At 43.9% G+C, this 288,358-nt stretch overlaps 1 protein-coding gene and 7 long non-coding RNA genes across 22 annotated transcripts in view; 4 read left to right on the top strand and 4 right to left on the bottom strand.

Annotated features, from left to right (window-relative positions):
* St6galnac3 (ST6 (alpha-N-acetyl-neuraminyl-2,3-beta-galactosyl-1,3)-N-acetylgalactosaminide alpha-2,6-sialyltransferase 3) overlaps window positions 1–139,984 on the top strand; it is a 526,860-nt gene extending 386,876 nt beyond the window's left edge. For 4 of the 11 annotated variants that reach the window (XM_030252510.1, XM_006501220.4, XM_006501219.4 and 1 more), the window contains exons 4-5: window positions 131,533–131,640; window positions 132,667–139,984. In XM_030252510.1, coding sequence (XP_030108370.1) covers window positions 131,533–131,640; window positions 132,667–132,853 — 295 coding nt within the window. In that variant the 3' untranslated portion in view covers window positions 132,854–139,984. Of the gene's footprint in view, window positions 1–112,431; window positions 112,557–131,532; window positions 131,641–132,666 lie in introns of those variants that run through there. The other 7 variants (XM_030252509.1, XM_030252511.1, XR_003954302.1 and 4 more) reach the window with 6 other exon arrangements.
* Window positions 39,609–41,756, top strand: 1700012D16Rik (RIKEN cDNA 1700012D16 gene). The gene is made up of 2 exons (NR_126464.1): window positions 39,609–39,681; window positions 41,251–41,756. It is a non-coding gene; the product is annotated as an RIKEN cDNA 1700012D16 gene (long non-coding RNA).
* Window positions 72,304–81,832, bottom strand: Gm52634. The gene is made up of 3 exons (XR_003954698.1): window positions 81,358–81,832; window positions 79,266–79,529; window positions 72,304–77,897 (listed from the first exon to the last, which is right to left on the bottom strand). It is a non-coding gene; the product is annotated as a predicted gene, 52634 (long non-coding RNA).
* Window positions 110,830–113,865, bottom strand: Gm33066. Of its 2 annotated transcripts, none has more exons than XR_001784045.2 (3): window positions 113,321–113,865; window positions 112,461–112,519; window positions 110,830–111,203 (listed from the first exon to the last, which is right to left on the bottom strand). It is a non-coding gene; the product is annotated as a predicted gene, 33066 (long non-coding RNA). The 2 variants fall into 2 exon arrangements; XR_003954697.1 differs by lacking the exon at window positions 112,461–112,519 and having other exon boundaries at window positions 113,321–113,403; window positions 113,756–113,865.
* A 15,049-nt stretch (window positions 139,985–155,033) lies between the features above and the next one.
* On the top strand, window positions 155,034–175,424 carry 1700094M23Rik. Of its 4 annotated transcripts, XR_003954696.1 has the most exons (4): window positions 160,008–163,199; window positions 164,737–164,919; window positions 171,771–171,922; window positions 172,449–173,368. It is a non-coding gene; the product is annotated as an RIKEN cDNA 1700094M23 gene (long non-coding RNA). The 4 variants fall into 4 exon arrangements; XR_867780.1 differs by lacking the exons at window positions 171,771–171,922; window positions 172,449–173,368 and adding an exon at window positions 155,034–155,588 and having other exon boundaries at window positions 162,852–163,199; window positions 164,737–165,268; XR_003954695.1 differs by lacking the exons at window positions 171,771–171,922; window positions 172,449–173,368 and adding an exon at window positions 175,391–175,424.
* Window positions 175,425–186,149: 10,725 nt separating this feature from the next.
* On the top strand, window positions 186,150–190,315 carry 4930482G09Rik (RIKEN cDNA 4930482G09 gene). The gene is made up of 3 exons (NR_108044.1): window positions 186,150–186,412; window positions 188,112–188,366; window positions 190,006–190,315. It is a non-coding gene; the product is annotated as an RIKEN cDNA 4930482G09 gene (long non-coding RNA).
* Window positions 190,316–192,275: 1,960 nt separating this feature from the next.
* On the bottom strand, window positions 192,276–259,987 carry Gm52620. Its single transcript, XR_003954593.1, has 2 exons — window positions 259,719–259,987; window positions 192,276–194,263 (listed from the first exon to the last, which is right to left on the bottom strand). It is a non-coding gene; the product is annotated as a predicted gene, 52620 (long non-coding RNA).
* A 3,056-nt stretch (window positions 259,988–263,043) lies between these two features.
* Gm40182 lies at window positions 263,044–269,356 on the bottom strand. Its single transcript, XR_867778.1, has 3 exons — window positions 269,135–269,356; window positions 265,173–265,355; window positions 263,044–263,413 (listed from the first exon to the last, which is right to left on the bottom strand). It is a non-coding gene; the product is annotated as a predicted gene, 40182 (long non-coding RNA).
* Window positions 269,357–288,358: the final 19,002 nt, after the last annotated feature.

Here is a 288,358-nt window from a genome sequence, read left to right as displayed (position 1 = left end):
ACTAGGGAGGGGAGGAGAGTGTCTCTTCCTAGTCAATGCCAGCAGGCAAGACACAGGCCTGGCTTTTCTATGCTCACACCCTTGGAGCCTGCTCACCCGCAAAGCCACCGTCAGGGTCAGCTCTACAGGGCTGCCAAGGTGAGGGCCTGGGACAGCGCTCCCACTTTGATGACCTCAGGGCCAGCTCTCCTGCCTGCCACAGGTGGTGAAGGGTGGAGTGGACAGCTCTCCCATGCTCACACCCTTGAGGCTGGCTTACCTAATCCTCTGCCACTAGGGTCAGCTCTACTGTGCTACCCAGGGAAGGGACAGGATCCCCTCTCTAGAGTGCTGTAGCTGGTGAGGAACAGTGATAGTTTTCATGCTCTCATTACCCCAGGGCCTTGTCTCTCACCTGTCCCAGATGGAGAGTGGGGAGGGAGAGGGAGGGAGGGGGAAGAAGAGACCTCTCCCTTTTTCCATGCTATCTTTTCTGTGTTTTAATTTTTTTTCTGTTTTGAGGGCTTAAGGATGTCTTGGCCACATCCCTGAAACCTGTATCACTTGAGCATCTAGCAGACTCATCTCTGACATTTTGCTAGGGCAATCATACTTTAAGGCATGGTCGCTTTTTCCTCTTGAGAGTTTGGCATCATCACCATGGCTGCTGCAGCTCTGGAAGTAGGCAGGTGTTCAGGGTTCCTTTGGTTGGGAGACACTGTGATTGCCTTTGTAAACTAGAAGAAAATGTGAAAACTGTTATTATTAGTCAAGGTAAGAAATGTTAAGTACCTGCGGTGGTGTATCTTAGTTCTCAGCTTTTCAGAATCCAGAGTCACCTGGGGATGTGCCACCCCCACGTGCCTGTGGGAGAATATCTGCAAAAGACTCACAAGCTGTTGCTGAAGAGGAGCCATGCACAGGTGCTCATGGCTTTCTGCATCCTGGCAGCAAACACAATGTAACCAGCAGCCTCAAGACCCTGCTGCTGAAACATTTTGGATTCTAACCTTGAACTTTGGACCAGCTCTCTATAAAGTTGCTTTTAACAGGGATTTATCACAGAAAATTTAACTAATATAATTGCTGTGCTACTAAATATGAGTTACTTTTTAAAAAATATTTTTATTAGGTATTTTCCTCATTTACATTTCCAATGCTATCCCAAAAGTCCCCCATACCCTCCCCCCACTCCCTTATCCACCCACTCCCACTTTTTGGCCCTGGCATTCCCCTGTATTGGGGCATATAAAGTTTGCAAGTCCAATGGGCCTCTCTTTCCAGTGATGGCCAACTAGGCCATCTTTTGATACATATGCAGCTAGAGTCAAGAGCTCAGGGGTACTGGTTAGTTCATAATGTTGTTCCACCTATAGGGTTGTAGATCCCTTTAGCTCCTTGGGTACTATCTCTAGCTTCTCCATTGGGGGCCCTGTGATCCATCCAATAGCTGACTGTGAGCATCCACTTCTGTGTTTGCTAGGCCCCGGCATAGTCTCACAAGAGAGAGCTATATCTGGGTCCTTTCAGCAAAATCTTGCTAGTGTGTGCAATGGTGTCAGCGTTTGGAAGCTGATTATGGGATGGATTCCCGGATATGGCAGTCTCTAGATGGTCCATCCTTTCGTCACAGCTCCAAACTTTGTCTCTGTAACTCCTTCCATGGGTGTTTTGTTCCCAATTCTAAGAAGGGGCAAAGTGTCCAGAGTTACTTTTTACCTTCAGCACAGTCTGATAAGGGCAGAATCCAGGCCCTTCTGTACTGTTAAACACTCACTTTTAAACCAATGAGCATCGCACAGAACTATGGGAAGGAAGAAGGATTAGAATGGATCTCAGCTTGCATGTTATGTATGTATGTATTTATTTATTTATATTACAGTGGCTCCTCCTCCCAGTCTCCCCCCCCCAATCACAGAGTCCCTCCCCCTTCTCTGCATGTTTTATAAATGACTGGGTGTTATCATTTATAAGCTGATTGTTCTTGGATAAATCATTTGACTTCATTGATGATCTCTCTCAGGAATGTGGTGGGAGGGACTACAAGATGAACAGGAAGTTAAACATCCAAAGTTCATTGCAGGAATCATTGTTACTGAATGTGTGGGCTGGCTCAGTGTCAACTTGACCCAAGCTAACGTCATCTGAGAGGAGGGAGACTCGAATGAGAAGATGCTTCCATAAAATGGGGCTGTAGGCAAGACTGTAGGGCATTTCCGTAAGTAGTGAGTAATGGGGGACCCAAGCCCACTGTGGGTGTGGCCATCTCTGGCCTGGTGGTCCTGGGTTCTTCTATAAGAAAGCAGGCTGAGCAGGCCATGGGGAGCAAGCCAGGAAGCAGCACCCCTCCATGGCTCCTGCCTCCAGGACCCTTTCCCATGTGAGTTCCTGTTCTTACTGCTTTCAACAATGAACAGGGATGTGAAGGTACAAGCTAAATGGACCCTCCCCTCCTCAAGGTGCTTTGGTCATGGTGTTTCATCACAGCTATAGTAACTCTGAGACAGTGAAGAACTTCAGAAATACAGGCTGATACCAGAGGAAACCCTTCAACCACATGTTCATTTTTCATCATCACGTGTGGCAACCTGGACAAAGCAGTTAGCGCTTCCAGGCCCCTGCTTCCTTGTGGAGTATAGGATAATGATCATGATGGTGATGATGGTGATGATGGTGGTGGTGATGATGGTGATGCTGATGGTAATGACAACAACTGACAGATTCCTTCTCCTCCTTGGTTTATGGCCTCTTATTCTTTAACACTTGATATCACTTCTAAATTAAAATTGCAGCAATTCCAATTAGACAGCTAGATCTGTTTTATGGCTGAAGTCTAAAGAGTAGCAAGTGGAAAGGTGTGAATGGTCCCTCCACTCATATAAAATAACCCACATAACATGCAGATAAGGGTTATTGGAGACCTAAGTACTGAGAAACAAAATGAAGGATTCTCCCAGTTGACTGTCAGAGCAGGTCTTCTGGGAGTTCAACAGGTCATGGCTTCTTTGGATTGCCTTTATTCACAGAGAATTGGTTGTTAGTAATGATGTGTCAGAGGTTTGACTGGAAGGCAGAGGGCGAAGGCGGTGTCCCAGGGTGGTTTGGTGTATCACCTGAGCCTTCTCCAGGCATTGTAGAACCTTCTGGTTATGTTTTAATACAGGATTAGACATTTTAATCTTTAATGATTGTTTTGGTTTGCTAGGATTATTATATTTCCGAGCTCTCTATAGAATGCAGGTTTACTTAAAGAGCTTCCAAAGGCTTTGTGGCAGGGCAGGAAGGGCATCTAGCACAAGCTTATGCTGTGACTCCCATATGCACTGGGCTTTCTGAGTCTATAGACACGGTCTGGGTGCCTCCCTCCCACCCACCCATTACCACTTTTCAGACCACCAATGGAGAAGCCATTCCTGTGGAGGGAGAGGTGTCATTAAGTTGGGTCCCAGCAGTGACTTTCTTAATGATGACTAGCCAAACTAATTGTATTGCTTTGTTTACCACTGGCTTAGGAGGCCCATCAAACAAATGGGCCGAGACTGTTTCCATATTCTTATCTGTCGAGCAAATGAGAAACAAATGACCCTTCCATATGTCTGTACCCAGAAGTCGCTGCCCTCCAAGGCTGGCTCATTTGTGGCTCAGGTGGGAGCCTTCCTTGTGACAGAGTGAGCCAGTCTGTAGGCTAACACTTCTTCATATGCATAAAGGAACTGGCAAGTTCAGTAGTCTTTACTTTATTTCTCATTTATTTGGGTGGTGATTCATTTTTAAAGTGTACAATTTGGATCATTGCCAAAGGGGCCAGATGGTCTGCCTTCTTTGGGAGACCTGTCCATGATTGTTAATAAGCCTTATTTGGGATTCTCAGAGGAGTCATCTCTGGAATAGTTGGAGATAAGTGAATTCAAATAAAGGGGTTCTGCATTCTTGGCCAGGAGTGGCGCATAACTGTGGGCAGCCTGTGTGGGGAGCTGTTAGTCTTGAGGAGCCTTCCCAGCCTGCCAATCCACAAACCAAGAAGAAAGAGGCCTAGAAGTTGGTGAAACAAGGGATACAAAGAGGCGAAGAGTTAGAAAGAGCTAAGGACAGGGCAGTACAGTAGTTCCCTCTTATCTGAAGGGGAAAGTCCACACCCCTCAGTGAGAATGAGGCTGGGCTCAGTGCTCAGCTGTCCTTCAGAGGCCATGGGGACTTAGGATCCCTGTATAAACTGCAGATGTGCTGTGCCATAGAATTTGGAGGTAGCCTCTGCACATGCTCCATACACTGCAGAGCCTCTGCATGCTGTATACACTGCAGATCATCTCTACCTTACACCACAAGATACAATGTAACTGTTGATGTGTAGCCTCTGAATGCAGTATACACTGCAGATCATCTCTACCTTACACCACAAGATACAATGTAACTGTTGATGTGTAGCCTCTGAATGCAGTATACACTGCAGATCATCTCTACCTTACCACAAGATACAATGTAACTGTTGATGTGTAGCCTCTGAATGCAGTATACACTGCAGATCATCTCTACCTTACACCACAAGATACAATGTAACTGTTGATGTGTAGCCTCTGAATGCAGTATACACTGCAGATCATCTCTACCTTACACCACAAGATACAATGTAACTGTTGATGTGTAGCCTCTGAATGCAGTATACACTGCAGATCATCTCTACCTTACTCCACAAGATACAATCTAACTGTTGATGTGTAGCCTCTGAATGCAGTATACACTGCAGATCATCTCTACCTTACACCACAAGATACAATGTAACTGTTGATGTGTAGCCTCTGAATGCAGTATACACTGCAGATCATCTCTACCTTACCACAAGATACAATGTAACTGTTGATGTGTAGCCTCTGAATGCAGTATACACTGCAGATCATCTCTACCTTACCACAAGATACAATGTAACTGTTGATGTATAGCCTCTGCATGCTGTATACACTGCAGATCAACTATTCCTTACTCCACAAGATACAATGTAACTGTTGATGCGTGACTCTCAGGGAAAGATGAGAATGTTCTGGAAAGATGTCTGCTGCAAACAGGAGGGAGATCACTGAACAGTAGATTGGAGGGTTGGTCTGTGACTGTTCACCTTCACTGGGGTCACAGAACAAAGTAAGGTTTATCATCAAACGATGTAGAGATTCCAATCTGCTTCAAGCAGGATATGGAAAAATATTATATTATCCAATGTGGTGGTTTCATTACAAACAGATCTAACCAACAGAAGCAATACATATTGGAATTACAAATGGAATTATCAAATGACTAATTCACATTTAATTTGTTAATCTGATTACACATTCACATTTAAGATTACACACCATGTAACATTGTATAAAGATATGACAGAAGAAGAAGAAGCTAAAACCACAACTTTACTAAACCAAGGTGATCCTTAACAACAATGCAAACACCTGTCCTTATGCCCACAGAGAAGTGCAGTCCTCATGCCCACAGAGAAGTGTAGTCCTCACCCCATCCAGGAAACTTCATCTTGCAACAGTTGGAGATCATTATAGGAAACTACATCCAGTCAAATTTCAGAATTGTGGAGCTTTATCCAAATCTACAAAACATTCCCACACCTAAGGCTCAGTAACACGAGAGGAGCCAGTGAGAAGATTGTAGGAGCCAGAAGACTAGCAGCTTTGCTGTGAGACTCTGTTTTCTAGTGATGTCTGAAGCCACACTCATAAAATCTCACCAACACCACCACCTTAATGTGAGCTGAACAGGACTACAACAACAGACAAGACAAAGTAGATGGAGGAAACCCACAAGGATTCAACCCTGCGGAAAGCAAGTCAGGCAACTAAGGCTGAGGGCCATAGAAATAGCCTTCCCCAAGAAAGAGCCCACGGATGGGTCATGTGATACCAAATAGTCCTCCCTGAAAACCTGTATGAGTAACGTCATACAAATGAAGCAGGCTACTTTATGAATGTTTATGTATTTACATGTGCATATATGCATACAATAACAATTAGTGAAAAGAAGGGTCATAAATTTGAAAGGAGGGGTACAGGAGAGGCCTTGAAGGGATGAACATTATGCAATTATATTATCTCAAAAAGAGCAGAAAAAAATATACATCTCAAAAAAAATCTACATTTGGCATGTCTTGAATCAGTATTCCTTAGACATTTGGGGCAGCCCTCTGGTGAATCTGTCATACACACACCCTGGAGCGGATTTCTGGGGGTGTCTCACAGATAGTCAGGGTCCACTGCACTTTCGGTTACTTGAGCTGCACAGTCAGTTCTGGGCTGACTTAGGATGGTTTCACTAGACTTTTACCCCAAATGGCAAGGACCTTTTCATTTCTGATTTTGTTAATTAGGATGCTTTCCATGTGTCCTCTAGTGAGTCTGGCTAAGGGTTTATCTATCTTGTTGATTTTCTCAAAGAACCAGCTCCTCGATTGGTTGATTCTTTGAATAGTTCTTCTTGTTTCCACTTGGTTGATTTCACCCCTGAGTTTGATTATTTCCTGCTGTCTACTCCTCTTGGGTGAATTTGCTTCCTTTTGTCCTAGAGCTTTTAGGTGTGTTGTCAGGCTGCTAATGTGTGCTTTCTCTAGTTTCTTTTTGGAGGCACTCAGAGCTATGAGTTTTCCTCTTAGAAATGCTTTCATTGTGTCCTATAAGTTTGGGTATGTTGTGGCTTCATTTTCATTAAACTCTAAAAAGTCCTTAATTTCTTTCTTTATTCCTTCCATGACCGAGGTATCATTGAGAAGAGTGTTGTTTGGTTTCCACGTGAATGTTGGCTTTCTATTATTTATTTTGTTATTGAAGATCAGCCTTAGTCCATGGTGATCTGATAGGATGCATGGGACTATTTCAATATTTTTGTATATGTTGAGGCTTGTTTTGTGACCAATTATGTGGTCAATTTTGGAGAAGGTACCATGAGGTGCTGAGAAGAAGGTATATCCTTTTGTTTTAGGATAAAATGTTCTGTAGATATCTGTTAAGTCCATTTGTTTCATCACTTCTGTTAGTTTCACTGTGTCCCTGTTTAGTTTCTGTTTCCATGATCTGTCCATTGATGAAAGTGGTGTGTTGAAGTCTCCCACTATTATTGTGTGAGGTGCAATGTGTGCTTTGAGATCTACTAAAGTTTCTTTAATGAATGTGGCTGCCCTTGTATTTGGAGCATAGATATTCAGAATTGAAAGTTCCTCTTGGAGGATTTTACCTTTGATGAGTATGAAGTGCCCTTCCTTGTCTTTTTTGATTTCTTTGGGTTGGAAGTCGATTTTGTTAGATATTAGAATGGCTACTCCAGCTTGTTTCTTCCTTGCTCCGGTTTCATTCTGTTGCTGTGACAGACATACAAGAAGCAGCAAGAGATGATCAAGGGTTTACTTGGCTTATGGTTTGGGGCTACACAGTCCCTTATTGAGGGGAAGTCAAGGCCCGAACTTAAATGGTCAAGAGCAGAGAAGGGGCCTGTGTCCTGTTGCCTGTCTGCCTTGCTTGCTCTCTGTTGCCTTCTGTCTTACATAGTTCAGCAACTCCCCTCCCAAAGCCCCCTCAGGCCACCACCTAGGGAATAATGCTGCCCTCAGCGGACCGGGTCTGTGACATCAGCTAACAATCAAGGCAATCTCTGAGTATGCCCACAGGACCTTATTCATGCGTTCTTCCCAGGTGGTTCCAAGTTGACAGTTAAAACTCTGCAGCACAGGCCCATCCAGTGTCTGGGAATTATTTGATTGTTGTCCTTCTTGAGGCATGTGTGTGGAATTTCACAGCAAAGCTTGTTTGTGTAATTATATGCTTGAATTTTTTCTACTTCTTCCTCTCAGGAGTAAAAGTTAATTTCTGATCAATTTTCCCCTTTTTAATGAAAGTCATCAAGGACTCTAATATGAATAAGAAAGCCTGTGTTGATTGAGACTTTATTTTTTCAGGCTAATGTGTCTTTCACAGACAGCAAGGTTTGTTCAAAAATAAGTAATGAAGAAAGTACCCTCGGTAACTTCGAAATGATCCAAAAACAGTTATCTTTCTTTCCCAAAGAACCATTTAAGGGAAGGAACTCCATCTTTTACTTAGGCACTTATGGAATGTTTATGGAAGTGGGAAAGGTTACGGGATATATTTTTAAGTAAAAGAACAGACTGCAGAATACTATTTATGAAAACTCACTTTTACAGGATAAAAAAGGCTATACCATTAACTATTACATACATATATGTGGCCATGTTCACAAGCCTGTTCTGGAGGGGGAGGGGAGGAACAGTAATTCCCATTGAGGTGTACAGGGAAGACCCTAGAGGAGAAGGGCAAGGGAAGGGAGGAGGAATGAGGAGGAGGGAGAGTAGGAGGAATGAGGAGGAGGGAGAGTAGGAGGAATAAGGAGGGAGAGTAGGAGGAATGAGGAGGAGGGAGAGTAGGAGGAATGAGGAGGAGGGAGGGGAGGAGGGATAAGGAGGAATAAGGAGGAGGGAGAGTAGGAGGAATGAGGAGGAGGGAGGGGAGGAGGAATGAGGAGGAGGGAGAGTAGGAGGAATGAGGAGGAGGGAGGGAAGGAGGGATAAGGAGGAGGGTGAGGAGGAGGCAGAGGAGGAGGAGGGAGAGAGGAGGAGGAGGGAGAGAGGAGGAGGAGGGAGAGAGGAGGAATGAGGAAGGAGAGGAGGAAAAATGAGGAGGGAGAGGAGGAGGAGGGGCACATTTCTCATTTTACTCTCTTTGACAATGCAGTGAAATATTAAATGGAAATTAGTTTGAAATGCATTCCTTCTATTTCCTCTCTCCTCCCACACACCATTCTTCATTTCAGAGTTTGGTTGCTACCTTGAGCCAAATTAAAACATCAACCTCTTTAAGGGAAAGTGAGAGCCTGCTCAGCAGTTCTCTGTCCCCTCTCACGTGTGCTCTGGCAAGCCACTCACTTATGCCCTGTCCTGCGTTGACTGTGATGTATATAATGTGGTTTCCCAGGCAAATGATCTCAAAGTCAAGACAAACCCCTTGTCTCGAGGACTCATGTGCTTAAGTCTTACAAAAGCCAGGGCCAGAAGGAAATGGTTGGGTTGAGTCAAATCAGGAAGCAGCCAGTTTGTAGAAAATGCCTAAAGAAAGCAAATTCCATGAAGTGGGTCAAAGAGAGAAGAGAGAGCCCAACAGGCATGATGTCAGAATTCTCTCAGGTACATAAAGTGTGAAACAGAGTGTGGGGAAGTCAGAGCTCTGAGGTGAGCATGCCTCGACAGGGAGATGAAGAGCCAGGTTTCAGAAGCCTCGCCATCAGGGCAGGCATAGGAAGGCAGCTGTGAGGGACCCTCTGCTCTCCCAGCATCCCTCAGTACTCAGACAGCAGCATACTCTGTCATGGGCAAACAGTTCAGCTGGAGGGAGTCACTAGACATGATTCAACCAGTCGGCCATCTTCATGTGGTCCTTTCCTGGGCATCCTGGAGACTGTTCCTTCGTCTAAGAACGTGTCACTGGACTGGGTGCTAACATTCATCCATAACGATATCCTTGGAAGGTCCCTACCTTCATTACCTGTGTAAAGGTCTTTATTCTGTATAAGGTTGCACTCTGAGACTCCAGGTTGACATACTATGGACAAAGAAGGATGGCTGTACAGCTCACTGTAGTACTGAGCAAACAACAGAGGGAAGAGAATGGATAACCAGTATAGCCAGAATTGATGGGAAAGACATGTGTATACATGTATACACATGTCTGTCACGTATACATTATGCGTATACATGCAGTCCACGGCATTCAAAAGTACACAGTGATTTAAATGCCATCCATATACACGTGTAGTGTGGTGCACATGGACACTTGGGGAACATTCATTCCGGTGATTCTATAGAGGGACATCATGCCATCTGAGTCTTCTAAGTCTGCCATCTTAGAATGGAAAGACCCAATACTATGATGATGATGGAGATGCAGAGCCCACCTCTCCTAGAACAGTGTCAACATAGGGAACTCAGCACAAAGTCACATCAGAACCCGAATTGGAAGAGTGCTGTGCCTAGTGTGTCCAAACACTCTCAAGGATAAGAATGCTTAGAAATGATGTGTTGAATAGGATACTTAGTCAAGAAAAGGGCAACCAGGGCCAGTACTGGAAAACACAGGCATATGTGTCAAACCATATTTAGACAGTTAATCAAAATGGAGCTTATCCTACATCTGCTATTGATGCACAGGAAGCGGCCATTTTTCACTTTATAAATAGACACACGTAGGCCTTTGTGAGGTCCAGATGGGCAAGGCTCAGTGTGATTTGAGGATTTTATTTTGGAAGAGGCAAGAACTTCCATAAGTTTAGGCCTGTATCCCTCAAGAGTCATCCCTCCACACTCTGGCTAGTTGGTGATAGGCAGTGTCTGCGTAGGTTTGGCTAATTTATTTTACTGTTGATGTTTCTTAGGCAAGATCTCACGTCTCCCAAACTCACTGGATACCCTAGGATGACCTTGAACTTCTGGTCCCCCATCCCCCCTTCTCCAGTGCTAGGATGACAGGCATACACCACCTTGCCAGGGTTATGCCAGGCTAGGGATGGCAAGCAGTCCTGCGTGTCATTTGAGCTCCATTCCCAGTCTACTAAAAACACAGCTCAGGTGAGGGTGTTAAGCTAGACTACCATGAATTGTTCACTTTCTCTGAGTTTCAAAGTCAAAACAGTTTCAAAGTGGGTCTGTGAAACAGCATGCACCCCGGGGGGGGGGGAGGCAGCATGGGCCAGGGGGAGGGGAAGCAGGGCTCTGCCTCCAGTGCTGAGTGTTGTGGGTTCTGTTATTCATACTGGTCAATACTTGATGTCATCACCATCCTTATTTAACCACAGTGGGAAAGTGAAATGCATTCAGCTCTTAGCTGGAGACATGATCAATACTTTTAGCTAAAAAATTAAAGTAGAACAATATGTTTCCCCCCTCCCTTTCCTCCTCACCATCCCTGTCACTCTCAAATACCCACCTCCTTTCTCTCACTGGAATTCACAGCCTCTTTTTAATTGTTATTGTTGAACACACACATGCACACTTTCCAGTGTGTGTGTGTTCGCACACACACACACACACACACACACCTGGGTAAATAAATACAACTGCTCAATCCATTTACAATATGGCTACCTAAGTAAGACCTGAACAATCAAACTACCAATAGGCAGGCTCACTGGGAGGGGACAACCTCACAGGGCCCCAACCCTAGATAAGTAACAACAAGCAACTAAGGAACTGTGAGAGAGGGATAGATGATCTTCTCCAGGGATGAGACGCCTGATTGGGTATCCAACACCAAGCTATGAGCCCTAAAATAATGTGCGTATAAGTCACGCCAAACACAAACATTAATTACTAAAGAACTACCTATGAAATGGAGGCTTTAACACGATACATGCTAACTGACTCTGGATGTGGCTAGGGCTCTTTGAAGTGGAGCCTGTGAGACCATGGATGTCATCTTCTGGTTTTCCACACAGAGGTCTTAACATCATACCACGGGGCTTCTGAAGCCCTGTTAGCTGCTCCACTGAAAGGAGACGGAGGCTCAAGAGAAGCAGCAGTGACCCTGTGTGAGGAAGCACTCATGTCCTAAGAAGACTAACACCTACATCTCACTATGACCCCTCAAGCCTTCTAACCCTTTAATAATCCCCCTGTCTTTTGGGGAACCACTCAGGTAAATTTGCATTGCAATGGAGCTTCCCATGGCTCCATATTTGTCTTCTCAGTCATCTTTGACACAGTTGTCAGTGTAGTAAAAGCTGCCCTAAGGCGTGTGGCACACGTCAGACCCTCCTAACCAATTCCTTAATATTGAGCAACTATTGAGTCTGACTGTGTCCTGGCAAACAGATCTCGGGTATGTAAGTATACTTCCCTTCCAACAGGGCATGCATAGCTTAAGAAAATGCCAGCACCTTACTAGAAAGATGGGGGTAATATTTACCTTTAGCCTTAGCATCGGGAGGCAAGGCAGGCCGACCTCTGTGAATTCCAGGCCAGCCAGGGTTACCTAGAGGGACTCTGTCTCAAAGTAAATAAATGAGAGACGTCTCAGGGAGGCATCTTAGTAAGAAGACGAGGCTGTAGGCAGTCTGTCTAAGGAGGCTTGGATCAGATGACAGTAATCAGATCATGTCATAAGAGCTATTGGCTGTCACCTCTCCCTGTAGGAAAGAGCACGGAGAAATTACTAGAAGTCAGCAGAAGTAGATATGAATGTTGGCACACTGGAGTGAGCCTGGGAGCATGACTGGAAGGGAACAGAAATAAATATTTAAGGTGAGTGTTTCTAGGGAAATAAAGAAAAATGACTTACAGCCAGGCTCCGACAGGCTCCTTCAGGAAGGACCTAATGGAATCAAGGAAATGCCACTTCCATTATTTCAAAGGATAATACACGGTAGGATTCTGACCACAGAAGGACCATGTCCCGGGATCTGCTGCTTGTTTTGACCCTGTCTACCCTAAAGTTAAAGAAGATGAGGCTGTTGGTAGAGGTGCTTAGAGGTAGCAACTCACTGCACAATTGGTAATGATGGTTAACGGTGGTAGTATAGGCTATTAACCTAGGTAGGTGGGTGACCAAATAGATGTGGTGAAAAGATGAGTAACTAGGGATAGTTAGGTGTGGTAGCAGGGATGGATAACCACTCCGGAGGGTAAACGGTAAGGCAGCTCAGATAGTGAGCTTTGTGGAACCAGTCATCCTTCCCCTTTAAGTGTAATGTCATTATTATGATCTAGCTCGCACTCCAGACTACAGGTCAGTGGCTCATAGTATGTTCAGAGCTGTAGACTCTTCATCTTGATCAACACCCCAGAGCTTACATCACTCCACAGCAAAATGATGGATCCATGGACACCCTAGTGCCCTTTAGTCCTAGGCAGCCTTTAGCCCTGCTTCTGTTTCTATGGATTTACTCAGAGGTGGAGTAATTGGTCCTCTTTAATGTGGTCTTTCACTTAACACAGCGGCTTCCAGGCTCAGTTGCATCCTAGCATCTGTCAGTTTTTGTTTATTTTTTTGTGACATAGTAGCAACCCCAGACTCAGAGGGATCTGACCCAATACTGTGGAGCTGTAAGAGCAGGAGACCTTCAATAATGGAAGCTGTGTGGTCAGAACAGCCTTGAGGGTATTAGAAAGTCACTCAAATGGGGATGTAGCATCACCTAGTATCCCAGCACTTTAGGCTGAAGGAGGAAGTCGTGAACTGGAGGCCACCCGGACCACATAGTAAATCTCAGCCAGGTGTAGCCACAGTGAAAGTCCCTTAAAAAAAGACACAGGAAGCAAGGTCACTTTGCATTCCTGCTTCCTGTTTGAAGTTCCCACCTGTGTCACAAGGAACATGACCTCCAGAAACCTGCCCCTACCCCTTACTGTTGTTGGGGGAACAACTAGAAAAGACTCTGGGAAATGGAGAGAGGGAGGGAGACAGGCAAGACAGACAGACATACAGACACAGATAAAGACAGATAAGAGAGCTCAACAGCCAGCACAGCGAGAGCCCAGTGGAACCTCAGATTGCTTGGTGAACGTCAGGTAATACATATGTCACCATTTCCTTTCATCCCCACTCTTCCTTACAACTTCAGAGGCATTGTTGCTGTGCTGTTAGGAACGTTTTCAACAGAGGTCTCAAATGCTGGGCATTCCTCATGTAAGAGCCAATAAGAAAGTATTTTCTGTCACATGAAAAATCTATGTAAATTGCCAGGATAACCAGATGGTGAGCTTGGACCGTCAATGTAGTGAGGACAATATATATTTAGAATGGATACCTTAACTAGGCCAACATTTTCTAGGTCTAGGTTGCTTCTAATGTAAGAGTCTAAGGGTTGAACAGCTTTCCATCTTTAAACTCAGCTGAGAAGCAAGAATGGAATTGTTTTCACCGGGGGAAAAACCCCAACAGTTTAATTTTTGATATGAAGTGAATAGATTTGAAATGGAATGTCTGAGAAAGTGCCATTTATTCCCTGATGCAAAGAAAACAGGAGAACAGCCAACGGACAGGGATGCCAGGGATAAAGAGCAGGCTTGCAGTCAGCAACGCTCCTGTCTGGTTTGCACTTAGAGCCTGTTTGCAGGAATGCAGAAACCGGCATGGACCGACCTTGCATCAGAAGCAGACAGAGATGGGGCTGGAGAGTTGGCACAGCGGTTAAGAGTGCTTCCTGCCCTTCCAGAGGACCCAAGTTTGTCAGCATGCACACTAAGCAGTTCACTATTGCCTGTAGCTCCCAGATCACCCAACACCCCCAATGTCCTTATAGACACCCACAGAGGTGGCATAGAGTCACACAGACACACATAAAGCAAAGTAAAATATATATTCAAAATAGAGAGATAGGCAGAGATGCCTAGTATTCTAGTTGTTTGGCTATATTCCAGTATTTGCTTAGAAAATATAAGAACTATGGTGATTTTAACATTTAGGATATAAGGACACTTCCGGGGCATTAGATCCTATCAAAGGGCCCCTTGGTGTCCGGACTGACCATAGCATTTGACTTGGGGAAGTGTCAGGTTTCTCCTTGCTGCTCTATGTGATGACCAACAGTGCTTCAGCGTGGAAGGGATTTATCCTCTAAGGAAGATGCCCACGATGGGTTGGCAGTGCTGGGCACTTCCTGGGCATGCTGAGGGCATCTGTCTCTTTCCCTTTCACAGGAAGAAGAGGTTTTCCTGCCTTCTCTGCTCACGCGCCACTTCATTGATCTCTGCTTCTGTCTTCCTGGCTCCTTTTTGGCTTTTCCTTTTCCCTTCCTCTCTGTACAGACCCCCGTTCTGAATGACTCAGTCTACTCTCCGAGCCTAAACCCCTTAATTTAGTTATCAGTGTAGACACATTTTTAGCCATGGAAGGGACCATGTTTCCAGGTTTTGTGATTAATCTGGGAACATTTTGTAGCATCATCCTGTCCTCCTTGGTCCTTCAAACAGGAATCTGGACATTTAGAAAGGATGCATATTGAGAGCTAGGCCAAACTGTGCAGAGCATAATTAAGTTGCAGAAGATTCCCTTAGCTGCCTGCTGCTGATACTGATTTCGAAGGCTGGTGAGGAATGGCTTTTCCACACTGGAGTCAGACATCTCCATGTGAATACGAAGAGCACACCGATGCTCTGGACAGGAACGTAGAATGGATGTTGGTACTGAACTTGGTTTCTGTACATGTTTGAAGCATGGTTATGAACCAAAAATAGTGTGTGTAAAATACTGTATAGTTCAGACTGCGCTCAAAATGAAAAGATCTTCAGGCATCTGTGCCAGGTGGTGTGGGTATGCCCGGAAGGAGAACACAGGGAAGATGCAGACTCTGCAGTCTAGATGCCCATGGCCAGAGACTGCAGCACACTCTCCGGATGTGTGGGATGATATGAGCACTGAGCGAGCTGAGAGACCAAGGAGAAGGAGACTGGGTGGGGTGGGGGATGAGGCTTGACACACACACAGACACACATGCACACACAGACACACACACATAGATACAAACACAGACACACACACACACATAGACACATATACAGAGACATACACAGACACACAGACATACACAGACACACAAAGACAAACACAAAGACACACACATAGACATAGATACACACATAGATACACGCACACAGACACATACACACACAGACACACACATAGACACAAACAGATACACACAGAGACACACACACTCAGACAGACACACACATGCACACTTACATGCACACACAGACACACATGTCACACACACACACACACACACAAAGTAGAAAGTGTAAAGGTGGAGAGAGAGACTGCATGATAAACCCAACAATAATGCTGCTAGCCTGGTGTTTCCTACATGCCACCCACTGTCAGGGATCTTCATCCATAATTACCCATGTGCCCTCGTACGGCCCACATTGCTGTGACCGAATAACCTGATAAGAAGCAGATCAAGAGCAGATGTGTTTCCTTGGGCTCACAGTTTGAGGAATACAGTCTGTTGTAGTCACAGTGGCGGGAGTGTGAGGCAGCTGGTCACACTGCATCCCCAGTCACAAAGCAGGGATGAATGCTGGTGTCATGGAATGCTTGCTTTGCACTCGTCAGTCCCCCAGCCCATGGGGCAGTGTTGTCCACATTGTGGCAGGTCGCCCCTCACTTAAACCTTTCTGGAAATATCCTCATAGACCCAGAGCTGTGTGTTTATAGTGATTCCCAATCAAGGCAAGTTGAAGGTGAAGATTAAGCCTCACACCATCCTTCCAGTACACAGCTAGTAAACTGACTTCCTGGCTAGGGTTTCTCAGACACTTGTCCACATCCCCTGTCTAATGTTGCAGCACGTGCTCAGGGCACAGAGGTCTTTTCCAGTTCCTAGCCCTCTCATCCTGTGTCCTGTATCTTACTGGAATGATCCAGCTGCCACTTACAGCTCCTCAGTGTTCAGCTTAGGCTCCGCCATCCTAAGGTCACTGGAGCTCCTGTGAGTGAGTCCTGCCCCCTTAGGACCTCCCCATCTGTCCCTTTTCACTAGCTTTAACCCCTAACAGCCTGGAAGGAATGGGCTTTGCCTCCTTGCAGACTCCCCCACCCCCACCCCGCTGTTCCCTCCCCAACAACCTGCCCTCCACCTCGGGCCTTCCCTTGAAGCCGACTCCTGCTGCTGCCCCGACTTATGGTGGCAGTTGCCCCTCCAACTTCTGGTCTTCCCGGGAAGTTTGGCTGTTTATTCCCCAAGTAAGGACGGTGGAATTTTGTTTAGTTCCAGCTTCTGCACAGGGCTGGGCACAAAAAGTCAGCAAGCAGCCAGTGTTTGCCACATTTTACTAAACCAAGCAGGAAGGTTTTGCTTGTGGTGTGACTGCCTTTTTTTTTGCCATTTGAATGACAGCACAATCGTGTGTGATTCGAGGACACTCTAAAGTGGAGAGAGCTGCACATCAAAGCCTCTTGAGTATCATGAAATGAATATCCGAATCAATAGGCTACTCAGATTGGGAATGTGAATAAATGATTTCAGATGGATTAAATTTTCCTCTCAATGTTAAGTACTAGGATAAAATGAATTCTTAGGTGGCACGGATGAGATAATGGTGCAGCCCAACTTCTGTCGAGTGCCCTCCCTTCCTTCCTTCTCCACTGTCTGTACAGTGGTCATAGAAGTCTGAGAGGTTCGTCTCCCCAGCCAGTCCCCTGAAAGACAAGGGACTGGTCATAAACTCTCTTCGTCCTCTGAATGCATGTTTTACGTGGGAAACCTCAAAGCGAAGGATCTGTGGGTAAGTTTACTGAAGGGTGGGATAAAGCAGGTGGAAGTCCCTCAGGGCCCACAGCCCCTCTCAGTGCTCAGACTGGCTCTGGCCTGCCTGCATCCCTGCACAGGTGTGCCCTAACTCACACGCAGTATGCTCGGTTTCCTGTACTCTGATGACTGAGTTACTTTGAAGGACTGCTTAGCAGGGCACAGGAAGATGGATCGTACGTGTGGTGCCAGTGTGAAGACCAAAGTTCAGATCCCAGAACCCACCTGAGTGCTGGGTGGGTGTAGCATCCTCCGTGTAATTCCAGCCCATGGCAGACAGAAGCAGGAGATCCTGGAATCAGTCTAGCCAGACTGACGAGCTGAATCATGGAGCTCTTGGTTCGAGTGAGAGACCTCGCCTCAATACATAAGGTGGAGTACAACCTCTGATTTCCACATGTGCACACACCCGTACACTCACACTCATAGGTGCACACACAAATGTGTACTGCACATACACAAGAATAGAGAACCTACTTGTCAGTAAGTCTTGGGGATTATATGTAGATGAACATGCCACATGCTTGAGTACCTCCATCCACGTGCATATGCATACGCATTGATGCATGCACATTTTCAGAAACACATGTTCCTACTGTGTGCCTTTTAGGACTATGTGATTTTTCTCTCTGTCCTTGCTTAAACCACTTGAAATAGTTTTGTAAAACTAGAAACTGAAAGCCCCTCTGTCCGCGTTTTCCTGTTGCTGAGTAGGTGTGCCTTCTGTGTGAGCTCACGACTTTTGATGGGAGAGCTTCTGGAACTGCGGGCTTCATTTTGATTTTTAGAAGTCTGTGCACTTTATATTGTGATAGCTACGAGCTGACAGATTTCTAAAACGGGATTCTTGAATGGCATCTAATCTTTTCCTTGCTCCTCTTTTGCATATTCAAAATTTTTGTGAATCCTTTCCACATTCTTCATCCAACAAGCCAAGTTTATAATTTTTATTTTTCTATATTAATGAATTGTCAAATGTTGCCTATACTTTTAAGCCATGTTTCTTCTATGAATGGTTCAGATTTGTGAGTGGGGGAATGTGTGTGTGTGTGTGTGTGTGTGTGTGTGTGAGGAGAGAGAGAGAGAGAGAGAAAGAGCGTTTAAATGTATGTGTGAGTCTGTATGTGAGAGTGAGTTTAAAGGTATATGCATGTATGTTTGTGCATGAGCACACATGTATATGAAAGTCAGAGGCCAACTACTGGTGTATACCTCAAATGCTCCTCACCTTGAATTTTGAGACGGGCCCTTACTAGCCTGAAGCTTGCCCTATAGGGTAGGCTGGCTGACCAGCAATCCCCGGGGAAATCTGCCTTCTCTGCTTCCCTGCCAGGGATTTACCATTGCATAGCACACACACTTTCTTAGGTTGGTTCTGGCGATTGAACTCAGACACTCATGTAGCTTTGAGCAGTTTGCCCATGTAGCCATCACCCTGGCTTCTCCAGATTGCTCGTTTTTCCCTTGTGCAGGGGCTCTGAGGAGGGCTTTGGCCATGTTAGACACACCCTCTGCCACACAGTGCCACCTTTTTTATTTTTTAGGCTATGGCTAGCACATCTTTAGAGTTTCTTTAACATAAATATTAAGCCTTTATATGTTAGATATGCTATAGTTACTCCTTCACAGTTATATCTTGAGTTTATCAGGCATATTTTTCCAACATAGAAAATTTAAACATGTATATCCAGCCTTGTTTTCTAAACCCCTTAATCGATTCATTTTAAAATCTCAGTCTAGTGAGGTAGATCCTTAAGATTCTTACACATTTTATTGTTCGATAGAAACCAAAAATTGTTTACTTGACCAATAATTGTGAGATTTTTCACTGCTGTTCTATTAACATGATAACTTTATTTAAAATATGGACTCCCCTGACCCAAGAACATCCTAGCCTGCTTCACTTATTCAAGCCTGCTTTTATGTATTCTAGTGAAACATTTTCCTCAGATTTATCTTACGTGTGTCTGGTGGTTTTATCTGTGCGTATAATAGCTTTATTATTATAGTGAATATTATGGCTTAGGCGTGCTTATTGTTATACTTTTGGCATGTTAGAAAAATTATTTTACTTTAGAGTTATCATGTATGGACTCTTTTCTTGGAAGGAGCCCCTTTTACTGTGATTTATCAGAATACATTCTAAGATTCACTGTAACATGGAGTAGCATATTGATATGTTTATTTTCCAACTTAATTAACTGTTGGCCTTTCTTTTCTTTTTTATTATTAATTAGTATGTTTCAATGCACCATTTCCCATTGAGTTTCTTTGTGGCAACCCATTTTGATATTTATTTGCTGCTAGTCACTTCACAACAGACTGTGATTTTTATTTTTATTTTTCTCTTAAAATCATGGGTTAACTTTGCCACTCTGACACCTAGGGGTAAATCAGTTAAAGTGACATGTTAGTCACTTTTTTTATTGCTGTGAACAACCAACTCAGGGTGATTTGGGGTGGCTTATGGTTTGAGATAATTTGGTCCATCATGGCAGGTAGCACGTGGAGGCAGAGCACGAGGCCGCTGGTCCCACTCCATCCACCATCGGGAGTCAGGAGATGGATGCTCAGCAGGCTTGCTCCTTTCACAGGGTCTGGGCCGGGTTTGTGGACGCTGCTTACATTTAAACTGGGTCTTCCCTCCTCAATCAGTCTACTGTGGAAGTTCCTTCACAAGCGTGGCCGAAATTGTGTCTCCTTGGCGATTATAGGCCCTCTCAAGTTAACAGTTACCACTGCCATTTGGTTAACGTAGTGGGGCTGGGAGGCAGTGTCTCATGGAAGGACATCATGGGAGGAGCACATGGTGGCCGGAGCTTCGACACCTGCATGGGAGGATCATGTGGTGGGCAGAACTGCTGACACGTGTCAGCAGCAAATGAGAAGAGCAGAGCCAGGGCCAGGGCTCCTTCAAGGTCGCAGGCCCAGCAACCTGGATTCCCTCTGCCAGACCTTGCCTTCTAAAAGTGCCATCTTTAACCAGTAATACTGGTAACAGACACACTGAGAAACACACCTTCAATACAGAGGCCTCCCGTAGACATTGAGGACAACTAAAATATAGCAAGTCCACATATATTTTAAAAAATGTATTTTCAATTTGCAGTTGATACTTTCTTTTTGTTATTTATTTTTGAGGGGGAAGAAGGAAGCAATTTTAATTCCTTTCACCATTAGGTTAGAGAATATAGGCCTTGATTTCTGTTTTAAATTACACATAATTCTCTGGGGGATTTCTATTCAGTTTTGTAAGTATTCTTTGGATTTTATAAATAAGCAGATTGTTTCAGCCTCATAGAATTTTAAGTATTAAATGATATGTATTACTGAGGGGCTCTCTGCAGGTGTCAGACAGGGAAGGGAAATACAGAGAGATGTGGACGACAACTTGGCTCCTGCCTTATTGACCTGGACCAGGGTGTCTGAAGAGCCTCATTCCCTGTGGTCCATTGCTGGAGTATTTATACCACAGAATAGTTTGGGGGTTGGAGAGGAAGGTTCCTGCTTTAATACAATCCCCAGCACACAAGAAAGTGTAAGCACAACTCAACTCAGGTAACATGTCATTTCCTCAAAGAACTAGAGAAAGGCTACCTGTGCAAGTTGGATGGCCAGGGGACGACACGGGCCTGGTTGCAGCCATTCACGCAGATAGCTTAGAGGTCCTCTGGGCTGTTAGCTACTTCTGGTCCTGGTTCTGGGAGTGTGAAATGTCCTGGCCCAACAGATAACACAGATCGCCGGTCTATTAATTACTTCCAGTCCCCAGCTTTCTGGATGGAAGGACAGGTTTGTTTGTTTCCATTTATCCCCTTGGGAAGACAGTCCTATGTGCTGTGCTTAACACTCGTGGTTTCTCTGGAGCTCTGTGGGCACAAGGACCTTCGTGCTATATGCTGAACATATTGATGCTTCTGCATTCTTCACATTATTAGTGTTGAAAGCAATGTGCACGTAGTATTCAGGTGAATGTGTTATTATTTTTTGTGAAATTCCAACAGGCTTACTTTATTTTTTATGCATGCTGTGAAGTAAGGATAGCTCGCCATACTATGTAAATTTTGCATCCTGGGATCCAACCAACCTTGGATGAAATATATTTGAGAAATTATTATATCTGTCTTGAACCTGTGTGTAATATTTTCTATCATACTCCCTGAAATATTCAGTACACAGCCATCTCATAGAGTCTACACTGCATTCGCTGCCGCAGGCAGTCTAGACAGTGTTTACAGTATGTAAGAGACTATGCATGCATTGGATGCAAACTGCCATTTTACATAAGGGATTTGAGCATCCTCAGATTCCAACCTCTGTGGAATTTTCCAGTATAAATCTACTACAGATGCGGGGGGATGATGAGAGATGTATCGTCTCCATCACCTTCATTGCCTTCGTCTTCACTGTACTTGTGACTATCAGGATCACCAGCCTCAACACTAAATCACCATGATCAGCTGTTCTGTGACACTGTGTGACACTGTGACACTGTCGTGTGGCTCAGACCTCAGTAAGAAGCACAGACAGGAACCTGGGTTGCGTCTGTCCTTCATGAGCTATTTGGTTTCATTCACGTCCTTATGACAAATAAAATATTTAATTTCATTCTAGTTTTTCTTTCTGTAAATTGTTTCTTTTTATTCTCCTTTGGGAGTTATAGCTTCTGTTTTTTTTTTCATGTAATGTATGTTTAAACACAATTTTTAACCCTATTAGATGTTGCAAGTAAGTGCTGTTTTCTCCTGTCCTTACAAAGGAGACCGTCCCAAGTCTTTCTGTGCCCTCCTCTTCCTCTTCCTGTCTTCCTCGTCCCAAGTCTTCCTGTGCCTTCCTTTGTTGAATGGATCAGCAGCTGTAGCCTCAGTTTGTCCTTTGGTTTGGTGCATTTGCTTTTGTGGGTTTTAGGGATTTGTTGTATGTGTGTGAACACGGATGCCAGAGTCCCGGCCATTTGTGAGCCACTGGACGTGAGTGAGTGCTGGGACCGCACTCAGGCCTTCTTCAAGGGCAGTCCTTGCTCCCGACTCCCGAGCCATCTCCCTGCACCCCTGTTGTTAGTGGGTTGTTTTTGTTTTGTTTTGTAACAGACTTATGAGTCTCTTCTTCATCTCCCATTCTCCTATTTATATCAGTAATTTGATTTGCTCAGTTTTTATAGTATCTTTAGTTTCTAAGAATTCTTCCCATCTACTATCTGTGATGGAGGCCAGTTGCTTTTATCATGGATATTTATGCAAGTTAAAAAAAAAACCTATAAACATCCAAGTATATAGACAGTCTCTCTTTCACACAGACACATGCACACACATGCACACACCTGCATGTGTCTCTCTCACACACCTGTGTACATGTGTCTCTCACACACAGACACATGTATAGTCTCTCTCTCACACAGACACATGCACACACATGTACACACATGCACACACACACCTGTCTACATGTGTCTCTCACACACAGACACATGTACACTCATACCCCCCCCCCCCACACACACACACCCTCTCTGACATCCCCTGTCAGTTTGTAGTTTATCACCAGTTTGGTTGAGTAGTTGTCGCTCTCCCTGCTGCAGTTCCCTTGGATATTCAGCAGTTCATTGGCATTTGCTGATGTTTGTGTATGAGGATCTTGATTGAAAAGTATTGGCAGTGGCATCTTATTCAATCAGCCCAATAAGAATCCCCATTGAATCAGCAACAAACAACCCAGCGATAACAACAGCCTTTCTCTGTAATTGAGGCAGAGGGAGAAAGACACACCTAGAAAGACCTCCCTTTTGGGGAGAGTTCACACTCTCACATCTGGGTGCTGGAGACCAGAATTTCTCAGCAATACTTCTAAAAATTCCACCCTTAAAAGCCATATTATTACAGCATAATCCTGAGGGGCTGGAGAGATAGCTTAGCAATTAAGTATAATCAGTGCTCTTCCAGAGGTCCTGAGTTCAATATCTGGTAACCACATGGTGATTCACAACCATCTGTAATGAGATCTGATGCCCTCCTCTGGTGTGTGTGAAGACAGCAACAGTGTACTAGTATACATAAAATAAATAAATAAATAAATAAATAAATAATTCTTTTGTAAAAGCTACAGCATAAAGCTGGAATTGAATGTTTGAGACAGTTCCTCCAAGACTAGGGGTTGGCACAATATACACACTTGTGCAGCCACATGATACACATGAGCAATAATAAAGCTTTCAGATTCATCAGATTTCCAGCCTTCGAACTATGTCTGATCTTACTAGTTATGGCTTCCCCCCCCCCCTCTCTCTCTCTGTGTGTGTGTGTTGACAAAATTCCCTTATTTTCACTTTTTGGTTGTGCACCAAGCCTTTAATGGCTGAATCATCTCCCCAGCCTCCCTATTTTCATTTTATGATTTATTAGTTCCAGAGTTCTGATAAGTTTTATTTTACTGGATACATTTATTGTTGGCATATCTCCCTGGTATTCTAATCTTTGTCATTGTGATATTTCTAGCAATGTTTTGCTTTACAGACATTTTTGCTGCCACCAGTATAGTTTCACCTGCTTTCAGCATGTGATTAAAAAATACTGATCTCTTGCTCTGACTCCATGCCCATCGAATGTGAGTCAGGGGACGATCAAAGTCTGATACCTAAATGAAGTACCACTGAAATCACAGCCTGTGAGGAACTGGAACGTGGTTTGTTGGTCCTCATGTTTTTTAGAGTCTTCTCATTGGATCTGTGTTAACTCTTTATACATTTTACTTTCCCAGTGCCTGACCTTGAAGTGTAAAACTCTGCTGTTAAACCTTCTAACCCTAAAGTGACTGTTCAACCAAAGAGAAAACTAGATAAGTCAATTAGATAATAACAGACTCTGAATTTAACTGTTTGATAAAACTGTCCACATCTTAATCTGTTCTCTGCTCTTCCCCTTTGGTCTGTAGTGAGCAGGTGTCTCCTAGGTGTCAGTGTCGTACAGGAGTCTGCTTCTGTTGTCTACACTTGCGTCTTGGTTTTCTAGCACTCAGTCGTCTCTCTTCCCACGCCTAAACTGAGTTTAGTATGTGCAAAGAGGCTGCAGTGTTGAAACCTGCTACTGGCAAAGGAGCACTTCCTTCCTGTGCAGACCGGGGAAGGGGCCATTCATGCGGGAACAGCTGGGTTTGGACAAGGTGGCCATTATGGCTCCGCCCACCATGGCTCTGCCCACCATGGCTCTGCCCACCATGGCTCCGCCCACCATGGCTCCGCCCACCATGGCTCCGCCCACCATGGCTCCGCCCACCATGGGGTCTGGTTTTGCTCCTGGGAGCTCAGCACTGCTTGCCTTCCTCACTCACAGAGCTTTGGTTTCTTAGGCTCAGAAAGGTACAAATGGCTTTTCTTCCCATAGTTCATTGCTCATACAGTCAGACCTGCCACGTGCACCTTAGAATTTGGCAAGCATGTTAAGGGGTGAATCCGAGGTGACCTCCTCAGGTGACCTCTTCAGGGATCAGATTCTGTGACTTCCCCGCATTGAGGCACCAAAATGTCTCTTGGTGTCCCTTCCCATGCCAGCTTGTTCTTGGGATGGCTGGTTTCCAAGCTCATTCACGCCAAGTGTCAGCCTGAAGGCCAAAGAAGGGAAACGCCACTGAAGATCATTATTACGTGTTTACTCAGCAGCGTTCCTCACCTGGAATGCTCAGCCTGCACCCTCCCTTAACCCTGCGGCTTCTCCTTGTATTCCTCAGAACAGTTCACACCCCCACCCCGTTTTTCGTTTTTAAAATTTTCAGCAAGTAAATTGGCCTATTGAATATCACTTTGATCTTCATGGAACAAACAGGCCTGCCAATCCATTTTTATTCTGTGAGCATTTCCCAAGTTTCTGCCAGGGTACTTCCCTGTTGTTAGGATGAGAAGTTCTTCATGTTGCTGTCTGTCTGTCGTCTGTCTGTCTGTCTGTCTGTCTGTCTTCCCCGTCCCCTCCTCCTCCATCCCTCTGTGTTAATCGTTTGTTAGGTCTTTTCACTAGTAAGGCAAATAGGCAGAGCAGGTGCATGTGCCCTCAGTAAGCCCCTCTGAGCTAGCACTCGGGATTATTTGCCCTATATTATAGTATATGATTATACCTGTCCCCACTATGACATCATACATTTCCTCAGGTTGAAGATGATGTGTCCTTCAGGGTCACACTAGACTTAATCACACATATCAGGTACTCACCCTTTACTTACTATACAGTTATGAAATAAATTATGTGAATGTCATGGTCAACAACCAACTATTCTTACCTTTGTTCTTCCGTCTTGTTACTATTTTGGCTTATTTTTGTGAGATAAGTTCTCACCATGTAGCCCCGGCTATACTCAGATTCACATGTGTGTTGAGAGGCACAGCCTGTGCCTCAGCTTGTCTAGTCTTTCTGGTGCAGGCACTGTAGGAGTCTGCTGCCATTCCTGACTGGACTGCCACCTTCCGTAGGGTAAATAGTATTGCTTTTAACAATGCAACATATTCATCCCTAATCTCAGAGAGATATAGATATGTTATTTCATTACACAACCTGGCATAGTCTATGCTTCTAACAAAACCTAAACAATAATAAAATAATTATATTTTCCAGCTTCTGGGATTTCTTAAAGAGATTTAAAAAAAAAGATGAAGGACTTTAATCATAGAGTCTCTGCAGACTTTGTAGTTGGTCAAGAGACATGTGGTCATGTGACATATGTGGTCATGTGACATGTGTGGTCATGTGCCATATGTGGTCATGTGACATGTGTGGTCATGTGACATATGTGGTCAAGAGACACGCGGTCATGTGACATGTGTGGTCATGTGACATGTGTGGTCATGTGACATGTGTGGTCATGTGACATACATGGTCACGTGTACTTTGCTCTGTTTCCCACTTATGTTCTCCTTTAAAAAGAAAATTTTATCACATAAAGAGAGAAATTACCAAATACACAAAATACACAGAAACATGCCAAATACACAAAAGCCTTTCAAAAATGATGTTCCCATTTCATCATAATCTACCCTCTTTATGAAATATCTGTGCAGTTCTTGTCATGAACAAGACGCTGAAAAGAAAATAAATAACCATTTAAGTTACAATCTATTGTAACTTGATGCTCTAAAAGATTAATTCATTAAAATAGGAGGAATGCGAAGTTAAGAAATGTGGTAGACCAGCAGGTTGAGGTGGAGGACTCTGCAAACACTGGTTAGGATTTAAATTTTACAAAATAAATAAACAAGAGTCTAGGAGCATCCTGGCAAATCAAAGAACTTTAGGGACAGCGCTGTGTTTCTGTTCTGCATTTCAAAGAGAGAGCCAGAAGAAGGCTAATTGCATGAGGAATTAAATTGCCATCGTCCCTAGCTATGAGAGAGCAATCTTAAAGTGGTCAGCATCTCTGCACCTTTCTTCCTAACTCAGAAGCAAACCCTGACTCTATGTTATCCCAGAAACCTCAGAGCAAGTGACTGTTGCTTTGGCAGCATTTCAACTAGGAGGGAGAACTTTAGGGAGTCTCGATGTGATATCTATTTCACAGCCTTTACAGGAGCATCAGTACCATCAGATGCAGAGGCTCGTATGTGCAGTCCCAGCTTTGGGGAGGTTGAAGCAGGAGGATTAGTGCAAGTCTAGGCAAGCCTGGGCTATAGAGTAAATTCTAGGCCAGCCTGAGCTATACAGAGTAATACTTTATTCTTAAATAAGAACACTGACTAATAGGACTACCATTATCTACAAACTTCCCAGCCCCCTTTAACTCACACATTCTAGAATTTTCTTTTGTTCTTTAAGTCATTCTCATTTTTCAATTGACAACTGTTTATCTAACTTGTTGCAAGGACGGAGATAGTTCACTCAGCATAGTTCCACCAAGCACTAAACTGTTACCAGTCAAGGCTTCATTCCATCTCCTCTGTGTAAGGTTGTGAAGCAACCTTTGCAGAGCAAGCAAAGTCACAAAATGCACTTCAGAGCAACCAAGGCCCCAACTATTTTTTCCTTTTGACTGTCTTCTGAATACAGTGTTCCTGAGTTTCCATTCCCAGGGCAGAACAAAGACACATCTTCTCCCACTCTCCACCCCTCTCCTGTGGTAGCTTTCCCCCTCACCACTAATGCTGACCACGTGGTTCCTGGCACTGCCAGATCAGAAGTCAGGGAATCATAGAGCTCTGTCTCCAACCCTGTTCATTTATCAGTGAACATGGAACCAACATGAGTGAACGTTCTTTAGATTCTGACCCAAAACTTCATTAAACTTCAATGGTTAGACCTTCAGAGAGTTTCATGTCAAAGAGCCATGGTTCTCCCCAGTTATCCACGCGTGAGGCTCATGAACGATTTTCTCCTCTCAGTAACTGAAGATGAATCCTTTAATTTGAAGTGTCCTGAACACTAATGAGTCATGTCATTACTGTAGGATACTTTCCGTTGGATTTTTTCTTTCTTTCTTGGACTCAGCGAGGTAGAGATTAAGGACAACTCTCATTAGCTTTTATATTTCCCGAAGCATCTGTTCGTGGCTGCAAATTGATCCATCCTAAATATTTATTTGTCTATAAATGCCAAGGAGTCAATACTTCACTTTATAGCTCTTTCTTTTGATTTCCAAACACAACATCTCCTTTGAAAGTTCCATCAATACTATCATTTGCAATTTAAATGCTTTGAAATATTATCCTTCCCGCTGTGTTTCTGAATACTTCCTTCATATTTAATTGGTGCAGACACTTTAGTTCCTAATTAAACTTTATTGTTTATGAGGTTGCTCTCATTAATAGACATAGTAGCCGAAGAGAGAAAGAAGGAAAGAAAGAAGGAAAGAAATGAAGAAAAGGGAGAGTTTCAGCAAATTCTCTGACCTCCACTTCTACTCTTGATACTTTTCATGACCGTGAATCCCAAGAACAAGAGTGGTCAGAAAGGAAGGAACAATGCAAACACAGGATCTACTAGACGCTCTGCAAGACAAGTGGTTGGGTTAAAAGTAGGGTCTGAAGCACCTGCTGGATGAATCTCCTCATTTCGTGCTCTCTCACCTCAGCACACGCCCAGTTTCTCATTGGTGACAAAGAGGAGCATAGATTGCATGCACAATACTTACATTGTACTTGAGCCTTTTATTGTGAGAGATGGGACACTTGAAGAATCTGGTGGTGTTTGGTCTTGAGAAGATTTGCTGAATTACATCAAGGTTGAAATGCCCACGAGGCTGACAAGCTCATTGCCCATTTCTGAGATTAAATAGCTTGGGGAAAATGTTCTTTCCTGACCATTGTGATTATGTCTGTGAAGTCAGTGTTCAATTCCTTTCAAGCACCAGGGATTGACTCTTGATGTCTATAGTTTCCATCGATGTGACTAATTCTAACACACACACAAAATACATTTTAAAACATGACCAATTAACCAGTGAGCTTGATAGCATCTCCTCTAGTTCCTAGCATCCTTACACTGTCCACCACCAATAGACAATCAGTGCCCTGTCTCTGTTATTATAGATTTCCTTTGTAGCTGGTTGAGGAAGAAGAAAGAAAGAAAGAAAGAAAGAAAGAAAGAAAGAAAGAAAGAAAGAAAGAAAGAGAGAGAGAAACAAAATCCCACAACAAAAAAGCAAAACAAAAATTCCCCACTCTTCCTGCTTAATAACGTGCTTATTGAAATGGCCAAAGACTAACACCAGGAGCCTTGAGAGTCTTATTTGTGAACAAGCAGTATTCCTGAGTGGCTGAGCTGATTGTTTCGGTACTCGGATTTCTAGGGCATCCAAAGGAAGCAGAATACACCCCAAGAAGAGTGAGCATGCACAAGCAAAATAAAAATCTCTATGTAAAATCTTCTTAGACAAAGCAGCCAACCCGGCCCTTGCCCAGGATTGACACTGCCTATCATTCTGCCAACTGCTGACTACAAGCATCGGACCCCTTGGGTGGTTTAGAGAATTTCTGGCTGCATTCTGGATGGGAAATGATCATTTTGTGTTAACACAGACCACAGTATATTCCTCTTTCATAGGTAATCATCTAGAATCTTAAGCGTTATCATTTTAAGGTAGTTTCAATATCATGCCTCAGAATTGAAAGTGAGAATATCAAGGAAGCCTGGAGACAGCTAATAATATTTACTTTCTAAGCATTTGCTGTGTGCCTCACATCGCCCTAAGCGTGTGATTATTATTTTATCTCATTGAATTTACTGAGGTAGGTTTGACAGCCTCTCCTCCCCATGGAAACACACCGAGAGAGGCTGAGCAACTCTCCAGGTAAGGAGCAGTGTCAATCATTTTGAACCAAGGTCTTCCTCATTCTAGAACTTGACCTCAAAATTATTGGCCTGTACTGCTTCCTCTTTATGCTCTCGAGTCTGAGCAAGCCACATGAGCTGAGCCACATGAGCTGGTGTGGGAAAAGACGAGTATTTACCAGCCAGACATGTGCCCTGCATGGGAGTCCAATTTTTATGTCATTGGATGAATAGGCATGTTTTCAAATGACAAACACAAAGAAATATGTAATTAGATGTGGGTAGAACCATCATACTTATATCATACTATAAATTTATCCTCGAGTAGAAAACAGGAGTTGGTCTGTAAGTATACAAATATCATTAAAATGTATGACACAAAGCATTTCTTAATCAGTGGACATGACCATCAGGAGGGTCAAGTGAGTAGAGACCAGGCATTTGGTGTTGAAGATGCTGCCGGATTGCTGCTTTACTGTAGTTTAACCAATCAGAAGTGAATAATTTATATCATACCGATCTTATTATTGAAGGTTGCGCCAAGGGCAAGCTTCCGCCAGGTCAGGGGCTGTCCCTTCCATGCTCACCGCCTCTGACTTACTGCTGTTCTTGGATGTTGGTACGCCTTCGCTTGGTTATGCAGTTCTGTACTTCCTTTCTCTTCTCCATCACGTATTTAGATCCAGAAGATAGGGAGATCAGAGGCGGGGCCTGGCTCGCACGGACATGGTAGGGATTAATGAGGCAACATATTCTGAAATGTTTTAGAAGGTGAAGTGCTATCTGAGTGTCGGGAGTGATTAACTAGCAGCCGAGTTATTAGGCACCTGAACATTATGCATCTTTCCTGTATTTCAGAAAATGGATGTGCATATTTATCTGCAGCAGCACAGTTATTTGAATGATGTTCAGACATTGAGTCTAGCCTGATCCTAATTATCTCTACTCCTCCCAGCCTGGTCATGCAGCCTCTCTATAGACGTGTGAGTAAGACAGACAGTTTACTAACCTCGTGGAGTTTTTGGTGTGCCTAAGAAAAGATTCACAGTCAAAATCCGAGCTTCTCACTCTTCTGGTGTAGGATGATGGGAGGCAGCAAAGCCTGGGGGCTCAGAGTGTGACGTCTAGACCAGGCTCCCAGGTGCTGAACTCTCGCCCCACCACTGGTGATGGACCCCAGGCAGGGACTGCTTACTTACCTGGAAATTGGAGACAGTGGAAGCACATTCTTCACGGTGTGAGATGCTGAGAGCAGCAGCTCCTTGCATAGAGGGATGCTGCCTACATGGGAATGAATCATCATTACAGCCATCAAATACTAGGCTATTCACCCCTCAGACGACTCACATGCACTGCCTGTGTGCGGTAACCTGCACAGCTTGGTCAGTTCAGTGGAGGATAGCTTCTATTTCTGCATTATTTGGCCTAAAAGGCTTTTAGCCTGATCTTAAAGTTTCTGTTTAATTATTTTTTGAGATTATGATGAAACAGCATAATTCTCGCTCTTCCTTCCTTCCCTCCAGACCCTCCTATATATGCATCTTTGGTCTCCTTCAAATCCATGGCTTCTGTTTTCATGAATTGTTGTTACACACACACACACACACACACACACACACACACACACACACACACAACCTACTCGGTTTATAAATGTTACTCCTGTATGTTTTTAGGGTTGACCATTGACTATTGGATAACCAACTAGTGTCTCTTGGAGAAGACACTTTCTCCTAATCGCAGAATTCTTTAATTGTCTGTAGTTTGTGTAGGCTTGAGGACTTTTGAGCTTTTCCCTGTCCACTTGAGCATCTCTTGGTGTTGTCCTTGTGCAGACCATCATGTTGGTGAGACTTGATGGGTATAAAACTTGTGAGATTGTGCCTGGAGGAACATCTCTCTTCCTTTAGCATCTCTTTTGAGCCTCCTGTATAGAGATGAACATAGCCGTTCATAGTGTATAGATCATAATGTATAGAATCCAAAGATAAATAGGTAAATCCGCAGACCATGAAGTCTCCTGAAACACTGGAGATAAATCGGAAAGCAAAGGCTACAACACCCTACAACACCCTGCCCTCCGGCTTCCTGACACAAGAAGGAGAGACTGGAGCTGGCAGAGATGAACATTGATGAATGAAGAAAGGATAGTTGTAGCCCAAATCATGGCACTTGGCAGAGATGAGCTGAGGCAAAAGAGAAGTGTGGGTTATGGGGCCTTTAGTTTGTTCCAGGCAGAGGCCCTAGACCCATGCCTTGCTCTGCTCACACAGGCCAGCATCCCTTTCAGGTTAGGAGGGCCAGCAGACACATGCCTTTTGTTTCTCTTAAAGAATTTGCACCGGATTTCTCACTGGTGCTGCTTGAATCCTTATTAAGACCAACACTGTGATTTGCCTGTTTTCTGGACAAGGGAATTGAGGACTGCAGGCGTTAAGTGCCCGCTCATGGTAACCTCAGAAGTGATGTGCAGAGCTGGAAATGCAGACCCTATGTAATGACCCCCAAATCTTCATTCTACTTAAAAGAACAAGGCTTCAGAGCTGGAAGAGGGGGATAGATATTAATCAAGGAGGAAGAAAAGTCACAGGGTACCATTCTGGCCATTTATGTAGCTAATTCATTTACCGGTTCATTGAATATTTCTCTAGATAATGAGAAAAAATATAAGGCAGTTGTAGGAAGGTGAGTGTTCGGCTGGAGCCAGCAGCCCTAAAGAGTGGCTATCTGCTCTGAAGGGGAACAGTGCTACCGAGCCACCCTGTGTCATGTGGGTGTGTGTGCAATGTATGCAGAACAGGTCTCACACTCAAGCCTCTTGGAAAATTGATTAAGAAGCGTGCCCCTTCCTCAGGAGGCAAGCTTTCCTTTTTATTAGCATGTGTAAACATGGGATAACTTTTGAATGCAAATGCGGGTGACATTTTATTGTTCTGTCAAGTTTAGAAGCTGCCCAGAGCAAAGTGGCAGTGATTCAGTAAACATCACAGGGGCTGCCCTGGGGATCTGTCACCTCTGTACACCGCTGATGGCTGGGGACATATGCTCCACAGTAGCATGTTTGCCAACATGGGATTGGGCTGGGTGGTTCAACAGCAAAGCTGCAACATGAGTTCCTGGCCATCCAGATAGAGCCTGTGCCAGCCAGATGCAGAATTCTAGCAAGGTCATTTGAGGAGTAATTTCCATTTTGTGTGCCTCTTTCCCCCTCATTGACTGAGAGAGAATGTGATCTGCCTCATTACAGTGTGATTCCAGGTGCAGAACACAGTAATGACCTTTATGCCCAAGACTGAAGTTCACAAAGTTGATAAGGTGGACTCAGTTCAGCGATGGGAGGGCACTATTAGCTGGAGGTAGGAACCATGTTAACTTCCTAGCATAGCGGTCAAAGGTCAAGGTGAGGGTCCTGGCTGCAGACAGTCCTGGACTGAGCTGCTGAGCTGCCGGGCCACCTTGGAGCTGTCAGCTCTCCCTGGGAACAGCAGAGCCATACTGGGGCATGTACAGTTAGGGATATTATTATCAATGTAGAGAACTAGTAAGCCAGCATTCTTCCCCCCCCCTCACTCCTCAGTGACAAGCTGGAGTGGAGACGAACCTCTCCAGACAGAGGGACTATGTTGACATCACCTCCGATTGCTTTTACATAGCTTTACTCTGCTTCACATCCACTGTGATTTGAAAATGAACTATCCTCCATAGACTCATGTGTTTGAGCACAGGGTCTCTAAATACTGGAGCTGTCTTGGAAGGTCATAGCGCCTTTGGGAGATGGAGCCTTGCTGAAGGAAGTAGGTCACTGGGGTGGACCATGAGAGTTTGTAGCTCAGTACCAATTCTCGTCTTCTTGGTCCTTCTTGGCTGTTGATACAGTACGATCAGCTGTGTCACATGCTGCTACCATGCCTTTCATGCTATTACAGACATTATCTCATCTTAAACTGTGAAAAATATAAACATATACATATATATATATGCATATATATATATATGCATATATATATGTACATAGATGCACATGCACACACACGCGCGAGCGCGCACACACACACACACACACTTCCTCTGCTTTATTTTGTTTTGTGATACGTCTCATATAGCCCAGGTTGGCCACAAACTCACTTTGTAGCTGAAGATGACCCTGAACTTCTAATCCTTCCTCCTGGTTTAACCATTCAAGTGCTGGGATTATAGGTATGGGCTGCAATGACTACCCTATGTGGTGTGGGAATGGGCCGCAGGGCTTCCTGCGTACTAGGTAAGCATTCTTCCAGCCAAGCTACATCCCCAGTCCTGTGCCAATAGAATATCTGACCCCAGACATCATCACTGGTGTTCAAGTACCACCCCCTTCTTGTTGTGGGTTCTGGGGTTTTAGTCCTTAAGCAGGAAATCAGGGATAGTCTTCATAAGCCTTCAAGAACAACAGCGAGCGTCATCATTGTATTTTCTCCCTCCTATGCTGACTGGCATTGAAAGTAACCAACCCTACAGACCATGACTTTCAAGTGGAGGCCATAACAGTTTTGACCACTGTTGTGCTAAAACCATCATCTATAAATGGCTCCACGTGTTGAACGGTGCCTCAGACACAAGGGCCTGTTGCAACAAAATGTTGTCAGAGGTATTTGTCCTAGCCCTGGCAAACTTTCCCTTTGCTGTGTAGACAGTTGAGCTCCAAACCCATTGTTCAAACACCCAACCCTGGGAAACTATGGAAACCCAAACCAAACATAAAATGGGGGAGCGAGAAGGAAAAGCCAAAAACCTGATTAACTGAAAACTTACCAAAACAATAGAGCACCAGAATGTAATGTCCTTGACCAAAGAGAGCATGAACTTGAGGGGCTGAGACAAAAGTCACTGAGTGATGAAGTGGTTGGTTTGTCTATGTCCCTGAAGCGTGCCTCTGACCTTGGGTTTGTGGAGTGGAAGGAGAACCTTGTGGGCATGCTCATCAGTGTTGGGTTTCCAGCTTCTCTCCCAACCAAGGACAAAGACTCTGTTATTCACATACTCATAGAGGATTACCTTTCCGTGGATTCCACTGTCACTTCAGGACCCCAGGGACTTTGTTCATTAGGACGTGGTCGCAGAGGTGGCCGGGGTTAATTTCATATTTATCATGAGATCTTACATGATTTCCCTAAAAGATACTTAATTTCCACTGGGCATAATAACTTGCAGCTGTTGGATTATGCTGTGTACCAGTGGTGAGTTCTTGTCTTTGGAGATTTATGCAAGTCATTATTTAAAAATAGAGATCCGGGAGTTACAGCTGGCTAATTAATCTACCACTAAGGAAAGCTGAGCAAGTGACCCAGTTAACTGCTTTCAGGAGCTACTGGTATGTGGAAGCAAACTTTCAAATGCCTTGCACAGAGAGCCAACGGGCTAAGTTCCCCCATGGTATTGCTGTAGCCTCCTCGGGGAGCAAGGTGGCATCAACCTGCTTTCTATTGCCATCATGGAATGCCTGAGACTGGGTCAATTGAGAGGGAAGACGTTCCTTTATTCATAGTTCTGAGACCTGGAAGTGCAAGGACACGGTGTTGGCATCATGAGCGCTTTTTTTTTAATACGCCACAACAGGACGGAAGGCAACTTCACGTCTCTTTGCATGGACACCACATACACGTAACCACATCTGTACATGATAGAGTGGCTCCTGGGTCCTCCTTCCTGAGGATGCTACAAGGCTCACCTCCTTCTCTCATTCCTTGGCGTGGACACCTGTTCAGGAGTCCCCTGCTTCAATCCCAGATCCCTGCCTGGCACCTGAGTGCTCCCCCAAATGGCTTCAGTCACACCAGCCCTGGGTGGCATCCCTCTACACGCAGCTTCTCCCGGGTCATCCCTGAGCCCTTTGATCCTGTCCTCATCCACATTATCTTTCCCAGTCTTCTTCTGTCAGCCAAAACGTGGCCTGGTCACGCCACAGAAGAGCACCGTGTTCATCCTAGGATTTCTCTAGACCCTGCCCCATCTCACCCCCTTGGATTTAACAGAAGAAAGTTGGCAACAGCAGGCCACAGTGTTTTCATTGTCAGTCTTAGGGCTCTGATCTGTGTGGGGGACAGTGAAAGCGTTTACTGTGAATGTTGATTGCTGTTCACTCGCCTACCCACGCAGTCAGACAATCTGTCCTGTATTTGCCGATGTAGTGATGCTGAGGACTGAACTTGGGATTTCTCTCTTGTGCTTTGTGTGCGTCTCACTGAGTACATCCTTGCCCAAGTTCTGTGCTGCCTGCATGTGTGTTTTAGTTGAGTAAATGATGTTGAAGCCCCATAGTCTTCTGTCCGTCTCATGGGAGGTGCTTTATACCTCTGCTCTCTCCCCAGCGTACACACTCAGGTCTCTTATACTCAGGTCCTCTCAGTATTAGTCCAACCATTGTGTGCTTCCAGATCCGTACCACAGACCGGGCAACTTGGAAGAGATGTTTTGTGAGATATGTTTGATGAGAATGGCGCCAGACTCTGGCAGTGGCCTCTGTACAGGCTCAGAACATCACAACAGAGCAGAGTGCGTGCGTGCGTGTGTGTGTGTGTATGTGTGTCTCGGTGTCTGTCTGTCTGTCTGAGACAGGCCTAAAGACCCACATAGAATTTGCTTAGCAATGGAGCCAATCTGCTCAGTAGACATACTCACTTTTGAGGACAGAGCCCTGATCATTGCTTCAGGTTATGCTGCCCAGTACTGCTACAGTGGCAATTAAATGTCACTGTGATTTTTAGAGGGACCATTCTAACTAAAATAACACCTCCCATCTCTTGCCCTCCCCCTGGTATTCATTAACCACACATCTGGGCTTATGATTGCGAGTGTGTACTGTCGAACCACTTTAGACTGTCCTCCGAGCCCAGGGTTTCCCTCTGTATTTTATGATCTCCTCTCAGATCAAGGAATGTGCCTAATGCTCTTCCCTCCCCTTAACTTCACCCATCTCCTCCACAGTCCTTCTTTGAAGCTCTCTAGGTAATTGGTGCTTAATGGATCTCTAGTTATTTTGTGCCTGGATCACATAACTGTACAAGAATAGGCATTCATGTTCATAAGTATATCTCTTTGTCTGAGACGGTACCTGGCGTGTTGCAGTTGGTTGTGAAATAGATTTGAAGTGACTGGGATTTCTCTTCATAAGGAAAGGGTTCGGGAATGTTGAGATTGGAATGCCTATGCTCTGGTTTGTAATCTGCCAACGCTGAGGCATATCCAGTCCTCTCAGTCCTGGATATACCGAATGCCCTATCGGATTCTCATTCTCTCTAACATCCTAAGACTGGCTTTATCAGCAATCTTTCCAAACAAAGCGAGGCCATCTCCAGTACAAAGTTATGGATAGTTACCATCATGGGAAGTGAGCATGCAGAAGGCAGAGTCGTGTGAAGGTGACAGCATGTCCTAGGGTTCTGGTCTTAGGCTCTTAGCAAGGCTGAGAGAGCAAAACAGATGAGCACTTGGAACATGCGCAAGCAAGTATGTGGCAAACAGTAAGTGATACATACATGTTTGCTGTTATTTTTATAAATGGAAGGCGTTCTGTGAGCCTTGAGATGATCTGCTGCCTGGCATTCAGCAGATTGATCACCACGGCCGTGTGTAAAGCCGGGCTCCAGGACCCCCAGCATCATTGTTAAAATGAGGTGCTTTTTACAAGGCAGTCTTCTCCGGGCCACGCTATGATTTCTTTCAGGGCCAGACTATTTTCTCTCTGGAAATTGACAAGAACTAATTTTTACTACTTTTGCAAGGTGAAGCAAAGGAAACAATCAATATTGTCTTTCAAGATCATATAGCTGCCGAGCAGCGTGCTGAGACCAGAATCCCAAATTTGCTCTCTACCAAACATGGCTGATCTACAGAGCATCCGTGTAGACGTGGAAACAGAGCTGTGAATTTGTGGATATCATATGTAGGTACTGTTCTCTCTTGGGTAAGGAAGTAGGAAGGAATCTAATTTGTTTTCTCTTATCCTAAGGGAAGCTAGTCCATGAATGGGGACTAATTGTGATTAAAAGTCCCAAACAGCACCCAAGCCACGGGCTTTCTTGTTATTATATGGCTTCTTTTTTTCTACACAAAAAGGTAGCAGTGTTTATCTTGAAAAAGATTACGTGGGATTGGTAAAGGCTGCAGATTTTATAACAATTACATTTGCTGCATGAACAAAAATAACATTTGATAACCATTGTTCCACTTGGCAAAAGAAGTCTTAATCAAGATTCAGTTCAGCTTAATGTTTACACTCGAAATCCAATTCGTGAATTCATCTGCCACTTAAAAGCTAACCCCGAAAAATCATATAAAAATACAAACTGAGAGCTCGCAAGTCTACTGAGGCTGGAAATGTATGTTACAGGAAATTATACCATTAAAAGCAGCTTGAGACTTACAGGTCCTACACACATATTTATTTAATTAAATAAAAATCTAAATATCATGCCAGGAAGTGGTTTATACCCCCAGAGATTCACAAAGAAACAACAAGAAGGATGTTCGCCCCAAGGATTTCATACTCACACTAGTAAGACAGACATATAAACAGGGGTCTTCAATGTAGTCATGACTGACTGCAGTAAGAAGAGGTAGTGTGCCCGTGCCTGGAAGCACAGGCCTTGGAGCCTGACCAAGTTTTCAGGGTATGGAGAAGGAAGAGCTCTGGAAGGAGAAGAAGGAGTGTCGGAGGAGGGGCGGTGTGAATCCTGTAGTGTGTTCTGAGTTGCAGCATGAGTATTATAGAGACTTAGAACACCAAGCAGAGGAAGCTGAGAGGTCAGATTTGGAGATGTGGGGACTTGTGTTGGTGTCGGCATTCCCTGAAGCAGGGACTGTGGGTGGTAGATTAGGTAGTCAAGTATTTCTGCGATCCAGGCAAAGAGCTTCAACTTAGGCAGGAATAGATGAGTGGACTAAAGATGGATGACTTGAAGAGGACCTAAGAAAGGCCAACGTGCGGAATGATGGTATGAGGATGGGTGTCCCTCCAGTTTATAATGTACTAATTGAACAATGTGCATTGTAAAGTACACATAATATGCACAGGCATGCAGACAAAGAGTATGATTATTCTCATTGTGTTCATTTTAAAGTTCCTATATGACATGGAGTAGAAGTAGCCAACAATAAATGAAAGTAATACTATGAACTGCAAACAACAGGGCTGAGAAGGAAATTCTGACCTGTAAAGTAGAGACCCAGAAGTGATAGTTAAAACCCAGAGAGGAGAAACAAGATGGATCCAGGGACCCAGCTCTGGAGAGTACACAGAAAGGAGAGCCACAGGTGCATTCTGGGAGGAAGCGGTCAGAGACAGCATCACTTCACACAGGTCAGAGTAGCAGAGGCTCAGAACGGTGTCATGATCAAAACTGAAATGAAAAGTAGTGGGGTTCAGAACAAGGACCTATAGAGATTTAACCTCAAGGTTGAAGATCTATGACGTCCCACTTGTATAGATCCGCGTCTGCAGTGGTGTCTGTGTTCCGTCAGAAAGTGATTGCGGAGAGCGCGTGGGCAGAGTCCTTCCTAGTGGAGAACTTCAGGTGGGAGGGAAGAGCCCAGCAGATGGGACAGTGGCTTTAGGAAGTTCGGGTTCTAGAGTGGGCTGTTCACAGAGTAGAGATGTTTAAGAAAGGCTGGCAGCTGGGAAGGAGCCACCAATATGTCAATATAGAAATGCAGATGAAAGAGGGGGAAAAAAAACGACGCATCGTGCACCCAGAAGAACCACAGGATGGAAGCATGGGATCCAGAAGAAAGGATGGACCGAAGCAGGAGGGATTTAAAAAAATTATACCTATGGGGCTCAGAGGGTGATGAGAAGGAGGAATCAATAAACATGGAGAGGAGGGACAGAAAAGGTCGGTCCTGCCCTGTGACTTCAAGTCAGAGGCCGTCAGTACTGATCCATTCCTCCAACAGGGCTGCAAGATGACATAGGTGGATCCCATCGGGAGAGGCCCCTCCCCTCCCTCCCTCCCCTCCTGGGTTCCCCTTTATTTCCTCACACTGCCACATTGCTTCTCAGAGCCCCGCCCCAAGCACCTGGTCCTTTCTCTCACCTGCATGTCAAAGTTGTCGTTCAGAAGTGCTGGATATCCCGCTGCAATAGACTTCTCCTTAAAGCATCTCCCTGTTGTCTTCCTCCAAGCATGTTGTAAGTTTTTTCACATTCCACTGTGAATGTCTGTAGTAAGTTATTCTGCGATCGACTATGAATGCCTGTGGTCTGGCTAACTGCTCAGCTTTTCATGGGGACATGTGCCCTTTCCGAGGCCACTGAGGCTTTCAAACCTTCCCTCACCACACTCCGGCTGTCTTCCTCTACCCCGTAAACAGATGTCCTCAGCTCTAGCCACATAAGACTCTTCACGTTTGTAAAAAAATGAACCATATTTTTTGAAAGTCCTATGGCTAAATGAATTATCAGGCCACTAAACACCTCCCGGGGCAGGCACGAAGCTCAGCATCTCTACTGCCATCCAGGGTGGGGAGCAGCTGAATGCTTCTGTGGCAGGGCACAGTTCAGGACACACTGCCTTGGTGAATCTCATAGGGGTACATGGTTATGTGTTTTATCATAACAGAAATTTAGGGTGAAATTCCAAAACACTACTTTGTAATATCAGGCTTAAAGGCTATTTACTAATTCCTGCTACAAAAGCAGAAGTGAAGACATAGGCCATTTCCCCACTGTGCCCAAGTCTCCAAACGGACAGAAGGAACAATCCCTAGAGAATGACCTAGCCTTGTGCTTAGATACGGACGCCTTCATCCTGGAGCCGTCAACACACTCAGTGTTCTCACTGCCTTTGTTGCTGTGGTAAAGCACTAAGCAACCCAACTTGGGGGAGAAAAGGATTTACTTGGCTTTCATTTCCACATCACACACCAGGGCAGGAACTGAAGCACCAGCCGTGGAGGAAAGCTGGTTCTCAGCTTGCTTTCCATGGCTTGCTTAGCTGCATTTTTTTAGCACAACCCAGACCTACTGCCTGTAGTGGCAATGCCCACAGTGGGCTGGGCACTCCTCATTATCTAACAAGAAAGAAAATGTTCTACTTTCATGCCGGTCTAACGGAAGCAAGTCCTCAGTCAAGGTTCCTGCTTCTTGGGTGTCTTTAGTTTGTGTCAGATTGGCAAAAGCTAACAAACATGTCCAAGCTGGAAGGGCAAGCTGGAAGGATGGCTGGGCTCTCTGTTCTCTGTCAAGTGTGAATCTAGAACATATAACATTATGCTCTCAGAGACAAGCCAATGTTCTCCTACATTGTCACATCCAAGCTGTGAGCAGTGCCACAAGACTGATACCAGGTTCCAGTGTGACACAAGTGCTCAATATGCAGGCCCTGCTATGAAAAGATTACTTCCACTATTTACATCCTAATTTAGGGGATTACCTGTGGCAGGCAAAAGCTGGGGCTACTGTGTCTTCTAACATGAGTTGTACAAATATCAAACGCATCTCCCTTGTCTGGGACGGACACACACACACACACACACACTGCACACCATTTTTATCTAATGGTTGGTAGCTACTCTCAGTAGTCAATTGAAATGATCAGCTATTTCAAGTAATCATGTCCCTAAGAACCGAGTGTACTCAGACTCAGCGGTACGCACAGGAATGCAATTAATTCTTTCCTAATAATACCCACTTAGTAGATAGGCAGGTTAGACATGAGAGGCGTGGTGATAAGCTACCTCCTGTTTGCTTGCTCATTAGGGACAGCGGTCCTCGATATTAATGGAATGCCACAATCCAATTAAAGGGTTGCAGTTGCATGTGGCAGCCCTGAGAGGCACCGATGTCTGATGGGAAATGCCGCCATCTGGGCCTCGCCCCTACCCTCCTTTCCGCTGCTTCCATTGTGATGTCCCAGTCTTGCTTTCCGTGGGCACGTCTGGAATGCTGCCATTTTCCAAATGCCGATAATGTGACAATCAGCTTGCTGCTCGGGAGAACAACTCAGCCCCAGAAAAGTTGGTAATGATTTCAGAAGTTCTTTTGAGTTTTTAATCACAACACAGAGAGGAAATGCCCCATTTGTGTGTGATTGTGACAGAGATGAAAAGCGATTTCAGATCACCGGAGAACATTCGACAGCTGCGGAAGCCTCCAGTTAAGTGCCGGCTGCATTGTTTGGACACGAGTGCCTGTCTTGGACAGCCACTTACTCAGGGAAGGTCGGGATCCGAAACATCTGGAGCTCAGTAAATAATTTGATGTAATAACCTATGTGCTGCAATGCAAGGCTCTGCTGGGAACGTGCTCTGACGGGCTGGCCCAGCCCTTGCTTTTCTGACTGAGAACCCACTGTGATGAACTCGGATGCCATAGGGTCAAGTAGAATGTGGGATCAGGGTTACTTCTAATAACTTTTCACTTTGTAACTTGGAATCAAGTCAGACACCAGCGCGCTGCTACATCCTCCTAGAATGCAAAGCGTACATTTGAGGTAGATACTCTGTATCTCTACGCTTCCCTTGTCTGGCATTCAGCTATGAGTTCCAGAGCCATGATTAGAGTCTGGGGCTCATAAGCTTCAGAGCTAGACCAAAGAAGGTGATCCATCCCAGAGAACAGAAAAGCAACCCACCATTGTGAATCCCTGAAAGGCTATCGGCATAGCCCTCCTGATCACACCCAGGGTACATATGAATTCACATTTTTTTCAAATACAAAGCAGTCATTCCAAGACCTTTTAGTTTCAGGGACCAGGAAATGAAATCTCTTTCTAATCAGTGTTTTACAAAGGTTGGTGAAGCTATGTGCATGTTTGCAGCTCTGATCATGCACTAACCACATTTATTTATCTGTCTATATGCTTGGAGAATGTGATGAAACAGAGCTGTAGAGAACCCATGCCCTTAAGGATATAGATTCTAGAAGGGGAGATAGAAGTAGCCAATTACATATCAACTGATAATTAATCTATCAACATATGTCTGTATGTGTGTGCCTGTGTTATGTGCATGCACATGTACTTGTGTGCATGTAGGTGCACATATGTGCATATGTGTGTGTACAAGTGTGTGTGCATGCATGTATACATGTATCTGTATGTGCATGTGTTTGTGTATCTATACCTGTGTATGTATGAATGTGTATATGTGTGTGTGTGTGAATGTGGGCATGTATGTTTGCATGCATGTGTCTGTATGTGCATATATGTATATATGCTCATGTTTGTATGCATATGTACAACTGTATGTTTGTCGATGATGTTCATGTATGTATATGAATGTATATGAATGTACTTGTGTGTGCATGTGCATATATGTGTGTATGTGTATATGTGTGTGAGTGTGTGTGCATCTATGTATGTATATGTGCAGGTGTGTATGAATGTGCATACATATTGTGTGTGTATGTATGTGTACTGTATGGTAGTAGGTGCTCTGACGGAGACAAACTTGGCTGTCAGTAAACACTGGACATGTTAATTTTAGAGAGCCACAGAGTGTTAGGGAAATTATCCCCGTTGCAGTTTGTGCTTGCATTTAACGAACCTGAGGCTGTGCAGTGCCTTTTAGGCCACTATGAGGACTTTGAACTTCATTGTAAGAGTAATAGAATGCAATTAAACAATTCAAATCAGGATTGGTGTTTTGAAAGGTTTCTCTGGATGCTACTGAGGAGTGGCTTGGCGGGAAGCAGGAGCAGAAAGGGTGGGAGCGTTGTGATGGGGCACGGATGGCCTCGATATGACAAGGTTTCGCCTGGTGCCGTGAACTAGTTGAATTTGAAGGTTCTTTTGCAATTCAGATTTCTTCGCCCACCCATGGATGAGGGGAGTGAGGAAAAGCTTATCAAAGATGATTCTTAAACTTGGGGCCAGATCAAGTTGCCATTTAAAATCTGTGCATGAGAGAGACATGAGGCGGGAGAACACAGGGCATTGGAAGCATGAAGGAGTGTTTTGCTGCTGGACATACATGTAGCAGTGCTGTATACATAATCGGAATACATATGTGTACATATCAGTAGTCTTTTAAGCCATACATGGAGATACATCTTCATGGGGTTACACACTATGTAAACTGTAACATTCAAAGCCCAGACTACAGTGGACCTGCTGACCAGCTATGAAGGAGCCACAAAGGAGAAACGAGAAAGAAGATGGCATCAGCCTTAAGTGAATAGCACGGAGTCCTTTCTCTCAGGCCTTTATTGTGCTACAGACCCCGGGGTTTCTGTAAACACCCTAGGCAGGGATGACCTCCTTCAGAAACAGAGAATCTTGTCTCAACCCACTCCAACTCCAAGTTAAGATAACACCTGTAGTTTCTGAATTGACGAAAAGGTCTGAGTACCACAGCCCCTCTATAGGACCCCAGATCCTATAGACAGTTATGACTCTGAGATACATGACAATGTCGCACAGTGGAACCTAGTAGATTTGTGAAGCAACTCCAGGGGATGCTGTCCACCCTAGGATGATAGGCAGTATCATCTCCCTGTCCACCCTAGGATAGGCACTACCACCCGTGGCTTTCTCATCTACTGAACTGACAAGTTTTTGAATTCTGCACCACTGTCCATGACAGGCCAGATCAGACAGCCTCAGTGTGAGCAATAACATTCATAATAATGCAGAATAGTAATAATGATGACAATAACAGTCGTGTTATTACACTTGCAGCTGTGACTAGCAATAATATTCTTAGCATTTGCAGCATGAACTTCACTTCCTGTTGCTTTAATCTCAGCTCACACAAACCTTAACTGTAAATTAGAAATCAGCACCATTTTGCAGATCGGAAAACCTGGAAATTTCAATATCCTTGGTTTCTATTTCCTTTTTTTCCTTTTTCTCCCATTTTTTTTGTGTCCATGTGGGCATGCATATTTGCCTGAATATGTATATATGTGTATGTATGTGTGTGTGAGTGTGTGTGTGAGTGAGTGTGTGCATGTGTATGTGTATAGACTTATTTTGATGTCAGGAATCACTCTCAATTACCACATTACTTATTGAGGCTGGTGACTCAGTCAAACCCCAAGCTCTATTGTGGCCATTCTTATTAGCCAGCTTGCTCTGGGGAATCTTCGGAGTCAGTAATCATAGCCACACAACTGGGATGGAATTTCCACGGTTTCTTTTTGTATCTGAACTCCCACCGTAATGTCTCACCAACCCTATTTCACTATGTCTATATGTCGTATTTTAATCCCCTCTCGTTATCTGCCATAGGAAACTTTTACTCTAGAAGAATGTGTCTTTATCCTTTCTCTGTTTGTAACCCCAGTACCTGGCAGTCATGTTTATTCAATACTCAACTGATGGAAGACCTCATGCCTTCCTCAGTAAGAGAACTTGGGAAGGGCATCCACGGTATCCTAAATGATTGGAACTTGGACAGAACCTGATGTAATACTCAAGGGGTGTTTGCAAGACTGAACATTAGGGTTTCAACTGGCCAAAGACCCCTGAAGTTTCTCAGAGACAGTGACAAGGTGGGGATTGCAGAGAGGACCAGGAAGCTCCGCCCATGCAAGGACCAGGAAGCTCCGCCCATGCAAGGACCAGGAAGCTCCACCTATGCAATGCCCAGAGGACCAAGAAGCTCCGCCCATGCAATGCAGAGAGGACCAGGAAGTTCCACCCATGCAATGCAGAGAGGACCAGGAAGTTCCACCCATGCAATGCTGAGAGAATGAGGAAGCTCTGCCCATGCAAGGAACAGAGGACCAGGAAGCCCCACCCATGCAATGCCCAGAGGACCAGGACGCTCCGCCCATATACCCTTGCTGCCCTGTGGGCCTGACTCAGAAGAAGGAAGGAGCTGCTGTCTTTTGGAGTACACTGATGACTCCAGTTTGAAAATAACTGTAAGCATTTTGGGCAGATGTAACATATAAATGGCCTCTGAGATTCGAGGCATGGAGCAGGGAATAATAACTTCATGAATACTTGAAAGAGGCCAGGCAAAGAATATACCTGTACAAAGAGAATCCAAACACTGTTTCTCTGGGAAGCAGATTCTAGCTTACATGGATGCCAAAGTAGGCCCAGGAGGCCCCAAGATCTACAGATCAAACCTACTCAGACTGGAAGGCTGCCTGCGCCAGCACACGGTGAGACTACCTGGGCAGAGGGACACACAATAATGACTCCTATGGGGGCAGCCTTGCCAAACACCGCCTGTCACCTGTGCTATGCCCCAGCTTCGTCGCTAGCAAAGCCCCTGCCATCTGGAGGAGCTGCAGACAATGGTAACGTCAGCGGATGAACTCAGGAGCAGAAGGACAGCATGATCCCTGCAGGTTAGCTGCAGAGAGCTAACGGGAAGAGAAAAAGAGACTGGTGACAGAGCCAGGGCCGTTTTAAAACAGCCAAGTGGAAACTTGCAGAATACTCAAAAATGAAGATTTTTTTTTCTTCCAGGTGAAAGTAGATGTGTTCTTCCCAAGGCACGGGCTGCTTGCCTGACCTGGCATCGTGCCTATCCAGGTGCTTGGTAAATACCAGCTTATAAAATCAAAAGCCAAAAAGCATAGTATCTGGGAAGCCGACCAACCACACACACATTAAAACATCAGCCAGCCCTTTGCTTGGCTTGTCCCAGTAAGGACAGGATTAAAGGGACTGGATTTGTGTTGTTCAAGTCAGACTCTTGAGCAGCGGTGAAGTCGCCTCTTCTTATTTAGACACACAGAGAACTAAATAGAAACCTTTTCAGTCCAGGATTGCCTGGGTCATGCTTGGCTACGCTCTGGTTAAATCCTATCAGGGCAATTTACTTTATGTCAAACTAGAGAAAAAGACAGGAATTCACCACCACACCCAACCTAGGCCAGTACCTGGGTGTGGGTGCAGGAGGCTGCAGCTCTGGACTAAGGGAGGCTCCACTTTCAGATTAGCCATGGTCTCTAAGTAGATGAATCACAGCAGACTGCTGGTGAGAGCGCTCTCTGCAAATCATTAGCTGCAGGTTCTCACCAGCACTGTGGGATCAGGATCTAGCCTTCCAGCCAATGCGTTTGTTTGGGATGGTTTGGATAACACAGGAGAGAAAACCATACTGTTAGCATCTTAGGCTGGTAGATATCAACTCGTCATATGACTGAAATGAAATGGAAAGTCAAGCTTCCGGTGTAGACACTGTAGCACAGTGGTGTCTCAGGCAGCATGACTCAGCAGTGTCCTGGCTTAGCCCATCTGTGACTGTGTCCTTCTCTGGCACCTGTTGCCATCTTCATGTCTTCCAGCAATTCTCTGCCTTTTCAATTAAGAAAGGATTGTCATCCTCAGAGACACTATTTTGTGTAAGGTGTTTGGAAAGCCCCAGTTAGCTACCAGCCTCCTTAGTACAGGACGATAGAGGACAAGGATGTTAAACGACTTCTGGACAGCCCAACCCCAGTGTCTGCCTGAAAGCCTCTTGCACCCCAGAACCTACCTGCTATGGTGTGGATGAGTATCCCACAAAGGCCCATGTCTTAAAGGATTGTTCCCCAGGGGAGTCGTACAGGGGGATCATGGACCAGTAAACTATGATGCCAAACGAACATCCTTAGGCCATAAGTAGTGCCCTTTGATGGTCCTGCCTTGACTTTCCCACAACGATGAATTAGAAACTGGAAGTGTTTGCTGTCGAAACTGCTTCACCCCCAATGAAACAACAACACCGTACACAGGAGACAGTTTTTCTGTTTTCTTCAGCTTTGCAATGTTTTATAAAACAGTCATTTTTGTTGATAATTCCAAATGCACTGCCTGAGTGTGGCCTGGTGGTGCTGGCCTGTAACTCCAGCTTCTATGAGGATAAAACAGGAGGTTAGCAACTCTGAGGCCTGTCTGTAGAGTTGGGTGAGTTCAAGACTAGTCAACTTAATGAAACCTTTATCCCAACATTAAAAGTGAAGACAGACCTGGGCATGTAGCCTTTGCCCAGTGTTGCTAAACTGTCAAACACAGATAAAATAAAATGAAATAAAATACAACAAAACAGTGAATGAGAGAAAGCCTTTCTGATTAATAGGTTCCAATACAGTACTTGGGGTTTTGTTTTGGCTGGCGTAAAATGATAAATTTTGATTTCATTTTATTTTTTTATATGTTCTGAAGTTTATGATCTAGACAGTGGGGGCTCTCTTACCGGCCATGTTGGTCAGCCAGCTTTCCCTTTCTAAAAACTATTGATGTGCTTTCATGTCCTTTATGAGTGGATGGAGAATTGTTCTTATTGAATCATAAAGTTCTTTATATATTCTAGATAACAGTATTTATTGCTCACACGCATTGAAAATGTGTTTTCCCAGATGGTTCCTGGATTTTTTTTCACATCATTTATGACTTTGTTTTATGAATAGTATTGAATTTTAATACAGTGACATTTATCAACCCATTAGTCTGTGACATGTGTATAATGCGTAATGATTAGATCAGGGTACCTGTCATATCTGTAACCTCAGACATTTATCATATCTGTGTGTTGCAAGTATTGAAGCCCTGTCTACTGGCTATTCAACACAACCCCTTGTTGGTAAGCCACAGATGTCTTCTACGGGACATTGGAACCATACTGTGTTGGAAGTTACTCCTTCTATCCCAGCATCCTGTTTGCCAACCACGCTCCTGGTCCCTCCCACACTTGCAGATGCTGCCTACCGCCTTCTGTAAGATCAAGTTTTCAGCATCTATATTATATATAGACATAGAAATATGTCCCATCTTCTTGATGTGTGTGACATTTTACTTACTATATTAATATATTCACTAGTTCTATCTGCACTGTGACATTGAAATTCTATGATAACATCTCATCATTTTATATTGAATATATATATATATATATTACATATATATATGTCACCATATGAAATGCAACACACACACGCGCGCGCACACACGCACACACACACGGCCATTGGTTTGGGTGTGTATGGTGAGGGGCAGGTTGACGTGTATCTCTTGCACGACCATTGATGTTGAGTATTTTATAGCTTGTCTGTTGGACATTGTGACCCTTCTTCTGAGAAGTGTCTCTGCAAGCTGTCTGTCCATTTTTCATTGGATTGTTTGAAGGGTTTGTTGTTGAATTGTTTGAGCTTATTATATATTCTGGAGATTAACCCCTTGTCAGATAAATACCCCTATTTTCCCCCGATTGCCTCTGCATTGGAAGTCATATCCAAAATTACTTTGCCCAAACCCATGCTCTAAAGCATTTTCCTATGTTTTCTTTTAGTTGTTTCATTGCTTATGCTTGAGCATTTTACAGATGATGAATTGTGTTTTACCTATGTAATTTAAATGTAAATTGTGTTTTACCTATGGTGGTGGGGTGTAGAGCAGCAGGTGTGTGTGGGAGAATAAAGGAAGTGGGAGAAAACCTGTGTCCTGCCAGAGTTCCGGTGCTCTGGGCAGGCAGAAGTGGAAGACTACCACACGCTTTCCACGTGGCCCGCAGGGGGTGGATAAGGGGCAGTCTGAGGTCTCTGGGCCTCACAGAAGCCAGAGATAACAGGTTCTCGGTCTCAGGCATCCCAGACACCGCTGGACACCACAGAAGAGCTGAGAAGAAAGTGGAGGCCCCGGGGGCAGCTCAGTCATCCCTGAGAGAGGAGAGAGCAGGGAGTGAGGGGGCACTGGGTGGTTCCCACGCAGGCGAGAGTCTTTGGTCCAGTCCGTGGAAGGCCTTCCAGTGGGAGGTTAGACACAGCTCTTTAGGGGAAAGCCTATCCCATCGTTCAAGTACTGTGGGGCCTTGATGAGCACAGTCTATGGTTTTAGAGCTTTATTATAGGAATGCAGAGAGAAAGAGAGAAGATAAAAGAGAGAGGCCAGCCATGGCCACGTGGAGAAAGGGGGGAAGGGAAGGGGAAAAGGAGAGCTAGAGATGAGAATAAGAACGGTGAGAGCTTAAGAGAGCCAAGGAGGGGCCAAGCAGCCGCTTTTATAGTGGGCTAGTCTGTCTTGCAGTGAGGCTGTGTGGAGGAACATCTAGAAGGCCAGGAGCTTGTAGCTTAAGTCTGCATGACTGATAGTCACAGAATTATGGAGTTGGAGGCTCTGTGGTGTCAGGCACCTGTCTCTAGGAACGTGGCTCACTGTTCCATCCCTTGGAGAGTTTTCTACTGGGTCTCTGGAGCAAGCCTCGCTCAACCAAATCAGGCTGCTTTTCATGGTCCCAGAGTGTGTGCGGGGGAGGGGGTATTTCATTCCCTCATTAAAATGGGGAGTTTATTTTATTCCCTCTGCATCTGGATATTCAGTATTTCCAGCATTATTTGTTGAAAGAAGTTTTCCTTTCCCTAATACTGTTCAACCTTTTAAAGACACAGGTTGGTTAATTTCTGTGTGGTCTGTTTTGCTTCACTATATTGTTCTGTGTGTTCCGATGTTCATACCACACTGATTTTTAAATACACCTTAGTGTTAGATGTTCTGTCATGTTGATTGTTCTTTTGTTCAGGAGACCTGTATAGCTTCATACATTTTAGGAGTGCTTTTTCCTACATCTCTGAAGAATGTCGTTGATACTTTGATAGGAATTGCATAGAATAGTTAGATTTCTTTTGGCATTATGAACATTATTTTAATTCTTCCAGTCCATGAACATAGTATATGCTCCCATTTTGTGTGCCTATGTGTATATGTGTCTTTTAAGTTTTCTTTTAACATTTTAACTGTTAACTTGATGGCCTAGAATCTCCTGAAGAAGGAGGAGGAGGAGGAGGAGGAGGAGGCGGTTCTATTGAATAATTTTCTTGATCATCTTGATTTGTCAACCTGTCCCTCAAGGATTGCATTGATTGTCTTTATTGAGGTAGCAGGGCATGGGACATGGTGGTTGATGCCATTTTCTGTGTACGTTGTCCTGGGTTGTATAAGGAAGCTGGTTTAAAATGGGCCTTTGAGCAAATCTGAGATCAAGGCAGCAATTAGCATCCCTCCATGGTTTTTGCCTTGAGTTGTTGTCTGAGTTCCTTCAGGAAGGGCCTGTGAGTCAAACCATCCCTCTCTTCTGCTTTTGGCCATGGTCTTTATCAGAGCGGCAGAAAGGAAACCAAACAGCTCTTTTGCATTTTTCACTGTAGAGATTATTCACTCTCTCGGTGAAATTTGTTCTTAGCTGTTGTCTCCTTGGTTGGTAGCTCGCTTGTTTTGTTGTTTTGATGCTGACTATTGGTTTACATTTCTATTTGTAGATTTCTGAATGAGATTGTTTCCTTTCTATATTTTAAAGAGATCATGATTGCTATAGCTGATTTCGTATCCTGAAACCTCATTTAGCTTATCGACTTTAACAGGGTGGTAGTGGTGGAATTAGGTGTTCTTAACATATAAAGCCATGCAACATTTGGTTAGGGATTATTTATTCTCCCACTTCCCTACTGGATGCGCGTTTCTTCTGTTCACTTATTGCAATGGCTGTGCCTTTGTGAGTAACCGTGAGTGAGAGAATGCTGCCCTTTGGCCAAGTATGTGCTCTTGGAGAAAGGAGCCCACCCTTCGCCATTCATTGTGAGTTTGGTCTCTATCATATGGAAATGAAGCAGCCAGCTTTTTTTGCCCATTATCATAAAACGCAGCCAAATGTTATGGAATGTTTTGCTGCACATAGGGTTTTGTCTTACTGAGTTTACCAAGCCCTCCTTTAACCAGCATCCTTCTTACACAACCCCAGCGCAGCACTGCTAAGTTTTATTACTAACTTAGATGCTTTTGCTTAGATAGTATATAATATTTATAAAGTTTAAAAAGGTCTCTTGACGCAAGGCGATGATGCCTCACACCTTTAATCCCAGCATTTGGGAGGCAGAGGCAGGCAGATTTCTCAGTTTGAGGACAGCCAGGGCTACACAGAGAAACCCTGCCTCGAAAAAACCAAAAAAAAAAAAAAAAAAAAAAAGAAAGAAAAGGTCTCTTGATTTGGAATTTACTAAGATTTTCAATATAAATGAATGTTAAAGTTCTTAAGTATCTTTTGGCACATCTATAGATTCTATTGTAGATGACTTTTCATTTGTTAATATCAAATAATGTCAATAGATTTTATGTTAAAACATCTTTCCATTCCTAAGACAATACTCCCAAGAAACACTTGATTCTTTTTCCAAGGGTTGTATATCCTGCAGATTTTGAGCAATTATTTTTTTTACTTTTAAATCTTAAGAGTGGGGGAAAAAAGCTGCTTAATCTACTAATTTTTCATTTTGTTACCTATATTTCTTTATTTTAAAACTGGATTGTGTTCAACTTATACCATAGTAAAAAAGGGTATGAACGGAAGCACTCACCACCATGCACAAGCCCTTCGTTTTCCTCCCTGGGACCCACGTGGAATAAAGAGAGAAGCAACTGCTACCAGGCGTCCTCTGACCTTTAAGTGCACACCATGAGGGAATAAACATAGCATAAGAACTTCTCAGGTACAGACAGAGGGAGACGGGGAGAACAGGATTGCTCACTCCTCAGTAAGGACCAGGAAAGATTTATAAACCTTTTCAGATATTCCACAGACATGTGAAACGTATTTTTCGGCAAAAGATGTCTAGGGAAACAGGTTGGTGCCATGTTTGCTGAGGATATGACTCATGTCAGACTTTATCTTACAGACTTAGAGACTCCTGTATCCAGAATCATTTAGAACTTATGTCTGTAACTGCATAAGGCAACTAAGTGCTGTCTTGAACCCGGAGGGCCTATCTTCTTGGAAGTTGTCCCGAGTTTAGGGGTGATGCCTCATGGTGATGAATGCTTATCTGGTTTAAGCCACTTTGTTTTTTTTCTTCATTGTTGGTGATTATGTTGTTTTGAGATTTATGTACATTTAATCTTTTATGCCTCTGAGACTCAGCAAAGAACTATGTTCTATTCTACTATCAGGTCTCTGATGTTCCAAAGTAATCTCATAGAATTGCTTGCAGTGGTAAAATGCCAAGCTAGTGTCAAAATATGGTGTGGGTGGCTGCTAAGGAGTTCTGTTTCTGAATATCAGTATTAATTGCATGCAATTACTGAGAAATGACTGTATACAAGGATTGTGTACACATAGATATAATACCATGATGACCTGCTCTGTTGACTTTAAAAGAGATTTCAGAAATTGATTAGAACATTTAGTGTTCTTCCTTCACTCAAGGATTTGTGAACCAAACACCTTATTTCAATTAGAAACACAAAGGCGAGTCTTTCCTGCCCCCTCCCCTCACTGTGTAGAATATAGGGGAAAAGATGCGGCCCTCCTGGGATTTTCTCCTTGATTAACTGTGAAGTAATAAACAGAGGAAGGCAGCAACAATTCACACGGGCGGGTGGGCCCTAAATCTCCACCTTTATGGCCTGCATTTGCCAACTGTCTTCAGGTTTGACAGACAAAGCGCATCTGTGAAGCCGAAGCATCTCAGGCTATAGTTAAGGTGTGTAATTAGATTTCCAGATACTCATCTTCACCCAAAAGTTCTGCTACAGTGGGGGAAAGCCAATTAAGGAAGTATACCATAAAAAATGGAAAAAAAAAAAAAGGAAAATCCCACCTAAAGCCTGCTAGAAGAACCCGTCAGTGGGGGGCTCCTTCCTGATGGAGACAATGAGCTGCTCCGAGCGCTTCCTGTGCCGGAGGCTGGCTAGAGTCAAGAGCCCCGTGCAGTTCACAAAACTTGATATTTTTAAAATGTGTAGCTTGACATAGGCTTGACATAGAAACTAGTGCTTTTTAAAAGTTACACTTCTGTGTGAATTTAGACTTACTAGAAGAGAGCTAGAAACCTGGGGGAACACTATTAAACTCAAAATAGGCTAATGAGAGTATTCTTCAGTATCCTGACGGGAAACAACATTGGAATCACTGGTACCCTGAGAACTAAGAAAAACACCCCCATTGCTCAGAAAGACTAAGGGAGAAGTGTGGAGTGTCCAGGGCAGATATTGTGTGCAACTGGTCACTCAATCATCAATAGTTATTATATTGTTTATTGTCCAGAAAAGATACTGAAGGTCCATTAAAAAATGAGCCTCGGAAAGCTGTATAAGCGGTCCAAGGACACACAAAGGTATTATTTGGCAAAGTAAATCTTGTCTGTTCTCTGAAATGGAAACAGATCAGTTTGTCAGTTATAAAACACCACACATATTCTTTTTTTATTAATTGATTTTTTTTTTGAACAGGGGCATAGCTCAGGTTAGTCTCCAGTTCTCTCTGTAACCCAGGGCGACCTTAAATTCTTTATCTTCCAGCCCCTATTTCCATGTGCTGGAATTACAGGTGCACACCAGCACACCTAGGCGCTGGCTCAGTGTTCTTAAAAATAAATGCTTCCTTGAATCATGTAAAGAGGCACCAGGCATGCCAGCTTATTAGAGGCGCCACATAGTTCATTAACAGGCACAAAAATGAAAGGAAGGCGCTGGAAATCCTCGAGAAGATTATAATCCAATCAGGTGAAGCAAATACATGTTATTTGAAGTAATTAAAGAACAAAATGTCAATAAATGCAAAGTAGGCGAGTACAGAGCGCTGCAGTACAGCCGCTCTGGGCTTTTCTACGTTAGCTGTGCCGTGCATTGGGGTGGGACAGACAGCTCCTTGCCTGGAGGGATTCTCCAAAGCTAAGCTGGTACCGGAGCTGCTGAGACCTGGCTTCTGGAGATGAAGGTCACGTAGCCCAGGTCTAAGAGTCATGGCCACAGACAGTAAATTACAAAAGATATTTGTGTGATATAAAAATCATCATCCCAGTGAATGATGTTAATATCATAAGCACATGAAGAACAAAAGAATTTGGATCCCTGTGTCAAGTGGTGCACAAAATAACACAGCAAATTACAAGAGCTAAAGGTAAAAAACCAACCAGCAGTAAATAAAGAAATCAGTTTTCATGCACTTCACTTACGCAGCAGATTCCGATGCGCGAGACGAGAAGTGTAAGCAGCAACAGCAAACTAAAACAGACCAAAAAACTGTTGAAATTAAAATAATTTGTACATCATGGGGAGATGACAAAGTGAAAAAAAAGTCTGCAAAATGTGCAAAACAATTGCAAATTACATATATTAGAATTTTACAAATAACAAACAAGACTATGACTACATGTGTGCGCATGTGTGTGATCCCGTTCCCATGTCTGTGAGTGCATGTGTGTGTGTGCAGTACTCTCACATATGTGCAGTCCCAACCTTGATGTCATGCTCAGTCACCTATAAGCTGAAGCAGTTGAACCATCTGTTGCAAGAATTGGCCAGGAAGGAGAAACCTAGACGTCTCATGCTGCTGGTAGGGATGCAGAGTGAGCCACTGCTCTGAAGAAGTCTAACCATTCTTCAAATTATTACAGAGAAAGTTTCCATGTAGCTTAGTAATTCTGATTCAAGAAAAATGAAAACACATCTATGCAGAAATTTATCAACACAGGATGTTGATATCAGAAGTATCCTTGGAGCCAAAGAATGTAAGCCACCTACATGGCTATTCTATTGAAATTATGTAAGCTAAAAGACAAAACAAACAAAAAACTGAGCTGACTCTTGAAAACATTGTGCTGAGCAAAGGAATGCATGCATTGTGAGACTCTGTGGATTTAGCATGTCTAGAATAGAGAGATTATAGAGGCCTTGGAAGGTTGGCTTTCCTGGGACGTGGCCAGAGAGCAGGAGCAGAAACGAGAAATGGACACAAATGGTTCATGACTAGGTCGGGCTGAAGAAAATGCCCTAACATGAGATTATGGTGAGTCTTTCACAGTGTGATTATGCTGGGCAACTTTAACTATCAGCTTAACACATCGTAGAATCACTTTGGAAGAGAGCCTTATTGAGAAATTGTCTATATCAGGTCTATATTAAACAAACAAAAGATAGAGCTAGGATCTCCCCACCGTCTCCTAGCCCCAGAAGCCAGAGAACCGCTTTAAAGAATTCTACTGTTTGAAGCAAAATTCACTTGTCTGCCACCTCTACCTGTAGGCTTTAGTTCTGTCTTGTCAAGATAGACATGTTATTATGACGACATTTGAAGACATTCGTTTGTTTAATAAACGACAAAGATCTGCCGCACATTCTAGAATTATAAATATTTGTACAAAGAGGGTCAGAAAGACCAATTCTCGAGTTAGTGTTGTATTTTTAGAAGTGTGAGCCGTCAGCCAGATGTACAGAAGAATCGGGCACCGCGTAGCTGGCCCAGCTCTTCCCCCGTGGTGCATGCCAGCTGTACATGAAAGGCAGGGCTGCTTTGGTGCTGTGTGGAGTGTCTACTGAGAGCGTATTTAGGGAATCCTGGGAAAGTATTGCTGATGCTCCTGACATTCAGCTTAATCAAGATACGACCCTTCAGCCAGCCTAACAATATGTTTGCATTACATAGACAGACATTTTCTCTTAATATTCCATTAAATATTTAGCTAACTTCACGAAAGCATAGTCCAGGCAGCAGTGTGGCTGGTTGCCAGTGGGAAATCAATCAGATTTCAGTCTTGCTTGACAACCTTGCACTGCACCCGGTGAGAGAGCCACCAGAGGGAAGACGGGATGGCTGGCCTTGTGCCAGAGATGAAGCTGTGCCTCTTTTGGTGGCACCACGTGCTGACAAAGATTGGAATTTGGAGAGGCAGGTGTTCACTGCCTGTTTTATGTGGGGATGCCCCAGAAGCCCCACCGGCTGTCTCAGGAATGGTCTTTAAACCTCTGCTCTTTTCACCCAGGCACCCTTCTTTCAGTGTGTCTCAAAGTAAGGTAAGACTCAGTGTTCCATGACTCAGCAACACCCAGGTTTCATGACTCAGACACACCCCGGGAGCAATGTCCGGCATATTTTTTTCATTATTCATGTGTATGTAGTGGGTTTATGAGCAGGCTCCCATGAAGCCCAGAAGGGAATGTCAATTCATGGAGCTGTAGTTACAGGTGGTTGTGAGCCACCTGATATGGATGCTGGGAACTGAATTCCGGTCCTCTGGGACAAAGCTGTCCATGCTTGTAACCATTGAGCCATCTCTCCAGCCCCACACCAGGCATTCTTAAAAACCAATTTATCTTTTGTGTCCCCAAAGCAATAGAACTACCAACTATCATAACAGTAATAACAGTTTATGTTTATCTAAAATAATCATATAATTGCTTTATTTAATTTACCCAGGGGAGGAAGCCATGTTGTTTAGCCATTCAATGTGGAATTTCATTTTCTTATACATATATGAAATAAAAACATACTCCAAAGAAAATAAAACAATGTCCATAGAATTTTTATTTATTATTACAGCTTCTGAAAGAATATTCAGCAAAAGTTACTTTCTTAATCCTTTCTGATCCTCAAAAGACATTTAGACTAAGGGGAAACAGGGCTTGAATATTAACATATTTCATTGCACGGACATACACAACTGTCAGAGTTCAAAAGCTTAAAAAATTCTAGAAGAAATTAAAATTATGAATTTTGAAATGGTGATTGTATATTTCCAATATACCGTTATACTAAATTATTCAAATTTGCCTATATATTTGTTTCTTCAAACTCTTACACGAATACTTGCATGGTTTATAAATAAAGAAGCAATTATTCCTCCTACAGCCCATCCCTAAAGGATCTATTGAGCATCTTACTTTTCCGTTGCTGTGATAAAACACCATGACCAAAAGCAACAAATAGACGAGAGAGTTCATGTTGGCTCATGGGTCCAGAGTCTGTCTTCATGGTGGAAATGCATGGCAGCCAGAGCAGGAAGCTGAGAACTGCATCAACCACCTGAAGCCAGAATGAGAGAAGATGGACACGAAACAGCGAGACTTGAAAGTCTCAGAGACTGCCTTGAGGGACATACTTCCTCCAGCGAGGCCATACCTTTCAAGCCTCTCCAAATAGTGTGCCTGACCAGAGACTAAACATTCAAACACCGAAGCAGATGGGGGCGAGTTCTCATCAAAGCACTGCACATCCCAAGTCCAGTAAGGATAACTGGGTGCCAGCAGGGGTGAGGGGGAGTGAGCCCTGGTGGGCTAGTGTACCCACTCTCCAGCAGAGATTCAGCTGGAGCTAAGGAGGCTTAGTCATCTGTACCCCTCACTCACATGCACCCCCATGTGAGGGAAGAGACCACAGAAGACCCCCAAATCTCTGTCTCTAACAGTTGCTTTGATTTTTTTTCCTTTGCTTTGGACATTTAATTTTGTACTTAGGTTGGGGTTTTTGTTTGGCTTTTTGTTTTGTTTTGTTTTTGTTTTTCCCCCCTTTGGTTGTTTTTGTTTTTCTTAACTCTCACATCCCCTAATTATAAAGGCTGTAAAACCTATACATGAATCCACCCACGCAGAGAACTTTATTCAAAGAAAATGTGGACAATAATGTCATCATTCACCTCAAGGTCAAATGCATGCTGGATCTGCCATGGATGCCAGGCTAACAGTGGAGGTGGTAGGGTGATAATAATAATAATTAATAATAATAATAATAATAATAATAATAATAATAATAATAATAATATAAAGACCAACTCAGAAACATACCCTTAAGAGTTTCCATAAGGTTTTTTGCCCATCTTCCTTTCACTGTGAACATACTCCCTTTTAAGAAAATCCAGACACTTTACAACTCTCCTTAGGCTTTCTGATTCCTGAATGGTGCTTCTGTGTGTGAAAGGGGCATTCAGACCTTCCTTGTGTCTTAAAGGAAACCAACAAAAGTAGGGAGACCAGTGAATAATGATTAGAAGAGGAAAGGCTGGGCTTACAGGACGGCTCCACGGTTAAGAGCACAGTGTTCTCTTCTAGAGGACCTGGCTTCAATTCCTAGCACCCACATGATGGCTCAAAACCATCTATAACTCCTGTTCTAGGGATCAGAAGCCCTCTTAAATTCTCAAAGGATGAATAAAAACATTAATTTTTAAAAAAATAAAATAGGAAATAGAAAAGATAGTGGAAAGCCATTTCTGTTCTAAGCATCCCATAATAAAAGACCTATAAAGGAAACCCACAAGACTGGAAGATACTGTATGGGATCTTGGGCATAGGGAAGGCAAATCCTAGCCTGCCAGTGCCCCCCCCCCCATTATTTACTTGGAAATAGTGAAGTAACCTACCAAGGTGCACGGCTTAACAACTGAAAGTTGAAGGGCCATATACAGCAGGTCTGGTTTCATTTTTTCTGGCCCTCCTGCCTCAGGGCCCTTCCTGTGCCCAGTGGACTCTTCCTTGCACCATCCTATAAATTGTCTCTTCCTTCATACCCTGCTCAAATGTCACCTAAGCACAAAGGGCTATCGAGGCACTGGCCTCATGATTGCCTCACCAGCTCCATCCCTTCTGATAGTAGCCTTCTTCCTGGTACTTCAGTTATCAGGATGCCTTTCTGCCTCCTTCATTGGAATGTGTGGTATGCTGAAGGTCTGGTCTATTGGCTGCTGAGAACCCAACATGGGAAATAACTCCAGACACAAAGTAGCCACTCATTCCAGATGACCCAAGGGCTCCTCATTTTTGCAAAGGAAATTCCATACTGAAGCATCCTGCTGTATCTCAGGCAATCCCAGACCACTCCATGGCCCACTTTGTCCAACAAATTTATCTTGAAAGAAACAAAATGACAGTGAAGGAAGGCAAGAAGCTGGGACAATAGAGGGAGAAAAGATATTAATAAATAAATCCATATTTCTCTATGTGGAGAGCAAAAGAGATGCACTGTTTTAGGGGCTGTCTGGATCAAATTGAATATGTTGTTCAGAGCCATGATACCTCTTCATTTTGGCTTTCATATTTCACAGCACCATAATACACTGGGTGGGAATTTCAATAGCAGGTTTAATATACCGTGCAAGCTAGTGTAGACTCTCAGATTATACATATTCATGGGACCAATCACAGCTTCGCTTCTGAGATGACTGGCAAAGTAGAGTATCAACAAGAGAACAACAATCAAAGAAACAGGAGGGGATTTTAGTTGCTATTTACTTATGACATCTTTCTGGAAAAAATAAGAAAAATGAAAGATCGTTTCTAATGACACACTAGAACTAACGAAACAGTGTTCTGAACTGTCATCTCTTTCTCCTCCTCCTCCTCCTCCTCCTCATACAATTAAGCATTTCAAAGCAGCACCACAAGGCAGGGTTTCCGCCAGACGCAGTGATATCTGAGTGCGAAGTTGGTTAATAATACTGCAGCTTTAATTCCTTCCCAAAGATATTCTTCCAGCAGCTCAAATCAAATCAAGCTGGCACTTGTGGGATATGGATATCTCTAGTGATCTTCATATTCTCATCCGCAAGAACCTCCTGCGAATTGCTGTTATTTACCTTGACAGTCCTTCAGCCCAGAGTGGGCGTGGGACTTCATTATCAGTCCATAGGCTGTGATAAGGTGAAACCGGCTGACCACACCCTCTAGTTTGCTAGTGTCAGCTCATGAAGGACCATAGGAGTTTGTGTTGTATTTCCCGTGATAAATAATGTTACATGTTTGTGCCCCAGTACTTCCTTTTCTGTGACAAAAATAAGAAGATTGTTTTTTGGCCTTGGGTTCTTAGGACAGTGGGAGGAAAAATTTGGGATCAAAGATGAGGAAAACACTTTAAAGGGAGGGCTGGAATTTTCTCTCCTGTTGGCCTGCCACCTGGCAGGATACTCGGTTCACTCCCTGTGAGCATGAGGGTGGTCCTCATCTACTGTGCCACTGTTTCTTGTAGGCTACCTTGTGCAGCCAGTGTCTTCACATTCTATTTGCAGAACTGAGAGATCGCTAGTGGCTTACTCGAGATCAGAGCCCAGGTACGTGGCAGAGGCCTGATTTGAATCCTGTCCTTCCAGTACACCCACACCTCTCTCCTGAACATTCGGCTGATTGGTATGAAAAGCAACTCGTGGTGTTTTAACACACCATCTCCATCTGTAGAAATTTTGTGAAAGGCTGGTAGCCAAGCCTTCCTCTGTGTCACGTACACACTTTCCGCCTGGCACTCTCTTTGCACACCATCTCTGTCTCAGCGTGAGAGCTGTCTACAGACCCGGGCTTTCTCATTGTAATTTGGAATGTCAACAGGGGCTCCACTGTATTGAACCAGTGTGTGGACTGACACCCACTCTGGCACATGTGCAGCTGTTCTATGCTCGCTAGTAATGCTTACCCCCCAGTGACAGCAGACCGAGGTTCCTCCTTCCAGAGAATAGGCCATGCGCAGTCCAGTCGCCGTGGAAACCTCGACATACAGCACATTCCTCAGCATGCAGATGCATTAATGAGCCTCAGATCTCAGGTTTGCAGCTGCCACTGTCCATGCATCAAAGCAGCGGCATGTGGCGTGTGGGTGGCTCTGCGAGGCACAGCCTTGCCTGAATTAAATGCTTCCTGGAACCCACCGCAAAAGGTTCATTTTCCAAATGGGTTTTGTTAATTTAATTTATTTTTTTTTCTTTTTGTGGCTAGAAACCTAGAGGAAAATTGAGATGAATAAACGGGGTTAAGCCGCCCCAGGGGATGGCTTGTCCGCCGACCACTTTCCAGGCAGGGAACTATAGAACACACGGTAATGACTACTGCTTGTCAAAGGATCTGATGTGTGTTTTGCAGAATAGAACAGCTCGTATTTTCAGCACTTGATAAGCCATTCTCTAGGGAAATGAATGAAGGCTGCACGCTGCTGTCTCTGCCGCCTAAACACACACTTGTTTGAAGTGAAGGCAGCGAAAAACAAGGCAGGAGAAAACCCCCGCTGCTGCCCCCCTGCACATTCTCTCTCCATCACACATTTTCCTGTATTGTTGAAAACAAGTTCAGGAAATGCAAGAGGAAATATTCCTGAAAATGGATTCGGGCTTGGCAGAACGAGCGAGGCCGAACATGGAAAGTCACCTGTTTGGACAAGTACAGAGGATCTGCTAGACAAACAGGGTCAGAGTCCAGTCAACTCAAGAAGCCTGTGTTGGCCCTGCGGATGAATTAGCTCGGACAAATCAAAGGAAGGCCCATAGGCAAATCAAAAAACGGGCACGTTCAAAATAAACGGTTGAGTACAGATGCAGTTTTATTAGTGAGTCAGCATTGGCTGAAGCGGATGCTTGATTGCTTCAGGGGGAAATCCCATGCTCCCCCACATAATTACTCTCCTCTTTGGGGTACAATACAATTAGAACCACTTGGACTGGTGTGTAGGGATCTCCTGGTTCCTTCTGCCCTGCGTATTATTTATAGTTGCAGGTTAGGTTATACCCTGAATATCACATTTCTCACAAGAAACAATACTGAGTAGCCAGAGGCTGCCAGGTTCACTGTTCAACCCTGAGTCGTTTTGATTAGAGCCATATTTTACCACTTAAGCTGCTTTAGATTTTTCAAGCTGTGAAAACCCTGTTCTTGCATTTGGTATTCTTAAAATGGAGGGAAACCATCCCTGCTGCTTGCTTTTCTCTTCAAGAGTCCAGTGTCATGCTGCTAGCTCATCCAGGTCAAGGCAGCCTAAGTCACTGCATGTCTTCTGTCTGGGCGTGGGTGGAAACCTGAACCATTTCCTGTGGTAAAGAGCAGAAGGGCTGGGCCATGCAGAAGTCATCAGTTGAATGCAGAGAGCCAAGTCAGCCACTCATGGACCACGTGTGCTTGGGTTGGCTGATCTAGCACTGCCCATCCTAAATCAATAAGGACTTAAAACTTTTATGAAATACCTCTATAAAAATATCTCTATGAAATATAAATCTTTATGGAATGTTATTTAAAATGCATGTGTCATAGTTCTCCTCTTTCACTTCAGTATTCAGCCCTCAAACAAAAGGCTTTACCTCACCACTGGGTCTTCTTTATCTTCCTTGTGTTATTGATTTTTTTTTTTAATGCTGCACACGAAGTTGTGTGGTTCCATCTCCTGTTGCCTTCGCCCTAATACCACATGATCTCCAACCATAGAAGAAGTGTGTCCCTGTAGTGTCTCCTTTCTCCAGTACTTCAGGGATTTTATCATGAGTGGGTGTTGGGTTTTGTCAAAGGCCATTTGTAATCCACTCAGATGATCCTGTGATTTCTGTCTTTGTGTGATGGACTACTGTCTTTTTTACATATGTAAAACCATCCCTGGATCTCCTTGGTCACGGTGAGTGCCTTTTGAATGTGCAGCTGAGTTACCTTGGCAAGTATTTTACTGAGAAGTTTCACAGTTATGTTCATTGGGGAAGGAGGGAGACAGGATTTTCTTTTTTATTTATTTCTGGGTTGTTTGTTTAATTTTCCACTGCATCTATGTCCAGCTTGGCTATCAGAATAACACTAATGTTGTAGGATAAATTGGTAGAATGTCTTTTCTCTCAGTTTTGAGGAGTATTTTGAGAAACATTGGTATCAGCTGCACTTTGAAGCAGTGACCAGAGTCCATCAAGGAATCAGTCTCTACATGAGCCAATTTAGACAGGCAGCTCATTACCAAGCTCATTACATCATTGCTAACTGTGTTTAAGTTGTTTGTGTTCTTGGCTTAATTTTAGTAGGTCCTGTGAGTTTAGAAGTTATTTCTTCCAGATTTTCAGTTCTTTTGGAATGTGACTTTTCAAAATGCACCCTAATTATCTTTGGAATTCCATTGGTTTCTGCTGTTTTATCTCTAGTTTTATTCATTTGAATCTTTTCCCCCTTCCTTTAGGCTGGCTAATAATTAGTTAATCAGATTTTTCAGATAACCAATCTCTTGTTTCTTTTAGTCTTTTTCATTTTCAGTTCATTAATCTATGTCCTGATTTTTATTATATCTTTCTACCTGTTGACTGAAGGTTTCTCTTTTTTCCCTAGGCTGTAAGGTATACCATTGTTGTTTATATGACAGTTCTCTGATTCTCTAACATGCACAGTTATAATCATGAAATTCCTTCTTAGAACTGCTTTCATAATATCCACAGGATCTGCTGTATTGTATTATCATTTTTTATTTGATTCTAGAAGATTTTAAGTTACCTAATCCTGATTTAAGGACATGATATGTGATAATATGTTATTGGGTCTTTATGTGTTTATTTGAATGTAGTTTCTCTTGTTTTTTTATTTATTCAGTTGTGATCCTGTAGAATAGAAATTATTTCATTTTTCTTATATTTCTTATGCTTGCTTTGTGCCCTAAATGTGATTTATTTTAGAAAAAAACCTATTGATGACCCTTTGAAAATATTCTTCAGGGTTTGAATAGAATGTTCTGTAGATGTTTGTTACATAGACTTAATCTGTAATGTTGTTGAACTCTGGTGTTCCTTGTCGGTTTGTTTTTCATCCGGGTGACCTATCTCATGGCCTGAGTTGTGTACTTCGAGCCCCCGCTATTGTTGTGTTAAGGTTCATCTGTTTCCCTTTCCACTTGAAGTACCACTCTCATGAAACTGAGTGTGTATGTGATGGTTAGCTTTAACTGCCAGCATGATCCAACCTAGACTCACCTAGGAAAACAGTCTCGATGAGGAATATGAGGCCTGTGGAATATCTAGGGGGACTGTCATAAATTCATTAATATGGAAAGATCAAGCGCACTGTGGGTAGCCGCATTCCCTGGGTATGAGGTCCTGAAGAGTGGAGAAATCGAGCTGAGCACAAGCAATCAAGCAGTTCACAGAGTTTGCACAGCAAGCACCTTTATCTGCTGAGCCATCTCCTTAGCCCCGAGCCTTTTATTTATTCTTGATGACTATTTCCCTGAATCAATATATTATCTTTATTTCTCCTGACTAATTTTAGTTTAACATCTATTTCTCAGAGATAGCCACATCTGTTTGCTTTCTAATTCCCTCTGTGTGGAATGCCCTTGTCTACTCTCTCAACCTGAAGTTCTGTTTGTCTTTGCTAGTGAGATATGTTTCTTTCAGTTGACAAACATGTAGATCCTATGCAGTTTTGTTCTGGTTTGTTTTGTTTTGTTTTGTAGTAAGAATAAGCTAACTCAGCGGAAGAGATGCCCCAGTGGTTAAGACGGTGGACTACTTATAGGGGACTTTCGGGATAGCATTTGAAATGTAAATGAAGTAAATACCCAATAAAAAATTGGAGGGAAAAAAAAGAGTGTGTACTACTTACTTCAGTTCTAAGCATCCTTACACAATCCTGTGTAACTCCAGCTCCAGGGGCATCTAATGGTTCTAGCTTCTAGAGGCTCCTACATTCAGGAGTACATATCCCACCCATGTATACATGCATACATATATATGTTTTATTAAAAATGAAAGCATCTTCATAAAAAAGGGAATGCCAGTCCATGTAGCGTGATTACATGACGGAGACCATTCACATCCAGAGTTATTCCTGGAAGATCTGTGTTCTTTCATCCCATGTGGCTGTTTTCAGGACCCTTGACACTTCCCTACTCATTACCTGCCTATCTGGTGTCCTAATAGGTTTTGTTCTTTCCTGCAGCCTCATAAATGCGTTGCCTTTCTCTTCAGCATATAGGATTCTGCCAAGCATTGTATATCATGGTAGTAATTTTTTTCAATTTGTGCTCCTTTTGAGAGATTTTCCTTCTTCTCCTCCTCCTCCTCCTCCTGGTGGGGAGGATACTGTTGCTGAATAGTAATGTGAATTATCAGTTACTGCTTCAGAAATTGCTTCATGCTCCACCCACCAGGCTGCAGGGAGAAATCTTTTGTTACTCTGTTGGGTTTGCTTCTCTTTGTGACTTGGTTGAGCTTTTGTATTCCTCCCCTTTTCCCTTCCTCCTTTAACTTCAGCATGGCAGGATGAGGTCCTGTGATGGACCCATGTGTCTGTGATTCTAGATGGCTCCTTGATTTGGGGACTGTCTCTCCTTAGATGTGAAAATTTTTCTGTATGAGTTTGTTGAATGTATTTCCTATTTATAGAATTTGCACTTCTTCTATGTTCATGATTCATAAATTTGATCTTTTAATAGTGTCCCATAGACTTTGCATCTTGTTTGTACCTTATTATTTAATATTTGCTATCCTCTAAATGTGCTAATTAATTTCCCCCATTTTGAAATCCTGATATTCTGTCTTCTACTTTATCTTTTCTGTTGCTATAGAATTTAAAATTTTCATTCATTAAACTTTTACTTTGAAATTTTCAATTTGACTTTTTTCAGCATTCTTATCTCTTCATTGAATCCCTCTTTCACTTCTTGTATTGGCTTCCTTTTTTAAAAAAAAAATCAACTGTTTGCTTATATTTTCTTTGAATTAAGTTAGGAGTTTGTGTCCTCTTCTGTTTCATAGAATATACTTATAACTGTTGTTTTGAACTCTTTGGGATTTCACTTAATTCACTCTCATTTGTGCAGTTGATGCTTGCTTCTAGAACTTCCCAGCTACCTTCTTATCTGGGATCTTTTTAAAATGGCACTTTGCCAGTGGTCCAGTTGACTGCCAAGAAAAAATGATTTTCCCAGCACACTGGTGGTATACATACCTCAAAGATCTTGTCAGGTTGACAGCTGGGTAATGAATGTATCTACTGTTGACAGCAGTTTTGAGTTTCTGACTTTGTCACTATTCTGGGCTTTTTGTTTCTTAACATACTTGTTACGGAAAGAACAGTGCAGTTTTTTTTTTTTTTTTTGAGGCTTTCCTTTTGTCTTAAACAGACAGTCTGAGCCCTGTAAGTTCACTAACTCTTCATAGGAGCAGACCATGCCTAAGCTGGGGCTGAGCCTTTAGAGCCTGACTCTGAACTCCAGATTCTCTTGTTATTCTTTATAAAGTTTTCTGCCCCCTCCTTCACTATTGAAACTAATATTTTTCCATTATTACATAACAGAAGCTGTTTTTCACCGTCCCCAGTTTGTTATCTAAATGTGTGGGGGGGGGGGGCTGTGCATGAGTGCCATATACTTTCTATTTAAAACTGTGTAATGTTCAAGTGGGACTACATCGTAATGGAGTTGAGATAACCTTTACCCCCGCTGGACTGGGGACGTAGGTGAGAAACTGAACCATCTATCCTATGCTGGGGATATTGGGCCTGCTCTTCAGCACTAGCCTGGGAGTAGAGTCCTATCTGCAGGAGGACCCACAACCGATGGAAAGGCCCAGTATGGCATACAGTAACACCCAATTTAAAACAACTTTCCTTTCTAACTCAAATTGTTTTGGGAAGTAGAGGAGCGATGATAATATGGTATATACTGAGACATTAGTTACTAAGGATAATAATACAAGAATATAAACACAATAATACTCGCAATTATTATTAGAACAATGGAGAAAATAGAGGTGGGTAATAGTAAGGAGCAAGAAGACAAAGCAACTCCAGCTAAAGGCAGAGTACAAAAAGAATGAGGCAGACATACAGTCAGGGAACTTGATACAATCCAGCTCTCCAAAGGTCACGCAAGGCAGGACACATACCTTCCACAGTTTAGGCCAACTTGTACTCTACAAGAAAACTGGTTTCAAAATGGAGAGTAGATTTAGCTAAGCAAGGAACTTGCTCTTTGCTTCTTTGTTTCTTTCTCTTTCTGTTCTGCACCAAACGAGCAGATGACTTTTTTTGGGACTGTGGCTTTAGTTACTGCTCTTCTGTTCACATCATCGGTTAGGCAAACTGAGATTTTGACGCAAATATCAGCAGTCTTCTAGATATTGTCCCCGAGTATCTTTGTAGGCAACTGAAAGGCTAGGCATCCATAACTAAGCACAAACTCTTCTCCAGAGCTGCTGCTTGGCTCATGTCCTACCCTTGATCATGGTAGGTGCTTCTATCGCTCATTAAGGTCAGAATCCCAAATATACAAGTGTCTTCTACCACCCTGTGTTCAGTTTTATAGCACATCTCACCCATGATGCCTCAGGTCTCCACCCTTCCTTTTACCAGACATTCCCCTCACTTAATTACTAACAAATCTTCTAAAATATTCCTGCTTCCAGAATAGATGCAAAAATACAAATTCAATCACATGGTATCCCTAATTTAAATCTTTCATTGATTCTTCCTTGTTTCTAGACCTTAGCTTAGTATACCCCATGTGAACATAATTCAGCCACAGTGTATCCACTTTCCTCACATGGCTCCCTCTTCTTAGCCCAGCAGCTACTTCAGGCCACAGGTATATCAAATCTTTTTGTAGACTACTTTGCAGTTTTCCATTGCCATGGGGCAGATGCCAAACTCTTTCTGATATTCCTTCAACTGACACTAGTCTTGCTTAGGAACCACTCTGAGGGTCCTATGCTCCTTCTTCTCTTAGTACTATTCGCACTGATGGACTCTTGGAATGGCAATATCCTATTGACTTTCACTTGAGCATCTCATATATTGAGCTCAGTCTAGGCCCTACTTTGAGTTATTCATTGTTGTATAAAGCCATAACTTTTGACTATGCATTACCCTAAGAGACTCCACTCTACAAGCAGAATTAGAATCCTATTTCAGGGAGAGGGATGACTGCAGTGCTCAGGTGGACCCAGAGACTGCACCGTCTGTTAGCCATCACCCATCCATCACAGACTGATAGATGATTTTTCCCGGGACTACCTATGCCAGAGATAGAGAAAAACAGACTTGCCTTCCCACAGTTCTCAGAATCTATTGAATTAAGTTCACAAGATTTAGAACTTTCAGTGACAGCCATCTATCATAAGTCTGTCTACTTAACTCAGCTGCAGAGGTGAGTGCAGGTTATTTGTCCTTATCTTAATTACTAATATTAACTCCCATGTCACACAGCACACAGTAAATCTGTCCACATATGTCTATACATACATGTGGGTTACAGGATGAATACAAGTTAGAGAGGCTATAGCAAAGTTCAGGAGCGTTCGGGAAGTGGGTGGGGAAAGAGTCTGTATGAGACACAGACGGAGTTGCTCCTAGAGCTTTTGAGTCAAGTTTGAGAGCAAGGCTGCAGAATTTGGCTGTGAGGTGAAAGGCCAATCTGGGTTTAGAGTAGGAAACCGGTCAGGACCAAAAGCTTGTCCTGGTAAGCAGGTAGCTAGGAAGTTCTAGAAGCAAGTCATCAATTCATCTCCCCTGTCCTTACGCCTTGACATTCTGTCTTCCCTTTTATGTGGCTAAGGAATATTAAAATTTCATTTATTATTATTTTTAGATTTTTTTATTAGATATTTTCTTTATTTACATTTCAAATGTTATTTCCTTTCTTGGTTTCCCCTCTGAAAACCTCCTATCCCCTCCTTCTTCCTCCTGCTCAACAACCCACCCACTCCTGCCTCCTGGCCCTGGCATTCCCCTATACTGGGGCATAGAACTTTTACAGGACTAAGGGCCTCTCCTCCCACTGATGCCTGACAAGGCCATCCTCTTCTACATATGCAGCTGGAGCCATGCGTTCCACCATGTGCACTCTTTGGCTGGTGGTTTAGTTCATTTATTAAATTTTTACTTTCAACATTGCAATTGACTTTTTTTTTCAGCATTTTTTTCTCCACTGAATTTCTCTTTTATGTGCTGTATTTACTTCCTTTAAAAACAGCTATTTACTTATATTCTCTTTAAATCATTTAGGAGGTTGTGTCCTCTCTTGTTTTGCCAAACTTATAATTTTTCTGTAGATATATATTTTTCACAACCCACTTTAATAAAGGTTCAACCTCCCTCTAGCCCACCAACCACCAAAGGTAGTGAGAAAGAAGGCTATTAGGATACAGGAAAGTGGACCTGTTTAGAAATAGTTCTTCGGGGAGATTCCAGTCTTTGTTGTTTTCAGTCCAGTCCACAAGCAAGCACAACACATGAATCAGCAAGGGCAGTTCAATCCAGAAGACCCCACGAGGCTGGAAAATTGGTCTGTGTCCTCGGAAGCAGCAAACAGCCACAGGAATCTCATGAGAAGTTGTTTCTCTCTGTGATGTGACCATAAGCAAATCAATACATGCATGCTGTCAGTGAACACTATTGAGGTGGAGCAAGGCAAGCCCAAGCTTGATCTCCCATCTTTGTGAAGTCGTATTTATATGCTTTCTAAACATCATGTGTTTGCTATAGCAAAACATCCTCTCACCTGTCTGCCCCAGAAAACATCATTATAATCTAACTGAATCTCCAAAGAAACCAGAAATTTCCACTTTATCTTTCTTTTGAACTCTTTGTCTAGGATTTCAACCAATTCACCCTCATTCAAATCCATTACTTTGAGATTGAACAACCTTATGAATTGATTGTGGAGATTTGAACCTGGTCAGGGGTGGGGACATGGGGACATTAAAGTCATACAGGGAAACCAGATCCAAGAACTCGTTGGACACATAAGACCAAGGAGAGGATATAACTTCCTTTCTTGGCCCTAATAAAGTGATGGGTATGTAACACTAAGATTGCTTTATCCTTTACCAACCCAGATTCTAAGTGGGTGCATCAAGGACCAGTGACTTACATTGGTCAGCCTACACAACTACATTCACTACCTACACAACTGTATTCGCAACGACACAACTACCATTCCCCTATTCATTGATCTGGACCTCACCTCACAGCCAAATTCTGCAGCCTTGCTCTCAAACTTGACTCAAAAGCTCTAGGAGCAACTCCGTCTGTGTCTCATACAGACTCTTTCCCCACCCACTTCCCGAACGCTCCTGAACTTTGCTATAGCCTCTCTAACTTGTATTCATCCTGTAACCCACATGTATGTATAGACATATGTGGACAGATTTACTGTGTGCTGTGTGACGTGGGAGTTAATATTAGTAATTAAGATAAAGACAAATAACCTGCACTTAGCTCTGCAGGTGAGCTAAGTAGGCAGTCTTATGATAGATGGCTGTCACTGAAAGTTCTAAATCTTGTGAGCTCGTTGTTATTCAGAAAATTCTGAGAACCATGAAAAGACTCGAGTCTGTTCCTCTGTTTTTTGGCATAGAGTGCTCATGACAAATGAAATACTCAGTGTGTTTAGAACAAATGAATGGAAGACATAAACAAACCCCTCTTGAATTCATGATGCCGCCCCCCAGACTGCTGGCAACCATTATTGATGTACTTTTAAAGGGGTAACTTTTCACTTCTCTGGAGGCAACAAAGATCTGTGGGCCCAAGGAAGGACTTCACAGCCATGACTTTCCTGCATGCTATAGAGCTGCTTCCTGTCTCTTTTAGCAATCATGTCTTCCCATCCCCATAGAGCTGCTTCCTCTCTTGTTTAGCAACCATGTTTTCTTAGAGAAACATGTTTTTCACCTCACACTACAAGCGTTTACCCTCTTACAAATGCATACGCTTGTTTCGTGCGTGAAAGAAGAGGAAGTCGTAGCTATGAGTGTAAGTAGGAGCTGTCCATGGTGTCTGTAGGAGTTGTAGCTCTTTGCTTACTACACCTGAACAGTGGCTGAGTTCTTAACGCTCAGTTATGCGTGTGTTGATTTGAAACTATCGTGGCACTCATTTCACTATGTGCTGTTTTATAGTTTTGCATGTAAGGATTTGTGCAGCACCTGGACACATTTACTTAATTCTTTATGGAGGGAAAAAAAGATTATTTGTGTAGGTGTGTGAGATATTCTATACTCTCATGTGAAAACTCTCTTAACAAAATAATTGCCCTTCTAAACAAAACTCCTAATGTTAGCATCCCTCACTACTTTCTGCTAAGTGTTTATGTATGTGTGTGTGTATGAGAGAGAGAGAGAGAGAGAGAGAGAGAGAGAGAGAGAGAGAGAGAGAGAGAGAGAGGTGTTTTCAATATTTTGTTAAGCAAATTTTATTTCCTGTTGATAAAATAATTTTCTTAAATTCAACAAAAGCACCAGCTAAGATTGTTGGATCTCTCTTCTCTCTCTTTCTCTCTCTCTCGTTCCTTCCTTCTTTCTGTTCATTTGTTCTTTCTTTCATTCTTTCTTCCCATCTTTCATGCTTCATTTTATTGGGTATTTACATCCAAGCAACTGGTGAAATGATCACATTTATGATTCTTATGAGCTATCTTTTTCTTACCTGTTTCCATAAAGTCCCAGCTTCCAGTTTAGTTTATGAACAACAGAACAACATTTTCCTAGCCACACAATGTGCCCTTCCCTCTTTTTATAATACGTGGAGACAGTTCACCTCACTGACAGAATTGGAGCCCGCACGTATTCACTGCTGTTTAGTGTGGTGTGGACGTGGCATCAGTCAGTGACCTTGAGACCAGGTAAAGACAAGAACAGATAGCAAACAAGACTGAACCTGTAAGTAGCAGGTTTTGATTGCTTAGTATCCATTACTCATGATATTCTTCCCAAGAATTAATTGTCCACATGACTGAGGCTTCAAGTCCTTATGTCACCTGCTTCTTCTCCTCTGTCACCAGTTTTGGAAAGAGTTCTGTCAGATCGCCAGATGTACACTGTTAGCTGCTGAAGGATCTCTGGGCTGTCTCTTTAGCTGCTCTGTGAATACGCGCATTTATCTCCTCGTTTGTTTTTAAGGCAGTGCTGTCTGGGTAATCATGTGTGAATCTTTATTGAACACTTATGGATGAGCCACCTGTTCTTACAAATTAGCTGAGTTCTCGAGAAGGCCCAAATTAGTGAATTAGTTGATGAAGGAAATTTGTTGCAGAGACAGCAGGCAGCTAAGGACTTTTTCAGCTTGTCAAAGGTATTGTTGGTCTCTGAAACTGGCGAGGAATCACGGAGATATCAAATGAACAATTCTCGGCACTGACCTAATACCTTAAACTCACTAGGAGAAAGTGAAATAGCCAGTCACATCATGTGAAGAGAGTCTGCTGATCTCAGCCATCATACAGAAAGTTAACTAACTTTTGTAGAAGTGAGCATCTTTCCCCACTGATCAATGTGGAGAGATCAGGAGGGAATTACAGGGAACTCGTGGGGAAATAGGCTTTCTTGTTCGTTTGTGCTTCTGGCCACTTTAGACATCGAACAAACCTCAGAATTGCCCAGCCCAGTCATAGTCCAGGAGCTCATGAAATCTTCGCTTCCCACAATCGCTTAAGTGGCAAACAGATCTGGTGAGTGGAACTGCCCTCTAGGTCCTTGCTAGGGCTTTGAGCCCTATGCTAGAACCTTGGACAAAGGTAATATAATCCCACCAACAGAACCCTGGCTGCCTTCCTGTTCCTTCGATGCCCGGAGCTGGTTGTTCACCACCCCTACCCCCAACAGTGTCATATTCTGTGTCAACACGGCACTCATTTCTGAGGGAGCAGGGCTCTGTGAACACAGCACTGTAAAGGGAGAACCAAGATGGGACTTAAACGTCTCCTCTGCCCAGTCCTTTGGGTGAGGTTATAAATTGTGTCATATTGTCATGGTTTTATTCACTCAGGAAGAAGGAATGATAACCCTTCATTCCATCTTTACAGAGACACTGCGCTGTTGCTATGGAGATGCTGCCAGAGTTTCTTCCCCTCTCTTTATGTTTGTATAATGTGGGTTATAAATTTCCATTTCAGAAACTTTAAAAAATTACATTGATTGTATGTGTACATGAGCATGTATGAGCACATACGTGTGTGTGAGTGTGTGTGTGTATATAAGTGTGTTGTGTGTACCTTTGTGGGTGTGACTGTGTATATGTATATTTCTGTGTATGTGTGTGTGTGATCACACACGCATGTGGAGGTCAGAGGACAACAAACAGGAGTCTGTTTCCTTCCTTTGCCACTTTGGTTCTGGAAATTGGACTCAGGCCATCAGGGCGGCAGGACACAGCCCTTACTCACTGAACTATTTCACTGGCCCAAAGAAATAGTCGTTAAAATGATAAAGGGTAAAGAAGAAAATCTAAACCTGTTTCTGAGTTTCATAGATGTATGTGTTTTACTGTTAACAGTTGCAGTTCATCCTTTGGTGTATGTTCTTGGAGAGTTAGGAGTTGTGTGACCATGTTCTTGGAATCCTTACAGTGTCCTTGTGGGTGGCGGAGTGGAAGGGGCAGTAAAGAAGACCTAAAGGAAGCATGTTCTCTGGATAGGGAGATGTCTTTGTCTTTTTCGTTACTCTTGGGGTAAGAAAATGCTCAGTATTCAATACCGATCACAGAACGCCTTCTCTATCCCAAACACTGTGCAGGTAGCTGTAATGTAACCTATGGAAAGTGAGATAGAGTTTAGAAACGCAAAGTTTGACAGAATGATATAATCTGGAGCCAAACTGTTTTAGATCAACCAATCCAACACCGAATACCAACATGGTTTTAGTGCTGTTGTGATAAATTCAAATTCAGGAGTGATCATCTGAATTGTGTCTAAAGTAGTAGCTTGCAGAAAGCTGAAACAGATCAGTCTTGTTCCAGCAGAGACTGTATAGCCTTTTGAAAATTATTTAAGTCAAAGTTGATTTTGCCACGAGTGATGGAACCTCTTGGGGTCATCATGTCTCCAGAGTGAACTTGTCCTGATGGCAGGCGGCCTCTTGTTTCCACCACTTTGCAAAGGCCTCTCCAGGGCGGAGTCTTCTCCCTGGCATAGTCAATGTTAACAGCATCTGTTTGAAACTTTTAGAACAGGAAGGCCACTCCTTCGTGGGGTCACCCATTCTACTAGCCATGGTCAGCAGACTTAACACTAATCTGACATCTCTAGTTTCCTGTGTTGAAATAAACCTCAGATTCTGGGAACTTTCTTGAACAGTGGAACGGAGGAATTATTGCTTTCATGTGATTCAAACAGCCAAGAAAGCCCCTTAAAGAGTCTAAAGCGTTCATTTCTTCCAGGAACTAATGAAGGAAACCATGGTGTGTGTCACAGAACACCAGTGGTACGCTGTGGTGAGGGGCCTTGCTTTGACATCTGTCATAGAGAACAGTGATTGGCTGACTAGCCCAGTAGAGAGGGTGGCCATCCTCCTCGCTGAGTTATAACTCTTGAGTTATAGGTGGAGGCGGACTTGGCCTTCTGAGCACAGAGACAAGGGGGATTGAAGGGCTGAGTTGTCTTAATAGAAACTGTGACTACAGAGTTGTGGTTTGAAACAGCTTACCTGTCTTCATAGCTGTGAGGACATCCTGCTATTCAGAGGATGGGGTCATGAAGAGGCCAGGGATGGAACGTCTTGATCTGAGTGAAAGCAAATGTTTGTCTTTCTGTATGAATGAAATGAAAATCAATTTTAATTACTGGTTCATAGCTTTCTGCCCAGCATGCAGGAACAGTTTCATTGTTAAAATAAAGGCAGGCGCTTGTGACTTTCAGCAGCAACTAAACACTAGTGTCGGATCCAGCCACACCCTTGGCGTTCAGGCAGGATGACAGACTATGTTCGCAAATTGTATCCTTGATTTATTTATCACCAAACACAAAGCACCAAAGATTCACAGAGTAGTAACAGAACACACACACACACACCACAGCACACAATGCCACACACCATAATACACTACATATACATACATCCCTCATACCATGTACACACCACATACCAGACATACATACACCACATACACACCTCATACTCCACACAACATACACACACAGCATACCTACCATACACACAAACTCCACACCACACACATAGACACACAGACACACCACATACACACACCACACACGGCATACCCACTATACACAAACACATCCCATACCACACACACACACACACACACACATATACAGCAGACACAAACACACACACATTACATACACATACCACATACATACTATATACCATGCACACACATACCCCACACATAGAACATACACACCATACACACACCCCACATTCACTCTACATGCACACACCACATACAGCATACACACATATAACACACACACCCAAAGTGACCTTATGAGGAGAGTTGAGTTTGAGGAATTTGGAGTTTGGAGTAGCACAAGGTTGGAAACATATCTTTCCAAGGATGAATCACGGTTACTTATAGGAAATTACTACCCCCACTCCACCCCTGGAATCCTTATCTAATGATCTAGATGCCATCTAAAGGCAGAGGAACTAAAATGTTGGAAGGAAGTACCCGATGGCGCATTGTGCATGTAGCACTTCCTTTTATTTTACTTGACAAAAGACCTAAAAGATCTATTTAAGGAAGGGTTCACTCTGCCCCATAGTTTGAGAGCACACTCTGTGGGGCGGGGGCCAGGGGGTGGGAGGGAGAACTCATGGCAGCAAGAGACTGAGGCAGCTGCTCACATCACTTCAGCCTCCAGGAAGCACAGAGAGATGAAGGGTGTTGCTTGCCGACCTCAGTTCACTCAATGTGGAAAGTCTGTCACAGACAAGCCCAGAGGTTCATCTCCTGGGCAACCTTAGATCCTGTCATGTGGACTGTGTTAACTGTCCCAGCACTTTAGGGCAGGTATCCAGAAGGGAGAGTATAGAAATAAATGGGGAAGAGTTCGGGGAAACCAGGAGGGCAGCTGCACCTAGGAAGGAGCTGAAACCTACTCTGTATTCCAAGTGAGACCTCACGAGAGCCTAAAGTTGTAGCATAGACACATACATGGGTGTGGATTGAGACACAAGCTGTCAGAGAGATCTGATGAAAATAAGGGAGCAGAGGAGACATCATTGTCACATGATGCTGGGGGTTGGAATTAACCCACAGACACTGGTTGGGGTGTCGCGGTATGAAGGAGCAGAAGACAAAAAGAATCCACAGGGAAGTAACAGAGGTCAATGGTATGGTGTCAGGGGGAGCTGAGGTACCTCGGGGATTGACTTCTCAGGTCTGGAAGCTCGGGCTCAGTTGAAGTGGATTGGTAACAGTGGTAGCCTCCGGGATTGACTCCTCAGGTCTGGAAGCTCAGGCTTGGTTGGGATGTGGGTTGCAGAGTGGAAAATTCTATCTGTGGAGACTCACTTCTCCTTTTTAAGTAAGAGCTCCTGGTTAAAAGCTGTGTGTCACATCCCATATGGGGGCTCTGAGATCTAATTTTACTGAAGGGCCCCAAGGCACAGAGGCTAGCCAAGATTCTGAGAAAATATCAAATAAAAATCTTGCAACCAATGGACAGCACTTTTCATAATTAGGAAGAACATATCGCCCCATACATCATCATTAGTCTGAGACAAGCAACAGAAGGCTGGTGGGGAGGACGGTTTCTCTAACCAGGGAACAGGTGGCCAGGGCAAGCAAGCCAGCGTGGGAGACCTTAGTCCACTCTGCTAAAAGAATTCTCTGCTCCTCCCCAGGAGATGGTCAGATGAGGTGAGGATGGGGGAGGGAGGGCTGTAGCTGTTTGACAGTGGGTCTTTCAGACCATGGTGGGGTTTTACTTAGACAGTGGAAGGCCAGGGAAGGGATTTAATGGTGCCCAGAGTCACCCTGAAGAATGCAGTGGTCTCCAGTCTCTTTGTAGAGCAAAGTTTGGATAGTATAGAATATCCAGAAACAATTTTATCTTTCATTTGAATTGCTTCTTGTGGGTTGATTGCTTATTCTTCAGCCATAATTGATGCTAGCTGTTGCCTTGAGGCTATTAGACCGGGGTGGGGGTGGGGGTGGGAGGTTGGGAGGATGGTTCTGGCAGCCTTCTGTGTAGCAGCCAGACACAGACAGAATAACACCCTGAAGCGTCAAAATATTAGTCCCCCGAGATACAGAATTGCAACTCTGGTTTATGAAGAAAACATCAGTTACACTTTCCAGTCATCTGGAGCAGTTTCTTGAATGCTGTTCGATCAGTTTGAATCAGCCAGGAGACTGGCCCAGAGGAAAACCAGAAGGGGACAATTCCAGGTAGCCTAGGTTGACAGCAGACTGAGCAGTGTGGCTTCTCATGGCCCAAGAAGTCCATTTGCATACGTAACATGCCCTCTTTGAAACCACTAATTATGCCTGTTATCTGTTTTCCAAGTACCATCATTTATCCAGTAGGATCCCTTGTGGAGATTACCTCTTCCATCTGAAATCTGATGCTGTCCGATTTCTACATTCTCCAGGGCCCATTCAAGGCCTCCGTCTCTTCATGGAGTTTATTCCTGATGTCCTTTGGTTTCCCTTCATTCTGAACTGTGAGAGTCTAGGAGCTCAGACACATGGAATCCCTTGGCTCTTTGATCATTCTTTCCCCCTCCTCCCTAACCTGGGAGACCCCAGCCAGTGCAGGCTCAAGTCTTAGTCTAGGCTAGTCTAGATACAGTGTGAGTGCGGAAGCAGCAGTAACTCTCCACCCTCCCGCCTCCTAAACTTAAGAGGAAGAGAAAGTGAAACAATGAAACAAAAGAAGACAAACAACACATTTTTGTAATTCAAAGACCAAATTGTGGCTTTGTGCAAAGTTCTTTTCCTCTGTGGATTTGCTGCACAGCTCATCAGATGGGTTAACATAAAAGGAGAATTGTTCTATGTAAATAACTCTAAGTGCCTTCACTCTTCTTTGTCTACTTTGTTTTCCCCAATTTCCCGCATTAAGTCCAAGTACTGTGATTCATCTTCCCATTGCTCTGACTTTGATTTTACCGTTGTGAAATGGAAATTATTAGGATTCCTGCAGCTGTGCTGCTTTACCAGGAGGGCCAGGCTGGCTCTGGTTGCTTGTGTCTCTGCCGGAAAGGTAATCTTCGCCAGGAGTGACCCCTTTATCTTTTCCTGGGAACTGCTCCTGTGAAAATGAGTATCTAATAGTTATCTTGGCTCACTAATTCATGCCATGTGCGCCAAAATTAAAACATTAAAGTTTCATAGATATAATATCATTTATAAATCATATCATAAAAACATCCATTTTCCCCATAGCCCTTGAAAACTTGGCATGCCTCCTCCCTGCCCCCAGCTGTTGCATGAATATCTGGAAACACACACACACACACAAAGACATAGAAAGTGGAGAGATACTTAGCATCAGTGCTCCCAAAGCTGCAAGGGGTATTATGCAGGGTGCTTTCAGGAGTGGGAATGCAAAATGCAATGTGAGATCCCCTGCTTCCCCTCCCCCATGTATTAACAGAGCCTGCAGCTCAGGAGGGCAGCGTTCTAGTGTTCATGCCTTATTCTGTTCCACTAGAGAAAGAGAACACTAACTGTTGCCTCCAAGCTTCTTGCTCATAAGTTTCAATATGTTTAGCTGTGGGTAAGTACAGCCAACTAATTATTTTCCACATTTCAAAAATGACAAGTAGAGAGGACTCGTTCCAAGTATCCTTAGAAACTGTGGGGTGTGGCAACTGTTCAATTAACAGGAATTAGTTGCTCTTGTTTACTACCCGATTTTCTAAATTTAGATTTGTTTTTTTTAATTTTTGTATGTATATGAGTATTTTGTCTGGGTGCGTGTGTGTATGTATGTATGTATGTATGTATGTATGTATGTATGTATGTATGCCTAAGGACCTCACGTGTGCTTCATGCCTGCAGAAGTCAGAAACAGGGTTTAGATCCCCTGGAGCTAGTGTTATGGAGGAAGGTTGTGAGCCACCAAGTGGTTACTGGGACTCGAACCCAGGTTCTCTGCAAGAGCCGAAAGTGTTCTTAACTGCTGAGCCATTTCTTCAGCTACCTGGGTCTTTTTCTTTAAATAATAACTGCCTGGATGAAAATCCTTTTGTCTGTTTGCAGTAGGGACCTTTGAAAGCTTACATGCTTCCTATGGATATGCGGCTTGTGGATGCTAATGAGCACACTGTCACCATCCCAACGAGCAAAATCCTGCTGGTAAAACATTTCATCTGCAAGGATCCATGATTGTCAACCAAGTCTGACCTTTATAATCCTCATTATAGTCAGAAGTACTTGTACAGTGTGTGAACCTCTCTCACCAGATCTACGTTCCCAGGAAGCTAAGACCACATTAAATAAACAGCACGGGTATTGCAAATATTTTTTAAAAAAGAGGAGTCCACCACTTCAGTGAAACATGCTAGGTTGTGCTAGTAACAGAGAGACTCATTGGGCTTCCTGTGTGACACAAGCATCTGGGTGTGGTCAGTTGTCAGGGCACAGAGGCAGTGTTAGCACTGTGTAGAGGTCTCACCTGGAGCTGGAGTAGTCTGGGGAGCTAGAGTTCATCCCAAGAGCTAGAGGCCATCCTGGGAGCTGGAAGTTGTCATCCCAAGAGCTGGAGGTCACCTCGTGAGCTGGAGGTCATCAGTCCACGTCGCCAGGGAACTAGAGACCGTCCTGGGAGCTGACGGTTGTCTGAGGAGCTGGAGGCATTACTTTGCTTGCCTTTGTTGTCTCGCTTTCACTTCTTTGCATGTACACCTCACATTATCTTTATGAAGATGGATGTTTTGACCTTTAATAGGAAAAGTAGGAGAACCATCTTTTGATTGCTTAATTAGTTGGGCGGTATAAGATTCCATAAATTCAGCATGAAAGATTAACCCCAGGAAACTTGCAGTGACCTTCAAGCATGCAAGTGTATTTCCCCAGGCTGACCACATCCTGGATGGTTTTGGAGTTGCTGTGACTTCATACTCATTTCCAGGGATGTAACTTAGAAATGTCAACTGGCCATACCACCAAGATCAATTGCCTTGGGTGCAATATGAATTGTTTTTTGTGCTCATTGGAATATTGGCTTGATTTGTGGTCAACTTGAGATGCCTTCTCCTAACAATGCTACCAAAGGCCTCAAGCAAGTATCAGTTAATACAGACATGAACTGGTATGTATGGACATACATATATTCTGTGCAAATGCATGGAGAGAGAAAGTGTGTGTGTGTGTGTGTGTGAGAGAGAGAGAGAGAGAGAGAGAGAGAGAGAGAGAGAGAGACTCTCTTTTTCTCTTATCATGTTCTCACATTTTTAGGACTTTCCTTTTCAACTTCAGCTTTGAGGCCAGACCATTAAATGTGTGGCGACTTCACTGGGAAACATGAAAGTGACTTGAACTAGGCAGAAAGTTTCTGATGATCTCTGGTTATAAGTTTATGTACCTATATTTTCCTCTTGATAATTTTTAGAGAGAATTCCAAAGGTGCATAAAAATAAGCAGAATAATATATAATAAATCCCAGTATACCCATTGCCAACTCCAACCAGTCTCAGCTCACGGTCTTCCCTGACCCACCACCATCATTAGTCACATCTCCCTAACTCAGACCTTGGCTTTTACCATTCTGAGCCAAATCCAGTATCACATTATAGATATGTGTCAGTTAATATCTAGATTATATCGAGGGATGTCATTATATGAGCATCACAGAACATACTCACATGAATAGTAATGTCATGGCACACATGTGATCCCATGGGATAGTAAGGGCTGTGGCATGCATGTGATCTCATGGGATAGTAAGGGCTGTGACACACATATGATCCCATGGGATGGTAATGGCTGTGGCACACATGTGATCTCATGGGATAGTAATGGCTGTTGCACACATGTGATCTCATGGGATAGTAATGGCTGTGGTACACATGTGATCTCATGGGATAGTAATGGCTGTTGCACACATGTGATCTCATGGGATAGTAATGGCTGTGGCATGCATGTGATCTCATGGGATAGTGAGGTCTGTGGCACACACATGATGCATTTGATCTGTACCATTCATCCTGTTCAAGATGGATAGTTTTTTACAAGATATCTACATATCTGATTTGTCTACATGATAGAAAAACAAAAGCATTAGCTAAGGTATCATTTGAAGAGATCAGCCATGAATGATCCGTGGCTAGATGTGCTATATAATAGAAATTACCGAATGCATATGTCCTTATTTTCTCATGTTTTCCACAATAATTTCTCATTGTTTGCCTTTTGGCTACCAGTGGTAGGTATGGTGTTGTCAAGAGAAAAAGCATCTTTAACAGGGAATGAGAAACAGTTTATTCTGGAGCCAAATATTAGTGACCATGGTCCAGGACTATAGACTTGGTTTACCCCAAATACCATGTTCCAATGTGATTATAGTTCCATTGCATTTTTATAGTAACCAAAAAAGTAAAGTCATAAATCAAGTTTTTTTTAATGCATTGGAAGAACATCAGATATGTGGATAAGGGCAAAGAAGAGAAACCTCTTTTTATAGCCTTAGATGCTATCTGATACTACTTTTATAAAGCCTTTGGGTTAGTAAAAGCTGGGAGCAGGGGTGTATATTCAAAAGGATTTACCTAGTAGGCTCGAAGACAGATGTAAGGTCAAGCAGAGGTGAGGAGTGATTGGCTATTAATAAGCTAAGATAGTCCAAGGTAGTTGACTCCCGACTTGTAACATCCCAGCTCCCCATAACTCCTGTGCAGTCAGTTATCCTCGAAGAATCCTTATCTGGGTGCATATGTTTTTCCTGAAAACTCCAGTTCACAGAGGGGAAAAGAAGATGAAATTCCATAACCATAAACTTAAGTTTAGAAAATAATGAGTTTTCAGACTGTCTCAGTCAATATCCAACAGTATTTTTATATAATGGCATGCTTATAGATTTGAAATTATTAAAGAATTGTAATCTTTTGTAACTATTATGTCTAATGATGCTGTAATAGTCCCATTTACACCCAGCAGCAGGGTTTTGACTTGGCCCCAGGTTTATTGTACATATTGATGTTTCCTTTTTAGAAAAATTATTAAATCTATCTATTGTCTGTCCATCCATCCATCCCATCCATCCATCCATCTATCTGTGTTTTTTTTTTTTTTTTTTTTTTTTTTTTTTTTTTTTTTTGAGACAGGGTTTCTCTATGTAGCCCTGACTGTCCTGGAACTCTATAGACCAACCTGGCCTTGAACTCAGAGATCCACCAGCCTCTTTCTCTTGAGTGCTGAGATTAAAGTTGTGTGCCACCGCCCTGAATGCCCCCAATCTTGTCAGTGGGATTTTAAACCACATAAGTGATCTTGGTGTTCCTGTCAGGAGTCCTCTCTTGAGCTCTTACATGAGAACACTATCCACTAGCCAGTGCTGAGCAAGGATGGCCCCAGACCACTGCTCAGCCACAGCAGGGTGGCTGTGCAGCCTGGCTGCTTCCTGTAGTGCAAAATGCAGAGATTGCTGCCCCGGTGGCCGAAGCTGCCCATGACAAAGTCACAGCTCTCAGCCTAGTCATTTTGTCTGGATCTTACCCGCTTTCTCGCGACCGGCCAGGAAAGACACAACAAACCGGAATCTTCTGCGGCAAAAGCTTTATTGCTTACATCTTCAGGAGCCAGAGAGCAAGAGCAAGAAAAAGAATGGCAAAACCCTGTCCCTTTTAAGGAGAATTATCCTCCGCCTAGGACGACGTATTACTCCCTGATTGGCTGCAGCCCATCGGCCCAGTTGTCATCACGAGAAAGGCAGAACACGTGGCGGGAAAACTGCCCCTGCACGTGTGCAGATTATGTTTACTACTTAGAACACAGCTGTCAGCGCCATCTTGTAATGGCAAATGTGAGGGCGGCTTCCCACATCTGGATATTTCTATCAAGGTCACAAATGCCAGTCAACAGCAAATGCAGGAAATTATCAAAGAGGAACCAAAAACATCTGACAGGAAAACTCAATTTTTGGTGGTCCTTAGCCGTGGGCGGTCCTTAGCTGTGGGCGGTCCTTAGTCATGAGTGGCAGGCTGCTGAGGTTTTGTGTCTTCACCCTGGCCTGAAACTCAGCTGTCACTTGACTAACTGCTGGAGGAATCAATAGCTGAAGGAACCGACGAATAAGCAGTTACCCATTTCATTGGAGACACAATCTGGGTTTTGATTCTGTGCTGTATAAATGAGAATTAATTCAGCTGATAAGCAAGACAGGCTATCTCAGAAACAGGTTGAGCTCACATTTCCCAGAGCCATTGAAGAAGGCTTCACGGAAACCATCCCTTGAATGGAAGACCCTTCCCTGTGAGCCCTTCAGACTCTTTTGCAAGAAACAAATAAAAACTCATGCTTTGGAGTATTAGGGAATTTCCACTTAAAAGACTGAAATAATTTAGTGGATCAGAAGCTGACTAGAATTAAAGTTGCTTTATCAATCTTTTTCTTTTCTTTCTGATTCGTTTGTGTGATTTGTCTATTTTGGATTTCCTGAGTTGTTTCATGCAGAGACTTCATGGAGAGAGATGTTCTGAAGGCCACTGAATATTGCTTTTTAATTACCTCGTGGCCTCAAAGGGGAGCATGCAACCCCCATCTTCCACTCACTGACACTGAGATTCTCTATAACCACCCTGAAAAGATAGTTTCTTTTAAAGCTTTTGTTTATTCAAAGGGAACGTTGATTCCCTAGATGGATCACTGCAGAATGAAGTCAAGGAAGGAGTCGTAGCTGCCGGTCCAGTCAGTTCCTCTCAGTCATCAAGATACCAGCATTCCCCTTATGTAACACACAAAGGGCAATGCTTCTATAACATATAATGTATCAGTTTTTCATACACATAGCAGGCGTACAGAATGAAACAACAGTTCCCTAAACACTGTCCCAAACCCATGCTTCTTAACGCTCCTCTTCCTCAGACCATCAGTCTATGTACAATTATTTTTGCTCATACACCCAAAAATTTGAACATTTTTCTTCCAGTAAATGAGGGTGAACATATGAATATTCCATAAAATTGACATTTCATGGATCTAAAATAGTTGACTCCTGCCAAAGCCATATTTTGGCAAATGTCTTCCTTCCTGCATATAGGCGTACATACCCTGTCATCACTAATTAATTGTCTTAGGCACGTGGACGTTTTGGGTTAGGATCAGTTAGTGTGAAGGTGCATGTGATTTGTATTTTAGTCTCCTGAATAATTTTCAAATGGTTTAGACCTTATCAGGGCAAATCATTACAGTTTTCATCCTGGCATCGAGAGCTAGGAGATCTGGGACGTGTTCCTCCAGTTGTTCATTATGTATGTCTATGTACTGGCCTGGACACTATTCCTTGGTCAACCTGTGGGTTATTTGCTAAAACCTCTTTAAGCCTTTTGTTCGTTCTGGCAGGGCTAGCGAATAAGCCCAGACCAAATAGTAAGTATGTAAACCCACTGCTTGAGGGTGTGTCGGTCGCAGTGTGCTCATAGGGAGTGTTTGGCGTACTGACTCTGCTGTGATGATAAGAGACGTGATTATGTCATCGTGAAATACTACGCTAAATTTTAGTAGCGATTATCTTTATTCTTTTAAGTGGCCAAACAGACACTTATACTTGCATTTACACCTTCATTTCCTTTGTGCTTGTAACGTGCGATCTCTCCACGGAGCTCCGGTTTCTGGGAGCCTCTCGCCACAAAAGCAGTCACACACGGGAAATGTTCCCGAGAGTGTGAGGTCCTGGCTGACGAAGTCATAAAGAGCAATGAAGGCATTCCTAGGTATGTTTGTTTCCTTCCCCATTGCTGTGATAATATGCTCCGACAAAGCAGTTAAAGGTAGAAAGGGTCACGTTTAGCTCACAACCCCAGGTTTACGGTCTGTCAATATAGGGGGAAGCGCATCCTCTTTCCAAGGAACTGGCGCCGCCCACAGCAGACAGGGCTTCCCACCCCAGGGAACAAGGAATCAAGACAACTCCCCTTACATGCCCCTAGGACACCTTGATCTACACAATCCTTCCTTGAGACTCTTCCCAGGCCACTCTAGACTGTGACAAGTAAACAACTGAGTAACCATCACATTTGTTATTTAAACAATGACAACATCATCTAGACTCCAGAAGAAAGACACAGACGACTCTGTGGAAGGAATGTCTAAGAATTTCTGGTCCTCATGTATTAACTCAGACAAAGAAATGGCCACCACATTTATCATCCTAGAGCTACAGAGCGTATTGGGACAGTGTAAACTCATCCTCCGTTGGGCAGAATTAAATATAAGAAAACTTTTCCTCAGGCTACACAAACATAAAGTTTCTTTTCATTTCTGTTCTTTGTGCATCTGTTCCCTTGGAAGAAGCTTTGATAGGAGCTCTGGTTGTCTTCTGGAGGTTTTTTGACCTGTAAGATTATTTGACCAGATTGCTTCTGTCCCTCATCACCCAGCTATCACCCAAGCAGATGATATGTTATTGTTCTTTTGAAGTACAACTGGATTTTAACATGTTCCATTTAGTACAGGTGCATGCTACCTGTAATTGTATATGAAACGTTTTCCTCCAAGAAATACCTATGTGTTGGAGGAACATTTCATTGGAACATGCTGTTAATATTGGGGGTGGGGGGGCACTAGAGTGCCCATGCCCTCTCTGCTGATGAGAACTCACGAGGTAGGCTATTCCAGCAGCTTCCAGGCAGCAGACCTTTGAGCCCATATGGCAGACTTGTGGCAGCCAGTGAACACTCCCCTTTGTCACACTGAGCTGAAAGTGCTCAGCAATGTGTTTCACATGCCCTCAGGAGCCTCTCTTTCTGCCATGTATTTTTGTGATCTAGTGAACTGTTTGAAGCCCTAACGTTAGGCGAAATGTATGTAAGGGGTAGCTCGCTGTGAGGGAGGCCAAGACACACAGGAAGCAGATCCTGCTGGTGATAACACACAGGGTTCCCAGCAGCTGAGGGCCCTCTGAAGAAAAGGTCAGGGTAACAGATGGGGAAGACTAGCAGGAAATTAGGGTCTAAGTCTTCCTGACATTCTGAAGGGCATCGCAAGGCATCCCTGCAGAATTGCCCAACATTTGTCAGAGAAATTTCTAGAAGCAGCTAAGGTTAGTATGTGTCGTAGCTTCTACTTACTTAATAACATAGAAGAAAGCCTGGCACTGCCAGGTCAGGGACGCATCTTCCTGTGGGCCACATCCTTAGGGCCAGACGTGAGGAGAGGAGTCCCCGTAGCACACTGCACAGACGTGAGGAGAGGAGTCCCCGTAGCACACTGCACAGACGTGAGGAGAGGAGTCCCCGTAGCACACTGCACAGATGTGAGGAGAGGAGTCCCCGTAGCACACTGCACAGACGTGAGGAGAGGAGTCCCCGTAGCACACTGCACAGACGTGAGGAGAGGAGTCCCCGTAGCACACTGCACACCTCTACGTTCTAGGTGGGTTCTGATCAGGAACAGAGAAATGGAATTGGTTTTCTCACAGCATTTTCCCTCTATTGTTTGAGTTGGCTTTAGCTTTTGAAAAGGCTGTATTACAGTGTTGACTCACCTTAAGCTTCTATGAGGAAGATGTCCAGGTATTTTGTAGATGAGATTGTACAAGCCAGCGTGTCTTCCTCACCTCCATGCTAGCATCGAGTCTGGAGTCTGGCCCCAGCTGTGCAGAGCAGCATTGACTTATGTTTATGGGGCTCTTACTATGCAGGCACAATAAAGTGCTTTTCATTATCTCCAGACATCTTTATAACAAACCTATGGGGTAGTTACTTATATTGTCTCTGCGTTAAGTATTTGGAAAATTACAGAGGCTGGAGAGCTGGCCCAAGGTCTCAGAGGCAGTAAATGGGAAAGCCAGGATCTGTGTTGCTGATGTGGAGTGATGTCAGATACTGAATACAGAACTGAGACATCAGACATCACTTCCAGGGTGGGCTGTATTCACAGATGTTATAGGAATGGGTGAGCAGGTGAGTGAATGAATGAATGAATGAATGAGTGAGTGAATGAATGAATGAATGGTGTATTTGTAAGTTTGTGAAGCTGTCAATAACCAATGGTGATGTAAAGCCCAATGCTTGATCATCATTCAGTCTTGATGTTCAGTGGAATTTTTTTTTAAACTATGATTTCACAACTTTAGGTTTCCATAAACTGTCCTTGGAGACACCAAGGCATAGCAGTCCTTTTGTTCAGCGTTGGTAGTCATGCCTGATTTTCAAATATCAAAATGCTAACAACAACCTCAAATTTTAAATTAGGTAGTAGCCCATTCCTAAAAGGAGTGCCCTGAGTGAGGACAGCCCTGGGGAGTGTGATATCCATCAGTGACAGATATCACTGGATTGAACGTAAAATATTTTTTCCTGTCCTAGGGATTGAACCCCGGGCCTTGTGCCTGCTGAGCAAGCACCTTCCCATTGAGCTACGTCCCAGACCACACTCGGACGCTGTATTACTATCCTTACAGTGCTTTTCCCCCTCCATTGTGAGGTTGGTACTATGCCAAATATGAACATTGCATGAGCCTGGATGTCAGAAACAGGAAGCCCATCTATCTAACCAACCGTTATCCCAAGGACATAGCCAGAAATAAATTGTTATAAGTCACCCAGGACTTGAGTCATTTGTTACCCCAGCATGCTTAACCTGAGCTCACTAACAAACTATGAATGCCTGAGGACACCCTGGCAATGTAAGGCACAGGAGCACTTCTCAGCCTCCCCCAGCAGGGGGAGAGCTTGAGCAGTGACGTCATCTCTGAGACTCGCAGAAGAGGTTCAGTCCCATCAGGAAGCAGGCCTCCTTTGAAGGTGCTGTTTTCCTCCTGTGACAGAAAAAGAATCTGCCCCTTCTGATATCATTTCTTCTCTCTCAAGTCTACCATGGCTTTGGGAAATCGGGCCCAGACAGCCCTGCCTCAGCTCAAAAGTTAGTTCACCTATTCTATTTCCGTCTGTTTCAAATATTTGCCTTCCAGTTAATTTCCTTTGTAGGAAAGGTTCTCCTCCCCAAATGATTTAACATTCTCACCTCAGATGAGGCTCCCACAGAATTTCAAATATTTAGGAATATTTCTTGTTACGCTTTTGTATCATGGTTGGATCTGTCCTCAGCTCTACTTTTGCTTTCTGGGCATGCAGCAAAAAGAGTCTTGGCTCCTGAGAAAAATATCCGTGTAGGCTATGTTTTGCCCACAGGCACTGCATAAACTTTATTTAGAGCCCTGGGTGTAGAGATGTCCTGTGTCAACACTGAAATTTAATTACTGCTGTGGACTTAAAATCCATCTACCTTCTTGCATCGTGGAGTGAATACTACCTCTTATGTGTGTTCGTTCTCCTTCATGCTTTCCAAGAGTGGGCTACGGTCTTTTTAAGCAAAGCACCTACCTGGTCCTCTCTTCCAAACAAATGGGATAAACTCTGAGTTTTGCAACTGTGTTTTCTTTGTATTATGAAGAAGAAATATTGTCTCCCGTAGCTCTGTGTACACATCCCAGTAGGCTCCGCCTCTCTGCTGTTGCTCCGCCTCTCCGCTGTTCCGTTATCTTTCATTCCGGTCGTCGGTGATATTGCTCAGCACTAGGATCTGTAAAGCACTGTCAAGCGAGCCCATTATTTTAAACTCAGGTTAAGGTAAGGACTTTAGATTTATAGACACCCACTACAGTTTCATTAAGCACAGTAGACATCTAATTCCTCTCTCTCTTTAAGTAAGAGGCTTTGTATTTTATAATGTTACATTAATCCATGTTTTAATATTCTCTCAAAATGTGTGTGTTCTCCATGTGCTGTTTGCTGTCTTTGTCAAAGTCGATGAACGCGATACAGCGGTGCCCACCTTCTGGGCCCCGGGGAGTAAGTAAATAGATGCTGTTAAGAACAGATCTGTCTATGGTGGGGTTTGCTGTTCCTATTTCTCTGTAGGATTTTGATTTCATTTAAAATGAATGGCATAAATCCCACGTCTGGAAACTAATAGAATTTCTACATTTACCTACTGATCCATAACCTTTAAGTCAGTCGATGTGTCAGTTTGCAGTCAGTGAGGCGCATGAAGAAATGCTTTAAAACTGAAATCAAACCATTTCTGTTCTCCTCCAGACACCTGATATGAAGGCTAGTTTGGGAGGCTTATTTTGGAATGATTTCAGATTAGTCCTGATAAGTGACACACAATAAGCTGTAGGAAGAAGATACGGCTCCCTAAATGAGAAGAGACAGGGAGACAAATCTTCCTGATGGAAGGTGGAGGCTAGTCTGAGGGGCTCGAGGACTGTGCCACAGTAGTCTTGGTCATCACAGGTACACTTACCTGTCTGACACTGGCTAGATCCCCAGGAGATATGAATGTTGTCCTCAACTCCTGGGTGTCCAGAGCTCTGACTGTGGTCTTGAGATACCACACCAAAGATGGTCTGTCAATCTGAGATCCTGCTATGAATGGGGAAGTATTCACTGCTCTGTTCCGGGCCACTGCTCTGGCCCTGGGCTGTCTGAGGCAGTATGGTACATTGAACACTTGCATGCAAAGAAGTAAGTTCAAGCCATATTCCTGGGCTTCCTGGCCAAGATGCTCTGGACCAATAATTTAATCTCTAAATCTGTCCTCTGTACTGGTGATTGGAAGAGATTATATGACACCATCCAGATCAGACTCTAGGCCTATAGGGCTTAGATACGGAAAGTCTGTAGCAAGACTAGCCCTCGGATACTCTAGTTTAGATCTCCTGAGCATTAGTGGGCTGAGAAAAGTGGCATGTGGTTAGCAAGATCCTGATAGGGGCTTGGTGAAAGGCATGCTCACACCACCAGCAGCGGCAGAAGGCAGACCCTGCCTCCTCACTAGCTTCCTGGAAATGTCCTAGAGTGTGTCTACTGGGCCCCAAGGCATCTGGAGGGCCCAAGGGGAACATTAGCAGGGAACCCCAGCGTAAGCAGAGTGCCACAGAGGTTTGCCACACCGCAGGCTTTCTCTGTTCGAGCCACATCTGCTCTGCTCCTTGCTAGGTAAGATGCCATTCCAGAGCCCGTCTCTCTTTGTACCCTGTGAGCCCTGAAAGGCATCCTGGGAAGAGTGAGGAGCTAAGGGCTGGGGCATTTTTCTTTCACATCTTCCTTTCTCCCTTTCTCTGGCCCTTTCACTCTTCCCCTCCCTTCTTTCCTTTCTTTAATTTTTGTTAAACAATAGACTTGTCGAAAGGAATACTCCTTTAGAAAGATACAAAGCACTCCAGTCATAACGTTTTGGATGGATTTATATGGAATCAGGTATGCAGCGCCTCCCCTGGCTGGAATTGGGTGTGCAGCGTCTCCCCTAGCCACACCTCCTTCCTCTGGTCCTGCAGATAGATCTCTGCTTACCACCCAGTTCTAACTGCAGCAGAGTAGAAAAATTACTGAGACAGACCCAAAAGAAAAAATAGGAGACTGAGTTTCCATGCTACACCATGTAGCATGCTTGGGATTTGGAGTGGAACACTGTGGTCAGCACATGCTTGCCCACTGGCCATTTCGCCCGACTTCAGATCCGTCACCGTCTCTCAGTCTACTCCCCATCTTGGAAAATGCCATTTCTCTGTCATGCTTGGGTCCGGGTAGTTAGCATGACATGATGTGACTGAGTACATTTTGTGCTGATATCCAGAACATCTGCAGCTAGTTGTTTCATTAAATAAAGGAGGTCTATTTGACTCCAGAGCCTGGCCATGGTGAGGCCCGTGATGGATGGATGGCAAGACCACAGAAGGAGCCTGTGCAAGGATCTAGTCTGTAGAATCCTTTCAGGACCGATGTGTTCATTGCTTACTGATTTATTCCAGGAGGCTTCTTAGGATTTCTGTCATTTCCATAACTAACTCCAGGTACTAAATTACTTGCAGAAATTTCCTCTTGCTCTGGATTCTGACTGATACACTCACGAGACTTTCCAATATGAGCCTATTTCTTTTTTAAAAGGCTTAGTTTATGAGTGTGTGTCTGCGCAGGGTTACATCTGTGTGCCTGCGAGTGCCTGACGAGGCCAGAAGAGAACACTGGATCCTGTAGAACTCAAGCTCCAGGCCGTGAGCTTTTTGATGTTCATGCTAAACTCCAGTCCCCTGAAAGAGTAGAAATGCTCTAACGACAGACTCACCTCTCCAGCCCCAGATCTGGGTCAGAAGATTGGGGAAGGTAATGTGTGTAAAGCTGGCTTTGTGTAAAGCTACACAGACAGAGGCACTGCACCTGGATATTATGCCCTTGCAAGCCCCTGCTTCCCTCTCATGCTTATCCTGTCTGTACTGTGCTCTCCCTGTGTTATCCTGGAGATTTCTCTTTAGGATTAAACAACATCACACAACAACCAAATGCTTAGAAGTTTAAAAAAATCACTGTTCTTTCCTGGGTAAAGAAATGGGTTCTGATTCTTCTTGTTTGCTTCCTGACAGACAGACCATTCTAATGCCCAGAAGGCCTTCAGTACAGAGACACTTGCCTAGCCCACAGAACTAATGTGCCCCGACCTGTTTGCATTACTGCTTTCCAAGAGAGAAAACCTGAGAGTTTTATTAAATACAGAATAAAATGTACTAACTTTGGGCAGACTCCTGATGATGAATGGCTTAGAAAATGGGCCACTAAAATAGTTCACATCTAAAATTCAGTATTAATATGACGCAACATGTCAGGCAAGGAGGGGGACTTACTCCTTCAAATTGCTGGACTGTGTGTAAGTCCCATTAAAAGAACACATGTGCTTGGGGCAGGAAAAATGCTAACTTAGTCTGAAGAGTACCTTAAATTAACTTTAAAAGAGTAAGATTTCCCCAGAATTAAACTGTGTGGTCACGTACCCAACGAGTTAAGAACTAAGTCATGGGCTGAGATGTAGCTCAGTCAGTAGAGGAATTACTTAGCTGCAGAAGGTCTTGGGTTCAACCCCGGGCTTCACATAAAAGCAGGCGTGACATTCCATGCCTGTAATCTCCTCCTTTGGGAGGAGAAGGAGGGAGGAACAGAAGTTCAAGGTCATCGGGGGCTTTGTAATGGGTTCATGGCCATTGTGGTTTTTATAAAACCTTGTCTTGAAGTAGAAGTGAATTCATTCTCGACAGCCAGAAATCTTTGGGTACACTGCTCTTCCTCCATACTAGACTTGGGGAAGCAGAAAACCATAGCTCCTGTTTTGTCTCTGAGAAGTAGGAAGCAGGCTGGAGACGCTGTTTGCATGGCCTACTTTGTCTTTGGTACATCCTTCCGTTTTGCTCACACTTTGAGATGCATTTTTAACCATCTTTGGCTGATTCCAATGGCAGTTTTGGGCAAGATCAGCAAGGCTCGAGAGAGAGACTTTATGTAGCCACTTTGTACCCATTTGTCCATCTATTTGCCTTTCTGTTCCATATCAACTGGGGTTTGTAGAACCCTGTGCAACACGGCTGGGGATGTACCTTAATAGCAGAATGCTCATCCTGCTTGTGCAAGAGCCGGAATTCCAACCCCAGCGCCATAAAACAAACAGTAAGCAAGTCCTGTGTACTGAAGATTCGTGCCTTACTGAAGTTCTCAACAGCTGCTCAGCGGAAATAAAGTTCATCTGCCATTAATTTTCAGTGTCTGCTAAGAGAAAGAATGTGCCTCTTCTGTAGGAGACATGGATTAGATTTTAAGAAGGCTATATGATAATGGAACAGTAAATTCTTCAATACCCAGTTGTCAGATAGGTTTCATTAAATTGCAAATATCAGATTACATTTTTAATTATTTCAGACTCGCGCTGGGAATTACACCACAATTGCAGGATACAGAAAAGACAAGGCTTAGGTTCTCTATTGCCCGACTCCAGGCTTCCGCACAGAGCTTCATAAGGGATATTTCAGCTATAGAGTTAATACTTATTTCCAATCGGAGTGGAGAGATCCAAAAAAGAAAAGCCCTCTGTAGACACACTTGTATGTTCAAGTTCATGTTTAAAGTTAATGATTTTAGTAGGCACAAAACAGCGAATAATAATGTGTTTATTTAAAGTTTCAAACTAGCTAGAGATTGATTCTCTGTGATCCAAGAAGCCTGCATGTGGAAGTGTCGTGCCCAGCCCAGAGTTTCATCCTTGACTGGAACTTGAATGAGTCATGGAATATATGTGCACAGTTCTGTTTCATCTGGAACACACACACATGCACACGCGCACACACACGCACACACGTGCACGCACACACACGCACGCATGCGCACACACGCGCACACACGCGCACGCACACGCACACATATGCGCGCGCGCACACACACACACACACACCCCAGTACCTATCATGAATAGGAAGTATGAGGTTTAAAGATTGTTTATGTGTCAGTAAGTGTTGGGTGCATGTCTCCTGTGTAACAGACACAGTCCCACCCTGCTGCATGGATGGCTTGGAAGGGGAAACGGAATAATACAGATGAATGAATCAATGTGATTATAGGTAGGTAATGGCTACTAAAGGAAGATGCTCAATGCTAATGGAACATATTACAGGTGACTTAATTCAGTCTTCTGTCTTGATGTGCTTTCTGGTGCTATGATAAGTACCGTGACTAAAAGCAGGGAAAGTCCCTTTCATCTTAGAGCTTACCATCCATCATGTCGAGAAGTCAGAGCAAGAATCTGGAGGCAGGAGCAGAGGCCATGGAGGAACACTGCTTGCTGGCTTGTTTCCATGGCTTGCTCAGTTGGCTTTTTCATAACACTGCTGTGTGTGTGTATGTGTGTGTGTGTGTGTGTGTGTGCACGCACACTGATTGTGTATACACTTACTTATGCCCAGGTCCCCTCTGAAAGGCCATCATGCAAAGGTACCAGCATCATCAATGTCCCTTCCCATTTTCCAGTTATATTTCTTTCCATCTTTCAGAAAAATCAATGTTATGAAGCAGGTCTATTCTGAACATACATGATGGTACCTATGTGGCAGACACCTACTGCATACCAGGCAACTCCCTGATCACTGGGGACACAAGGCCAGTGACATACTCTCTTTAAGGTCTTCAAGCCCTCAGTTTCTAGTGTGTTCTATCACAGATGTATACGTGAGATCAATCAATTCCGGGTTCATGGAAAACAGCCTGGTGGACTCTCACTGAGAGGATCAGTGGAAACTGCACAGAAGAGGCACTGTGTGAGCAGAATTTTATAGACAGCTAGGAAGAGCATCCATAGCCCGTGCAAGGGATCCCTGTTTCGGTGAATCCAGGGGAGCCTTGTCAAAATACCTAGAGAACAAATGTCCCTTTTGTTATGAAAATCTCACAGAAAGAGTGTGTGAAATTCCCCCAAACGGGTAAACAGACAACATATCTATTAGTAGCTTCTCTCATCTCTGAGATTAGATACCTGGCAAAAGGCAATTTAAGGAAGGGGGGGTTTGTTTGGACTCCTAGTTTGTGAGTGCACCCCATCATTCTAGGAAACCATGGTAGCAAACAGCTCCATGGCGATGTTGGCTTGGCAGCTACTTGCTGACCTCTCTGCGGATATAGAGAAATGGTAGATAATGGATGGATGGATGGATGGAATGGATGGATGGATGGATGGATGGATGGGTTGGTGGGTAGATAGATGAGAGAGGGGTGGATGAGGCTGACTCAGAAACTTAGAGACAGAGACAGATAAAGGGAGGTGAATCTAGGAAGGGCCAGGTTATAACCCTCAAGGCTCAGTCCACCCCATCCCCCAACAACTAGTTTCCTCCAGTGATGCTCTACCTGCTCCACCTTCTGAAGGTTGCAGCCTCCCCAAACAGTGTTTTGAGCCTAGAACCAGGTGTTCAGACACATGGGCCTCTGCAGGATATTGATATCCACACTACAACGCCACACACACATACAAAGGACAGCCTGCATACAGGCGGCCAGACACATGGATGGACAGAATTGGGACAGCTTTCTCACATACAGTGGAGAAGGCTCACCTTTGTTCCCCTGGGTGGCAGAAGGTAACTGAAGCATTTGAAATCTGGAATGGCACCACCATCAGTTCTTTGCTATTGGAAACTCAGGAGATTGGTGGCGCAGTGAGGCCTGCCTAGAAGAGACTCAGGTTGTCCAGAACGGAGGGGACACCAGGGCTCCAGACGAGGGTGGAGGAGAAGAGCTGAGAAAGATGACTTTCAGTAAACTTTAACAGTAATGGGTGGCTTCATGCAGCCCTGCTGGAGGGAGTGAGGGCAGGTTCTGGGTCACAGAGATGCTGCTGCCACTGAGTGAGGGAAAGGGCTGTGACAACAGATGCAGCTCAAGCGTTTGTCATCCAGTGGAGAGAGCTCTGGACCTCTTGCAGAGATTTTCTCAGTGCTGGCCTGGTACTTTCCCTACTGTTGCTACCAAAAGCTGGATATAGGAGCATCTTCAGGACAGAAGTGTGTTTGGGCTCGCAGTTGCTGGGTTCCACCTCACCATCATGGTGGGGAAAGCATGGCCCGTAGCAGGTTTGCGCCACAGCTGAGCCCTTTTCAGGTCACTTTCTCCTTCTCACTCCTAAGCAATGGACAGAGACACCCATAACCAGGGTGGCTCTCTTCTCAATTAAATCTTTCTGAAAACACCCTCACAGACACGCCCAGCGGTTTGAAATCCAGTGGGCGTGGACAGCAAAACCAAGCCATCACACACAGACAGAGAGAACAGTCTGGGTAGAGGGTGCACCAGGGCAGCTTGCTGTCCGTCCCCACGGTCTGTGTCCCAGGTTCCTGATCCTTGTTGTCCAGCCTCTGAAGACCTTGCAAACAGGTTCTGCCCGGGCATGCCTGCAGCCTGCCATTCTCACTGGACAAATTAGCTCTCATGAGCTGACCTCTTCACACCAGGGTAGGTGCCTGGAGACATCCTGCCTCTGACACTTCCCTCAGGGGCTACAGGAGTATGACCTATAAGACCTATACCTGCTAACTTGGGTTGTCAGGGACTGAAGCCTCTTACAAAGAAACAAAGAACATGGTAGCAGCCATCTGTTTTTTACTAAGATAGCTCTGCGAGCAGAAACACAGAATCTTTGTTCCCATCTTCCTGTTTCTTAAATGCATATCCGCTCGCAGTTGCTGAGAATTAAAACCGTCAATGCGATTTCTCCTAAATAATTCCCCAGGAAAACACTTAAGCCCTCCATTCATTATCTAAATGTAACTTGAGGACGGGGACAGAAGAGTTATTTCAGAGAGAAAATAATCAAGGAATCATTTATCAGTCTCCCTGCCCTTTGTCTAACAAACCTAACGAGTGTGATGTCCCTGTTGACGGGCGCTGTCAGGCCCCGCACAGAGGAGAAACAGAGGCAGACTGGGCAGCTTTTCAGACCTCAGTGCCATGTTCTCAGCAGAAGCAGGGTTATAGTGCCTACCTGGAGATGCAAGTGCCCACACCGGAGAACAGATTCTCAGCCTGGTGAGCACTTGGAAATAGATACACACTTGTCTCAGCTAGATAAGCCGGGCTCTGCTCCGTGCCTGTTGATGGTGCGTAATTTTGTAATTAGGACTTGATAGACTCAAAGGAGGTTTGTTAAACAGCTCCTTATATATATTTTATTTGCTTAATCATTTGTTTATTTTATAGGGAGGACAGCTGGTACGATGGAGCGCATGGGGGTCAGAGGACAACTTGTGGGAGTCAGTTCTCACCTTCACCATGTGGGTCTTTGAAATCAAACTTGGTCCTCGGTCTTGGTGGCACGAGCCCCTACCCTCTGAGGCATCTCGCGCTCCCTTTATTGAGCATCTCTTGACACAGCTTCCATGTTTCTTTACTGGAGGTTTCACCCACGTCCACAGTTTTAAATTTGCCACCCAATCCTTTCTCTGATACTTATTTGCCTACTTGCTCTGAAGTTCATTTCTCTTCCAGTAATCAGCCTCGGGAGTTCTTACTGTTCACGATGGTTGGGAAATCAGAGATAGACAGGAGGCTGGGCTTCTCTCAGAGCGTTCCCACGGTAGGGAACCCCTGCCCGGGTGATGTGCAGTGAGCATGCCCGTTCGGTGGGTGACAGCTGCTGGGACGGCAAAGGATGTGTTTGAGGTGGTGGTGTTTGTATGGAAAAAGTCATGTACTCATCAGGAAGAAATTCTCTCTGGATTGCCTAGACTCACATAGAGGCTCAGCAACAGCAGCAGCATGAGCCAGAACCCCTCCCGCTGTGCTTCACCCCCAAGAGGCTTGCACTGAAGGTGGCTTTCAACATGGGCTGACAGGAAACCTAAAGTGGCTGCTGATATCCTGCCACATGGCTGCATGGTTTTAGTTGTAGCACTTGGGGGAATAACATACTCTTCTGAGAAATGTAGGGAATGAAAAAAAAATCTCACACAAAAATTTAGCTATTTAAAAATGAAGCTATTTCTATGCATGGGGAACTTTTTTTTTTCTTTCAAATTAAAGGTTGGCAGTAGCATTCGTCAGTGTTACCAGTGTGACAGTCTGTGAGACCCAGTTTCCTTCAACATTGGGCCACCCTGCTAAGGGTGCGTTTGTCACTGACCTCAACGCCTGTCAGGAAAGGAAGACCTTTGAAAGTCCCAGAGACCTTGAATCCTTTCTCATCGCCTGAGGCTCTCAGAGGACCTGAGTGATTGATTATGACTCAGTCAGAAGTACTTAATTTTTTTACTACTTATTCTTTGAGATTGTGTGTTTTGGTTGTATGTGTGAGTTTGATGTCTATTTCTTTGTGTGTGTCTATGTGTATGTGTGCACATGTGTGCACACTCATTTGGAAAGATGTTTCCAGTGTGCTACACTGAGCCTCACTTCAGGGACTCTGGTTTCCCTGAAGGGGGAGTTCTCCTCACCACTATTATAAGCAGCCAGGGCTGAGAACTGGTCCACTTTTGCACCCAGTTTATCTATCCAGTTCAGATGAGCTCATGCATTCTGGACCTGGCTCGTTATCAGGAGCCTGGCAGACTTCTTAAATGTTTTGTAGGGATCTCTGTTTGGATTTTGGTTTCCCCCATGCTGCCCAAGCAAAGTTAATTACTTCCTGTGTGATAACTTACCCGAGCCTCTTTGATCTCACTTATGTGGAATTATTGTTTTTTTTTTTTTTTTTCCGGTTCTGTCTGCCTATGTAGACAGTCTTCTCTGAGGCAGAGACTGTGTGCCGTGCATATGAGAGTCTCTGCCTTGGACACAAGCTGGCACTGACAATAGCTCTGTCGGTGTCCAGGGATAGAAAGATGGACACAACACTGAAAGAAAAAAAGGTATGACGTGTGGTTTAGTATTGGCTGCAAAATGCCTCTGTAAACACTGTCAAAGATAGCTATGTAGACAAACCTCTGCTTTCTTGTACTATCACCAGTATTCATCAGAATTATGGCAGCTATCGTCCTTTTATTAAATGATTTAGACCAGTAAACTACATCTGGAAATGAGGAACATACAGAGATGGGGAGGGGGGGTAATCAAGAGTGGAGGAGCAGGCTCACTAAGCCATAATCAAGTTGAAATCACTTCAGCTGGGGAGCAGACCCACTGTGAGGCTGTCAGGACAGTCCTTAGGCCTTCTGCGATGGGTAGAAGGTATGTGCCTGGCTGGGTTTGTCCTGGTTCCACAGTCTGGGCTGGATGAAGTGCTTAGATTTCCTGTAGACCTGTCCATTCTGAATGACCATGTTCATCCTGTGAAGCCATGGGTATCGCTTCAAAGATGATTTTAACACTCATTTCCCTTTCCAACTTGCGATGGGATTTCAGAGCTTTGCTAGCCTCGCTGATTATTAGCCCTTTCTGGGCTCAGTAATGAGAAGTAAGGAAATCCATGGTTTAGCCTGAGTCAAGCAGCATAAAGTGTGGGGCTCCGGGTAGGCTTCCCCTCGTGGCCCACGAGGAAGCCTGTCAGGCACTCCTGCACAGAGCCATGGGAGCAAGAATTCCAACCAAGTCCACAGAGCCTGGACAAGCAGTCACTTTGGAGCAGGCGATGCATTTATTCAGTAAATAACCTGCTCCCCTGTGTGTGCTAGGCATGGCGATTAGATTCCGTCCCTTCCTGGTGGAAGCTCCGTCCACTTAGGAGTTGAAGATTCTCCTCCAAAGAAGCCCAGAGAAGCCCACACTGCCCTCATGTTTACCCCCCTCCAAGTATTTAAAGTCCCATTGCCCCAAGGGGATGCTAGCAAGATCCAGGACACTGGAAGACAGGTCATAGGGCAGAACTCTTGTGACCAGGATTAGAGTGATCTCCTAAAGGGGGCTGGAGGAAACCCCAGCATATCCAGCCACAAAGAAGACACCGCTTAAGAGGAAGAGGGCTGACAAGAAACCTGCTGAGGCAGCAAACCTGCTGGTGGCTTATATCAGGATTCCCATCCTGTGGGAAGTAATATGGGTATGGTAGCACACCTATAATGCCAACGCAGGGAAATAGAGGCCAGAAAGTCTGGAGTTCAAGGTCAGCCTTGGTTACATAGTGAGTTCAAGGTCAGTCTGAGCTACATGTGAACTGTCTCAAAACAGCAAACAGTAAATGAGACAGATCCATATAAATAGCTTTTGTTGTTTATGACCCACCCAGGCTGAAGTATTTCATTAGAGGAGCCTAAACACACTAACACAGTGTAGCCTGACACACGTGCACGCACACACACAGACACACACATGCATACACACACACACACACACACACACACACACACACACACACACACCTTGGCCTTACTTTTGCCAAACAGTGCACCACTGATAACCAGGTTTTTTCCAGCCCTATGGTTTGTTCCCAGAGGAGGAAGGCAGAGGAACCCAGTCTTCTGGGCTTTTTGTCTCCTACCCTCTTCTGTCTGCTTGCTGTCTCTGAGGTGGACCTTGGGACTTGTACAGACTCCAGAGTGACATCCACCACTCCCACACACCGCTCCTCGCGCTTACTGCATTTAGGGTTTTACACTCAGATCAATGCGCGTGCTCCTACCTCGCTTCCCATGCAAGCTGCTCCGTCCTCTCTAGCATTTCCTTAGCGCTTTTCTTAGCCTGTGAGTCATCTAATGATCTCCAGAAGATAAAAATAAATGCCAGGAAGCATATGCTGTTTTGTAGGTACTGTTCTAAGCGCTCTGGATAGATTAATTCTGTTTGTCTTCGCAGTAACTTTTATGCCTCTGTTGGTATTATTGCTGTAGTATCTCTTTACAGGTGAAGAGAGTGGGGTTCAGAGAGGCCATTGTCACACCAGTAGTAAAGGCTGTCACCGGGGTCTGAGTTCATCCACTCTGACCCACATTTAACCCACCATGATATCTCTCAAAGGATCAAATTAATGGGGGGGGGGGACTAAAATGTGACATTGGTCCTATTAAAGAGACCAGTGAACAGAGTGAGCTTCCAAATGAGCGATGACTGCAGGCAGACTATACCTGCTCATCAGGTGATGTAAATCTCATATCTACTCATATCCACCATATATCTACTATATACCACCAGGTGATGTAAGTGAACAGCTTATATCTACTATGTATGGTGAATGCAGGTAGTCTCTAGGACATCGAAAACTCGTCAACAGCTTACAACTGCTGTACAGGAGTCATGACAACCCTGCTGGGCTCAGGAAGACAGTCCCTAGGCTGTGCCTACATAAGCAGGCTAGCAAGAGAACCTGGACAAGTGTCCTGACAATGACTTGAAACTGTAACTCTAAAGGGAGTGAAGTGCAGTGAAGGCAAGATCCCCTGACTGCTCTGCACCCAGCGTGGTCTGAGAAGCAGCCACTTCCTGTGGCTGACATGAATCCAGGAGGGCTCAAGAGTGGCGGGCATGGAGAGTTGAATGTCCCCAGTTGTGTGACAGATGATCAAACGAACTCAAACAGGGATAACTGGGTGGGGGCCAGATGGGCATGATGATGACCGGGGACTGGATCCTACTTTGTCAGCCCCAAGAACAAATATGCAACCTTGCAGTGAGGGGTTGGGAGACTCTGGGTTGTAGTACACTGAAACAAAAGACCGTACACCGAGAGCATTTGCACTTGGGTCATTTAGATGACTGGAAATTTACGATAAAGTTAGGAAGCCTATGTTTTAGGTTGGTGCCTTGCTATGCTGGGATTCAGGCCTGCTGTAGCATTAACCAGGGACAGCCAAGCAGGGTTTGAGAAGCATGCAGGAGTGGCTGCTCTCCCAGACACGATGGCTCCATAGGTCTGTAGACTGCCCTACCCTGCACCATGAGGAGAAGCAGACTGGGCATGGGTTCCTGGCATCAAGACTTCCTCCAATCATCCTGGGCGTGGTGGGTGGCAGGAGAGCAAAGGGCTCTACTGTGAAGATATGTGTACGAGGTCCTTTTCTCGTCACTATGACCAAATTCTTGGCAAGAAGCAGCATGAGGGAGAAGTTTCCTGTGGCTCAGGGTGTGAGCAGACCCCCCCCCCCCATCTCGGTGGGGAAGGCATGATGGCAGGGACCCGGTACAGGTAGGAAGGAAGTCGCAGCTGTTCCTTGATCACATCTCTGTGGCTGAGCATGGAAAGGAGTGGAATTCCGGCTCCTCTCCATTTAGTTCCTCCTCTTCTGCTGTCCCTCCTCCTCCTTTTGCCCTGGATCATAAACACAGGGCCCTGTGCTTACTAGACAAGAATGGAGTCTGAGAGCCAAACCTGCCCTTCGGGTGTTTTCTATAAATACTCTAGAGTCCCATTCGTGGGGCTTCTGATCATGAAAGCTGTCCCTTCAAAATATGGTAAATTTATTTCTAAATACATTTAAAATTTTTAGCCTTCCAGGACAGAAGCATTACGTTTAGGGCTGTTATCAAATGTGTTCTCAATCAAGATGGTTCTTCAACACACAGGAGGCTTCTGGGAGGGCAAGGATCCCACGTTCTTCAACGCCCATTTCCATGCTTGCCCCCACTGCTTTTAGAACTCTGAGCTATGCCCAGGTACAGAGGAAGGACCTCAGCCCATGAGAGCTTGGAAATGTTTTGCAAAGTGTTGCTCACAGGTTCAGAATAGAAACAGATGGTGAGGTCTTGGGAAAGAAATATGAATTCTAATCCTATTGCAATCTTCCTGGATCAAAAACTGGTTTTGTATCTATTCTTGTCTGTTCAGTGATAGGGGGAAGCAATGCGCCATATCAAACCTCCACTAATCCTTCTGCCGATTGTGGCTGTACTCAGATTCCGCTTCACTTTATAGACAAGCACGGTCTCCACTGCTCATCCCTGCCATCCCTGCTTCACAAATTAAAAAACAAGTACTGCGCCCGTTAGATCCGCAAAAAAGGCCTCTTTTCACCGAGCGTTTATCGGAGGACCTGACGAGGAGGTTTCTCCAACTACACCGACACCTGCCCTCCGCCCCTTCTGCGCTCAGATGAACATTAATTCCAAAAAGAAAAAGTACGCTGTAGGCATCTCTCTATTTTTCCTTGGAGGAGAAACAACTTGATAGATCTGAAATATTTACTTCCCACAGTAATGCAGCTGCTTCTGCTTCCTCTGCCTCTGCCCTCCTCCCATGGCTGTGGGTTCATTGCACCTCTCCCCCTTGTGAATATTTTATGATTGTTTATTTCCAGACATTTGATAGAAGAAACACTATTAATACTTCTCATTTCTTTTTTCATTAGCTGTTCCCATTAAAATAAATTCCTTGGTAATTCTCTTCCGCATGCAAAGAACCGAAAGGTTTCTGTAAGATTTCTTGAAATTTTTAAGAAGCTTTTGTGTTTCTGCCAGTTGTAAAGGTAGTATTCCCGACATTTCATGTTGCAAAGGAGCTAAGTGTTCTGTAAAAAAAAAAAAAAAAAAAAATACCCTCATTCTAAAAGGAAGACTTACCTGAAATATCTTAGCAATTATAATAAAATAGGTTGCTTGATTATTTTATTGCTCCATCGTTTCTCATCGTTTCAGCTATTGCATATCAATGAGATCATGATCATTAAAATAGTTTTCAGAATTTACAATTTTACATCGTATATATTCTGTCTATTCTCTCATACTGGAAAACTTACCTAGTGGTAACAGAAATAACTTGCCATGAAAATGAATTCTGGAGCAAAGGTTAATTCTTAAGGTATATCTTATAGACTCAATTTCTACCTTCAAAATTCTTATCATTAAGTTATCATATGAGGCTGTCAGGTCTTTGGGAAAGAATTAGAATAGGATTAGGATTAGATGTACAATAAAGGAAGACAGCTCCGCCCCACCCCACCCCTGCCATGAGTGAGAGTAATGTCTTTGGAATGAAGAGAGAGCTTTCTTTATTCTTTTCCATCTCAGCATGGAAGGACACTACAAGATGTCAGCAGTGTGCACACTGAAGAAGAAAGCCCTTACTAAAGCACAGAGATCAGGCACATAGACCTCCAACCATAGATTTTTGAAAAATAAATGGCTGTTGTTCCTAAGACATGTTGCTACAGCAACCTGGGTATCAGACTGAGAGAAAACAGTCTAGAAACAAGATCGCTTTCTCCTGTCTCCAGTGACGTCATACCAGCCTTACTCCTGTCTGTATTCCAGCCACCTCTGGGTACACACAACTTGATTGGAACTGATAACACAGGATTGTTGCTCACCTTCCCTTGCTCCTTCCCCTCAAACAGTGTTGGCTCCCAGGACATGCCTATGCTTGCCTCAGCAAGTGTGTGAGGCGCTCCTGACCCCACGAGTGCTTCACTGTGCTGACTGAATCAGGCTGGGCCTGCCTTGAAGTGTCTGGCTGGGACATTGTAGAACACATCAAGGTTATTATAAAATAAATGCACCAAAGCAGTATTTTTGCCAGCCTTTAACTTATGAATATGGATTGGCTTTAATAATTAGATTAGAACACTACTTCAGAAGCCATTTATCTAATGTATTTTTCCAAATGCCATTTTGCTAAACACTTTCCTGAAAAGGGATGTCTACAAAATGCACACAGTGCACCATGGCTGGTACACACCCTACAGAGACGTCTCTGCCAGGTAAACAGAAGGTTCACGTTCCGCCTTGGATTCTTTTCCCATTTTATTTCCTAGTGTTCCTTAGGACATTACTAGAGCTCTAGGAAGACTTAAATGAGATGAGCAGGTAATTTAAAGGAAGTGTGGGTTATTTTATGATCAATAGAGAAATTGGGACATTGGGTCTTGGTTCCAAAGATGTAATTAAAGAGTAAAAGCATTTAAACCATTGGCTCAGGAAGCAATAGAAATTTTTTGCCAGAGTTTAAAGAGAATATTAAAAAGAGATGAAGTGCTGAGCGTGGTGGTGCACGCCTTTAATCCCAGCACTCGGGAGGCAGAGGCAGGTGGATTTCTGAGTTCGAGGCCAGCCTGATCTACAGAGTGAGTTCCAGGACAGCCAGGTCTACACAGAGAAATCCTTCGAGAGTGTGTGTGTGTGTGTGTGTGTGTGTGTGTGTGTGTGTGTGTGTGTGTGTGAGAGAGAGAGAGAGAGAGACAGAGAGAGAGACAGAGAGAGAGAGAGAGATTAAATCAGAAGGTAAAGAAAGCCTATTTACATGTGTGACAGTTCTACTATGGGCTAATGTAAAGTCCAGACAAGGTCGTGTTAATCCTTAAGATACTTTAACATGGGAGAGGTGTTCCCATCTGCAAAGACACTGCCTAAGATGGGTTCCTAGTCTTTCCTGTCAAGACCCCAGCAGTGAATCGATGGCCCAGCTGGCACTCAGGCCTGGCCATGACGAAGAACAGTTGAAGCCTGTCTCTCAAGGCTGTGAGGAAGACATACACAGATACTAGTGAGCTGGTGACAGCGTACTGCAAAGAGTGAGAAGTTGGGGGATGAGGGGCTTCAGAAAAGAGAAAAATAAGAAGAGGACCCTAGCTGCCTACAGACTGCAAGCTAAGGATTACTCAGAGTACAGGGAACAAGCCGAGAGGGAACAACCATCAGGGCCACTTGGATAGAGATGGAGACTGAACACTTCTGTGGGGAGGCAGAAATGCAAACGAGTTTGAATGAGGGAAGGGGTCACAGGCATGCATGTGTAGTGTATAGCCACATGTGAATGCACCCAGAATAAAGCCGTGACTGTCTGAGAGTGGATGAGGAAATGCACCCAAGCAGATGAATTTAAGGGACCAGGGAGGAGAAAAAACACAGAAATGAACCTGAGGTCTCCCCAGAGTGAACTTGAGATGCCACTAGTTTGCTTGTGAAGTCATTAAAGTAAAAGATTTTGAGTTGGAAGAAAAGCAAAAGGCAGCAATGTCCTTAAAATAAAAGACAATGTACATGGTGTGTATGTGTGTGTGTGTGTGTGTGTGTGTGTGTGTGTGTAAAACAGTGCACCATACACTGTGGAGTTGGACAGTGTATGCTAATTAAGACATCATCTTTAAAAAAAAATCTTTGATTTGGTATGAGATTATAGATGTATTTCTGAAAAAACAAGCCCCTGTGTACTAACCATAAAGGGATATGTTGCTACATATGCTTGCTTTTAGTCATTTTATTAATAACTTAACATCTTGATTTTTATTCTGAATTTAATCAGTTTTATTAATTGACTAAGTCTCACTTAAAATGTAAAATCTCAAAGAAAAGGTGGTTTTTTTTTTTTTTCAAAAAGACAAAGTCACAGCGAGAGAAGATATTTATAGTGCATAGAAACAGGAATGGCATGAAGTGCTCCTACTAAAGGCTGTTAATAAGGACAGGACTAACAATCCACTGGAAAAAAAACAAGCTGAACAGGCATTCCAGAGAAGAGAGGGAATAGTTAATAAACACGTAGAAGATTCTCAACCTCATTTGCATTGCCAATGCAAACTCAAATGAAAATTAAAGATCATTTTATACCCACCAGACTGGCAAAAATTCTCAAATCTGAAAATATTACATATATTACTGAAGGTGGGGAACAGCAGGGGTTTGCATATGCTGCCGATCTGAGTGCAAATTGGTCCCCATCTCTCAGAAACAATTATCTCACCTCTACCTAACACATCTCCTCCTGGACAGTCCTCTAGAGGAAGCTTGCGCAGGTGTGTGAATGTTCGTAGCTGTTCTATGTACAAGAGCAAAGAGAGAACTGGAAACCTCTTGAATACCAAGTGATGCAAGAACAGGCGGATCCATTGTTTTGCATTCTTGCATGATTTCCCCTTGAGTTGGGGGACAAGAAGGGGAATGTGGGATAGCCATCCAACAGGGATGACTCTCACAAGCAAGACGTTGAGTGAACGAGACAGATCTGGGGAGGAAGGTAAAGATGAAAGACTCACAAAGCCAGAGAGGATATTAGCTGAGAACTCATTTGTGGATAGTGAGACCAGACTTTTAAAAGAGAGAGAGAAGTCCAAACTCTCAAGTAAGGTCGGTCAGTCCTCCAGAGCACCTGGAGAGGAACGTCAGCCTCTGGACAGACCTGTGGACACACCAACCCGCATATGTGTGAAACAGCTTGTGATGACAGGTGTGAAGCTGAGCACAAGTCAGTGGGACATGAGAAGCCAAGTTCCTAGCTAGGTTCCCATTGCTGTGATAAAACACCACAAGCAAAGGCAACCAGGGAAGCAAAGGGTCTGTTGCTTCTTTTAACTCTCAGGTCTTCCCATCACTTAAGGGAAGTCAGTCAAGAGCCTGGAGGCAGGAGCTGATGCAGTGGCTATGTAGGGGTGCTGCTTACTGGCTTGCTTCTCATGGCTTGCTCAATCCAGGACCATCTGGCCAGGATTAGCACCTCCCATATCAATCATTAATCAAGAAAGTACCTCACAGGCTTGCTTATAGCTTTTCAAAATCCCCGTTTCCTTCAGTTCAGTCCTCCGTGGTTGGTGGTGCCTTGCCATGGGGCTCCTCATCATCCTCTGAAGCATCGGAGTTCCATTCTTCATTCTTTTCCACGGGTGGGCTCATTACGAACACACTGTCTGGTTTTGTGAATTTTTCATCTTTACCTATATGATATCCTTTCTTATTTCTCCCCAGATCCTTTTCACTCAACATTTGCTCTGCTGGGAATAATCTATCTTCACAAAAACAGGAAGCTCCTATGCACACTGAGATAGCCAGCCATACTAGTCTGCTAAACACCTTCCTCAACATGCTCAAGGAAGGACCAACTCATCTTTCTCCAAACCGGGGGTGACCTGTCGGCCCTGTGTCGGCACAGTCTCTTCCTCCTCCTTACTTATAATCCACTGACTTTTGGAAGACTCTCATTAATCGTGTCAGTAAAGATAATTAGCATGTGAATTAATGCACGGATGTGACATTTTTGTCATCGGCCTGTGGCTCAGCTTACTTGGTCTTTCTTACAGCCATCTTCCCAAGGCTGATCTCACCTGGGGATCCTTCTTAGGCAAACTTTTTTTTTTTTTTTTTCCTGTGAGCTCCTGGTATATTCTAAGAGGCATTTTTGTCTTCCCACTGCTAATTAGGAGTGACTACACCCGAGTTTCCATGTTCCCTTCTCAGACAACCCATGTTCAAGCTATGGAATCTCAGATGGCTTCTCTTTCCCTCTACCCTCTTAACTAGAGATTAATTTGCTGAGCAGAGTCCCAATTATGATCAGGTCCTGAGCTGTCACCCCACCCCCTGTCTTGTGTGCCGTTGAAAGAGGGACTTGGCACCAAGTGACAGGTCACTGAGCGGCATCTACGGGAAAAGTTTGTATCCCCGAACTTACAACATGTTTTCTGACACAAAATGTATGAATTTTTTCCTGTAAACCTGCCAGATCTCTGATACAAGCAATTGAGTCCAAACACGACCCAGAGTTAACACAGCCCCTGCTGCGAGGCCCCAGCCCCAAGCCAACCGCAGTCGGAGCATCCCGCGCTTCTGGCTGCTGACCCTGTGGTACAGGAGCACTTTGGAGATGGGGGGCGGGGGGGGGGGGGCGGTGCTCTGAAGCGCTTGTCTCAGGAACCGGAAAAGGCGGGCTTTCTGTAATCCTGGATTGAAGATGTGCTTGAACGGCTTTCAAAACAGCTCATGATCAGATCATTAGAAGGACGAGAACTCAGGGATAGCCACCTGGCAGTGCCGCAGAAGACAGGGGACATGGGAGGGTGGCTCCTCCTTTCTCCCAGAAGTCTGCAAAGCTCCCAGAACTCTTTGTGTGGCTTAGCACTCCTTCTACGGTGGGTGCCTGGTGGGTAAATTGATGGATGCTCATGATGGAACTTGCTCTCCAGCACTTCCCCTTCCCTGAAATGGGAATTCCAACCCTCTAAAATAGCAGGGTTCCCTATGGAGAATGTACACCATCTCAGTGACATACAGATACTAGGAACACACTGGAAATCTTCAGGGTTCTAAAGCTCTTGTATTAGGAACCAGAGAAGGAAAAAAAAAAGCAAATGCTTTGACAGACATGATCCCAGGGAGTTGAATTACTGCATCTTGGTTCTGCAGGTTTCCTTTCCCTTGGGCCAGCACACTCAGAGTCACAGTGGAGAGCAGGTCACACATGTTCCCCACCTCCCTCCTTGCCCCTCCGTGTGTCCAGGGGAAGGCATAGCCCATACTGCTTCTGCAGACACTATGGCCCTGGACTTCTGCAGACAGTATGGCCAACCAGGTAACACTGCCCTTGTCCTTGGAAGCAACTTGTTATGGGTGAGGACTCTCCTCAAAACACTGAGATGAGTCAAGCAGTCCAGTCAAGGGATGAGAAGTCTCCATAAGCGATGGATGGGCTCTAGTTAAAATGCAGAATTTGATTCTTATAAAGTACCATTTCATTTAAAAATACCAAGTCCAGCCCAAGTGTAGTTTTATAGGAGGAAAAAGACAGTACATTAAAAAAAAAGTCTTTGTGTGTGTGTGTGAGAGAGAGAGACAGAGACAGAGACAGAGACAGAGAGACACACGCACAGAGAGATTATATACATATGTGTAAATGGAAGCCAGAGGGTACGCCTCGGGAGATTTTTTTTTTCCCTATCCCGGGTTTGTTGTTTTTTCATATGAAGTTCAGAATTACTCTTTCCATGTTTGTGAAGAGTTGTGTTGAAATTTTGAGCATGTTGCTCAGAGAAGACAGAACGCAGTCTGAGATAGGCGGTCCCAGCCTGTGTTTCCAGGGGTGAGAAACAGTGGGGGCAGGGTGAGATGGTGCAGTTCTCAGTCTCCCGTGTACCCAGACACCTCCGGGGACTTCAAGGAGTTGAGAACAGTGGCCTGCAGGCCTACACTTCTGCTACATACCAGGAAAGAAGGGGTGGGGGAACCCAGGACAGGGTGGAATCCCGTTTCGCTCTGAGTGAATGCCAAAAGTATGGAGGGGCTGGAGGACAGGCTTCCTCCCCCAACCCCACCTTGGTAAAGGTGACAGTCCTTGCTTGTCCAAACTGCTTTATTATTATGGCAGCTAAAAATGCACATGTCTTACTAAGGATGAATCAGGGTTAAATACTTTTGGGGTTTAGTTTAGGAAGGGATGCCCAGGAAGGGAAGCTCACTGTCTAAACACTCGGGCCTATCTAGGTACCTGATTAGCATGGAGACCTCTAGGTTTTCATGCTAGGTGACCGGCTGCCATAGTGCTCTTCGTGGGTGTCATGGTCCAGTGCCGCAGGACAGGTAGTCTGGCCAGGAGCTGGTTCTAAGGCCCACCATTCTCAATTACGCGATTTATTGGGTTTTGAACCTTACCAGTTTTCTGTCTGGTGGCACGGTCCACCAGACATGTCTGATATCTTTCTCATTTTTACAATATTTCATGTCATAGTCCTTTATTATTATTTTGTTATTTTGCATGCTTCTGCAAAGGTGTATGTGCACATGCATCCGTGTGTGCCCATGTGTGTGCATGTGTATGCATATATGTGTGTCCCTGTGCATGTGTGTGCATGTGTGTGTCCCTGTACATGTGTGCAAGTGTCCCTGTGCATATGTGAACATGTGTGTGACCCTGTGCATGTGTGTGTGTGTCTGTGTGTCTGTGAGTGTCTGTGCACTCATGTGTGGAAGTCCTAGGATAACGTGCTGGAGCCTGTTCTCTCTCATCCTGTGGGTTCCAGGGATTAAACTTATGCCATGATGCTTGGCACCAAGCCCCTTTACACATTGAGCCATCTCAGCAACCCTTATGTCTTACATTTATTTACTAAAATAACAAGAGTGATCAAAAATAAAAATGACAACAGTCCAGTCTGCCAGAGAAGTCTTCTTCCAAAGGTCAGTCCATGAGAATGGTGATGGAAAAAGGGTAAGTTCCCTGATGAAAGAGCAGAAGGAAATGTTATGGAGTGTGTTCTTTGTAGACTCTCTTGTTCATTAGTCTATAGGAAGATGCTGAGAACCCCATCAGTCAAGAAAGTCACCCTTACTAAGCTTATTTCTCAACACTGCCTGCTTTCCCTCCTATGTAACACCTACCAGCATGCCACGCTGGCTTGGGGTTCTACCTTACGGGCTTATCAAGTGTTATGCCAACAGCCTTCCCCGTGTGAGGTCAGCCATGCATACCTGGAGAGGAGCCGCCCACACACAGAGGAAGATGCTACTGCTGGTTGGTGCACTTTGTAGTTGAGTTTGTCATTGAGTCTGTGAGATACTGGAATTGTTGTGCTATTGGTTTTGCCTCTATACACTGTCTCTTTCTAGAGTCCTGTATCCCTGTGAGGCTGGGTTGAGAAGGTGGGATGGAAAATACCTCATAGTGTTCTGGGCTCAGGAACAACTTATGCGCAGCATGCCAATGGCCACAGAGGATTTTATTCTCTAAATGTGAAATGTTTCTATAAAATAGCCAAGAGAGAGATGAACCACATGCACAGCCCACCTGGTTGTCAGTGAGCTTGTAATTAGAATCCCCGGCTGGCTTGGTTTTCTTACTGGTGAGGTACCAAGCACCTCCGTTTTTCCCTCACTATGGCTAAGCACAAATGTTTGCTGCTCTGGAGGGTTAACAGTGCACACGGTTCACTCTGCCCAGAGGCAGTCACTCCTGCTCTTGTCACTTTGTCACTAGAGTTCACGTAAGAAGAGGGGAGCTCCAAAGTCAGGCCAGGGAAGCAGAAAATGATAGAATCCCAGGCGGGGGGATAGAGCTTCTCCTTGGGCACACAGCCTCTGACGCTGAGAAGAACACGAAGCGACAAGGGCAGAGGCTGGGGGAAAGAAACAACAGAGACAGGTGAATTGTGGGTACTCACCTTCCAGGAACAGAGTTGAAGAATATTGATCCTGTTTTAGAACATGTTCTTTGAGTCATTGCTGCAAGGGCAGTTGACATCTCTGGTCTTTGTGGGGCGGGGGGATCCGAGTATCCAGACCACTTTGAAAATAATTCCTCCCTGGGTCATAGAAGCCTTATGGCAGACAAAGTACTTCATGGGTCCTCCAAGGGTCCAGGCACAGAAGCACACAAAGGTGCCTGTGTGCCTTCTTTCCTACTAAGGAGTCACTTCAGAATGAAAGGCATGGCACCAGCCCCTTGTTATGCGCTAGGCGTTCGTTAGGAGTGCACTGTTGGTTAAATAAGTTCAGATGCGTGCTGCTCATCCTGTCTTTGTGCAACAGATGTGTTTCTAAAATGAGACATGTAGATGAGTTGAGGAAAAAATAAATCCCTGTTTTCCAGGTGAGCATAACACACATACACATCCATATATGTGTGATACAGGCGATGGATATGTGAATTTTCTCCTTTTTCCTTGTGTATACAAGCCTTGCTTGTATTTCTCCTGCCCCATCACTCACAAGCTATAATAATGACCTTGACATTTTAAGTGTGAACACTAACATATTTATATTCAAAGGGATTACAAGAAACAAGTAAGCTATTAAAGTGCTCTTTATTTCTGCTGAAATTAAGGATAACATAGCTGTGTCTGAAATACAAACTGCATACAAGGCAATTTTCTGGTCAAATACTAGATGCATTTCTTTTAAGACAACAGGGAAAAGTGGTTGGGATTTATAGCCTCCAGTTATTCACTACAGTGTGGCAGATGCCAAAAATAAGAAGCTGATATAGTCTCATTGATGGTGTAACAGAGAGTCTCTGGTGTGTCTAAAGATATACAGGGATGTTCCAAGGACACAGTTAAACCATCATTGCAAGTTCTGTCAGCCTACTGTGTGGCCCCTATAAGTTGTCACCTAAGGAACCAAGTTTTTAGCTCTCATTCCTTCTGGCTACTTGACCTCAGGTGTCTCCTTAGTTCATAGAAGCTCTTTCATCTCATTCCATCAACCCATCCATCCATCATCCATCCACCCACCCATCTATCCACTCATTAATCCACTTAACCACCTATTCAACCATCTATCCACTTACCTACCCATCCACATACCCATTCAGCTATTCATCCCCCCATCTATCCACCAACCAAACATCCATCCACTTACCCATCTACCCATCCATCTATCCACCCTTCCACCCCCCAATATATACACACCCATCCATCTATCCATAGATCCTTGTGCTTAACAGATCTAGACCAGTGTTTAGCATACTTATTAAAAACAGATGTATTTACAGTGCTGCACAAAGTAGAAGTAAATAATTAAATGAAGTTCTTTCATGTGAGGCTGTAATATGAAATTAAGATCTGCATGGCTTCAATATTTTAACGGTCTCCGAGTTCCTCTGACTTTCTTGATGATTGAAAAGCTAAAAATCATTCCTTTCCCTTGATTAGAGAAAATTTTGATTTTGTTGTTGCATCCTTTCTTGCAATACTTGATGCAGGAGAGAGCTGGGGCATGCTGTTGGGGCTGAATCACACAGTATTGATTTTGTGTCTAACACAGCGTGTAGTTTCTCAGTTCCAACGTCTCACCTGGAAGCACATAAAGGCTGTTCCCACAATAGTCACCTGCGACTACAGACAAGTGTTTGCTGCAGAAACCAGAAAACATCCATTCCTCAGAGCAAGGTTTGAATGCTCTTAATTCCTTAAAACTTTTCACTTCTTTCCCATTTTACACTTTGTGATTTTCTTTTGTGTGTATATATGTGTGAGTATACATTTCTACACATATGGGTATGAGGGTACATTTGAGCATGCATATGTGTATGTGAGTGTGTGTGTGTGTGTGTGTGTGTGTAAACCAAAGGACAATCTCAAATGTTGTTCCTCAGGCTACCTCCATCTTTCTGCCTCCCTCCCTCCCTCCCTTCCTCCCTCCCTCCCTCCCTCCCTCCCTCCCTCCCTCCCTCCCTCCCTCCTTCTCTCCCTCCCTCCCTCCCTTCCTTCCTTTTTGAGGCAAGTTTTTCTCACTGGCCTGGAACTCTCCAAGGCTGGCTAGCCAGCAAATCTCAGGGATTTACCTGTCTCTGCCTTCCCAGAACTGGGATTACAAACATACATCCCAACCCCAGCTTTTTACTTGCATAGATTATGGGGATTAAATGCAGGTCCGACTGAGTTGTCAGCTCAGCCCTCCTTTAATTTTCAGAGAGCCCCCTAAGACTGTGAAGAGCTGTCTCCTACATCCTGTTACTTCCGTCACTAGCCCAGCAGCTAGCTAGCTACCTCAGACCCCTCCGTAAAGGTGATCCTAGATGCCATCGATGAACCACAGTGGGTGAGGTGCTGCTCTGAGGCTGTACCAGCTTTCTTTTCACCAAGATGTTAAAATTCTTAGTGAGAAGCAAATTAGAAAAAGAAAAAAATGCAAATTAACACATAGTAGGTACCTGAGAAGAACTGGCAGGGCTCACTGCTGAATGAGGCTTGAAGGGCTTGGGGTGGAAGTCACGAGCACCTCATAGTCTGAAGGCTGTGAAACATTTAATCATAGACACTAGTGAGCTGACAAGGGAAAGTGGTGTGTAACACTCGGAGCCATCCTGATATCAGTAGCCTGAACAGACAGCTTCTGCTCTCACACTCAGTACTCAGAGTAGGCACATTCAAAACACAAGGTGGCCTTCTGATGAATGAAATGACCGTCCCTGAAGGATCTGTCTGAGAGAAGACCAGCAAGAGACTCCTTTAGGGAGCTCGTATGCAAATGTTGCCCAAACTTGACTATGAAACTGGAGGCCCCAACAGTGAGCACAGATGGTGACAGCAAATGCGGCTGGGTACCCTAGAATGACCAGGCCCTCTGCACAAAGTGTACATCTCACCCTGGGATGCTACGACCCCTCATTTTCCAAGATGAAGATCTGAGACACTGGAAGCACTGAGTTCAATGGACATTTTGCCTCTTGGTTTCAGGGATTTGCAGTGAGCCTCTTGCTGTTGTAGCGATGTGGGCCTAGTGAATCATGAGGTCATAATGTCCTGGTTTTGGGTGTCTTAGGTGTACCTGCTCTCCATCCGTCATATCACACTGTATGTGCCACTGTGTCCTTTCTTCTTCATAAGAAGGGGGGGGGGCACATGTCAACCTTCACAGATAAAAATCTGAATTTGGTGGGGGTATGAGCAGTTGAAAGCTGGATTCTAAAGGTGCATGGCTACAAGAGCTACGTGGAAGGTTGACAGGGCTTAGGGTTTTGGCTTGGCTTGTGTCTCTGAAACATCCCTGAATATCCTTAGACACAGGGAGAGCCTATGCTACATCAGCAATGGGAGCATATCCGCAGAATGTTTGAAATTCCTCGGAGAGAGGTACGAGAGTTTCCTGCTCGGAAGAGGCTGTCTTCCAAAGATGATTCAACTCAGTTTGGCAAACTGAGCACCACAGGTCTCCAGACAGGCTGACTCAGACAGATAGCATCTGTGCTCACCTGAGCCCCTTCACTAAGGAACACTTCCCGTCTCCCTGAAGTCAGCTCTCTGTAAACTGGGCTGCGTTTACCTAATGATACAAGCATTAATATAGTGACTAGGTTCTCCGGCAATCCCCAGAAGCCAATTTAACTCACAGTGAAGTGGAACCTGATATCTAATAAAACCATCACACTTACCTACCAATGAGGCAGTGCTTTGGGCCCTGGCTGCTGTGCCTCATATGATACTTCGCAAGGACATTTATTTCATTTTTTTTAAAGAACATTTTTCATAGATTTCATAGGTGGAATGGAGGCAGGTAGGGATGGGAACAGGAGGGATCAGGTTGGGGGAGAAGACAGGAATTGAGGAGCATTTTGATGGTGAAGTGGAAACCCGGTGCAATGGAAACTCCGTGGAATCTTCCAGGGTGACTCTAGCGATGACTCCTAGTAATGGGGCACACGTTGCCTGAACTGGCCATCTTCCGTAACCAGGAAAGACCCCAAGTGGAGGGACTGCGACACCAACCCAGCCACAAAACCTCTGACATACAGTTTGTCCTGATGGCAGGATGTACTGGGACGGGAGCCTAGCTTAATTATCAACAGGGAGACTTCATCCAGCCGCTGATGAGAACAGATGCAGAATCCCATGGTTAAACATTAAAGGGAGCTTAGCGAGTCCTGCAGAGGAGGGAGAGGAAGGACTGGAGGAGCCAGAGGGGTCAAGGACTCCACACGAACAAGGCCCACAGAATCAGTGGACCAGGACTCATGGGGCTCGCAGAGATCAGGGAGCCCGAAAGGGTCTGCACTAGGGCCTTTATACATATATGCTGTGGTTGTGTAGCTCAGTGTTCTTGTGGGATTCCTAGCAGAGGGAGAAGGGGCTGTCTCTGACTGTTTTGCCTGCCTTTGGGACCCTTTTCCTTCTACTGCCTCATCCAGCCTTGATATGATATGTGCCTGGTCTTAATGTTGTGTGTTACACCATATTTAGTTGGTATTCCTGGGAGGCCTCTCTTTTCTGAGGAGAGGTGGAAGGGGGAGGTGTGGGAGGGGAGAGACTGGGAGAGAGGAGGAAGTGGAGACTGCAGTTGTGATGTAATATATGAGAGAGGAGATAAAGAACACTTTAAAAAGTACAGGGTACAGAATAGAGACTTGGGGCGTACAAGGCTGTAGGAATGAAGTTCATTAGGACGGTGTCTCGGAGCTGAGACTGCATCTCTGGTAGCTGGGACTATGGTCTGGCACCCTCTAATTTTTGTCTCTCATCAGGAAAGGATTTTCACTATGAGAACAGGGGAGTCATTGGTACAGTAATGTGGAGGGAGCAGTCTAACTCCTCATCAGTTGGTGTTCTGTTGAGTCATGGAGGTTGGGCATGAAGGTTTCTTTCCCTGGCATTCTGTAGCTCGTACAGCGTAGCAGATCCATGAAGAAATGCCATGATTTCATCTCAGGCTGCTCCTCTTGGGTGAGATGCCACGTGATTGCGTCTCAGGCCGCTCCCCTTGGGTGAGATGCCACGTGATTGCGTCTCAGGCCGCTCCCCTTGGGTGAGATGCCACGTGATTGCGTCTCAGGCCGCTCCTCTTGGGTGAAGGGTGTTTTCGAAGCTCTGCTGTTTCGTTAACAAGTTCCCAGAATCCAAGGCTGTAGCTTTGTGTTCAGCTCCCTTTATGGCTTTTACCTCCTCTACCCCAAGAGGACCCCACAGACACCGCATCTTCTGTTGGAAGGGAGGGGACCACTGCTTCTTCCTCTGCCCAGACATTAAGGGGGATGCATCCCTCCTTGACATGTTAGAGTTTTCTTATTCTGGGATGTAACAGAAGCTAGAAGTTCTTGGGGATTCTAGATATTGTGTGGACAAGGAATGCACAAAAAGATTTCTTCCCAATGTAGACTTACTTTAGGCACCAAACATGCAGAGCTTTCCCCAACTCACAGTGGCTGAGTTTGTTACCAAACTAGGCCAGGCTATCATCCCCATCCCTACCCCACTGAGCCAGAGACAGCCATCAAACATGGAACCCACTTCAACTGGAACACTGCAAAGACCTCCAAGAAAGAATTCTCTCCTCTAAACTCTGGTCTAACAGGCATTTCAAGAATGGAAAAGGAGGTGGGACTTTTCAAAGAACTGTATCCCCTAAGCTGCTATAGTCTGACATAGTGGACAAATGGCTTGGCCCTCTTTCTTCCTATTGTTTGCTTGTTTGTGTGTTTTGAGGCAAGAGTCCCATGCAGTCCCGGCAGGCCTGAATTCACTGTGTAGTAGAGGCTGGCTTTAGACCCTTCATTCCCTCGCCTCCACCTCTGAAACGCTGGGATGATGGTTATGTAGCCTTGTGCACAGTCACTCAAGTAGTTTAATGAATGCAAGTCCATTAACTTTGACTAAATCCAGGCAGGCTTCTGGGTCCCTGGACTAGAACTCTGGACCACAGCTCATGCTTTCTGATGCTAATGATACTCCATTGTTTGGAAGGAAGCTGTTTGTGACATATAGTGTCAGGCATGAGGGGCATAGAGCCTCTTCTTTAGGTCAGAGACAGAAATTCTTAATGCCGAAATTCCCAGGGGTCACTTGTTCCTCTTACAATTTCAGAGTGAATTTCCTTCCTCTAGTGAACCCCTAAAACAATTTTAAAAGACAAAGGAAATGAAGGTACAGCTTAGCTTTTACTATTAAGAAATATAACTTACTTTGGGATAGTATTGAGCACTGGTAACTAACTCTACAATACCTTAGGCACTGGCTCAAAAGGAAGTGGCTATAATTTTATGTTTTAAATATAGAAAGGGCAAACCTGTCTTTTTTAAATTTCCTTTCCACGGTTTTGATCACGTAGAGTCTAGCAGAGACCAGCTGAGCTCAGCGGTAGGTACAGAAGCATTGGGAATGGGGCTTCTTAGCCCCAACCCCTGTTTCTGGGGTCAGATACTCTACATCAGTCCATGGAACTTTTGTTTAAAATTTCACTTATCTTAAAGTTATTTTTAATTTTTTTCATCTTGAAAGAACACTAGAACTCCAGAAGCGTTATGTCAAGTGCAGATTCAAGTCTAATCCCTCCCCTCATAACTGAAGGAAAAGCTTGGCTACCTTGAGTTCTGGTTCTGACAAGAAGCTAGGAGAAGGTGGACCATCTAATTTCTCTTCTAGCCGGAGATGTACTTTGATCTCCTCAGATAGACTCTGACATGGTTACAGACTTCCCCTCTACCTTTTAAAAGTCATGCAGAGAAACCTATATTGATGAGGACTGTTTGCAAGGAGAGCTAGATGAGAAAGCCAAGTCCTTATATTAATTACCTTATCAGGTTAGCAGGGAGCAGAAGCCCAGGCCCGAGGTAGCGAAAGGCTATTAGCATTCAGAACACTGAAGCCTCTGTCTGTTTAGGAAGGGCCTGATTTTAAGATAAGTTGAAGGGTAAGTTGGAGAAAAGCAATGTTTTTTAAGTCCAAGCATGAAAGTGGGATGGGATCAAAGAGCGACTGCCAATAAGCTGAGGATTTGTTGGGAGAGAAGCCCTTGTCAGCCCTGGAGTGTTTGATGCACTCCTTAGTATTGGAAAAGATCTTAGCGGTCAAGCAGGCTAGCCTCGGTTTTTCACAGACTTCCTTCAGTTGACACAGACCAGAGATGGGGATTTATTAAAAAGCTATAAACGCAAACGGCCAGGAGGAAGCCAGGGAGAGGAGGGCACCCGGGAGCCTCACCTTTAGGTAAGGACTTGCCTTCCTTCAGCTGATGTGCGAATCCACAAGGCAGTTGTGTAAACACAACCACAGCCGAAGTTCTAAAGCATTTGGAATGAAGTCACAAATACAGGTGCACACTTACAACGCTTTTTTTTTTTTTTTTTTTTTAAAGATTCATTTATTTATTATATGTAAGTACACTGTAGCTGTCTTCAGACAATCCAGAAGAGGGCGTCAGATCTTGTTAAGGATGGTTGTGAGCCACCATGTGGTTGCTGGGATTTGAACTCTGAACCTTTGGAAGAGCAGTCGGGTGCTCTTACCCACTGAGCCATCTCACCAGCCCCCCACACTTACAACTCTTAACACCAGCTGCTATGAGTTGCAGTTAGCGAGGAAGACACGGGGTTCACTGCTTTTCTCATTACCAGGACCACATACCTGACAGGAAGCAACTGAAAGTTGGGGCTACTGATCTGTTCTAGCTCACAGTATGAGGGAACATGATCTATGTCAGAGAAGACACAGTGGTGGCCATGGCAGAAGCTTGAGACTTCTTGCTCATGCCCCAGTATACCAGAAAGCAGAGATGGGAGAGGAAGTGAAGCCAGGGCATGAACCACAAGGCTAGCTTCCCAGAGATCCACACCGCAGAGCTAGGCAATAGCTCCCAAAGGCTCGAAACAATACAGAGCAGCTCCAACCAGCTGGGAAACAAGAGTGTGAACACATGAGCATGGTGGGGGCATTTCACATCCAAACAAGGCCTTGAAGTTACCCAAGCCAAACTTTGTTTCTAAATTAAATATTAATTTATATATTAAATTAAATATAAATGTATATATACATATATAAATGTGTATACATATATATGTATATGTATAAAAGTATTAATGTATATGGGGGACATCATGGCACATTGAAGAATTCATGGGATGATGTTGTAGAGTTAGTTCTCTTTTCTAGCCTGATAGAGGTTCTGGGGAATCAAACTCAGCTCATTAGGCTTGTATGGCAAGCACCCTTCCCCTCTGGCCTATCTGACTGATGGATTCTGAAGTCACATTGTGTCATCCCTCATCCCAGAATCCCCCCTACTTGGAAAAAACAACTAAGGGTGAAGATCCGTATCTCCAGGCCCTGAGGGTGTCTCAGAGGGTGCCTATCCTTAAAGTAGCAGTAACATCTGTATTTATTTCTACCCGGACAAAAAGCCTTTAGCAAATTAAGTGTTTATGTATGAACCATGTCTCTGATAAACAGCCCTGGTCGAGAGCCTGCAGGTATGTACCAAGGGAGCCTGGCTGGAGAAGCGTGGAGATCAGATGAAGCTGCTCCTGATTTGTAACATAGTTTATAACACAGTTGAACACTCAAGGTGCATCCATCATCCCCCAGTTTTAATTATATTTATTCTTAGTCGTATGTTGTTTACATTTGTTCTCAATTCTGAATTAATGAGGAATTTAATGAGGAAGAAAAAACATAATTCTGCCAATTTTCTTCTGGATATTTTCTCAAGATCCATAAATTTCATTCCTCTGGGGGAAAAAATAGCAATACAAAACATTAAGATATCGCTAATATTTCAGAAGAGAATGTAAGGGAGAAAAATAAATCATTGCTTCTTGTGCATTTAGTTCCTAACCAGAAGTCTGTCATGGAAATGTACCCTGGTGGCACTTTGAGGTCCACTTCGGATAGGTGACAGAGCTCTGATATGCATTCCCATTATTTTTATGGCTGGACATATCCACACAGGTCTCCATGAGCCTAAAACATTCCCTCTTTCTCTTTCTGGTCTTTGGAGTTAACTCTTAGGCTGTAGCTCAGCCCTTACTTCCTGTTGGAGGAGAAATTACCATACACATTTACCCCCCTAGGGTCTCCCACGGTTGTGCATCCCCAAGGCACCTGGAGGGGATGTCCTCTTTGGTAGTCTCACTTTGAAAGCAATCTTCACATCTGTCTCCCTGGTGTGAACACAGTTGGGGTCAGAGAAACTTGCTATTACAGAGACAATGCAGCATGCCACACACACACACACACACACACACACACACACACACACACACACACCAGACACTCCACACATGTTTCTCAAGAGAAGGCAGAATTGGAACTTAATAAACAAGAGACATGTAAGGTCATTTCAGGAGGTGACATGCATACCAGTAAAGAACTAAAAGGCATGCAAAGGTATGTCTAAACAGCAAAAAGTGAATCCAATTTACTATGGAGAGTCCAAGAAAGAAGAGAAATTTATGTTGAAATTATGCCAACTGATGAATTTTCCAAAGAACAATATTCCATGACTAGGTAGCGAGTATAAAAATAGACATTTATAGCTTGAAGTTAAACATACAGACTTCTCTCACCTCAAGTGGACAAGAATCAATCACTTGATTTAGGAAAAAACTGGAACATTTGTGTCCTTATTTAGAAATAATCTTTTAAATATATCTTGCATCTAATCAGAGAACAGGGGTGGTAATGGACAATATCAACTGAATTTTCACAGTTTGCCTACAAATGTGGAGGGCCATTTATTGAGACATTACTGGTCCAAGTGGCACTGTCAGGACTGTATGGGCTGATCTTGTGTTATCCAGGAATTCAACGGATTTTTCTACCTTTAATGTTACCCTGAGCACCTGGAGGCTGGGTCAAATTGAGCCCTGGTCCAATAAGTTCACCCTAATGAGGGATGGGTGTCCTCCTTCTCTCTTGTGATTTGGACATTTGTCTTTCCAGTATCCTTTTAGCTTGTAAGTAAGTGTGTCGGCGCATCTCTAGCTTCATCTTTTTCTGGATTTCTGGCTTCCCTCTGGGATTTCTCCTATGAGTCTACCTGCATACTGCCATTATTGCTTGGGCCAATCTTTTATTCTGCTTTCTTCTACAAAGCCATGGTTATTATAAACCTTTGGAGCAATCTCCAATAATTGAGACCTATTCAGAGCCTCAAACCAGTCTAATTTGCAGAGGGATTCCATGAACCCAGCAGGCAATTCATGTGGCTCTTATATTATCTTGCTCACCTTAGACAGACTGGAATGTTTTCTAGAAGCCTATATCTGAGATGTTTTGACTGGCAGAGATCCCCTGCCATCTCCTCCTCCAAGGGTGACTTTCCAATTCCCAAACTAGGTTCTGCCCCACTACTCAGCTGTGAAAAAGAGGGGAGCTGGGGCTGTTGGCAGTCACTCCAGGTTGGGTGGTGGGTGTTAAAGACTGTCTGGAGAAAGCTAATGAAAGCCTGAGATTTTTCAGAGCCTGGTGGATTCTGAGTTTTCCAATTATACAGATCATCAGTTGAGAAGAAGATATGAACCATGAAAGAGGAAGGGCAAGAACCCCTGGGTTGTGGGTCCTCTGGAGGTACCCCCCTTAAGGGTTGCACAGGGGTTAACTCTGCCCCAGGGAAATCCCTTTCAGGGGTTCCTTAGCTAGAGCCAGTCTATGTATGTGGAAGAGAAAGGGGGATACAAGAAACTACTTCTTCCCCCACCACCTTTCCACCCCTCAGCACAGCCAGGCAAACTCTTTCTCCCTCATCAGGTCAGCCAAGGGGGTCTCACTGGTACATACAGAAGGAAAATTCAGCTGCTTCTTACATATGGAGAAAACAGGTCAAGGTTTGGGGTTTTCTGGGCCACCTGCTCCAAACAACAAGAGGTTTTAAGCCAAGGTGGTGGTCTTGCAACAGATCAAGTTATTGGTCAATATACAGAAATAGGTTGTTGCAGCCCAGGGAATCCAGTTACAGTGTTCTAGAAAGCCTGAGCCAATTTCTGATCCAAATATTTGTCACTGGGTCACCTGACTCCAAAAGAGGGTTGGTCAGTCTACTTCACAAAAGGACCAGTTTCCCAGAAAAGAGTCAGAGACCATATTCATTCTTCTTCAAGTGTTTTAACATATACTTCAGTGGTGTCTTGGGGCTTCTCACTTCCCTCCTATGGAAGCTCCATTTCTTCTAGCCAACAGAATTCAAACAAACAAAAACATAACCAACCAACCAACCAACCAGATAACACACAACAAAATACCATGGAGACTCACACAGAATGGCAACAACAAAGATCCCCTCGCCACTGTGCACACCACAAACCAGGGTATCTGGTGATGTCATACACAAATCTCAAACACAGGAATAGAGCCTTAAGTGACCTATGCAGAAGGCTCTGTAAACTGTCATCTCCTGAGGGGACTGATCCAGGTGACTTTCGGTAGATTCCTGTTTAGGGAAGAAGCATCAGGAGCCTCTGGGTCAATAGAAACAGAGGTAGGAGTAGCCCCTGGGACCCTGGAACATCTTAGGGTCCACACTTGCTAGGAACCGTCTTATTCCCTGCACTATTGGGCCAGAGAATCTGACGCACCTACTGTCCCCACAGCTCAGTTTATGGGAATCTCGCTGGGGCCTCCAGAATATTGCAAGGTAAATCCACTAGAGAGCACATGGACATTCTTAAAGCCTAATATAAAGTCCATTGATGGCTGGCAGATGACTGCGAAACTTGCCAGATCTTTCACCATTCCTTGCCTTTTCTGCACACACACACACACACACACACACAAAGTAAACAAAACCCCCACACATTTTGGTTGACGCACTTTGGTGAGTGAAAACAGTAAGAAGTAAAACTACAGAAACCCAAAAGCAAAGTATACTGGCTGGTTTTGTGTCAACTTGATACAAACTTAGAGTCATCAGCGAGAAAGGAGCCTCCCTTGAGGAAATGCCTTCATGAGATCCAGCTGTAAGGCATTTTCTCAATTAGAAATCTGGGGAGGGCCCTGCACATTGTGTTGGTTCTGGGTTCTGTAAGAAAGCAGGCTGAGTAAGCCAGGAAGCATCACCCCTTCAAGGCCTCACCATCAGCTCCTGCCTCCAGGATCCTGCCTTGTTTTGAGTTCCTGCCCTGACCTCTTTCAGTAATGAACAGCAATTTGGAAGTGTAGGCCAAATAACAATTTTTTTTCTCCAACTTACTCTTTGGCCATAGTGTTTTGTCCCAGCCATAGAAACCTTTACTGGCACACAAGGCTAGACCATGTAAGGACTTTCCCGGATCCTGGAACTATGGACTAGGTTTTTGGTGGATTAGGTCTTTGTTTCTGTCTTGGTGGGTGTTAAGGCCTATTTGTGGGATCTAAGGTTAGAAAGATGGCTGTAGCATGGCATCTGTCGTGCTAAGGTCTTAGGGCCTGTTACAAATGGAACCCCAGAAATCAGCATTTCCTACTGAAAGAACATTAAAGCCTGAGTAAGAACAAAATAAACTTTTAATTTCTGAGATGAATGAACAGGGTAATTTTTGTGAGGGGTATCTTCTGTTTCCACAGCAGCTATAAATCATATCTTTGAGCTTTACCATTTTACTTTTAAATGTACATTTAGAAAACAACACAGCATTCCTTTTGCTTCATTTGTACAGTGTTCCTGCAGTCACTGCTACTCAGCGGGCCCCTGATTCAGGGTAGTCTATGTGTGTACTGATAAGCATGGACACTATGCACTGTCAGACCAGGGGGAGCATAGTCCCCTTCTGAGGTTGACTACTGCCTTCTCCATTCACCTGTGGTCCATTCATCATCATTTTGCATCCTTGGATTTTTTTTTTTAACCTGGTATATTCACTTAAGAATTACCAACCAGGAGATGATGTTTTTATCCAGTTGAAATGTTTACACCCATTTGCAAATGATTCAAGCCTAAGCTAAGAACCCTGCTGCCTGATTTGTAGTAAAAGCTTACCACCTAAGAATGTGCTGGGCCTATCCCATGGATGGAGGGCACAGATGTCCAGTGTTAACAGCAAACTCCTTGCCGTTTCCACGAATTCAGACTGTGGAGCCATGTATAAGTCTGTACAGGTTACAGAGAGCCGACATCTTCATATTCAGAGAAGGTTGGCTTCATGGCAGCAGACTGGATCCCAGGGTACTGCTGATGGAAGCCAGCTTGCTTGCCAAGGCTCTTTGTTGTTGATTTCATTTGCTGTGTTCTTTTGAAAGGAATGGGAGTATTTAATAATACTTTGAATAATCTGTATTCTGTAATCTATTTCTTCTTTCTAGGAAAGTATCTGGAAAGGTCCTGTTATTTATCCTGTCATATAGGTTTTTGATGAGAGAACTGAGATTCAACCGTGTTAAAACAAGACATGAAATACTGATTAATCAGTAATTTAAAAAAAATTCTCCCCTTGCTCTTAATTATAACAGACAGGCAATAGCATGCTCTCCCATTCTAAGAAGGGCCTTGAGCTTGCTCAGCTTTAATAAACAATAGGAGAGCTGTTTTATGCCTTTGAAAGATTAGCTTTGAGTGCCCCAGCTTGGCTTTCATTGGTTCATGGAAGAAATAAGATGAAGTAGAATGGAGTCCACAGAGTTAGTCAAAGGTCACTCAGGAGCTGAAGCAGCTCCAATACACTTCTGTCTTCCATCCGTATGTACTCCTCTGACTCTCGTTCTGTTCCTCCATACACATTCCCCACTGAAGACCAAGATGTTTCCCGCAGCTCTAGTCTGACTGCACATGATGGTTCCTAGGATGACGTTCAAAGCTCAGACAGGAATCCAGCATTGGTCAAGCATGAGTGGCTTCAGATGGCCTTGTCAGGAAAGGATGACAAAGCAGGATGGTAGGCTGGGATCTGAAAGGTGGCAGAGGAACAGGAATCAGGCAGAATGGAAACTGTTTCCCAGGGGTACTCAGCCTTTTAGAACCAGAGAGTATCCTAAACCAGAAGGTGGTTGTGTGTGTGTGTGTGTGTGTGTGTGTGTGTGTGTCTGCTGTTTTCTTAAGAAAACCTGTGACCATGAGAAGTGAAACTACACAGGGCTGCCCAGCCATTGCCACACAAAGAACTCTGTCATCCAAAGTGCACCAAGACTGACCTAGAGAGAGTTACTGGTCCATCAGAATGTCAGCTTCTTCTCAAAACCTAAGCCATTGAAGCAATGGTGTTGGAAGTCCAGGAAACTGAGCAAGAAAGAAATCAGACACTCAACATTACCCAGTTTTCTTTCGAGGAATCATCTTGTTGGAATTCTCAGTCCCTCCACTGAATGTATCCAGAACAGGATAAAGTTCATCACAAGTGTCTCCAGAAATGAAAAGACAGATCAGAGACACAGACAAGGAAAGATGCTATGGCCAAAAATATTGAAATTTGTGAAAATAAATAAGTAAATAATACTTTGACAGATAACAAGCCATCTATTTATGACATGGCCTTTAGGTAACAAGTAACAGCAGAACATAAAAGAGGAAAGTGGCTTATATATTCATCAGTAATAAAGTAGAGGAGAGATGTTTTAAGTGGTATGCCTTCCAGCATGTACTAGATCAGCACTGACAGAATCATTTTTCTAAGAGATGAGCAAGTCCATTTAGTGGCTTCCACACTGTAAGTATCTTGATTACCAAGGAGCAGAGGGATGCAGAGTCTGTCCAGTGGAAACATGATTGATAGCTTCCTGGTAACCGTCTTTCCTTTCTTTCCTTCTGCATGCCTCATTATTCTGCAGCATTAATTTAAGCTTCCCAATCAGACTGAATCAGGGTCTAAATTCCTTTATCATCCCCGTGGGAAACTTGATGGTTTATTTGTAGATGGTGATAATTGTTTTTATCGATCCCCAAATATGGGGAGCTGGCTACACTGCTATGGCTGAAGGCCAGCCAGCCTGGTCCGTAGTGCTGTGCACATGAGTGACAAACTGTAATGTCATATGTGTCCCTGAAGAGACTTAAGAAGTTCTAAGGCAATGGATGCCTATCTATCCCAGACCTCTGTGAGTTAAGACATGAATAAGCCCTGTACACCAGTTATTGTCTTTTTGTTGTTGTTGTTGTTGTCAATATTGAACCATAAAGGTCTATTCAGGTCTGATTTACACTCGGTTCATACATATCATGCTACAGATGGAGGGCATGTAAGTGGCACTCCTATATGAATTACCAGAGCCAGCCCCCAAAGGCTAGTGAGTTTCTCCAAGGCCAAGATTCTCAATCTGTCACAACCCCTTTGGAAGTCACATATTAGATATCCTGCATACCATATGCTTACGTTATGATTTGTAACAGTAGCATGTAATGATAAAATAATTTTATGGTTGCGGGGGGGGGATCACAGAAGGAGGAACATGTGTGAAAGGGTTACAGCATTTAGGAAAATCGAGAAGCATTGCTCTAAGACCTCAGACCTCTGGGCTGTCATTTTGGAAGAGTTCCTGGGCTCAGCTAGCACTTGTACTTTTCCAGGTTGGACATTTCAGAGAAACATTAACTCTGAGTATTTGAGGAAAAACCCTTGTGGAAACCTTAGCATTTACTATAGGTAGGAAATTCCATGACATTTCAAGGCTCAAAATACCAGAGATGATAAGAGAGATAATGTCACTACCTAATTAAGCCCTGTTTGTAGGACAGGGCACTAGGGCAGTGGAGCTCTTCTCCCAGGCAGATCAAACACAACACATAATGTTGAGGAAGGCTTTGGGGCTAATTAGTATGAACTGTCTACCTGGAAACAAATCAGGTCAGGTCTCAAAGGAACTGACTGTCGTAAGTATATTTTTCTTAAGTCCCTATCATTTGGTGTTTGGTAAAGTAGGAATATCTTTGGCAAGGCAACCAACTTTGAAACTCCTGACCCTCTTTTCCTGGGGTGCAAAAAAGATGGGCAAACCATAGGAGCACCAATGATGGCTGCAGCCCGCTTCACCTTAGAGGACTCATTTTTTGAATACTTATTGTGAAAGTCACAGACATGACTGGGTTGGATCAGAAGAGGCAGGGCAGCTTACCTGAAGAATCAGCTCCTGATATTTCCCAAAGGTCTCCCCTTTATCCTCAGCTAGGATAACATCTGTTCTCCCGTTTATCCTACGCTTCAGTGGAAGGAACTCAACAAAAGAATGACAGTATGTTTCCATTTCTATTTAGTCTCAGAATTCATAGAAATTAAAGTTTACTCTCAATGCCCTGGTCCCATGACACTGTCTCTCTCGCATCTCCTGTGAGCAGTTTTTGTTAAGACAGGGACAGAGAGCACCACTTCTGAAAGCTTTAGTCCTGGTATCAAGTCCAGCCCCAGGGCAGAACGTTTTCTTCTACCTCCCCTGTCCACGTATGCCCCAGACATTCCTACCACGTCCACCATGCCAGTGAGCCTAGCTGGTCATGTGGCCCGTGTACTTGCTGACTACAAGAGCAGCACATGTACATCATCGTGCAGTGCTCACCGGTTACAGCTCGGTGACGACCCAGAATCACTGGATTTTAAAACTGGAAGCAGCTTTAGATATGACACGGTTCAGTCATCTAACCTAGAAGCACGGTCGCTGACCCAGGGGGTAGCTGAGCTGTCTGCAGCATCCCCCTTCAGTCAGCAGCCAAGGTGGATCGTGAGAGCATTTATCCTGATGTCAACCTGCAGGGCACTGTTCTCCCACAGGTGTTTGGTGCGTTGTAATATATGGCAAACGGTTGTGTTAACTCGAATGCTTCCTCTATTACTCCGTAGCAGCTTCTAGCACACAGTCAGTATGGTATGTTCCCCCACCCCACCCCAGGTTATAAACAAATGCTGTGTTGAATTTCTAACAGATAGAAACATTCAAACACATACAGTCCATTCTAACAAGCGCCATGATTTCAGTGACCTCCACTGTGCCTGGTTGAGTCACTGGTGAAGAGCTATGGAAAGGAGAGGAAGCGGGGAAAGCTTTGGAAGAACCAAGAAGAGCAAGCATCTGATTCGGTCAGAGCAGTGGCCATGGAGGGGCAGCACACGACAGAGTGTGCACAGGGAACATCTAGGAGACCTTGGGTTATGGCACTCCCTGTTCTTTTTTTTTTTTCCATTTTTTATTAGGTATTTAGCTCATTTACATTTCCAATGCTATACCAAAAGTCCCCCATACCCACCCCTCCCACTCCCCTACCCACCCACTCCCCCTTTTTGGCCCTGGCGTTACCCCGTACTGGGGCATATAAAGTTTGCGTGTCCAATGGGCCTCTCTTTCCAGTGATGGCCGACTAGGCCATCTTTTGATACATATGCAGCTAGAGTCAAGAGCTCCGGGATACTGGTTAGTTCATTATGTTGTTCTGCCTATAGGGTTGCAGATCCCTTTAGCTCCTTGGGTACTTTCTCTAGCTCCTCCATTGGGAGCCCTGTGATCCATCCATTAGCTGACTGTGAGCATCCACTTCTGTGTTTGCTAGGCCCCGGCATAGTCTCACAAGAGACAGCTACATCTGGGTCCTTTCGATAAAATCTTGCTAGTGTATGCAATGGTCTCAGCGTTTGGATGCTGATTATGGGGTGGATCCCTGGATATGGCAGTCTCTACATGGTCCATCCTTTCATCTCAGCTCCAAACTTTGTCTCTGTAACTCCTTCCATGGGTGTTTTGTTCCCACTTCTAAGGAGGGGCATAGTGTCCACACTTCAGTCTTCATTTTTCTTGAGTTTCATGTGTTTAGGAAATTGTATCTTATATCTTGGGTATCCTAGGTTTTGGGCTAATATCCACTTATCAGTGAGTACATATTGTGTGAGTTCCTTTGTGAATGTGTTACCTCACTCAGGATGATGCCCTCCAGGTCCATCCATTTGGCTAGGAATTTCATAAATTCATTCTTTTTAATAGCAACCCTGATTCCTTGATGCTCCCCGAGACGCCATGCTAGGTACAGAATACCCACTGCCAAGCCATGTGGTAACAAAGGCTTGTTCTCTGTATGGCTCCTCCCCACTCGTGAGCCACACTTCTACACCACTGCTGGTTCCATCCCGTAGAACAGTACAGACAGCTCACTGTGCTTCAGTCGCTGGAACCCATGGCCCTCAGTGCCCACCCGGCCCTGGATCTCTGGGTGCCACACATTGTTTTCCACTATGTGGAGGGAACTGCATCAGGATAATCCATTAACAGACTGGTCTCTTGTCATTGTTCCCTAAATAATATATTAGCCCAGCTCTTTATATAGTGATTGCATTAGTTAGAATTAACTTAGAGGTGACCGGAAGCATTAGGGAGAGTGTGCTTAGGTACCATTCAAATGCTGCTCCATTACACAGGAGGTTCAGCACCTGAAGAGTTGGGTGGGTATGGGGGTCCGGGTTCCAGTCTCCCACAGACACAGAGTGCCAACTGAATTCTCCATTGGGAAAATATGCACCATCAGATGCAGAGAAATGGATTCTTAAACAGAAGCAGTTCAGAATCAGAGACAAGATAGCAGAGAGGGCACAGATGGGTTCCATTGGCTTCTCCTGGAGAATCACACAAAAATTTAAACAATAAGGTTTTTTAAAAAAATCAACTATCACCTCCCCATGTGAAGTGCTGACATGTTCTAGGTTGATACTAGTCAGGGAGGGAGGAGAGGAGGGGAGGGGAGGGGAGGGGGGGAGGGGAGGAGGGGACAGAAGAGGAGAGGAGAGGAGAGGAGAGGAGAGGAGAGGAGAGGAGAGGAGAGGAGAGGAGAGGAGAGAGGGAGGAAGGAAGGAAGGAAGGAAGGAAGGAAGGAAGGAAGGAAGGAAGGAAGGAAGGAAGGAAGGAAACAAGGGGTTGTAATTCAGACCCAAGGATGGCATCGTGTTAAGGACATATATCCTCAGTACTGGGGTTCTGGTTATCAACAGATACTGACCTCTGGCTAGGAACCTCACCCAGGCTGGTGCTGGGTATGTGAGTGTTAGTTGGTAGAAGAGTTAGTTGGCTGAAGTCCTACCAGTCCTGAGTCTAGAGGGAAGTGTCTCTGCACAGCTGCCAGATAACTTAGGGCAATCCACTTCTCTGCAGGAAGAGGTGTGAGGAGAAAGACTATTGAGCCTTTTGAATGAATTAGGTCAGCTTGACTAAGGATAGATGCAGAGATCCATTTGCCTTTGGCAGACTCCTGCAGTCAGCACTGTCTCTGATTAAATCATCCCCAGATCCCACTTCCACGTTCCACAGCCCACCTCAGACAAACCAAGCTTTGCATATGTATTTCCATGTCTGGGATATACCTGGGCTGTGTGATCTTCCTGAAGTATTTGCCCTGCCATGGCCCACAGGGCCTTGTTCTCTTTAACCACACTCACCCCGCCCCCCCCACACACACCTCCACCCCAGACTCCTGTTACCATCATCACAGAGGCGGTCCCTGAGGAGCTTTACAGAGCAGCTGGATGTAAATCTCATCTTCCAGTCAGCATAAAGACAGAGACAGTGGCCATAACTTTGTATTTATAGCATCTTTAAGAGGGATGGACACATTGTAGGTGACCAGTAAAATGTGTCTACGAGGCTGGAGCCAGGTCTTAAGAAGCAGCTTGTGTTCTGATACCTACAAGGCTGATTAGGAAAACACGCAGGTGCTTTCATGAAAGAGCTTAACTACACTGTATTTACCTTGCATGGAGAAGCCAAGAGTGGGCGGGAGTTCAGCAGAAGAGGGCTGGCTTAGAATATACAAAGTCCTGGGTTCATTCCCCAGCACTTCAAAAATAAATTCATAAATTATGGGGGGGGGGGAAGATGGCTTAGCAGATAAAAGTACTTACAACCAAGCCTAACTTTTACCTGAGTTTGATTCCCAAGACCCACATGGTGGGAGGCAAGAACTGACTCCTGCACTTTGTCCTTCTGTCTTCCTCTTGTGCACAGGCACTGCCACACATACATGTACACACTCACACTTCTACATGTTCACACATCACACACCCATACATCCACATACCCACACATCTACAGAAGTACAGGACCACATGCTTACATACTCACATACTCACACCCACATGTCCACATACTCACAAGTTCTCTCTCTCTCTCTCTCTCTCTCTCTCTCTCTCTCTCACACACACACACACACACACACACGCACTCACACACATCCACATAACTAAACACGTACCCATACATACATCTGCACACACACAACCACATACCCACATGCCCATGCAAACACACACATACATACACACAGCCACATACCCACGCAAACACAATATTAAAATATGCAATAGATGCTAAGGAGACTTTGAGAAAGTGCTGTGTCCAGGTAAGCAAGACGCCATTATCATTCCGTACTCATCAGAGCTCTGAGAATCTTTCAGAGAACCCATCTGCTGATCCACACCCCTAATTTGGGTCTTACAGAAGACCAAATAAATTATTCTTCACCTGAAGGGAGAAGGATTATTTGACTTCAGATATTTACCATATGGCTTCTCTTCCACCCAGCAGAGCTTTGAGGCTTAAGGTAGTGCGAGCAAGAGTGTGCCTATAAATTATTCAGAGATAATTCACAATAAGTGTGTATCCTTGACAGACTGTCAGGTTTCTCAGTGCTCCCCCTGATACCGGGCACTGTGTTTTTGATCAAGTATGGCTTGTTTCTAACTGCACCTTCTTGTCATCCTGTGTTTTGTTTTATCTGTTTCTGTTCCTCCAGAGTCCAGTCTGGCTCCTACCTCAGCACTGGCTGGTTTACCTTTATCCTGGCTATGGATGCCTGCTACAGTATCCACGTCTACGGGATGATAAATGAAACCTACTGCAAGTAAGATCGCAGGAAATTATTTTTATGCAGCTCCAATTCTGATATCTTGTCAAAATATCACAATTCATTTTAATGCCATAAATCTGAGAAATAGATCAGATGACAATTATTTCCGGGTGTTCTTTGCCAACATGACATGTTCTTGTCAGTGCGTTATGTTCCGACTTTTAGGAGTGATAGAAAGAAAACAGTGTTTACTGCAGTCTGATGTCTCATGTCAGAAGGAACACTCTTCATCAGTCACATATCCAGGACTTGGATCTTGGAAATCTACAGCAAGTTTAGCGGTGATTTAATTTGCAAAGTCAAGGCTGCCACATCTCCCCATCTGGGGGCTCGATGGACAGCTGTCAGCCAGTGGCTCTATTTGCTCACAAAGAATAAAATGCCCTGATACCTCAGAGAAACATTTTGGCTCAACAAGAGTTCCTGAAATTTTTATTTCACTACTGTGTGACTGATCTGCCAGACTCTATATTAAATGAGTGTGTTTATGCACAGTCTATGGTGTCTGGCAGGGTACCTTCTAATCAGATTGACAAACTCTCATGCTTTAATGAAGGTGGTGGAATATAGTTCCTCTACCAATATGAATCAGAGAGCATTTAATCATACTCTTAAAATGTAACTCTGGGTCACAGTCTTCATGAATAAACATTTGCTATAACCACTAAGTCTAAGAGAACACAGATGACCCCCAAACTTCACTGTGAAAACTCAGTTTCCTTACCCCTTAAAGAGCACTGGGCTGCGTAAGGTTTGTCCTGTCTCATACCATCTCCTCCTTTGAAACTGAGCCATGTGTTTGAATGTAATTGGTAGGATATGTAAATTGTATTTGATCTATTAGGACACTGAGAACGGTTCCGTTTCCCTAAAAGCTTTCATGTGCGGTAGCTTTTAACTGAGCTCATTGATGAAGGCTTGTAAGTTAAATGCATTTGCGGGGTATGTAATGGACGCTTGTAAACGCCAGCCTCATCCTCGGCTCAGCTCAGTCTTCCTCCCCTTCTGTTTCTCTTCCAGGACAGAAGGGTATAGAAAAGTCCCCTATCACTACTATGAACAAGGGAAAGATGAGTGTAACGAATATCTTCTCCATGAACATGCCCCGTATGGGGGACACAGGTTCATCACCGAGAAGAAAGTGTTTGCCAAGTGGGCCAAGAAGCACAGAATAGTATTCACACACCCGAACTGGACGCTGTCCTGATGCCGTGCTTCCCGACCATGACACTGCAGCTGTGGTGAAGAGAGGCTGATGGTGCTGACGGTGTAGGCAGGATGTTCAGGGTGTGACCATGGCCCTGGACATTCTCTGGTGTGGATACTGACTCTGTTAGTAATTTGAACTTGGCGTTCCATGGGAGGCGGTCATGTTCATTCTGATCTTTCTGGTGGTTCGGCCCTATCAATTGCACTTTAAAACTTACCTACGGTTGAAATGAAGGCCAGTGACCTGATGGCTGTGACTAAAGAAAACACGAAGATTACCTTTCAAGATAGCTGCTCAGAATTCTTCAAGAGGCTTCCAGAAGTGACGACTTCTGCCTGCTCAGGCAAGCTTACTGAGTGCACGGGCTGCTCCCCATCTTGGAAAATGGTGGACTATCAAACACTGTCCCAAGTCATCCTTCAGGGTATAGATGTCATGCCACAGTTACCAGTCAGCCTGATAGAGGGGAGGTATCTCTTTCTGATATGCCATCTTCCTTCCATATGTCTCTCAGCGAAAGCCTCAGGCCACCTACCTAAATGTAGCAATGAAGGCATTCTGTAATTCCTGCGTACCAGGATTACTGGACTATCTCAGAGACTTAATTCAAAATGTATCAAGTAGCAAATATTGACAAATTTTCACTCAGACAGCTGTGCTCTCACTACTCAAAACAATATAACTAAACATATTATTACAGTTACCTACGTTAATGTTTAGTTATTTTTGGTTGAGTGCTAAGTATTAACATGTTAGATATACTTCAACACTGTAATAACACATACTGTGAAAGCATTTCTTGAGCATAACCAAAGGGTTTCTCTCTCTGCTTCAGCACTCAGTACCAACAAATGAGATGCTTTTTGAATCACAAAACAGGGAAAGCAAGACATATTTTTGCATCAATTTGTATCCTATCATATTCATAATATATATTTTTAAATTCAAATTTCTATTTTATAAGCTGAAAGGGTATCTTTCCATATACATTATCAATGCCAAGTGCCAAACACTCTTTATACCATCAAACCCAGGCTGAGCTTTTGCCTTCATGGGGTTGACCATCCCTTAGGTTATCAGATGTTCTGCTAGGACAGTAAAATGGTGACGAGCTTACTTCCCAAAGTGCTTCGCTATGCTTCACATATGCTGTGTGCCATGTGACACCCACGGCCGCCTCACTGGATGATTGCCGGCACATTCTGCCACCCCCAGCAGCTGATCTGCATTGTTAGCTGTGTTCCTGTGTCCCAAGTTGCTCTGCCTCAGAATATATGTATAGAGTAGCATTTGTGTAAATTAGTATATGATTGAGTTCTCTGCCAAATACAGCAGAGATTATACAAGATGACCACAAGGATGGCTGTGTCATAGATCAGTACCCTATAAGCTTAGATACTTTTAATGTTTTTGTTTCTGTCAGTGGCTCTGTTCCAGGGCTCGGGGACAATGGATAGGAATGGAAGCAGAGAAATACAGTTCCCTGGTCTAGGCCTGAGACGGCTTCCTTCTCCGTAGATCAATGGTCCTTAAATATTAGAAGTTGGTTTTCTGAGACACTACCAAGCATCTATAAATATCTTGGCACAACAATTCAAAAGCTAAAACCAGGCTGCATTTAATGTTTTAGAGCTGGAAATAACAATACACCTCAGCTGTAGAACCTTGACAGGGCTAGGACTAAAGGCCATGTGACGTGTGACGTCATTAAGATGTGCATCTTTCCTACCCTACACTGTCACACTGATAGACATCCCACACCCACACCCACAAGAGTTACCCAGCCCCAGCCTCATCCCTGGGAGGAGTGGTTATTCTATTGTTTGCTTATGTGACTTTTTTTTTTTAGTTCTATGAATGTTAGATTTTAGAGCTGATAGTGATTCAAGATGCCCACTTAAAGGAAAATAAATAATAGCAATGTTAAAATTTCAATGTGAGCGTTGTTTTCTCTCAGTTGTGATGCAGTTCTGCTTTTACATGAAATGAACACTCAGTTATCTGAATGCCTTCAGGAGTGTGTAACCTGATTTGTGTCACTGCCCAGTCAGTGGTGGGCTAACTCTATTTTGGTGCTTACAGATGAGAGACTCAACAAACATACTCTCCTGCCTCCCTAAAGAGAGCTATAGCTTCCTCTTGTGTGGGCTTTCCTCACACTGTGTGTGGAAAAGGCAGCGTCCAAATTTAAGCCTGCAGTCGTCTGGAATGGCATAGACAGTGGCCCTCACCCCCCTTCTCTCTCCCTCCCCCTTCTCTCTCCTTCCCCCCTTTCTCAGCTCTCCTCCTTCTCTTCTCTCTCCTCCTCCTCCTCTTCTCTCTCCTCCTCCCCTCTTCTTCTCCCTCCTCCCCCATCCTCCTCCCTCCTCTTTCTTTCTCCTTGTTGTCTGTCTCCTTTTTTGCAAAGTATGAAACCAAAAGCACTTCATGAAGACCCAGTTGAGTGCCTTTGCAATGAGGGCTTTGACCAACGCTCAGGAGTTGCTTTCCTCTGAAGTAATACTTTTCTCTGCTTCCATTTCCTGTCCCTTTCTTCCAGCCTTAGTTCTGGTAGAAATGCAAAGTCTAATTTCTCCCATGTGAAGGAGAAATTCTCCATCTTGGACTTGGTGAGAGAGTGAGACAAGTGGGTGGGCAAGGGCGAGCATTAGTCAAAGCTCCTGTTGGCCCTGCAGGTACTAGTCCACCGAAAGATTTTATCCACACCCAAACATTAAAGTTAAATGACCTCACTCAGCACTGCTACATAACTACCTATATATTAATTAATATTTATGAAAAGAAAAATGGAAATGTACACACAGACACCACAACTCAATGGCATACAAGAGAGTGAGAGACTCTGGAGTACTCTATCCTAAGAAATATTTTTAAATAAAGTCATAGAATATTATTTCTAATTCTTTAGAATCCTTTTTAAAAACAATGGAAAATGTAAAGTATTTAAAGTCTCTTTGAAGTTAGCCTTTGAATAAGTCATATTGATGTTGTAATTGACAGATGATTTTTATCTTGGCGACAAACTATCAAAAATGATAATTAATTTGAAGGTATGTTTGTCTTTATGAACATGAAGTCCATTTGTGCATGTAGTACATGAATGGGCAGTGCATATATATGTACTTACAACTGTATGAGAAAGCATGCATATGATTCCACAGCCTTTGCCGATGTGTGACTCATAGAAAGCCTTATTTTAGACTTCAGCTGAAATTTGTTGGGTTTCATTTTGAATCCTGAAAAGGAAAAAAAAAAAAATCCAAAGTAAATGCGCTGATTGCCGAGTGTGTATGAAATCACACCGCATGGCTGGCCAGAGGAATAAAGCCAGAGAAGATGCTAAATCTAGAACTGAGGATACAATCAGATGTACAGTTGTCACCAATCAGACACACAAGTGTAGCAATCAGTGTCAGCAGACTCGACCACCTGTAGCTCAGCGAAAGCCACACAGAGGAACATGGCGCTGGGCTCCGTTCCCTCTGTAAGCCAGGAGGCGACATTCTGCATGGTTTCTGTTACACGGCCATAGAGCAGGGGCTGTTGTGGGAAAAGGGTCACTATGTAAGGAGAGGTTTTTTTCCTCTGCAGTTTTAGTATGAACCAAGCTGACTGGGAAGCGAGCGTGTGAACTGAACTGGGAACCTGTTGACCTTAAGAAAAGGATGTTGCCCTCAGAAAAGCTTACTCATGACCTTCTTGGAAAAAAAGACAACATATATATGTATGTACGTATCAAGCACTTAATATGCCCTGTAAAATGAGAGACTCAGCCACATTGTCCGGTGGCAGGTGGCATGCGTTAGGACACGTGAAGCACGATTCCGGAACAAGGAAGAGGCCACCCTTAACTGCATTTCTAACTGGCAGAAGCTCATCCGTTGATTGTTTCTGTAAAGAGACGCTGTGACTTCGGGAGCCAGTGCTCAGCATCCTATGCACCCAATATATAGAGATGCAAGGACCTGGAAAAGCCGCCAGTCTGATCGCCGTGCCTGCAGCTAAGGAGTGAGACTTGGGGACCTGAAACAGCTCAACTGGTCCGATGACAGTCCTGACACCCAAGTCTTATCACTGACTCCTGCTCTAATACTCTTCCCACTGTGCCCTTTAAAATGCTAAATAATAACCAGGGGAGATGCCCATGTGGTTTACTAGAAGAATCTACCATGGCCCACAGGCTCCACCAGCATAGGGTCTCCTCGGACCAGAGGTATCATCCCTGCCCTGAACTCTACAGTTGTCTTGTACAACTTGGATAGAGCCTGAGTTCCGCTCTATCTGCTGCGTTCTCCACGTGTATTGCTAAGACCAGTGGTGTTCTATTGTCATGAGATGTTGCAGTTCATCTAGAGAACATGAGGGCACGTTTCTCACTGTTTGTCACTGAGGATGGGCAGCCCTTGGCATCTGGCGAGCTGCGTGGTGAGAGAGGCCGCTCACTAACCCGGAAGGCTAAGACTCAGAGAGAGTAGTCCAGTGTGCGGGTGAGTTCCTGTCGGAGGCCTCACATCCTCTGCAGTATATACAAACACCCAGTGTGCCACAAGATCCAATTGATATGCATGGTTTGAGAGTCCACTTACGTGGCACTGTCACAAGTGGGGAAGCTGGAAACTATATCCATCGGGCTCTTCAAATGATCCCCGTGGCTCAGGGATAGTGTGCTGTTTTGTTGCTTGCTTTTGCTGACCATACAGACACCACCAGAATAAAATTGCATTTAAATTGCAAAGGCATTGAAACAGAGCTGTCCTTGAGCGTTGTAACAATACAGAAAACCGCATTTTGCCATTTTTTAAGCCCCTTACATTTTTTTAAAATCCTTTTCTTCTCCGAATAGGCACAAAATTGTTTCTGAGGTAGCAAAGTGCCTCTTTCTCTACAAATAGGTCTCTTCCTGTTCGTGCTTTAGAGATCGCAGAAGAACAGAAGCTCATCTCATAGGTGCAGGTGAAGAGCACGTGACGGGCGCAGGCGAAGAGCACGTGACAGGCGCAGGTGAAGAGCACGTGATGGGCAAGTGCCGCATCCTGGTATTTGCTGACACCCTGAGCAGTTTCTTCTGAGAAACTTTAAAAGGATGGAAACCTGGGTGTTGATAGACCCTTGCCCCCCAGGCTGCTGCAAAGAGCTCGTTTCCTTGTGTTGCACATCTGTCACTGGCCCTGCATAAATACCAGTCCCATTCCATGTGGGTTGTGTATGCCTCACTTGTGTTTGTGAGGGTCTCACCATCTTCGCTGCCTCACTTGTGTTTGTGAGGGTCTCACCATCTTCGCTGCAGGTGCTTATTCACTTTGGAACCTGTAATATTCATTTATGTACAGACAAGAGACTGAGATGCACAGCAGTGAGCTGGTCAGGGGCTTTGTCCTCTGGGAACATAGTCCTTTATTTATAGACATCTTAAAACGAAGCTTACCGTTTGGCAAAGGGCGAGTAGCAGATTTTAGTTTCTTTTTATAACAGGAGAAATGAGGGTGGGTTAACAAGACAGGGTGGGCTTTTGTGACTGAAAGAAACAAGGATCAAGGTATTCGTGCATGTTATATTTAAGGCAAAAAGATACCCAGGACACGGCTTTACCAGCCTGTGGAATCTTTGTAGTTCACTTTAACTACATTTGTTATTTCTCCTATCTGTGTTTAAACAACTGACAGAATTCAGCCACAGGAGTAAGCATTTGGGCTCACAAGAACATGATCTGTCCCGGCAGTGAAGGTACCAAGAGCAGCTTGGCCCATGGTGGCGAATGGGCAGCAGAGAAGAGGAAGTCAGGCTCAGCTGGCTTTTCTCCTGACACCTCAGCGCATGGAATGGTGCTGCCCACGTTCAGGCTGGGTCTTTCCTCCTAAGAACACCTCTCTCTCTGGGAACACCCTTGCCAGCAGAGTCATGCCTTGTTAATGCCATCAGTGTTCCTTACGCCAATCCAGCTGGCACTCAGAATTGATTATCATGCTGCCTGGGGCTGGGCTCTTGCTCTGCAGGCTTATTAACAGCGTCAGGTTAGTGCCCAGGCTGCTTCAATTGCACACTTTCTTCTGCCTTCCTCACTCCGATATCTTTTGCTGCCTCTTCTTTCGTTTTTTCAAAGTCAACATTCTCACCATCACGTGTCATGTTTAGATAACTTGTCATTTTACAACTCGGCTTACGTTCTTGATCAACTCCATGAGAAACCCACATTTGGATGATGTCTCAAACTGAGTCGACTTTGGAAATTAATAACAATAATTTATGCATAGCAGCTGTGTTAAAGGGCTGAGTATTTGAGTCGATCCCCCTAATATTCTGTGGTATATACATAATATTAGTGTCATTCCACATAAACAGCTGAAGCATACAGAAGTAAGGTGGTTCGCCACAGTTCAGATAATAGCAGTGAAATAAGGTTTGAATACAGGTGATTTGAATACAAGGATAAACTGGATGTCTATCCAGTCAGGGTAGTCTGAAAAGATGTAACAAGAACCGCAATGTTCCAGTAGCTGGTCGATGAATTCCACACGCATGCTGCTTTACAGCCACTTTGACTCCATGGAGCTCAACCTTCGACCTGTTGATTTGTCTTCTTCCAAAGCCATGGAGTCCTTCCTGTTTGGCTCATCAGTGCAGAAAGAGCAAGAGAGGTCTGTGTCAGGAGGCTCTATGGGTAAGTCCAACGTGTCAGGCCTCACTCCATCCCATTGGCTGGGTCAGCCAGGGCCTGGTAGTAAATGAGACAAGCATGAATCTTTGTAACATATTTGGAATTTTTGAGAAAAAATTCTCTGCATAGAAAGAAAATAAACTAGAGGGCAAAGTCCTGGTCTAGTTTCAGTTAAGCCAGGAAGAGAGGATACAGCTTTTGCCAGAGGAAGCCAAGAGAACAACTGCTGAGCAAGAAATGCTGAAATAACTTAGGCGTGCCAACAGTTCAAGAGACGTCACTCTTAATGTCTCAGTGATCTGTGGTGAGAGCAAGATGCTTGCATGTCGCTTTTGATTAAACCTATGCCTGTTGTTTTGTAAGATAGCACAAAAAGAAACATCCCATTTGGTCTTTGGGTCTGTGCAATAAGTACTGTAAGCTTAATTTTTTAACCAAATAAACAATATACTGTTTGCTTCTCAAATCTTAAACTTGAAAATCTCTCCCCCTCTGTCTTTGTTTTTCTTATTATATTAACTTTCGTAAAGGGAGTGCCGATTTGTCAATAATATTCTGGACATCTTCAAATCACCAAATCTATTTCTAAGAAGAGAATATATTTTATTCTTTCCTTCTCCCTCAATTCTTTACTTCTTTTCCCAATACATTTTTTTAAAACCATTTACCGCTATTTTCTTGATTGTGTCTGTACATGCTCTCCCCTTAACATAAATAGAATCTTGCATCCCATCTCGTGTTCTTTTTCGCCTAACAGGGCACTCTGTAGTCTTGCAGGAAAGTGCTTGAGTGGTAGCCTGTAAATAATCTTCGTTTCCCCAGGAGAGGTTAGCTGCAACTCTAAAAGCAAAAGAATCGGAGAAAGAAATCTGCAGATGTTTGCCGGGTCGGGGGTCGGGGGGCAGGAAAGGCAGGGGGTTGTGTTTTGTTTTGTTTGTTTCTTTTTTGTTTTTTGTTTTCAGAAGAGGTGGAAATCTTTGGATAGGAACCTGCAGTGCCTGGTGTCACTTGGTATATGTGGAGGACATGAGAGGGGCCTATTCTAGGATCTGTATCCATAATAAGGGATGCTCTGGTGGTACCCAGGAGTAAACTGTTCACTTTAACCAGGGTGGGAGCATCCCTATTTCTGTGCGCTGGGCTGTGATTCCTGACTATACCAGCCTTGGATGCACAGAACCAGCCAGCACCTTCCACTAGGCACCGTGTATTTGTCTACTCATAATTGAGAACTGCTTTCAGTAGCACCATTTCCCATGTCCAGGGAAGCACTTGACAATCTGAATATTCTTCTAAAACTTTCCACACAATGCTCACCTTTCCCCCAGAACCATGACATCTTTTGTGGAATTTGCATAGAATGGTCTTTTATCTTGAGTGGCAGCTTTACTTCAAATTGCTGCACTTTGGCCTAGACATCTTTTGTGGAAGCTGATTGTGATGGCTCTGCTCCCTCCTGAGGAAGGCGGGAAATGTCACACACTCTCTGGTGGAGTAAAGGGCGCTAATGTTGGGAAAGGATTTAATGTCTTACTAATCAGTCTGTAATCACACAGCTATGAATGGCTGCTGAATATGGAAGAAAAAACATAAAAACATTCAAAAGTGCAATTTGAGTTCAGAGACTGAGTGATCCTGAACAGGAACAGAGACAAGGCCGATGTACGTAGGCTCAAGAGACACAAGAGCCTGATAATGTCAGTGCTCAGCCAAAGCGTCTAATAGGAGACCCCACGGGAAAGGCCCCAACACCCGAGGATCTCAGAGCAAACAGCAGGGAAAATGGTGAGGGATGGGGTTCAGACGGTGGAAGATATACTGCTGAGTATATCTTTGTTCATTATTTAAGTAATATGTTTTCATTGTTAGACACAATGTAAAAGACAGAAAATACGATGGCCACTAGTACACTGTCCTGTATGTGTATATGTGTGCACGGGGATGGGGTGGTAGTGGTCTATAACCGCCTCTGTCTTGTTAGCAAGAAATTGTGTTTCTCCTGATATCATTAAATTCCTCTAAACCATCTTCACCAACATTCCTTGATAATCCACCTAACAGTTTCCCCTTCTCAATTTTGTCTATGCGGTAAACACTGCTGTTCATGAATTTTTGAACATTTTTCTGATTTTTTTCTTTTATTGTACCAACATACTACAGTGCTTGCTTTCTTGAACCTTTCAAATAAAGGCATTTTTTTTCATCCTTGCCAACTTCATATATGCAAAGAAATTGACTTTTAATTGGCATCTAATTTATTACTATGGAAATTGCATGTTTGCATATATATTGGTAATTTACATTTCTTCTTTCATGAATCTGCCCTTCCTGGATTTTTTTTCCCATGTTTCTATTGCAGTTGAAGTCACTATAATTTAAAGCCACATAAAAATGAAAATTTACTCAAAAGCAAAGGTATAGGTTCACAATGGCCATGATCATAAGGGAAGAAGAAATTACATTGCATCAAGAGTCAGAAACACTGAAAGTGTAAGAGACATTTATGATGGCACACCATTGGTTTTCAACTCTGTGACTGGACTAGGCAGGACCAGAGCTAATGGGTGACATCTCAGATTTTACTTGGAAGCATTTGAAGGAGTCTGAAGTCAGTGTGGACTTTTAGGTGACATTGGGTAAAATGTTGGCTGGTGAGACCACTCATTCTTCAGTGATTCCTATGACTAGAGACTTGGAGTTACACTACTGAGTCTTCTTCTAGAAGCCTCTCTGGCTCTGTGAAAGAGGATGCCATCCCCTGAGAGGAAGAGCAAGATTTGAAAGCTCTGCCAAGCACAAGCCTGAGAGGGTTGGGTGCTTGGAGTATCTGATCAGCAGTGGCAGAGTTTGATGATGACCTAGCTTGCTCCACTTGTGTGCAGTGATCGGTCCTGCATTTCTGACATATGACAGTCAGTGCACACTCTTACAACCACCAGGCACTAACAATGCCTGCCCCCGCCTAACTCTGCCAGTGCCTACCATTGACTTTTTCCCACAATACTCAACACAGCATACATTCTTGGCTTCTCAGTGATGGAAATCCATCACATTTCATAATCTATATTCTATATACTTACTACTGTGATGTGTCTTTGAAATGTAACAGCTCAGAAAAATTACTGCTAGTTCCCCAGCATTCCTAATATTGGAAGTTAATAGACTACTGTAAACTTAGTAGTCATTCACCTTGACCACCTTTTCCTTGTTTCTGCTAGAGTAAATGAATCCTTCATTTGGAGTTGTTGTATCACCTTTTTCAGTTTTCTAGTCTGTGCCACTCGCTTTTTTTTTTTCCCCCACTATAGTCCTTTTATCTGGACTTCGTAGTTCCTAAGTGATGCTTTGGATATTTTAAGTTTCAAGCCAGCAGTGCCCTTTTCAAGGTGCTCTCTTAAGGCTTCTGTAAAACAATATTCACTATAATACAAACTTAAATTGCTTACCAGTGCCTTCACCAGACGCGATCCGAGAAGGCTAATTGAACATTAAACATTTTAATCATCGCGTTCTGTCAAACCTGTCTTCTCAGTGTTGAGAAGTGGATAGGCCAGGAGCTTAATAGTATTTCTGGCAATGCAACCGGAGTGAAAGCTTTAGAATATGATTAGTATATTACTAGGGAATTAGTCCCAGTCATTCACAATATCTGCGTAAGAAAATATCATCTCAACAAATGTCTCGTAGGTATATTTAAATTCTTGGCCCTGCATGGGAGTTTAGGGAATATATAGATGAGAATGTTGCCATGTCTCTTTATGGCATTTACCAAAGAGTTAACAATTCATTAAAATTCCAAATAGGCACAAGACTAAGGTAGTGAACAAAAGAGTAATTCGGACACAAAATGCTGTACACAACACAGAGGTCCAAGGGGCATATGGAGCAGCGGCTCTGGTTTGCAAGCTGCCCTTGCTAGTAGAGTGGTAGTGCTCCCCCTGCAGCTGCAGAGCGACCCAGGACATCCTGGAACCCAGAAGAGCATCCCAAGCATCCGCTGGCACTGCCATGATGTCGCGGCTGATCCAGGAGACCCTCGCTAAGGCACAGAGCTGCTTTCATCTACACAAAAAGGAAGCTTTCTGGCAGCAGCATCTTGCACAAGAACAGTGCTTATTTGAAGGTGTAGAAGGTGTTTATGAAACTGAAATGAAAATACATGCAATGCAGAGCAGTGCTCAGAATGACTCTCCGACTGCTGTGGAGTTTGCTGCAGGGGAAGAGGTATGGTGGTTGGAGGGCTGGGCTCACAGAGCCTCTGATCCTATATTTAAATGTAGTCTCTGAACAAACAGCACTTCTCAAAGGAATTTCAAAGCTGTGAATTCAAACAACATTAAAGGTGGACACAAGCAGGTGCAGATATGCATCTTTTTATCACTTTCGTCTGTAGACCCATTAATCTTACTGCTCTCCATGTGCATTCACGCTCAGCTTTAGGAGTTAGCACGACTGTGAATTATTCTGATGATCCCTTTCTTACGGAGGAGGTCTCGTGTATACTCGTCTGCAGAGCTCCAGTGAAACTTTTCTAATGTAAATGACAGCTATGTGCATCCAATCCCTGTCTTTAAAAGAGCTAAAGAAGCAAAACTCATAATGTATCTCTGTCCCAACTTTCACCTGTTGTGCTGGCTAGTTGTCTGTCAGTGACACAATCCGGAGTCATTTGGGAAAGAGGAACATCAACTGAGACAGTTTCTCCACATTAAGGGTTGATGTGGGGCCCCATCTGGGCATCCCTGAACATGAGGTCCTAAGTGCATAAGAAAGTAAGGCTGAGAAGGCCAGGGAGACAAACTAGGAAGTAGCATCCTTCCATGTACTCTGCTTCAATCCCTACCTTCATGTTTGTGACTTGAGTTCATGCCCTGACTTCACTCAGTGATGGACCGTCTTCCATATGTGTAAGACAAATGAATCCTCTCTTCCCCAAATTGTTTCTGGTCATGGTGTTTATCACAGCGAGAGAAAGCACACTAGGACACCTGTTGTCTAGAGAAAATCTAATAGAGGAGTCGCCTCTTTCATCCGAGAAAATAAATTCTGTGTTGTAAATGAGTTACTTCTGTCTTCCCGTGAGTGAGTCATTGGGTCCTGAGAAAATTCATAAATTACTTCAGTGGGGAAGAAGGATAAAGGAAGAAGAGAGAGCTAGTTGGAAAACCAAAAATCAATATTCCCATGCATCTCTTCTCAATTTCTGCTGAAATCTTCCATTATTTCCTAATGATTCTTCTTTGTTATGCATCGGCTAAAAGGCCAACCCCAGGGAGTTCATGACCTCTTGCTGTAGTGTGGAAGGCCCTTCCTGGCTTTCTCTCTCTCTTTTTTTTTCTCCTAGCGGGTATTAAGTAGCTGTGTCCTATTATACCCGTCTACAGTGGTGCTCTGCCTTAATACAGGCCCACAGGCAATGGAACAAGCTAACTCTGGGCTGAGACCATGAATCAAATAGATTCCTTCTCCTTAGATTGTGTTCTCAAACATTTGTCACAGAGAAAGGCGGGCGGGTAGGCGGGTTGGCGGGCAGGCAGGCAGGAAGGGAGCAAGCAAAAGCATAAGAGTAACTCAGGAGATGTTGCTCAGTGTGGGCTATCTCAACACGGAAAAAGAAGGTGGGCTGGCAAACATACCAAGATGGTCTAAGAAGGTTTCCTGGAGAAAGGGGGTTGAACTGCAGTGGGAGTGATAAGTGGGGGTGAATGGAGGGGGTGGAATATGTAGGAGACAAGCATGGCAGAATGAGATATAACAGGAGAAGTCATGAAGAGTTGGAAGTGCACCACACTCCAGAACATGGAAAAAGCGACAGCAGCTGACTGGGAGAAATCGTAGGAACCCACAGACCTGCAGGCTGATGATGGTTTAGATAGAACAAAGGAAAAGCAATGCAACCAGAGCAGACCACGCAAGACCACAGGCTGTATGTAATAAGGAGTTTAACTATCATACGGTTACCGCGTACAAAGGTAGAAATGCTACCTTTTTGCTTAGGAATATCACAGGGAGGACAGATCAATCCAGGACAATTCCAAGTGTTGGGCTTAAACAATAAACGTTGATATAACTGCCCAAAGCAGCAAAGAGAGGAGAAGAAGCAGGTGGAATTTTAAGTTTTGGACATTGTCACCTTGAGGAACATATAGGACAATAGAGTTTTAACTATGAAACTCAGGGTATGCGTATACAGATAAAAAGTTAGAGTCATCTACACGGAGTAGGTTAAGATACAAAAAGTATGATGACAGAAATATGTAGAGAAGTAAATGCACAAATAAATGCACAAAAAAATCGGGTGGCTATCCCTACGTGTTGTTGCTCCACAACAGATATCCACACGTATTGGTTATATAACTGCAGTTGTTATGGACCAACTACACAGCAATGACATAAAAGGTCCTTTGTCCTGGTGCCTCTTACAGAGCTGCAAGCAAGGTGTTAACTAGGACTGAAATGTCCCAGGAAGGCCAGCCACGCAGATGAACACCTCCAGTCTTACACCATTGGCTATGCTGAGCTCTGTGATGGGTCTCAGCTGGAGGCTGAGTCTCCATAGGATACCTGTCAATATTGAAGCTGGTTTTATGAAAATCATCCCAGGAGAGACAGCTAGCAAGCGAATCCCACAGTCTAGTCCCAGACATGACACCCTTGCAATGCTGAGGCAAGTTTTATTTTTTTATGAGCAGAAGACACGATCATCTTGGGACCCTTTATAAGATGCCTATCACATATATTCATTACCACAAGAGGCAAAGAATAAATGATACTTTAACCTGAGGAAAGGTACGCAAGTTCTAAAGAGAGAGAGAGAGAGAGAGAGAGAGAGAGAGAGAGAGAGAGAGACTAACAGATCCGTTCTTTATTCTTATTGCTTTGCAAATTTTCAGTATTTCCTTATGCCAAGAATGGTTATGAACTGGGTTTATCAAAATACAAAGAGATGGTAATGAATACAGCATATAACTTGGTAGATTGCATGTAATTAGACCTATCCTTTGGAGTAGTATTTACAAAGATGAGAGAGCAAGGGAGGGAGAGAGACAAACAGAGAGAGAGGTGGAGGAGGAAGAGGGAAGGAGAGGTGAAATTGTTCTCTAAGAGAGAATATTGCACGGGTAAGGGAGAGCATGTGGTGATAGGCAGAGGGTGCCATGAGTGGCCATGAAGGAAGGTGTCTGGGGAGTGGGTATGGCCTTAGTACTCAGTAGAACTTAAAGCAATCAAACTGATTGCAAGCATGAATTATCTGTGATTTTATTTTCAAACAGAAAAAAAAAACCCATATTGTGAATTGAATATCACAGATACAATGAAACCGTGTAGGTTATGAAATGACAGAAAGGTAAGAGAAAAGGAAGAATTCCTTCAGATTTTAAAAATTAATATGTTAGCAATGCTGTAACCAAAAAGGCATAAGTTACTGGACAGAAAGGAAAAAATTGAAATTAGCTTAAAAAGCAGACTTCAAAACACACATATACACACATATATAAGATTGTGTGTAAACTGGAAATGGCAAGATTGTGAAAGCAGACAAAATAGTTATACATTATTTAGTGATATGTGATAATAAATAATGTTTCTCTGACACTAACAATTCAGTAATCCATTTAACAAATATTTACTAAGAGATAGGTAAAAACGAAGTAAATGTAGCTTGACTATTTTTAAAAGTAACAAACCATAACATTTCAAATGAACACTGAAACTTAGTCCAGGGTTGTCTATATCACAGCTGGAACAATGTAACGGGACAGAGAAAAGAAAACACAGGTAGCTTTTCCATTCATACCCACACCACCTGCAGCTACAATGAAACTGAGAATTTCTTTCTAGCTCAAAGGATGGAAAATATTCACAACTTGAGAACACAAAGTGACAACTTGGAGCTCCTGATGAAAAGAAGTATAGATTTCCCTGTTAGGAATGATTCAGAGAAACATCTCTGAATTGGGTCATTATAAAAGAAAAAGGCTGGTGGATGATACATGTATAGAGATAAATTAAAAAAAAAAAAAACAGACAGGATGATTTTGTTAGAACAAAAAATATCCCCCCATAAACTCTGAGATTTAAATGCTTTGCTCCTATAAAGCTGGAAGGATGGCTCTGAGCATGGAGTGCTTGTTCCTGCAGAGCACCAGGAATCAATACCCAGGACCCACATGACAGATCAAAACCATTTGTAACTCCAGTTCCAAGAGGGATCTGTCACCCTCTTCTGACCTCTACAGGCACATGGTATGCATGTGGTACATAGACATATATACATATTTGCAAGCAACATAAACATTTGCATAAAATAAATAAATCTAAAAAAAAATTAAACTCTTGGTTCCCTAGTTGGTGATGCTGTTTGGGAAGTGTCTGGAGGCGTGGCCTTGCTGGAGGAAGTATATCACTGGGGGTGGAGCTTTGGGGTCTTACAGACTCACTCTTCTATCAGTTTTGGCTCTGCTCTGTGCTTGCAGTTGAGATCTGACTCAGCTTCCCTTTTTTTTTTTTCCTGCTTACTGTGCTGCCATACCTCCCTGGCATTTGCATTTGGTCATGGTGTTATACCACAGCAACAGGAAGATAACGGCTCTGAACCACCAAGAGAAGGGACCACAGAATAAGCGTAGCCATTACTCGCACCCCACTCTGTTTGTTACTCTCTTTATCTGCTGACAAATCATGTTCACAAGGGAGGGCCTGTAATTCATGATGTACCAAACTTCATACCATATTAATTGGTAGCTGCCTCTAGATGGGCATTCAGTCCCAGCAGGAACAACCCTTTCCAGTAACTAATGTGAATGCTGACTGCCTGCCTCCCGATGGCATCTTTCCTACCGGGACAGCAATGTTCATGCTGCATAGGAGTGAAGAGACACAGCCAGCTGGTGATAACTTTGAATCCCACCAGACTTCAAATTCATCCCTGGCACCAAATGCAATATGTTTTCTCAACTATAAAAGCCAATAAATGTCCCTTTTTGGAAATTATTTAAAACCTGAGTCAGATTTTTGACATTTTGTTATTTTCTATCAAAAGAAACTAAGTGAAGGGAAGCCTACTGACATCACAATGATTGTGTTTTGAAAGCTATTATCTATCCTATTATGTATTGATACATAATTATTTTACATTTTAATAACTTGGAAATTTTTACCTAATATAAACTTCTAATATGAATGACAAAGCTAGATTTACTGATGAAGATAAAACTCCAACTAAGAAGAAGGACATATAATACTTTACAAAATTATGATACAATAAATGATAACCACATGACATTAGTGAGGTTTGTTAGATATTAACACAATTTTGGAGCCTATGAAGTTCCCTTTAGTGCATGCAACGTCCCACAGACCCTGGTATAGAAACTATGCTCACAAATGCAAATCTCTTCCACAGCACATACAAGATGATGATGCAGCAGAGGGATTAACCGCATGCTTCTCCAGAACACCCTGAGATTTGGGGAGCTGGCTGCTTCCCATTCACCTCTGTGCTTTTGGCTGAGTATATGGTAATGCATCCCTGCTGATGGGTGGAACAGGAGAGCCTGTGCTATTCAATTCCGCAGTGTATTCTAAACCTGGGTCAATCAAAGATGTGACACTGGGAAAGTGATAGAAGCACATTATCACTGGGCAGAATAGCAAGCCTAGGCACAAGCTCACACCAGCATACTAAATTGAGACGCAAGTCAATCCCACAAAGCAAGGATGAGTCTTTCCAGTAAGCAGTGTCAGGAAAGTCTTATATGAGTTGTACAAAGGCAAAGTGCAGATTGGATCCATGCCTCGTGTGACAGGCAAACCTCGCTGTAACCTCGCTGCCCAGTGAATCCTAAACATAAACACACAAACCTCCGGAGATCTTCGTGTCCTTGACTTGAAATAAATGTGTGATACGCAACATGTGATCCTTGAAAGAAAAAAAAATGAAAAATGTGACCCTCATATAAATGGAAACATTTTTATGAGAAAGACACTCCTAAGAGAATTTTATCATGAGCCAGTTTCTGGAGAACATATGGGAATACAACATATCTAGTAAAGTAATTTTTATCCAGTCTCAAAGACACTTTGGAAAATGCAATAATCACACACACACACACACACGCACACACACACACACACACACACCACAGAGTATAAAATATGGGGAAAAGGTCTGGGTAGCACGTTAGCAAGGGTCTCCAGATGAGTACAACCAACAGGACCTTTCTCTTGAAAGAGATGCTTAATTCAAAGAAGTGGCTCAGGCAGCTATGGAAAGCAGCATTTCCTAAGCCAGCAGGGAGTGATGCAAAGAGGACTGGTGCCAAGGCAGCAAACTGCAGGCCTCCTGCTCTCTGTGAAATGCCCATGCTTCTCCTGAAGGCCTTCAATTAAGTAGATGAGGCCCTCCAGCATGATGGATGAGAGGTGGCTTTCCAGAGTCTATTGATCTCAGCGATAAATACAACTGGCAGACACACTGAGAGAACCATCCTGATATATTTTTCCAAGTAACTGGGTGCTGCCTAGCCAAACTGATGCAAGATGTTAAACAAACACTTCAGAGGTGACCAATGATGTCAGATATTAGGGAAGTGTAAACAAAACACCAAACCGAAGCCTACCATACACATACCCATTAGGATGGCCATGGAAAACCGTCCAATAGCAAAACCTCAAAAGAATCACAGCAAAACCAACAAAATGCCGTAATTTTAACCTCTACAGAGACTCCGCACTAAGCTGATCTGCCACAAGAGAAAGAAGGAAATGCAAGACCGTATGGCTGGGATGAAAACTGTTTTGACGTTTCTTATAATTTTAAGTATAACTAATATATCCTACAGCATAACAATAGCATGCCTGTGCAGGAAGGAAATAATTTATGCTCAGAGCAAAACCATGTACATGAACATTTATATCAGCATTATTCATAAACGTGCCAAACAAGAAACAACCACAATGTCCTTTAGCAGGTGAAAGGATGAATAATGCCTCATGTTGACTTGAAGTCATACTCATCAGTATAAAGAAGTGAACTATCGTGTCCTCAGTGTGCAATGTCACCTGCTGCCTCCTATGGAAAATAAGTTAGTCTTTCAAAGGTACACACTCGTGGCTCCATTTGACCCCATTTGCATTCTCGAAGAGACAAAGCTTTAAGGAAAGGGAACAGGTGAGTGTCCAAGGTTGAGATGGCTGTATTGTGACAACAAAGGAAGGAGTCTGGGATGTGGGGAATGTGACAGACTGTTCTATATCTTATTTATGGTAACAATTATACAAAATCATCTATCTTTCTATATGGAAACTCAAAACCGTGTGTAAGATAAATTAAGAATTAAAACCAGACAGCAGCCATCCATCTTTGTCCCTTCTACTACGTTCTCCATATGTGAATCCAGCTTGGACCATAAAATTATAGACAGCAGAAGTTGCCTGGCAATAAGGGACATAGTATCTCTGAACCAGTTGTTTTTGGAATGTTCTAGTGCCGAGGAAAAGAACTATTCCAGACTCAAAGTCAACGCTTTTTATTTCAAACCCTCCAAACCGTCATAACAAACACTGCATGGGCTACAAAGCCATGCAAGACCGGAAGAAGTTCATCTATTGGGACTTTTTTCTCGTGTCTGAACCCTGTGTTCCTCATCTTGCTCAGCTGTAAAGTACCAACAGTACCAGTGTGCTCTCAGCTGCCCTTCTTACGCAGTAAGTGTCTTTCTTTACAGTCTTCCTATGAAAAACATTAAAAATATTCTTTTAAATGACTAACAAATATAAAGGTTACAATCCGGGAAACTTAATACTTTATGAAGAACAAAAATGAAATAAACAGCCTACCAAGCAATCAATGCATAGATGCTCGAAGTGGACACTTTTAGCCACACTTCTTGTGTGGTTTGTCCCTCACTGGGCTCAAGGCCAGTAATTCCATGGCCATTACCACCTCTGCTTCCCATGGCTGCTGCCGTCTCTGCAGACAAGTCCTCACTCTTGAAACGGATCAAAACCTCATTATGGTTTTGGATCCAAATCAGAATAGCACCTGAGACCTCCAGGTTTCTGCTCTCTGACAACAAACATTGGATCAAAGTGCCACAGAAGAACACCCATCTCACGCAGGATGAATCAATCCCAGGCAGTTAAAGGGTCTCAGCATTTCCATGTCTGACTTCACTGACATCATTTTAAAACTTTTATGGAGTTTAGCTGGCTCACTTTTCTGAGTCTATATTCATTTATCACAATGACTCTTCAATAGGATTTTTATGTGAAATTTTAACTCCTGAATAAAATGAGTTTAGTGTTCATTTTTTTCATTGGGAGACTCCCAATAAAAAATCATTAATACTGTCAGGAACTATGAATATATATGCAGTATTTAGGACAAGGTGTTACAAGTAAAAAGTATACCTGTCTCCTAGAAATTTACTACCTACTTGTAAGCTTTCTCCATCAAAAGTTATAATTTGTGGGCTGGGGCAATGGTGGCTCTCTGGGGATAGTGCTTGCTACATAAGCGTGAGGAGCTGAGTTTGAATACCAAGATCCCATGTAAAGGCAGGCATGATCATGCCCATCTATTTTTCTACCATACATATTAGCATTCCTATGCTGAGGTAAGACATAGAGACAGGAGGCTTGTGGGTCAGGTAACCTGGCATGTGTTTGTGTGCAGCAATGGCCAGCTAGCTTGGCACATGAATATGTGCAGTGAGTTCATGGGCTAAATAGCCATGCATATGCATGTGTGTAGCAGCAAACAGCTACTTGGTTAAAGCAAGTTGCAAGGTGAGGACTGATGCCCAAAGGCTATCCTCAGATTTCCATATACACATACCTATCCCATCTATTCATATTCTCTCTCTCTCTCTCTCTCTCTCTCTCTCTCTCTCTCACACACACACACACACACACACACACACACACACACACACACACACACACAGAGAGAGACACACCATGCATACACAAATTGTTAAAGTACTTGGAATTCACGATTTGAAAAGCACAGAGATGGGGCTGGAGAGATGGCTTAGTGGTTAAGAGCATCAACTACTCTTCCAGAGGTCCTGAGTTCAATTCCCAGAAATCACATGGTAGCTCACAACCATCTGTAATGAGATCTGATGCCCTCTTCTAGTGTGTCTGAAGACAGTGACAATATACTCATATACATAAAATAAATAATCTTTAAAAAAGAAAAAGAAAAGCACACACATTTTGATTTTGGTAATGAATGGTATAGTGACTTGTACAAGTCTAGTGTTCATTGCTAAAAACAACTGGTGAGGATGTTAAAATGTAAGCAGAAAATTCTTTGGGGAGATACCAGGGAACTGTTGAGGAATAAGGGTGTTAGGAGCCAAGATTCTCAAAGAAAAATGCAAAGAGGGAAGTGTGACATTTAGCTCAACTTATTCCTTGAAAGCGTTTCCTGATTCACAGGCTGGGATGCTAAAGAAAATCCCCGCAGTCTCAGAGCCTACGAGTTCTCAAGTTCAGGTCCTTGTATAGGAGGGCTTCCTGAGGTGACAAGTCCTTAGAAGGCAAGCAAACAAGGAATGAGCCAAACTCCAGGCAGCAAATTCTCATCATCTCAACACAGATTTAAAGTGACTGAGGAAACTATATAACCTCTGTGAAGGAAAATGATATTTAGAGGCATTTTTCTATACATTTCCACATGCAACATAAATAAATTAACTGGGCATCTACTAAGAAAACCACTAGGATGTACCAAGAAGCATTCTAGCAAATAATGGGAGGGAATAAGTGCTAGAGTCATAAACCGAGCTAGGCCAACTGTGCTTAAAGTAGTCAGGAGAATTTTAGGACTATGAATGGCTCAGCGTGTAACTAAAATTCAAATGGCAGTTCTGTAGCAGGAAACTTCAGACAGTAAAACTACAGACTAGATGGGTCTCATGGCAAACTATTTGGAAAGCAGACTAAGTGCCCTACAAGACAGGCCAGTGGGAAACACCCAGATGAGGCACAGATGAGTGTGCATGCCATTGAGTGCCTTTTTTTAATTTCAAATTAATATTGTTTTGAAATTTAAAAATAATTACATCATTTCCTGCCTTTTTTCTTCCTCCCTCTAACTCTTTCAACTTCTCCCTTTAGCTCCCCTCTCTAAATCCTTCTTCTAACTCCTCTCTCTAAATCCTTCTTCTAACTCCTCTCTCTAAATCCTTCTTCTAACTCCTCTCTCTAAATCCTTCTTCTAACTCCTCTAAATCCTTCTAACTCCTCCTTCTGAATCCTCCCATGCAATCCCTCCTTGCTCTGTCTCATAGCTTCCTTTTCTTTAATTGCTTCTCTCTCTCTCTGTTTCTCCCTCTCATATATACATATATATATACACACACACACTGCCCCATATGTTGTTACACACACACATATATATACACATTTATATTTTCATATATATGTGCCTATATATTCATATATATATAGGTATATATGTATGTATATATTTATATTTATAGTCTCAGGGCTGACCATGTGGCATTGAACAACCAATTGGTGTGCTCTTTCCAGAAAAGGACGATTTCTCACACTCTTGGCATCCCTTCATTGCCTGTCTAGGTTGTCTTCTCCTGTCTTGTCTCTGTCTAGGTTGAACACCCTTGTTCAGATCCATTTAGGCAGTCTTGTTGGTGAGGTTTAATGGGTGTAGCTTCCCTGACATTTCTAGAAGATGCGCCCTCACAGACACCCTGTTCTGGCTCTTAAAATCTTTCTGCCCTCTCCCACAGTGCTCCCCAAGCCTTGTGTTGTCAACGTTTCAGATGGTCTGGGTACTATTTGTTCTCTGTATTTTGGTTAGTTGTGGGTTTTTCTAATATGTCTATCACAAAGAGAAGTTTCTTTGAAGGGGGGTCTTATTTATGTCTAAGATAAATGTTTACATTGTACTTAGGGATTATGCTGTTTTAGTAACTGATCAGTTGCAGGCTCTGCCCTAAGACCCCTGATCTCACTAGCCAGGGTACTTGCCTGGGTTTCCAGCACCAGGCATGGTCTTTTACTTGTTGAATTCTTAAATTCAGAAGAGAAGGAGAATACTAAAAGATACAGAGCAAAAATTTTCCCCAAATGACAAAGACATCTAAGTGTGATATGGTAGTGCAATCCTAGCACTAGGGAGGCTAACTGAGTCAGGGTTTCTATTCCTGCACAAACATCATGACCGAGAAGCAAGTTGGGGAGGAAAGGGTTTATTCAGCTTACACTTCCACATTGCTGTTCATCACCAAAGGAAGTCAGGACTGGAACTCAAGCAGGTCAGGAAGCAGGAGCTGAAGCAGAAGCCATGGAGGGATGTTCTTTACTGGCTTGCTTCCCCTGGCTTGCTCAGCTTGCTCTCTTATAGAACCAAGACTACCAGCCCAGAGATGGCACCACCCTCAAGGCGACCTCCCTCCTTGATCACTAATTGAGAAAATGCCTTACAGTTGGATCTCATGGAGGCATTTCCCCGACTGAAGCTCCTTTCTCTGTGATGACTCCAGCTGTGTCAAGTTGACACACAACTAGCCAATACAGAGGCTGAGACAGGAGGATGTCAGTTTAGGGTTCACAAGCTGTACTCAGTCAGCCAGGACTGCATACCCAGACCCTGTCACAAACAAACAACCTCAAGAAGGCTAAGAAGAAAAGTACCAAGAAACTCTCTATACTTAAGAAAAGTACATGCATATTGATAGCTGAAAGAGACTAGTCTGAGGGACACACGCCCTTCTGGAACTGTAACACTTTGGAGAGAGCAGAATTCTCAGAGGACAGTCAGGCCAGTTACATGACTGTGGGACAGATGCTAGGGTGGGGTGTACATGCAACACTGAGAGATCTTCAACCCCTGCTCTGGGTAATAACGATGTCACAATGACTTTGTTTGGTGGGGGTTGTTGGTAATAAGAGAGGTTCTGTGTATGTAGGCCTATGGGAAGTCTTTGAACCTTTAGTTCAAATTTGCAAACAAACAAAAAAAAACAAGACACCCTAAAAAGTCAAAAGCAGAAGAAAGAAGGAGGAAGAAGAGGAATAAGGAAGCGCAAGGGGAGAAAGGTAAGGAGGAAGAAAAGAAGGCAGAAGACACAAGGCTGGCTAACCAGATGAGTAGAATGACGCCTCTGGTGGTTCCAAAGCCGTGTGACTGCTGGCATGCCTGTGGCCTACTTCTGCTTGAGGAGCCGATATTGGAAGCATAGTCAGCACTGTGGAAGTAGTGAGGGTGGTGCTCATCAGTCACGTGTTGGGGGTGCTGTTCATCAGTCAAGTGTTGGGGGTGGTGCTCATCAGTCACGTGTTGGGGGCGGTGCTCATCAGTCACGTGTTGGGGGTGGTACTCATCAGTCACGTGTTGGGGGCGGTGCTCATCAGTCACGTGTTGGGGGTGGTGCTCATCAGTCACGTGTTGGGGTGATGTTCATCAGTCACGTGTTGGGGTGGTGCTTATCAGTTACATGTTGGGTACTGACTCTGGACTCAGTTGCCACTATGACCTTTTCACCTACTTCCTTGTTTAATGCTAACAATCAAAGGAATCTAGGAAACAATCCATTCTTCAGCTGAGAAATCTAAGACTTTCAGATTTGCTGTTCCTCAAATGTGTGACTCTGAGCAATGAATTTCCATCCCTCAAGCCCGCCTTCAGATGCTCTGCTATCTCATTGCTGTAGCTGTCGATGTGATGAAGTGGGAAGATCAATACAAGAACTCAGCCCTTACTGAACTCAATACACTTATCTGCCAATACTGTAATCATTGCCTTCCACACGCCCCTGTGTGAATTATTTACATATGGTAGGAAGAAACCAAAAAGTTAAATGGTCAATTAGACTCAAGAGGTAAAACTAAATTGAACACTTAGACTTAAAATATTCATTTTTGGTGACAGTTGGCAATATCTATTTTCATTTGCAATATAAAATCAGAAGGTACGTTACCAAAATAGGTGCTAGTTAAAATGAAAAAATAATCTAGATCTTTTCTAAAAATATTTAAAACACCTTTATATTACATAGTAATAATAATCCCCACTTGCTTCCTTCTTCTACAAACATCCCATGAAACCTATAAGTACAGCCCAGTATAAGGCTTGGGATTTGTTTCAAACACAATGAGTTCTTTTGTTACTGTGGTTGTTGTTATTGTTGTTTTATTTTGTGCTAGAGTGTGTGTGTGTGTGTGTGTGTGTGTGTGTGTGTGTGTGTGTGAGCCAATTGCAGGAATACTGAGAATGAACTTTGCAGATGGCAAGGTCGGGTCACAATGTCCAAAGGTCAGCCTCCCTGTGTGACACCAAGCAACTCCTGCTTAGCTTTCCCACGGGGAATCAAACGAACACATCTGCCTGAGCCCCATCGCACAGCAAGACCAGAAGAATCAATGTAGCCACCATCATTTTCAGGACAAAAACGACATCTCAAAGAGATGCCCTTCACAGTGACTCGATCTTATTTCAATGCTTGATACACTGTATTCTTGTCTCATCAATATTTTTACTGACAATGATAAAGGGCATCCTGAAATTCTCCTTGCCTGTTTATGGCCCAGCTTTCTGGGGACTCCAATTATAAACAGATGTTTTCTTGCCCTCTCGCACCACAGACAGTCACAGGAGAGCAGATACATTCTTGATTTTTCCTCCTTGATGTTGATGGTATTCAGCACAGCCTACTGAGCACAGGAGACACACAAAGACTGAAAATCAAAAGAGTCTTCCATAGCTGTGGAAATTTGTGTGTGCCTCAGCTGGCCACGGTCACATTTGAGCAGAAAAGCCACAGAAAAGCCCTACTCACAGTAAAGATGGTTTTCCATGTTTTTATAATATGTTTTATAGCCTTGTTTCGAAATTTTAATTAGCATTCTAAAAACCAAATACTACTACAAACACAGATGACAAAAGTAGGGTTTTTAATTAGTAAATAACAAAAATAAAGCAGATTCTAGCCTAGGCGGCTCAGTGAAGAGATGCTTGCTATGCAAGCTTGCAGACCTGAATTATGATCCCCTGACCCAAGTAAAAGGCAAGACACAGTGGGTTTAACCCTAGCACTGCTCAGGTGGACAAGCGGACCCCTGGGCCTTCCTGGCCAGCCAGTCTATCTGAACCAACAAGCTTCAGGCTCAGTGAAAACCTTGTCTCAAAACAGTAAGGTAGAGAGAAATATAAGAAGGCATCCAACATCAACCTCTGGCCTCAACACACACAACCAAGTAACTAAGTAAATGTAGTTAAAACACAGGAATCTTTCTGGGTGAGCCCTTCGAAATATAGCTTGTGATTCCATGTGTTAACGTAAAACAGGCAATTAATACTTACTTTTCTTCTTTCTATAGTTTTTTATTCACTTATGTGTTTGTTTAGTTTTGAGACCGAGTCACTATCTCGATCATGACAAGCCGAATTCCCAGATTTCCACTGCTTCTGCCTCATCAGCACAGGTGTTAAAGGCCGACACCACAACACCAGGCAACACTTAAGTTTCTAATTTTATAAGAATGATACAAAGTCAGTAAAATATTCAAGCTACACAAAAATATAAGGGAGGAAAAATATTAAAATACCACAAATTTGCCATGAGGCCATTTTATGTATACTTTTCCAGCAGTAATTCATATTGTTATGATCAATAACTACTTATTCAAAAATAAAAGGATGTAAATAAATGTTTTACAAAAGGAGATGTGCAGCTGGCCAATAAGCACATGAAGAGACGGACCCTCAGTGTCACTGGTCAGACACACGTGGCCTTAGCTGGATATCATTTCACATACTCAAAGAGGGCTGCCATTTAAAAACATTTATTTTTAAGTGTGTGTGTGTGTGTGTGTGTGTGTGTGTGTATGTTTGTTTGGTGTGTCTCTGTGTCTGTGCATGTAAATGCAGGTGTCTACCAAGTACAGGTGTTACACTCCTCTGAAACTTCAGTTATGGGCCTTTGTGAGCCATCCATCCTACTGGGTGCTAGGAACCTGAACTCAGGTCCTCTGAAATAGTAGTGTGTGCTCTTAACTGCGGAGCCATTATTTCTTCAGCCCCAAAGACTACTATTTTTATAAGAAGAGAGAGAGAGAGAGAGAGAGAGAGAGAGAGAGAGAGAGAGAGAGAGAGAGAGAAAGGAAGGAAGAAGAGAAAGGAAGAAAGGAAGGAAGAAAGAAGAGAAAGGAAGAAAGGAAGGAAGGAAGGAAGGAAGGAAGGAAGATAGGAAAAATAAAGAAAACCAAGAAAATGTCAGGTTTTGAATAGGATGCAGAGAAATTGGAGCCCTCATACATTACTGATGAGAATGTAAAATGAGAGAGCCACACAGGGAAACAGTATGATAATTCCTTTAAAATGTAAGCACAAGATTACCATATGTCCCAGGAAATACATTTCTGGGTAGATACTTAATAAAGATGAAAGTACGGACACAAACAGATTTATAGATCTATTGTAGCAACATTATTCGTGATAGCCTAGAGGTGAAAGGAATCCAGGCATCTATGAAGAGATGGGTGGAAAACCGATGGGCCACATCACACAACGCTCAGCACGGACCGATACTCAGCCTTAGAAAGAAGACTTTGTATGCATGCTCCAGAAGACATAACAGCATTGAAGTAAGCCAGGCACTAGAAGGACAAATGCTTTAATTCCCTCGCATGAGGCTCCTGGAGAAATCAAATACATAGAAGAAAGTCAAATGGTGATTGACAGGGGCTGGGGGGAAAGTAAGAATAGGAAGCTAGTGCGTAATGAGTGCAGAGTTTCAGATAGAGGAGACTTAGATGATGGATGATTGCCATTGGCGCTCAACCATGTCAGCATACCGAATGATATGGAGCAACATACTAGAAGGGGCTACACACACACATATGCACACACATGTACACATGACACATTCACACACACCACATATATACACACATACACATGACACATGCATACACACATACATACACACCACATACACACATACACATGACACATGAACACACACACACACACACATACATACACATCTATACACCACACATACACACACACTCACAAGCTGGGTGCTCTATGTAACTTGTAACTTCAACCCTAAAGGTCAACAGGTAGGTTGGGCTCCTCTGAGGTGCAGTTGATCTGCACGTGGCTCCACCTGAGCTCAGGGATCAGGTCTGTTTTTCCTGGGTTCTTTCAAACGTCCCCTGAAGCAGGAGACCACTGCTCATGATGACTGACAAGCCTGGGAGAATGAGTGGGGGCGCTAGCTGTTCTCAAGCACCTGCGCTTTGAGCTGCTACCTTCAGTTTAGTCAACATCTCATTGTCCAAAATAAAGCAGCTCTCATCAGTGGGACAGAAGAAAAAAACATTGGCCACTCTTGCCAAAAATACTGCACAATTCAAGTACCATAAGATGTGGTTGTAAGATTATCCAATATGGAGAGGAAAAGAGTTGGGAATCAAAATCCCATGTACCCCCAGAGGTAAGACACATTTGTATAGTTCTATGTTCATGGTATCATGGACAGTTCATTTTTTACATGTATGTACTTATGTATGTATGTATGCATGCATGCATGTATTCATTCATTCATTCATTCATTCTTGTGTGCATATGTGTACTTGCTCTTGTGTGCAGGCATATGCATGGCACAGCTCACGTGGAGTGCAACCATGGGCTTTTCCACCTATATCCCTGTTCTGGAATGACAACTCAGAGGTTTATTATTTATTAATAATGCCTAGACCATAAGCTAGGCTTGTTCCCACTAGCTTGTAACTTAACCTTTTTAATACTGTTCTATGTCTGCCACATAGCTGGTTACTTCTTCTCAATTTCCTATGTCCAGCTACCTCTCAGTGACTAAAATTCCGTGGCTACACTGGAGATCAGTGGACAACTTTCTCTGCTCTGTGGTTCCAGGGATCAAACTCAAGTCATTTTTCTTGTATGTAAGGCTTTCTTTCACCCACTGAGCCATCTCTCTGGCCCTGGTATCTAATTCTTGATAAGCTAAGCATCAAAAGAATCTATTGTCTGTGTTTGCAATTTCAGAACACTAAAATGTATATTGATACATTTAGAAAATACTAGAATCAGACCATCTTTGATTCTTGGTAGAAGCATAAATGTCTTATTTGCTACTTTGTCCTCGCAGGTTTGTTTGGGATATACAACTGAATCAAAAGGAAAGGTCCGGTGAATACCTTGGGAAGTAAATTTAAAAACAAACAAACATTGTGATTGAAGCCTACAAGAGTCTACAAGAATAAGGCGCACCAGTCATTTAAGAAATGGAGTGATTGACAGACTCCATGTGGCCTTAGATAAGATGGGCCATGGACAGAAAATGGACTAGGTTTTCAAAAGATTCTAAACCCAAGGGCTCTTCCCCCAAATGAAAGGACTACACTTAGGGGAGAGGGAGCAAAGGGTCAAAACAGAGAAACACATGACATCTCCTGCTTAGAAGAGAGACTTTTGTAGTATACTTCCACTTGCCTGAGGTCAAAACCAAACAAAAGGGAATTCTGGGTGTAGGGTATTCCACCAAACAAGAGTTTCTTCAAACCTGGACTTATTTCCTACCTAGACGATCAGACAGCAGAAGTTTGAAAAATGAAACTAAAGCCATCCCATAGTTGTGTTTCCAAGAACATTCGATATAAAATCCTGGGGTCGGATAGGTGCCTAACCTTTGTCCTCGGGAATATTTGAGGGCTGGTATCAGTTTGCAGCTGTGATGAAGCACAACCCTCGCCATCCCCACACCACTCTGGACTCAAAGACCATGGCATTAATTACACACTGAGAGCAACAACTCATGAATATTTAACATACTCATCTATACTTAATGAATAAATTTGCATTTTGACACTATTATTTAATGTGCTTTAAGGAAATACTGCTCATTACCTTTCAATTTTGTAGATTAGTTGAGTGTAATCAGAATGATAAGGCAGGAGAAATATAGTATTATTTAAATAACATTGTGTTTTACGAGTCCTGCTCCTGTGAGCGTTTCCTCCTTATTCTTAAAAGCCAGTGTTTATTCCCCTCTGCTCTAGCTGCTGTGTCTTCCACCATTTTGCCCCATGTTCCTTTCAGAAGGGAGATTCTTTAAATTCGTGAGGAAACAATGCAAATTAAATAATCAGTGTTTGCTTCCTCGCTGAGCGCTCTCTCAGGCCATCCTCTCACACAGACTCCCCATGCAATTGGCAGGAATCGCATCCGGTCCTGGCAGTCTCAGCAGAGAGGCCATGACCCTCACCACAGGCAGGGGGCACTGCACAATTAGTGGCAGAGAGAGAAGGTCTCTGACTCGCCCCTTTAAAAGATAGAACCCTAAGGAAGGGGTGGCTGAGCAAAAAAAAATGGCAAGAACATTCCTGAAGCAAAGCCTTAATATTGATGCCTTTTCACACACCGGGAATCGTTCACTTACAACACGGGCACAGAATCTTCACATCCGTGCAAGGCTCAGGGATCGAGAAAGACTGTAGAGGGATGTTTACATGAATGCCCAGTGCCTTTTGCAACAGAAAGGAACAAGAATTAGAACGAGAGATAGGAAAGATGCTGTGGAGGCTAAGAGTGCTTTCTACCAACTGTTCGGACATGAGTTAAGATAAAACCCAACTACTGCAAGCTGTCCTGTAAACCCTGTATGAACACCATGGCATGGGTGTTGTGGATTGCCCTGGTGTCGTTTATATTTTGATGCTAATTCTGGTTCCTAAAGAGGGACTGCCCTGCCCTGACAAGGAGTGGGCCACTTACTCAGGTGGTTCCATATGAAACTTCTCCCCATTTTAACTGGTCAAATAAAAGGCTAGAGCCTGTGATTGGGCAGTGGAAGGGAAAGGTAGGGCTGAAATTTGTAGAGAAGGAGAGAGAGGAAGGAGGAAGAGAGAGGATGATATGGAGGGATGGAGAGAGAGGATGACAGAGGAAGAGGAGGTGAAAGATGGAACAGAACCATGTGGCTTGGAGGAGTAGCAAGTAACAAGGGATTTCCTAGCTGGGGAACAGAGCAGTGTAGTGGACTATCTGCAGCCTGGTGGTCCTTGGCGGTTGGTATAGCCAACCGCCAGGGTGGTCGGTCTATTGAACTCACTCAAGTGGTAGCTCCAGGTGTTCTCAGAAGGGACAGCTGCTGGGCAGCTTAGCAAAGACAGCAGAGGTATGGGCACCTGCTAGTCTCAGAGCCTAGCCAGAACTAGTGTGGTTTTCTAAAATTACATGGAATGCATGGGTGCACCTCTCCCCAAACCAAATAAATGTTTTTTTTTCGTTTTTTTGTTTGTTTGTTTGTTTGTTTGTTTGTTTTCAAAATAAAGGATCAGAATGAAGCCTACTCGATAGACTCAGAGAACTATGAGTCCTCCAGTGGAAGAATAGAAGTAAAACACAGCTGGACAGCTCTGTGCTGAAGGCTGGCCTACGCCATCTCACTTAACCCTTACCTCCATGTCCCTGCGCTGTTACATCCCAGCCATCACTGTCATCGTCCTCATACAAATGAGGGAAGCAGAGCCAGCAGCTTGTAAGTGATAGGAAGTCGTTCCTCAGCCTTCTGGAGGTTACAAAGCTCAAGATCAAGTGTGAAGAGGCGAGTGAGCTCTCTGTGCCCCTTCACAAGGACCAAGCCACTAACCAAAGGCCTCATCTCCAAATGCCATCACAGGGTAATGGCGTTCCAACTCACGGATCTGAGAGGCACACAAATACTGAACGTACAGCTAACGTCACTCTCTCACAGTTGGTTTTGCCGGGTGTCCTGAGTCAGGTTGATAATGATAGGCAATAACAAAGATAGTCACATGACATCAGTATTCCCCACCCCACCCCACCCCACTTGATTATAAACTCCAAGAGGGAAGGCAACACTGTTTCCTGTTTCCCTTCTGTTCCTGGCTCACTGCAGTGTGTACTTATGCAGGGGCAGGGGGGGGACATCTGTGTATCTGTGGGGGAAGGCTGAGGATTTCTCAGTCACATCCACGGAATAACAGCAAGATGGCTAGTTTATAGATGTCTGTCAGAGAAGACAATAGGATAGTTTGTTGTCTGTGTCTGGCTGAGACTCCAGGCTGTACTGCCTGCTCAGATCCACCCCCTACGCCCACGCCATGTCATTTGGGTACCCAGGAATCCCCACATGGGGCTGCATTTCTCCTGTTCTGTGCCTGGGTGCTTATTTGCGCTCTCCGTGCCTTAACACTCATTGCTGTACCAGGGCTGCTTCTAAATGAACCTGCAGGTGTGAGCTGCAGTCGGCACTGTGAGTTGCACAGAAGACATTTGGTAATGAATGGAAATACGAAAACCTGCTTTAGCACTCAGAACTATGCTTCTCTCTGAAGTGGCTATAACGTCACCTGTAAACATTTTTGTTTCTTTTTAAATAGACTCCTTTAGTAAAAGTAAGTTAAGGTGTATGTAGTCTAGGCTAATGATCCTAGGTTCCAAAGGAATGGTCTTATATACATTGTTTGTTTCGGTGTTCATGCGAACTTGTGTCTGTGTAGACTATATCTAACGTAAGACAAGGACTCATGTAGAAGCTGGCAGTAAACTTTCTGTGCACCTAAGGATGACCCAGAACTCCTGCTCCTCTTGTGTCTCCACCACTGCCAAGTGCTGGGATGGCAACTGCATCCCATCAAGCCCAGCTTTGCTCCCGGGAAGTTTCCTGAAGTGTGATCTCTCCTGTGAGTCAGTAAAGAATGCTCTGAGGGTCACTCTGAGTCCCCCTACATCTATTCTTTCTATCCTTTTGATGGATTTTAAAGCAACCTGCCCTCTACTTTAAATATCCCCTTGCTTGGTGTTTTTAGGTTTGCTTCCCAGATGGTCTGTGACTCACTCATCCAGCAGTTCCTCATCTCTCGGGCGCCTCCTTCTCTCTCAGGCTCCTCCTTCTCTCTCAGGCTCCTCCTTCTCTCTCAGGCTCCTCCTCTCTCAGGCTTCTACTGGTCTCTCAGGTTCCTCCTTCTCTCTCAAGCTCCTCCTTCCCTCTCAGGCTCCTCCTTTTCTCTCAGGCTCCTCCTTTTCTCTCAGGCTCCTCCTTCTCTCTTAGGCTCCTCCTTCTCTCTTATGATCCTCCTCCTCTCTCAGGTGCCTCCTTGTCTCTTGAGCTCCTCCTAGACTCTCAGGCTCCTCCTCTCTCAGTCTCCTCCTGTTTTACTTTTAGACCTCATGCTCATTTCTTTTATCTTCCAGGTTCTCTGGGAGCTATGGGGTGTGGAGTTTCAGACATTCCAGCCCATCCAGGTGGACCGTGATGATTTAACTTCAAAGCAAGAGTGTAGTTGGTGCCCACTGCACTAAGCAGATATGGTGGATCGGAACCATTGCCTTCCCTCAGCATGCAGACTGACCCGGAAAGAATCTTGTATTCGTTAGGTAATGTCTAATATAGGCTTTTAAGAAACTAAGCAGTTACATCATACTCACAAGGGCCATAAAGTAAAAATAACTCGCACTGGAGAAACAAAATGTGGTCTAAGGACACAATGAGGTATTATCTACTTATAAAGGATAGATTATATATAATTCTGCTTGTATGAAACGTCGAGAACAGGTAAATTCCCAGGACAGAAAGTAACTACAGGCCACCAGGGACTATGGAGAAATGAGCTGGTAGCATGGCATTTAATAGTCACGAGCCACAGTTATTCTTTTTAGGGCATTGAAAGTTTTGGGAAATAGATAGCAGTGACATTTATACTTTGATGACATGATATACTTTAATGGTTAAAATGAAAATTATTGTTTTATATGTATTATATATAAATGTATATATAAACATATTTATTATAGATAATATATAATAATATATAACATACAAATATATTAAATAAATACACATATTATATAATATATTATATATTTATATATATGTAACATATACATATGTAAATATTTGTGTGATGTATATTATGTAAACATACACACTTATATGTGCATATATATAGATGGAGGGCTGTAGAAATGGCTCATATGCCAAGTCACTTAAGTCCATTCCCCAGAATCCTATAAAAATGCCTAGTGTGACCACACACTTTTAATTCTAGTGCTGGAGACATGAGACAGGAGGGTCCTGGAAACCACTGGTTAGCCAGGTGACAACTTCTGGGTTCAAGTTAAGACCTTGTCCCAAAAGGAGGTGGACAGCATTTCAGAAGATAATACCTGAAGTTCCCTCAGGACTCTATATGAATGCACACGCGCGCGCTCATACACACACACAAACACATCTGTACACACATGAACACATACACACATATGTACATACACATGTAAACACATTTATGCACACATGTACACACAGAGATTTTATAGATAAAAGTCACATGTCATTTGTTCCCCGGAGTCCCTGTGTACCAGTATATAGGAGTTACTGCACTACAATTTTGTTTCTACCTAACACCTGGGCTGTGCATCTGGATAACAGCTGTCTATACTGTGATTATAGAAGTCGGTTGTACCAAGAAAGAAGGAGGCCCTGAAAACTTTTCTAAACTTACCAGCAACCAAAATAGCCTTTGAAAGCGTAGGTGGAGAACAAATTATTTAAACAAAAAGAACTTAGAAAAAGTCTTCGCCTTGGAAAATGTCTTTCAATCTCTCGCAGATTGAAATATGAGGCTTCTTTTGCTTATCCACCCCCATATTTTTCTTTTTTAATCTTAATATCAGGAAAATATAATAGCCCTCAGATGAATTTCTCTCTGACAAAGTGGCTCTAACATTATACATGCCAATGCCAGGGCCATGCCACACGTCTGGGAGGTGAGACTCCCAAGGTTATGTACGTTGCTAGACACCACATTCTAAAAATGAAAATATTCTAGAAATTCATCCTGCTTTTCATGCAGCTGGGGTAATTTTCTCCAGCTTTGTCAGGTTCTCCAGATTGGTTTTCTGCTCAGTGACCTTATGCCCTGCAGGTGACGTCAGGGCTGATAGATTTCTGTTTCAACTATGAAACTGGACCTAGCCAAGATGAATTTTTTTTCTACATGACCTATTGATATGAGGCATGGTAGAAAATGCATCTCTCTCAAACTGTGAACTTAATAGGGGTGCTTGCATCTGGTGTTTGGGAGACTGTAGCATTCACCTACCCCCTAAGTCCATTTACCCAAGAAGACCACTTGAGCATAACTAAGACAGCATCATTCGCTATAACTTACTTTAATATTTCCTGAAACGAAAAACAATGTTACAAAATGCTTACCTTAACAGAAGCATTTGTTTATACTTAAAAATAATCCAAAAACAAGTATCAGCAATCATCCTGTAACTGAATCACCCCATCACATGGCACGCACGTGTGCACGCACACACATACACACACGTGCACATACACACTCACACGTGCACATGCATACATACACATGAATGTACACAGACACACACAGACATACACACACATGTATGCACACACATGTGCACACACACACAGGCACACACACATGTACGCATGTGCACACACAGACATACATACACACATACACACAGAGACACATACACATTGAACTAATTAGGATATTATTTTGCAAAGAGCTCAGTGTTCTGTCTGATGCAATGGCCACTTAAATCCACCACATGTATACACATAAATAAATACGCGAACAAACCATGGAAGTTTTAATCGTGTGCAGTAGAACAGCTCTTGCAACTTTTCAGGATGTGTGTTCCCTCGTCTTCTTTTACCTAGTTAAAAACCAGTTTGTTCTCTTGAAAGTTATCAACATTGAACTCATGAATTGTTGTTGTTGTTGTAATAAAACACCTCACCAACACAATCTAAAGAGGAAAAGTCCATCTTGCCTCTGAGGCTGAGGCTGTAAGTGCACCACAGTGAGGTGCACATGGTGCCAATAGGTAGCTGCCACGGTTCATCCAATCAGGAAGCAGAGAGAGATGAACACTTGCACCCAGCTGCTCTCTCCTTTTGATGCAGTCTGAGCCCCCAGTCAAGGCCTGCTCTCATTTGGGGTGGTTTAATCTGAAAATATCTATCAATCCCTTGCAGACATGCCTAGAGATTTATCCTCAAGCTAACTCTAGATCTTGTCATGTGGACAATATTAACCATCATACTGACATAAAATATGTTAGCTTCGTAGTCAAGGTGCACAAATAGGCCTGTAACTCAGGTTTGGTGACCGCTGGATCTGTCTCTGATACCATCTACTTTCTAAATAATCAATGATTCTTGAAAAGAATAGAGAGACAACCTGTATACACATGCACAAGCACACATACATGTGCACACGTGCACAGACACATGCGCCCCTTCTCCTGAGTTAACTATTTGAAATGCCTATGTCCCTAACTCCCTCCTAGGGAACTTGCCCAGTCCTTAATCTCTGACAGCTGGACCCTGGCCTACTCTACCATATGACGTCACATGCCCACGCTGACTGAACAGATGGGCAGGCAAACCAGAAGGATAAGTGACCAAAGACTTGTGTTCTAAATGGTTTAGGTGAGCTGGGCCAAAGATATACCCACAAACACTGAGAAGTCATTGACAGTTATCTGGGGACTCTATGCACAGACTGTCATAAGCTCAGGGTGACTCCAGAGTGCCCTTGCATTGAGTCAGTGTGAGGCAATGGGGCAGAACAGTGAGTAAGTGGAGGAAGGTGATAGGGGACAGAGGGGCTTGGAGTACAATGAGGAAAAACAATATGGTGCCCGAGAGGACAGAAAATAACAGGCGGCCCTGAACAGTCCCTCACCCTGGCTGTCAATGTTGCATACTCCTCTCTCTGTGGAACAGAGACAAATGCTGCATTTAAATTGCCATCTCCGGTCACCCCAGAGACTGTCTGCCAGCTGCTCGGTGGTGCGTCCAGAAGATCCTCTGTAGGCGGGGGTCTCTGTGGTCACCTAGACGGGCATGTCAGTCTCCCCCACGCCGTGATTTTATTTCCTATTCTTGGCAGGGAGAAACCGCTTACGTCTGCACACTCTTGACATTAAATGGATGGTACAGGCTTCCAGGTCACTCAGTGGAAAGCGGTGGCCTTTGTCCCAGAAACTGATTGTCTGATCACAGACTTATTAGAGTTGGAAAATATCACTTTTGAAATGATTCTTTATGGCAGCCTCAACAACAGTCTCATTTTTCTTCCCAGGGGACATATTTTAAAGTGCCAGGTGCCACATAGGCTGTAGCAGTACTATTCTATCTCTCCCCCCCCACACACCTCTCTCCCCCTTCCCCATGGGTTACCCTCACCTTTATTAATTCAAAAATACATATGTGCATTTGTTCAGCATTATCTGAAGTATCTCACTTGGCCCTTATTCAATGTGGCGACTGAAATAAATAAAAGAATTTATACGCCGGGTGGTGGTGGCACACACCTTTAATCCCAGGACTTGGGAGGCAGAGGCAGGTGGATTTCTGAATTCCAGGCCAGCCTGGTCTACAGAGTGAGTTCCAGGACAGCCAGGGTTACACAGAGAAACCCTGTCTCGAAAAACAAAAACAAAAACAAAAACAAACAAACAAAATTATACATAGAAAGCAAGGGAGCTACAGCCCAGAGACATGTAACAACTTATGAAAATCCACAGAGACTCGCAAGTAATGGGACACCCTTGACCCAGAGCCTTGGACATCTGCTGATATCCATAGCCCTGTGGCAGGAGATGTTTCTGCTTTTGTTTTCTACCACTATTTGTTCATTGAATTAAAAATCGAAAAGGTTTGACTGATATGAAGGCCCTCATCCTTCTGAAAGCACATCTTCAGATCATAGGTCAAGGAGGCCGCGGATGCGCCTTTCTACTTTCTCCCCAGAGGCCTCACTAAATCCAAACCCATGACCCATGTTTGCATTATACTAGACAGCATTTAAGGATCTGGTGTGTTAATGGTAGTACTGTTTCAATTATTCATCTATCCATTGATTTGGAACACACGCATTGAGCACTTCTATGTGTCAGACATGATTGTACAGGCCAGGGGTCAATGTGGGAAGTGAGATAAAGCTAGTGTCTCGGGGAACTAGATTGTTGTCTAGATTGTTGTGGGGAAGGCAGATCAAAGAAAGTGCATTCAGTCAGGCAGCCGTATGTTAAAGAAAGAAGCAGAGACAAACACAGAGAGTGACAGGGAAACTGTGACGTGGCGAGACAAGGCAGAAGCCCCGGTGGCAGGAGTAAGCGATAGAGAACACACCAGGAAGGTTGATTGCAGAGGAGAGGGGTTGGCAGCTCCAGAGCAGCGAAGGTCAAAGGCAGAGCCCAGGGCTGGGAGAACACGTGGTGTGGAGGAGGACTGGAGACTGACGAGACTGCAGCTGCGCGGCGGAGGAGAGGACACGTGATGGGAAGTCAGATGGTTGCTCACTAAGAGGGATCTTACGGCACCAAGTGAGGGCCGTGGATGGAGTGTAAGTGTTATGCCATGAGATCATGACTCTTTGTGATTTGCATTTTGGGAAAGTCATGTTCAGCAAACTTTGGAAGAAACGCTACAGGATGCATGGGTGATGGTAGGCAAGCAAGAAATGGGGTCATTGTGTTCCAGGCAAGAGACAATGGAATGGCTGGTTCCCATGAACATGACAGTAACCTGCCATCCTTCCATGCCCTTGGAGACAGCATCCTACCTACCAGCTACTGTCTTCTTTCATTCCTCTTTGAAGAAAAGGTCCTCCAAATAGTTGTTGATATTCAGTCTCCAGTTTTGCTCTCAGTTCTTAGACTCTCGGTGTCTGTCTGGGTTCTTGTTACCACCATCTAACAAATGATCCCAGCCGAGTTCATTGCTCACACCCACAGTGGTAAATTCAACGATTGTTCTTTGGTCTTTATCCCACTCATTGACTAATGGCTACCGTGTACATTTATACATACTGTACCTACACAGGGGCTCCTGGCAAGGGGGACCTAGGAGAGTGCTCTCCAGTAGGCACTTGCTGAACGGCAGGGGACAGCTCCTTTCTTGTGAGAGCATGCTTTTTGTCCCTACGTGGAGCTCTCAGCATAGTGATTACAACACTAGCCAATGAGCTGCTCTGCCTGTTTCTCCTGAACCTTGTGCCTCTGGGGCTCCTCCAAACTCACTGATCACTCCCTAGGTGTGCTTCCCCATCGTCTCCCATGGACATGGTGGTGTAGGAATGAATCCAAATTTTTGATTCTCCTTATCTATTTGTACTTAAACTGCCCTGATCTCACTCTTATCCTATCTGCACATCTACCACTCTGAAATGTCTGTCTGTCTGTCTGTCTCTGGTCTCTACTTTCACTCAGGCTCTAGAATCCAAGTGAACTACACACACACACACACACACACACACACACACACACACACAGAGAGAGAGAGAGAGAGAGAGAGAGAGAGAGAGAGAGAGAGAGAGAGAGATACACACACACACAGACACCCTTGTCACCATCAAAAGCTCCACTTCAACATTTGCCAGAGATCTCCCATGTTCTATGATGTGAACTGACTCCAGACACTGGCTTCCTAAAATCACTGCTGGTCATCTCATTTACCCAAGCAGCTCTCTTCTTTCAGTCTCAACACCTTGAAGTACCTTTGCATTCGAGTCTAACACACCACGTCCATTCTACCAGCACATGTCCTCGAGACTGGATTCAAAATCACCTAGAATATAACCTCTTGTCACCTCCTTAGTTTGATTTGAGCCAGAATCACCATTGCCTGCCTCAGTCCAGTCACCATCTAAAGGTGTGTCTTTGTACCTGTGTGTCATACCATATCCCTTCTCTGCTCTGAACGCCATAGTTTCCCTCAGACAAAATTCCAAATCTCTTTAGCCAGTCTTAAGTCCCCCTCCATCTTCCCACTTTCTGATTTCCTCCTGCCTTGCCTTCATGCTGTGCACAATTGGGCTGCCTGTCTCTTCCTGGAGCGTGACTTGATTCTCTAATGCTACCAAGGAACACTTTCACTGTCAGGACATACTTTCTCCAAAATACCCAGGGCTGTGTCCCGCTCTTGAGGAATTTAGGCAGCGATGGCTGTTGTGTGCCTCTCTGCCATGGTGCTGTCGTCTTCAAATATTTTATCAAACTTAATTTCATCTGTCTCTTCTATGACAGATGAAGCACCATAACGGTAAGAATGTTGTGCCTTTATAGGGTGGAAATATCTAGGTAGCACCTAGCATGTGTTGATTGTTAAGAATTGTTATTGAGTGGACGAAAGAATGAAAGAGTAAAAGCTATTAAATTTCTTCTCACTGGTGGCCAAACAGGATTGCCAGGTCTCCAGCTAAAGCTCTGATGAAGGACTATGGACGACTTCAGAAATTATTCGTCATCTAGTGCTAAAGTTTCCTACAGCACAGTTGCAGAAAGTAGCTTCAGTGTGACCCGAGCTTTATTTAAACAACACGTATACCTCCAGGTAAAATATGAGTGAAAAAGTCTAAAGAGAACTCCTCCTCGTTTTTTTAAGGAAATAAATAAGCACTTTTCTGAGCAGCCAACATGATTGTGTGCATGGATAGATACTTATGTCCCTAATGATATGCAGAGATCAGCTATTCTTCTACACTACAGAGAAAGGATTGAGAAAAGGCATAGCTTTGCAGTGCTGGAGCTCAAAGGAAAGGCCTCAAGCATGCTAAGGGTTAACAAGTCCTTCATAAGGGCCTGTAATCCATCAGGAAGTGTGCCAGTTAATTCTCACTGACATGAGAGTATAAATAACTTTTATTTATTCTTCTTCCTTTTATGTATTCTTTGTATTGCAGACTAATCAACCATCTTAATTTTATAAGGAAACACCTGTGTCAGATATTTGTATCTTCTTATGTGCGTTTGAGTGGCCTGGCTCTGGGGAGCAGAATACAGGAGTAATGTTAGTAGTACATTTTCCATTAGTGTTCATGGAGGGGGCTTAAGTGGAACTCTCTATGAAATCCCACTAGCTGGAAGAACCCTGCCTCTTGCAGCCGGTTTATGCAAATGCAGAGACAACTCTATCAACACCCAACCTTCCTCCAGCAAGCAAAGATGCAGCCTGGGTGAGTTAGAACACACTAGAATTGGAACAGACATGCCCCTGTGGCCCACACATATCTGTCCTCTCAGCAGTTTAATTGCTTGTTAGTAAGAACGTAGGAGAACCTTGAACATGAAGTGAGTTCCAGTTCCTTGGGTTTCATGAGACCACTGTCACTTGCAACAGGCTCCTGTGTTCAGGGGAGCCATTATCTCCAAGAATCATAATTTCTTTGTATACATTTGGAGAGCAAACTTTATGCAGAGTTTATTCCCTGGTGGCTTGAGGTCTCCTCTACTTTGAGTTTTAAGCTCCCCATCTGCAGATGTTCTCCTGGCTGTGGACTTCTCGGCTTTAGAGCGGGACAGATGTTTCTCCTGTCACTGCGTTGTGTCAGTCAGATAATGAAATGCTTAATTAGTTCTTTTTTTTTCCTTGCCACAAGATCACTTTATAAAATAGCAAATTAAGAGCTTTGAAAATGAGCCATCTCATTTGGCGCTCAGCTATCTATGTCCCTGGTGTGTTTTCTGGGTGTTTGCTTTCATGAGCATACTCACAGAGGGTCCTTTGCTTAGGCCCCAGGCACAGACACCAGACTAAGGGTCCAGTTCAGGAGTTGGGACCACCAGCCACCCAACAGCTCAAGTAGCTGTTGCTTTATCTGCAAATAACCCAGAGGCAATGGGCAGGACTGCTCCTGGCAGCTAAGAGGACACCCCTGGCAGAGTCTACTCTGTGCTGCTCTCTCTAGAACTTTGTCTCTCGGCTGACGTAGAAAGGGGGATCTTGTTTTTTTAATGTTAATTTATTTTTAATGTATTTTATACACTCCATATTCCATTCCCTCACCCTTCATCCACCCTCCAACTGCTTCACATCCCACACCTCCTCCCCACCCCACCTCATCTCCACGTGGATGTCCCCAACCCCCCACCCCACCTGACCTCTAAAGTCCCTGGGGCCTCCAGTCTCTTGAGGGTTAGGTGCATCATCTCTGAATGAACACAGACCCAAAAGACCTCTACTGTATGTCTGTTGGGGGGGCCTCATATCTGCTGGTGTATGCTGTCTGTTTGGTGGTCTAGTGTTTGAGAGATCTCGGGGGTCCAGATTAATTGAGACTGCTGGTCCTCCTACAGGATCGCCCTTCTCCTCAGCTTCTTTCAGCCTTTCCTAATTCAACAACAGGGGTTAGCTACTTCAGTCCATTGGTTGGGTACAAATATCTGCATCTGACTCTTTCAGCTGCTTGTTGGGTCTTTCAGAGGGCACTCATGATAGATCCCTTTTTGTGAGCTCTCCATAGCCTCAGTAATAGTGTCAGGCCTTGGGACCTCTCAGAAAGGGGAGTCTACCTAATGAAGAAGCTGTACTGAACACTCCAAGCAAAAAGTCGATAGCCTTTTCCCCAAGGGATGGTCTGTCCCAGCTGCAAGACACATTGCCAGAGATGACCCATTTCCTCAACTTCTCTTAATTGAAGAGAGAGAGAGAGAGAGAGAGAGAGAGAGAGAGAGAGAGAGAGAGAGAGAGATTGAGAGATTCTACTTTTTCTCCAACCCATCCAAACTGTCACTCTGTGCAGCCACCCTCCTTGTCCTGCTTATTACAGAGTACTGTGCTGGGGCCGCTGCCTGTCTGGATTTCCTTTCCAATTTAGCCTCTTTGACCCTGGGAAGGAACAAGGACATTTTCTGAACAGGTTATTTTCTCTGCAGTCAAACTGGGATGTCCGGTGTAGGCCTTTTCATCCTTGCTAGGGGAAAAGCCAGAAGGCAAATCAGCTGACTTGTTACCTGAGGTGACTGACTGAAACACAAAGCATCCTTGGGATGTTGCTATAGCGACTGGTTTTGGCTAGAGGAGATGTTATTTTTGAGATCACATAGTGATTTGGCTGGGTTAGGTGGCCCCACAGGAAACGGTAGAAACCTGCCTGATCACCAGTCAAAGACTTGGGAGGATGGTGCAGGGCATGATCAGCCAACTGCATTAATATGTCTATCCATTGTTTAATGTGATCTAGGTCAAGGAGGGCTTCATCTTAGAGGTCCAGACAAGTGCGGTGATTGACTTCTGTTGGGGAATTAATTTTTCAAGAGCTGTACCTTTATGAACATAGCTGTGAGTTATATTTTTGGTTTAGCTGGACAATAAATATAGTGCCAGGAAAGGGGAGCTAACTGATCTTGCGTTCTTTGCCTTAGTTGGATTTCTGGTTATGATGTTGGGGGTGGGGCATGAAGCTTGGACTATACATTATGACCCTTCAATAGCGGTAAAGAAAAACATCTTGCCCACCCATAAGATAACCAGGCAAGTGTGGATGCCATAAACCATTTGAGCTTCTCGTTTCTGATCCAGCTTTCAGTACTCAACTGCATTTTACCCAGTGTCACCGGGTGGCCAGCAGCCTCATTTCAAAATGGGCATAAAAGAGGGGCTCACCATGGTCAAAACTGACTTCTCGGCAGTGGAATTTACTGTCACCCTGTGGACATGTTGACTCTCTAGAATGCCGAAGCTGCAGGAATAGGCATTCTAGAAGATTCAGACAGGACTATGCTTGAGAATGAGAAGAGAGTGGCCTGGTGAATAACCAGGAGTTACCCTCCTACAGCCTGTAAACACACCCTGGGAGGCTCCGCACTCGTAGCACAGGGCACTGCCCCATGGCCTGTTTTCATTTTGTACACATCACATGGTAAAGTCGTCGTATATATTTGATTTGTGTTCCTCTTACCCTTTCATCTATGGCCCTGCTGGGCCTAGGTGCCCAAATGCCGAACCAGGGGGAGTTATTTCCTCAGAGAGTGATTGTTCAAATTCTTGTTGAAACGTGTTGTTTATTACTTGCCTCCATAGGCTCAAAGGGTGCTGTGGCCTTGGAGGAAGCATGTCTCTCTCTTTTCCTCCTGCCTGCCGATCTGGATGTAGAATTCTCAGTTCCTTCTCCAGCACCATGTCTGCCTGTGATGATAATGAACTAAACCTGAACTGTAAGCAAGCCTTGATGAAATGTTTTCCTTTATGGGAGTTTCTGTGGTCAGGGTGTCTCTTCACAGCAATAGAAACCCTAATGAAGACAGGCTCTCAGAAGAGGAATAGCCTGTATTTATCATTCAACCAAATCCACACAAAGCCTGCATCTCTTCTATAACAGTGATTAAAAATGATCTGCCATGGATACAATGTTAAAATCTATGAATACAATGTCTAAAGTCTATGAATATTGTTCAAAGTCCCCAGAGTACTAAGATGTTTTATCCTTATGATGACTAAGTCCTCACAACTATAAAAGTAGGCATGACTTGTATCTCTATTTTACAGATGGGGAAACCAAGGCACAAAAGAGCATACCGTGTAAGAGGCAGCTTTCATTGCAGGTAGTTTATCTCCAAACTGTGCTCTTTGAAGGATCAGACTGACCTGCCCTCAGTGCAGGTGTTTCTCCAAAGGGCTGCATATCAGTGTGCTATTCTCCTGGCTAACTCTCGTTAACTATATTTGCATATTTGATGATACAATTGTCTTTATCACAGGAGTAGAATTTCACAGGTTTCCTTATGACATTTCCTTTAAGATAGAAACGATTTGTATACAATCTGCTGAGGTCACTTTGGACACTATCCCTTATATCCCTTACTTCTGGTTTCTTGGTATCCAAAAATGTAGCAAACCATTAAGAAATCGATGCTCAGAAAATTAAGCTGCCCAGGCTCTCAGGAAGAGGTCTCACCTGACTCTCTCAGACTTAAGCTTGCATGCGGATCGCAGATTTACTTACATACACTTGTCAACAGCTCTACTTCCCTGACATCTGCTCCAGGCTCACCTCCCGCCCCAGCACTGTTCCTCATCACCAGTTTGACAGGGGCGTGGCTTTCTCGTGTCTGCAGCCAGCTCACTCATTTTCACTTGGTTGAGAGAGCATGTTACACTGAGACACCGCCTGATCATAGTGTAGTTCAGGGCGTGATACTGACTTTTCAGTATCCCAACTACGTTATCTGTGATGATAAGACAACAAATCAGAAAAGGGGGCTCTGTGAGCTGGGAACTAGGACTCAGCTCAGCCAATAGTCTTTGCTGTGTAAACATCAACACCTGAATTCCAGAGACTGAGAATCCCTGAGCTTGTGGGCTGCCCACCTAGGCCAATCAGTAGGCTCCAGGTCCAGTGAGAGACACTGTTTCTGAAAATCAGGTGGAGAGATAGACAAAGATACCTGATGTTGGCCTCTGGCCTCCATACACGTGTACACATATGTATAGGTATGCATATGAATGAACACATGTAGGGATGTGCATAAGCCTATACCCATACATTTTAAAACCCATTAAGTTTCTGATGAGATTAGTTTACTGTTCTGGTGATAATATCCAGAAATGTTACTCCAGTGAGCAATGCCGGAGAGGGAGGGGGCATTTGCTTGGTGGTTCTAGAGGGTAAATCAGTCAAATGACTGGCATTTGTTCCAAGGTGGAGGCAGAAGGTGTTTAAAAACTGCAGAAAGTAGATATAAACATGCAATTGTCAAGCAGCATGACAGTTGTACTGAAGGAAGGTGGAGAGTGACAGAGATCGCCTCCAAGATCACCTTGAATTCTGACAATAAGGACAGAGGCAGGGAAGAAAAAATGAAAGTAGAATTCCCATTGCAAGATCTGGAGATGATTTCTCATCCCTGTTCTCCCCTCACCCTCTTACACACACATCCCCCTTTCACTGTATCTGTGGGCTCTGAGCTCCTCAGCCTCACTCCAGTGTTCCTCACTTCTCCATGCAACTCAGCCTCACTCCTCCGTTCAACACAGTCTCACTTCAGTGCTCCTCAGCCTCACTCCTCCGTGCTCCTCAGCCTCACTCCTCCATGCTCCTCAGCCTCACTCCTCCACAGCCTCACTCCTCCGTACTCCTCAGCCTCATACCTCCGTGCTCCTCAGCCTCACACCTCCGTGCTCCTCAGCCTTATTCCAGTGCTGGTTTCTGTTCCTATGTTGAGTGGTTTTCTTCATCTTTTTCTTTTCTCTAATCAGGTTAGCAAGTTCCAATCAGAACCAACTATGATCTCACATCTAGGGCTAGTATCGCTGAAAGATTTATGGGAAGATCGCTCCAATACCTTTTTTAGAATTTTAAATCAGTCTGTGAGGCAGAATACAAAGAAGGGAGACAGCTCCTACTTATATTCAGCACACCATCCATGGTTAAAGCCGTCTCGGCAAACTCATATGCTATGAGAATCAGGCCCAGGTTGATTATTCTCTAAGTCACCCTGTGATCTCTGAAGGCTGGAGAGGTGGGACGAGGGTATGTACACCCACAAATGACCAGGAATCAGGCTTTGTGATAGGCCTGAGACATAGCAGGGTTCTGTTGTCGGAGGAGCAGAAAGGAGCTGGAAGAATGGACCATTTCAGCTCATCATGAGGACAAGAGGGATGAAGAACAGACGAGTGAGGGGACTGGCCAGGTAGCAGGGACTGAAGGAAAAGGAAGTAGGCAGTTGCCAACCTAGTTAGCAGAGTTGCGCTGTGTGGCTATGGCAGCTGGAGGGTCACATGGCTAAAGTTTTAGTGATTCGTAGTGACTGGGACTCTACATTCATACACATTGATTTGTAACGCTATTTTATCTACACACCAGCCTTAGCTAGGGAGTCCGCACAATGCCTATAGCTACACACCTACTATCTATGAGACCCAGAATGTGGCAAACAACATAGTTAAATATTTACAGTCTGTGAATCAATCTAATAAAATGTTAATTGAGAAGCATTCTAACTTCCTACCGTGATAAAGACAGAGCTTTTGAACCCAAGTTCTTGAAAATCTCTATGCTAGAATGTGGTAGTTTGATACGGTTTCATCCACAGTCCACACTGTCCATTCTTCCTGTGCTGATCCAGTTACATCCAGCAAGTTATTCAACGGCATCTGGACTCTCTCATATACCTGCACAGCTCCCCTGCCCCCACTTACAGGCCAGCCTTGTGGCTTCGCAGGAGGTTCATCCTGAGGTCTACACTACACTTGGAGAGAAGGAATTAGGAAAGAGTTCTGCTGAGTCCTTCTTACAGGCTTTTAGCCATAGTTAGGGGCCCAGAATGTGGTAGAAAAGCTAGAATTGGGAAGGAAGATGCAGGTTCTTGTGTTCTGTTCCTCTTCCTGTGACCTTGTTACACAGAGATTTGAGACATAGACAAAGAAGGGTCATGGTGCAAGTCCAAGTTACAAAGCTGTGGCATTGCCCTGGCAGAGCAGAAAGTAACACCTTCCCATCAGTCTCGTACTGCTGCAGCTAAGCTGGTCCTTCCCTCCTGGGTATATCACCAATGGTGAGGACCAAAGCATGCGGATGTTTCCAAAGCTTCCCATACTGTAGAGCACCATTTAACTCTTGTGTTTTTATCCTCCCTGCTGACATCTTCTACATCCATTTTTTTCTCCAAGGCACAGCCGAAGGGCCGGGTATGCGTATGTAGCAGGGAAAGATAGAAACTAACTCTCTATAGCTAAAGGTTATAAAACAGTTCCTTGTCAATGGTGAGCTCCCCCTCAGCTCCTTTAGCGCCTATGCTCCTCTATCAATGTGGAAGCAAACAACTTCTTGTCTGTGGTGCTGAGGTTCACACCCCAATCTTCACACACGCTGAGTGTTTTTTTTTCATGGTGCCACATCCACAGTCCCAAGAATAATGAAAGCATTTTGCCCTTGAGGCTAGAAAGGGAGCAAAATACCACAGAATGAGAAATTAAAAAGAAAACCAAGTTTGTCGCTTCCTGCTGAGAGAAATGTTGGGGAAATGTTGGGAAAGGAGAAAGGAGATGTGAGGAGAGGTCCATTAGAGAACAGGAGATGTGGGGAGACACCCACTGAGGGAAAGCTGAGGGGAGATGTCCACCAGGGGAAAGGAAATAGAGGGATTGTTAACTAGAAAAAGTAAGATGAGGGGAGATGTCCGCTGGAGGAAATGAGATGGGGGAGATGCCCACCCAAGCAAAGGAGGTGAGAGGCGATGCTCACCAGGGGACATGAGATGAAGGTCATTGCCCACCAGAGGACTGGAGATGAGGGCTGTTGCTCACTGGAGGATGGGAGGAGTGGTGCTGTGAACACTGGGGTTCCACTTGATCGTGGACCAGAACTGTTAGCTAAGGATCTTCCTTAGCTCCCTCACTAGTCTTCTGGAGATGCTGCCTCACCGGCTTCACAGTGAAGACAGCACATTGCTGGGATAGCAATGGTGGACCTATGTGAGAAAAGAAGAGAAAGGTGATGTGTATCCCCAGGCCCCTTCTCCCCAGTCTGGTGACAGTGAATACAAGGCTACAGCACCCCAGATTCTCCAAACTGGTGATGGCTACTTCTTGGCACCTCCTCCCACCAGCTGTTCCTCCTCGTTGTATCTCCAGCTTATACATTCTGGGTTATCCCAAGAGTCAAGCCTCACACTTCCTATGTCTGTTCTACGATATCTTCCCCAGTCTCTTCACATGAGAGGCTATCCAAAGGCAAAGGCTCCTACACCTGACTACGATCACACGTTTGATCTCCAGACTCTCATTCACCTCCTTGCTAAGGAGTTCATGGAAGTCTGTTGTGAGGATGAAGCTGGCCTTGGCTTCCATAATGGTGGAGTTAAATGTGAATATGAGGTTATCAATAATTGATAGATTAGTTAGAACTGAAGGAAGATTCTTGAAGCTGCACAATGAGCTACTTAGGAATGACAAGGTATTACAGCCCTTTACTCTGGCATAGATGCTATTTCTTCTATACTTGGGAATATTTCTAACAATTCATGATATATAAAGAGAGCCCCAGGAGACTTCAAAGGACCAAGAGTGATCATAACTGGTCATGAATCAATTTTTTTAAAATGAAAGGTCTATACATTTTGTGTGTGCCTTCATGTATATCTGTGTACCAGACGTATACAGATGTGCATAGAGGGCGGAGGAGGGCACCAGACTTCCTGGATTGGGAGCTACAGCAGCTGTGAACTGCCCTGTTTGGGTGCTGAGAATCAGAGCAAGGCTCTCTACAGGAATAGCCAGTACTGTGTCCTCATTTGGCTTCTGCTGCTTTGATAAAATGCAGGATTAATTTAGGGGAGGATGATTTATTTGGAATCATGATCCTAGCCCATCATTGAGGAAACTCAAAGCAGGAAGCTGGAGGATGGAATTGGAGTAGATGGAGGAACCTGCTTCCTCCCTCTGGCTTCCACAGCTCCTTTCTCAGACGACCCAGGACCACCTGCTCAGGGTGTCACTGATCCCAGTAGACTGGATCCTCCTGCATCAATCACTAATTAAGGAATTGTCCCATAGACTTGCCAATGGCCCGGCTGATCAGGGAAATTCCTCAGTTGACTTTCCCTCTCCCAGATGACTCAAGCTATTGTCAAGTTTATCAAAAATTAACTATCACCAGCTCTTAATTATTGGGCACCAGAAATTATTTTTTTAAAAAAATGATTGTGATTCAATGGAATACTATTCAGCTATTAAAAACAAGGACATCATGAATTTTGCAGGCATATGGATGGAACTAGAAAATATCATCCTGAGTGAGGTAACCCAGGCCCAAAAGGACATGCATGGTATATACTCACTGATAAGTGGACACTAGCCATAAAATACTGAATACCCATAATACACCTGATAGACCCAAAGAAGTTAAGCAAGAAGAAAGGCCCAAGCAAGGATGCTTAAATCACACTTAGAAGGGGGAACAAAATATCTATAGGAGGCAGAGGGAGGGAAGGAAGTGGGTAAGAGCTGGGAGGGAGAGGAATCGGGGAGCAGGATCAAGTATGAGGGAGACAGGAGAGATCACTAAATGCCGGGTGAGTGAATGGAAATCTGCAACTGCTGTGGAGGGATTGGGGGAAATCTTTAGGAAGTCCCAGAAACCTGAGATGAGGGAGGCTCCCAGGAGGTCCCCCTTAGCCTGGTGACCTTAGCAACAATGCCACAATGAGGACATGGAGCCTAAAGAGGCCACCTCCTATAGCCAGGCAAGACCCCCAGTGGAGGGATAAGGACACCAACATACAAAACTTTCTACACAAAATGTGTCCTGTCTACAAAAAGTGCAGGGACAAAGATGGAGCAGAGACTGAAGGAATGGCCAACCAATGACCTGCTCAACTTGAAACCCATCCCATGGGCAAACACCAATCCCTGACATTATTTATGATACTCTGTGATGCTTGCAGACAGGAGCCTGGCGTAAGTGTCCTCTGAGAGGCTCTACCCAGCAGCTGACTGAAACAGATGTAGCCACAGCCAACCATGGGATGGAGGTCAAGGACTGTTATGAAAGAAAGAGTTGAGGGAAGGAAAGAAGGCCCTGAAGGGGATAGGAATCCTACAGGAGAACCAACAGAGTCAACTACCCTGGGCCTCTGGGAGCTCTTGGAGACTGAGCCACCAACCAAAGAATGTACTCCCCTGGCACATTTGTAGCAGACATGCAGCTCAGTCTCCATGTGGTCCCCCAACAACTAGAGAGGAAAAAGGCTCCCCCTAAAACTGTAGCCTGACTATGGTAGCCATTCCCTAAGAGGCCTGCCTTGTCTGGCATCAGTGAGAGAGGATATGCCTACCCTGGCAGAGACTTGATTCAACAGAGTGGGGGATACCTGGGGCCCGCACTCTCTCAGCTGAGAAGGTAAGGGTGATGGAGGAGGATCTCTGAGAGGAGACCAGTAGGGTGCAGTGTTTGATGTAAATCAATCAATCAATCAATCAATCAATCAATCAATTAATTAATTAAAAAGGAAGAAATATACATAAAATGTAATTCCAGGTAAACAAGAATCAGGTATCTTTAGGGGGTAGTTTGGACATCCTCAGTAGTATTTATCTTCTCTCTCTCTCTCTCTCTCTCTCCTTCTGTATTGGCCCCCTCCCCACTTCTGAATTAAACCCACTATCTCAATCTTCCTGAGTGGCTGATCTCTTTTTATGGTTCTTTAAATTCTATTCCTTAAAAACAAAAAAGCCAAAAACAAAACAAAACAAAACAAAACAAAAAAAACAGTGATTGTGATTTTAAAAAACATAGTTCCAAACATTTTCTTCACCAACAAATCTTCTGTGGAAATTTAGAAATATTTATACCTACACAATAATTGCAGCAGCACTGATCAGAACTTAGAATATATAAGATATCTTAACATATCTTAAGGACATATAAGATATCATCTACAGGAGATACAGCCCTGACTGCTTACATTAGGAAATAAAACCAAGTGAAAAGTAACGAACGAATAGGGAAGATAAAGGCGGCAGGGGATGCAGAGGAGGATGCTACCCTTTCAACTTAAATCTCTTTCAAGAAGGAGCAACGTGAAACACATAGTTGCAAAGTAAAGTTCTAATGATGTCATTTCATGGAGGCTGTATAGAAAATGGCCACTAAAAGCACATACTGTCTTTGGGGAGAACCCAAGCTATGCTTCTGGCACCCACAGCAGGTGGCTCACAACCCCTGTAACTCCAGTCCACTGAGCTATGACATTGTCTATGGGCTTCTGTAGAAACACACACACACACACACACACACACACACACACATACACACATTCATAGAGACACATGCACATAATTCAGAAATAAAAAATAAATAAAATAAAAACAATGCAAAATGTATCATATTTATCATGGAGGAAAGATTGTCTCCAACTTATGGTCAACTTTACTCCAGAAACTAAAATCTGAAACCCGAGACAAGGAAGCCTCCAGACAACTGGAACTTTCAAAACTGGGTCCCAGATAAGAAAACGGAATGGCCACATCACCATTAATAAACAGCCAGTTTCCGGCTAGCTTTACTGGCAGTGCAGTCAAATGCCAAAAACAATGAATTATTGGATTTTATAAAAATTACTTTTACAGTAGTTAAAAGAAGCACTTCCTGTTTTCCTTAGTAAACCTGGTATATATAATTCAGATACCAGAGTCTACAGTGAAGGCACAGAAGGAAAACCGCTCATATGTCTTATGGAAGCGGGTGTAAGGATACTAAATTATGCCAACTGTTCCCCTAGCTTCCCCAGAGGCCTTTCTCAGGCAAGCCAGGACCACTTGCTGAAGGGGTGACACTACCCAAGTGGGCATGGCCCTCCCACATCAATCATTAACTGAGAAAATGCCCCCTTGATATGCCTGAGACAGTCAGTTGCAGATGGTAATTATGTATGGTTTTCATAAGCAACTTATACTTATGTTCTACAAAAAAAAAAAAAAAAAATCAAGGTTTGACTTCACATTTATACTAGTTTTTTTTGTTTTGTGTTTCCTTGTCAACTTGACCAAAGCTTGAGTCATCCAGGAAGAGGAACTCCAACTGAGAAAATCCCTCCATCACACTGGCCTGTAGGCAAATCTGTGAGACATTTTCTTGATTAGTGTTTGCTATGTGTGAAGCCATCCCTGGGCTGGTGGTCCTGGATAAGAAAGCAGGCTGAGCATGCCACGAGGAGCAAGCCAGGAAGCAACACCCTCTGTGACCTCTGCTTCAGCTCCTGCCTCCAGGGTCCTGCTTATGTTCCTACCATGACTCTCCTCATCAGAGTGTTCAACCAAACAAACGGATTCTCTCTCAGAACAGCCTTGGCTATAGTCTTTATCATATAGTCATTATCGATTTGCTCTTGGCTATAGTCTTTATCCTGACAGTAGAAAGCAAGCTAAGTAATAAATGCAACCCACTATGTTTACAGATAGAAAAAAGTACATTATAATTATATGGATGACACGGAAAAGAAATGTTGTAATTTTAAAGCAATTTTGTTATTCTCTGTATAGATGACTAAAATATTCTATGAGGTTATTAGAATAAATGTATGTAGCATTTCTACATATCAGCAAAAGAAACAAATTTACATATATTTAACATATGAGGTATATGGCAATATGATGAATATATATACATGCTAACCAGTATGTAATTAAGAAAATATACAAAGAGACTTTCAAGGGTCATAAAACAGACCTTGAATATAAGAAGAGAATGGAGAGTGACACCATATTCATGGGTGTCATCCAGTTGCCTCTTTTCCATGTACTGACATTTGAGAAAGTTTCATACCAGATATCAAGAAATAATTATAAAATGGTAGGGAAAATCTCCAGTTGACTCAGGAGAAGGTCACCCAGGGGAACAGGAAAGGAATCTATTAGCAAGTATTAGCAAGTATACTTTGCATAGAAACCTGCCAGGGCCCAGCCTTGGCTGAGGGTGGAAGGGTGGATGCAAGGGAAGGAAAGATCAGACATGGGACATCATCTGTTTCATGACAGTCAGGCCAGAGATGGAGCACATCGTGCTATGGCTTCTCCTACTCTGACAACCTGTGTTTCTCCCAGGCTTTATTTATACATAAAATCATTTCCTCAGAAAGTTTACTCATTGATTACAGCTTTTCAAAACACATTTTCTTCTGAAGTCGTCCTTGACTACATAAGAATATGGAAAGAAGAACAAAGCAAGCAAACAATCTTTATGAGAACTGAAAATTAACATTATGATAAAATCAATTTTCTTTACACTCAGTATCTTCTTCCTTAAGATTGGTGTTGTAAAGCCTACGGTTGCATAAATGTTAGACAGGATGACTGTATTTGAATTTGTTTCTGTTTCAGTTTGGCCTAAGAGTAATAGATCAAGAGTTCTTTCCTACTACCTGTTGTATCAAACTTGGCTTTTTACAAAAGTTCAATCTAACCCTTACTTAATTCTTCCTTTCCTTCTTCTAATTCTTTTATATCTGGCATAAGGTCACCATCCTTTTTCTTTGATTCTTAAAATATTGTGCAGCCCCTTGCTTAAGCAAAGGCTGTCTGTCCGTAATGCTCTGGTCTGACAAGACTGTTCGGGAAGGCAGGCAGTTCACTGAGCTAGGATGCCTTCCTCAGTGTCTCTGTCATGAACCCTTGTTTCGGTACGGTTCCTATCTTTATTACAGTTCTATAAAGAACAGAAGAACATCAGGATTCTTACAACCGCTTGCTTTTGCCTTCAGGAAGGCACCAAGCTTGTCATCAACTATATGATCAAAATCTCTCCCTACTCATACAAGTTCCTTGTTTCTAAAGTTGAACGTTAAAGACAATTACAGTTTAATTCAATTCAATTACAGTTTGTTCAGCTTCTAGTATTTCCCTAAGTTTTTCTCCTTTAATAATTTTTCTCAAATCCTCTACCTCATGCTTTCTAACAATACTCATTAATGATCTAAATGTTTATTTAAGCAATAAGTTCTTAGGAAAGACTCAATTTTCTACATAACTGGTTTTTTTTCTGGGGAACTTTCTTTAATTTCATTCTTGTTTATACTAGCTTTTTGTGTTCCTGGCTCTAGCACTCAGAGAGAGGCCTTAGACAGTAAGAAACTTAAGTAGGACAAAAGGTGTGTAGCAAACATTCACCAAGGGCAGTAAAGGGTCAGTCCGGTTGTCTAAGCACAAGAGCTTTGTCAAGCAGTGCCTTCAGGATGCTTGGTATCGCTAGACACCTGCAGTGCCAGAGAACGGACATTGGGGATGAGTGACTCCATAATGGATGGATAATAAAGGCACCATGGCAACTGGGTTTTCGCTGGATAAATAGTGAAGAGGGACATTTAACTCAAGAAAGGCGTACAAGGCCATCCCAGATAATATAGATATTCATCCATGAAAGAAGAATGTTATACTGTTGACGTAGAACATGGGGAAAGTTCCTTACGACCTTTGCACAAGTAAAGTTTTCTTAAGCAAGACAGAAATTTAATGTTCAACTAAACGAAGTCATCTGATAGAATGGAAACTGTTCACTGAGATACACAATCAGGAAGGTGAAATAAGAATCTCGAAGCTGGCTAAAAGGTATTTAATACCACCTTGCTTAAAGAGAGGTACTATTACTCCCACCAAAAACTAACAGGAAAATTCATGTTGATAATTGTGAGAACAAAGAGAATTCTCATATATCACTGACAGGATTATAAATTGGTAGACCTCTTTGGAAAGTTATTGTTGCAAAGTGAATTTGGACATGCCCATCACCTATGATGTCATATTTCAATTCCACTTTTAGATAACAGCAAAATGACTTCTTGTTCAGCTCTAAGGAATAAGCAAGTGTTCTCACAGTGGCAACCTAGAAACTACCCATTCTTTTCATCAGGAGCAGAATGGATGGATTGTGACATATTTTGAGTATGAAAAAATAGAAATTGCCTAAATAAATGGTCACCAGCAATCATCTATGGAAGGACTAGGGAACCACAGAGCAGGAGGGTACAGTTGACGGGGCAGGGGCAGGGGGGCAGGGGCAGGGGAAGTCTTTATTTCCTTATTTCTGTGTTCACATAGCAGTTATATTGTGTTAGGTATTGCACACTAAAAAGAGAACACTGAAAAGACTACTTTGGGAAAAGATAGTATGAATGGATTTGCGCAAAAATGTAAAGAAAAGAAAATAAAGAGACCGTTTTTTAGAAATAAACCTCTAGTAAAACAATACAAGAATAAATGAAAGGACTGATATAAACTTCAAACTGAGGTGCTGGGGAGATGGCTGAACTGGCTATACTTGCTGCTCAATAGTGATGGACAGAGCTCAGTTCCAGCATGTACAACAGTTTATAACCACCTGTAAGTCCACCTCCAAGGTATCCAATGCCCTCTTCTGGCCTTTGCTGATACCTGGACATATGTGTGTACATGCATATAGGCACTCATAGACACATACATAAGGTAAAATTAAAAAAACGTTTTTCCCCAAGTTACCTAAAGAGAGGAGGTAATATTGGTAGTATGGTAAAATGTGAAACTTACTGAGACCTCTTGTGTACAAAAACACAGTTTTTAAAGTTTAGTAATAGAGACACATTACTTAACTGTAAATAGACAAATTGATTTTATCTACACCATCATTAAAATGAAATATCAGTGTCTTAGAAAAATCTTCATCAGAATAAGAAATTTCTTATCTACAATGTCCACTGTAACATGATTCATCACTGATGTGTGGAATCTAGCTATGTGCACATCAAGTGATGGACAAAGAAGACGGTGCACAGCCTAGCACAGGAGCCTGAGGCAGAAGGACCAGCCTGGAAGCAAGACCAAGAATTGAGGGAGGAGAAAGAACATGAAGTTAGAAGTTTATATATACATAATATTATATATATACTCTATCTATCTATCTATCTATCTATCTATCTATCTATCTATCTATCTATCCTCATATATATGTATCCTAAACAGCTGAGGCATCTCTCCAGCCTCCTCTTTTTTATGCTTATTTCAATCCTTTGTTTTTATTTTTGTCATATATAAGTTATTTACAAATACTTATTATAAATTATTTATTATTGTAAAATTATTTGTACATAAGTAACATTATGTAAATGTAATATTATTTAGACTAAGAAATTGTCTTATATAACGACATGGGTGAGCTTTAACATTTTAGACAAAATAAACAATGTTATGAGATCCAAATATCACACAATCTTACACATGTGTAGAACTTAAAATGCTTAATTCTTTTTTTTCTTTTCTTTCCTTTTTTCCAAAGCTTCCTGGAACTCTCTCTGTAGACCAGGCTGGCCTTGAACTCACAAGATCTACCTGCCTCTGGCTCCGTCTCTGCTGGGGTTCAAGGCTTACACCATCTTGCCTAGCCTAAAAGGTTTAATTCTTAGAAGTAAGGCAGAACGGTGGAGTGAGACGTTGGAGAGATGCCAGTGACTTAGAATTCGCCCAGGGATCTAGTCCAGGGCATGGTGACAGCAATGGTGCTTAGAATCATGAAGTACAGTCTTCTCACACGGTAAGATATCCATAACCAAACTCAGTGTGGCCCTTCTTCAGTACATACATACATGTTATAAACGGCTGTCTTAGTCAGGGTTTCTATTCCTGCACAAACATCATGACTAAGAAGCAAGTTGGGGAGGAAATGGTTTATTCGGCTTACACTTCCATACTGCTGTTCATCACCAAAGGAAGTCAGGACTGGAACTCAAGCAGATGAGAGAGCAGGAGCTGATGCAGAGGCCATGGAGGGATGCTCTTTACTGGCTTGCTTCCCCTGGCTTGCTCAGCCTGCTCTCTTATAAAACCCAAGACTACCAGCCCAGAGATGGCACCACCCACAAGGGCCTTTTCCCCCTGATTCCTAATTGAGAAAATGCCTTACAGCTGGATCTCATAGAGGCATTTCCCCAACTGAAGCTCCTTTCTCTGTGATAACTCCAGCTTGTGTCAAGTTGACACAAAACTAGCCAGTACAATGGCAAATATGCTTCATTTGTTAGTCCAAAAATAGGTCCTGAAAGAGACAAGAATCAGAGAAAGAAAAAGACAATATAACCAAACAGAACATTAAAAAATTGTAATTGTATTATCTGAGAGGCTTTTGGCTACAATGAACTGTAGCAACTACATAGACATTCAGTGTTAGAGATCTGGGGTTAAAAGATGGCAGAATAGGTGAATTCATGGGAACAAAGTAGCTGCTGGGAGCCAGGGCAGGAGGCAGGGGCAGGGCCAGTGCAGGAGCCAAGGACAGGAGCCAGGGGTGGAGCTAGGGTAGGAGGCAGGGCGGGGCCAGAGCAGAAGGCAGGGGCGGGGCCAGGCCAGGAGGCAGGGGCAGAGCCAGGGCAGGAGGCAGGGCAGGGCCAGGGCAGGAGGCAGGGTTGAAGCTAGGGCAGGAGCCAGGGCAGGAGCCAAGGCAGGAGGCAGGGCAAGGTGGCTGCTAATGCCTGCAGGGCTTCTTCAGGGAGTAATGGAATTTCTAAAATTGGGTTGTAGAGAGAGTTGTACAATTGCATGGATGTATTAAAGCCATTGAGTTGCATACTTTTAAGAAATGACTGTCAAATTAGATGTCAAAGTGGATGTAGGAGAGACAATCTTAAAAGACAGAGTTTGAAATTTGCTGCTTTATTTTAAGGGAAAAGTCGCTGAAAAGATTGTAAAAAGCACGTTGTTGATGGAGTTTATGTTGGAAAGACGAGCTATATTGCAGCCATAGATGAGTGAATGTCTGATTTATGTTAAAAATCTAGACAGAGTGATGCATTTTTTTTATATTAATCAAAATCCTCAATGCATAATATTTTAGATTTTCTGCCTTACTAAAAATTTCAGGTAAACAACCCAACATTGCTAACAAACACATTAAATTAAACATATTAACCCATTTTTCATTGTTATAATGAAATGCTTGAAGCACTGACTTTATAAATAAAAGGTTTGTTGGCTGGGTCTCAGAGCTTCAAGGCCGTGATACTGGCTCAGTTCATTCTGGTAAAGGTTGCCTTACCTGTGCCAAGCCATGGTGGATGGGGATGTCATGCGCAGGGGAAGGGAGGACCTGGACCGAGAAAGAGTGAAGGACTGGGGTGGGTAGAGGTACAGGTGCCTGGCTGAGACTTTTAGACAATTATTTTATCTTTACATCTAAGGAGAAGCAGCCACAGGAAGTACCTGAACACCTTCTGAGGACATGTCCCTGACTGAGGATGTGTCTGTCACTAAGCCTCGAGTCTTCAAAATTCCATCACTGTCCTGTATGGCTACCCACAGGGCCAAGTCCCAAAAGATGAGGTTTTGAAAGAACAAAAGCAACTCAAATCACAGCAGAGGCCACACATGGTATAGCAACATTCAAACAAACAAAATTCTACTTCTTTTCTGTTTCTACTACCCAGTCTGTATGTGGCAGCTTTCGGCAAACAGTCAACAACTTATAAATAAAATACATGCCTGTATAGGATGAGTAGAGTTTGTACATTCCCTTGACGTGTTATGTGTTCTGGGTATACTGCGTCTATTTAATGGGTTTGGCTGTTGTGACCAGACACGACTTGTCTGCTTTGGTTTTTGTTTGTTGTTATTTTCCTGCTAGAATGACCACTACAGAATGTTCCCATTGCCTGCACCTGGATCTGGCATATCACTTGGTTCTTCCAGTAAGCTATAGGTGGAAATGAGGCACATGCTAGACACCCAAAGACATCCTGATACGATGTTCTCAGACACAGTTCCTTTCCATGATCTGCGCGGTGCTGCTCCTACAGTGTAGCTTGGGGTCCCTGGTGGCACTGATCCTACAGTGTAACTTGGGGTCCCCGAGTTGAAAGCGCGGGGGTCTTGAGATACCCACTGTGATATGGGATCAGAAGTCACCTCCACCCAAACGGGAAGAGAGAGGTTACAATTATACAACTGGGCAACCTTTATTTCCGCACAGACCACAGACCCAGAACCATTTCTCACACAGCAGCCGACTGGGCAGAGCCAAAAAAGGAAGAGTTCAGCCCTGCCTGCTGCTGCTGCCCAGTGATGTTTATATGCTGTAGCAAAGCCCCCTGTAGGAAAAGAATATTGTTCCGGGAGCCCTGTCAGCTAACCACTGAAGGATGGGAAGCTGGTGGATGCTGCCAACCTGACTCTGGTTCAACAAAGAGTTTGGGGGAGCAGACATTGTTGGTTAGAAACTTAGAAAAATTCTGAGGATGTGCTATTGTAATGGTGCTATTTTAGCAATGTCAGAAGTGTTGATATTGGATCTAGGACACATGAATCCCAAAGCCCTATGCTGTCTTTAGTAGAAGGTGTGGTTTCTTTTATTTTGGTGTGCTTGGGATTTCCCTCCTCCCCCGAGTAAGAACGTCTCCCCATGTTTCTTAGGCTATCATTGAGAATGTCAGTCCTCCCAAGGTCTGAGCTCCACTAGGGTTTTTCCGCCCTCTAAAATCTAGCATGTGACGAATTCCTGTCCTTCCACAGTAGAGCAGTCTCCTAAGCTGCTCTTTCTGAGCAGATCTGAGCAGAGGCCAACAGAGCGGCTCTTCTTGTACACACTCCAACCCTGTCTTCCAACCAAGAGCCTAGAAGCAAAGGATTCTGAGAGTCCTGGGTTGCAAGATGGAAATAAGGCTAGTGACCGAGACACACTTTGGAGGACCGCTTCTTAAACAGGCAGTGTATCTTTTGTTTACTGAATTTGGATCTTGGTAAACACCGTGACAGTGCTCTGTACAGACTCAAAGAAAAGCTAGAAATACAGACCGGAATTAGCAAAACACTAGACAGGAAACAGTAAGAAGTAAGGTCCGACCACCATCTAAGTGCTGCTGACAATGTCGTTCTGTGGAACCTGGCAAGGGAAGGTTAAAATCCCCAGACCATCCAGGCTCACTGCTTATGGCTAAGATCAAAGAGTTCTGAATGTAGGAGGTGAGAGGGGATAGTCTAGGTTGTCATGTTCAGAGGCCTTATTTATTTACTGTGTCGCTGTGGAAGTATGAAAAGTCTGTGCTGAAATAATTGGAAAATTTTGTGAGTCAATGTGCAATTACAAATAATTTCTGTCTTGCACAAGGGAATTGATTTAGCTGCAAAAAGAATTAAAATCTGTTATTAATGTTGCTAATGTAATCATCATTAAATATTATTGATTTACCAGTCGTGATAAGCACACTGTTAGTCTACAGGGAGAGTAAGTGAGAAAAAAAATAAGGGGCCTGATTAATTCTTTAGGTTTGAAAGACTATAGCTGGTCCCCAGTGCAGGAATTTTTGGGTTGCGTTTATAAAAGATGTATGTTGCCTTCTCCTGGCTTGCTAAAGAGAAAGAAAAACAAAACTGAGAAAATGCTATATTACATGCAAAGCTATTCTCTCCTATGTGAACAGTAAATGCTAGCAAAGAAAAGGTTAGAAAGATGATGTTGAATATTAATAAATATTGTTCTTTTATTTCTCTCATCAACAAGACATAGTTGCCTAAAGTTCAGATTCCTTCTGAACAATTTTTCTTTACAATTTTTTAAAAAAGTTTTCTGTTGGCAATCAACAAACCTTCATCATTCACTCAGAGAATGCCAGCTTTATCTTTTAGATATGTGTGTTTGCTAAGAACCACGCTTCAATCACCCTATTGATATCTGCATTTATGAGCCAATTCAACATCCAAAATATTTGCTTTGGATATTAGCTATGGGCTGCAAACGTTCACAGAGATATGTAGCCGCAATATAATTTCCTATTAATCACTGTTGCAAGTGCCTCCTTCGCCAGATTTTTATGTCTTCTGGTCAACAACATCTGCTTCTTGAGGAATATAGTTTGTGCCGCTTCCCCGTGGAGTCACCTTCTAGTGCAAACACACAGCTGGTCAGCGCTTACAGCACACCCCACTGCAATGAGACCAAGTGTGGCTAAGCACGGAATCCCAGCCTCCAGTGGCCGGCCAGGGCCAGGGCCAGACGTTCAAGGCTCTCATCATGATAACCTTGGGGGAAGGTTGGGTTCTGTTGAGAAACTTGCACACACGTTCCTCAATACTCACAAATTTGCATATGTTCTTCAATTTTCCCATAGACCCACTTCCTCTGAACTGACATACCACGTGAAAAGAAGCGTCTGATGGATTCAGAAAAACTGGGAGTCCACATTTGTGTGCTTCTGATGCAAGGTTGCCTCAGAATTGTTGATGTAGGATACTCACACACCTGAACACCCAGGATCGGGTGGGCTTGTGCATCTGTGACAATCAGCCCTGATTATCAAAGAGATTGGATCTGGACTCAGTTAGGAGACACAGATCTATTGGGATCTTTCCAGAGAGGATTGATTAGATGAAGTGAAAGGACCTTCACCTGGAGTGGGTGACATCTTCACACTGGCCCAGATGAGGGAAAAGCCGGGGGGTGGGGGATCTTTGATTCCTTCCCACGGTGTCTTGGGGAGTGTGTCTCTGCAGCTGTCCTTCATTCCCAGCTGATGTCACAGAGCTTGTTTGGGTTCCAACATGGACTGAAGATTGAGGTACTCTCCAGAAACCTAGACTCTATACTTGGATTCCTGAGGCGTCTAGTCCCATGGACTGAGTAGCCAGTGGTTCTCAACCTTTCCAGCATGCAGACAGACATTGCTGAGCTACGCAGTCCCCATGGTATAAGTCAGTTTAAGAGTATGTGTCCATCCAATGGGCTTTCTTCTCTCAGGCAGCCTGACTGACACAGCATCTCAGGGTGTAAGCGCTGTCATAGATGGTAATGAAGGCTCAGAACCCTAACCGTTAGATACACACAACATCCTTTAGACGTCTGTCTAATTGAATCCTTATATTTTCTGAGGGTAAAAGCAAAGCGTCGACTCAGCTGGTGCAAAGCAGACCTGGGATCAGAAGCTCAAGTTTCTAGACCAGTCAAGCGTTTCTATGAAACATTTGGGACAGATGAGTCGGGGGGAACGGTGCCAATTCATTATCCAAATGGTCTCCGGGGAAAGCCGTGGGCAGCAGAGCTGTTTGTTGAATAGCTGTGCATATCTGGAGAGGAATGCTAAAGTGCTCCATGCTTTCAAAACTCACTGAGTTTGTCAATAGAAGAAACCCTTGCAAGGTACTATGTGAAGTCCTGGCTTCAGGGAACTTGGCACTGTGCGTCTGACAGGTAGAGCCTTTAGAAACGTGTGGAACACAGTCTCTTCTGCATACTTTAATTCACATAAGCTAATTAGGATAGAGCTGGGCACTAGGAAATGAGGGCCATTGTATTTGGGGTAGAGGAGAAACCAAGGGCAAAAAGATCGATAAGAAGCACGGACCATGTCTCTTCATCCACGCACGAAAGTAGCGCCTGTCTGTTCCTTCTCATTTTTACCTTTCATCCCTGTCCCTTCCTCTGTTCCTCTCTCTTTCCTCAGAGCTTCTCTGAAACAGAAAGAAACATAGATTATTTTCCCCCATTTTTTTACTTTCCTTTATTTTGATCCTCCGGGTATAGGTACATAAAGTGACAAATCATGACACATATATTAAATATTGTCCCTTAACAATGTAGAAAATTTAACATACACACAGAGTAATATAATTACATCCCTCATGAAGTAATTGAGGTATTTTCAAAAAAGTCTCCGTGTTTCACTTCACAATAGGTTCTGTCTGAAACAGCACACACATGCACAGTCGTGGGATGGTACCCTCTTTCTGACCTGCCTTCCTCACCTCTTGCTGAACCATCTGTAAGATCAGATCAAAGAAGCCAGAAGTTCACATTTCAGTACCTCTGTGCTTACACTGAGGAAGCAATCTCCCCACTCGACCCGAACCCACCCCACCCCAGGTCCCCGAGGGGCTGCTGTCTCCTCCTTCCTTCCACCATGGTGCCCAGGAGAGCAGGGAGCAGATGCTGCAAGCTGCTCTACACCAGGGCCTCTGCCAGGCTCTTTCTTTGAATTTTAAACTGGGTAGGAAATTGGTGGAGAAAGTGCAAAGCAAGCAGAGACCCAGGAAAGGCTGTATCAAGAGATGGAGGTCTAAAAGCAAACTGGATCATAAAGTAGAAGAGATACAAAGTATTTCCACAATGAGCAGACCAACGTTCACATAGGAACCTACAGAAAAGACCAAGGAATATGTGCAGCAGTGGGGAGATCAGCAGGACAGAGGCAGAGGCAACCCTGGACACATGGTAACCCCATCCAGGGCTACCTTCACTATCCACTTGTATTGCTCCCCCCAGAGGCTGGAGTTCTCATTTCCTGTTATCTTGAACTTGATGGAGAGAAGGTTGGTTTAGAAGTCAGACTGAGTCCTTAGAAAAGAGTGGACAAACATTTCCCAATCTTACATGTCTTCTTCCCCTTGAGACTGACAGTCAAGCTTTCATGGCTAAGAGCTGTTCCTGTCCAAGTCACTCTTTGTCTTGTTGATCACTGCTTCCCCCATCAGCATGTGCAGGAGATGAGAGAGAAGATGAAACCCAAACCAATTGGTATCTGACCTGGTAGGAAGGCTAGGGTAATGATTTGCCATCATTTTTAACCAAATTAGTTAAATTTCTCCATTCCAGCAGACTTTATTAAATCAAATGCTTGAGAATTGACAGTTACATAAACTGTATTCCGATAAAGGGTCATAAAAGCTAATACTGGCCACTTTTATGAATCTCAGACTAGACATACAGACTTACTGCTAGATACAGAGCTCTGACAGCTCATTAGAGTACTATGTATGTGCATTTGGGGTGTGTGTGATGATTTAGAGAATCCATAGTTCCCCAGAACAGGTCTATGACCTCCAAACTATGAAGCTCTTGAGCAGCATTCTCATCCTGTGGGTTGTGACCTCTTTAGGGTTCCCATGTCAGATAGCCTGCCTATCAGATACCTGTGTTACAATTCATAATTGTAGCAAAATTATAGTTATGAAGTAGCAAGAAACATAATAATTGTATAGTTGAGGATCACCAGAATGTGGGAACTGAATTAAAGGGTCACAGCATTAGCATGGTTGAGAACCAGCGCTCTAGAGAGTGGCTAACTGTTACAAAAGGCAGACTGGAACATCAGAAACATTCCTTCACCAGAATTTTCCATATTAAATTGAGGCTCACAGTCAATCACTATACCCTAATTATACCATGTAGAATGACTGGACGGTGGAAAGCAAGTGGAGTTTTCTCTGAGAAGATTGTCCCCCAATCATGGCATTACTGTACACCGTGGGCCTTTCCTTGTGTAAAGACTCAAAATGAAGGCCTCCTCCTCTGCTGTAGGTGACTTGAGTTGGTCCTCCATGGCCTGGCAACCTCCCATAGACCATGATTTTCAAGTATTCTGAATAGCTTAGACTTCTGTTTCATGCTCTGCCAATTTGCCTTGAAAATGGCCACACATTTCAAATATACATTTCAAAGAATGTATATTCTTTGAAATCAGTCTGGCAGGTGTCAGGGTCCTCACTAAGTCCAGCTTTCCTCCTGTCGAGAGCGGCTGATGGCATCCTTCTCTTCAATGGCACTCCAGTACTCTGCTCGACCACTTGACTGGACGGTCATTTCTAGATAACCCCCTGTTTGGTAGGTTCTGATAGCTACATGTGTAAGGATGTATCACCAGGCGAATTTACCCACATAAATTGTGTTTACGGCATTTCCAACTGAAGATTTAATGGGACACACCCATCACTCCCGAACACCAAAACGGTGAAGCCAAAGAGTGCCCGCTGCTCAGAACACCTCTTGTTGTTGAACTCATACAGGCTTAATTTATCACAGTCATTTGAATCAGTTAAAATGTACCCTCCCTTTCTTTAGGTGATTTATTTAGTGTTTTTAAGTCTGTTTTTGACATCTTCTTCCATTTCTTCCACTAAAATGATCTTACCCTTATGGTCTTATGGAGACATCATTTATAGCTAGAAAGGCAGATCTGAAAATGCATTACCTTTAAAGAGTGGGATTCATCATATCTGAGTTCATACGTCTGATAGCCAAAAAGTGCCATTTCATTTCAGGAGAAAAATTGCTTCTGTCGGTGTAAACAGAATGCATTATCCCCTTTTAATAACCATTCTTAAGTATGCGGCTGTATTACTTTTTCACAGCTGTATTCCAATAAGCTGTGGAGTAATTGCCCGTTCTCCTGTCTAATAGGTTCATTATTCTTTTGCCGTAATTGTGGCCATTAAATGTTCAATTGTTAAGTTTCCACTCCTACGTTGCTTTACTGTTACATTTTATAATGGGGCATGTCATTACAGCGCCCTAGTGGCCATGGCTGTTGTTGAAAGTATTTCTCAGTGTTAGTGAGAACCCTATGAGACAGATCTTCACTCATTTCATGTGTTCAGAAACCCAGCTGTTCCCCCACCTTGCCCTGCCCTTTTGTAGAATGTCTCAAAGTACAATGGTTCTCACAAATTGGTTGCTTTCACTGAAAGACTAAAGAAAGGACCCTGGCTGGATCCTCCCATGGGTTTGAGCATGCTCTCTGAGGTCAGCGCCATGATTCCCATACGGAGTGAAGATTTCACCAAGAAAATTAACACTTGAGCTCTAATGCTTTCCTCAGCAGCACCGATCTGTCTTTGTGTGGCTTTCTCATCAAATGAGAACTCCCCCAGCCAGTGTTGATGGGGTGATGTCCTGCGGTGCTCATGATCATAACTGAGAGCCCTCCTATGATGGCCTCTCATCTCTAGGTCTGCCTCCTTCTGCAGTCTGGGTCAGCTCATCTGCCTGCTGTGATGGATAGTATTATTTAGGAAGGTGTGCAGACAAAGGTGGGGAGGGAGATGGTATGGAATTTAACTTCCTGCTTACAGCTGAGCACTCCGTTTGCTTGGGTTATATTTGCTTGCTTTGGTGGGGTCTCAGGATAAAGACTAAGTTCTTTCTTAAATACATTTCTTTCTCTTTCTTTTCCTTCGTGTGTGTGTGTGTGTGTGTGTGTGTGTGTGTGTGTATGTGACAGTTGCAGACCTACCAAGGCATGTGTGTGCCTGGAGGTCAAACGGAAACTCATGAGAAGTGTTTTCTCTATACACCATGTTGAGTTCAAGGATTGAAAGTAGGTTGTCAGGTTTGGCTACAGACACCTATATCTGTCAAGTGCTCTCTTCTCCTTTTCCCTCCTCTGCTTCCTCCCCACCGTCTTTCCTCTTCTCTCACTTTCTCTCCTCATTGTCTGTCCCTCTTTCCTCCCTCCCTCCCCCTGACTTGCATGTACGTGGCAGGGGAATTGCACATGTACATGTGTGCTCATATATGTGGAGCCTAGAAGACAACTTTGAATATCCTCGACATCCACATTTTTTTGGACCTCCTCAAACTTGCTGAGTTGGTTGGCCAGGAAGCCCTGGGGATGTGCCTGGCTCTGGCTCTCCAGCACTGGGATTACAAGTATGTGTCACTATGCTCAGGTTTGTTTGTTTGCTTTATCCAGGTAGTAGACATCAAACCCAGGTCCTTGTGATTGCAAAGTGAGAACTTTACAAACCGAAATGCCTCCAGACCTCTTTCTCTCTTCTCTTTTTTCCCAGTGCCAGGTCATGGGCATGCTGGGCCAAAATCCTACCACTGTTCCATGCTCCAAGCTGTGAAGACCTCTCATGTCCTTCAGAACTCAAACATTACCCTAAAGCTCTGATCTAGTTCCCAAGTCATTTTTAAAGACTTTTCTAATCACACACTTGTCAGTTAATAGGGACTTTCAAGGTTATTTTACTTCTCCGCCATTTATTGCATTAGCTTTTATTTCCCTCTGAAGATGAAAATAACTTTTACAGTCATTGGATTAGCAGCGTAATTTTGTCCAACTCATTTTAGCTCTGTGTTCTTTGGGGAATCTCCTCTATTTTAAAGTAGATGCCCCCCTTTTCTTCTTTGGTAAATACAATAGAAGCCTTTCCCTAACACAGTTCATGGTTTCAAAGATACCATCACCACCACCACCACCACCACCACCACCACCACCACCACCACCACCACCACCACCACCACCACCACTATCACCACGACCACCACCACCACCACCTCCTTTCCTATATAATAATTTTTGTACAAACATCTACCCCTATGTTCACTATCCTGATGTTATTAAAATAATTACTAAATTTATGAAGTGTCTGGTGTCTTCCTGCCCCTGAAGTATGGGATTAGATGTGTTTCTCTCCATTGACCTCCTATGAGTACCTAAGAGTCTCACTCTACAGGGAAGGCATCTGAAGCCACAGGAAATGAGTCATAGCTGACCAGAACTGAGTCCAGAATTTGCTCTCAGAGATTCCTCATCATCTCTATAATGGGAACATTGCTATAAACAGTGAAAGGGGATAGCCATATTCATAAAACAGCAAATGATAGATAAATCTCTAAAATCTAGATGCTTCCATGAACAGACAGGTAGAGAGAACCATTTGCCACAAGGAGAAACTATGACCTAGGAAATGATTCTTCCATTGTCACATTTCCGTACTTGTAAGCTGTCTACAAAACACCTGGAAACAGTTGCAAAAGTGACCTAACCCTGATGTATAGTTTATTGGAACCAATAAGTTTCCTATAAAGAAAAAAATATGACAAACTCAGGGTATGTGTCATACCCTAAGTATCAAAATGACCCATTCCCAAATCTCTACAGTATCAAAAAAGCCTATGAAATGTCTGGGTATTTCTTTTACATTTTGATAACAGGAATAGATACAATTTGGTGGCTTTAGATATAATTTGGTGGCTGCTGATGAGAGCTAAGTAATGTTTCTTGTGCATCTCGTCTGAGCCAGGTTTGCAGCCTTAGCAAGAACAAACATTTGCTGTTGTCAGTGAAGCACTTCAGAGAGGGACACAGGAGTGGTGTTATTTTGACAACCATTCTCTTTCAAGGCAATACAGTAAAATACATCTTATTTTGCTCATCTCCCCAGAACACAATAGGCAAGATGGGAAAAGGGAAAGCAAGGGGTAGAAAGGGTCGATAAGAAAGCCATATTGTGAGATTAACAAAGAGCAGCATTTCCTGATGAAGTCAAAGGAGCCACCCAGGAAGAAAGTGACTGCATGGCTAGGAAATCGTTGGCAAATGCTGAAGAGATAAGAACCCACCTCTTTGGAAACAGGCTTCCTACCTGTCTCATTAAGCAGCTGATCTTTTGATGGCAACATATTTCAGAAAACGGGCTGCTACCAAAAAAGAAGCAGCAAAAAGATTTGTGGATCAGAGAGCGGCTGTCATTAGACTTCATTCAGTGACTAAGATGAGCTAATAAGTCCTCACATGTTTCTAGAATGGATTTGGCATGAAGTAGGAATACATGAGGGTAAGCTTCCTGCTTGCTTTCTCCTTAGGCCTAGGATGTCAGGGAGGGTTGACAGGACCAAAGACAGCGCACATCGGACTCATCACTCTCGAGTGCAAAGCTTCCTTGAGTCTTTGAGGGAACTCCAACCATGGGTGTTTATTGAGCAAGCCACACTGAGTGGCAGAACTTGCTACAACCTCTTGTTTTAGATCTGTACCCATGCAGAGCACAAGCTATGGAACTGACCAAGGGTCCCCGCATTTTACAAAATGACTTCAGTAACTCTCACGTCCTTTTCTATTAAAAGAAAAGAAGTGCACGTTTGTAGAAATGAGAGATTTGGAGATTTAGACAATTCTAAGTGAATTTGTTTTTGTTAGAAGAAACACTTTGCCCAGATGTAGTCCATTCTTCAAAGGTGATCTTGGAGAGGAACAGGAAGCCACAGAAGGAATTGTGCTCTTCAGATGTCACAAAAGCAACCTAATAAATGCCTGGAGAAACACAAGGTGTTTGATGTCGTGTGTGTTTGTGTGTGTGTGTGTGGATGTGAATTTGTATGTGTGGATGTGTGTGTGTGTGTGTATGTGAATTTGTATGTGTGCATGTGTGTGTGTATATGTATGTGTGTGTGGATGTGTGGATGTGAATTTGTATGTGTGTGAGTGTGAATATATGTGAGTGTGTGTATGTGTGTGTGAGTGTATGTGTGTGTATGTGTGTGTGAGTGTATGTGTGTGAGTATGTGTGAGTGTGTGTCTATGTGTGTGAGTATGTATGTGTGCATAAGTGTGCATGTGTGCATAAGTGTGCATGTGTGCAGGTGTGTATATGTGAGTTTGTGTGTGTGAGAGTGTGTGTATATATGTGTCTATGTGTGAGTGTGTATTGTGTGAGTATGTGTGAATGTGTGTATGTGTGCGGCTATATGTGAGTTCTGTATGTGTGAGTGTGTGTATGTGTGTGGCTATGTGTGTGAGTATATGTGAGTTGTGTATGTGTGAGTGTATGTGTGTGTGTGTGTTCGTGTGTGAGTATGAGTATGTGTGTATGTGTATATGAGTATGTGTATGTGAGTGTGTATGTGAGTGTGTATGTGAGTGATTGTGTGTGAGTGTGTATGCCACTACCTTCCAACTCCTGCCATTGCATAGTCAATAGTTGCACTCCGCATATATAGCTTGGGTCAAATGATTGTTATCTAGAGACTGATAATTACAAGCTAGACTTTAGGATTCATTCCTGTGTCAAATATGCTAAAATGTAACATGTAAAAATATTCATCATGGAACATCTTAAAAGTTAGAGTAGAAGGGAAAAATTTAAAAATAAAATTACCCACTTTATATTGCACTAAATGGGTCAGAAAAGCAGAGGCTGTGTCCCATGATGCGATGTTCCATGATGCTGCATCCCATGATGCTCCCATTAGTGCTGATGGTGAGATACAATCTCTTCCTTTCTTGCGTGTCACATTTGTGCATAGGTACATGAGTGTCTTATTGTGAATGCATAAACATGTGAAGGACAAAAGATGACCATGTGTGTCATTCCTCAAGAACTGTCCACCTTGTGGTTGGGTCAAGGTCTCTCACTGGCCTGGCATTCAGTGATAGGGCAGGCTGGCTGGCCAGCGAGCCCAAGGACCTACCTGCACCTGTATACCCCATAGTGAGGTCACAGGTGTGTGCCATCACACAGGATTTTTGTGTAGGTTCAGGGATTAAATCCAGGTTCTCATAGTCACACCACAAGCATTCTGCCCAGGGAGCTATTTCCCAACTTTGAGACCTACTTTCTCTATTAATCTTGTACCCCAAAACTTGCTTTAAGATGTTCCATGATGAATATTTTTACATGTTACATTTTAGCATATTTGACACGGGAATGAATCCTAAAGTCTAGCTTGTAATTATCAGTCTCTAGATAACAATCATTTGACCCAAGCTATACATGCGGAGTGCAACTATTGACTATGCAATGGCAGGAGTTGGATGTCTGTGGCTCATATTACCATCAGAGTACATGGGGATGTCCCTGGGTGGGGCAGCCACCTCCTGCGCCTCACCCAGGCAGCACAGTGGAGCTGGCACTGATGGCAGTGGTGTGATGAGATGCCCTGAAGGCATGAAAGAGTGTGGGAGAGTTGACCCTGCCACTCATCTGACATGGGGTGGCATGTGTGCAGAGGGGGATGCTCTCCTCCCCCTCCCCCTTCCTAACCACCTCCAGCAGTAGAGAAAGGTGCTTGCACAGTGTGTTAGTCAGGGTTCTCTAGAGTCACAGAATTTATGAATGTCTATATATTAAGGGAATTTATTTTAATGACAAGACACAGGGTCATAAGCTCAGGAGCGCTAGCCCTGACCCTCACCGGCTACAGTACGCAGAAGAGTGGGTCCTGAACCTTGTCTGGACAGCACAGTATTTCTGGCCCTGGTTGACAGGGTATAGGTGAGCCAAGAATGAAGGAGAGCTGGCTCTGCCATTTGTCTGTCTTGGGGAGATGTGGCTGTGGAGGTAATGCCCTCCCACCACCTTCTTCACCACCTTCAGCAGTTGGGAGAGTTGGCCTTAGTGGAGGGGGTGTGGGTGAGCAGGCCCGAGGGCATAAGAGCTGGAGAGCTAGAGGGCAGCCAGCCTGGAGGGTTTAAGAGAGGAGAGCTGCCTCAGTCTCTCACAGGCTGCATGTGGCACTTGGGAGAGTGGGCCTACTCCTTGACTGGGCAGCACAGTGGAGTTGTGTCTGGAGGTGTGGGTGTGGGTAAGCTGACTCCAAAGCACGAGAGCTGGAGAACTGCCTGCCTCCTCCCAACGGCAGCATTGGGGGTGGCCTAGCCAGAGCAGTGCTCGAGAGCTCAGTCTGGTGGTGAGGATTACAGAGAGTTGACTAGCTCAGACACCACCCAGTCCCAGATCCAGTGCTCTGAGTTGGCCTACCCCAATCCTGTATCATTCGAGAATGGTTGAGATTTGTATGAAGATTCGCGAGTCTGAGGCATCCATCCCTCTTGTGGTCTCTTAGATGGTGTGTGAATTCTGGAGGAAGGGCCGTCAGATCAGTCTCCATGTGTACTCCTGAAGTGAGCCCCGCAGGCTCTGAGGGACAGTGCCTCAGCTAAACATCATGGCACAGGAAGTTAGTGTCCTTTTCATGACTGCTTGGTGACAGTGACCATTGATATACCCATCTCTGAGGTGTCATGGTCATAGAGCCCGTGACCACTAGGAGAAAGGGCAGAGTGACAGTGGGTGAGAGCATTCCTCTTGTAGAACACAGTGGCCTCCCTGCACCATGGGCAAGATGACGCCTGACATCCTGCAGACGTGCAACATGGCAGCCCCAATACCACCAAATGACTGGCAATAGCCAACAGCTCTGCACATGGCTGTCATTTTATTTTCTTAGAATGTGGTCACTTAAATTTTAATAGTTCAGTTGTGATCATCACATTACATTTTCATAGAAAATTCCAGATTTTATTAGTACAGAACAGTATTGATTGTTTTCTAATGCTGTTTGTGTGGGGGTTCAACTTTTGGCTTCATAATGAATTTAACATCCTGCCAAAATATGTATATTTGATGTGTCTACAGAATCCAACCTAGAGAAATTCCTCTGTGCATACATTGAGACATATTCAGATTTGCTCCAAGTAGAACTGCTCAGAATTTTAAAACTAGAAACACAAATGTCAATCAGCATGCAATTGAATAAATAAGTTGTTGTATATTCATATAATCAAATACGCTTTCACATACTACTTAGAGGTGAAAATAAACAAGCTATAGATACACGCGTCAGGGGGAATAAGGCTTAAGAACACACTCTTATTGAAAATCAAGTTACCAGCAAGTACCTGGATGATGTAATTCCATCCACATAAATTAAGCATACACCACACACGCGTGCACACACACACACACACACACACACACACAATTTTGTTAAGCTATTTTTAAAAGAAGAAAGAAAGAATACTACACAACTCAGGTCCTAAATACTCCATATTTCAGAAGGCCTCAGTTAAGGAAGGCTACAGGGGGATAATTAAAGACACAAATAGTTTCAAGTCAACAATGGTCTCTGTCCCACAGCAGACAATAGATACAGGAGTTCATTATGTCATTATACAACTAAATAAAACAGAGGGCATTGCATTCTACCTATGTTGTCATGCCTCATTGTTTAATGTTTTTATCTCCTGTGGGTAGTTCTGTTTCCAGTGTATTTTGTAAGAATATAGCTATCGTTTACTAAGCACAATTTGAAAAAGGAGAAACTTATCGAAAGCCTTCCAAGCCAACACAGCCGTATAAAGTTTTGCACATTTTCTTTCCACTCACGAGCACATTTTTAACAGATGCAATCATAATGCACATAATATTTTAATTCCACTGTTTGCTTTTAACATCATAGCATAAACATTTTTCTTTATCTTTTGTGATTTTCATAATTATAATTTTAATGACTGAATAATATTCCATAGACTAAATGTTCTGTAATTTACTAAACAGTTTCACAACTGTTAGACATATATTGTTTCTCTGTGACTTTTGTTGTTGATATTATAAAGCTGCTCTAATGAACACTTCCCTGCATACAGATCTCCTGATTTTGTGAATTACTGTCTTTGGAGACATTCCTCAAGGTGACATTCCTGTGCTAGCCTGTGGCCATCTCCACTGCTCTTGCCTCGAGTTTCCATGTTGCTTTCAGAAGGGTTGTAGATGTGTACAGCTGTTATAACAATGCACAAAAGGGGCAACTGAATCATAACCGGGGAGATGGCTTATTTGGTGAAGTTAGGAGCTGAGTCTGATCTTCAAACCATCTGAAATAAGCCAGGAGAGGTGCTGAGCTTCCATTGTTCCAGTCCTGGGAAGGCAGAGACAGACAGGTCCCTGAGGCTTGCTAGACAGCCATTCTAGACTCCTGGGTGGGTCCCAAGCCAGTAAGAGACCTTGCAGGGTTTTTAAAAACATTTTTCTTTTTTCCCTATCTATCTATCTATCTGTCTGTCTGTCTGTCTGTCTGTCTGTCTATTATCTATCTATCTATCTATCATCTATCTATCTATCTATCTATCTATCTATCTATCTATCTATCTGTCTATCTATTCATTCATTTTACAGGTCAGTAAGTGGAACACTCCTCCATTGCTGGTGGGATTGCAAACTTGTACAACCACTTTGGAAACTGGTTTGGTGGTTTCTCAGAAAATTAGGAATAGTTTACCCAGGACCCAGCTATATCACTCCTGGGCATATACCCAAAAGATGTCCCACCATACAACATCCTTCCTCCCCTTCTCTGAGAAGGAGGAGGTCCTCTCTGGATAGCACTCCATCCTAGCACATCAAATCACTACAGGACTAGGCACATCCTCTCCCACTGAGACCAGACAAAACAGACCAGTTAGGGGAACAGGAAGCCCTAACTGTGGCAACAGAGCCAGGATAAGCCCCATTCCGGTTGTTGGGGGACCTGCATGAAGATCATGTTATATCTGCTACATATGTCCTAGGTCCAATCCATGCATGCTCTCTGGTTGGTGGCCCAGAATCTGCCAGCTCTCATGAGCACGGGTTATTTGATTCGTTAAGTCTTCGTGTCCAGCTCACTCGGTGCTATCCTCCATTCTTCCACAAGACTGCCCAAGCCCCTGAGCTCAACACAATTGACTCTGTTGGTTCCTATCCAATGCAAGTCCCTCAATCCTTCCCCTACAACTCTTCCACAAAATTCTTCAAGATCCATCCACTATTTAGTTGTGGGTTTTTGCCTCTGTTTCAGTCAGCTGCTGGGTGGAGCACCTCAGAGGACAGTTATTCTAGGCTCCCTCCTGTCTGCAAGTCTAATAGAGTATCATTAATAGTGTCAGGGATTGGTTCTTGCCCATCATATGGGTTTCAAATTGGGCAGGTTATTGGCTGGCCATTCCCTCAGTCTCTGCTCCATTTTTGTCCCTGCAGTTCATGTAGGTGGGACAAATTTTGGGTTGAATCAGGTTTTGTGAGTGGGTTGGAATGTATAAGTGGATATTAGCCATAAAGTACAAGATATTTATGCTACAATCTACAGACCCAAAGAAGCCTAAGAGAGGATACTTGAATCCCACTCAGAAGGAGAAATAAAACAGTCATTGGAGGAGGATAGAAGGAGGGAACTGGATGGGAGAGGGGATGGGGAGGGAAATGGGGGTTCAGGTATAGGGAGAGCCAGGAAAGAGATCCTAGAGAGTAAACAGAATTTGATGGCAGCGGGGAGCTGGCATCTCTGGAACACACTAGAAACATGGGATGGAGGAGGCTCCAGAATATCTATGGGAATATCTCTAGTTGAGACTCCTAGCAGTGGAGGTTATGGATCCTGAAGAGGCCACCTCCCGTAGCCAGGCAGAACCCACAGTGGAGGGATAAGGACACCAACCCACCCACAAAACTTTCAAGAGACCTTGTCTTAATTGATTAATCTATCCGTCAATCAACAAATTAAACAAGGGCAGCATCTGAGCACTAAAAACTGATGTTATCGTGTACAAACACACAGGCACACACACACACACACACACACACACACACACACGCATGTGCCTCTGCTTCCACAGGAACACATACACATAAATAAAAACCTATAAAACAGATGTAGCTGGGTGGTATCATCTCTGCTCTCCCAAGATTCATGGTCCTTCCTTAGTTTTTCTTTCATCAAACTGAACTGTCCCTGAACCTGCTCAGCTTAACAGAGGACACAGCTTCTGATGCTGTGCTACTAGGCACTGCTCTTTTGTGGGAGGGTGGCATTCTGGCTGTAAAGAGGTGTTTGTCACGAGGGATGAAGGATGCACGGACTCCTTGCCCAAGCGCATCTCAGTGTGTTCTTAGATGTTAAAACCATCCCTCTTTATTGGACGCCATCACTCACTCATCAGCCATGTTTCTCTATTTTATTAGTTATTCACTTTTTCTCCACAAAACCTTCATTGTGTCTCCTTAACCCCTGTCCCTCCTTTTGTGAGGGCAGGGGCAGTGGAATCTAACAGCTAGGCTACTCTGCCTTTCTGACATTCTTACTTTGATGTGTCCCTGCAGCAGAGGTCAGGAAAATGTGTGTTTAGAGCAACCCTGGTGCCCTGGCCTCCACTGGGTCCTGCCCACCAGCATTCTGTGATCACTGACTGTCTCTTTCTACCCAACGTAACTCAAGCAAACTCTTCCAGTGGAGCCCAGACAGAGTGGTCTGCAGTGCCTCCTGAAGCAGCATTTACACACCACAGGCCTGCAGTCACTTTGTCCTCTTTCCAATACTAACTCCTAGCCACACATTCTCTCATGCTCTATCCAACTCTTCCAACCTCCCTTTACATTGTTCTCTCCCCTGTCCTTGCTGACCTCTTCAGTGCCTTTAGATCTGTGGCAAAGCAGCATCCCTAATCAAGACTTTCAAAACTGGAAGTGGCTTAGAGTACAGCCATGGAGGTGATACCAATAAGCCTTGTTGATCAAGATGTATCATGAAGGACTCATTACACAGGTGTTAAAATTCCAAAGGAGGCTCGCAGTCCATGTGCCAGGTCTGACATTCGTGATATAGTCCAGAGAAGATGGATGTAGAAACTTGGACTTCAGAAACCCACGCTCTGACAAAAGTATCTCTCAGATGAAACTTATCTTCTTCCCCACTTTCTTTGGAGTGTTTAGAAAAGGGATGGCCATGCTCTGTGCTATACAACAGCAGTCATACAAACATCAAACACTGCTGTAAAGAAACTTCCTCTAAAGCTAAAACTTCTCCATTTGGAAGGAAGCTCTTTAAGATACAGGATGCTAAAGGGGGGGTGAAGTGTTCTAAGGAAAAGGAAATGTTGGAAGTGATGAGACAACCCGCTCTGTGGGGAAGCTCACTGAGCTCAGAAAGTCAGTAACTCAGTGGCTGCAGAAGTCCCTGCTAACAGCTCCCCTCCCCTACTGTATAGAACCAGAGAGGACTCCTGAGAGGCACTCTCAGACATGCTGAGCTTTCTGGAAGAAACACAGCTTTAAAAACCATATCTCCTATGCTGAGGTGACCTTTGATGAGGGAGTTGTATTAGAGCCATTTCTATTCCTGCAGGCCACTTCTCACTCACATTCCTGTGAGTAACTCCAGTGGAAATCACTGCTTCACCAATTCAGACTTTGCTGCTGTCTGTACTTTGGGTTTTCGTCATTTCCATAACTAGAGTAAGTAGACATTTGTTCCCAGCTCCCTAGAAACAGTGTCATATCACACACACACACACACACACACACACACATACATACATACATACATACATACATATATATTCATACACACACAGTAAAGTGGAGAGATACAGAGAGAAATAGGGAAAGAGAGAGGTAGAGGAAGCTAAGGAGAGAGACGGAGAGGAAGCCAAGGAGAAGAAGGGAGGGAGGGAAGGAGGGAGGGAAGGAGGGAGGGAGGGAGAGAGAGAGAGAGAGGGAGAGAGAGAGAGAGAGAATAATACTCCTTTGACTGATTGTAATCAACTGGCCTTCTAGAAGATGCCTGCAGTTTGCATGACATTATATAATTTGAGAACAATTTACACAGTGGAAATGACCATCAAGTGCCCCCCTTGGCCTATCATCAGCGACAATGTCTCTCACTGAAACCCTGAATGAATTCGTACAGCCAATGGCATTTTTCAGGGCGTCTATGGCACCCCCACTTTGGAACTTTGTGACCTAACTATAAGTTGATATCCAATTTCAGAACATTTATATACTGAATTATGAATATCTATGACTGTCTGACAACCAGAGTTATTTATGAGGAAAATAAAACTTTGAATCAGTGTCTGTGGAGAACAGAAATGATAGCTAACAAGTAACCCAGGCTTATACCCCAGGGCTTCGTGTCTCACAACAGTAGACAAAAGCTGTCTGAGGAAGTTCAAAATATACAGAAGACACAAATGGAAATAACAGGAATGAAGGCAAGCCCAGGGCAGGAGAGAATGAGCAGGCAAGCAGGTGGCTGCTTTTCATGGGTTTTCCTTAGTACTAGATTTTAAACAAATGTCTCCATTCCCCTCTCATTAAAACAACTGGATTTGGTTTGTGAAATAGATGCATTCCTGAGTTTTGAGATACACAAAATCTCTAAATGCTTTAAGGATGTAAAGCAGGCTGTCAGCACATGGCCATTAAAAATATTACATGAACCGGGCAGTGGTGGCGCACACCTTAAATGCCAGCACTCAGGAGGTAGAGGCAGGCAGATTTCTGAGTTCGAGGTCAGCCTGGTCTACAGAGTGAGTTCCAGGACAGCCAAGGCTACACAGAGAAACCCTGTCTCGAAAACAACAACAACAAAAATACATGAAATACAAGGTTCATGGAAGAATTAGAATGATATGTGTAGATCATCTACTTCTATCCATCTATCTATCTATCTATCTATCTATCTATCTATCTATCTATCTATCTATCTATCTGTCTGTCTTGCTAAGCCAAAAAATGAAAGAAACATGGGATAATTTTTGGCATGCAGAGATTTTAAAAGCACCTCCTCATGACCACATCTACCAGAAAACACTTGAGAGAAGTTAAAATGTATCCAAGCAGAAGGAAGGTATGAGAAATGGCTGACCAAAGGACCAATAAAGCCAGAGGGGTCACATCTATGCTAATGAGTTTCCCTGGAGGGTTCTGCTTTTGGCCTGGAAGGAGAATCAGTGACTCGAGCAACTGAATAACTAGAAAGTCAGATGGAGCAGGTGATTATCTGTTTCTCAGCCACAGGCAATGGACAGTTTAAGTTGGTGCTGCCAAAAACTAAAACAACAAACAAAGCAGATGAACGAGGCGTGTCTGAGAATTTCTCCCATCTTTCAGGTGAATTTTTAGGCCTCTGTCCAGACACAGAGAAGCGAACTCCATCCTTAGGTTTGCTAGGTGGAGAAGAGATATTTTATAGCTTAGAGATTCCAAATAGCAAGGATGTGTCGACCTGAACAACAGAGATGAGACAACAGCACAAAGATGCTTTCACACCGTTTGAAGAGGGCTCCCCAGACCTGGACTGCAGAGGAAGCACACCTGCTGCAGAGGAAGCACACCTGCAGGAGAGCACACATTCCTAATCTGCAGCCCCTGCCGAGAGAGGAAGACAGAAGACAACTCAGAGCTCCCAGGGGGCCTAGCGGAAAGCCAAAAGGAGGGAAAGCCGAGAGAGAACATGAAACGGGCAGGGGTTGGCATCCATAAGGGTGGCATCTCTGCATCATGGCCATCCCCAACCCAGGACAGTTCTGTGTGTTCCCAAAATGTAAAATTAAGCCTTAAAGAAGCTTAATCCAAGTTATTTTACTACATCCAGGAATAAAGCCCACTAACACTTGAAGGAATGCAGCAAAATTCAGCACCTCACAGCATAAACTCAAAAAGTATAGTTCTAATATAGAGAGAAGGTGTGTGTGTGTGTGTGTGTGTGTGTGTGTGTGTGTGTGTGTGTGAGTGTGTGTGTGTGAGTGTGTGTGTGAGTGTGTGTGTGTGAGTGTGTGTGTGTGTGTGTGAGTGTGTGTGTGAGTGTGTGAGTGTGTGTGTATGTGTGTGAGTGTGTGTGTGTGTATGTGTGTGAGTGTGTGTGTGTATGTGTGTGTGTGAGTGTGTGTGTGTGTGTGAGTGAGAGAGAGAGAGAACTGATTTTAAGAATCTAGAAATGTTTATAAGTCTAATTTTATAGGAAAAAATGACTTTTTGTAAAAATACTTTTAAAATGCAAGGGTATGAGATGATGAGAAAGGGCTGACCCAGAAGGGCTGCATCTGTGAGTGAGGCGCCATGAAGCGTTCTGTTCTGGTCACTCTGAGATTAGAGTGACTAAAAACTGACCAGTGTTGATGACAGCGAACATGACCAGATAAAGGATCTCAAGTCCGCGCCATCATAAAAGCAATAATTAGGTAGAAATAAGGATAAACAAAAAGACCCAGACAATTTCACAATCAACTCTTTCAGAACATTTTTCTATGTCTGGAAATCAAGCAAGGTCTGCAGCAATGTGTTGAGCGTCTTAGTCTCATGTGTGCTGCTGTGATCACGTACTCTGACAAAGCTACTTAAGGGAGAAACTTTTTATTATTGTTTTTTATTTTCTTTATTTTTGGCATATAGTTCCAGAGAGGGTAGAGCTCACCATGGCAGGGAAGACACAGGTTGAGAGCATGAGGCCCACCTGCCACAGTGCATTGGCCATGGGGAAGCACAGCAGTGCGAGGTTCCATGATTCCCCTACGAATGATACCCCAGACTCAAATAGTATGTAAAAGCAACGAGTGCTTTATTCTGCAGAAGTCCAGCATGCTGGGGTCTCCCATTCCAAGATGGAGATACCCAAGTGAGCTCGCAGGCTCCATTAAAAGCATATTAGGGGAATTCCGGGGAGGGTTAGGTGACTCTCTCATTGGCTCTACCTCTAGGGACATTCCAGAACCATTTATGGGGCCCAGGGGGGACTAGAAACTGTTGTTGAGGAAGTCTGGAAACTGCTGCTGACCCATTGTCCTTGCCTCAGGCCAGGGGTTGGAGCAACTTCTTCTTTTTTTATTTTTTTAATTAGATATTTTCTTTACATTTCAAATATTATCCCCTTTCCTGGATTCCTCTCTGAAAACCCCTATCCCATCTTCCCTCCCCCTGCTCACCAACCCACCCACTCCCACTTCCCTGGCCTGGCATTCCAACTTCTAAGGCCTGGACTTGCCTGGTCTTGCCCAGAGATTTAGGTTAGGCCTAGTCTCCTGAATTGCCAATTTGAAATCTGTCATGGAGTCAGCCTGTCTCAGCAAGAACAGAAGCAGGGCTAGACCATCAAGCCTCCAAGGCCGCTCCCAGTGGAACACATCAGCAAGTTTCCCAATGGTTCTGCAACCTGCCAAAATATAACCAGCGACTGGAGACCAAGTGTTCAAACATCTGAGCCTTTGGGGCTCCTCATCCAAACCACCCAGGGGTTAGGATATCTGCCTCCATACCTACACATTCTCTCGACTAGAGGAGTCAGCAACAGCTTTGTACTTCTTTTGGATCTATGCTTTAACCTGTGACTGGAAAATACCCCCCTCCCCTTGCACTGTCAGGGAGGGGAGCAAGATATCACAGCACAGCTGGCGATTCTGTCACCTGGAGAAGCTATCCATTACCTATGCAGTCCTCAGAGTACAAATGTGAAACAGAAGCATGGTGGTTTACATATCCCACTGCCCTGAACCAGCCTGGCAGAGTCAGTGCCCAGCTCAAACCACCAATGCCATTGAAGGATGTCCACGGGGTTTTGTGGCAGGTGACAAGAGCTAGAAAAACACGGAGCATTTAAGTCTCAGCACATGGAGATGTATCCAAAACAAACAAACAAACAAACAAACAAACAAAAACAGGCTTCAGTGAAAAAATGTTGGGCTGGCCATGAAGAGTAACCACCAAGAGCAGCAGAGAGAGGGGAAGGGGTGTTGGACCCAAGGCACTTTATTATGTAAATGTTTTCATCTAAGTACAGATTGTACATTGAGCATGCGCTTCCTGTACCCTTCCCATCCCCTTTCCTGTTTCCTTCCCGGTTAGGCCCTTCTGTTGACGTTTACTTCCTTGCTTATGTCTTGCACATATACACGTGCTTTCATGTAGAGCACTGTTTACAGAGGTCATATCTGTTGCTCACTGCCACTCTGCAGGGGTGGCCTCACCTCATGTCTTCGGATGACATAACTGGGGCTGTGCTCATTGACAAAGATGCCAGGGCCATGGTCTCAGATCCAGAAACTGGGTCTCTCTCTCTCAATCTCTCTCTCTCTCTCCTTCTCTGTATGTTTTTTCTTTCTCTGACTCTCTTTCTCCTTTCCTCCCTCTCTCTCTGCATTCAGTATTTCCTCCATAGACACAATGGAGTTTCTACCTAAATAATTCAGGTAAAACAGGAGTTCGGTGTATTCCTCACTAGAAAGCATTTCTCTGATATTCTGAACAACACCCTCTCTGATACAGGAAGACAAATAAAGGGAATAATTAGAGGGAAAGACATGAAAATCAGCTACGAGACAGCAGGGAATCTGATTCTCTACCGTAAGTGGACTCAATCGAGAGGTAAGTGTCTGAAAGAGAGCCTAGGCCCTTCCTTGTGATCACCAAGGTTTTGAGATGGTATCTTGTTACTCTGAGTAGCCAGAGACCTTAGGCTACTAATTTTTATATTTAAAAAGTCCTTACTGCAGCCGAGTTAATACAGCCCTTACATAGGAAACCACTAACCTCCAGGATCTTTTTGTTTATTGTTATTTTGTTGCTGTTGTTGTTTTGGTTGGTTGGTTTTTGTTTTTGTTTTTTACAACTCCCCAACTTAGTAATGACAAAACACTGGATGTGTTACTTTGATTTTTATTTTTCTTTTCTTTTTTGTCATGGGTGGTAGTCCACAGAACTCCTTCCTGGCAAGCTTGTATACCATGAACCACTTGATAACCACTTTTCTGCTTTCTTCTATAACCTTTCCATGTTTCTCCCACCTCTTTATTTTCTGCTCACATTTCTGTTGTTGTCTCAAATGCTCCTCTCTTTCCAAAGCTGACCTTCTTGCTAATATACAAAGAAGTGAGCTTTCTCATTCTTGATTCAAATGTCCAAGTTCTTCCCAGAAGTCTCTATAAGTTTAACTAGTCTCCTACATGGGTGAACATAGTAAATGTGCATGGGCAGAAAGACTAGATTTACTTTACTATTGACCACCTTTGGGTAGTTGTAAGTTAAAATTCAATTCAATTAATAGGCATTGCAAGATAAATCCAGATCTGATTCCATAGTTGTGTGTGTGTGTGCATGTGCTTGTGTGTATGTGTGTGTCCAAATGCTAAGGGTGTGCTCTGCTCTTCTCTCACAAATGGCATAGTTTATTCGGTCCACTCAGAAGAACACGTGCTATCCGCCTTCAGGATACTACCTGAAGGGTATGAGCACTGAGGGCTGGTCTAGAGGAGGACACAGTAACACACCATGATACCATGCATGGCTCTCTGAGCAGAACTCTTGCTGACAATGAAATCCCTACCCCAGGAAACACACTGTGGCACTTTCAAACACCAACAGGGACAAGGTATACACAAATCACAAGAGCATGCATCTCCTAGCAGAGAGTTCCAAATGCTTAGGCATTCAAGAAAACACGAATGGAATGGGATGGAATGGGTTGGAATGGGATAGGATGGGATGGGATGGGACGGGACGGGACGGGACGGGACGGAACGGAACGGAACGGAACGGAATGGAACGGAATGGAATGGAATAGAATGGGATGGAATAGAATGGAATGGAATAGAATGAGATGGAATGGAATAGAATAGGATATAGTAGAGCAGAATATGACAGGATTTATTGTCCAATGTAAAATAAAAGAACACAGAGCTTAAAATCTCTGCCTTAAAAAGGCTCCCTCTGCACAGTGACCTTGCCTGCCAATAAACATTATGATTTGGGGAGCACGGAAATTGAGCAACAGTGAAAGTAGCCATGGCCCTCGTACTTCCAAGATACCTATAGTGTTCATAAGGATCTGCAAAATGGCTTCCCCAGAAGAATGAGACAACTTTAACATCTTCTTCCTTGGCAGTTCTCTCAGGGTCTGTGCCCATCAGCTGCAACCACAGTTATGCCCCTGTCACAGTAATGACATCCGAATCAGCCTAGGTCATGCGGTTATGCAAAATCAATCGCTCAATACCATAATTACCAGGCATACTGAAGAAATTGAATTTAACAATGAGAGTCTGTGAGCCCATGGCATGTGACGGACTGGAGAGAAACGCCTGGGTTGTTAACTGCTCGCAGAACATACTTGAGCGTCTGCAATTTCCATCATGATGAATTGTTGACCCAGGAGAGATTTTCTGGCCTGTCCACTATCATCTCGTTCTGCTAGGGCAATTCCAGAGTAGGCAACGTGGCTGTGACTGAAACCTGAAGTGGGGGAAATGAGCTAATATTACCAGGCTGAAGCACCGGCTATTTTCAGATCAATAATCAGCACTTGGACAAGTGGTGTTGGGATATACAGAACGAGTCTCTCCGGTTCATTTTTATTAAGGTGAAGTGGATTTGATTGCTGCTGTTATGATCAATTGAGGGCAAATAAGGAGAGGGAAACCTACACAGACTTGAAGTTCTTGTCTCCAAGGGAAGGGTCTGTCTCTAGGGGAGGAGCCTATCTCCAGAGGAGGGGCCTGTCTCCAGGCTGTGAAGCTAAAAGTTGATAAGCCTAGCAGTACTCAACAATCAGAGCTCTGAGGACTTTTGCTCCAAAGGGTTTCTATCTGCATGGGAGCAAAGGCTCCCTGTTCCTGCCCACCCAAGGACCACAAGGACAGACAGTTTCCTGTAACCTTCTCATTCCACAGCCCTGCTGGCTTATCTTGACTACCAACTTGATTGGATTTACAATCACCATGGAAACTGAAGTCTGGACATATTTGTGAGTGAATGTCTATATAGGTTAATTCAGGTGGGAAGACCCATCCTAAACATGAGTGGCAGTATTCCATGGGCTCTGGACTTAGACTACCCTAAAATACAAAAGTCAGCTGAGTACCAGCCGTCTTTGTGTGTCTTGCTTGTGGATGGCACGTGACCAGGTGCCTCAAGCTCCTGCAGCCACGCCTCCACCGCCAGGATGGACTGTACCCTTAACTGTGAGCCAAGACAAACCTTTCCTTCCTGAAGTTGGTTCTGTCCGGTATTTGGTCACATCAACTTAACAAGTAACCAACACACCAGCTTTGCTCAGAAGTGTACCGGAGACGGCAGACTGGATGTTCTGAAGGCTGAAGCTGGAATTTTGACTGTTTTCTACTCAAGTAGAACATAATTACACACAGCTCTGCCCGTGCCAGGGAAGGGAGGGGTCTGGAAACAGTAATCCTGATCCACAGAATGAAACCAAAAAGCAGATGGGAAATGTTTGTTTGCTTCCACAGACATGTCAGCGAGGCATCAAGAAGACATGTGACCTGAATTCTCGGCAACATTCGTACATCCTCAGCTCTAACTTGTACAGGGGAGTAAACGATCGTGACAGCTATATCTGACTCTACAAACCTCACTGACTTCTGTATTCCAAGTTTTCCGAGTTTGGGATGGCGCTGTCTTTGCTTGCTCTTCTGAGAATGCCTGGTCCTGCTCTGCCCTCTGACACTAACTGCACTCTCCACTGATTCATGGTGTTTCCCCCTTTATCCAGATGCTGTGGTCCTGCCCAGACGTTGGCCCCACATCTCTTATCTGCCTCCATCTGGCTCTGCCTGGGCCCCTCCCTGATACTTTTCTCCTACTCCCTGGTTCCCACAATGCACTTAGTCCTCATACAATACCCCACTCTATCCTTGACAAGCCACAGAAGACTGCCAGGATTCTGACTGGTAACCTGGACTGTCTGCTTGATGGTATTTAGAATGATCATGGAAACAGGCCTCTGAGCTCGTCTTGCAGGGTTTCTAGGTTAGGCAAGTTTACACAGGAAGATCTAGCCCACATGTGGGTGGCGCCATTCCCTAGGCTGGAATCCCTGATGGAAGCAAAAGGAAAAAGCCAACTAAGCTTCAGCATTCATCTGCCTCTGCTTCCAGACCAGCTGCCCACCATGGCTTTCCCACCATGATACCTGTCACCGTCATGCTGTGAGCCACACCCCCCTTCCTTAAGCTGCTTCTTCCAGGTACTTTGTCAGAGCCACAAGGAGAAAAACTAATGCGATGATTCAGACAAGTTTCCAGAGCTAGAGTCAAGTAGAAACAACACTGATAATGTCCTTAACATTCTTTGTGAAGATTAAAATTAGATACCACATGCAACACAGGCTTAGCCTCCTGACTTATGGACATTGTTCAATTAGCAAGAGTATTCTTGCCATTTTAAACCACAACCTACCAATTTCTTTTAGGAAGTCAGTTTACTTTGCCCGAAGGGCTGAAAAGGGGTCCATGTGTCCTCCCCAGCACACACGTCTCACTGGCTACTGTGACTGGCTCTGGGATTCATGGACCACTGCAATTCCTGAGAATTCTTGAAAAAAGGGCAGTTCTTTCTACTTGGTTCCTAGAGTGCTGAGAGGTAAGCTTGGGCCTGAAGACTTCCACCAGAGAGAGAATTGTAAGGAACTGAAGCCAGCACAGCTGAAGCCATTGATCAAGAAAGCAAGCATAGAAGAGAGAGCCCAGATGAACAGGGATGGAGCACCTAGCTCCATCTGTGCTTGGAAACAACCACTGCAAATGACTGACAGTACCAAGTGCCCTACTTAATCAAGCTCCCTTCCTCCCGACACCTCCAGGATCCTGATGGACAACGCCTAGGCTGGCATCAGAGTGCCTAGCACTGCCAATGTATGCCAGAGGTACTCAGAGTCTCTGGAACAAATCTATTTTTAATTTGCCCCAAACCCAGGCTGCATGGTCTCAGCTGCTGGTGCCCGTCAGCCACATTCATCCAGTACACAGGCACCCCTCGTTGTACAAGGAGGCTGACTGGAAGCCATCTTTTCCCGTTCTTAGAAATTTCCTCCCCTAACAGGTGCCCTCATTGGAAGAGAAAGCGAGAGCTGCAGAGTCCTGTCGCAGACTTCAGGCCTCCACACCGTTGCTAGAGCCAGGAGTGTAGAGCTGCCTGTGACCTGTGGTCTGCTTTCACGGAGCACCATCGCCCACCATGTATCGCGGGCCTGACTAACCCTGCACGGCCCCGCCCGAGCGCTTGCTTCCACCTCCAGCCAAAGCTGCATCATCACACATTGATTCAGAATCACACATTGATTCGGGACGTGCTTCCCCCTCCTCTCCGTTTTTGTCTCTCCAAAGCCATGTTCTCAGTGCTTCCACTGAGAACACTTAATCACTCCTTCCACAGCAAACGGCAGAGAAGGGTTGTTCTTCCGCTGACGTCATCCCCAACCCTGCCTTATTCCGTATGCCTCGAGGTCTCTGTGAACGCTACCCTCTCCATCCAGAGCCCCCTGCCTACCAACTAATAGCTCGACTGTCTTTCTGTCACTGTTGAGAGCTGGATCAATAGCACTGATTCGGAGAAGCCTCACCTACTACACTCGCTGAAGAACTGTTCTTCCAGGCATGCCCCATTCTAATTACCTAGTTGGTATGATTAGGGTAGCTGGCAACTGTAATACTTAATTGGATCTAGAAACAGTTTGTAGACATATTCTGCCTCTCGGTTGGCATATCATGGCATTTCTTGGAAGAATTAACTGAAGAAGACCCTCCCCTAGAGAGGGTCACACCTCTCATAGTGCCCAGGAATAAAAGCATGCTGCTTTTGTCTGCCTGTGTTTGTGCCTTTCTGGTGCAGGCATCTACTGCTGCTGCTGCCATGACTTGCCACCATCAGAACCCAGCTCCTTCAACCTTTTAACATGGGCTGAAAATGGTAACTCTCCAAGAATCTTTTAGGTCATTAGCACCATAATGGGATATCTGAAGCATCTAGCCTTGTAGACTGAGCAATTCCAAAGTTCTCAGCCTCTCCAGCATGCAGAAGACCATTGACCTACCCACCCAACACTGTGTAAGCTAATTTAATAAACCTCCTTTGCAATATATATATATATACACACATTCTTCCAGTTTTATTCCTCTAGAGAACCCCGAAGAGCAGAGTGAAATGCAAAGACGTTGTCACTATGAATCTTCTCTCTTTATCTCCACACAGCAAAAGAAATGACTCCTCCCGCCCCTAAGATTAGGCTAGGACAGCTGGGTCAGGCTATCTCTCAGAACACAACCAAGTAAATCAGCGGGTGTATTTATTGCAGACAAAACCACTGAAAGTAGCTCGCAAACATGGCCTGGAGTTTAACATGGCTCTAGCAGGGACACAGTGGCTTGCTTCCAGATGAATGAGCTATACAAACCAACTCTCAAAGTGGACATGTGGCCTTGTCAGAGAGCAGACATATCATCTGGACATATCATCTTCAAACAAACTTTGTGATCGTCCAAATTTGTATGCTGATGCTTCAAACTATGAGTTATAAATAATTTTAGCTACATACAGCTACAGATAACTCTGTGTTGGACAGGCCAGCTCTCCAGCCATGTGTGGATGCCTGAGGTTGTTACAAGGGAGGCCTGAGCTCAGGTGTCTTACTAACCATCCTGCAGTGGAACCTATTTATGCACGATCTTTGCCCTATTGACCAATGTGACAAGGCTTATTTCACATACCCAACCCCAAGTCAATTCAATAACCATTCAAAGGTACACACAGCCCTAAGTAGTCAAGGACACTGTGATAGAGTCTGGCTTTAAGTAGCACCACCCCACCCCCACCCCCATTTTTTTTTTTTTACAGCACAGGTTTGCAGAGATATAAAACATGTCTCCAGAGTTGGTGGAAATCATTAGCTCACCATGAGAGGAGTTTGCTTGGTACAGTTCAAAGGTTGTAATTGCATTGAGATGCTAATCAGTGCCAAATTTCCCCTGCCCTGAGAGCTGTCATAGACACCTCTAGGATGTGTTTGTCAACAGCCACCTTGTTTAGAACCCGAAGAGAACAGGAAAGCAGAAAACAGAGGACATCTCTATCTATCTACAGAAAATATGGCAAGTCCTTTACATTTATATACTACAAATGTAGGATAAGCCACCCATCTTGGCCATCTCCTGTCCCTCGCATGATTCACTGGCCCTTAATATCAAGTCCTAAAGTCACCCAAGCTGAAGACAAGCTCTCTAAATTCACATCTTTCTTCTGGGTGCCTCTTAGGCAAGATTACGTCTACCCCACTTAGTTCCTACTTGGGATTTCTATGACATTATAGGGATCCCCTAGTTAAATTCTCTTGTTACTTGCTAGACCCACTTCTCAATGCTCAGGCTTTAAGGCTTGGGGCATGAGGTGATGTGTGGGGGATTAGCTGAGATATTCACAGCAGCCTAATACTCCCATGGCCCCATTTGCAAGGCAGGTCAGGATGCCCAAAGGGAAATGGATCAGAGACATATGTACTGTGACCACCTACTTATACATGTATGTGTTGGCCCTATATGGACACACATGTCCTTGCTCCAGCCCTGGGAGATCATCTATGTCAGACAATCTCCATTTTATTAAGCACTTCACAATGAGCTTCATTCTCATGTGTCGGCCACTGGAGTACATGACCACTGGATCTTAATTCATGGCTCTTGTCCCTGCTCTGGCCTCAGGTTCTTTGTGATCGATTTGAACCAAGTGGCTTCACACATCATGATTTTTCTGATGATCCAGTGACTGTGTTCTCTACAGCCCCACCACAGGTTGTTTCTGAAACACTTACTCATCAATTCATTCATTCATTCATTATAAGGCAAGAAAATACCACTTTTACTGTAAGCTTCTTTTTCTTTGGGCAGGGTAACCCCAATATCTGTTAACTCAGACTTCTCCCTGCATTTATTTGTAGTAAGATTCCCCAGCACGAGTCCATCTCCTGAACAGGTGTTCAGTGTTGACCCCACTACCACTGACTACAGAACAGTACTCTAGAGGGGATGTGTGAAGGGCATTTGTCTGCCTGACATAAACTTTATGTCCACTGGTTAGCAAGTCCCTCTGTTTCCCTTTCACTCTGAATATATGAATTTGAGTGTTGTAAACACCCTATGACATCATACTCCTAAATAATACCCTATGACATCATGCTAGATTTGTTGTTCTCTGCCTGGCTTATTTCCCCTTATACAACCAACACCTTCAAAATAGACACATGCTGTTACATGTTTAAGAATTTCATTTTTTCTTTTTAAGACTGAATAGTCTACATCACACACATATACGCACACATATCTGAGAGAGAGAGAGAGAGACATAGAGACAGAGAAAGACAGAGAGACAGAGAGAGATGGAGAAAGACAGAGAAAATGTGTATGTATTACATTATCCTTTTCAGGTTTTGTTGGATTCTTTTGTTTGCAACAATGTATCACAATGTATCTTCAAACTCATGGCGCTACTACCCCAGCGTTGGGACTACATGAACATACTGCATTCTATACATTACATTCTCTCCATGGTTATCACCTATGAATATTGTTTACATAGCCATAAGTTTCCATTTTTCAACCCCAACAAACAGTGCAAATGTCCACTTGTCTTTTCCTCTATAACCATCTTCAGCATATGACTCACTGTGACTTGATCTGCATTTCCCTGGTCACTTGTCATGCTGAGTGTTTTCCTAAGCCTATTGGGCATTTTTAGTCTTTGCATCTAAATCTTCAGCTCATTTTAGTTGGGATTTTTTAAATTGGTATAGGTTTTAATTTGATACTTATTTTTACCTCTGAGTTTTACAGGGGCTCCTTCTACATTCTGAAAATTACCCCATCAGATGCATGATGGGAACTTCCATCCAGTCCCATAGGTCACAAACATGTGCCCCCTCTCACTCTCTTTGCTGGGTGAACTCTCTTCAGTTTGATGTGGTCCTCTTGTTTTGCCTCTTCTGTTCTTAGTGTTACATCCCTGAGATCATTGGTAAAACTAGGGTCACGAAGTTCCCCTACGGTCATCTGGTCACATCTTCAGTCCATTTCTGCTGGCTTTTGTGTGTGGTGTAAAATAAGGGCGAACATTCCCACAGATAGAGTGCGGCTTGCTGGCAAGCTCTTCCTACTCCTTGTGAATCCTTGGACTCTCTGCCATTTCTCACTTGATCACAGAACGATCTCTGGGCTCTGGTTTGCCCCACACATCACCACGGATGTGTGATCGAAGCACCACTTTTTGACTTACTATAGCTTTAACATTATTTTGAGATTAGTGACAATGTTCTCTTCAAGGCTTTGCTAGCTTGTGTATGGCTTCTTGTAGCTCTGAATAAATCTGATAAATACCTCTTCTCTTTAAAACTCCATAAAATAGAACTTAGACTAAAGCTTGCACTGAAATAATAAATTTGGGGTACATTATTTCAGTCTATTACAGTGGCTATAACACAATACCACAAACAACATATTTCACATACATGTGTGTATGTTTGCATGTGCAGGACATATATTGTGCACATGCACGTGGAGGTCAGAGGCTGATGCTATGTGTCTTCCTCAATCACTCTTTGTTTGAAGCAGGTTCTCCCTAGTGAACCAAGAGCTTCCAGCCCACCAGTCTGACCAGCCAGCCCCTGCATCCTGGTCTCTGTCTTCCTAAGGTTAGAGTAACATGTGGGTCACCACACCTGCCAAGGGTTTGTTTACAAGGATGCTAGAGATCCAGAGGCCAGTCTTTCCCCCTTGCATGGCAAGGGCTTTGACTTGCTGAGCTGTCTCCTCAGCCTCAGTAGCAGGAAGTTCTTTCTTGAAGCTCTGGAGGTGGGGCATCAAGAGCTAGAGAATTCCGTGTCTGTGAGTCCTCAGGGCAGCCATCTTTGCATCATAGCTCAACTTGGTAGAAAGGATAAGGGATTCCCACAGGGCCTTTCATAAAAGCACCAACCTATCTATCAACTGTGGCTCTGTTGCAATGCCCTAAACACCTCCCCAAACTCCTAACTTCCAGTTCCATCAGCATGGGGGCTCGGGTGGCGGCATATGAACCAGGGGCAGACATATGAACATTAGGTCCCAGCAGGTAATATGGAGGTTTTAAGATGTCTTACAATTCATTAATACAAGATGCTTTTCCTCCATTTGCTGTTTGTTTGATTCCTTTCATCATATGTTTAATAGTTTTCACCCTCTAAGCCTTTAATTCCTTTATATAGTTTCTTCTTGGTACTTTATTATTTATGATGCCATTTTAAATGGGGATGCTACCCCAATTTCCCTTTCAGACATCTAACTGCTACTGTGCATGCAGTCTTCCTTTATGTCGTAAATCTTTATAGAATATGTTTATCTTAACAGTTTTTGGTAAAAAATATTTTGGGATTTCTACATTCTAATTATACTACCTACAAAAGGGCAGTTTTTGAATCATACCTCTGTAATCACTAAGCCAGGTCTTTAACAACGTGATGCCCTGCTTCTATGAGGGAGGGGAAGGGATATGGAACAGAATTGCTCCATATGTAACAAAATAAGCAAAGAAACAAAAACAACTGCCGTTGGGCCTAGTGCCGTTCTACAAAGTGCATGACTGAGAAAGCCAGGCTGCCACATGGTTAGAATCCTCAGGAGATTCTGAGAATGGCTCTCTGGTACAGGCTGAAGTCTGAAAAGACCTCCTAAAGTATAATGTAGGAGTTAGACATGAGAAGAAAATTAATAAAGGGCTTCCAGGCCCCCCAGAACATGATGGTCGAATTTTCTAAGGCTTAGTCATATGGTGTATACAAAAACCTAAAAATACACAAGTGTTTCTCATGTCTTTGAAGTGCTAATAAGGAAGTGATCAGATGAATAGAGGAGCCAGATGCCCAGTTTCTAAGATGGTGGTTTTATACCTGTAGTTCCCGTATCAGTAGTATGCCCACTTCACACATGAGCTCACACATCTTTGTTTGGGTTGTAAATTATCTATTACAGCCTTTAGTCCACCTAAGGAAAGGATCACAGGTGGGGTAAGGTCCAAAGCACAACAGCAAGATGTCACAGCAAGATGTTTTCCAAAGGGTACTAGACTTACAGTGGTAGCACTTAACATTTAACAGCAACAACCGTGCATTTTTTAAAAAGTATATGTTAGGGAGAAGCATAGCTAGAGTATATAATTCATGATTTTATCAATTTTATTGATTAAACTAGTTATTTTGCCAGCAATATATCTTACATACACCCAGGGATCTCATACTCAGAGTCTACCAGGTATGTTCCAAATTTAAACCAAAACTTCTCTCCCGAGTCTTTGGAAGGTTGAGAAGAACACACGGTATTCACTGGCTGGCTGGATTCTCCATCTCTGTACCTATGGGTGTCAATGTATCATTTCCTTCCTTCCTTCCTTCCTTCCTTCCTTCCTTCCTTCCTTCCTTCCTTCCTTCCTTCCTCTCTCTCTCTCTCTCTCTCTCTCTCTCTCTCTCTCTCTCTCCCCCCTCCCTCCCTCTCTCTCTTTCTTTCTTTCCTTTATTTTGTATCATTTTCTTAAAATAAGAATTTAGTTTTTATCCATGACTCCTTTTCTTTACACCTCAGTGTCTTTCTCACCCTCCTCGTTTTGTTTGTTTGTTTATTTTTTGAGACATGGTTTCTCTGTGTTAGCCTTGGCTGTCCTAGATCTCTGTAGATGGGGCTGACCTCAAACACAGAAATCCACCTGCCCCTGTTTCTGAGTGCTGGAATTAAAGGTGAGCAAGCGCCAACACTGCCAGCATCATTTTATAAAAGCAACAGGCATTTCTTTTACTGTTGGAGCTGATGGTGACAGAATAAACGGACCATGAAAATGGGTGAGGTCTTGTAGTCACTTCTGCAGGGGATGAGGAGGATGTGGGAGACAGGGAAATGTGGGGGGCAGAGGCTGTGGGGAGAGGGGCTATGGGGGACAGGGGCTGTAGGGGACAGGGGCTGTGGGGACAGAGGCTGTGGGGACAGGGCCTGTAGGGGACAGAGGCTGTGGGGAACAGGGACTGTGGGAACAGTGTGGGGCAGTGGGCTGCATACAGACAGCCTGGTCTCCAGTCCAGCAAAGATCTGGAACCTCAGGGACACAATGGGTGGCAATTTCCACCTACATGGGACAGAAGGTGTTCAATCATGTCTCCTGGACACCTGGCTCTTGTTGACTCCTGGAATTCTGGCTAGACTCCACCCCCACAGTTATCTGACTATAGCCAGGTATGCTCCTCCCTATAGTTACCTGGCAACAGCAAGATAGCCCAGCCCACTATAAAAGGGGCTGCTCGGCCCTTCCTCACTCTCTTTAAGCTCTCACCTTTCTTACTCTGTTCTCTAGCCCTCCTACTCTCCCTTCCCCCTTCTCTCCGTGTGGCCATGGGCGGCCTCTCTCCCTCTTTCTACCTTCTCTCTTTCTCTCTGCCTTTCTACAATAAAGCTCCAAAACCAGACTATCTCTGCTCATCAAGGCCCGCAGTGCTTGAACGATGAGATAGGCTTTCCCCTAATAAGCAGCATCTAACCTCCTGCCAGAAGGCCTTCCTGTGCTCCAGCCACGGACTGGACCAAGGACTCTTGCCCAAGTGGGAAACACCCAGCACCCCCTCTCCTCCTGCCCTCTCCTCCCTTCGGCCCCAGGGATGAGTGAGCTGCCCCCTTGGCTGGCCCCCATTTGTTCTCAGCTCTTCCAAAGTGTCCAGCGGTGTCTGGGATACCTGAGACTGATAACCTGTTATCTAGGACTGCCCTATATCCATCCCCCCACCCCCACCGAGCTGGGGTCCAGTGGCTTCCCACAGCCAGACACCCACACGGGGCTGCGTGGAAAGCGTGCACTAGACCTCCCGCATCCACCTACCCAGAGCACCGGAACTCTGGTGGGATGCGAGTTTTCTCCCACTCCCTTTATTCCCTCACACCCACTGCCCAATAGATCATGGGCTGTGGGGACAGGGGCTGTGGGGACAGGGGCTGTGGGGACAGGGGCTGTGGAAAGCTCCAGGCTACTGATTTTCCCCTCTGGTCCTATGTCACACAGCTTAGGGAAAAAAGAATCGAAGGAAAGAATGGGGGGATCAGGATGTGATGTGGCTCAGTCAATAGGTATGCTTGCTTACCTTTACCTCGCAAGCATAAAGCACCTCAGAAAATGATGTGGTGTGTACACCTGCAGTCCTAGGACCCAGGAGGTAGAGCTTAGGGGGTGAGAGTTCAAGGTCACCCTCTGAAGCACAGTAAGGTTGGGAGCAGCTTGGGCTATAGGACACCTTGTCTCAAAAGAAGAAAATGATATGTATTAGTTTAGATAAATGAATACTAATTGATAATTATAATAATCAATAATAATTAATAATGAATGATAATTCAGTTTAAAAGACTTTAAACTGAAAAAGTGAAGAGTTGGGAACCAAGAACAGCTTAGTTCTGAAAGCTAAAACCTGCTAAAGCATTTGAGGCTTGTGCAGAGATGGGGAAGAAAGAGAAAACAGTATTCACTGAGTCTTAAATCTGACTCCAGCAACCAAGCAGAACGTGGTCCAGGCCAGGACACAGCTCAAGAGCCATGGAAGCCATGGATCTGAACTGGAAGACGGTAGGCTCACCAGCTCTCCATCCACGACCCAACTGCATGCTATACTGTGTGGAGAAAAGTTACTTTCTTCTTCTTGGGCAATGTGCATAATATATTAGCCTCTTGTTGTGAGAACTAAATGAGGGGCTATGTGTGAATGTGCGTGTGAGTTCTGAAGTATCAGTTGTTATTTTGAAGTAAATAGGCAGAAGTGATAATGAATTCGTACTTTACAGAAGTTTAAGCTCAAAGGCGCAGCTGAGGAGGGGGGCACAGCCACATGGTTCTGCTGTGTGCCACTGGGACTGGCTCCCACCATTCAGAATTGAGTTGTTAAAAGTCACCTTTATTAACCCATTTGGGAAAAATTATTAAAGGTTGATTCTGTGTGTGTGTGTGTGTGTGTGTGTGTGTGTGTATGTGTGTACGTCTATGTATAAGTGTGTGTAGATGAGTGTGTAATTGTGTACAGAGTATGTGTACTTGAGTGTGTGTATCTATGTGTGAGCATGTGTATTTGTGTGTATCTGTGTGTGTGTGTGTGTGTGTGTGTGTGTGTGTGTGTGTGTGTGTGTGTCTCAATGTCTGGTTTGTGTACATGGAAGGCTATCATATCCCCCAGAGCTGGAGTTATAAGTACCTGTGAGCTCGTGTGAGTGCTGGGTGTATGTCTATGTGTGAATATGTTGTGTGTGTGTGTGTGTGTGTGTGTGTGTGTGTGTATGTCTATGAGTTTGTGTATATGGAATGCTATCATATCCCCTGGAGCTGGAGTTATAAGTAGCTGTGAGCCCATGTGAGTACTGGGAACAGAACTCTGGCCCATTCAGGAGCAGCAGGTGCTCTTAAGCAAGGAGCCATCTCCCCAGCCTCCATTTTAGAGTTTGAAACCTTCCCTTGTTTAACTTTGCATACTTTACGTTATTTCCATTCCTTTCACTTCCCAATCTTTAAAAGCCTTCAGAGAGCTCACAAACATTTCCTCTGGGAATCGAAACACATTTATCTTTAAACCATCTATAACGATGGCATGCATGTGTTTCTCAAAGTATATAGATTAAAACAATGCAGGTTCCTCACCTCCTTAAACACTTTTTGGGAACAAAGTGGAGAATATAAATAAAGAAGGCTTGCATGCCTGTTATTTCAGAGCCATCAAGCTTTTCCACACATCATTTGCGTAAGCTTAGGTCAATTATGAATTGCAGAGTTTCCATCATCCATCTCCTGGAGGTGGGCTTAATGAATGATGTGTGCTATCACTGAAGCAAAGGTCAGGAGTGGGGCTGTACAGATGGGAACTGGGTTAGAGAAGATAATGAAACTGAAAATAGCATGTAAATTGTAAATACCTCCTCCGGACTAGAAATATTTATCATATATCTTCTTACTAAACCTTCATTGAGGCCCCGTGAGATGCATTTGCACAAAAACTGCCAACATATTAGAGAAAGGAACAAACAAACATAAGAAGGTTAAATCCTCAAGTCAGCACAGTGCTGGATCCCAGACCCATGACTGTTGGCACACGTCACACATCGGCAAAGATCTCCTTTGGGCTCTTCCTGTATGGGATGCATTATGTCTTTGGAGGTGGAGAGGTGCGTGAGAAAAAAAAAATCCGGCCCTTTCCTTCTGCTCTTCCTGTCACTTATCACAATTCATAGGGTGGTAGAGGACAAAGCCAAAGAAAGCCTCTGAAACCAAGGCCAAATTTCTATCCAATGGCTGTACCATCAATAGTCAGCCCCAAGCTGGTCATATCTGCTTTATATATCAAGGGTTTAAAAATAGCCTCTCTAATGAATCACTGAAGTAACAAAAGACATAATGAACTTGGGAGGAGATTGTATCTTATATGTTATAGCCTGGGGAGGGGGGACAGGATACCAGTTTTCTAACCTAAAACAAATTCTCACATTCTTATTAATAGAACCAGTGGCCAAATTCTCTTATTCTGGCCGAAGACATGAAATATGCTTGACTCAGAATTTAGGAAAACTAGTCAGGTATAGAGGTGGAACACTGACTTTATCCAGGAACTGAAAAGTTCAGAGAGAAGGGCCACATGCGCCAGGCTATTCTGGTCTATCTAGCAAGATCTTGTTACAAAAATCTAAACAAAAATAAGAAAATGTCTAAGAAAAATTCCTGTCCGTCCTGATGGGAAATGGAAGATTCACATGATACCATTCAATCACACTGCATTTGCTTCCAACTGCCCCAGTGCACTCCCTTTCTTCTTGGATGGATGCAATGCCCAGAAGGGAAGCTACTAATCACAGCCTAAGGGAGTCAGACACTAGGGTAAGAAGCAGAAGGGCAGGGGAGTCTGGATTGTACATGACTTCTTGAAGTCATCCCATTGATTAAGCAGATCCACCTCCAAACCAGATCACACCAGGAAAAACCCATTTTATGAACCAGTCAAGTCTCAGTTATAGCAATGGAATGCCAATACAAATGTGACTTGTTTCATCAGCAATGAGCAATGCCTGCCAGTTCCTTGACATGAAAGGACACTGACGATGTCATAGAGCCATGTGAGTTCACATCCAAGAGCCCTGTGGTTCCTGTCTGTATTATGTCTCCAGCTTTAAAGCCAGTGATGAGAAATGGCCAATGACAATGAGCTTTTTCACTGAAAACTTTACAGTTTCCACAGGTCACAACTTTCACCATGGTGTGCCATTTAAAGATGTTTGGGTGGTATCTATACACAATTGTTCCTGATACAGATGCTATTTGTATGATGCTCTGCCAATATTGCAGTGTCCACATGCACTTCTCAGTGTCCTGAGAGCTTACAGATGCAGCTCTTTAAAATAGATCAGGTGACAGAGGGCTGAACCAGATGCACTCTAGGTCCAGCCTACATGCTTAGAATCACAAAGCATCTACAGACAAAGCCGAGGAGGCTTGATGCTCTGGTCCCAGCAAGATCCCATGAAAACATGATGCCTGTCAATGGAGAGACTAAGGATGCACCTTTCTCACCATGCCAAGTAGGATGTGGAACTCCCCACTTCTGGACATTGCTCTGATAACCACCAGTGTTCTGGGATCTGGGATCATTGCCTGAGAGGGTGGTAGTATGGGCTGACAGTAACCCAGTGCTCCACAGCCTGTGTCAAGTGGCAGCCATAGTACCTGCCACTACCCAGGCTCCCTGAGAGTAGTCCAGAACCATGTCAGAAACCACAGAACCAGCAGATAACTGTCCTTGTTGGACTGTTACAGTGTATCAGCTGAACCTCATCCTACCCATGCTATACTGTTACAGTGTATCAGCTGATCCTCAGCCTACCCATGCTATACTGTTACAGTGTATCAGCTGAACCTCAGCCTACCCATGCTATACTGTTACAGTGTATCAGCTGAACCTCAGCCTACCCATGCTATACTGTTACAGTGTATCAGCTGATCCTCAGCCTACCCATGCTATACTGTTACAGTGTATCAGCTGATCCTCAGCCTACCCATGCTATACTGTTACAGTGTATCAGCTGATCCTCAGCCTGTTCATACTGTACTGTTACAGTGTATCAGCTGATCCTCAGCCTGTTCATACTGTACTGTTACAGTGTATCAGCTGATCCTCAGCCTGCCCATATTGTGCTGTTACAGTGTATCAGCTGATCCTCAGCCTGCCCATATTGTGCTGTTACAGTGTATCAGCTGATCCTCAGCCTGCCCATGTTGTACTGTTACAGTGTATCAGCTGATCCTCAGCCTACCCATGCTATACTGTTACAGTGTATCAGCTGATCCTCAGCCTGCCCATATTGTGCTGTTACAGTGTATCAGCTGATCCTCAGCCTACCCATGTTGTACTGCTGGGTGTCAAGGGCAGGAGACTCCAGACCAAAGTCATTCACTTTAGGTCCAAAAGCCAATCTTTATTGCTTTCAAATATAGCATTACAGTCAAAGTTCAAACTGAAGTATATGTAGTTTTATATCCAAGACTGAAAAACTATTCTTTTTAATCTTTAAGAGGTCAATGTGGTGAGGGAGAGAGACTAGAAAGAGTCTATGGTTCCTTTTCACTCAGGAAAAAGAAGAAGCCACTAAAGGAACCTTTGCATACTTTAGTGAAACCCAGGTAAAGGCAGGGAAATGCTTGAATCCATTCAACAGAGAGTCACTGAATGCTGAATTGGTTGGTTCTGGTACACTGTTTCTATCAGTTTTGTTCTGTTTTGTTTTTTGGCAAATCGCCCCTCTGGCATATACCTTAACAAGCCAAACGTAATTCCATGCTACCTCTCTCCCTTTTCTATTCCTCCTCCATTCAGTCCACCTGCTGGTAAACGTCTTTCAAAGGCAGATGGAATACATACTAATCTTGCTATTAACTTAAGCAAAGCAAATAGGATGTAAATCTTTTGGCCATGGGACCATCTGGTGCTTTCCAAAGCCTGCTTCATATGCTGTTTTAAAACAATCATCCCCTTGGTGTGTGATTCACGACACCATCCGCCTTCCACTAAACCTGAGCTAATTGTGTGACCTCTTCCTTTCATCTTCTAAGATTCCAGAATTGTGTACAATTCTAGAAATGTACACTCTTTACTGGAGTTAACAGCCCCCATCACTGGATGGAAACACAAGGGAAGTAGGCTCAGAAAGTCATGCTGTCAGCCCTGGCCATACAAACATTTCACCTGGTACTTCCATATGACCTTCAAATATGACCTTCAAAGGCTACATAGAGTGCCCAGGTTCCTGGCAGCCCCTGCATCACTAATCCCATACATACATTATTTTTTGCTTAGTGAATAGATGCTGAAGGGGAATTCTGATAGCAAGGCTTGCTCATATCACTCAGGCCATTACTGACCTGGACCTAACAGGCAGAGCCTCATGGGAAAAACCTCAATGACAAAGTCTTACCTCTTAGAGAAGAGATTTGGACTGTTCTCTCAGCATTCCTTAGAGTTCCCAGTCCACTCTCAGATAACTTGGTCTATACTGTTCTCTTGCAGCTCAAAGTCTGTCTATTCATATTCTACTCAGATCAACTTTGTAATTTTTGGCAGTGGCCGAGGCATTGACAGAGGTATGCAAAGATTAATGTATAAAAGTAACATATCCGCTTGATTTAATTCTCATCTCATAGGCTTACTGCCTCCATCTGCTAACCTTGGCCTAGTCCTGGAAGGTTCTAGCTTCCATACAATGTAAACTAGGCCTAGAATGTTTTCAGCCTCTGAGACTCCTGAATAAGCTCTTTCCTTTCTAGTTCCTTCTGTTCTCTGGTTGGCTGACTCAACTCCGCTGTTCTGGCTCAAACTTCTCTCCAAGCTAACTGATTCAATCTGGCTTCTCTCTTGGCCTCTGACTTTTTTCTCTCTGCTTGGCCACTAATTCTGGCAATCTGTTCTAATCTTCTGGCTTCTTCTCATTCTCTGGCTTGATCTGTCTTCACCTGTGCCTAGTTGTTCTCTCTTCAACCTGTCTCTAGAAATCTTTCCTGGTAAAACTGCCTCCTCTCCTCTCGCTGCTGTCTCTTAAGGAGTCTCACTTTTCTGTCTGTTCTTGTGAGAGTTGTGTATACCCTATTCTGTCAACTCTTTCTCTGATTTGTCTATTTGTCTGCCACTCTATTAGATATCACTTTCAAACATGGGGGCTTCCTTCCAAAAACTAATTTTACCTTTATTGTTTGGTATTAAAGATGTGTGCTAAGGCTGAGCCTCACTACAACTAGGAACAGCTTTTTCCAGTAAACAACACCATCTTGGGGTTCACAGTTGTGATAAACTATCCTGCAACATGAATGAGCTATGGTGCATGCTCTCAAAAACTGATTCCAAGGTTTCTAAATATAATACAACACAAAGTAAAATTTATTTCAGTGGCATTTACAGGAAGAAGCCACAGAAGGACAGTGTTGGGAGCCTCAGGTAGTGCCACGTGACATTAGGATGCATGACTCCACTGAAAATAACAGCTGATTCTGACTTACAGGAGGGGAGAGTGGATTCAATAACAGGGTACAGAGTATTGTTTAAAATTCTGGGAGAGCCGGGCATGTTGGCTCCACCGACTACAGCATGTCCAAAATCACACAATGCAAAGATGTTCTGATGAAGCCAGCAGAGCGGGCACAGAGTCTGTGATGAGTTCTTCCAACCAATCCAGAACCAGCCTCTCTGCCTCTGAAAACTGGCTGCTGCCTCTCTCCAGAGAAGTGTGGGCACAGCCCTGCAACACAGCCCTGCTCTGTCCCTTGCCAGCAGGCAGCTCCGAGCACGCTCTGGCTGTCTCTCTTTGCCAAAGAACAGATCATACATCCATACCTTGGCCTCCAAGTTTGGGGAAACAATTGTGTTGTTTTCAGTTTCTCTAATTAAAAGCTATCTTTTCTGACAATCAGATTGGACACACATATACATACCCACACTCACACATTCTAAAGTATGTTCAGACATCAGGGTGGGCAGCATTCAGTGAACTAGTTCACTCCATTGATCAAGTTGTATTGGCAACCCAGCTGAAGGGGAGGAGATCTTTGATGTGATCAGCCCATTTTGGCCCCAGTGTCCACTTCCATTTGTTCAATGAGATAATGGCTTGGTTTTTTATCACTTATTCCCATCCTGTGGTCTCTTTTATCTTAGAACATTTTGCAGTCTCCCGTAGTGAGCTGGTCTAATCCTGGATGCTCAAATTTATTTAATCATGATATTTTTTTTATTTGTGCCCAGGAATATAAACAAGGCTTTATTAAAAGAGTCAATCTAACTTAAGTGGTGGTGGGGAGGGATAATTCTTTTAAATTAGAAGATAGTGTGGGAGAAAAGTAGGTTTTATAGCTTGTGTTTTCAAAAGGACAACTGGGTATAATACTTTAGAGGTGTGTGGTTCCTCTCACAAGTAGGATTCCTATGAACTATTGATTTAGATGCAGTGTAATCAACCATTTTTTTCTGGTAATAATCAATAGAAAGACAATAAACATGATAATATAGAATTATTTGGGGTCAAGGAACAAAGAAGAAATTCTCCCCACGCATTTAGCAAGCTGCTGTGGACCAGGACTTCCCCCAAAGGGCTCCGATTCACTAACAGACACCCCTTTAATTTCTTCTGACCACCAAGTAAGAAGCTTCGAGTAATTAAGTGGGATTTAAAGCAAACGGTCACAAAGCACAGTGCGTGCTCTGAGCTTCAGACTCTTACAGCTGTGGTCACCTGATGTTGTAACAGGACTCTGTAGAATATAAAGCCCTACGTATCTGTCCACCCATCCCAGTTCCCATTCCAATAGCCCTGCTGTAGCCACAGGCACACAGACAAATGGCCAGGGGCTACATTTTTACCAGCAAGCCACCATCTAATCTATCACAAATTGAATGTCAGGCCAAGCTCTGCAGGGTAAGGCACTTCCCCCCAAACCTGATTACCTCAGTTGGATTCCCAAGACCCACATCATAGAATAAGAAAACCAATTCCTGTATGTCATCCTCTGACCTCTATATGCCTGCAGAGGTGTGTGCACCTATGTGAGCATGCACTCACATGTATGCACACACGTAAGCACACACATGTACATGCATATACACATATGCGCAGGCACACACTCACATGCACAAAATAAACACAAGAGTTTTTAAAAAATTGTATGCCATGAGTACAGTTTCATTCTATTTCTCTGTCTGTGGATTCCTATCCTTTCTCACAGACCTCTGGCCTTGTGCTCATGCTTGCCTCTCTAGCTCTGGAGCCCTGGTCTACACTCAGTGGTATCCCCACTCAGCAACTGGAGAGCCTTCTGGAATACTGGTTCCCTCCCCCTCCCCTCCCCTCCCCTCCTCTCCCCTGTGTGTTCTTTGTGTGTATATTTGGATTTAGACTCATCTGGTTTTTAATTTTGTACTTAATTTTTTACTCACTGAGTAACAAAGTCCTCAGGAAGTTATTTGACCCTTCTATGCTTTGGCCTCTACATCTTAAAATGAAAAATAATTCTTTTCAACATGGAAATTACGGATTAAATGAGCAAATGTGTTCTAAGTGCCTAGAGCATTAGCCAGCATAAAGTAAACCATTGAGTCAAATTTTCTGTAACCATTACCAAGAAATTAAAGACTTTTGGGTAGGTCCTTAATCAAAGGAGAACTCTAATACAAAGGAGCTTTCTCTCCTCCTTTAAGAAAGAAAGAAAGAAAGAAAGAAAGAAAGAAAGAAAGAAAGAAAGAAAGAAGAGAGGAGCCTGGGTGAAGGATCATTTGCACATAAGAGGGGAACCTTGTAATGAATGACACCCCTAGACTCTCCTAAAGCAAGAAAGGGGTTGTTTACTCCTCAGAGAGAGCCTTGTACTAAGCAAAGAAAGAAAGAAAGCAGTCTACTAGGTGCAAGAGGAGACAGCAGCAACAAGAAGCATTGTGCAGATAGATGCCTATCTATTTATGTGCCCATCAGGCATCTATTGGAAAACTAAGGTGTGCTGCCAGTCACCAACTGGGAACACTGGGATGAGGATTAAGGTCTGCACTTAGAAAAGCTTCAGCAATGTAAGAATGATATAGTGTGATTTATATGATAATAGAAATTTATCACCAGGCGTTGGTGGCACACGCTTTTAACTCCAGCACTTGGGAGGCAGAGGCAGGCAGATTTCTGAGTTCGAGGCCAACCTGGTCTACAGAGTGAGTTCCAGGACAGCCAGGGCTATACAGAGAAACTCTGTCTCAAAAAACCAAAAAAAAAAAAAAAAGAAAGAAAGAAAGAAAGAAATTTGCCTCACATCCTTGAAGATCCGTAAGACCTCCAGAGAGGCACTAACTTCCTCTTAACATCATAAGAGGAAGATGGAAGGGGAAGGAAAACCATCCAAAGGTTGGGTTAATGACAGTCACAGATGTGGGAAGAGTGCTGGCTGGTGAGATGATGATAGTGAGTCTCTGATGTGGCTCAGGCATGAGATAGCTCGTGCCCTGTGTGCTCTTCTGAACGAGAATGCCCCATAGAGGCCCATAGGTTTAAGTACTTGGTATCCAGTAAGTGGAACTGTTTAAGAAGGCTTTGGAGGTGTGGCTTTGTTGGAAAAGGCACATCACTACAGATGGACTGTAAGGTTTCAAAGGACTTAAGACATTCCCGGTTTGTTCTCTGCCTCCTGGTTGTGGACCATCTGTGAGCTTCCAGCTGTTCCTGCTGCCATACCTTGGTTCTGACATTATGGACTTTGAAACTATAAGTCCAATTAAAATGCTGCCTTTGATAAATTGCCTTGATTGTGATATTTTGTCATAGCAATAGAAAGGTAACTAATAGACCTTGTATTGAAGATATCAGGGTGGGTCTGTGGAGAGCCGTGCTGCGAGCAATCGAGCAATCGCGTGCTTGCCGCCAGCAATCGCTGAGGAGAGCCATGCGCGCCACAAGCAATCGCCATTATAAGATGGCGCTGGCCTCCGCTGTGCCTAACTAGTAAACAAGCCTTGTACGAAGGTGTGAGAGTGAACTCACTCCTAGTCACTGCCCATTCTCGGGGCGTAATAGTGGGGTGATGGGCGAGCAACGAATCAGGAGATGTCACGTCATATCAGGTGCTGAAATGTCACGCTGCGGGCTATATAAGCAGCGCCATTTTCCCAGTTCGGGCTCTTCCTGAGAAGCAAGCAATAAAGCTTTTGCCGCAGAAGATTCTGGTTTGTTGCATCTTTCTTGCCGGTCGAGTGGGACACAATATGGGTCAATAGTGAGGCTAACATTACTGCTCTGGAGCCTATGTGCATCTCTGGTACCACCTTCATTGTGGGTCTTTCTGGGGTCTAAGTTTAATTCATTCACAAGATCAAGAAATCTGTATACCCAATCATGGTAGAAATGCAGGAGGGTGCAGGCTGGCCCTGAGGACTCCTATGTGAATCTCCCTCTACTTAAGCAAACTCCACAAGATATGTGAGGCTTGTTGGAAGGATAGCAGAGGAAGCAAGGAGTTTATATAGGGGTGTGTCCCATAATTTCAATCAAATATATGAATGTACATATATATATATATATATACATATACATATATATATATATATATATATATATATATATATATATATATATCCTTTATCAGATGACTGGAGATTGTTCTAGATACTTAGTGCCTCAAAGGGAGGGAAGCCAGAGTGAACTTTCATTAGCCTCTGACATTCATCTCCCAGTCTCTCTCTCTGCTTCCCCATTTACCTGCCATTTCATCCCCACAATACTCCTCAGATCTGTGTTCAGTCACACAAACTACTGTTCAGGAAACCAGCTCTCCCATGTATGTTCTTAACTTCCCCCATGCATGGCATTCTCTTTAGGCCAACCAATCTCTAAGGACCCAGAAAAGGCAGGGCAGACAACTTCTCCAACACAACCTCTGATCTCCCAATGTGTTCTTATTAACATCGAAATAGTATCACACAAATTGTAACCCTAGATTTCCTTTTCCTGTAAGACCTACAGAGACTTGCATAACCCCATTGAGCCTCGGTTTCTCTGTGTAAATTTGACATGTAAGGTGCCTAGAATTGTAACTTGTATTTAGTGACTGGCAAGTATTACCATTAATTAACATGAGATAGGCACATTTGAAAGAAAAATACTAATATTCCTCAGGAGAGATTCCCTGTCTGTGGAGGAAAGGTTGTTTTGTTGTTTGTCACAGTGCTGGATGGACACCTTCTGTCCCCTAATCTGGCCTACCCTGCAATGTACTGAGAAACATCAAGGTGTTCCTGCCTCACCTGATCTTGATTGAGATACATAACAGACCAGCATCTGGGTATTGTTCTTACTGTCTGGGGGAGGTGGAAGAAGGAAACTAGTCTCTGGTTCTTCTAGAGTCGATGTGAATTTCCTTAAGATCATCACAAGGGCCTACATGTAGGCCACTAAAGACTTCACTGTTTAGTCCACTGCCAGAGGAGATGATGACTGAGTTTCCATTACAGAAAAGATTCCTGCCATCATTTTGCACAGATACATGGGATTGGAGACAAGAGTAAGTGGATAAACACACCATACTGCTAAATAATCCAGGCAAGCATTGGGAAGATGGAGCCTCGGCACAGAGAAGTAGACAGAATGCATTTCTTGGGAAGTAGACACTCCAGAGTTTGCACATGTAAGAGAGAGATGGAGATATTTATCTTAGACAGCTGGGTGGGGGCAGAGCCACAAAAAGATTGAGATGGCCTGAGACCTGTAGGAACATAATGTCAGAACATGGCTAAAAGAATGGCCCATGGTGAGTATGCCTTGGGGAACTTCAAGAGAGGCTCACACACCCCCTCCTCCCAAAGGGGAGAGGACAGAGGGCATCTTACCACATTCATTCTGTTCTGTGGATTATATTTATTCTTGGATGTAATTTTGTAGCTTCTGTGATAAACATTTACATTCAGTTTAAAAGACACATTTATTCTTGTTGGGTGTTAGAAAACAGCTATAGAACCCAATCTGGTCAGCGTGCCCTGAGTGTGGATATGGTCTTCTGCCTTCCTTTCATGCTTTCTCAGAAACACTCTATAGTATGTGCCAGGCAATTGTGTTTCAATTGTTCTGTCTGGAAAAGGGCTGATCTGTTAATATTTAATACGTGCGTTACTACCATTTATTTACATGCTTTTCTGATCATGTTTTTCTGAACTCAACCTTCCTTGGACCATTGCTTTCTTTGTTACAGTTGTGTATAAAATTACACTGAAACTGAAGTAAGGTTGTCCACAGCATCAGACTGTGGTCTGCCCCATTCTTTCAGGTTCTCAGATCCCAGGTCCAGAAGACAAGATCTGCACAGGTCGGCTGAAAAGTTGACAAGTGGCCCCTGAGTCTGGGATCTGAATGAAAAGCTACAAGAGGAGGTGAGGACCCTGCAGAAGTATTAGAGTGGGGCTAAAAGTAGGAAACATGCAACGATGTTTGATCCATCTTTCTTTAAAAAGCCTGATGCTGCAATGTCTAAGGGCCAGCTGCAAGAAAGTTGGGAATTAATAATAAAATATAATCTAGATCCTGGAGTATGGCATCAAATTAAAGAAAACACAGTAAAATCCCATAGACAAGGAGAAACTATTCCAATACAGTTCTGGGTGGTGTGGGGATTGGCCCAACGCATGATAGAAACAATAACTGGTGATGAGACAAAAGATTTAGAAAAGACTCTGACCGAGTTGTTTTTTTTTCCCATGTGTATGAGTCAGATAAAGAGACACAAGGAAAAAACAACAACAACAACAAAAACAAACAAACAAACAAACAAAAAACCGGAAAGTTCTTCCAGTGCAAAGTCAGAAAGGACCCAGCAGAGCAAAGTTAAAAGTGAGAATGTTGGCCCCAGCTGAGGGTGGGCGTTCCTGGTCGTCAGGTCAGGTCTCCATCACCCTTCTCTCTAAGGACTGTAGAGGTGGTTGGAATGCACAGGGCAAGGCACTGGGTGATGTGCTGCTGCTGTGCCTGAAAGGAGTCCCTTTCTGCAAGTGGGGGTGCATGCATAAGTTACTGGATTATCTAGGAAAAAAGATAGAGAAACTCTCTAAAATTAGACAGGGGCCTGGCCAGCCATGTCAAGATTTTATTTCTCATTTTTTACAGTCAGTTGTCTTATGGCTGATGGAGATGCGGATGCAGAGATACTTGCTATTAAGCAGCTGGCATATGAGATGCTGCATGCCAGATAGCCATCCATTTATTTTCAAAAGACAGGATGATCTCACCCACCTCTGTGCTGACACTCAAGGGTTAACTTAACTCTGGCTGCCCCTGCTGCCCTCCAAGGCAGGCAATGCCTCAACTATTGGCAGTCATTCAACAAGGAACAAGGAAGGGATGAAGATAAATAGCCCAACTTTATGTCAAAAGTTGCTTTAAAAAGAGCTAAAGATCCATTTCCTCTTGCCTTTATTATACAAGGAGGATATTTTGCTTTCTACAAATTAAGAATGGTAATAATAGTAATTAAATGATAAAATTTGTTTACAAAAAATTGAAATAACCCTTTAAATTTGTATTCCTCATTAAAAAAAAAAAAAAAACTTTTGCCAAATACTTTGGATGTCTTAACACTGGCTTCCTCTATTTTATCCCTTTTTAAAAATATCTTTAAAACATCTAACAATACTCCTACATACATTGCCCAACATTTTCAAGATTTTTGCAGGCAGTTTGATAGAACCCCCATCATAGGCATTCTGTATAACTCTCTGGGCCACTCTTTTGTGGAGAGAACTAGTGGACAACTTAAATGTCATTTACAAATAAAGGGAGAGATGTAGGTTAATATAACTACTATTTACAATATTTTATCTTCTATTTTATATATTTAAATTTTTAAAGATCTGGTCAAGGATGGTTTTTCTGCTGCCAAAAGTTTTTGGGACATTCTGAAAAGAAATTCAGGATTATGGCTCTTTGGAGAGATTTTATGTCTAGCCAATGGAATTGTCCCAGGTCCGGGAACTCACTGGAGCGGAGTCTGTGTTTGTGTTTTTTTCTCTGGGAGCTGAAAAGCTGGTGTGGATATCTGAAATACCAGCTCGACCTGTGGAAGATGGATGCAGAGGTTCCAAAGTATCTACAGAGACTATGCCTGAGGAGAAGAAAGAACATGGAGTGACAGGGTCATCGAACCAAAGGACAGAACCTCCCTACTGGTGCTGACACAGAAGAAGAAGTTCATGACTGAGGGAAGAGTGGATGAGCTCTTCAGGGGAAGGTGTGACTGCAGAATGAACAACGAACGGATGTCTCTGCTGTTGACTCTGTTGAATGCATCTGTTACTGCTGAGACATGCTGGCCTGCTCCCCTTGTGCTTCACTTTCTTAACTGGGAAGAGAATAACATTCCTGTTTACCTCAGTGACTCTAGATCTGGGATGCCCCAACTGCTAATCATATTGTTCCCCAGACAAAGATGTTCACGTGACAACTTAAGTGCTGATGGTCAAATCTTACATGATAAAGTAGTAACTGTTCATCATTCAAAGTCAGATAAAAAGTTAACCCTCCTCCAAAGCTCTCATGTCCACACATTGCAGGCATTTGCTGTTGAAAATATCCCAACACAGTTTAAAAACTGATAATGGTTCAGCTTCCACTAGAAAAAAAAAATCTGTTAGAAACAACAAATTCAACAAATTACAAGAATCCCTTACAACCCACAAGGTCAAAGGTGTATAGAACGTACACACTCTGCCCTTTATGGAACAAATTAAAAAAAAAAAAATAGAAAGGAGGAGCTACTCCATGAGATACTTTTATTTACTTTAAATATTCACTCCCTGGAATACTTTTTTAATACTTTTGCTCCAATGGGAACATTTTACTTGGGCTCCTGGCATTTTTAGGATGCTTGGCTCTACATGTGGCCATTGTCCTGTCCCACAGAGTACAAAGAGCTAGACCACTAAGTACCAGGATGAAAATTTTCAGACATTTTTTTTCTCAAAATTGGCCAGAATTTCAGGACAAGGAACAGCAGAAGAGGTTGCTGATGCCTCACGAGGCTGGATCCTTGCTCCCAGTGACAGAGCACCACGCACAGTGCTATTGTAGCCAGTGTTGCACGGATCATCAATCTTTCATGTTTCACTTAGGATGTTGATGGGGCCAAACAAGAGTAAACACCCTAAAATTTAAAAGAATAAAACTGGGGGATATATCAGAACATGGTCAAAAGAATGCTGTGGGGAACTGTGGGAGAGGATCAAAAGGAAAAGAAAACAAGAAAAAGAAAGAGAAAGAGAAAGGAGAAAGGAGGAAGAGAAGAGGAGAGGAGAGGAGAGGAGAGGAGAGGAGAGGAGAGGAGAGGAGAGGAGAGGAGAGGAGAGGAGAGGAGAGGAGAGGAGAGGAGAAGAGAAGAGAAGAGAAGAGAAGAGAAGAGAAGAGAAGAGAAGAGAAGCCTTTTACTGCCGATTGTTTACATGTTTTTTTTCTTTTTTTTTATTAGATATCTTCTTCATTTACATTTCAAATGCTATCCCAAAAGTCCCCTATACCCTCCCCCTGCCCTGCTCCCCTACCAACTCACTCCCACTTCTCGGTCCTGGCGTTCCCCTGTACTGGGGCATTGTAGTGGCTATTCCTGGTTGTCAACTTGACAATATTTGGAATGAACTACAATCCGGAATTGGAAGGCTCACCAGTGACCCTTATCTTGAGGCTTGGAGATCCTTATCTGGATCTTGGTTTGGAGATCTTGAGCCTTAGTGGCTATGGATTCCAGAAGATTGAATCTCTGAGTTTAAGGAACATACCTTTCATCTGGGATTAAAGGTGTAGTGGAACACACCTTTAATCTGGGCTACACCTTCTGCTGGAGACAATATAAGGACATTGGAAGAAGGGAGTCTAGCTCTTGCTCTTGCTCCTTTGCCTGCTTGCTGCGTGAGACTGAGTAACTACTAGATCCTTGGACTTCCATTCACAGCTGAGACTGAACCATTGTTGGGAATTGGGCTGCCGACTGTAAGTCATCAATAAATTCCTTTACTATCTAGAGACTATCCATAAGTTCTGTGACTCTAGAGAACCCTGACTAATACAGGCATATAAAGTTTACTAGACCAAGGGGCCTCTCTTCCCATTGATGGCCGACTAGGCCATCTTCTGCTATATATGCAGCTAGAGACATGAGCTCTGGGTGTACTGGTTAGTTCATATTGTTGTTACACCTATAGGGTTGCAGACCCCTTCAGCTCCTTGGGTACTTCCTCTAGCTCCTCCATTAGGGGCCCTGTCTTCCATCCAATAGGTGACTGTGAGCATCCACTTCTGTATTTGCCAGACACTGGCAAAGCCTCACAAGAGACAGCTATATCAGGGTCCTTTCAGCAAAATCTTGCTGGTGTATGCCATAGTGTGTGCATTTGGTGGCTGATTATGGGATGGAGCCCCCGGGTGGGGCAGTCTCTGGATGGTCCATCCTTTCGTCTTAGCTCCAAACTTTGTCTCTGCAACTCCTTCCATGGATATTTTATTCCCTATTCTAAGGAGGAATGAAGTATCCATGCGTTGGTCTTCCTTCTTGATTTTCTTGTGTTTTGGAAGTTGTATCTTGGGTATTCTAGGCTTCTGGGCTACTATCCACTTATCAGCGAGTGCATATCAAGTGACTTCTTTTGTGATTCAGTTACCTCACTAAGGATGATATCCTCCAGATACAGAACTAAACAAAGAATTCTCAAGTGAGGAATGCCGAAGGGCTGAGAAGCACTTGTTTACATGTTTTTCTGAAATCAAACAACCTTCCTTGGATCGCTGCTTTCTTTGTTACCCTCAGGTATAAAAGTACACTGGAACTAAGGAAGACTGTCTGCAGCATTAGACTGTAGTCTGCCCCATTCTTTCAGGTCTACAGATCCCAGGTCCAGCAGACAAGATCTGAATAGGTCAGTCCAAAAGTTGACATATATAAAATAAGAAGAAAAATGAATCAAGACTGAAGTGTGTGTGTCCCAGGCATTGACACAGATCACTTCACGCAAGGGAGGGCACAGCTGGAAAGTCAATGGGGCACCAAAAAGGTGTGGAAAGAGGATGCCTGTGATTTCTCATAAACCCAATATTTTTAGAGCCACTACCATGTGCCAGGTTCAATGATAGCTATAAAAGTACAACCTGGAACAAAGAGAAAGACCTGCCCTTGTGATATTGTTTGACAGGGAGACAGATATGGTGCGGGTGGCTAGGGGCGCATCAAAGGCAAGTAAGGTGGTTGGGAACCATGGGAAAGGTGGGTACCATCTTAGTGAGCAGTGTTTCAAGATGGTATCTTTTAGAAGAGAGATTTGGGGGCTGGAGAGATGACTCAGTGGTAAAGAACACTGGTTGCTCTTCAGAGGATCCAGATTTACTTCCCAGTACCACATACTGCCTCACAACTATCTGCTCTTCCAATTCCAGGAGGATCTGACACCTTCTTTTGGCCTGCCTCTGTGGGCCCCAGGCAGAGGAGGTACAGAGACATACATGTAAAAAACAAACAAACAAGCAAACAAACACTAAAAAAAACAAAAAACAAAAACAAAAACAAACAAAGAAAACCCAACAACCTCTATAGCAACAACAACAACGAGATAAAGAAGAGAAGGATAAGATAATTGTCCAGGGAAAGGCATCAAGATTTGCAGGGGAATAATGTTCTTAGCTCACTGCAAGAACGTGTGCAAAGGCGGGGAGGAGCAAGAGTGTCTACAACAGAGACGTAGCCAGTAGGCAGAGGGCAGGGGACATCAGGCAAGAGCTGGCCTCGAGCCATACCAGAGTCCTGCTGACAGGTAAAAGTGATGGCTGGAGAGCCATTCAGTCCAGCGGAGGAGAAAGTCAAATGCCATACAAAGGTTTAGGAGTGGGTAGTACCAGAGACAGGACAGGAGCACACTGGAATTCTTCATGGTGTGCAGCTCACAGGAAAGGAGAAGAAGCCAGGCAAGGAAGATGGCAGGTTTGAGCCAGGACACTTGTTAAGGTTAGGGTAAAAGAGAGAGACAGGAAGTGGCTGGAACCAGGGAAGCAACTGATAGAAGAGCAGCCTGCACCAGAGACATCAACATAGATGGAAAGATTGAGAAAGTGGTTATGGGAAGGTAGATGTGGGATATTGGGAAGTGGAGGAGGAGGGAATGGGCAGGCAGGCCAGAGAGAACATAGCAAGTTAACAAGAAGAGGAGACAGGAGCAAACACCATCAGCAAAGCTGAGGCAAGGTCTCGTGGAAGAAACAGGAAGCTAGCAAGAAACCTACAGTGCATAGTCTCTGACTCTTCAACGGTGCCTGTTTGTGGCCAACGGATCCATTGACAAACGATCAAATTTATTTTTTTCAATCTGGTCATCTGGGAAGGACCCTGTTCCCAAGTGCGGTTGGCTGATAAACATTTCAGTTTCATTTAGCAGCCCCTTGCAGAATGAGAATACCTTCTCAGGCCCCACAGCCTGGGCTTGAACACTTCTAACAGTTACCAGCTCTCTACACTCACTCGCAAGCCACTTAACCTCTCCGTGCTACAGACTCCTCACTGCAGAATGGAAGCAATGGTTCTATCTGCCCTCATCGAGTCATTACAAATATTTATAAGTCACTCAGGAAAGGGTTTGGTGATAAGAGCACAGTGGGAACATTAAACACAAGAGCCCTGTAAGACAGGCCTTATCATCCCCATTTTAATGAAAATGAGCTGCAGACAGTTAAGCCTGTGGTAGCCGCGACTGATGCTTCTGCCTCTCAAATTTCCCGTTTTGAAATTCAGTCCTATACCAGTACCATGCAGTTTTTATCACAATTGCTCTGTAGTAAAGCTTTAGGTCAGGCATGGTGATTCCACCAGAGGTTCTTTTATCCTTGAGAAGAGTTTTTGCTATCCTCGGTTTTTTGTTATTCCAGATGAATTTGCAAATTGCTCCTTCTAATTCGTTGAAGAATTGAGTTGGAATTTTAATGGGGATTGCATTGAATCTGTAGATTGCTTTTGGCAAGATAGCCATTTTTACAATGTTGGTCCTGCCAATCCATGAGCATGGGAGATCTTTCCATCTTCTGAGATCTTCTTTAATTTCTTTCTTCAGGGACTTGAAGTTTTTATCATACAGATCTTTCACTTCCTTCGTTAGAGTCACGCCGAGATATTTTATATTATTTGTGGCTATTGAGAAGGGTGTTGTTTCCCTAATTTCTTTCTCAGCCTGTTTATTCTTTGTGTAGAGAAAGGCCATTGACTTGTTTGAGTTAATTTTATATCCAGCTACTTCACCGAAGCTGTTTATCAGGTTTAGGAGTTCTCTGTTGGAATTTTTAGGGTCACTTATATATACTATCATATCATCTGCAAAAAGTGATATTTTGACTTCCTCTTTTCCAATTTGTATCCCCTTGATCTCCTTTTGTTGTCGAATTGCTCTGGCTAATACTTCAAGTACTATGTTGAAAAGGTAGGGAGAAAGTGGGCAGCCTTGTCTAGTCCCTGATTTTAGTGGGATTGCTTCCAGCTTCTCTCCATTTACTTTGATGTTGGCTACTGGTTTGCTGTAGATTGCTTTTATCATGTTTAGGTATTGGCCTTGAATTCCTGATCTTTCCAGAACTTTTATCATGAATGGGTGTTGGATCTTGTCAAATGCTTTTTCTGCATCTAACGAGATGATCATGTGGTTTTTGTCTTTGAGTTTGTTTATATAATGGATTACATTGATGGATTTTCGTATATTAAACCATCCCTGCATCCCTGGAATAAAACCTACTTGGTCAGGATGGATGATTGCTTTAATGTGTTCTTGGATTCGGTTAGCGAGAATTTTATTAAGGATTTTTGCATCGATGTTCATAAGAGAAATTGGTCTGAAGTTCTCTATCTTTGTTGGATCTTTCTGTGGTTTAGGTATCAGAGTAATAGTGGCTTCATAAAATGAGTTGGGTAGAATACCTTCTACTTCTATCTTGTGAAAAAGTTTGTGCAGAACTGGAGTTAGATCTTCTTTGAAGGTCTGATAGAACTCTGCATATAGAGACAGACAAGTGGACCAATGGAATAGAATTGAAGACCCAGAAATGAACCCACACACCTATGGTCACTTGATCTTCGACAAGGGAGCCAAAACCATCCAGTGGAAGAAAGACAGCATTTTCAACAATTGGTGCTGGCACAACTGGTTGTTATCATGTAGAAGAATGCGAATCGATCCATACTTATCTCCTTGTACTAAGGTCAAATCTAAGTGGATCAAGGAACTTCACATAAAACCAGAGACACTGAAACTTATAGAGGAGAAAGTGGGGAAAAGCCTTGAAGATATGGGCACAGGGGAAAAATTCCTGAACAGAACAGCAATGGCTTGTGCTGTAAGATCGAGAATTGACAAATGGGACCTAATGAAACTCCAAAGTTTCTGCAAGGCAAAAGACACTGTCTATAAGACAAAAAGACCACCAACAGACTGGGAAAGGATCTTTACCTATCCTAAATCAGATAGGGGACTAATATCCAACATATATAAAGAACTCAAGAAGGTGGACCTCAGAAAATCAAATAACCCCCTTAAAAAATGGGGCTCAGAACTGAACAAAGAATTCTCACCTGAGGAATACCGAATGGCAGAGAAGCACCTGAAAAAATGCTCAACATCCTTAATCATCAGGGAAATGCAAATCAAAACAACCCTGAGATTCCACCTCACACCAGTGAGAATGGCTAAGATCAAAAATTCAGGTGACAGCAGATGCTGGCGAGGATATGGAGAAAGAGGAACACTCCTCCATTGTTGGTGGAATTGCAGGCTTGTACAACCACTCTGGAAATCAGTTTGGCGGTTCCTCAGAAAATTGGACATAGTACTACCGGAGGATCCAGCAATACCTCTCCTGGGCATATATCCAGAAGAAGCCCCAACTGGTAAGAAGGACACATGCTCCACTATGTTCATAGCAGCCTTATTTATAATAGCCAGAAACTGGAAAGAACCCAGATGCCCCTCAACAGAGGAATGGATACAGAAAATGTGGTACATCTACACAATGGAGTACTACTCAGCTATTAAAAAGAATGAATTTATGAAATTCCTAGCCAAATGGATGGACCTGGAGAGCATCATCCTGAGTGAGGTAACACAATCACAAAGGAACTCACACAATATGTACTCACTGATAAGTGGATACTAGCCCAAAACCTAGGATACCCACGATATAAGATACAATTTCCTAAACACATGAAACTCAAGAAAAATGAAGACTGAAGTGTGGACACTATGCCCCTCCTTAGAAGTGGGAACAAAACACCCATGGAAGGAGTTACAGAAACAAAGTTTGGAGCTGAGATGAAAGGATGGACCATGTAGAGACTGCCATATCCAGGGATCCACCCCATAATCAGCATCCAAACGCTGACACCATTGCATATACTAGCAAGATTTTATCGAAAGGACCCAGATGTAGCTGTCTCTTGTGAGACTATGCCGGGGCCTAGCAAACACAGAAGTGGATGCTCACAGTCAGCTAATGGATGGATCACAGGGCTCCCAATGGAGGAGCTAGAGAAAGTACCCAAGGAGCTAAAGGGATCTTCAACCCTATAGGTGGAACAACATTATGAACTAACCAGTACCCCTGAGCTCTTGACTCTAGCTGCATATGTATCAAAAGATGGCCTAGTCGGCCATCACTGGAAAGAGAGGCCCATTGGACACGCAGACTTTGTGTGCCCCGGTACAGGGGAACGCCAGGGCCAAAGGGGGGGGGTGGGTGGGTAGGGGAGTGGGGGTGGGTGGGTAAGGGGGACTTTTGGTATAGCATTGGAAATGTAAATGAGCTAAATACCTAATAAAAAATGGAAAAAAAAAAAAAAAAAAAAGAAATTCAGTCCTCAGGTTGATCCATTTAAGAGATGGGCTTTGAGATCTGACTGGACCAGAAGGCAGGGCCCTGGAAAATGAGATTACCCTCCTTGTAAGAGGCTCAAGGAGCCCATTTGTCTCTCCCACCACATAAGGAACCAAAGATAAGGCTCACTCACTTATGATGAATGGCACTCATCAGACCCCGAGTTAGACAGTGCCTCCACGTTGGACTTCCCAAGTCCCGGAAGCAAGTGCCGGCTGCTTAGAAGTTCCCGTGACAGGCCTTTGTTAGCATCATGGGAAAAGACTAAGACTTTCTCAAGACCCCACAGCACAGGGCAGCTGGAGCTGAGATCTGCTGCTACATTTACTCTTGGAGCATGTTCTCAACTTATTGATGCAAGCAGCACCTCTTGCCAAGGTTCCACCTCTATAGCCATTTCCACACACAGATGGCTATTTCTACCACCGACACTCTTCTCTTCTGACATATATGTGTGTTTTATATTCTTGCTGTTAAATCCAAATTACATTACACATATATATATACTCACACATGCATACACACATATAGTACACACACTCACATGTTAATATACATATATATTCACATACACCCAAACACATCCACACACATGCACACACATAGGTACTGTTACAGATGTATATATACACACATATGCATATACATATTCATGAATAAACACATACATACATCCACCCATACACAGACACACACAGACATATATATAAGACACATACACCAATATATACACAAACATACACATGAATATACACATATACTTACACATATTTATATACACACATATATACAAACACATAGAGCACACATATATACACAAGTACATAAACACATAAGTGCACATAAACATTCACACATACATATATAAATCTCTATATAGATACACATACACAAATAAATATACATGTGTACATACACACAAACACATATATACAAACATACAGAGACAGACACATCATAACACACACACACACACACACACACACACACACACACACACACACACCAAGCTTACTACTGAATCCCAGCCCAGGGTCTGAGGCTAAGCTTAATGCGATTTGGTTTTAGTTTGCTTGTTTAAGCCTTTAATGGTATTTGATACATTAACTGCCTGCCTCTTGCTGGACTTTGAAATGTTGGCTGAAGTGACTGATTTGTTCTCACCTCTCAGAGAATAGCTGGAGCTACATCACAGTAAGCGCAGAACTGAAGAGAAAAGTGAGCCATTCTAGCTACCTGATGAATCTGTAGCCACTGCAGAAATCAGTAGGGAGGTTCTAACATGTACAATCTGAGGTTGGAAGGCACACAAGTCACAATCTTCAAAGGACCTGAGTTCAATTCCCCGCATACATGGCAGGCTGCTCACAACTGCACAATTGTTACTCCAGCGCCAAAGAACCCAATGCCTCTGACCTGCACGGGCACCTACACTCACATACACACATACACACATACACACAGACACACTCACATACATGCCCACACACAGACACACTCACATACATGCCCACACACAGACACATAATCCAAACACTAAATAAAGATATCTTTAAGAGATTAAAATGGAACTGCCTTATGCTCCAGCTGTTTCACACTTGATGGTCCCAGGTCAGCATCTCATGGAGGACCTTGTACATCCATGTTTACTGTGGTGCTGCTCCCAATAGCCAAGAGGTGGGTTCAGACAGGCTGCCGATCAACATATGAGACCGTGGTGTGTGTATATAATGGAGAATTACTCAGGCATAAAGAAGAACCATGCTAAGCAAAATAGGCCAGACTCAGAAAAACAATATCGCATGTTTCTCTCATGTAGGAAACCTAGACTGAAGAAGAAGAAGAAGACATGATGAAAGCAGAAGGGAGAATATTTGGGAAAAGGAAGGCGGGCAGTTGGAAGGCGGCGGGGAAGACAGGAATGAGGGATGAGTGTGGTCAGCGTACCTTGTATCTGTGCTTGAAAATGTAATACTGAGACTCACTGTTGTACACAATTAACATACGGTAATAAAGGGACCCATATGAGGCAGCAGCATGCCTGACAATGTGCCCTTTTGTCACTCAGTTTGAGAATCCTCAATGACGTCATCAGCATCCCATTACGGGAGTTGGTGACTTTGGGGTACTTAACTTCCGCTTTCCTGTTCTTTTTTTTTTTTCAATTTTTTATTAGATATTTTCTTCATTTACATTTCAAATGCTATCCCAAAAGTCCCTATACCCTCCCCCTGCCCTGTTCCCCTACCCACCCACTCCCACTTCTTGTCCCTGGCATTCCCCCTTACTGAGGCATATAAAGTGTGCAATACCAATGGGTCTCTCTTTCCAATGATGGCCGACTAGGCCATCTTCTGCTACATATGCAGGTAGAGACATGAGCTCTGGGGGAACCGGTTAGTTCATATTGTTGTTCCACCTATAGGGTTGCAAACTCCTTCAGCTCCTTGGGTACTTTCTCTAGCTCCTCCATTAGGGGCCCTGTGATCCATCCAATAGGTGACTGTGAGCATCCACTTCTCTATTTGCCAGGCACTGGGCATAGCCTCACAAGAGACAGCTATATCAGCGTCCTTTCAGCAAAATTTTGCTGGCATGTGCAATAGTGTCTGCATTTGGTGGCTGATTATGGGATGGATACCCGGGTTGGACAGTCTCTGGATGGTCCATCCTTTCATCTCAGCTCCCAACTTTGTCTCTGTAACTCCTTCCATGGGTATTTTGTTCGCTATTCTAAGGAGGAATGAAGTATCCACACGTTGGTCTTCCTTCTTCTTGATTTTCTTGTGTTTTGCAAATTGTATCTTGGGTATTCTAAGTTTCTGGGCTAATATCCAAATGGGACCTCATAAAATTGCAAAGCTTCTGTAAGGCAAAAGATACTGTCATTAAGACAAAAAGGACACCAACAGATTGGGAAAGGATTTTTACCAATCCTAAATCTGATAGGGGGCTAATATCCAATATATACAAAGAACTCAAGAAACTGGACTCCAGAAATTCAAATAGCCCCATTAAAAATAGGGTACAGAGCTAAATAAAGAATTCTCACCTGAGGAATACTGCTTTCCTGTCCTTTGGGACCTCATAAAATTGCAAAGCTTCTGTAAGGCAAAAGATACTGTCATTAAGACAAAAAGGACACCAACAGATTGGGAAAGGATTTTTACCAATCCTAAATCTGATAGGGGGCTAATATCCAATATATACAAAGAGCTCAAGAAACTGGACTCCAGAAATTCAAATAGCCCCATTAAAAATAGGGTACAGAGCTAAATAAAGAATTCTCACCTGAGGAATACTGCTTTCCTGTCCTTACTCAGCAAATTTAAAAGGACAAAGCACATCATGGCAGGGGACAGTTGTCCAACTTGTCATCTGCTGCTGCTTGTGTATCTTTCCCTAACAAAAGGAAAGGTTCTCAGACTAATTTTTAATATGCATCAATCCAGGAAGTCTTCACATTTGAGTAATTACTATTATATGCCCCAGAAACCACTCAGTAAAAGAGCCGCCTTTCCCACGCATGTGCAGACAGGAGCAGCAGGCTATTCCGTGTTAGCTCAAGCCAGTGAGACAGGGAGACACAGAACATGTGGACGAGGGTCACTCCTGGGACACTTTTGCCAGCTCATGTAATGAGCGGCTGTGGCAGCTACTCAGGGAAGGCAGAGTCCCCTCAGCATCCAAATGAAGCAAATATTTGAATTTGATAGGGAGAGTGGGAAAAGACCATGTATCCATTGGCTTTACAAAATACACAGCTGGCTGGCTTAATTCCCTTCCCCATTGCTGTAGTAAAATAAATACACTGACCAAAGCAACGTGAGGGAGAAAAGATTCATTCTTGCTCAGAGCTCAGAGCTCAGTCCACCATGGCAGCCCATTTAAGGAGAGGGAGCTAAAACCAGCTGGTCACATGGCATCCACATGCAGAAATCAGAAATCCATGACTGAGTGCTTATTACTTAGTCCCCTTTTTCCATTTACACAGTCCAGGATCCTAGCTAGGGGATGCTGCCACCCAGAGTGGACAGATCTTCCAATTTCAATTGAGGTAATCAAGTAAGCCCGTACAGGCCCATCCAGAGGTCCATCTCCAAGGTGATTCTAGTTTCTGTCACGTTCACAATAAACCCTAGCCATCACGTTGGCCTGATTTTTTTCTTTTAAATGTAAAATCCCATGGATGTAACCAGAGCTGACTGTCCCAGAAACACGCACAGAATCTTAATTGAGCTTTGACTGTAAACTCCTAACCTTCTGTGGCTATGTTCTTACACTGCTGTCACTGCTAAGCAGCCTTGGTTCCTCAAAAGAGCTCTGAGGAATTCCATTACTGTGTCAAGTTCCTGAGATGAGAAGCCTGAGGTGGAGGAAGGGTCAGGGCCTGGGCTCCCTCTCCCCTGCTCCAGAACTCCCTCTAAGAATCTGCTGGTCCCATGGCTATGGGCAGAATGACTTCAGTCTTTACAGGCACCCCCCTCTGTGTGCTTCTATGTGCCAGTGTTCCATTTTCTGTAGACACAGCTGTATTACTCTAGACTTTCAGCCTGTCAGAGTCTGACCTCTTTTTAACTAGCTGGACACGCTTGTCTTTGTAACCATATGCCAGAGCACTGGAAATTAGGGCTTCAATCTCTGAATATTGGAAGATGTAATTCAATCCATATCAATTAATCTTCCAGAAAAGAGGACTGAGGCCAAAAGACAACCCGGGAAGATTTGCATGTCCTATCCACTAAAGGCATCCAAAGGCACGCCAGTATCTTCCAAGCTTTGAATCTGTATGGGATTTACAAAGGAAACTATATTAAACCAAGAGTTTCCCCATTATAGGTCACTTGGGAATCTATTTTCATAAGCAACTCCGTTTCATCCACTGGTATGCCTGGAATACCTCTCTGAAAACACAAGCAGATGTATTGTCAAGCAGTCCAACGGAGAAAGGCCGAAGACGTTTAAATCATGGTCATTTGTCTATTACCAACTGAGAGAACAAATTCCAGGCAGGCTAACGTGCCTCTTTGGCCGTCCATCAGCCCTGCTTCTCTCCTGGTCTCTGGGAGTGCTCAGGGGTGGCAACACTGATGGACTCAGAACTCGGAGCAAAGGAGCCCTCATTATCTAACACAGGAGCGCAAAGCAGGATGCTGGCACCTGGCCAAAGCTGTTTGAATGAGGTTGTGCACTCTAGTGCAGGCTCTGGTTGATCCCTGGCAGTGCGGGTCGAATGGGGAGGAAACAACAGCCTGGCAGTGGCTGATTCGTGCGTGGAAGGAAACCGAGATGGAGCCAGGCCCCAGAGCTGCCCATGCTGCTGCAGTTAATCAGAGCCACAGCTGGCTGCCGCGGGCCTGTGCATCAGTGGTCACGGGCTCTGGGGCCTCCTGTGGGCCTGGCAGCTCTGTGGTTTGTCACCCTGCTAATCCACCTGGGCACATCCTCCTGTGTGATGGAGCAGGAGCAAAGTCACTGTAGTGGCTGTACGCTTTCTTTCCAACAGATGCTGCTTTCCTGAACGCCTGACTTTGCGATTAACTCTGGCTTTTTTTTTTTTTTTTTTTTTTGCCATATGCCTTTCCCAAAGCCGCTTTAGCTCCTGGTGCAAGCTGAGCACGGGTGATTTCACTAATCCCGCGCGCTGTGGGCTCCCGGCAGCTTGCTTCTCTGCAGCATCTGTACTTGGCTCTTGGCCCGCCTCCTTTGGCCTGGCTAAAACAATTGCAGGCCTATTTGTCCGGACAGGCTCATTATCGGTTTAACCCGTGGACTCACAGCAGACACCACAGAGCCACCACCTCCATTCAGAACTGGAACTGATCAGAAAATATCCGTAATAGGACCACCCCTGTGGAGCTGTCTTCAATCCTGCTGTGGAAAGGAGGGAAGTGGAGCAGCAACAGAGCAGAGATGTACAGAGCCAGCCCAGGGCGGGGCCACTAAAATAGACCGGGATCTCGCTTGACCCAGGTGAGAAAAGGAGAAAGCTGTTATATGAACGTTGGTGAGGCACCAGTGTTATGTAAATTATCTGAAGCCAGATGGAAGACTAAGTCTGTTTGTTTGTTCAGTTTTTCAAACATCTACTCAACCTTCAACCGGCCCTTCTAGTTACACAGCATAGGATTAAGAAGTCGACACCCTCCTGGCGTCCACATATAACAGGTACCCACATGAACCAGCTACTAATCAGGGTGGAAGATTGACTGAGCTGAAGCCAGTGTGCTGGATCACAAAGACCAGGCAAAGAGGCTGCAAGTCTGTCTGAGCACCCATGCAGCTGTTTCTAGAAGCCTTAAAAGAAGGCCCATTGCGTTGCTAGGGAGATGGTAATCGGTCCTGAGGAGCTTGCCCTGGAAGCATAAGGACCTGCGTTCAGTTCCCAGAATTCATATTTTAAAAATCCTAGTCGATTGGCCGGCCAGCCTAGCCAAATTGGCGAGGTTCAGGGTCTCAAAAGATGAGGTGGACAGTAAGACCACCCAAGGTTAATCCTGCCTCTATTTGTAAATACACATGCGTACACACCAGTAAGGGAAGAAAGGAGCTCTTCTTCTGCGTGCCCACAACAGTGGACTTAAGTGTTCGAGTGCATGCACACACACACACTCACACACACACACACACACACACACACACACACACACACACGCACGCACGCACACACACAGACATACACACACACACACACGCGCGCGCACACACACACACACGCGCGCGCGCACACACACACGTACATGCAAAGACATACACAGAAATACAGCTGGAGGTTCTGTTGTATTTAGAAAACAACAATAAAACGTGCAACAAGAAAAGGCCATTTTGTCTCCCCTCCCCCACAGAACCTCAGGAAAGCTACTGAAATGTGATTTGGTCCTCCTGGGGGACTGAGCCCAAGGAGCCTTCCAAAGAAAATGGAATTGTTTGTTCTACACTCAACTCAACACTCACTGTACATTCTGCCTGGAAACCACAGCAAAGGAGACCAGGAACAAAAGGGAACACAGGCAGAGGTTAGCGATTCCCTCCTAGAGGGCTAGGCTGTTCTCCAGATCTGTCCCACTACGACAGGCTCCCTGGGGGTTTGCTGAGAAACCCCTTCTAACGGCCCTCCTCAAGTGGAAACCTGTTACAAGCTCAAGGAAGAATGAATTTCTGAGACAACCTCTCTGGCGTCTATGAACCAGGCAGTGGTGCTGTGCGAGAGAAAATAGGATGGAAATAGAGCAGTGTTGTGGCAACATTTTCACAAGCAAAGAGAAAATAAAATCAAACATTTCGTTTCTAAGCACCATACTCTTTCCTACCCCCAAAGGTGCCTATTTTTGTTGTTGTTGTTGTGTTTCTTCTAATAAATTGCTTTTACAACAATGTAAAACCCTGAGACAATGAGTTTTTATTTGAACATTCTGCTTGTGACTGGGACTCCACACCAGTAAAACTTGTTGCCAACAGCTCTGATCCGCTTCTGAAGAAGGAATTCTCTCACCCAAGGGTCTCAGTTTCAGCCACGCACTGGCGTCCCCTGGAATATCTTATACACATACTAGTGCCTGGTCCTCCCTCCTCACAGTCTGATGTGTAACGGGTCTGTGCACTTGTATGTGGCACTGAGTTTTTAAGTTTGCAAGTAGATTGTAATACATGCTTGTCATAGTTCTAGTTCAGTGTTGACCTGATTGTATCTGGATCAAATAAGAGACATGATCTGGGAGTGTATGTCCTGGAAAGATTAACACAGAAAGGGAGTCCCCCAGCGTAGGAGACACCTCCCAGGCAGCCCAGGAAGAAAGAGCTTCCAGAGAAAACCAGTACTGCCTTGTGTGCCCAACTCTGCTACTCTCTGGCCGGGTATTTCCCCTGCTCCTGCCTCTTTTGTGGCTGGTATCGTTCTCTGACAGAGCTCAGCTTCTTTGTCCTTCCAACGAGGACTGAAGACCAGCTGCTATTGTTGGACTGTCCAACTCATATTGATAAGCCCATCTAAAATCCCCTTTGTAACAGATAACCTTTCCATCAGCTCTGTTCTCCAGGGAACTCTGACCAATACAGCACTGGAAGCTGAGGGCCAGTGGGAGACAACCTGGCACCAGGTACGTGTGTTGCTGCACTTAAGATGAGCCTCGTGCGCCACAGGATGAACCACATCCTCTCCTCTGATATCCAACCTCACGGTCTCTCCAAACTCGGTGCAGTAGTCTCTGTGACATGCATTGAAATGAAATGAAAAGCTGGGGCAGTGTCAGAAAGAAATGCTGAAACAGAACAGAAGGCTCACTAAATTGAAATCTGTGGAGCCCCCAAAGGAGGGTGTCCCTCACAGTGTCTCCCCACAGTTCACCAGTGCCCCCAGCCTCCCTGCAGCAAGCTGCTCCTCACTGGTGTGCTTTGACTGTCAGCTTCAATCTCTACCTGGTCCAAGGAAGCACACATGTCCTCTCCCAGGCCCTCCACACCCACATCTATACACCATAGCCGGATATAAGTCCCGCTTACTTGAGAGGCAGATGTGTGACAAGGCGCGTGTGCAGTGGTGCACCCAGCTTCTATGCCTGTGCACTTGCTAGTCACACAAGCAAAGGACACCCTATATCTATCAGAGAGTCTGAGCAGAGGCCTCCACGGGGACATCTTAGGCAACTTATCCCATGGAGGAGTTACAGAACTCCACAACCCCTGCACATATCATAGTATAACCTCAGGCAGGAACCTCAAACAGAAATGGCTTCAGAAGCCAGAAAGACAGGGGCTGAGTTGAGAGTACAAGACAGTAGAGGATGCTGGGTATTGGACTCATCTAATAATTTCCCATACTGAAGTCACAAAATATGAAAATGACCATGGCATCCAAACAAAACACATTTGGAAGTCAGTGGCCCCATGAGCCCCAGCATTTGAATTCAGGACTAAACCCATAGTAAGACAAAATATATCTTCTTCATCTGACCTCCAAAACATATGTCCCAATCTTAGAAGCAATGCTTCGAAGCACATCTATCTCTGGTAGATGCAGGGTGTCCTTTGCTTGTGTGACTAGCAAGTGCAGAGGCTTGGGATCTGGGAGCATCACTGCCCACGTGCCTTGTCACACACCCTCCTCTCAAGACAGGAGTCTGAGCTCAGGGCGACGTCCTCATTGCTGCCCCTCCAGCAGGAGAGTCCATGGAGTGTCCTTAAAGGGATGATATTTGCCGAAAGGTTGCTTTCCGGGAGGTGGTTTGAGGAAGTTCGGAAAAATTTAGGATGTGATATCTAGCTGGAGGAGGCAGGTAACTAACTGGAAGTATGTCCTTTAGACTACATGTTCCCCCAGCCTTCTCCCTCCATCTGGCTCTGATTCCTTCTTCCCTGAGATGAGCAGCCTCTGTCACATGACTTGCTTCCATGATGCTGTGCCTCACCAAGACCTAGACTCAGTGGGGCTGGCACTGTGGACTGCAGGGCCTGGTACTTAGAGGGAGTTTAACCCTCTTCCCTTCCTATGGTTACATCAGGGAGTTTGTTACGGTGACTGGAAGTCTGGCCAAGGCAGAGCTTCTGAATCATGGGTTGGCTTTACCAGCCATTCTGCACTTTTGACTCACCTGCTCCCTCCCCTTCTCAACTCTCCTCGGCTGAGTGGCCATTTATATCTTCAGTCCAAGTAGATGCTCCTTCTTCTCCCACTTAGTGTCTCATGCTCTTCCCTTGGCAGCTCGAAAGTCTCATGAATTCCCAATGGCATCTTGTATTTAGTTGTTCATGGAAGCAAACCCTTTATGACTGTAAATATCTGTTTGTATTTGTTACTTCTCTACTGCTGTGATAAAACACCATAACCAAGGCAGCTTATAAAAGGAAGATCCCATTTGAGCTTATAGCTCCGGAGGGATCAGAGTCCATCATGGCAGGGAATCGTAGCAAGTAACAGACATGGCGGTAGGAAAGGCTGAGAGCTCAAATCTCAACACAAACAGGAAGCCAGCTGAAAGCACAATGGGAATGACCTCTGGGTCTACCTCCAATGACACACTTCCTCCAACAAGACTTACTAATCCTCCTGAAACAGCACAACCTACTGGAGACCAAGCATGCAAATGCCAGAGCCCACAGGGTCATTCTCTTTCAAACTACCACACAGCCTCACCAGGCTGGTTTGGAATTCCTTGAATGTCAGATGATACTGTTTGCTCCTGAGTTCACACAGCATGGTAGTGTACTAATACTGCTGGTGGCAGTGAACCTTTACATATGCAATAGCAGAGTATACCTATGTGTTGACATAGGAAATATTGATAAGAATGTGGACAGCTGTATCATTTGTAGCATCCTTACAATATATTCAGTAACCTCTGTTTATAAGCTGCAACGCCAAGAGAAAAAGTCATGCCACAGAGACTTGATGAAGCATGTCATAACTCACACGCCATCTTAAAACATATATTAAAATGATAGCTTTGGGGACACACACATATATCATGAGCTCTGCTGGTTTCAGAAGGCTGCTGTAACCAAGTCTCACAATGGGGTGGCTTCCCCAACAGAAACTGACTATCGTGCAGCCCTGTTGACTGATGTGTCAGCAGGATTAGTTCTCTCTGAGGCTGTGAGGAGAAAGAATGAAGGAAACTGAGAGCCAGATGAACAAACACTCTGTGATCAAATGATGGATGCACTTGCAGCCTGGCTCAAGTCCTCAGACCTCTGATTATCACCCTCTCCTTTCCCAATGTGTAGGAGGAAAATGGGGGAAATGGGACATACAAAGATCAATTGCGCCTATATTCTTATGGTTAGGCACTATGTCAATTACTTTTCTCATCACTGTATCAAAAATCCTTAATGGGGGAGGGGCAGTGCAAGCAAAAGGGCTTCTTTAGGGCGTTCTGGTTTCAGAGGGATTAAGAGTGTGGTGGAATGACTCCTTCCACAGAGACAGTGTGAGGCAAAGGCTTGTTCACATGTATGCAGGTGACAGAGGATGTCGGCTGGGGTTGGGGGAAAGTATAACCTTTAATGGCTTGCCTTTAGTGACCTAATTCCTCCTAAATCCCACCTCCTAAAAGCCCCACAGTCTTCAAAGTAGCCCCCCTCACTCAGGAGCTGGGGTTCATGACAGGAGCCTGTAGAGGACATTACAGACTCAAATCACACAAGGTATGGAGTCAAGCGAGCAGAAGCACTCAGATGTCTACCACCCTCCATTCTGTTGACAAAACAACTGTTTGAAGAACTTAAATACCAAATGTGGACACATAGAGATTCGTGACTAGTATAATTATAGTGACACTCATCAAAGGAATTTGGCCTAGGGCAGTGGACAGCCTTGAATAATTACAATGATTGCATATTCTCTATATCAAATGTATATATACAGTAAACTGAAAGGATCTACGAAAGCTGGGTGTGGTATGGGTCATTTCCAGAGTGAGGGGATCTATTCAGCCTGCCCAATCTGCAGTTACTTCCTCTGTTCAGAAATGGCCTCTCGGTCCGTAGAAGTGGATCTTCTCAGCAAACGTATGCTAGATACCTAGTTGTCACTGAGGTATTCCGGGGCAGACAAGGGACCAGGACTGTGAAGAGCCCAGCTCATCAGCTAAGTGATTTCTAAGATCTGGAGTTAGGTGCTGTGTATAAGCACCTTGCTCTTCTTGGATAGGAAATCTAGACACAGGAGAGGCAGATAGACATTAAAAAAGGTAAAAATAGAGAAAGATATCATAGATAGATGGATAGATAGATAGATAGATAGATAGATAGATAGATAGATAGATAGATAGATAGATGATAGATAGATAAATGGATAGTTAGATGGTAGACAGATGGTAGATGGTAGAGAGATAGATGGAGACTACCTGTGTTCATATCCATGGTGGGTTTTGGAAAAGGTCCCTGTATTCTCAATCATGCCTTGTCTTTGTGTGAGGTCAAGTTAGTTCCTGTATGTGTAACCGCAGGGACCTGACTAATATAGCTCAGCAGATGGCAGGAACAAAGCACAGAAGAGAAAGGAGATGAATTTCTCAGCTAACAGGTGGCAGGGAGGGTGCGTGTGCCTGGTCCCATCCCTCCAACTTTGCCCACACACTTACCTCTACGGCCCACTCGGGAGACACATTTCCAGCTTTCTTTTTCTTTTTCTTCTACTTTTTCTTCAATGCAGAGTGAGAAACAAATGAAAGAAACAAAACATTCTAAATGATTAGTCTCTGCCAATGGAGCTGGACAGCCTCCAGCTTCCCACATAGTCACCGTCAAGCAGCTGTCCCCAAGAGCGCAGGAGGAACTGCTAAGCCGGGGAGAATTCTGCTTTGGGAGCAAGCACACGCTGGTCCCAGAAACAGAGAGGTAGAACAGTCAAGGACACAGAAAGCGGTTTTATACCAGGAAGTTTGAATGCAAAGGTTAAGCAGACCAACGAGCGGCCAGTGTGGGGCGGAGCCCACAAAAACCTCCTTTAATCTCAGGAAGAACTGAATTACTATTAAATGAGTTGATACAATTTACAGCTAAGGAAGAGGAAATACAAACTCACTTACTGGCATGTTTCCATGTCTACCAGGTGCCCATGCTGACAACAGTTCTCCCTTAAACAGACTGCACCATTTGGAAAGAATTTCATTAAATCCAGCTAGGGCCCGACCATGCCTTCTCTAGTACCTGGGTGCTTCATCTAGCCATGCCTTCTCTAACTTTCCTCCACAGTAAATAGACTGATGGCTGGTTTAGGGTTGGCTGTAAACGTGTGCTCCATGCATGGATTATGTTAAGTCAGACATACTGTGGGACTGGTCAAAACTGGAACTGCAGCTTGGGAACACCCTCATGACCATTGAGTCCCTCCCCCCCCCCCCCATGCAACCCAGAGGCTCCTCTTTCCACACTGCTCTTGAACACACCAGCATTGCTTCCTTCAGAAGACCTGTGAGCACTGGGCGAGCTGGGCAGCAGAGCTCTTGCCCAGTACGCCTGAGCCTTGAGATTCCACAGCCCCTAGCACCACACAAAAGGCACTAAGAACTGGTAAGGGGCTCGAAGACAGAGGAATGGCTATGTGCAACAGCTCGCTTCTGACGAACACAGAGCTACATTTCTGATGGACGACTGGCTGTATTCTATCAGGAAAAGGGACCCCAATAAGCACAAAGGGCTAACGGGGTTCGTAGCTAAGACGACAGGCAGTAATTTCAAAATGGTACTCTGCATGATTGATCCGCTTTCAGGAGGCCTTCCATGGCAGGGCTCTGAGAGGTCTTTTATCATTATCTCTTTCCTCTGCCCTGAGTTTTTCTGCGAGGACTCTGCGCAACTCTCTCTCTAAGCCTGGCTCCTATGTCACTTTCAACTCCCCTTCAGGGCTCAGTGAGCCCCAGTTCAATCTCCTGGGAGCACAGACTTCTTGGTCTTGCTGCTTTCCTTCTCCAGCATAATCCTGTCATGATCTTTATGTCCTCATACGTACCTGAGGCCTGTCCTTGTGATTACTAATTCCACCCCATCTCTCTGCAGTAAATTGAGCTGAGAGCCATTGAAAGTACAGGCTCTGAAAGTACTCTACCAGTGAGATATGCCCCACACCTCTTCTCTTTGGTTTCAACAATTTTGCCTTCCAAATTTTCTTTCTGCTGTGCACTTTAGCTTGGTTTGGATAGTGGAGGTCCTCAGCTGACCTTTCTTTCTCTTTCCAGCTCTACTGCAACAATTCTGACTCTGATGTAGTAAGGATGCTGCCAGTGGTCTAAAGGACATTTCATTCATTTCGAGAAAAGGGTGAAGGGGAAAGTTCCCCTTGCGTGGTATTTTCTTCCCACACCATCATAACAGGAGTCAGGAGACCAGCATTTTGCAAAATCTTTCAGAGCAATATTATTTCTAAGGATTAAACCTAAAGGGAATTCAAAGTCAGCCATAAACAGCGAAGTTAAAAGGCTTGTTAAGTCTCTCCTGCTCTGATGTACTTGAGTCCTAGCTTGCAAGGAAGCTTCTGATGTATAAAGAGGCACGGGGGGATCTCAGAAAATACAAACTTTTAGTCAGGCGATGAGCTTCAATTTCTATTTATCAGATGTTCTGCCCTGGTGATCTGACGTTCTTAGTATGTATGGGGATAGCAAGCATGTGCCAATCTGTCCAGCTAAAACCAAGGTTGGAATTTAGGGCAACTAAAGCCTTTCCGCCTTCATCATCCCCTCTGACTGCTTGGAATTGGACAAGTCTGAGAACTGACATGCCATTCAGTATCAGCGGATGGAAGACAGAAGGAGCCACAATGGAAAGGAAGAAAAGGAAAGTGGAAAGATGTGACTCCCCAAATCTCTGCTTCCCTTTAAAACTCAGCTGCTACCTTGTCAGAAATACCCCACTATGTGTGTTTTTAAAGATTCTGTGTTTCCTTTATCTAACCGAAGTTCCACCAGGGCTGGGGGAGATGGCTCTGTGGGTATAGGACTTGCTATATGAGATGGAGACTTGACTTAGAGTCCTCAGAATCCATGTAACATTGGGTGTAGTAGCACAGACATGTAATCCCACCTGTCCTACAGGGAGATGGGAGGGAGAGACAGGCGAGCCCCTGCAGGGACTCACGCCAGCGGGCCCAGCATATGTAGTGACCATAAAAGCTAAATATCATTCCTCTAAAGTGTAGAAAACAACGACTGATGCTCAAGCTACCCAGAGTCTTGTATCAGTTACACAACTGAGTTTATAATTAAATAAAAATTAAATGTTTAGGGTTTTTTTTTAATTAATAAAGCAAAGATTTAGAGCTTGACTTCATTCTCTTAAGATGTTGAAGGAAGCCAAACACAAAATTGATCATAACTGAAATATTGAAGCAAGCCCCATTCCTTCACAGGAGTGGCTGGAGACTGCACGTGGACTGTAGTTTGACATGGTAATCCTAATTTTTTTCATATCACTATAATTAAGCCTTACCCTTACAGGTTATGTATGACAATATATTTGCAACAGAGTGAGACATAAGAGCCCTGGGAAGCCATAAGATGCCCAATAAAGGTGGCATCAACACCTCTAGTAACCAAGAATGTTTATAAGGCTTAGAAATCCAAAGACACTATGAACATCAGGTATGTAACATGTAGCATGTTTCCTCAGGGCATCTCAATAAAGGTTTTCAAAGAAAGAACATCCATTGAATACAAAATCAATGAATCCAGCAAGGCTTATTAAGTTCCTTTAGGACTTTAAGCACCCATACTGGAAGAGACATTACAGCATTTAAATGTGTCTGAGGTGGTCTTCCAACGTTGTAACAAAGTGTCAGTCTTCCAACATTGTAACAAAGTGTCAGAGTCTTCCAACGTTGCAACAAAGTGTCAGAGTCTGGTTACTGTACAAAGGAAGATGTTTATTTAACTTACAGCTTTAGAGAGTACTAGCCTAAGTGTTGGTCTTTCTGCTTGGATGGGAAGGTGCCTTAGGACACAGAAGCCCAGGAACCACACAGCTCTAAGGGCAGACTGTATCCCAATAGGAGGGCGCACTGAGACACAGGGGTCCAGAAACCATGTAACTCTTAGCAGAAGCCTCCTCAGCCAGCAGAGGTGGTGTAGCTGCCAGGGGAGGGGATCACTAGCTGAGCTGAGGAGCTCAGGAGCTTCAGCCTGGCTTCTCCTCTCCCCTTCTTCCCGTCCTCCTTTCTCCTTCATTGCTTCTTGTCTTCATCTAACGAGATAATCACACCATGCAGCAAATCTCATAAAAGAGATTTATTGGGAGGGTTTAGGGTGTCGAGGGACAAATCCAGGAGTGGCTGCCTCTGCTCCTAGGAGGGAGCAGACAACAAGAAATCAAAGCCCAGTACTTATATAGGGGTTCTTTCTAGGGGAAGAGATTTTTAGGGTGATTTTCAGAGTGAGGATTGGTAGGATTTCAAATCCTGAGCTTGGGAGCTTGGGGACTGGTGGGTTTTCTTGTTCAGAGATTGTTGGGTTTTTGTGGGAAGTTCAGGGATTGCTGGGGTTCAGACTATTCACCTAAAATTAGCATAATCTGGGGAGGGGCTGGCTACTGGAACTCCTCAGGCCTGGCCGCTTTCCAGCCCTGATGGTTTACAAAGTTTACAAAGTATACAAAAAGTTTACAATGGGAGTCCAAGGCAGGGAAAGCCTTGCCTACCACTTGGATTGTGTAAATACCCAACCCTAAGACATGGCCCAGTTTGCTCTGCCTCTGGTAAGAGGCTCGTGGTAGACAGCATCACGGTGAAGAGAGAGTAGGAAGAGTCACATGGTATGACAAGACGCTGCAGAAAGGGAAACGTCTTGTTCTCTTATACTGACTTCTCCAGATAGAACTGAGGGCCAACAAGAACTGCTAGTCCTTCTACGAGGAGACCCCAGTGTCTGATCTACCTTGCCCTGTACTGTGCCTCTTACAGGTTCTAGTACCTTTCTATACCACCTCACTGGGGTCAAACCTCTGACACATAGACTCTTGAGAGATCCTCTGAAGCGAAAGTAGTCAGGATCACCTCAAATCCTTAAGACTTGTCGGCACATCTTATCTCAGCCCTCAGTACCAGCGAATCTGTTCCTTCATGAGGTGCACCTTCATGATAGGCATTTTAGAATGAAACTTTGAGACAAAGGATGGAGACATTAATATTCTCACAGAGCAATGGGGTAGCTTCAAAGGAAGTTCTAAACGGGAGAGCGCTCTGTTCTACAGAATTCCCAGACTTGATTCCATTTTGGAGATGAAGCTGAAACATAGTCACTGTGACCCAGAATCTACACAGGAGACAGATGGGAACTGCCCTCTGTACAGAATGGTGAAACGGAAGTTCTATACATCATTAGAGCCACTGAGGGTGTGACTTTGTAGATCAAAGAACCCATGCCGCACGTAGGCATGTGTCCTGGACTCAGTTTCATCCCAGCAGTTGGGACAAAATGGAGACAGTTGGACAAGTTCAGGCTCACCTAAAATAATGCTTCTATCTAAAAGAGTAAAGAGACTCAATGCCTTTTTTCACATAGGTGCCCATTCCTTTCTTTCCCAACTATTCCACAAGGCACCCCTCTATGTAGGGGCAGGAGAGGTGGGGGTGGGGAGTGCAGCCTCAGCTGAGAAGTGTATCCACAGCAGAAGTCCATCCCTTTTCAGAGGGATCCACCAACCTGCTACCTAAGAGCCATGGTTGCTATGCTGCTGGCTCAGGTGCCTGAACCACCCCAAGGTTGCAAAGCTGGGCTGGAATTTGAAATCTCGGAGTCAGAGCCTTGCTCCTAATTACTGCCCTTCCCTGAATCGGCTGACATCATGCCAGACTTGTGAAGGTTTTCCTTCCATCCACGGAGACAGATCTGAGCAGATGGTAACAGCTGTGAGGAAGCTGATGTTCAAAGTGGGGTGACAATAAACTGGGAGAGATAACCTTCTCCTGCTCTCTATGCCCTGCATCACGGCCCCCGTCCATGTGTTTGGTATCATCACCAACACTCCTTGCTTTCAAGTTCTTGGTTTGCTTTTTTTGAATGTTGTTTCTCATCAGCTATACCACGCATGGAGTCAGGACTCACGGTGTGCAGGATCCAGGCCATCTTCAGCATCATCCAAGTGGAAAATGATCCCTGGCTCATAGTAAATAGCAAAACTGTGCAGTATGCCTAGAAATCACACATCAGTTTTCTAGATGCTTCCTTGGGGGCATTTACAATATTCTTGCTCTCGGTATTTTATATTCTGTTGCTTCTGATGTTTTCCTGGAAAACAATTTGATTACTCTGAGAATTCAAAAGGACAGTGTGAATGGAGAATTAAATAAGTTTTTCATGTTATAAAAGACCTTCCCGTGGGAAGTGATGGGGAGAACCAGTCTTCGCCCATTAGAGCCCTGCACGACTAATTAGCACTGGCTTGCAATCAAGGCTATTCTTTGGGTGGCCACTTCCTTCCGAGCCTGTGACACAGCCCATCTGACCCCTGCTTCCTATTTTCAACTTCACACAATGAATCCTTCCTAAAATGTGTCTCTCTCCCTTCGGAGAATGAAACTTGCAGCACTAGCTCTCTCCCCCACTGCTTCTCTTTGCAGTTTTCTTTTTATTCTTTGAGCTCTCTCTGCAATGAAAGTTCCTTTTCTAGTCTGCAAAGACCTTTCACACTGGAAAAAATTGGAGTTTGGTGCTACATAAAGTGTAGGCCCTGTGACAGCAAATGATTAGAGAGCATTTGGTGCAGAATTTTAATCCCCGACCCCACTGGGAGCCTGGGATTATCCCCCAGAGCACGTTCAGGGGCCCTGTGGGGAACCAAGGACACGGGCCTCCGAGTAAGCTGGAGTTCATATATAGTCCCAAATCTATCACTTTCCAGTGTGCCGTGAACTAGTTAGCTGAGCCTTCTCTGCCTTGGCTTCTCATTTGTAAGATAAAGATTCTTAATTTTATTTTTAGTGTATTTAGAGTAGAAAATTTGAGTCTTAATTCTGGGTTTCAGAGTCATTTTGAAGGTTTGGTGAGGTCAAAACAGTGACTACTGCAAAAGACATCATTTTCTTTGTGGGGTTTGAGAGGAAAAGTCAAGGCCAGAGAACAGGGCCTGAAGTAGAGATGTAGAGGGAGACTGGGTGCCTTTGTAGAGACAGGGCCTGGAGGTCCTAAAGTCAATGACCATGACAAATGCAGGGCCACAGTCAAGAGGCTCAGGCAAGGGCTGCAGGATGAGGGAGGCTTCCCGGTGGCAGCTGCTGTACGGTGGTAGCTGCTACTGAAGACTGCAGACAGCCCCAAGCTGATCCTTCCTGATCGAATGACCTTTCTTTAGCTTGCAGTTAGAGACTTTATTCTGCTTTGAAAGGTCATTACACAGATTAAATTAGACAACAACTGCAAAGTACTTCACCAAGGGTGTGGCACAGTAGGCCTTTAATAACCGATATCACTTCGTGTTACTTACTCTTGCTATCGATTTAGAAGTCAGTTTCACCTCCAGTCCTAAATTCTCTCACCTGAAGATGACTGTTGGAGAGGAGCCATCTTGGCTCTGGTAGAAATTGAGATGACACAGTAAAGCACCCAGGGCAAAGCACGTGCTACCTAGAGGGACTCCCTCGCCCTTCCCTGTCTCTCCTGCTCTGATGAGCTCTGTGTGGCTGAGAGCTGTACCCCAACTGTGTGACAGTTTGTCTCCATGAAGGACTGCTGCGACCTGTCCCTGCATGAGTTCTCCCTTGGTACTTCTACGTCTTGGAAACCTTGTGGCAGAACTGTTGGTGATCTGGAACTTTCCCATAAGGTAGGCCCTTCACACACACCTTATCACACAGCCTTCACACACCTTATCACACAGCCAGCACTCGAATCCCACACATCACTGATGGTGACAGTGCCATGTTCTCCTCAGATAGGCAATTGTTTGAGTATTTCACAGTCAGCTTGGTTAGAAAACTTTTCTGGATGGAAATCCTCAGGGCTCTAAAAGGGGCTCAGTATCTGAGCAAACAAGTTTACAAAGGAAGGCAGAAACACAGAGAGTTTCAGTGGCTACCATGGTTTTTCAGGTCTCAGTGGGTTCCAAGCCTTACTTTCAAGGTTTTAAGAACAAGACCAAGGCTAAACACACTTTTCCAGAAGTTGTATGTATATACATTTGTGTGTGTGTGTGTGTGTTTGTGTGCATGTTTGTATGTGTGTGTACATGTATATACATGTGTGTTTGTGTGCGCATGTATGTGCCTATGCATGTGTGTTTGTGTGTGCATGTACATGTGTGTGCATGTATATACATGTATGTGCCTATGTGTGTTTGTGTGTGCATGTAGATGTGTGTGCATCTGTATGCATGTGTGTCTGTCTGTCCTCGTCTATCTGTCCTTTCTGTGGATGTATACTTGTATCTATGTTCTCTCCCACTCCCAGCCTCTCCCTCCCTTCCTTTTTTCTTCCTTGTGCAGTTTTATCCACTTGGACAACTATGGCTGTTCTCTCTCTCTCTCTCTCTCTCTCTCTCTCTCTCTCTCTCTCTCGTGGCTGGGGCTCTTTCCAGACCCTCTGAGGCCCCATTCGACTGCACTTGCGTTCCATGTGCTGACACAGCACTGTTGCTCTCTCCCTCCCCCTCTTATATCAAACACTATGCAGACAATTTATCCTGCTCAGTGTCAAATGCCAGGTCCACTTTGGATATGCGTTAGTTTGTTCAGGGTGGATTTGGTCTCACTCTTTTTCCATTACAGCCCTGCACCCCCCCCCCAACACTCTCCCCATTACCTGACTAGTAGCTAGTCAAGAGTCTGTCTATTCTTCATACCCTTTAGAGACATGTAGAGATATTAGATGTTCAAGGCTGGGTGTGTGCAGAGTGAATTAGCACTCCAAGGAAGAATGGGAGCCTGTCTTCTCTTCCCTCCTTCTCCCTCTCTCCCTTGCTCCTTTCCTTCTCTCTTCTCTCTCTCTCTCTCTCCTTCCCTAAAATGTATCCCAGATTTTAAATTTATAAAATGAATGAATAATTTGGTGAGAAACAGATCTTTCAGATTTGCATAGCCCCAGTTTCTCTGTGGGCTGAATTTTCAACCAAGAGCCGAGCTTTCTTCTAGCAGATGGGGAAGCTCAAGTCCAAGAGAACCGAATGGCAGGAGGACCCAGATCATGAGGAGACACCTGCACCCGTGGGCTTGTTAAATGAGTATGTAGTCACTTCCACGTGAGTCCAGTTCAAGCTGTGTCTACTCTGTCATGGAACTGAAGAGCTAACATACACTTTATCACCACCAGTGAATGAATCCAGGCTGGACAGATGGCTCAATGGCTAATAACTTACACACAAGTGTGAGGACCGGAGTTCAGATTCCCAGAACCCAGGAAAAGCCAGGCACAGTCTACAGTCCCAGGATTCCTACAGTGGGACAGGAAGCTTGCAAGCCAGCTCTCAGGATGACCTAGGCAAGCAGCCGACCTCTGAGGTCCATGCACACACCATGGGATGAGAGCTCCCGCATTTACACACATGAACTTGTACATGCAGCATACTGCTCCACACCCCCAAACAGATACAATTCTTAAAATTGGAGCAATCTGCTGTATAAATACTCAATTCTTCAAAGAAGTCTTTGGCACTTGGGTAGTGGTGCTTTGTGTTCCTCTGTGTGTGTTCCCACATGCCTTAGTTTCTGGGGAAGGTTGTGTCATTAAGAAGATTCCCAGTCTGTGTGTGCTCACAGTTCTGTGCACACAGTGTGGCAGCATGGCTCTGATTATTGTTGTAACATATCATTGTGGTCCCAAGCCTCAAACAGTGGCCAACAGCAACCAGTCTTGAATAGAAACATTACCCATTGTAGATATTTTAAGCAAGCTCTCTAGTTCAGAATGCAGAAAGGAAGGAAACATGGTCTTAAGAGCAAGACAAGCAGAAGGGACAGGGACAGATAATAAAAACATGCCCAGCATGGAGGATTTGGAAGGAGCTCATTGCTGGGACAGAGGGAAGTGACACTCAGAAAGGAGTCAGCTAGCAAACGCTGCTGTCTGTCATTCACCTGTGTGAGAGACTGGACATTGATCCTGCTGGAACCTGGAATCTAGGATCAAGGGAGCTTCAGGGGAGCAATGCTACCCTGGGGACAGTCCCTGGGATGACAGTTACCCACCCTGGGGACAGTTACCCACCCTGGGATGACAGTTACCCACCATAGGGTGACAGTTACCCACCCTGAGGTGACAGTTACCCACCCTGGGGTAACAGTTACCCACCATAGGGTGACAGTTATCCTTCCTGGGGTGACAGTTACCCACCCTGGGGTGACAGTTACCCACCATAGGGTGACAGTTACCCACCCAGGGGCGACAGTTACCCACCCTGGGGTGACAGTTACCCACCCTGGGGTGACAGTTACCCACCATAGGGTGACAGTTATCCTTCCTGGGGTGACAGTTACCCACCCTGGGGTGACAGTTACCTACCCTGGGGTGACAGTTATCCACCCTGAGGTTCCAGTTACATACCCTGGTGTGGCAATTACCACACCTGGGGTGATAGTTACTCACCCTAGGGTAACAGTTACCCCACCCTGGGGTGACAGTTAATTATGATGAAGTGAAAGTTACATACCTGGGGTGCCACTCAACCCACCCCAAGGTACCAGTTATCCAGCATTTCTGTCCTGTGGGTTAAGGTCACTGGGAAGAGCTCTCAGATGATGCAATTGTAGACCAGACCATGCATATATTAAAATAGTGAGGTCTGAGGAATAGGGGCAAAATGGAGTTAGCATCCTCTGCCTCCATGGACTGGTCAGCTTAAACTGTCAGGCACAGGTAATAATGCAATGTTATATGCTTACTGTGTGTGTGTGTGTGTGTGCGCGCGCGCGCGCGCGTGCGTGCGTGTGCGTGCGTGCGTGCGTGCGTGCGTGTGCGTGTGTGTGTGTGTGTCAGCTAATTTGTATTTATCTGATAAAACACAGTGTGATCTGGGTAACCTATAGAAGGAGGAGCTTATTGGGAGCTACAGTTTCAGGGGGATGGGAGTCCATCCCCATCATGACGGGGAGCCTGCCAGCAGGCAGCCATGGCTGGAGAGCAGCAGCTGAAAGCTCACATCCCAGTACACAAAGGGGAAGCAGAGAGAGACGGAATGGTGGTGGCCTTTTGAAACCTCAAAGCCTCCAATAAGCCCACACCTCCTAGTCCTTTCCAAACAGTTGCAGTGGCTGGAGACCAAGGATTCAGACATATAAGCCTATCGGGTCTCATTCAAATGACCACACTGGGTTTCAAAAACTAAAAGGTGCAGTATTAAATATCTGCCAGAAATAAACTGCATGGCAGATCTGAAAGTTACATAGCTGATTGAAAAAAAGCCAAATAAAACTAAGGAGACTTTTGCTGTATTTAAAACATGTGAGACTCAGCTGAAGAGAAAGTTAGTGAACCTGGAGATAGTCCAGAAAATATGCAGAATGCACACAAACAAACGAAATTCCAGAGTACGGGCAGGGTGGGATACAGAGCATTGCTGCAACGCTACCTTTCCTGTATTTACATCAGACTGAAGACGGAGAGGGAGAGAAAATAGGATGGAATCAATATTTGAAGAGACAATGAGGGCTGACCTCAGAAAGCAGGAATGGCTGTCAGGCTTATGGAGCAGGAGGTCAGCAGTTGTTTAGGGGGCTGTTGAGTTTGCTCCCTGGCACAAGGAATGAATTGCATGACCGAGAGAGAGAACGCTAAGCTGTTTAAAAAGAAAAGCGGTATCTTTATACAATTGGTCTGGGAGAAGCCTAAGACTAGAAGTCCCTTAGCAGACTCTGGCCTGGGGATTTTATAGGACACCTAGGTCCTCCCATTTCTCCTATTGGTCCTGTTTAGATACTCACCCATTTCTCCTTGCAGTGCTTTCTGGGATCAAGAAACAGCCACCTCCAGAGAATGGCTTCCACTGCCCTAATCTACCTGCTTGCTTATACCTCCTCCAGCTTATAGCTGCAAACTGTGTGCCTTTGTCATGCCTGTAACAGGCTCTGAGCTCCTCAGCACAGTGACTTTAGTCCTTGAACTTCCTTTTTTTTTTTTTTTTGTCTTCATTTTACTTTACCTTCTGTATTTACCCTATGAAAGTTTGTGACATCTGTAGTCCTCAGAAGAAAGATGAAGATACAGCCCCTTAATCTCTGGCAGAGAGAAAGGAAAGGAAACAGGGTGCTTAGTGGTTGGCTCTGCACTCAAGGATTGATGCTACAATAAAATATGTTTCTGGTATAGCTCCAGAGAGCATGGAACAGGAGGCAAACTAACTCTGCCATGCAGAGGTTTACAAACCTTCACTCAGTGTAAGTATGCTTCGACCAAATCAAAGGAGATTTGAGTGGAAGTTGGTCAGCCTAGGCAGAGGGAAGGGGCTGGAGTATAGGTGCCAAGACCTTATTAGTGGCTGTATTTAAAGAAGAAGAATTTCATGACTGGAAGACAGAGTATCTGACAGACAAAAAGAAGGTGGGTCTTCTAAAACTTCAATAGCCTTTAAGTACAATGAACCATCTTCAAGGAAAAGAAGTACTGCAGCCTGCAATGCTGGAAGTGGAGTGTGTGTGTGCAGTGGTTCATCCTGACAACCTTATGGGTCAGGAATTACCTTGGACACGAGACACTTGTCAGGGCAGCACCTTTTATAGGCTTGGGTTCTGACCAGAATATGTAATAGGGTTAAGCCTGAGGGTTCCTAGTTCTCTGCCTCCTGATTACGGATACAAGGTAACCAACTGTTTCTACTTCCCTAAGATGATTACACCCAGGACTGTGAACCAAAATGAACCCCTCCTTCCTGAAGTTACTTTTATCAGGGTACTTTCATTGTAGCGACAGAAAATCAACAGACTTTTAAGGCAGAGAAAGTAAGGGATCAAACCTGGGACATAAAAGCTCTTTCAGAAAAGCTTGAATTTCTTTCCCCATTTTGATGAGACCCCAAACAGAAGAAAACAAAACCAAACAGACAAGAGCCATAAACGAAGCAGACATATGCTCTGGATCACTCCACTACCACCACATTTGTTGCTCATGGTTACATTATGGCCACTTGGACGCAGTGGGGGAGTTGAATATTCAGTAGGCTCCATTTTGTAAATAAATGATTATGCTAGCTAACTGTAAAACAGTCCAGAGTGGTAAAATTCCATGGGACTCTAGTAATTATATATGCCTCATTTTAGAGTATTCAATGCTGCTTTCAAAAGAAGTGACTGTGTAGACCAGTCAAAACGCTCTAGCCATAATTTACAGTCTTGACCTAAAGTGACAGGTTCTGATTTTAAATTGGTTAGTAAGTATATTTAATAGTGTGAGGTCAGCATGACACTACCAAATGGCCAAATGACAGCTGCCCTACATGGAATTCATACAAACTCCACATGAAATTCTTTTAACAACTAGAGCAACACACATTCTTCTTTCTAGTGGAAAACTGAAGTGAAACGCATTTCCCCACAACGTGATTTTTGTTTCATAAGGTAGACAATAAATTGAGACCCTGACATGGAATTCAGATAACATAGCCCTTTAAATGTTTCTGGTTTATAAGAAAATGACAGAGATCAATTCATTAAGTGATAGTTTATGTCAAGTAAAGGCCAGCCACTGCTAATGATGGTCCAGTGCTAATGATGGTCCACTGTCAATGATGGTCCAGTGCCAATGATGGTCCACTGTCAATGATGGTCCACTGTCAATGATGGTCCACTGTCAATGATGGTCCACTGTCAATGATGGTCCAGAAGAAGGGAGGACTTGCTGGAGTTTGAACAGAATTTCATCCAAATTTCAGACATAATGGAACCTGGGATAGAAAGCCTGGTTTATGGTTAAGCCATTTCAGAATGGCTGGGATGGGTTGGTTCATGCTTTTCCTCTGGTTCTGTCTTGTGACCATGAATATATTCTCAAAAAAAAATTTTAAAAACAAATATAACTTGAAATGTCACTTTCCTGTTCCAATTCCAGGAATAACTGGATTGAATGAGTATTTAAACATGCCATAATGACAACCTTATCTCAACGGAAGAAGAACGCCTCCTGGGGAACAGGGGTGGCTCTTTAAGACTGGCAGACAGTGGTTAATCCACAGGCAGAATCAAGATAAGTAGGTGATCTATCTGTTCTGAAAAAAGTCACAAACCTGTTGTTCCCAGATACCATTATGAACAGTGTTCTTAAATAAACAGCATTCCTTTGTTGACTAGTTTGAATTATGATACAGAAATGCATGAAAGAACACAGAAATATTCAAAGTATGTCTTTCTATTTGCTAATTAGAACTTTGCTGTTTTGTTGTTTGGTTTGTGTTTAATTGTATACAGTCACACTGCACACAGTAATACTTCAGCCAGCATCTGCCTGTGCAGCACAGCGCCCTCATAGGTGGTAGAACCTATAACTGTCATAGTTTGTCTTCTATGATGTTCACACAGTGATGAGATGACCTAATGGTACACTTCTCAAAATGAACACTCATCATTTAGTAATGAAAGCTTGCATTTATTTTTATTTTAGTTCTGAATATTATCTATAACAAAAGTTGGGGGCTCAGTGGTGTAGGACACTTGCTGCTGTTGCAGAGCACTGAAGTGGATCATGGCTGCCTGGAACTCAAGTTTCAGGGAATCTGCTGTCTTCTCCTGGCCTCCATGTTTACCCTTACACACATGCACGGACACACACACACACACACACATGTGCACACACACATACACGCGCGCGCGTGCGCGCGCGCACACACACACACACACACACAAATGACAATAAACATAAAATTTTTTGAAAAAGAAATAAAAGCTTGTATGCCTATCTTATGTAGCTTTTTAAATAAATAGTTTATGTCTAATGGAAGGCAAAAATAATTTTTTTGCTTTAAAGAAAAGACCATTATATACCCACATTGCTACAGAGAGACATAAAGCAGGGGAAGACAGTCTGATCTTCTTTCATGTTAAGTTTGCCCCCAGGGAGCGTGTGGGGGGGGGGGGCGTGCTGTAGTGTCCAGGTGATAAACTGCTGAAAAAAGATGCTCCTATGCAAAAGGAGGTGCCCTGGTGAGCTTCTGTCAACAGGACACAGGTTAAAGTCATTTGTGAGAAGGGAACCTCAACTGACAAAATTCCTCCAACAGTCTGGCCTGTGAGCTGGACTGTAGGCATTTCCTTGATTTGTTGATGTGGGAAGCCTCAGTCCACTGTAGGCAGTGACCCCAGGCAGGTCCTTCATAGAAGCTGAAATAAAGCTGCTCTCCCCTACATGGTTTCGGTTGTGGTGTTTTATCACAGCAATAGGGACCCTGAGATGCTCTTAGAGTGTCATGCTTCTGGGCTGCCTGCTACACCTAGTAAACTGAGATGTACTTTGTAAGCATGCCCGACAGATGATAAAGACTTGGCTTTATGGTGGAAGAGAATAAATAGCTCAAAACATAGGTAAGAAAGGCAAGAAAGGCAAGGGTCTGCAGAGCTTAAACATAAGGCACAGCGTTTATGTACGAGGTTAAGATCTGCCAGGGGTTTTGTCTCTGTGCCAGTGGAAGAGCATCTCTCAGCCAGATGAATCAGCTTCTCTATAGGACAAGCCTGGGAAAACGGGGCTGGGAAATTGATGTCAGGAGAGTGTTTGCCTTTTAGGTATGAAGACCTGAGCCTGGTCCCCAGAATTCATGTAAAAAAATCCAAGTGATGGGGGTGTGCTTGTAACCCTAGTGTTGGGGAGGCAGAGACAAGAGAATCCTGGGGCTTGCTAAAAAAGTTACTATAAATACAGAGCCAAGCAGACTCAAGCATTAGCTGGGTCTCCAGGTGTCCTGAAGCAGGGAGGAGTGCAAGGTCTTGCTTTGAGAATTACACCTTGGCTCCCTAAGAGTAGAATGGCTTCCCTCGTGGAGAGGAGCACTGAGAGGTGGGTCTGATGGGGGAGGGGAGATGCCACGCTTCCTTGTTGATATACTGGTAGCGCTTGAATTATCTAGAAGCCATTCCATTGAAAGAAACAGAAGCCAGAGAGTACTGATCAGAAAGTTCAGTACGTTGATGATTCTCACTGAAGCAGAGGACTGACTGACAGTGGCTGGCGTTCATTGTTCCAGTGGATTTCGAGGCAAAGGGGGGCGTATAACATTTAAAAGACAATTCTCGTCTAATGGACCAACTGTTGAGTGGAGATGAGGCTGGGCATGAAAAGATAAAGTGTGATTAAGAGTTTAGATTTTTGGGGGAGAAGAGCAGCTTGATTTCAGAAGCCAAAGAGCTGTCAACAGAGTGAGCCACTTAGACACTGTGAGAATCTTCAGCAACTCGGTGGAAGTGTGCTGTGCAGTTGTTTGAGAACTGGCTGAATTGGAATTGGGAGTTGTTTTTTCCTTCAAGCAGTGTGCCAACAAAAAGGAGAGAGACAGAGGAAGGGTGGGCCAGGGACCAAAGGAGAGGGGTAGAGTCACTAAGCACCCATACAATCATGTTGAGCAAGTCTTCATGAGGATTTGGGGTTCCACACATGTAAGAAATATGAGACAAAGTTGGGTCATATTTGCCTCCCTAGAGGTTTGTTTCTATTGGTCATTATTTTTAAGATTCTTCTGGAAAGGGTCTTTGTAAAGTTGTAAAGTAGGTTTTAAAACACTTCTTTTAATGCCCATCTACCGCTCCCCTGCCCCTTTAAGTCAGCCCTCCTCTCAAAGCTATCAGAAATAAAGATCTGGTCACATTGCTCAGTTCTCTTTCCTTCTGCACCAGGATCTGGTCTCCGCTTGGCTTCAACTATCCCCTTAGCATGTGATCACTGCATCCTCCATGTGCAGTGCATTGTGGGAGAGAGAGAAGCAAGCATGCATCCATGAAGGAGTGTGGCATGTGCTCAACAAGGTCAGAGCTGAAACAAAACAAAACACCCAACCAGGAATCTCTGTGTGTGCTGCTCTACAATCCCACTCCGTCCCACACCAGCCTATGACATTTCTGTGTATCCTCTGCTACTACACTCCAGACGTCCCTTGAAACTGTTTCTCACCACTAGGGCTTCTGGACTGAGGTAAATCCCCAGCTTTATGGCTTTGTGGAGCCTGCTACAGAAGCATTGTTCTCTTGCTGTTGCTAGGTTGGCTTGGGTGGTAGATTGATTTAGTTTTGAGATAGGCTGTCACTCCGTAATCCAAGTGTGGTGGTTTGAATGAGAATGGTCCCCATAGGATCGTATGTTTGAATACTTGGTCCCCTGTTGATGGAACTGTTCGGAAATCTGTGACCTTGCTGGAGGAGATATATCACTGGGGATTGTCTTTGAAGTTTCAAAAGCCCACCTCTCTCTCTCTCTCTCTCTCTCTCTCTCTCTCTCTCTCTCTCTTTCCTTCCTGATTTTTGGATCTGATGTAAGCTCTCAGCTTCTGCTCCCCACACTATACCTGTCTACCTTGCATCCCTGCAAGGATGGTCATGGACTCACCCTCTGGAACTATATGTCTCGATAAATTCTTGTGGACATTAGATTGGTCATGATCTCTTCGCAGCAATAGAAAAGTTACTGAGACACCGAACTAAGCTCAATCCTCATGTGCCGGCCTCCCATGTGCTGGGATTGCAGGCACGCACCACCTCATCCTGCTCTGCGGAGACAGAGCTACATTCCTGTGCATACACCCTTCAAGAGCAGGGCCTTCCCAAAGGATGCTTTTAGGCTACATGCCTGCCAGGAAGATAAGACAATGAAGGTTCAATGAATGAGTAAATGATTACAAGTCACTCGATATGTGGTAAATTGATTCTAGAACATTTTACAATTTGGGCTAAAAGGATAATGTGACCTTTTATCAGAGAGAGAGAGAGAGAGAGAGAGAGAGAGAGAGAGAGAGAGAGAGAGAGAGAGAGAGAGACTGACTTTTCTTGAATGCCATAATGAAACCTAACATTTTACATTATAATAAAAATCCTCCAGCTCCTGGAATATGTGTTATGACAGAGTCTGATGTTACTTGTTTAGCATTCAGCCTGTATCTATGACATATGTACTCTGTAGCATCCAGCCTGTATCTATCACATATGGACTGTTTACAAAAGAGCACGCTGGGTGTCGTTGTCATCATGAAAGTTAAAGCTTTAGCTTCTTGGAGTCCTTGCTCTAAGAAGGAAAATGATGAGGGTAGCTGCTTATATGTAAACATAACTTGGTATAAATGCTACAGAAAATGTAGCAAAAAGAGATGAACAAGAGAGGCCTGATGTTGAGTATGGGGTCAAGTAGGCATGTATGGTGATTAAAGCTACATGTGGGAATGTTCAATAACTAAAGTCATTTCCTGCTCAGAGAAGGAACCCATGAAGACCCCTGATGTGCTCAGGGTCTAGTTGGGGAGAGCAAGGTCCACAGAACAAGGTGGAAGATGAAGGCAGAAGCTGATGTACCAGGTGAAGGTTTTTGGATTGTTTCTGCAATAAAGGCCAATCACTGAAAAAATATTTTGAATAAGAACATTCATTGTCTAAGCATTTTCATGTTGAAGGGTCACTTGTAGAAGATGTAGAACATGATTAGGAGGGCAAGAGAGACTATGAGAGCCCATGGAAGAGATCTGTTCTTTCAGAATCCAGAAATTAGGCTTGCTTCATTCCATTAGGAGACTCATGGGTGTGGCAGCTCAGGTCTGTGATCCCAGCACTTGGGTGGCAGAAACAGAACTTCTGAGTTTGAGACTACGATGGGCTAGGCTACAGAGTGAGATCATGCCTCAACCAACCAACCAATCAGAATAACAAAAGGAAGAGACACAGTGAGAGACAGAAAAGGGAGAAGGGAAGAGAAGGGAAAGAGAGGGGAGGAGAAGGGAGGAGAGGGGAAAGGAGGGGGGAAAAAACAAGGGAAAGGAGAAAGGAAAGGGGAGGGGAGGGGAGGGGAGGGGAGGGGAGGGGAGGGGAGGGGAAGGGAAGGGAAGGGAAGGGAAGGGAAGGGAAGGGAAGGGAAGGGAAGGGAAGGGAAGGGAAGGGAAGGGAAGGGAAGGGAAGGGAAGGGAAGGGAAGGGAAAGGGCACTAGGATCTGGCTCCCTTTCCATGTAAATTGAAGCCAAGAAGAGAGAAGCATGGCTATGTCAGAGATGCAGGCTCTTGTATCTGACCCCCCCCCCCACAGGCTGTGGCCCCAGGATAAAGACTTTATATTCCTGTAGGCTAACTATTCCCATTCTGGGTTTCAGGAAGGAAGGAGGGGCAAGCATTAAAGGAAAAACCAGAACGTGTCAGCATCCATCCCAAGATGTTCTCAGAATCCCAACGAAACAGGTTTTTACTCCTATTACACTATCCAGAACTGCATGACACAGCCACCTCTATTCATAAGAAAACCTAGAAAGTATGTTTTAAAAGAAAGAAAGAAAGAAAGAGAGAGAGAAAGAGAGAAAGAGAGAAAGAGAGAAAGAGAGAAAGAGAGAAAGAGAGAAAGAGAGAAAGAGAGAAAGAAAGAAAGAGAGAAAGAAAGAAAGAGAGAAAGAAAGAAAGAAAGAAAGAAAGAAAGAAAGAAAGAAAGAAAGAAAGAAAGAAAGAAAGAAAGAAAGAAAGAAAGAAAGAAAGAAAGAGAAAGAAGAGATACCGGATTTGTTCCAGCCCAGACAAATTCAGGTTTAGTAAAGAAGAATCTTAGCTAGCTGATGGCAAATTGACTTTCTCCTCCCACCTCTTGTTAGGGCAGGTAAGCACCGTTTACTTTGTCCAGGGGAGGCTGTTCTGAGTTAACTTGTAGAAAGAGCATATGAATGGCTGAAACCACTGAAGAACAGGCCCAGTAGACACTGACAACCATTTCATGAAAACCCATCAAGCCCTGTTCTAACTTGCTTCCTTGAGACAGATTTCTTTGCAACTACGATAATGATTTATCCTCTGGTGACAAGATATGTCTATCATCCAAAGCCACCCACATTTGGGACATGGAAGTGGTCCGTGCACAGTGACATGTCTGGACTCAAGGGATAGAGGAACTTATTACTTTTCCTGGTAGCAATGGACAATTCAGTTATATGATCCCTGGAGCTGTCCCAGTCATGCTCTAAGCTCAGTAAGTAGGAAATGGTCCAGGGGTGTGTTGGGTCTCTTTTCCTGTGTGTTGATGTAGCTCTGGTGTAATGGCTATAAGGCAGTGAAAGCTATGCCTGTAGCTGTCTTACAGGGACAGACCATGCTCTTTCTATTGCAAGGCTAACCACCTAGGGTGGATTCAACTGTGTACATTTTGATCTGTCTTGGAAGTACTGATCTATGGAATAGAGCTATATGCTGATGCTTGCACTGAATCCTAACGTTTGCTTTACAATGAACATATTCAATTTTGTTCAAGGCTGACTAGGTACCAACCACCTATTTAAATCATCTCTTACCGTATCATATTCTGCAAAAGGTACATGCCCACACCAGGAACTCCTGATGTTTACCATTCAACATTGAATTTCTGTGATATAAAATTTTGAGAGAGTTTGTAGACACATACTGTCATTCAGTGATCTTGCTCTATCCTCTCCTTAAATCTTTCTGCACTTCATGGATGTTTCTCTTCTTCTGCTGTCTCTGTTCTTATCTAGGTTGCCATGGTCTCACTCCTCAACTGTTAACAGCAAGACTTGATGTAATTGTACCTTTTCCAGACTCTTGAAATCTGGTTTACTGTTTTCCTCAATTTTTTACTATAGAATGCAGTCATTTTTCCCAATATTTAAAAACCTCAGTAAGTTCACACTGATCTTGGGATTAATACAGACGTGGTGATTCACCTCAGAGACCTTTTACCATCTGGCCCTTGCCAGGTGTGTTAGCTACTTTTCTGATGCTGTGGTAAAAACACCAGGATCCAAAGCAACTCGAGGAAGGAAGGACTTAATCTGGCTTATGATTCTAGAGAAAAAGAGTCCATAACAGTTTGGAAAGCATGGAAGGTGCCAGGAAGCAGCGAGATTGCATTTCACACCGGAAGAAGAGAGGGTGAGAAGGCAGTGGGTAAGGCTATAAATCTTCAAAGACAGCTCTCAGGGATGAACGTCCTCCAGCAAGGCTCCACTATTTTCCTAAATAGCATTTCCAAGTGGGAACGGAATATTCAAATATATGATCTGATGGAGGGATGCTTCTCATTCTAACACCATACCCACCTTTCCAAACACATACAGCTTTGCCCCTTGCTTCCGTCGAGCCACTGACTCATCCTCAGGTAGACAGTATTCTACTCATGCAGTCCACCACCCCCTAAAATGCCCTTTGTCACTGTCTTTCCTGGGGAATTTGTGTATTTCCCTTGGACCACACCTTAAACACAATTCCCTACTTCACTAGGGTCAGAAAAACCTTGTTTATAACTTTTATCACAATGGCAGTTTTAAACTTACCAGTTACCACCTGGTTAATGCTTAACTAAACCACCTACCCTATCCATCCAATTTGAAAAAGAATAATGTTTGATTTGGTTCTCTCTCTGCTATCATTAGTATAATTCACATTTCTTTGATTATTGAGGTTGAACAAACACAAAACCTTTTGAATAATGAAGACAAGAACATGCTGGGTAGCCTCACACAATTGATGATTTGTGTGTAATTTGCAAGGCAGGATGATTTTTAAATGTGCAGATTGTGCCCACAAATGGTACATGGCTCAAGGGAGATTTAAATCTGGATGTGTATGAATCCCAGGCCTGGATCCAGGTTCGTCATACTGGCTTTCTCTCTTAAGTGAGACATTTTACATGTAACAGTGCTTTATTCAGAGTGTAGTGTGGTCAATTTTTTTTAAATCAGTATCATTTGAAATGGGAGAATAAACAAAGAATGGTAGTGAATGAAAGACCCACTACTGCTATAAAATCCCAAATGAAGACAAATCTCTGGTCTCCTCCTATCTGCCCACACCACACTGTCCAGTGTTCTGATACTGTCAACTGATAGTCTGAAGAATTGAAGATTTTATTAGGTATCCTGTGGTAGCAACACAATTCATCTTGATTATTAATATCTCTTGAGTGTTTCTATAATAGTGCTCTGATCTAAACCAAATAGCACTAAGACTTGATTCAATTCTCACCTTCTTAGGAATCCATAAGCCATCAAATGCTCAGTGTTAGATGTGAAGAGACAAGAGGTGGGAAGATGACTGGAAAGGGAGCTGCCCATGCCTTCCTTCTCTCCCAGGGCTGTGCCTTCCCGGGTTTCTAACCAGTTCCAGACAGTTACTTCAACTTGGAACTGGGAGTTGGCAGGCTCCAGGTTACTACATGGTCCATTCCCTATCCTTGGCAGAGACAAAAAATGTGGAATTCTTTAGGGTCTAAATTAATAAGCAGACTGGGTTCTGAGACCCACTGTGACAGACAGCCAACTAAGCAAGGGCTATGAGGACTGAGTGATATGGCCTCCCGGTGACCAAAACCTCAAGTCTTTTATTTTCAATGAAGACAGGACAAATGTTCCAGAATAGGAAGCCATTTTGTTTGTTTGGTTTTTGCTTAGTCAGTTTTTTTTGTTTGTTTTGTTTTTAGACTGGGGTCTTTAGTTTAACAGGCCTTGCTGTTCTGGAACTTTCTCAATAGGCCAGGCTGACCTCAAACTTACAGGGATCCACCTGCCTCTGCCTCCCATGTGCTGGGATTAAAGGTGTTCGCTTCCACCACTCACCTGACACAAGGCAATTTCTAAGTGTTGACAGGTGGACAGAATACCCTGCTTCTGTGATTTATTTTTAATATTTTTCTATTGGGGGTTTGAATGAAATGATAGCATTAAAAAGTAGAGAGACTGTAGTTTAAAGTCAGGCAATGATCATGAAGAATCTCTATTTGGTTTTGATCAGGCAGATTTACTTCCATTATTTTATGTGACTTTAGTGTAGCTGTTAACAATCTGCACCTAGGATTCTGTGTTTTCTTCAGGGGTAAATGCTGTCATTTTATCGTACTGCGATTCTGCAGAAATAACTCAAGATCTCACTGCATAGAAGCTCCCGGTGTCCTTACCCTAACCTTGATTCGGCATGCTCTCCTTTTATTAACCAGTTCCATAATAAATGTATTTCCTTATCAATTTTGTCAATATATCTTCTTCTTTCCTTGAGCTGGACTCTGGAAGGATGTTTTCTTTTGAAGGAAGTGAAGAATAAGGTTTGCAACACAAACTTCCTTATTGCCTCCTACTGACAGCATGAGTTCACTAGTTTCAAATACTAGCAATTTGAAATCTTCAATATTTTAATGAGTAATCATAGTCTTAATTTATCTTTCCTTGGTCATTCAAGATGGTCAATTAGAATCTTGTATTTGTTGTCTATATTTCTTCTTTTGGGTTTTTATATGACTTTGGCCCATTTTTCTATATTGGATGTTGATTTTCTTAAAAATTGATATGAATCACTTATTTTAGCTGTACGCATGTAGATTGGACATTCTTGTTTTTCTGAGACAAAGTCTCTTTTTGGAACTCAAACTGGCCTTGAACTCATGATCGTCCTACTTCAGCCACGAATCTCCCACCCCAGGTGCTGAGATTGCAGGCATGTGCTACCACACTGGGTTAATTCATCAACATTTACTGAGTAAACTCGGATGAATACAACTGGGATAAGGGCATAAAATTCTGCTACAAAAGCTGATACACTATTTTGATTTCTCCTGCTGGGTTTTGTGTTCCTTTTTGATATGTTATACTCTTTCTCTAATTTCCACTTATATTACAATCACTCAGCTCCAACCCATGTCCCTTACACGCATGGGATATGTACTGTTTGTGAGATCAAGGAGCATAAATAGTTGTGTTATTGACATCAGCAGAGCTTGGTAATGATGTGCTGGCTCTAATTCAGGTAAATTATCACTGACATTATAAAATGTGGCCAACAGTATGTGGACTTGAAAAGAACAACCAAGAAAACTCCAATATATTTTAGCCAATGGTTTATACTTAACAATCACGCCAACAATGTAGAGTATAAAAGACAGATGATAGACAGACAGACAGACAGACAGACAGACAGATGATAGATAGAGAGGTAGGTAGATAGATAGATAGATAGATAGATAGATAGATAGATAGACAATAGATAGACAGACAGATAGAAGATAGACAATAGATGGGTAAATGATAGAAAGATGATGGGTAGATAGACAAAGATAAATGACAGACAAATGGTAAATAGACAGACAGATGATAGATAGATAGATAGATAGATAGATAGATAGATAGATAGATCAGATGATGGTAATAGACATAGATAAATGATAGATGATTGATAGACAGACAGGAGATAAATAGAGAAAATCCAGAGGATAGAAGATTAGTCAGACAGATGGATTCAAGGAGAAAAGGATAGTTACAAGGACCCACCATGTCTAAAGGGAATTATAGTATTCACCCTCATGGTGAGAATTCCACTTAACTTCTTATGGAGGTATTGGCTGGCTATGTGTTAAAATGAAAACACACCAGTAGGCATGCAAATTAAGATGAGAAGACTGTAGGAAGACTTTCTGTGTTCTCTTATATCACTAGAATGATAAGTTCCTAGAAAAATTACCCAGGACCTGGAAAATAAAAAATATTCCCCATGAACAAAGAGGAATAAAAATCAAATATTAAGAATGTCCTGGAAGGTGAGAGTTGGGTGTTTTATTCCCAGCCTCAGGCTATTAATTTTTTTTCGGTGAATAACTAGTACTTATAATCAGATAAATCAAAAAACTGTAAAAAGTGTTATTGACAAGTTCAACAAATCTAAGAAAATTAAAGGAAGGATGAAATAGTACTTTATGAGGGGAAGTCTTGTAAGACTGCACCCTACTGACATCAAAGAAACAAAGATATGCATTTTGCCGTGGGGTGAGTTCTCCTGTGCTGTCTATAAGGAGGAGCTATAGGTGTGGAATGTTGAGTAAGGCATTGTTGGCTGGTTAGCTGAGCACGTTTAGAAAGTCCCTTCAGGTTCCAGGGAGATCGCTCAGCAAGTAGCGTCTGCTGTGCACCCATCAAGATGTAACTGCACATTCCCAGAATCCACATTAAAATCTGTGTGTGATGTGTGCACCTATCATCCCACAGTGTGATGTGTGCATCACCCCACAGCCCAGCAGACAAAGACAGGCGCATCCTAAAGGCTCACTGAACAGCCAGTCTAGCTGAAACGGCAGGCTCTAGATCCTGTGAGGGACCCTGTCTAAAGAACTAAAGTGGAGAACTATAGACAGTCAGTGTTTTCTCCATATCTCAAAATCTGCATGAACAGATAAGTGTACCCATACACACATGCAAGTATCATATGCATGCACATACATACACACATACACACACATATGTGCACACACACATGCACATGCACACACAAATAAATAATTAAAAATAATTTGAAAAGTGTGTAGCCTCTGACTTTCAACCTCCTTATACATAATAATATACAATAATAATGTACATTTATAGAAAACTGAAATTAGTAACAAGGTATAAACATATCTAGCACAGTTGGCATAAAGTGAACAATAAATGGAAACTATCATTATTTTCGCTATCATTATTGTATCGTGGAAATGGCAGTCTGCCTGACTAGGTAAGTCTGCAGAACACTGGGACTTCCTACAGAGAAAATCTATGATACATGCCTAGTAGCTGGTCTAGAGCCAATGAGGCCTTTCTGTAAATACGTTGTCAGTGGCTGGAGAGATGTCTCAGTGCTCAAGAAGACTTAACTGTTTTTGCAAAGAACCAGGTTCAGTTCTTAGTACCCAACTGGAAGCTCACAACTACTGGTAACTCCAGTTTCAGGAGTTACAGTGCCATCTGCTGGCCTCCATGGCATTTCATACACATTGTGAATACATGCTAGTACATCTGTGTGTGTACGCACATGCACGTGAGCACATACTCTCTTTCACAATACACACAACCACACACACACACACACACACACAGGCAAAACACACACACAGGCAAAACACACACACACACACACACACACACACACACACAGGCAAAACACACACACACACACACTAAAGAATTTTGAAGTCACTGCTTCCTGAGAACTTGCTGTGTTTTGGTCTAGGTACATCAGGTTATTCTCATCCGTGGTCATCATGTGAGATACAGTCTATCTCCTTTGTCATAGTCAAACAGATCCTAACACCCACTGAGTTTAAATAACTTGAACAAGAGCTGGAAAGTCGTAAAATGGAATTTGACCAGCATGCGTTTGATTTCTGTGCTAGGAATGACTAAAGTGTTAATATATGAGATCTGAGAGAAATGAATAAATACTAAATGAAATGAGACTATCCCCTGAGCATATCAAGCCACCAGGAGAAACCTGGATTTTATCTCTGAGTTTTAAATTATGGCTAAGAAGTTGAAGAACTTGGGGACCAAATTTATTCCCAATAAACTTCTCATTCTGGGTTTGGGAAAGGAACATATTCAGTCAAACACTGCTGAGCGTGGCTCAGGTGAGCATCCAATCCAACACTGCTGAGCGTGGCTCAATGTCTGAGATATGATGAGTGTCCCAAGGCTAGTGGGATATATTTGGAGGAAGACACTCTGCTTACAGCATCCAGTGTCCTTCCCAATCTACAGTCCCCAAGTCCTCCACATTCCTCCTGGACACAGCATGGTGGGCTCTGTCATGCAATGGCCTTCTCCTTGGTATCAACTTGTGTATCTACTACTTTCCAATCGATGTAGTAAAATACCGTGTCCAAGGAAACTCCGAAAAGAAATTTGAGCTAATGATTCCAAGAGGTTAGAGTCCACGATGGCAGGGTGGAGCTGCCCTCCCCATGGTACAGCTCCATGCAGAGTGTTGGCTACAACAGCAAGCTGAGAGCTCCCATCTTAAACCTCAAGCAGGCAGCAGAAAGCAAACTGAGGATGGCTCCAGTCTTTCACCTCCCAAATCCAACTCCTTCAGTAAGTCTACACTTCCTAAACTGCCTGAGCAATGCCACCAATGAGGCACCAAGCCCTATAGAAGACAGACCTGACAAAGACAGGCACTCTGCCATGTTGAGGGACTAGCTAAAACTCTCAAGGAAAACACCAAGGGTGGAAAAGAGTCCCAAGCTGCCAGTGCCTGCATGACGATGTCCAACAGGAGAGGTGAGGACACATCCCAGGGAAGACCACACCATATGTTTTTGTGCATAAAATGAGGAGTGTGACAGCCATGGCTTAGCCAGGACACTGAGTGATTCAATATGACTGAGAGGCAGCATGTGTCTAAGTAATCACCAGAGGAATCTGTGGAGAGCTCTTGGTGCTGCTTCTAGGAATTTGGCAAGAATCTGACATTGGGCTAGGACAAAGGCTCAGATAAGAATTTGACATTGGGTTGGGGCAAGGCTCAGATGAATACAGCTGAGGAATGTATTGTATTTCTTGTATCTTGGACATCCTGATACACCCCTAGACACAGTGACTGCACAGCTTTGTTTATTGCTTTGTTTGATCCTTGACAACTTTGTCTTTGATCTAGAACTGACCCTGTTCTTTGCACATACCTAGAATGGTTTAAAGGCTGACTGGGGAAAAATAAACCCACTTCAGCCTCAGCAATGGCTGGAGTCATGTTAAAATGTTGTCTAATTGTCTTTTCTTTGTTCAATCCTCACTCCCTCCCTCGAGACCATGTTGACCGACTGAGCTGGCTTGGTCAGGAATCTACAAAGACAGGCAAGATCCAAGCTATGGCAGCAAGGGCTCTGCTCTGAGATGTCTGAAGTTTATCTTGATTCAGGACAGGAGAGCCAGTAGGATCTTTAGAAGGGGAAGGAGATGGGCAGTTTTGCATGTGTTTATGCAGGCTGGCTGGAGCACAGCTGTGACAGTTAGCAGCAGTGGTGGTGAGGATACAGAAAGCAATCAGGGTGAGAAAGTAAGTAGCCTGAACGCAGAACATGTGCTGCAGGAAGGAAGGGAGTTCCTGCGATGTCTGGGAAACAGAGGCACAGGGAGGGTGAAGCAGTGCAGATTGACCCATCACCCTTACAACTGCACTCACTTTTATTCTCTGTGGTGCAGCCAAAAGGTCATTTCATCAGAGACCTAGCCATTGACAAACTTATTGAAAACAGGGCCCTCTGCTTCCTGACTGTGGATACAATATGACCTTTTATTTCCTGGTCCTAATGCCAGACCAAGGTGGGCTGTATTTACTGGAGCTATAAGCCAAGAGAAACACTTCCTTAAAATTTGATTGATTGATTGATTGATTGATTGATTGATAAGAGATACCAGCGAAACAGCATTTTAGGGGATGAGGTAAGATGCCAAGTTTCAGGCTAGCCTGGGCTACATGGTGGCAATCTGTCTCAGAGGGAAAAATATGTACAAACAAATTCCTCCCTTTCTATCACATCTTCATCCTCTCAGTCTTGTTCATGTCAGCAAACGTCACTGGGAGTTGTTCGCATATGAGCTGGGTTTTGTGTGTTTCTCTTATATCACATTCAGTGAAGGCTGGGGGGCACACATGGGACTGGATTCTGACTTTGACCTTGTGCATCACCACAGGGCCCAGAACTCCTGAGCAATTGCATTCATGTTTTCCCATGAGCAGAGAAGAGATGCTGGTGCCAATGACCAAGTTAGAAAATACAAAGAAAATGACAGGTTTTTGTGAAGAAGGAAGAAAGCTGCTTTGGAAAAAAACAATTTTAGGAGTTTGTAAAAATTATTGAGTGGCCAGGAGATTGAACAAGTACAAGACTCGGGGCACAGATGTGGGTTGACACCAGGGATGTGAAGCCACTCATGTTAGACAGTAACATTAAAACCAGTCACATGATAAGGGGCTGTGACAGTCATGGCTCTAAGGGGAGAAGGAGATCCTGAAACCCAACCTTGTGTAGCTCTCCAAGCTTTGTACCCTAATGAGAATGGGGAGCTGCTGGGCAAACATCATGCTCAAGAATGTACAGTGCCTCACACACAAAGGGAGCACCGGTAAGTATCTCTCCAGAGTGCTCCACGGACAAAGGGAGCACCATTGAGTATCCATGGTACCTTATAGACAAAGGGAACACCTCTAAGTATCCATGATGTGTCACAGACAAAGCGAGTACCTCTTCCGGCTCAAAAGCATTGTTAGTAACAAAGCTTGCCAAATATGAAGGGAGAACCACTCAGGAATAACAGTATGGAGCCCCTACCTAGCATGAGCAAAACTCTGCATTCAATCGCCAGTACTACAACAAAATAAAACAAATAGATACACCAGTAAGCTGAGAC

This window comes from Mus musculus, chromosome 3 (assembly GCF_000001635.26).
Source record: "Mus musculus strain C57BL/6J chromosome 3, GRCm38.p6 C57BL/6J".
Lineage (NCBI taxonomy): Eukaryota > Metazoa > Chordata > Mammalia > Rodentia > Muridae > Mus > Mus musculus.
This window is presented reverse-complemented; position numbering and strand designations above follow the sequence as displayed.